The sequence below is a fragment of the Bombus huntii genome, chromosome 13 (assembly GCF_024542735.1).
Source record: "Bombus huntii isolate Logan2020A chromosome 13, iyBomHunt1.1, whole genome shotgun sequence".
In the NCBI taxonomy this organism is placed as follows: Eukaryota; Metazoa; Arthropoda; class Insecta; order Hymenoptera; family Apidae; genus Bombus; species Bombus huntii.
This window is the reverse complement of record NC_066250.1, coordinates 4,382,734-4,652,970: the sequence shown is the minus strand read 5'-3', so window position 1 is coordinate 4,652,970 and position 270,237 is coordinate 4,382,734. Positions and strand designations below refer to the sequence as shown.

At 40.1% G+C, this 270,237-nt stretch overlaps 18 protein-coding genes, 1 long non-coding RNA gene and 1 other non-coding gene across 34 annotated transcripts; 15 read left to right on the top strand and 5 right to left on the bottom strand.

The window, feature by feature from the left end:
• The first annotated feature begins 9,190 nt into the window (after positions 1-9,190).
• LOC126872245 (serine protease filzig) lies at positions 9,191-18,745 on the top strand. The gene is made up of 7 exons (XM_050631949.1): positions 9,191-9,903; positions 12,905-15,417; positions 15,933-16,386; positions 16,519-16,705; positions 17,061-17,326; positions 17,407-17,561; positions 18,096-18,745. Exons 1-7 carry the CDS (start codon positions 9,816-9,818, stop codon positions 18,255-18,257), a joined length of 3,825 nt encoding a protein of 1,274 aa, XP_050487906.1. The 5' UTR covers positions 9,191-9,815; the 3' UTR covers positions 18,258-18,745.
• Positions 18,746-20,293: 1,548 nt separating this feature from the next.
• Positions 20,294-24,823, top strand: LOC126872273 (prohormone-3). Its single transcript, XM_050632001.1, has 6 exons — positions 20,294-20,461; positions 20,949-21,146; positions 21,662-21,788; positions 21,867-22,016; positions 22,206-22,294; positions 22,381-24,823. The coding sequence occupies exons 2-6, from the start codon at positions 20,985-20,987 to the stop codon at positions 22,522-22,524; spliced, it is 672 nt and encodes a 223-aa protein (XP_050487958.1). The 5' UTR covers positions 20,294-20,461; positions 20,949-20,984; the 3' UTR covers positions 22,525-24,823.
• A 430-nt stretch (positions 24,824-25,253) lies between these two features.
• Positions 25,254-28,642, top strand: LOC126872255 (T-complex protein 1 subunit epsilon). The gene is made up of 7 exons (XM_050631966.1): positions 25,254-25,499; positions 25,976-26,400; positions 26,473-26,665; positions 26,986-27,255; positions 27,479-27,664; positions 27,910-28,228; positions 28,303-28,642. Exons 1-7 carry the CDS (start codon positions 25,392-25,394, stop codon positions 28,434-28,436), a joined length of 1,635 nt encoding a protein of 544 aa, XP_050487923.1. The 5' UTR covers positions 25,254-25,391; the 3' UTR covers positions 28,437-28,642.
• Positions 28,643-28,707: 65 nt separating this feature from the next.
• Positions 28,708-47,039, bottom strand: LOC126872241 (unconventional myosin-Va). Of its 6 annotated transcripts, none has more exons than XM_050631932.1 (23): positions 46,449-47,039; positions 38,505-38,929; positions 37,726-38,026; positions 37,333-37,650; positions 36,509-36,997; positions 36,225-36,431; positions 35,922-36,044; positions 35,538-35,836; positions 34,485-35,103; positions 34,197-34,388; positions 33,769-34,131; positions 33,380-33,679; positions 33,177-33,282; positions 32,517-32,703; positions 32,378-32,410; positions 31,987-32,185; positions 31,818-31,911; positions 31,633-31,689; positions 31,087-31,257; positions 30,331-31,006; positions 29,983-30,265; positions 29,727-29,894; positions 28,708-29,435 (listed from the first exon to the last, which is right to left on the bottom strand). In XM_050631932.1, the coding sequence occupies exons 1-22, from the start codon at positions 46,473-46,475 to the stop codon at positions 29,775-29,777; spliced, it is 5,589 nt and encodes a 1,862-aa protein (XP_050487889.1). In that variant the 5' UTR covers positions 46,476-47,039; the 3' UTR covers positions 28,708-29,435; positions 29,727-29,774. The 6 variants fall into 6 exon arrangements, with proteins under 6 accessions (XP_050487889.1, XP_050487894.1, XP_050487888.1 ...); XM_050631931.1 differs by lacking the exon at positions 28,708-29,435 and having other exon boundaries at positions 29,648-29,894; positions 46,449-46,591; positions 46,678-47,039; XM_050631933.1 differs by lacking the exon at positions 28,708-29,435 and having other exon boundaries at positions 29,648-29,894; positions 32,378-32,407.
• Positions 47,040-47,247: 208 nt separating this feature from the next.
• Positions 47,248-52,172, top strand: LOC126872601 (DC-STAMP domain-containing protein 2-like). Its single transcript, XM_050632708.1, has 12 exons — positions 47,248-48,127; positions 48,204-48,479; positions 48,568-48,718; positions 48,818-48,977; positions 49,049-49,312; positions 49,389-49,602; positions 49,755-50,070; positions 50,149-50,456; positions 50,609-50,934; positions 51,015-51,518; positions 51,592-51,797; positions 51,849-52,172. The coding sequence occupies exons 1-12, from the start codon at positions 47,976-47,978 to the stop codon at positions 52,170-52,172; spliced, it is 3,201 nt and encodes a 1,066-aa protein (XP_050488665.1). The 5' UTR covers positions 47,248-47,975.
• LOC126872252 (uncharacterized) lies at positions 51,818-55,753 on the top strand. Its single transcript, XM_050631962.1, has 6 exons — positions 51,818-52,819; positions 52,938-53,112; positions 53,372-54,090; positions 54,499-54,943; positions 55,225-55,482; positions 55,548-55,753. Exons 1-6 carry the CDS (start codon positions 52,545-52,547, stop codon positions 55,749-55,751), a joined length of 2,076 nt encoding a protein of 691 aa, XP_050487919.1. The 5' UTR covers positions 51,818-52,544; the 3' UTR covers positions 55,752-55,753.
• Positions 55,754-58,169: 2,416 nt separating this feature from the next.
• On the top strand, positions 58,170-63,394 carry LOC126872248 (titin-like). The gene is made up of 4 exons (XM_050631957.1): positions 58,170-60,939; positions 61,040-61,606; positions 61,958-62,185; positions 62,332-63,394. Exons 1-4 carry the CDS (start codon positions 58,181-58,183, stop codon positions 62,477-62,479), a joined length of 3,702 nt encoding a protein of 1,233 aa, XP_050487914.1. The 5' UTR covers positions 58,170-58,180; the 3' UTR covers positions 62,480-63,394.
• A 142-nt stretch (positions 63,395-63,536) lies between these two features.
• On the top strand, positions 63,537-66,724 carry LOC126872274 (cysteine dioxygenase type 1). Its single transcript, XM_050632002.1, has 5 exons — positions 63,537-63,990; positions 65,800-65,941; positions 66,018-66,114; positions 66,204-66,373; positions 66,531-66,724. Exons 1-5 carry the CDS (start codon positions 63,776-63,778, stop codon positions 66,564-66,566), a joined length of 660 nt encoding a protein of 219 aa, XP_050487959.1. The 5' UTR covers positions 63,537-63,775; the 3' UTR covers positions 66,567-66,724.
• Positions 66,725-76,304: 9,580 nt separating this feature from the next.
• On the top strand, positions 76,305-77,325 carry LOC126872281 (succinate dehydrogenase assembly factor 3, mitochondrial). Its single transcript, XM_050632009.1, has 2 exons — positions 76,305-76,654; positions 76,862-77,325. The coding sequence occupies exons 1-2, from the start codon at positions 76,478-76,480 to the stop codon at positions 77,039-77,041; spliced, it is 357 nt and encodes a 118-aa protein (XP_050487966.1). The 5' UTR covers positions 76,305-76,477; the 3' UTR covers positions 77,042-77,325.
• A 188-nt stretch (positions 77,326-77,513) lies between these two features.
• On the top strand, positions 77,514-79,378 carry LOC126872265 (acyl-coenzyme A diphosphatase NUDT19-like). 2 transcript variants are annotated; one of them, XM_050631990.1, is made up of 5 exons: positions 77,514-77,696; positions 77,937-78,273; positions 78,385-78,620; positions 78,719-78,877; positions 78,956-79,378. In XM_050631990.1, exons 1-5 carry the CDS (start codon positions 77,616-77,618, stop codon positions 79,232-79,234), a joined length of 1,092 nt encoding a protein of 363 aa, XP_050487947.1. In that variant the 5' UTR covers positions 77,514-77,615; the 3' UTR covers positions 79,235-79,378. The 2 variants fall into 2 exon arrangements, with proteins under 2 accessions (XP_050487947.1, XP_050487946.1); XM_050631989.1 differs by having other exon boundaries at positions 77,931-78,273.
• Positions 79,379-79,458: 80 nt separating this feature from the next.
• LOC126872254 (DNA primase large subunit-like) lies at positions 79,459-81,942 on the top strand. Its single transcript, XM_050631965.1, has 8 exons — positions 79,459-79,574; positions 79,695-79,876; positions 80,003-80,340; positions 80,424-80,651; positions 80,728-80,862; positions 80,918-81,296; positions 81,362-81,523; positions 81,600-81,942. Exons 2-8 carry the CDS (start codon positions 79,723-79,725, stop codon positions 81,869-81,871), a joined length of 1,668 nt encoding a protein of 555 aa, XP_050487922.1. The 5' UTR covers positions 79,459-79,574; positions 79,695-79,722; the 3' UTR covers positions 81,872-81,942.
• On the bottom strand, positions 81,869-87,102 carry LOC126872264 (L-threonine 3-dehydrogenase, mitochondrial). Of its 2 annotated transcripts, none has more exons than XM_050631987.1 (5): positions 84,006-87,102; positions 83,408-83,671; positions 82,852-83,112; positions 82,212-82,478; positions 81,869-82,140 (listed from the first exon to the last, which is right to left on the bottom strand). In XM_050631987.1, the coding sequence occupies exons 1-5, from the start codon at positions 84,160-84,162 to the stop codon at positions 81,980-81,982; spliced, it is 1,110 nt and encodes a 369-aa protein (XP_050487944.1). In that variant the 5' UTR covers positions 84,163-87,102; the 3' UTR covers positions 81,869-81,979. The 2 variants fall into 2 exon arrangements, with proteins under 2 accessions (XP_050487944.1, XP_050487945.1); XM_050631988.1 differs by having other exon boundaries at positions 82,945-83,112.
• A 27-nt stretch (positions 87,103-87,129) lies between these two features.
• On the top strand, positions 87,130-93,942 carry LOC126872243 (protein artichoke). Its single transcript, XM_050631939.1, has 9 exons — positions 87,130-88,363; positions 88,428-89,134; positions 89,681-90,005; positions 90,099-90,365; positions 90,760-90,913; positions 90,993-91,205; positions 91,271-91,997; positions 92,067-92,392; positions 92,467-93,942. The coding sequence occupies exons 1-9, from the start codon at positions 87,146-87,148 to the stop codon at positions 92,961-92,963; spliced, it is 4,434 nt and encodes a 1,477-aa protein (XP_050487896.1). The 5' UTR covers positions 87,130-87,145; the 3' UTR covers positions 92,964-93,942.
• LOC126872266 (26S proteasome non-ATPase regulatory subunit 7) lies at positions 93,759-95,414 on the bottom strand. Its single transcript, XM_050631991.1, has 4 exons — positions 95,091-95,414; positions 94,766-94,858; positions 94,512-94,690; positions 93,759-94,437 (listed from the first exon to the last, which is right to left on the bottom strand). Exons 1-4 carry the CDS (start codon positions 95,263-95,265, stop codon positions 93,922-93,924), a joined length of 963 nt encoding a protein of 320 aa, XP_050487948.1. The 5' UTR covers positions 95,266-95,414; the 3' UTR covers positions 93,759-93,921.
• Positions 95,415-95,560: 146 nt separating this feature from the next.
• Positions 95,561-96,715, top strand: LOC126872276 (inosine triphosphate pyrophosphatase). The gene is made up of 2 exons (XM_050632004.1): positions 95,561-95,775; positions 96,021-96,715. The coding sequence occupies exon 2, from the start codon at positions 96,022-96,024 to the stop codon at positions 96,592-96,594; it is 573 nt and encodes a 190-aa protein (XP_050487961.1). The 5' UTR covers positions 95,561-95,775; position 96,021; the 3' UTR covers positions 96,595-96,715.
• Positions 96,716-98,034: 1,319 nt separating this feature from the next.
• Positions 98,035-104,490, top strand: LOC126872242 (vitellogenin-3-like). The gene is made up of 16 exons (XM_050631938.1): positions 98,035-98,474; positions 98,580-98,618; positions 98,753-99,048; positions 99,137-99,277; positions 99,344-99,520; positions 99,606-99,748; positions 99,842-100,219; positions 100,300-100,628; positions 100,727-101,352; positions 101,438-102,330; positions 102,403-102,532; positions 102,613-102,849; positions 102,917-103,270; positions 103,339-103,621; positions 103,694-103,991; positions 104,118-104,490. Exons 1-16 carry the CDS (start codon positions 98,417-98,419, stop codon positions 104,305-104,307), a joined length of 4,572 nt encoding a protein of 1,523 aa, XP_050487895.1. The 5' UTR covers positions 98,035-98,416; the 3' UTR covers positions 104,308-104,490.
• Positions 104,491-105,160: 670 nt separating this feature from the next.
• On the top strand, positions 105,161-105,234 carry Trnan-guu (transfer RNA asparagine (anticodon GUU)). The gene has a single exon. It is a non-coding gene; the product is annotated as a tRNA-Asn (tRNA).
• A 673-nt stretch (positions 105,235-105,907) lies between these two features.
• Positions 105,908-108,110, top strand: LOC126872642 (protein l(2)37Cc). The gene is made up of 4 exons (XM_050632745.1): positions 105,908-106,004; positions 106,408-106,506; positions 106,630-107,051; positions 107,127-108,110. Exons 2-4 carry the CDS (start codon positions 106,410-106,412, stop codon positions 107,433-107,435), a joined length of 828 nt encoding a protein of 275 aa, XP_050488702.1. The 5' UTR covers positions 105,908-106,004; positions 106,408-106,409; the 3' UTR covers positions 107,436-108,110.
• Positions 108,111-138,051: 29,941 nt separating this feature from the next.
• LOC126872716 (transcription factor Sox-2-like) lies at positions 138,052-255,215 on the bottom strand. 8 transcript variants are annotated; one of them, XR_007692146.1, is made up of 4 exons: positions 252,618-255,210; positions 189,399-189,464; positions 157,845-157,971; positions 139,144-139,262 (listed from the first exon to the last, which is right to left on the bottom strand). XR_007692146.1 is itself a non-coding variant. In XM_050632836.1 (3 exons), exons 1-3 carry the CDS (start codon positions 253,979-253,981, stop codon positions 139,184-139,186), a joined length of 1,509 nt encoding a protein of 502 aa, XP_050488793.1. In that variant the 5' UTR covers positions 253,982-255,215; the 3' UTR covers positions 138,052-139,183. The 8 variants fall into 8 exon arrangements, 5 of the variants coding, with proteins under 5 accessions (XP_050488793.1, XP_050488795.1, XP_050488794.1 ...); XR_007692145.1 differs by lacking the exon at positions 139,144-139,262 and adding an exon at positions 150,616-150,773 and having other exon boundaries at positions 252,618-255,209; XM_050632836.1 differs by lacking the exon at positions 157,845-157,971 and having other exon boundaries at positions 138,052-139,262; positions 252,618-255,215.
• Positions 255,216-256,868: 1,653 nt separating this feature from the next.
• On the bottom strand, positions 256,869-259,563 carry LOC126872741 (uncharacterized). The gene is made up of 3 exons (XR_007692158.1): positions 257,721-259,563; positions 257,431-257,571; positions 256,869-256,991 (listed from the first exon to the last, which is right to left on the bottom strand). It is a non-coding gene; the product is annotated as an uncharacterized LOC126872741 (long non-coding RNA).
• Between the last annotated feature and the right edge of the window lie 10,674 nt (positions 259,564-270,237).

Here is a 270,237-nt window from a genome sequence, read left to right as displayed (position 1 = left end):
GTAAGAGCTGACATAAAAATACACTCAACTTTGTTCATAAATTTCTATCTTACAATGCTTCCACGCTCGTTCGTTTCGAACTGTAATTTCATCCGGCAGTGTATTCGCCATTCAATTATGCTCTCGGTCGGAGTATTTCTAAATAAATGGGATGCCACATCGGTCTCAAAGAAAACATTGTGCGCTGAAAGGTACAGGTCCTGGCCTACTTAGGACGAGTCACGTTCACGATCAAGGATTGAACTTTATCCACTCTCTAAAGTTACACGTACAGTGGTAGCCGCGTTTGAAATGTATAATTATTCCGAAAGATCTACTACTGTGCATCAGCGCTCGTTCTGCGTTATAATGGCAAAACGAAGATATTAGATGAAATATTATCCGGAATTCTTAGCCACAAAGCGAGCCGTAGGTACCGTAAAAGGTGACTTGGCCAAGTTTGACACACTTTGCGACGTTGACCCTGTGAGAGATTTCGGGTCTTCGATATATCGCGATATTTCGAACGCAAACTTCGTTTCAACCGTGTTAACAGGAAATGTCGGCATCCTCTAAATAACGACCATTCCGACAACAAGGCACGAATAGATACATTTAATTAACATACTCGTTCGTTCTTCGAAACTTAAGACAAATTTTTACATAATTATGCGTGGAATATTGATTGGCATTTCCATGCCATGAGCCGAGCTTGTTTCAATGGAGCAACGCCATTTGTTTATCGGTTGAAACTGATAATTATCACCTTCGTCGCACAGTACCTCTATGTCTAAGCGATGTTTCTTATTGCGACAATCAAGACGTTAATAAGGGGACGAACTTGCTACTTGATTCGTTTAGGTTATAATTAGAAATTTTTAAGATAGCGAGTGATACGATTCGTCATATGCGGTTGACATAGATTATAGATTGATGATCTGACTCCGAAATGAAGTGAAATTCGATCAATTGAAATTCTCGATCGTGTTGTTATTCTATTTTTGATGTCAGTTTTCCTTTTGTTCCAGTTCCATGGATAAAATCGTCGGCGTGTCATGTGCAATGTAAAAACGACTCCTCGACGTTTTGAACTAACTGAAATTTCTAAACAGCAGAAAATTGAGAATTTGTAATATTAGATTTATAATTTGTACGCGATAAAAACGATGTTTTAATATTCACAGAAGTAATTTGTTACAACGAATGAAAGAAGCTTCAAGCCAATTTTGTCGATGAAATTCGTTGGCCCCGATGAAAGTTGTTGTACAGTTAACTCTTACAAAACTACTTTTCCCATAACGCTTTGATCAATTATATTAACTAGGAAACGAGTATGCTGTCCGTTCCCTTTTGCCAAATGACCCGCGAGAGAAATTTTCTGTTTGCCATAAACACTTAAACAAAAAGAGCCAGTTACTTAAACACTCTCCTATATGAACTTGGTTATATTTAGCTCTGTCCCATAATTTCTACCCATATAATCTGGCTTGTCTGACAAGATTTAACTATAGGATCAATCATCCTTTTCTAACGTCGCGTTAGCTTCTTTTGTTCGAATAAACTTTTCATCCTTTTCACCCTCGTCGAAACTTTGCATTTATAAATAATCCCTTTACAAGTATTTTTATCGCAGACGGGGAAAATTCAAGATAGATCATCTCCCAAAACTCTCCGCTGTTTTAATTAAACGATGCTATCGTGATCCCTTATGTTCAAAAATATCACTTGTTCATTTCATTTATATCATTTTTCCTTTCTTATTTAATATCGACGAAGCGTTTGGACACTTTCAAATTACTTCGAATATATATGAAATTCTCTAATCTAATTTCAACTTTTTATCTTATCTCGGGTATCCATATACTCAATTTGTAGATATGGAAGGTGGATGAAAATTGGTGCAGCGGATGTACCCAGTTAAATGACATTAAGCATATCTATTCAATGATAAGATCTTACAGCGACTGGAATACGTGCTCCAAGCCACATTCTGGAAGTTTATATGGATTTTATGAACTGTCAGCCATTCATTATAGATTGAACTTGAATGATGCAATGTATCCTCAATTCAAATTTAACAGGCTATCGGATTACAATTGCGACAAAAGAATAGAGAATTCTTCGATCATAATGGAATTTCGATCGAATTATAGACAATCTGTAAATACTTTATGAATCGCTGTGTAACCCTGTATCTAGTCTTTTAGATCGGTCTGGTCTCCGTATGAGCAAGCAGATAAGTGAGTGGAGGTTGAATGCATCGCGATACGTTTCCTGAATGGACAGATAGAAGCAAGAGCAACGGCGATCCTGATGAGTAGGACAGTGTGTCGCTGTCGTGCGCGTTGGGCCTCGTTCTTCTCCACGTGACCTGGTCACTGGCCCACTTTGGTTTCTCCTGGTTTGTTCTCTTTCTCCAGCTGGTGTCTGTCTTTTTTCTCTCCCCGATGATGCTTGGTCGTTTGTGCCTTCGAAGACAGGGTCCCCACTTTTCCGATCGTCGATCCGTCTTCCTGACTACGCTACCTCCACCATAAACGACCTCCACCACTGTTCGTTCTTCGACCACCACCACGATTCCTGTTCGAAGGCGCCGCTTATGACTTAGCCATGCGATTCCAGCACATGCTGTGGCACGAGGTACAACAACCAGACAGGTACCATCCAGTTGACTAACCGGATGGACGAACGGTGCGTGGAAGAGATTGGCATTAGAATCGCGTGAAAAGTTCAATCGAACAGGTTCGCCGGTTGTAGCTCCCAGTGTCCCAGACTATCGACCGTCGACCCGGTTCTAACGCTGCCCGAGCTTTTCAGATTAGAATATCGGATGACAGCCGGCAAGATTTTATCATCGATATCGCGATCGGTGTCGACGGTGTATAGCCCACCAAATTTACCTGTATCTCGTTAAATCAGTGCATGTTATCCTCCTCGTTATCAATCGTGCCGACATTTGCCTATTAACGCTGTTGAAGTTGAGACTACAGTTGAGTTAGTATATGATTTGTAAGGCGAGATACGCGGACAAGGAAAAGGGAAGTGGAGGAAGTTCAGTGAACAAGTGCGACGCGTAAAGGAACTGGGGTGACAACGTGTGAACTTGACGAAAGACGTTCGTGTGACGTGAGAAAGGTCGTGTTTTCCTCCGGAGAACGACCGACTAAACGTTTCACGAGGATTTAAGGCTACGTTATGAGACGGGTTTAACGAGTCCACGAACGTATCACGGTTTATACGTTACATGGCAAGTATTCCTTATAAATCAGAATTGTCAGTATTTTATATACAACACCGAATTGTACAACATGACTATAGTTACAATGGATGCGTGTTCTCACAAACTGTTCTTCTCACGAATGAATCTCATGAAACATCTATAACGCATATGAATCTCTCAGAAGCTAATTTCTTCGTTTCATTACATAAGTACATGATTAATATTCAATGCTTGAGAAACAAATGACTTCCATTGTTCATTCTTCGCAAGACGACAGCAACGATAATAACGATAATAAGCTTATCTGTGTTTTTCAATGTATAGAATTGACCAATGTGACTCTGCAGTTGAATCTGAATGGTGCGTACTTGCTTGTTTTCACGTGTTCGTCTGAAAACTCATCCACTCTAACTATAGTCTAAGCTATAAAAGTAAATGAAAAATACGTAGCTAATTTTGTTTAAGCGATCATTACATGTGCGAGGTCTACTTTAGATATATCGAGCTATCTTGATCTTGGTTCACGTGGACAGGGTACGGTAACACTTCGTTTCGTTCGACGTGGCTCCACATGCTGATAGCATGGAAACAATGCAATAAATATTAATGTAGAAAGTTTGATAGTGGCGAGGATGAAAAATTATCGGCCAGTTCGAATCGTAGAATCGTTTATCGGAACCAGGACGTGATCAGGAATCAGTACGATCGTACAGAAGGTAACTTGACCGTGGAGGCAGGAGAAAGCTGGGTTTCCGACTTTGGCCCGTAGTAAAGGAGGCGATATACATAGAAGATCATTTGGCATGCTCCGCTGCTTCACCGCATCCTTATTCCCTTTTTCTCTCTTTGCCTTCTTCATCCTGATGCTCCATTCTCGGTGATTTCGTCCACGCGTCGTTACCTACACGTTGCACCTTCTTAAAGTCCCATTTTTCGAGATTAAACGTAACAACCGAGTCACACGTAATTACATTGTAGTCTGCTTTTTATAATTACGTTTTCGTGTAAGCATCAAACGCAAATCCTGCTGCGATTATACTTAACTCGTTAACAGGGCCATTCCTCCATACAGGATCATATATACATAATAATAATATAATGAAGAATTAATAGAGATAAATCAATCACAGATAAATTTTGATTTTAGTCCTTGCAAATGAGCCTAATTAATGTAATGTAATATAAATTATTGCATTAAATAAAGTAAATGTAACATAATTTATTTGTAAGAAGAATGAGAAGGTTGTAAAAACGTCGTCGATAATTTCGTCTATTACGTATCTATTGCCAAATTTGTCTAACTACTTTAAATTCCATGAAGCTCTTCATCCAAATTGATCACGCAGGAAACGACATTAACCCTGTTCCTATCGAAAGTCAATGTTCCAGCTATTTTACAGATAGTTGATCTGTTAATAGATTTCGGCTACAGATGAACGGTGTTCGATCATTAACATGCGAGATAAAGCTAGACGTTCATTCACCTCTTTCTTAACTCAATCGAACAAACTGGTTCCGGTTCTTTTTATCTTGCAAGTTTCCTGTCGATGAAGTTCGATCCCAGCGTTTTCGAAACTCTGTATTCTTGGACAGTTCACGACCGAAGAGATTCGATCGGAGAGAATAAAATTTCTCGCATTGACCCCGAGTGGCGTCTGACACATTGCTACGAGCTGCTACGACCTGCTACGAGTAGTACACGCGCGCCGGTTCGTGTGTGCACCTAACTTGTAAGTTAGGTATGCCACAGCAGCAGGTAGTGGTAAGTTGGTAACGGTTGTCAGCACGCAGACGACTCGTGTCACTCTTTCCAATCCTATTCGTTGATTTGTGCGTTTAACGCTTATTCGCGACTCTTCTTATCGCTCCATTTCAACAGATCGACGAATCCAGCGGATTACTATTAGGGACAATAAAGATGTTTCCCATCGATAAGAAGCAGCCTCTTAAATAACAATACGTTTTCGAGATGTTACACGTACGTTACGCGCGATCTAGAAATCTAAATTGCAAAGACAATGCAAAATAGTAGAGCAAAAACATAGGCTCGCGACAAGTTACGTGTAATATAATATGACGCGCGCTTATATTATTTTCCCTGTAATTATCGTCACATCTTCGTAATAATCGTTTTCTGTCAGCGTGACTAGCGTAGATTAGCTGGGTTAAGTGGCTGTTCGCGTTGCTTTTGTCGCCCTACATACCGGGACCACTTTTCGAGCCTCTTAAAATGCAGACGACGCACTGTCCCTTTCGAGTTATTCAAAGTAACATCATTATTTCGGCACGTACATAGCAACTATAGAAAGTGCTCTCATCGAACATTTCCTTCTGTTCCAATTTACTACGCTATCGCCATTGACACTTTATCGTTCCTTCACCGACGAACGTTTCTTCGACTACACGCTATTTCGATATGGGATACGGGTAAACTATCACTTTCTACAATTCTTAGGAAGAGAGATGATATGCTTCGGACCATCGTTCGAGTTATTCGACTTGAACCGAGCGGAGGCGATGATCGGTTTTGCACGAATGATCAAGTACGAAGTATTCGAGGTGCTTAAGTGAAAGCAGAGTACGTTTCTAAATATCATTACGCATCTCTTGTATTTTTGATGAGCTTCCTGTTGTTTATTTGTTTCGATTATCCATCGTATTGCTTTCTCCAGCGTTCCCTTGACACAATGTTATAAATACGTCGGTTTCTTTAGATCTCATAAAACTGCAAAATCTACGTGGGAGAAATGGTGATAAAGAAAATATTAAGCGAATTCTTGAAATTTCCTTGGATAGTCACAAAGAAGTAAAAAAGCAGAATTTGATAACATAAGGTGACTGAAAATAGAATTGCAAATTTAATACGCCATTAACGTAACGTTGGTCCTTAATGGATTAATGGGCTAAGCTGATCGATCAGTCTCTACCGTAATTGCATCGTCACAGTGTGGAAACAATTTCTAGGAGCACCACCTACGCGTTTAATTGACGAAAACGTCAGCACAGTTCCATAAACGATAGCAGAACTAGATACGATAGACACAAGGACATTACGTGGCTATGTCAATGTGATCTACCGAAAAGGATGAACTATCGCGACCAGATCTACACGATCCGATTGCAAGTGAAGAAAGAATGGACGGTGACGATGACGATGACGATGACGATGACGAGGAAGCATCTCTCGGTTGATCGACGAAGGCAAGCCAATCGGGTCACCCAGATCCAATAATGAAGTAGAATCGAACTGAGCTTTCTCTCGGGTTTACGTGTACAGGTGTGCGCAGAATCCCATGCATACCCGTGTTCATGCACTTGTACAAGCCTTTACCCATATACCGATGAACGGCCAATGAACGCCGAAGAATTTTCGAGGCACTCGAGTCTACTCTTTGACTCTTATCCTGCGCAAGCTACGAGGAGCTCAAGATCGTGACTGTGTCCGGATCTTCATGCGCATACTGCATACAGTGTGCCCTCTCTTCGTATGCGTCCAGGCAAGATGGTTGACGTTCTTTCAAGAACAAGTCAACGTAAGATATTATCCTCGGCATTGTACGTTGGACGAACAGGATTTTTCCTTCGCTTTGTATAATAAACTGTGAGTTGTTCGTATCTTTTCCGAAGAAAACACAATGTTTGTACTTGTAGGTTTTTCCATTAATCGAAATTCAATTTTAATTTATTGGTACAGTCTTTCGCTTTATTACACTTTGCAATCCATTAACAACGAATGGAATAACCGTCAATGGAACAACCGATCAATTAGAGATCACCGTGCAACTGTTTGCGAACAGAAGCAAGTAGCAGTCTCGTTAAAAAGCTATCGCCGCATCTTTAGCAGTGATTCTGTCTGTGTAGTAACTGTTAACTATTCTACAGGAATGAAAAGATAATTAAGGATAATTATCGTCCTTTGCTACCGGCCTGTTTTTGTCGCGATCGAAACTACTTGAAATTGAAGACCGAGAAACGGGACGGTTCGAAGGAAAGTGACTTCCGCGTATTTACGCGCGTATAGCATGCTTGCATAGCACGTGAATAAACGACGAACGAAAGGGAACTATTGTCACGTTATCAGCGTGAAATGTTCTCGCCACGAGAACGCCGTAACGTATAATCATCCGCAATAGCTAACGAAGACGATGTAATCGATTTCGCCGGGTCAACATAATACTTTCTCTGTGATCGTGGAATCGGAACGTTGCATTTAATAGCATTCGCATAGGTTTAGCAGATCCACATTTACAACACCAAACGTCAACAGAGAATATAAGAGAATACATTTCTGACGCATTCTGCGTGACATTCGTGAATCGTCAATCGACCAATAGAAAACGAATTTCCAATGAATCGACGCGGATCCCGCGCACAGCCTAGCATCGCGTGCAAGTAATGACACTCAGCGACAAAAGAAAGAAAAGTCAGTGGATACCACAAAGAATCAATAATTTGTAATACCGGTATCTTCCTCCATTCTTCCACTCCACCGTTTCTGCTATTTTTAACAACAGCTTTCACATTAGCATGGAACACGCGAAAAAAAAGTCGACTGTTAAGCATTTAACTACCTCGACCATTTATGAAACCGTTTGAAATACGTCCATGAACGTCACGCAGTTTCCCACAGTGAAACGAGAAATCTGTTTATCTTTGAAGAAGCTATCGTCGCAGCACCGTCTTGTCAATGAAAAATTAATTCGCTATTACGACGCACAAGATCGAATTTATGGTTGTTAAGAAGGTCAGAGGAACGGCGAAGAATAGGACAGTGAGGGGGAATTGGTAACTAGGTTACCGGTGGCTTGGTGAAGCAACGTTCGAGCAATCAGCTTCTTCGCTCTCTTCGTCTTTCTCACGGCCCCTTTCCTCACCGCGCATCAACGCAAGATCACGAGCAATGGTCTGCTGCCCCTTGTATTTTCTTTGCTCTTCTTCGTCGTCGTCGTTCTCGCTTCTCTGTTTAGCATTACGCAGCCGTGATACGTAGAATGCCTCTGAACCGACTGTGTAACGGGATTTCGGGACACGAAGGGATACCGTGTGTGTTCACCTTCGAGACACGCACGTGAGCGTGTAAATATCGGAAAGTATCGTCAGATGAGAAAAAGCAAGACGCTGCGATGAAGCACCGTGGATTCTCATCATTTCTCCGAACCTCTTCGTTACCTTTTATCGCTGCCCTAGGATCTGCTCTTTTAATTGACTCGTTAAAAAAGATGATCTTGTTTCTCTTTTTAGTAAGAATTTAAGATATACAACTACCTGGTAAATTTATTTACCTCTCTAAACAGTAAGTAAAGATATTATGTTTCTCTGTAGAAGATTTCAAGCACTTTCGCGGCGAATAATCTTAAATTTTCATGCCAATTTGTATCTTTATGAACGAAGACAAAGAAGTAGAGTCTAAATAAAGATTCGTCTCATTCACTAAAGTTATGAGAAATTACTCTACTTGAGATATTCAATGTATTCCTCCATGTAATACGCATTCTATTTTTTATTTTATATGTATTATTTACATTCCAGTTTTGCATCTTTAAATTCCCTTTGAATAGATGCATGAAGAGAGTATATATACGGTAGAGTGATGAAATATTTTATGCATAGTAGATTCTCTTTGAATATTTGGAGTATATTTCATGAGAACAAGTTGTAAAGGAATAACTTGCAAATTAAGATGGAGTACAAACTAGTTTATATTTTGTAGCTGTTGCGACTCACGATACTAATTTCTTGTACCGTTACAAAAGGCAGTATACATATCTACAATGTGTGTAAGTAGATTTGAAATGACGATTAATATAGAGTAGAACCTCCCATATCCGAATACTCTTAACATCCGAACGTTCTATTATCCCAACATGACATTTCCCAGTAACGGATGACTCTTTCCGTTTCATATATGTACATACTTTGCTAGTGTTCGTATACAATGTATTCTTTCCTGTATTCGATCCAGTAAATTCTCATCATAAAAATTTAGTGTGAAACTAATAGTTTTAACTATAAAAAACAAAATACGACATAACGGGAAATACGAAAATAATGTAAGTGTAACAGAATTGGCAAAAATACATGATGTTCATGATGTATGTACAATGATGAATGTACATGATGAAAGTATCTGATCTGAAGCATGTAGATCCCTCAACTACTGGTAATACTAGAAAAACCTTAAACATACTGGTGTTATCAGATAATTTCATTGCGATAAAGACGATAATATTGACGACTTTATACAAATAGAAACAGCAAACAAAAGCGATAATATTTGTTTGAAGTACAAAACATTACTTGTGTTGAAAAAATCATAATTTAGTAGCTAGCAAGATATAGGATCTCCAAATATTTGGAGAATAAATATTTGAAGAATCAATTGATTTTAATCTGTGTTTCAATAAGCGAGCTTTCATATTAGAAAAGTGATTGCTCTATTATCCGTAAATTCTGTTATCCAAATAGTTTTGTCTGCCTATTAGTTCGGATAAGATAAAGGAAGCTCCACTGTATATATACATCTCGTTTCTGCAAAGTGTAATCGTTGTTTAAATAATTTTGAGATTACTCGTACGAATAACTTTTTCTAACAAAACGATCTAAATTTTCGTTACAGATGGCTGTCGGGAAGAATATCCATTTATTACTCGTCATCCTTTCTTCGATGTCCGTTATTTCACGTTCTTACGTGCCCCAAGCCACAGGTAACAATTAAATTATATAACGAGCGACTAAACATAGATCAAGAATTAATGGATTGCGATAAGTGAATACGACGATTGCGATTTTATTTTTAACTATGGAAAGCTTCCCGTAAACGTGAGTTGCCTTTCACGTTGAAAAGTGTAATTGTTGCATTAGAATCTTCGACCTTAATTATTCGTCAGAAATTGTGCAGTGGATTATCCAGAATGAAAATTAGGGAGTTTTCTGAAAAAGGGACTATACATCGTAGACCTATGATAAGCGTTGATGTACATACACCGAGCCTATTTTCTAGTCAAATAGTTGAATTATAAAAGTTTTCTTTATTTCGTAAATATACAAAGAAGAAAATAAATTTTTCAGAACCTCTGTAATTATTAGACTGTGTAGGTATATCTATGCATTTATGAAACATCTTAATATTTACTATTAAAGGAGTGGAAACTAAGAATACATTTTCCGTACTAAATTCCATATTATTTTTGCATATTACTTACGTTCTATACATTTTAGCACCTTGAAATTGCCTATAAATATCACATGAAAATCCGTGTTGCAATAATTATTAATTCAAACGTAGCTAATATCCGGACAGCAGATATTTATGCAAAAATTGATAATTCTACGAATATAATTAAAAAGATACAACTTACATAGGAAACTGTCTATTCTATTAAGTATTATTTCATATACTTTTACATATTATATGCACTTTAACACCTTGAAATTTCCCATAAATGCATGAAAATCCGCGGTCTAATAATTATTAATTCAAACGTAGCTAAAATATCTAGGCTGCAGATATTTATACAAAGTTTCATAATTCGAGTATTATATTATTAATTTCATAATTAACGAGTATTATATTTTGAATATTTTATATATTTTTGCGTATTATGTGCATTCTATGCATATTTCCCACAAATGCGTAGAAGCCTGCGGTCTATTAATATTAAAAAACTGGAACTAGAATGCAATTCCAATGCAATTTACTCGATCCACCGTTTTATCTTACGGGTTCTTTTACCAGAATGCTCCTCGATTATGGGATAATACATATAGACAGAATATTTTTCCATGGTACGCTTCTCTTCATTGTAAACCGATGAAAATGTCAGAGGTCGATGAAAAGTTCCACTCGCGCGGAATCCTATAATTCAGTGTCAATCTCGGTTCGTTGCATACTCGCGCGCATTCGTTGAAGTATTTTAACCGATAACGTCATGTCTCACACGTGGACTGTCTACCACGTTGTAATTATCTCTGCGTTGATTGCGTCTGCATGGTGAAACAAACGTATCTTCCCACGCGTACATTTCACCGAGAATAATTTCACAGTTTTTCAATTGCAGTCATTATCAATTACATACGAATCGTTGAAGTTTCGAGTTTCAATACCCGCTGTCTATTTATACATATACCCTTATGCACATAGGCGCGTTACTTTTCAAACAATCGTACACGTACCAACATTGACACCAAATTCCACTTACATCTCACTTCCTTTCGAAAGTCGCGAATTCCACGAGTCGCGTATTTATACGTGCGAGTATCTCATTCTAAATGCATGTTCGCGCGTTCTCAATAGACGACAGAAATTTCGAATATCCCTACAAAGTGTCACACGCATACGAAGCATTTATATTGAACAATTAAAGCAATTTTCCGATGGTCACAGATACGTCGTTTCATATTAAATCCATAACGCCCCAACTACTTCGACAAACCAATTGAATACGAAATAGTTAAGCGAAGACAGGTTCTACGAAGCGGAAACAATTTTGATCGATTTCCCTGACGAAGAATAGTTTCAGGGTTTATTAATCAACAAGGACACTCGCCCTAAATACGATCTTTACCATTTTCGCAGTTCCATTTTCCTAAACCAATCGCTAATTAAATATCACGCAATAGTCTTATTACCCTGTTTGCGCTGCGTAATAATAGATTAACCAACGTATTGCACAATCGATACGGCAACGTATCTATATACTCTAGAAGGGTGGCAACGCGTTCATTTAATTAGTAAAATTTGTAATTACGTTCGTCGAAAGTAAGTGGAACAAAATGTTATTAGAGCACGATGTATCTGATAAAAATTCCAAAGGTCGAGTTTATCGTATTCCAAAGAAAGAGCGTTTCGTCTTTTTGTGCGTTGAAAATAACGGGTTTTGTTGCCTAGCACTTTGTTCTTTAATTAGGAATTGTGTGCAAAAACTTCTCGAGTAAATAATTTTTAACAGCCTGTAATTCTTTATAAATCAAACTGATTGTTGAAATATGAATTTGTAACGTACCCGAATTCACGTTGTTCGTGACATAGTTGGACACAAAACGAAAGTCCGTGAAAAATTCAACAAAAATCTGGAACGCCGGAAGGATCCTGGTGATCCTCGTCTACGGACGATTCACGTTAGTAGGTCATTATATTGGTAGTATGCAGACACGTAAGAAGGCACGTGCAAAGCCTACATGCTTGCTCGTGTATGGCTTGGTCACCTGAGCATAACCGATCACGCTAAATGCCGATTTTTATGAGTATAAAGACATAACGAAACGTTTAACGCTGTACTCTCTGTCTTTGGAATTGGCATTTTCGTATCAACGAATTTCCACGAATTATTAGTATACTATACTATCAGACACATTGGCCCAAATTCAAAAATCGACGTAATAAATTTACCAAGTCGTAGGCCGCGGATAAATGACCGCTTTCTCTGAAAAATCAAAGACAGAATTTAGGACGAATGTTTCTGCATATTTGTTCGCACGATCTTAACAGCGCCGAATACCAAACCAGTCCAGTTAGTTTCGTTTTCAACTCGTTTATCGTGAACCGTTGCAGACTCGTCGCTAATTACAGTAGTACGCCCTGATTGGAATAATAAAAGTTCGCCTTGTTTCGCGAACCGCTATCGTAACTGGATCAAACGGGCGTTCAAGAATTCGTAGAACGTCAATACTCGAAAAGATATTTTGCACGACGATTTACTTTTACAGGCAGAAGACTGTTCGGCGGATATAGAATAGTACCAAAAGCGTGCCAGCCAACGATACCATCCCGAGTAAAGTCGAATGAACCCGCGATATGCATGTTCAATTACGAATGCTCGCGTCGAAATGGGCAAGTGGTCGGCGCGTGTGTGGACGGGTTCCTTTTTGGTGCATGTTGTCAACTGCCACCGAAAAATTCGCTTGGCAGTAACGTCGAAAACGTTCCGAGCCCCGATGAAATATTCAACGTACACGAGATCGATCACGTTCCGGATATTCCGATCTTGTTAAATTCAGACGGTACGCCGCTTGGAATGACTATGTCCCAGGATAATACCGTCAAAACTGATCCACCTAACGCGTCCAATCAAGCGAACAACGGAGGAACAACGTACACTAAAATTTCAACGTTCGAAGCGCCTTCGACGACCACGAAACCATCGTCTGAAAGTTCGCAGATGCACGACAGCGTTGAAAATGCGGAAAAACCGCAAGTACCAGCTCAACCAGACATAAGTCACTTAGAGGAAGATTTTCCAGCTCTGTTGGGTCAACAGAACGTTTTAGACGATCTGAGTCTGCCAGGATTGTTGAGTCACTCCAACTCGAACAACAACGTTCAGAATCACCAGGACAACTCCGCCATTAATCCGGTTACCACTTTGCTGAGTCCGGATCAAATACTTCAGATAGCGGATCCGGTTGACCAACTTCCAGCTTTGTTTTCGCAAGGACTGGGTCAGAATAATCACACTTCGCCCGATACGATACTGTTAAACGAAAACGGAACCATGCTGAACGAGACAAATAATCCCGATGATTTGTTCAAGCCTAATGTGGAATCCAGTGCCGAGAAGAAGAAAGTGACTGAAACTTTGAACAGCACTCAGAAGCCGAAAGTGACTGAAAGTGTGTCGACTACGGAAATTAAGAGGCCTCTGCACGACACCACTTACCAAAGTACTTCGACGACACAGTGGATGAAATTTTCGGATCAATCAGCGTCTTCGATGCATGACGCGATGTCTTCTACCTCGGCAGATCAAAAACTCAGCACGCCGTCGATAACGAGATTGCCGGTGGTTACCCAAATGTACGCCAGCACACAGAGACTCACGACGACTTCTCTCCCTCAAGCAACTGCGATCGATAACTTTGGAGAAATCAGCACGATAGAAGAAAGAGTGTCGACGAAGAACGTGGAGGCTACCGAGTTTACGAACAGGAGAACGACCACGCCGATGACTACTTTAAGCGACAAAAAGGATGAACTAGTAAAAGTGCCAACAATTACCTATGACGCACCGTCCGGCAACAAAAAGGACGACATGGTAGATAAGGAGGAGCTAGCGATTAATCATATAATTTCCATTCTGAACGAAACGAAACCAGGTTCGGGAACCACGATTCAAACCCCCAACTCATCCATTAATAAATGGGTCAGTATCGACGAAACTTCGAAACCATCGTTGGTTCGAATCTCCACGAAAGCTCCTACCGTTCCAACTACCGCTCAAACTTTCCCGTACACCTTTTATAAACCAGTACAGACATCGAATTATTACAGCTACGATACAGTTCCTACAGACACGACCTTCGCTTTGTATTCGACTTCCAATTCGCATTCGTCGAGACCATCGAGTCAATCGACTCTTGCTAATATCGGTACTTCGGATTATTCCACGAAAGCGACAACGACGAATCCCCCTGCGCCGACTGTGATTGTCCTAGGGCCCCTTGGTACAGAATTCACTACTGATACTACCCAGAAAGCGGTTACAAGGAGACCAGTGAGCGAAACTGTTGGTCCTAGTACGACAGTTTTTAAGCCTACAATCGGATCGACGAGACCAAGTCCGCTTACCACGAGGAAACCAAGCGTCTCGACAACCATAACTCACAATATCAGTACAGTGATTTCCAATGTTGCTACCAATAACGTGGTTTCGACGAGTTTCTTCAGCGTCAACGTGAAAGACGGCACTACGTCTAAGCCAATGATGAACAGTAGCTATAGCACAGAATCTGTCGTCACTGAGACTGAATTAGAGTCAAATTCCGAGAAGTTGCCAACAAAGAGACCTACAATTTGGACTACCCTTTCTTCATGGTCGAGCAAGCCGAGTTTCCATTTGAGACCATCTAGTCCTCCGTTGGTTTTCCCAGACGACGATTTAACACCTGTCAACACTGTAGTCTTCAAAGATCCTACCACTTCAACGATGATGGACTTCAAAGCAACGACTGCTCTACCACACTGCGACGAAGAAACGGCTGCTCCGGATGACCTGATCAATTTCCCACCTGTCAGAAATCCGAATCTTAATATATCAACACCAATTTCGCAACAAGAAAAGCCAACCATCGTTGAAACTTTTAATAACACCGGTTATCCAGATATCGAGATGATAAGTGAGAATGATATTCCAACACCCACCTTCATCGAAGATGATATTCTTACGAATAAAGTCGACACGTTCGTGAACAAGATTGTACAGTCTCTACAAGGCAACTTTCAGGTATTACTTTTACATTTACTTTTATGGTCTATTTATTGCTTTTACGAAGATTGGTCCAATTATGATTCGTGCAAATATCTCGTCTATTATTTTCTATATTTATGTATTATTAATCAACAACTTGTCTAGTTATAGAAATCGTACAAATTAATTCCAGTTGAATGAATTTTAGTTTTTCCAAATGTAAATATTAAACTTATTTTTGATGAAAATGATACCTTTGATGCTATTTATATACGTCTATTTATGTCGAAGGAGATTATTTTTGGATAATAATACATCTATAAAAAAAAAAATTATATCGAGAGATTAGGAATCTAAGTGACAAGCTAAGTCGGCCTCCTCGGCTAACAAGTTAAACTATATGAATAATTCTACTTTAATAGGGATAAAAAGCTCGTTGACTCAACTCATTGCTATAACATGGAATACTCAGTGCTCGCGACAACAATTCAGCCTTCGTGAGACGAGGGTTAATCTAACGGCTAAGACTAATCTCGTGTAATCTTATTCAGGATCTCAAAGATATCGTATACAACCGCGTTAACGGGACATCGGTTGCAACATCCAATCAACCATCCACTGTAACAAAGAGACCAACTACCACGACGCGAAAACCCGCGCGAAAACCCTCAACAACGACGAAACCTTCGTACGTTACGACAAAGAAACCAACGACCACGAAGAGACCGATCAATCGTCCGACAACTGTAAAACCATCGGTATCGGAGAAACCAGTTCGTCCTTCGAAACCGGCAACGACGAGACCGAAACCAACTAGTGGGTCTGCTGCAACCACGAAGAAACCCCAGGTTACAACGAAACGTACTAGACCAACTAGAAAACCTACTACAACGCTGGCTACAAGCACGGAGCTGATAGTGGCGGAAGAAGAGGAAACTAGTACTTCTAGTGCAGACGAAATCACTGCGAGTCCGCAGATTACGTCCTCGAATGATTTTCGTTCTCGTGAGTGCTGTTTACTTAATTGTTATAATAAGCTATATTTCAAATTTCACGATGTATCGGCGCAATCGAGCAAAAATTTTACCGTATAAATTTTATTGCTACCTTTCACTAAATATTGTTATTTTTCTACAGAATGTGGTATAAGACCTTTGGTTAAATCTGGAAGAATCGTCGGTGGTAAAGCAGCGACTTTTGGCGAATGGCCATGGCAAGTTTTAGTCCGAGAAGCCACTTGGTTGGGTCTCTTCACGAAGAATAAGTGCGGTGGTGTACTGATCACGGACAAATACGTCATCACTGCAGCTCATTGTCAACCAGGGTATGTGCAATATTTTCCATAGCATATTTTTTCATTTATATTTGATTAGAATATTATCTGGTATATTCTTTCCGTATTGTCCATACACTAGTGGTCATATTTCATATTATTAAAACGCTTGCTGATTTTTATTTAGATCTATTTATTAATTATTTTATTAAATTTTTATTCAATATTTCATTAAATCTATTATTTCAGCCTTACAATAAAAACATAAAATACTAATTCTTTTTTAACGTAATATGAAATGTCCTGGTACTTTCTACTTATAGTCAACGGCGTGAATTGGTTAAAATTGATTAAAGCACGTAATATGCAAAGATGTATCAAATTTGTATTGACAAACGTTTTACAGATTCTTAGCGACATTGGTAGCCGTTTTTGGAGAATTCGATCTATCCGGCGAATTGGAAGCAAAACGGAGCGTAACAAGGAACGTTCGACGAGTAATCGTCAATAGAGGCTATAATCCAACGACGTTCGAGAGTGACTTAGCCCTCCTGGAATTGGAAACACCGATACAATTTGATGTTCACATCGTCCCAATTTGTATGCCCGAAGATGGTATAGATTTCACGAGTAGAATGGCCACTGTCACTGGCTGGGGGCGATTGAAGTACAGTTAGTATCGTTTCTACTTGTGCTATATTTTACTTAACGTATTTATGAATAGCATACTTATAAATAATCTGACTTTACAGATGGCGGTGTACCATCTGTTCTACAAGAGGTCCAAGTGCCCATAATCAAGAATTCTGTCTGTCAAGAAATGTTCCAGACAGGTGGACACTCCAAGCTGATTCTCGACAGCTTCCTCTGCGCCGGATATGCTAACGGACAAAAAGACTCTTGCGAGGTATCTTCAAAACGACGTAACTTCTCATTAAAACCCATTAAACTATATAAGTAGCTTGTTACTAATTTCTTACTATACTACGGATGTTTATGCATTTATGGGAAATTCAAATGTGCAAAGATGCATAGAATTCGTATAAAATATTCCTGCGAAATATAGGAATATAGCAATACTATTCGATTATCATCTTGTAAACGAGTAATTTAACTTTATTCTGCGTCGATTCTGCAAGAAGATGAGAAATATTGCTCTTGTTGTTGGTTTAATTAATTTATACATTTTAGTAATTTTTACATTTTAGTAACATTCATATACCGTTGTTATAAATTTACTAAATTGTCCAGATACGCATTATACGTTTCCGGTTGTGTTTGTAAAAGTATTTTGCATCCCTTCCCCTATTTTGCATAACCGTAGTTTCCTTTTCACTGTATCATAAAATGAATTCGCCCTGTTTTAGTCTTTGTTTGTTCCTTTATGAACAAAAGAAAGAAAACGATATTTTAATATTATCTCCATGTGATTATTTCACAGGGTGACAGTGGTGGTCCACTGGTGATGCAACGACCAGACGGAAGATGGTTTTTGGTAGGGACGGTATCCCATGGAATAACATGTGCTGCACCATATCTTCCAGGTGTCTACATGAGAACAACTTACTTTAAACCCTGGCTACACAGTATCACCGGCGTCTGAAAGCCAGCAAATAGTTTATTTTTTGGACAAGGTGACAGGCACTGATGATTTCGTGCCACTTGTATAAATGTACAAAGGAAGATTAATTTATTTCCTTCGGAATAGATTGAAGAATATCGATTAAGGGACTAAAAGGATGAAACGGACACGGACGCGTTTCGTATACTATTTCCAACTTTAAATAATTTCTATCGCTCAAATATCCCAATTTCCTTAACAAGTACTTAGTAGAATCGATAAGTTATTTCGTTGATTTTCGATTATTTAAATTTTGAAATAGTATCAGGATCGATATTTAGTGGCAACTATTTCGTGAAATTTTGATCAGTATCCGAAAAATCACCGCGTATTTATGTACATCAAACGTTAAACGTGTGTGTACCATGTATATATACGTGAGTACGTATTACACGTACTATATGTATACAGTTACGAACTGCGAGCCTTATTTATTTCGTTGTTAGCTGTTATTTATTAAACTCATTTTTATACGAGGTAACAGTGTTTTCTTTCCATCCTCACCGCGCGCCATTAAAAAATATACATTTGACTTGGAGGGAAAGAAAGAGAAGAAAAGATGAAGAAAGACGTTGCAGAATTAAAAAATAAAAATCGCGGACCGTCTGGAAATTCTAATTCATTTGTAAAGAACTTGGGACGAACTTATAGTAATTAGAAAGCCGTGCGTGATACAAACTTTAACCATCGTGGATAAAGTTTCTTGGAAGTTCAGAACCTATCACGTCTAATAGCACGCGACACTTAAGCAGCGAACAACATTTCCATCCGGCGAAAATATTTTAACGAACCTTATACTTTAATTTATGCGAATACGAGCAAATAATCAAACCGCCTTAATCTGATAAAAAGTCGAAAATAAAACTGATTACTTAATCAAGGGCGGCTACAACATATTCGTCTACGTAGTTAAATCTCGTTTATCCAACCTTTTTCAATCTTGATTTTATACTCTCTATAAAGGGAAAAATGCAGAACATATAAATCTCGTCGTTGCATGTTATAAATAGCCCTTACACATGCAACGTAAATTACATATACATGTACTTTGGCATTTCCACAGACAGGTGGTTGTGTACTTAAGGGTATATTTACGGGAAGTCTTCCGGAACATGTGCGTGTCAAAAGTAGTTGAACCATGATCTAGAAACATGAACGTGAATCACATAAAATTTGAATTTTCTCGAGGGAGAGAAATGCATATTCGAGCTGTGTTGTGTTTTACTTTCGAGCTGCAATTGCTTCAATTGTAAAACGAAAGAACAATGACGAAATAAAAATAATGTCACTTTGAGAAATAAAATAACACCTTTTACTTTAGCGAAAAACACTCTCTTTGCTACTGCATATACAGGCATTATTCATGGGCCACCTAGGGAACGAATAAATGGAGCAGGATCGACCGCCCTGTGGAACATCAGGACATCTCGGATCAATACGACCAACGAAGATGGAAACAATAACGTTTGACTGGAACGACGAGGAAAGAGCTAAACACCTACACGAAAGTTCACCCAACGAATGGCGCTGCTGTATCCTGTGAGAAGAGATGCAATTTTTGTTCTATTCTACATATATGCAACTGTTGAACATGTCAAATAAAAATATTATACTCGTACGTTGAAACGTTCTACGCAAATTCTTTAACTCGAGAATAATTTGAAATCACTTTTGCATCGCATCTATGATCCCTTCAGGATATTTGTAAACGTAATACGAAATTGTTAATTCAATGTGAATTGCATTTACGAAGCAAATAGGCGAATTTAAAGCAAACGATCAAAATCGCCTGATCGTTTATTCGGCATCTCATCCACCAATGATCTAAACAAAGATCAAAGTAACTTGCAAAGATTTATAAAACATTCGTTCTTTCTTATTCTCGAGGAAGAAACTAAATCAACAATAACGGAAATACGAAGTAAAAATCTGAATGAATAAAACGGTACCTGGATCGTGTGCGTAAAAAGTCAGGTGTCGCGCTTGCGCGAATGTTTGCACGAGCTTGTACAAGGGAAACCGGAACAAGGGAGTAGGAGTATAGATTGTCGATGCAAGCACGGCTCCGACTCAGTCCTCCAGCAAGCTCCATTGAGGACTTGTTGATCCCAAGAAGAAGCAGCTGATCCTTCCAGGTTGACCCATCTAAGTAGAAACATCAGCAAATTAGCTACAGTAAAAAAATTGTAAGTTCAAGTTGAAATTTATTTTTGAATCGCCATTTGTAAGACCATCGAGGAACATTTTTTCTTTCACCCTGTTCAAGAACGTTATTTCGTCTTCTTTTAAAAAAAAATTTTTTGTAAAGAATTCTCTCTATCTTATCCAATAAAATGTCGGTACATGTTAAAAATTTTATTACAAAGGATTCTTTATCATCCTCAAAAAAATGTTCGATACTCGTTAAAAAACTCAATAAAGAACAGAATTGTTCTTTGTTTGTAAATTTTTACCACTTTTGACATTTCTTTCGATATTAATTTAATCACAACGTATATCGCAACAGCTACTGTATAAATACAGTTCGTTTAATTTCATAATAGAAAGGACAAATATTTCTTTGTTCGCTTATATTTCACTGAATTTTATTTTATTCCGTGATACGTATTAAATTTGATTTAAAAAGTTGCTAGTAGTAACTAGTATAAATATATAAAGCAACTTAAATTTCAGGGGTGCAAACAGCAGTGTCCTTGCACGAGACCAAAAATGTACACGTGTGTCGCATTGATGATGGTTGCTCTGACGAGCACGATGCACCTTGAAGTGGAGGCATGGGGCGGTCTCTTTAATCGTTTCAGCCCAGAAATGTTATCGAATCTTGGCTATGGTAGTCACGGTGACCACATGCCCAAAACAGGATTGTATCAGGTATGAAAGAAAGAAGTTCGAACAAGTAAGTTTTTTCAATATTGAGACGTCTTTATACAGTAGACAATTGTTGCAACTTTGCCGCAGTACAACCGGCATACGATCGATATATTATTTCCATAGAACATTATACGATTCATGTGCAAGGGATTTTATATTTCAATATAATTCTCTAAAACAAGGACAGTAACATTAGCAACTATCAACTAGATCAAAGAGATTTCATTGCGAATCTTCGACAAAGAAAATTAAAGAAATTGTCCCAAAGTTAGAAAAGTTATCCAAATGTTTTCATAATTACTCCTTACTGTATAATAGCAAAAATCGCACATATCAATAGTTGTTTCATTCTTTTCCACAAATTTAAAGAATTTAACAAATTTAACAGCGATCGAAAAATATAATTACTAATTCTCCGTATTTTATTTAATTCGCGTTAGTTAAAAACATGAGCTGCTCTATTCTCGACGATGATATCGAATAATACACATTAATGTCCCACGTTTTATTTCAAGCGTCCGTTATCTACCAGCTACGGATACTCTTATGACTCTTTGGAAGAAGTTGTACCATGTTATGAAAGAAGGTGCACGGCTAACGACCAGTGCTGTCCGTCTTTCATCTGTGTAAACGTCGATGGGGGTAATTCTCATTTCTTGTGTTTTCATTACACAACTTTAGGACAATAGTCGAAGGTACAAAGTTGCCTGTAAATTTTAGATATTGGCCACTGCGTTTTCGAATTGGGGCAGAAGCAGGGAGAACTTTGCAGGAACGATAACGACTGTGAAACTGGTTTATTGTGTGCCGAGGTTGCTGGCAGCGAAACTCGTTCGTGTCAGCCACCAGTAACTTCAAATAAATTGTATAGTACGTATAAACATATGTGGGCGTTTGCTGTCAATACCAGTAAATGTCTTTTACGTGACAAGAATGTAGAGAGATAATCGATAAAGGTCAATTCACAAACGATTACGTCAAAGGAACAGGCTCTCTTACGTAAGAACTATATCATATTTAACTTCTAAATTTAGAATATCCTATTCTTAATTCTCGCAGATGAAGAATGTAATATGTCTGGGGAATGCGATATCAGCCGCGGTTTGTGTTGTCAGCTTCAGAGACGTCATCGACAAACACCAAGAAAGGTACTTGCATTTCCGGGTAAAAATAACATCAAATCGGAATAATTCCGAATAATAGAAGTCATTACGAAAGTTATCTTTTCCATTAGGTTTGTTCGTATTTCAAAGATCCTCTAGTGTGCATCGGACCAGTTGCGATGGACCAGATAAAATCTATCGTCCAGTACACTTCTGGTGAAAAGCGGATCACTGGACAGGGAAATCGAATTTTTAAACGGGTTCCCTTCGCCTAAGAGCTTCGTCGTTCCTCATAAATTGGTGAGAATGGAAGAAATGTCTACATGAATCAAATACCCCTTTTCATTACTTTGAGGAACTTAGGATAACTCTATTACTTCGAAATTCCCTAAATTGTTTTTATTTATACTTTTGCCTGTTAGGTCAAAGAAGTAGAAAAATCATTAAACGCGCTTTTTGATTATTTTCCTCCAAATATTACGACTGACAAATACGATACATATCAGAATAGTCCGTCTTATAGGATTATAAAATATACTATATATATATATTCATGAGAAAAGTTAGGCAGCGTGTCTTTAAAGGTTGATAGTTTCTGATGAACGATGAGTACAGGCTGTGTGATGGAAGAGAAAATTTTCTTTTCTTCTACTACGTTGTTAGTCTTTTTTTTTTACTCATTTTTGTTTTTGATTAAACATATTCGAATTAGACTAAGTTGACATCTTAATGACGATAGCAATGGGAAACTGCTAGGAAAGCTTTGAACAGTGCGTACACTAAATATAATATCTAACTTTGACAAAATTTTGTTACATTAAAAAATTTGTTAGAAATTCTTGAAAAGTAGAGTACTTTCTACTTGTTTTGCCCTGTACACGACAAAAACTACTTTCGGTGAGATCTCAAGAGATCCCCGAATCAAATTTCCTAAATTTACTGTTAAGGTATATACTGGAATTTCTCAAACGCGCACAGAATAAAATATATTTTCACTCTTCTGGTTTTCAAGTTCTCATAGATCAAACGTTCTTGATATATCAGCGATAAAGGACTATTTTTCATGAGAAAGAATCGAGCATTGAAATAGTATTAAGATATCAGATAAATGTTCCAAGTCTAATTATGAATCATTTATGGATAGGAATTTACTCGATTGTATGGAGCATTCACTCTGGAAATTTTCGAACATCTTCGTCGGTATTTAACAAATGTAACTTATGCGTTACCGTTAAGTCATACAGTAAAATTTGAAAGTAAAGCGTTCAAATTGACACGGATCCAGAAAAAATTGAGGCAGTGAAGTTTTGCTTTACCTAGCGTATATTCCAAATTATTAGAGATATACGTATGTATGTAGACAATTAAAAGAAATGTTGATTTAAATGTGGTAGCCACTCGATCAAATATTTATCGTGAGAATCGAACTATTAAGCATCGATCGCGGGAATCGCTCTATTGAACACTGAAACCTCGGAGGTCGCTTCGTTAAGTGTTATTAAACTCCTAACATTAAATATAATATAATTAAAACAATATATATATGTATGTATATGAAAATCGTTATGTTAGATATTAATCAGAGTCGAGATTTTAAAAGATATATAAGAAAAGAGACGTGTTAATTATCGACATAGTTACGAAGATGAAAAATATGAACGAAGCAAATGTTTTACAATTGTAATCACGAGAGACGCAGTGTTATTTTAAAACAGTGTCGTGAAACACTTTCTGATGCGTAAAGTACCTGTTGCGAAATCTGGACGACCCCTCGTTTCTATGCTGCTGTGCTAGTCATCGAGAGTCCAAACACACAAAGAGAACATATTTCTAGTTATATGGTATTATACTTCCATCGTTGATCTTTTATCGTATAAGGGAACTCTAACACATATTATGTGAATGCCTAATCCATTAAGAAAGTTTTAAATGTGAATGTTATTATGAGATATATCTTACTGAAATTATATTTTTATCTTTGATCGATATGTATACCAAAACGCTATATATTTATATAGTATTCATATATTTTCCGCAAGAGTATATCTATAACATAATGTAACTACCCTCCGATGCGTCGTGCGTACGACATCTCAAAAGGGTTAATTGATTACTTTGTTCGAGGTGAATAATTTGCAACTCTTAGTTTGATTGGAAACTTAACAAGCGGCTAAGGAGATACCTTTTACAATATGTTTTAATCCCTTTATGACTGTCAACTTCGTTCCCTCCTGTTTATACAGTTTGTTTAGTCTTTCGATTAATACTATTCGTGGAACCAAAGAAGTAAAAGTAAACTAATAAATAAAACTGATACATATCATAGGATAGTAAGTTCTTTCCAGCGTGGAAATTTTGGATAGAAAACTTCTATCCAAAAACATATTATTTGAACGTACGACTCATTGAGGGACTATGGCCATTACGGCCTGGAGTCAAAAGTACCTCTGTCAGATGAACTATTTCCAGAATAATTATATGTGTATAACTATGTATATGTAACGTTCAAGATTATAATACAGAGTTATAATAGTTTAATGTGAAATAAACTGTGGTGCATACAAAACAGTTAAACCTGTTTCTCGTTTATTATTTCGTCATTCCCCATAAAAAAACCTTTATCTCTCCTTTTTTTTACAATTTTTTAAGACTCTTTCTACTAAAAACGGCTATATCTAAAAGGCTATATTAAAAATATTTTAAAAAAGTTTCATTTATATATATAATATATATATATGATATATATTATAATAAATATATATATATGTATATATATATAATTTAAGCAAATGATGGAAAATTTCTGCAATTTGTACATTTCCTAGAGTAAAGCGTTGCAGTAATGATTTTTCTAGACAGTTCTTTTATACGATTTGTTAATGAATGTTTAAGAGGAAAATTTATAGTTCTTCTTCTGTGCAGCCGTGGTTTTCATTTTCAAATTCCCTCCTTTCCCATTCTTAACCTAAAGCAAGCTCGGAATATTCGAGAATAGATGGCACTACGCACTCACCAATATCCGCTATGGGCAACAAAATGGTCGTGTAGTGACGACGAAGGAACGTAAGTTTGTAAGAACAGACGACGCTCTTCTCATTGAAACTATTTTAAGCATAGTGTCCGAGGTTCTTGGACGATTAAAATGACCGCAATACCTGGTACTGTGGCCTTTGATGAATATGGTAGACCTTTTATTATTCTTCGTAACCAGGAAAGGCAAAAACGTCTAACCGGCACTGATGCCATCAAGGTACGTAAACTTACATTTTTTGAATAATTTTCCTATCCTTCTATAGAATTAGTAAAATAGTGATAATTTTTCTCTTATATGTTTTCATGATTTCATTGGATTTATAAATTAAAAGCTTGTGTTAAAGGACCGACCACGTGAAACGGTAATGGCGACGTTTTGGGCTTGGCAGCTAATCCTAACATTGCTACTAAAACGATATAATCTGAACTAATATTATATACATACTTGTATCTTAAATTGTAGTCTGTACATTATTTGTATCTCTTCATCCTTTTTTCATTAAAGTAATATTCATGCAATTTAGAAAGTTGAATGAAACACAATGATATTGATCTTTGACCATATAAGGAGATCAGTAGTACTATTGTATAAGTCCAATGAAATCCAGAAAATTTATTGCTGTAATACTATCTTGACAAATATTACATAAAATATATACATAACATGTTTAATAAGTAATTGTTTAATTGCAGTCACATATTTTGGCAGCCCGTGATGTAGCCAATATTTTGAGAACCTCGTTAGGACCTAGGGGGCTTGACAAACTAATGGTCAGCTCTGATGGTGATGTCACAGTAACAAATGATGGGGCAACAATCTTGAAAAACATGGATGTTGATCATGAAATTGCAAAGCTAATGGTTCAGTTGTCTCAATCTCAAGATGATGAAATTGGAGATGGTACTACTGGAGTAGTTGTTTTAGCAGGTGCTCTCTTGGAACAAGCTGAGCAACTGTTAGACAAAGGAATTCATCCAATTCGAATAGCAGATGGCTTTGAAATGGCAGCAAAATGTGCAACAGATCATTTAAAGAAAATTGTTCATGATTTTGAGGGTACTCCTGACAACCTAGAACCTTATATAAAAATTGCCATGACCAGTCTTGGTTCAAAGATGTAAGAAGGACATTTTTTGATTATTTGTATTTAATATGGGCAAGACAAAGCAATACCTTTATTCTTTTTTAGCATCAACAAGTGTCACAGACAAATGGCAGAAATAGCTGTAAATGCTGTATTTGCAGTTTTAGATCCTGTTGCACGTGATGTGAACTTTGAATTGATAAAACTAGAAGGAAAAGTTGGAGGCAGATTGGAAGATACTGTCCTAGTTCGCGGTGTTGTTATTGACAAAGACTTTAGTCATCCTCAAATGCCTAAGGTAAAGTCAGTTAGTGTACTAGATTCCTTTTTGATATATTTTATTTTGCCTAATGATGACAAACTGAAACAGAGAAGGGTGAAGATTCAGGATATTTCTTTAGCTTACTTATTGTCGAGACTTGAAACTATTTCTTTGGTTACTCTTTTGTTAACTTCTGAAAAAGTAAAAGTTTCTGTTTAAGTAGCTATTTAATAACCTGATCTTTGCAGTGGCTTCAATGATCAAAAGATTATGAGAGCTGAAGGGATTGTTTCTTTTAATAAATTATTTTATCAATCAATGAAATTGTTAATAGAGATACATTTATCACGTTACAGAGATTAGAAGATGTTAAATTAGCTATTTTGACATGTCCGTTTGAGCCACCTAAGCCAAAAACTAAACATAAGTTGGATGTCACTTCAGTCGATGATTATAGAGCGTTGCGTGAATACGAACAAGAAAAATTCACCGAGATGGTGAAGAGGGTTAAAAATGCTGGTGCCACGCTTGCTATTTGTCAATGGGGATTTGATGATGAAGCTAATCATCTCCTTCTTCAAAGTGAATTACCCGCGGTCAGATGGGTTGGTGGCCCAGAAATTGAAGTAAGTTTTGCTTCTAATTACTGTATGATCAATTTACTTGCCTAATGACGACAAAGCGCAATGGAAGAGTGTGAAAGTTAAATTAATAAGTTGACTTTCTTTTGCTGTAGCTCTAATGACCAATAGATCATGAGATCTGAAGGTCTGATTCTTTTCCTTCTTGCTAACTTTATAAAAAACTGTAAAAAAGCATTAGTAAAAAACAGTATCAAATTTGTTTCAGCTAATAGCTATTGCTACAGGTGGTCGTATTGTTCCTCGTTTCGAAGAATTGACACCGGAAAAGCTCGGCCACGCTGGTGTTGTAAGAGAATTAACATTTGGTACTACCAAAGATCGAATGCTTGTTATCGAAGAATGCAAGAACTCTCGAGCAGTTACTATTTTCATCCGCGGAGGGAACAAGATGGTAAGCAATATTTAAAGTTTTTATAAGAGAAATAAAAGCAAGGAGAATTTCAGCGGTATTCAAATATATCTAACTGACCAGACACCTTGCAAGAATAAAGCATTAAAAGATATATTTTATCTAATTTAATTCAATTTAAATCAGTTTAATTTGAATTTTTCTTCTGATGCTACAATTTTACATATTTCTTTTTTTATTTATTCTGTGCAAGAACATGCAAATTTATGAATTATTCTAATTTTTAGATCATTGAAGAAGCGAAACGAGCTATCCATGATGCGCTATGTACAGTTCGTAATGTAATCAAGAATGAAAAAATCTTGTATGGGGGAGGTGCCCCTGAAATTTCTTGTGCCCTTGCTTGTGCTGAAAAAGCTAACAAGATCAGCACCTTGGAACAATATGCTTTCCGTGCATTTGCCGAAGCGCTGGAAGCCGTACCTATGGCACTTGCCGAAAATTCTGGCCTTTCGCCTGTAAATGCTTTAGCTAACATTAAAGCAGCACAATTGGCTGAAAATAACCCTACGTTTGGTGTAGATTGCCTAAACCGTGGTACTTTCGGTACATATCGAATAATTGCACTTTCATCTTTCGTTGTAATAGTTAAGAATAAATAATTATTCATTTTCTTTCAGATATGAAAGTCCAAAACGTCATCGAAACATTGACAAGCAAAACCCAACAAATTGTATTGGCTACACAGTTGGTCAAAATGATACTTAAAATTGATGACATACGTTCACCAAACGATGCCGGCGATGTTGCCTAAGGAAGTTGCGTATTTTTTACTTCGATACTTGCATTATTGGAATTTTTTAACGTTTCACCTTATTTTTGCTTCTTCCAGCTTCATTCACATTTTAATGAATAATAATTGTATTTAACTTAGTTTACTTCCTGTCATCGAGTAATAATGATAATTTATGCGACAGCATTGTGATACAGAATAAATAAATGATTTTACTTTCACCAGAATTTAATTTTTTTGTTTAAATATGTATTTTTGCTACTAATATGTGCAGTGTATTGAAAGTGGGGTATATGATTCCATCAACGATTCTTTTTTATTTTCTTCATAGGAACAAATAAATTTGTCACATCGAGTCAAGGTATAATCGTGTAGACAGATATTTTTTCCTGTATAATCCGGGTTGTGGGAATTTTGTTTCCAAAATTATTTCATAAAGCATAAACGTAAATGCAGATCGATCAACGTAAGAAACAATTTGGTAACATTCTACTAATAAAATGGCACAAAATACGATCGCTTGTACATTTATAAATTATATTATAACAACATTGTATACCTCTATCTTCTTCTCTCTTTTTCTCCGATATCTTCAGCCTTCGGTCTATGGGGATAGACAGATAGTCTTTCTCTTATCACAAAATATACAATCTATCCCAGCATAACACATATCTCTTTTCTCTTTCTGTTTTTACACAATGAGTGCATCTCCAATAGATTTATTACATACATAAAGTTCATGCTTGGAGTTGCAATATTTTGCCATAACAACTTTTGATAGACTAACAACATCAAGAAACAACGCACTTCTTAAACATCTTTAATCTCCATAACAACATTTCTGTACCATACGATACAGAATTCGGCACTTCGTTTCATCGTATATACTTGCATTCTTATATCTCACTTATTCTTATTTAACGTACGTCCAATGTCTTCACTCAATTCAGATGTTTAAATCGCAAGTTCCAGCAGAGCCTTATATCAACACCATCCTCCTTAAGTCTTGACGTACAATCGCTATACATTAATAACGAAAATTTTTGTCAGAACGAATTCGTTAAATTGACACTTTTACGCGGAAGAATAGGAATGATGTTTTATAAAATACAAATTACACGAGTAAAAAAAAATATATAAAATGTAATGTCGATGACCCCCCTCGATGCGTTATCTAATTTTATGAAAGTAATCTAATTCTTCCTTTCTTTCTTTTGTTTCCTTCTTTTCTGTTTTTTTTTTTTTTTTTTTTTTTTTTTTTTTAATAAATAGACTATACGAATTCGATTATTCATTAGACTGTTACTCAACTAAAAATTATATGCACAGCAGGGCCTCTAAGTTTTTCCTTTCCTATGATTACACCTTTTTGAGCATGGGTAAATGAAGTACTTCTGGTATTTCGATATCCTCTAGTCGAATATCCGATGGATTGAATGGTAATCTTACTGTGTATGAATACATAAGATCCATTAACAGCTGAAAAAGAGATTGATTATCCATTAATTACTTCTTTATTAACATAGCCGATCCAATAATAGATAGATGTAGCAAAATTTAGACTTACCTGTTCGTTGTTCTCACCACGTTCACTCAATTTTTCCTGTACCTTCTTGATGAACGAAACTGGCACGCGCGTTTCAAAGTCGTCAGCTGGTGTATACAAATTTAAAATTTTCACTATTTGATTCGCGGTTAATTTGTTGCACATTTCGCACACAGAATTTACGTCTTCATCTGTTTTACGAGCTTGCAAAAGCTGTGCTGCTTGTACAATTGGCTGAAGCACTTCGGATGCTGCTTCTAATCTTCGATCTCGTCCCCATTGTTCCAAATGACTTAAATTATATCTAAAGACAGCATAATGTTAAGATTAAGTAATCACGTTAAATAATCCTAGCAAACCTTCACGAACCTTATTTGCATGCCCTTCGTCCAGTGACAAAGTTCATTCCTGAGAAGCAAGTTATTCAGAGCACTAGCGCACATGAAGTAAAACAGTTGTTTGAAAAGTTGCACGACAATCTCAGGATCAACACCATGATATTGAAGAGTTTTATACACTAAAGTAAGTTCATCGAGAAGTTTATTAAGCTTTTGTTGAGTTGATTCTGGCTCCTCTCCCATAGAGGATGATCGTGGTCGACCGAGTTTGTTAGAATTCAAGCCTGATATAGCTTCGTGTTCGAGAAGAGCGGGGACAGTCAGAGCTTGAATCCTTTCTTTAAGATTCGTTACGATATTATTGAAAATCCAAAGCGCCACGTTGCTCAATACAAGGCGATACTCGCTTAAATCGAAATTTCTAAGACATTGCTCATTTTGTCTTGGTGTGTTTTCAATTTGAAAAGGTTTGTCTCCCGAATACTGTTTCATATTATGCAACAATCTCAAGGTGTTGCTGAACCAAAGTACGCTACAATCAAAATCCTCGCGTTTCTTGACTACACGTTTCACAGCATTGAGATATGCCGTTAATAACAATCTCACTTTTTCATCGTCGTTTACACAGTCTGTATGCCTTATACACATAAAAAGAATATAAGCTGGCAGACCAGGAAGTAATGTCACCGCGATTCTAGGTTTTAACTCTAGAAAAAGAATTATAACAGTTCAAAAGATACTGGCATCATTCAAATTATGTAACATAAATGAAGTTATCTAAATTTACCGAAAACGAGATGACGTATTATTATGTTGATATCTTCTTTTCTAAACTCGAACATGCCCTCATAATCTCTTTCTTTCTTCCGGATAACTGGCAAATTACTTCCATTATCTCCCGACTGACTATTGGAAGACATTATCGCAGAATCGCTTACAGATTCTGCAGTATCTGGCACTATAAAAAAGAATTTTAATTTCATTTTATAATTTTTAGTTTTACGAAGTCGGATGGAAATAAATTAATAAAACTGAAAAAACAAATAGATAAATCGAAGATGTAAACAAAAAAAGCCGAAAAAGTAAATAGAATGAAGAATGGCATGAAATGAAATAAGTTTGAAAATAAGATAATAGATTATAACAATAATTGTATATAATTATTGTAATAATAAAATTATGACAATTTTGAGTCTCCCATAGTAATATGCGAGGTTTTAAAATTCACATGACAGATGATGTAATGTTACCATAGATACTAATTTATACGAATTATAGTGAATTATGGTATATGTGAAGTGCAATGGAAATGAACATTGGACCACGCACTCACCGGCGCCCCTTGACATATGAGGGCGGTCCTTATGTTCCTTAGTATCGTCTCCCTCATCTTAGAAAGCATTTAAATATTACACAATTTTAATACTACTTTCCAATCATTTTTACTACGCGACTATTCCTTTTATATCGTTTAAAAACAAGAAAATTTACACAGTTTGCTTAGTAATGTGTACTCACAGCCTGCATCCCTCAGACGTTTCGCAAGTATCTTGCATTGTCTCTTAAACTTCCTGCATTCTTCTGCTATTTTATCGTATTTTTCTTGCAATTCCTATATCCAAATTATCGTTATTAATAAATGTTATGTTAAAACTTTATTTGATGCGACAACTAAAATTAACTTTACCAAATTTTCAGACGTTAGCCTGGCAATTTCGTGTTGCATATATGCCTCAGTCTGGGTTTGTGGCGATTTGCTCAAATTCACGGATAGTAACTTCTGCTGCTTCTCAATTTCCTCCTGTAACCTATCGATTTCCGCTCGCCATTCATCCCTCTGTGCCCGCCACCCTTTCTCCTTCATTTGAAGCTCGTCTTCTAATTGCCTTTAAATGAAAACACAAAATGTCGATTCACCTATTACTTTCAATAAAATTGTTCAATCGAAAAAAACTGAAGGAACTAGCGCTAGATAGGTAGATGTATAAGATATTTGATAATGAATGACATTCGATAAGTTTCGTTGATTTCTGATAAAGATCGCTGATTAATCACGGCAAATTATCTGCTCAACTCACTCTCTTGAGGCCTTTCGCTTTGTCTTAAGTCTACTGAAAATTGAAATGCATGCACAAACGACAAAACACGATTAGATACGGTTTAACATTTCTCTTTCGTCAAAAACAAGATTACAAAATTCGAGAAATCTCGAAATACCTGTTGATCTTTTTCTGTGTTTCGAAGGCGAGTACTAATTCGCCGTCTTCGTTTATAATGTCCACATCACGGCCATAATTCGAGCCTAAGCTCTTCATTCTTCGTGTATTATCTGCCAACACGCTATGCAGTTGAATGCATTCTTCTCGTCTTCTCTCAAGCTCTTCTTGAAGCGCATCAAATTGTCCTAAAATGGAAATTATTTATCGCACTCCTCATTTATCCATTTATATCATCCCTTTTATTTCACAAGCAGATTATATGATGTAAAAACAAAGAGAAAGTGCGAAAGAAAAACAAATTTTCTTTTTAATCGTTTATTGCTTTCAACGTTATAAATAGTCACATCAGGGAACGGCATGATATGAACTATGGTTATTCGGTATTAGAGGCGGGAGAATGTGTTTTATTAACGTTAACGTGCATACATCAAGCAGATAAAGGATTGCAAGAAGCAAAATAAAGATCTATGAGGATGCAATATTTGCATATCTTATATACTAAGCTTTGGTTAATGGCACAGCAAAAAAATAAAACATAAAGGTATAATATATTAAAACTAGACTAAACAGAGACATATGAAGAAAGCGACATTCGATTATAGTACACGATAAAGCAAACAATGGAAAAATTCCTTAGCCATGTAAATTAACAAATTACCCATGAGATTCTGCTGGGCACCAGTTAGGCCTGTTGAGGAAACGCTTTTTCTTAAAGTACCTAAATCTTTCTTTAATTGAGCATTTTCCATTTCCAATTCTTGAAGCTATAAAATCCAGAAATAGGTATTAATTCTAATATCATCATTGCATATTACTAACTTATCGCTTCGATAGATCGAACTTCTAAGCACGTAAAATTACCCTAAATGTATCTTGCATCCTCGAAGTTTCTTCGGGACTATCACGTTCTAAATCTTCCACCATTCTGATTAATCTTCCCTTCTCTTTCTCAACATCCTTTAATTTCTGTTGAAGCTTCAACACTAATCCAATATCTACTGGCGCGTGTGTCGGACCATTCGTTTCGGCAGGTGATTTATTTGATTGAACCTCTCCATCGGGTGGACTATCTGACCTTTGCTGATTCCAGTCAATCGTTTCCAGCCGTGAGTAAGGAGTCGAGGAAGAAGCAGTCGATCTTACCGAACCGTAACCCAAATCCTTATTTAAACGGAATTAAACGAAGTATTAAACTATATATCACAGAAATGAATTAAATCTAGATAAAAATATATAAAAGATGATTTTACGATATTCTGGTCATCTTGTGGAAGTTCCGTAGACACGATTTGCCCGCTACTGCTGGAAGCATTGCTAAGAGAACGCGAGTGTGCAGGAGCATGCATAGCGAGTTTCTGTTCTAACATTTCTGTACGTTGCTCTAACTCGTGATACTCTTTCAATAATTTCTGATAGGCGCCACGATCCTGGTCCTGGTCCAGCAGGAGAAGATCTTTTTCCTGTTCTAAACGATACTTCAAGTTCTCTTCAGCACCGCGTTGGTTGTTCTTCAACTTTTCATTAGCTACCGAAAGTTCCTTTCGCAACTTTTCGATTTCACCCAGAAGCTCCATATTTTCTTGTTCTTTCTCTTGTGTATTTCTTTCCTTGTCCTAAATAAAATATACGATATTCAATCCCCTATACACAACTTAACCGAACATTTTCAACAATTTACCTGTAAAATATCCATTTTTTCATCTCTTTCAGCTTTCACGATATCCTGAATCTTTTCTAATTCTTTCGCTTTCTCTATTAGTATAGCATTTAATTTCTTATTCTCCGCGTCTACGGATTTCAGTCCTTCTAATTTGTGTTTCAAGTCTATCACCTCGTTCTGAACGTTCTTCAATACCTGATTCTCTTTCATCTAGAAACCAAACAGTGTTCCAACATTCAACACCTTTAACACCAATATTATTCATATATGCCTAAACTTATAAATAATAATGTTGTTAAAACATACAAGCTCGGTGATCTTTTGCTGCAGGGTCATTATCTTCTTCTCTAATCCCTTGTTCAGAGATTTTACGTGTTCCACGCTTCTCGCTTCAGCTTTCAATCTCTTAAACTCTTTCCTCGCCATATGCCTTCTGATGCAAGACTGAACGGTTATAATATCTCTTAATTTTTTCTTGCACGCCATTCGAACAAGGTAACCCCTGGCGAATCTCTGAATTACAATCGCTGCCGCATTATCCTTCATTCGTTCGTATTTCTGCCGCGCCAGTTTTCCCCTGCCGTACGTCTGAATACCGAGAATTGTGCGTTTTATCTGGAGATATCGACGCCTCTTCAGCCAACCTTTGACACGAGCTTGAATTTTCGTCGCGGCCCTTTCTTCCCTCACAGCCTGAGCTTTCTGCCTAGCGATGTATCCTCTTCCGTATCTTTGAAGACCAAGCACAGCACATCGAATCTTCTTATACCTACTACGGCATATCAGACCGCGCACCGTTTTTTGGATCATAACACAAGCATCTCGCTGTCGTTCCGCTCGTAGCTTTTCTAGATAAGCTACTTGACCAGCACGAAAAAGAACCTTCGTCTTGCCGAATTTAAATTTATCTTCGTCCTTGATATACCTGAGGAAATTCAAGTTGTTTTATATTCTATTTTTGTGGAATTAACGCATTATTGAGCAATAGATATACCATTACTTTCGGTAACTCTCGATTGTGTTAGAAAAGATGAGCTTATTGTATTTTAGTAGTTTGGAAAGTTCACAGCGAAAGTTAGCAAAAATTTGAATGCATTATGTCATCATAGAAATATACATTTCCAATGACAGATTAATTTTTTTAACTGCTACATTTGGTGTCCAATTAGTATTTGTTAAGTTGTCGGTAAAAGGACATAATAAATATACATATAAAATATTCTATTGGTAGAATTAATCGACTGATCAAAAATGTTACACGTTTTATGAATATCCTGATAGGAGATTTATTTTATATTATAAATTTATTATAGAAGGAGAAAGAAAGTGGGACGATAATGGAAAGTGAACGTAACTGACCTGCCCAATATTCGTCGACAGGTTTCTTTGAGGTCGTCGCGTCGAATATCCTTGAATTTACAGAGGCTCCTGTACCTGAGAAAGAATTCGTTGTATGTTCTTTGACTGGGAAATCCAGCGGCGGATATTCTAATCGTCTCTAGGACACCGCAAGCCCGTAATTGCTGCATCGCACGAATTGGGTTGTATTCAAATGCTTCCTTGGTATCGTTTGGTTTGATACAGCGCACGTAATGCGGTGTAGTTGCGTTTAATGTAGACATCAACATATTCAAGGAGTCGCGAAATTGCGAACCTACCTACAGATTTTGTACAACAACAAACATTTATCGACCAAAATCACCAACAGAGAATTACATCAAAAACTCTGCAGCATCAAATTACCGTTTTCTTATTTTGCTTAGGCGAATTTAATGCTGGCTTTTGAGCCGATACTTTCAGTCTCACGTTCGATGGTACCATAAGCTTCGGATCCTCTTCGCTGAATAACTTCTTCAATAACTTATTCTGAAACAATAAACAGTATGAAAATTTTCTGCATAGCGATCTACGCATAAGGCTATGGCCACAGTGGATGCATTTGTAATATTTATATTTTTATAACTGTACTTCCAACATTTGGTTAGTTAGAACATGCATCTATTGTAACCATAATCCAAAGCACCGAGTTACGTGAATTTTACATACGTCTCCGTTTCGCAGTACGTCAACCTGTTCCTCGATAACGGTGTCTCTGTTTTTTTCTAAAAATCCAGTCGTTTCGTATTGCACCCGGTCGGCAAAGTGGTGAATCAAGAAGGCAGAAGTTCCAAATCGTGGTTTTTCGAAGTGTTTCGATTTTCCACATTTCGAGTAAAGTTTATCCGCCCATGAACTATCCGAACCTTTCGGCATCTGCATGAAATGGTCATTTGAGTATTGTACGTTTTAGCGGATGAGTTTTTGGAAGAAGAACGAAAAGTATCACCAACCCTACATTCCTCGTCCAATAAATCGAGAATACCCAGTTTCGTTTCGATGAGATCGATACAAGGTTGATTGTCATAGAAGTCTATGAAAGTCCATTCGATCTCCTCCTTAAAATACTCCTCCTGCTCTAACTTGAAGACGTGCTGATTGAATTGTTGTTGAAGCTTCTCGTTCGCGTAATTTATGCAAAACTGTTCGAAAGAATTGACCTCGAACGTCTCGAAACCGTAGATATCCAGGACACCGATGAAACACTGGGGTTTGTTTTGAGAATGCAAGGAGTTATTGATGCCAGCTACGATCCAGTTGAACAATTCCGCGTAAATATGTTTGGCCAGTGCGTCTCTAGCGCCAATCGCTTGTTCCACGTTCATTGGTTTCAAGAATACTTCCCTCATCGACACGATTTTTCTATGGCACAGCCATTTTCTCATCGCGTTTACGTCGGTGCCCAACAGCTCGCACATCATCAATAGATGTTTGTCTGACGACTAAAAAGGTTGCAACAAGGTACATCGAATGTCAGTAAAGTTCTCTTTGATTGAAATGTCCTATCTATTTCGAAACCGAAGAAAACGGAATCTTTTCTATCAACGAAAAATTATCATTTTCTTTGTGCCATCTTTGTTTTTCTTCGCTTCGCAGAAAATGTTTAATCGTTATCTCGTAACAGCCTGTACAACGTAACTATGCTTGGAAGCTAGAATACACGGGATAAATTTCGAATATTTCGCCGTGTCTTGAAAAACGAGAAAGTGCCAGATAGAACATTTTAACCAAATGTAAGCAGAGTGGATCTCCGTTAAGGTAAAATCATGATATTTACATGAATGTAACTGGTTTCGGTGTCGTTTTCATTGCTCGAATTTTGGTTATCGGCATTCCCTATATTCACGTTTCCCAAATGCATAATAGCTGCTAAAATACGAAGCATGTCGTCCTGCTGCTTGGACGAGAATCCAAGCATGGTGAGCGCGCTTATCGTTTCATCGAAACACATCAAGTCATCCACGCCATCTATCAAGGGATCATTTCCTTGATTTAGATAGTGAAACTTACTCTGGTGGCTCAAATGCAAATGAGGTAGACGCGCTGCGGCTGCGCACATTTGATAAAATATATGATAATTCCTTTCCTCGTATGTCTAGAAAATCATTCGTTTAACTAACCGGCTCATTTGTAAAGAAACGAACGCGAGAGGTGTACTAATTAATAATACCTGAAACACGACTCTTGACTTTTCCAGAAGATAAGTTCTCATACTGGCTCCGGTGATGTGGTAGTGTTTGTTAAATTGAATCTCGATAAACTTCCCGAATCTCGAGGAATTATCGTTTCTCGTTGTCTTTGCATTACCGATAGCTTCCATGATCGGTAGAGAGGCAAGGACTTTCTTCTCGACCTGCGTCTCGGTCGTTGAACCACCGACGGTAGCGAAATATCGCATCGTATATTTTGCAGAGACAGTTTTTCCAGCACCGGATTCTCCAGAAACGATAATAGATTGGTCGTGACCTTCCCTACGTTTATTATGCAACATTTAAAAACTCTAACCATCACCTGCCTGTATAACCTTTAACCCTCTGAGTGTTTAATCCGTACAGACAACGCTTCTTCTCAACACCATACAGGTAATTTAAGATTCTATCCTCCTGAACATTTCAAAATCATCGACCGTCTTAACATTAGAAATATTCTTGCTTTTTAAAAGATCTCCTGTCATTTGTCAGTTATTTTTAAATATTTTACTTTTCTCGATTCAAGGCATTTACATATTTTTCACCTATTGGCATTAAAATCAGAAAAATCTAAATAGGCTTATCATTTCATTGTTTATCCTCTGCCATCTTCTTACATTAAATTAAAAGTCCAAAGATGTGAGTGTATTTTGTATTCTTTGTACGCTTCTCGCTCGGTATTAGGCTTTTAAGTTATTGGTACCTTTAGCGAACACTCAAAGGGTTAAGTAATTTGTGACAGAGTAAAGAAGCTTTCAACCTTTCCAGCTTGGTGTACGCTTCTTCAGCGACGGCGAATATATGAGGTTCCAAATCGCCCATCGCCTGACCCCTGTACGCCCATATCGTGTCGTTGCCATAAATTGGAAGTTCATTGTATGGGTTAAACGCAACCAAAACGATACCGCAATAAGTGTAAATACAGTGTCGTTGAAAACGAATCTGTAGATTATACAGAACAGCTGGCTCGTGAAGAAACGACAACGATGTCAAGTTATTCTCCCCTATAAGTATATCAGGATTTCTTAACGGTGGTAAATCGGAGTCTGATTTGATCTCCAAGACCTTCGTCTGATTGGAATCGTCCGTATTAACCTTCAAGGTTCCCTGTTTTAATTTGTAATCTTCCAGAAGCACCGCGCCTTCCCAAACCTTTTCTGGGTGCGGCACCCATACCTTACCACCCTGAAAACACATATTCCTCTTCAATACGTCTATTTTTATTTTTATCAAGCATCTGTGCATCGACATAGTACAATACAGTTCGTTACGATGGCAAATCTACGGATGCAACGTTGTACAGCAATAATAGAACGAACCTAATTCTACCATAACTTTAACTCCAACGAAACACGGATTCCTTTTCAATATCACTATTTTTATTAAGCACCTTTGCGTCAATATAATAAGTACTTTACAGTTTGTTATGATGGTGAATTTATGTTAGCGATATAACGTTGAAAAGTACTTCGCGCTATCATTATTGTTTTAAAAGTTAAGCTTCGCGATTCAACGGTGAAATATCGCCTTGAGATACGAGCCCAAGCAAGAAGTTTTTCAACTACGCGAACGAGCTCGTACGAGTTAATTACTCGGCGTCTAATTTTCCTTCTTTTAAAAAGATGACCTGCTTTTCCTTTTTGCGAGAAGTACGTATGAAAATGAGGTCGGCAATACAGCATATCGATTACGACGCCAACTGCGCCAAATCGAGATTGGTTATCGCATTAGAACCGTTATTACTCTTTTACCGCGACACGTTTTTCCGTAACGTGTTTGAAAATACAGTGACTATAAAATTATCGATTTCTGGAGAAACGTTCCCCCAAAAAAGGGGAAAGATATTTCCTTCTTCCAGAACGAAACGAACACTGTTGAGTATCATTTTTCCTAATTACAAAATCATCGACCCTGAAGCAACTTTTCCAAAAAGGGAGAAGATATTTCAAAGATGTAACAAACACCTTTGAACGCAATATTTTCTAATTACAAGATTATCAATTCTAAAGGGACTTTTTCAACAAAGGAAAAGGCACTTCAAAGATAAAAACCAACACTGTTGAACGTAATTCTCCTTGGAAGATAAAAAGATTCGTAACGGTATCAAGGAAATGGTTCTTCAGCTTGTCTCGCTATCATACAAATGAGACACGAAATACCAAAATGTACTGTTATCGAGCACGGTGTACAGACAAAAGACGAATTACGTGAGCTGAAGAAATATCGTGCAACGGTATAGTTTGCTGTCTTCTCTAAACGTCGTTGTATTTACGCTGTTGCGTTTTGATATTCGAAAACCGGTTAAAACGATTGAAAACAGTAAAGTGTTTATGCGTGCTCTGCCTTTAAACAGAATAGTGACACGCGTATATGAGACAGCTATGGCTAGGAAGAAATGAAAATTAACCATGAACTCTCATGACTCAACTATTATGCAAGACATCGTTCGAAAGATACCGAGAAAGAATCAAGAAGAATATATGTAGATATCCGTGGTACATACACAAATTTCATTTTCAACGGCGTCGATATTTTAATTAAAAGTAACTTCATACCTCGGTATGCTATCACTAAAATTATTAAACCAATAATTACAACTTTCTCGCAATATGGAATACTTCTCCCTTCGCGGGATTATTAACGGAACGATTAACCTCGAAATTTTGAACATCACCGTGTTTAGACATTCAGTTGTAAACTATGCACTATAATTCAGCAATGATTACTAACGCTACGTTACTCTAAGTGTAGTTATTGTATCTTCGCGTTTCGAGGTTAGTTGATTGCTGACTTTGCAATTTCAGATTGTGCAATTACGAATTCCACCTTTCCAGCAAACGTAATTTGTGACACATCGATAAATTTGAACGGAAAAAAATTCAACGAAATATGTATTTCCTAAATTCGAATCCCATCGAAATCATCGAAAGAAAAGTATTACGAAATATTTCGACGATAACGAACAGCAAAGTAGCAGACAAATTCTCTTCACGATTTCAAACGTTTCTCCGTACATTCGATTCGTACTTATTCGATCGTGCTTACTTTTCGGAAAGTAAGTGGTCGATGACTCGTAGAATATTCTATTGTTCTAATTCCAGCAAATCCTACCCTTTCTCTTACGATGAACGTTTGATGGTTCACTTCGTTCGTCAAAGTATACCAAAGAAGTATTATACGTAGTTCTCATGCTTTCTACGTTACGTACCAAATAACGATTACTCTGTTAAGTCTTACTCACGGAAAGCTATATAAAAAGTAAAATCCTACCGGGTTCCCACGCGGCTTGTTAATTGAAAAGGTGGTCAGAATGAGAGCGAACCGCGCGCGATTCAATCTAAGCGCGACAATCGCTAAGTTCGAAGATGAGAATATCCGACTTTCCCCTCTTCTTTTCAAATTAATTGCTGTTCTCTCAACCTCGACTTCTCTCACGGCTTTCGTAAGTTGCGTAACTAGTAATTAGGTACGTAAATCTCTGCTTCCCATTCATGAATATTTCGGGTCTATCCTAACCATAACTTTCATCGAATGCGAAATTCCCGAAGAAAAAATTTTCAATAATATCGTTGTGCTCCTCGACCAGCTGAAGAGATAATTTCGAAGATATTTCTGACGCAGTGCAACATAGTATCGCAGAAATATAGGGGAAGTTCTGGTATCTACATGAACGCAGTCCACTCGCATGTTGTGTTTGAGCTTCGCCAACAGACCACCGATCTACGGCTTCTGTCGCGTTCTACTCGCGACTCGTTTCAATGTTCAAACTACGTAATTTTTTACTACGTTCGATAACTTCAATATTATCGATTATTATCATCATTATTATCATGAAAAACGAATGGAACGTAACAACGTATCTTTATATAGTATGTAACGCGTGCCAGGGAATTTATCAACTTTTTCGTCGGCATAAGATACAATTAGAAAATTCATTTCTTGACAATAACGACCTCGCGATAACAATTTTATGACGTCATCACGATGACGTTATTCCACGAACATCTAATTTTATTTTTAATATTCACGTAAACATAGGAAGGGGAAGATACATGTTATAATCTTATCTACAACCGTGAAACCACTCCAGAATGAATCATTTTGACACTGATTCCTCCCACAAAATACATCCAGATTTCACGACTCGTACGTATTCGCCTAACAAGAGAATACAACTTGGCGAGCTTTAAAATGCGTGGGGGTCCCCTGCACGCGTATCTCCGATTGTTCTGCTCGCTTATTGATCAAAATGAAAGCTAAGGATTGCGGAAACCTTTCTCTTGAAAATTAAGACCCTAACGTAATAACGTAACACAAGTGGCGTAAATATACTCCGGTAATGTAGATACGTTTGAAATTGCCTGTCATATTCTTTTATGTACGTCCGACGTGGGAAATAATTTATCTTCGCACTTGTTCGTTTGTTCAATACGTAACAAATAATAATTGCGATCATTGTTAACGTTCCTCGGTGTCTGCTATCTTTTCTCCTGCTTCTGTTATTGTTGACGATTTACGCAGATGTGAACTTTAACATTTATCGCAAAATGTTATTCGCGACTGTGTTGCCAAGGCTTAACGTTGTTACGCTTTCAGCAGCAAATCCGAAGTACATTTAGAGAGCATCATGCTACACCTAGAAACCGCTTGACGTCGTGTTTGTCGTCGAGAGATCGATCGCCGTAGCTCGGCATCGTTGTTCCTGAGAAAGGTTCTCCGTTATCGAGAATAACCAGGTCAAGTTTCCCGCCCACGTATGATTTTTACCACGTGCGTCGAAATTGGCACCGTTAACACCGGTGGCGAGTTACCGTGTCACATGCACCCTGTACACCCAACAGTTTCCCTTTCAATCGGCTAAAGATAAACGTGCCTTTCATACCGAGTACGTATTTCTTGATTGCGGCCTCTATCATATCGTTTGATCATGTTCGATGCGTTATCGATCTCAACTATGCAGAAGATAGATATAAGTCGAGTCGCGAAAGTATTTGAGCATTTGTAGAAACTATAGAAACATTTCTGAATCTATTATGCGTTGTATAAAACGTTTCAAATTTCGATAACGCTAGAAAGAGATACAGCTACCGTGATGTCATTTGTAAAACTTGGAACCAATTCATATTTGGTATTACTAACTTCGATAATAAAGAAGAGAGTGCTAACAAAGCTTTAAAAATGTCCTATATTATACCTGTATATGTAATAGAATGATAAGAGAAAGAGAGAGGGAGTTTCTACAACTATTCAAACGCTTTCTCGAGCCGCTATAATTTAAAGGACAGCATATAAACTGTAACTGCAAATGCAAATCTAAATGCACAATGTTCATCGAGCGAAGTTTACGAGCGTGAGAATGTGAGTTCATACTTTCAGTGTTGAGTAAGATCGCGAAGCGGGATGCCTTCGTGAGAGACTGCTATAAGGAATCCTCCGTTTTTCACGGAGGTTGCACAAAAGGGCGATCGAAACACCGTATTTAACCAAGCGACAGTTTTGTTCTCGACTAAATTGCTGTATCACGGTGCTGTCGTCACGAGACAATGAAAGTCTACAAAAATGCGTTCTTCGTATTGTACACGTATTTTTCAAGGCACCGGAGATCAATTTACGAGCGTGGAAGAATTAGAAGGGCAGAATGACGAAAATATTTCTACGAAACCGTTATACCCGGATTAACACATTGGTCATCGTGGGATGACGAGTCTCAAAGAAATCTTCCTTGACCTTTCGGATAAAATCACGCGAAGCATAATGTCCACGATAGTGATTCCTTGTGCGCCTCCTTGTGACGGGCCACGAAGAAGCAAGGAGAACGACCTATTCCAAGACGCTTTGCTTTTCTGTTCCGAGAGAAAGGGAACTGCCCGTTCGTAAGAGAAGTCTTAGCGATCACGTTCCTCGAACTGATCGTGCGAGCAACAGTCTCGAATGGGGTTAGCTTACCTTTAAATGTAAAGGTGCGATCGAGACTACGGTTCGTGTTTCAATTTATTGCATAATATAATTTCATTATTTCCTTGTGTCTCAAACCGGCTAGCATCGTACCTAGACGACATTCTATTTCATTATGAGTTCGCCTGTTACGTTCGAACGTGTCGAAACTAGTTCGCAAAACGTTAAGCACTTGCTATTGCGTAATTAATTGTTACAAGAGTTTCGCGCCAGGAAACATTTTAACCCTTAAAGGTCATCGTAAGAAAATTTACCTGGAAGCATCTTCTCTAAATCAAGAAATTAACAAAATCGAACCAGTGGAATTAGATGTCTCGTTATTATTTGACACTAGAAGAAGCGTGGAACGATCATCGTACGCGGTAATTACAAATTAATATTACGATCACGTCAGGAAATAATTTAATCCTATGTTAAAAGAACATGAAAACCGTCGAAGAAGTATTTCAAACTGAGAATGAAAAATTATAAAAATAATATTTGTTTCCTGGAGTCTGTTTCTTTCTTTGCCAGCATTACGTGTTAATAAATAATTGTTTCGTAAGTTCCCAAAGAGCTTTTCCCTGAGAAACTAGTTCGAATTTTGCAATTTTTGAAACACATGTACGATATCATTATAGGCTGACAATAAGAAAACAAAAATTCGTATTAATAAATTCGTGGCCTTTAAGAATTAAGCTGTGTTCGTACGCGATATATTATTCTCTGTTCGCGTTTATAAATCGTAAAACTCAAAGACCATCCATAAGATGACTAAATCAATACGCGCGTTCTGTACTGAGCAATAGGTGTCCCTGACTTTACCAGTATCTACAGATGTAATGTCCATTAACGGTTGCGGGTATATTTTAGCCACGTTTCTCTTACTATTTGTAGTTAGCGCTATTAAAAAGCAAATATCATTGCAGGTAACTTGGACGAAAATTGCGATACGACCTCGGACAACCCCCGCAGTTCACTTGACCAAGGCAATAAATCAGCCAAGATGGAGAGCCACGGCACGACCTTAAAGGGGCAGGTTCGGGCTGGACTAAACTCTCTGTTCTCGTCGACTAAGTATTCTCACAGTATCGTTCCCTTACGTTCACTGTGCAATTTGTACGTAACATTCTCACGCATAGTAAGACCCAAGTAATTATCAGCTAATTCAGAACACCGTATCCCAGTTTTCATTTCTGCATGGTTAACAGATATTTCCTCGTGGGTAAGTTATAATTAAATGCGAGCAGAATCTTACTTTTTAATATTTTAGTTTACCTGATTTTTGTATAGACAATTTGCCTAATTATTATAACGATTATTATTAACGATTATAATACAACGAGAGACGATACTTAGTCTATCTACGAGCGATACTTAGTCAGGGACATAGCTAATGCTTCGACGCAATAATATCTTGTCAAGAAACGCTTCGTTTGTATACAACAAATGTTATCGTGGTCGACAACCTAGTCGTAATCACTGGTTTTAAAGCGAAATTTAGGTCTTGAGCCTCCGAGCTTCCATACGACAATTATTGATTTTTGTTTTAAAAAGAACTTCTGGATTTTAGACTTGTTCGTCCCTCGTTCTCCACTACTTTCTGTTATAAACCAGAATTATAATTCACGTACCTGTCGTTGTCGTATCGTTTAAATCATAGAGAGTATCGAATCTCTTTTTTGTACAAGCGAGATCGATGAGATACGTGTAACTATAATTTGAAATGTCATATTGAGAAGGTCATGCATAGTTCGAAACAGTGCAAATTACTGCTATAAAAATTGAAAGGAATAGACACCTTTTGTGAAAGTAGTAGTTAAGTTTGAGAAAGACATCTTCGATCGAATCGATAATGGATACTTCCCAACTAATTGCAACAATATATTGTCTATACCACAATTTTCTCAAACAATTAACCATGCACGATATGCATCGGCGATAGAAAAGAAGAAAGTTTCGTTCGATTTTACAAAATAATATTCAATCTTCCTTGCTTCGTTTCAGGTTTTAACGACGAGCTTCGAACTTTTCCGAACTTCAAAAACGTAATCGATAACGCATTTCCATGCACTTAAATTCGTATAAAATGAAACGAGAATAATATCAGGCAGACAGATAAGATCGATCAATCTTTTTTTGAGCCAGATATTCATCCGAAATCGAGCAGCTATATTTTAAAATTTTTATCAGGAAATCGGAAGAAGGAATAGAAGCATCCGAGTGTTTTAAAACACTGAATAACTCCCAGGGAAAATTTCGCATACGTTTACATGAGATCTACTCCAACATATTTACCGAAAGACCTCCTCTGCTTCTCTGCAGAACGGACTCTTCCATTCGGAATTTTAAAGAGAATACGCAAATGCAGTTTGCACAATATTATAAAACTAGATACACCAGCAATAACTATGGAAATATTCAGGGGACGTCGGAGACGAAAATTCGTTTTGTAATTCGACAATGATCCAAACATCTCTCTGTTGTTTTCAAAGAATTACTAGACTCACGATCATTTTCACGATAATATACATTTTTATTTGTCATTATTGGAACTTATTTATTCGATTCACAAGCTCAAGTTAAAATTCTACCTCTTGTACTGTTCTATAATGGAAGAGATATTCTCGCCAGGCTTTACGAGAGATTTCATGAAAAGGTAATTGTAAATGTCAACAGACAAGCTTGTCACAATGCTACTAAACCAGTTGCCATCGTAGAACTGGATTCGTGTACCTGCGATGGCCTGAGAATCTGAACTGGTTCGTACCTTCACGTATAACTCCCTCGTAGTCATCTTTGTTGGTCCAGGTGCTCACCTGGGTCAGGTCAGATACAATCGAGGAGAGCAGCACCCACAGCCACACACGATTTCACTCACACACGCACACACCTCAGCACAGATAAGAATACCTACGACATTTGTCGTCCAATCAAAAGTTATACGCGCTACAAGCACAGTGATATTCTTTCGACTATACAATACATCCTGGTGTCACCTGAGGTGCGGTCAAGGCATGTTTCTGTTTTTGTTTTTTCTCTTCTTCTTCTTCTTCCTCTTCTTCTTCTTCTTCTTCTTCTTCTTCTTCTTCTTCTTCTTCTTCTTATTCTTCTTCTTCTTCTTCTTCTTTTCTGTTCCCTTTGCTTTGCCTTGTTTCGATCAGGAATCACCAAAAATCGATGGATCACCAATTACCGATAACAAAAATCACAGGTAATCGTTTTAACAATTTCTGATTTTGTGACACTGTCTCTATCGTTTTTCAAATTTCTTCGTTAGAATCATTCGACAGTGATTGGATAGGGAAATGAATTTTCGCGAAGGCCGTACTTCCACGTAAACGTCGTCCGACGGCACTGCCACCAGCTGGTTCGTTATCGGGTTTAGATTCGGCGCCCCTCTTCGACTCCTTGCACGACTACTCTTCGGCTTTCCAGCCGAAGCAACCTTTTCTTTCCTTCTTTTCCGTATTCGTTCTGGCTATCGACGTCTCTCTTCGAAGATCGAACTACGAGTTTTACGCCATCTTACAGGCGAATTGAAAAATCAGACGAGTGGATTTTCTCACATCTTACGACAGTAAATTAGAATTGTTTCAGCAATCTTCTCTATTACGAAGTTTCATCGTTGTGAAATAAATCTTAGAATGATCTTTTTATTAACGAAATTGTAACGACATATTACCTAACAGTCGTGGCAAACATCAATTGCGAACACGTTATTAATTGTTCGCTCGTACGATACGTTATCAGCATTCGTAGATAGCGAAATACGAATGTGTATTAACGATGGACAGCTTAGACGCGAATAGACGTGCAATTACATTGACGGTAATACTTTTTCAAGTCGCACGATTTCGGGGGATCGGATGAGTTCCTTATCATTTTGGTGTCACATGCGACGTTATCGATTCAGTATAAAATAAGAACGCGACATTAGTAGCGGTTGGAATTACAGTGGAATGTAATTATGAAACGACTACTACTAATTATATAAATTTCCTAACTATAGAAAAACTTAATCGCGATCGCAGCCAACCAACTCGAATTATTTCCAATATAATTCGTAATTTTATTGTATACTTAAAAACTTATAGCTGGCGATATAAAGTAATGTATACATACTTCCTATATTGTATATAGTTCGATAAAAAAGAAAAGAAAAATGAAATCGCATCTCTATAGACAGTAAAAGTTAACTGTATACTTAACCATTAATTACATAAGGAACTATCGTACAAAGAATAATTTCAGTTATCAGCGTGATTTATTAACGCCAAACGGATAAAGTTCTATCATGGCATTTTTCCAATTGGTTCTGAAAGCCAACAAATTGGAAAAACTGAGGCAAAGTTACGAGGATGAAAAACTGGCATCGATTGAGATTTCCAAGGGTATCGTCAAACCTGTGTATACTTTGAAGCAGCAAATTCGTCGAAGAAAAATATGGTTAGACTGGAGCTTTAAATAATCGAGAAATTTTGACTTCGTTTTTATATTAACTATGTTTGGAAAATCGAGACAGGTTTAAGAAGAAGGTTACACACCTCTTAGACAAAATCTTTGCTATTTTAAGAGATTCTTGGATACATAAAAAGATTGTTGTAATTCGTACCGATGGAACATTGGAAAATTACATAGCAAAAAGCTTTGCAGGATTCGTTGGTGGAATATTCTTGACGTACATATTTTTCATATTTTTCGTTTTTCAATTGCATTTTAAGCTGTCGTCTGCGACGTTCCTCTGTACAATAATAGGAATAATTCTCACTCTTGGTCTTGCATTTTCTTTCCAAGTCCGGTACGCTATGATACGCATATATATTTATCATACATATAACATGTACGATATATTCTTGGTAGTTTAAATAAATAGAAAAATATTTCAGATGCGTTGTGTTTCTTCTCTTGCCGCAATTTTTCTCGAAACGCGGAAGGCAAGCTTTAATGGCGTACGCGTTTATTTTAGCTTTAACAGGACCAGTGAAGAATACTATGCACAACACCGGTGTACTTTCAGAGTCACTAGCCTGTGCGCAAGTACGTATATCGCTCTATATCATTTTACGTCATTAAATTCCCCGTTCTCGAATATCGATCGCATTCACGGTCAACTAGAAAATATCGTTTACTCTCCAGGAACAGTTAAAGGAAGCGGTAAAGACCGTCATAGATTTAGCAAAACAACCGTTTTACGCTTTGCGAGAAGCAATATCGAAAGTCATAAAGACGATCAAGGTGGTCGTAAAGAAGATTAAACAGACTCTAATTGCGATTAAAAGAGTCGTTCTTAGCATACGTAAGTAGAATTTGTGTACAATCTATTAAACGTTTTACAACCTGCATCCTTTACTTCGTATCTCATCATAGTTAGAGTTATCACTGCGGTATTCGAATGGCTGGGAAGTATCATAAGTATATGTAACAAAAAGTTGGGCACACCTTTCGACAGGTGCCAAAGCGTTTTTGAAGGAGCAGTGGCGGATTGCAAAGCAAAATTGGGTCCAATTTTTGGATTGGTTTGCAACGTAACTTACGTAGTCAGTAGTCTGTGTTACATAGTGAAGCCACTGGACTTCATTTGCATGCTTGTTTCTTATATCGCTGACAGCGTAGTTGGTGTCGTAAGGAGCAGTAAGTTATCTTGAAATAAATTTGAATTTTCCGTGTTTCTTTCCCCCGAAGACGTTTTTACAGTCGCAATTCGTAGAAATTAAGAAGTTCACGATGCACATGAAAGCGATGTTCTACGTTAAAGTTAAGTTCTCCCATTCGTTTCATTTCGAAACGAACCAAAGCAGGACGATACAAGACGTGTCCACGAGTATTACTACAGAAATACGCTCCAGAACAGACAAACTCTTTGGTTTCTTCGATTTCATGAATTTCATCACGTCCTTTTTCATGTTCTTTATCATACTCAGGTAAAGTAATGTAACTGTTACATCGATAAGAATAGTTGGATAATTATGAATTTATTCGATCGTGTAATTTCAGTACGTTCGCGAATTTCTCTAAAACAATGCCAAAAATGGAATATTCGATATAAATTGACTATACGATCTAATATTTTCAGAGTGTTACGCTATCGTTACAAATGGTTAACCAGCGAGCGTTTCGACAATCGATACATAACCGACGATCTACGTACCATCGATTTGATAAGAACACGTCAAGACAAGGAGACAGTTTTGCCACTGAATCGACGCGAACGAAACAAATACGTACCACTATCTTCCGTCATATTAATAAAATCCGAAAGAACAAAATTATCCAAGTCTATCATATTCTTAAGCCTAGCTACGGTCAAACTTATCACGTACATGTTGATAGATTATTGTCTTTATTGGGTATTGAACACCATACAACTTTACGGACGATTTCAAAGCAAAGTAAAATGACGAACTATTATTATTAGACTGCTGATAATTATTGCAATTACTTCATACAGTAATACGGCATTCTTTTAGGTCGAACGACCAAACATGGTAACTATTCACGTATCGGGCGATGGGTATTTAGCTGACCTTTATAAAAGTATCGTAAAAGCATTCACGCCACACGGGCAGGGAACAGAAATCGATACGATGCTTTGTCTTCCGGATCCTGTAACACCGGATTTCGATAAATACACTCAGATCCTCGTTTTGATCTTTCTCTGTTGGCTGATGGCATTTTTCGAACCTTACGGTTTACGAATGAGACAGGTAGTCATGTGTCAGTATTATCCCGAGAGAGCAAAGCAGAGAGCAGCTTGGTTGTACAATTACATCATCAGGTATCCAATTTCTCCATATCCAAGGTATCTATCTGGTGAACTTATTTTAATTACAGACGGGTCGAAATCTGTTTTTTAGATTCGCCAACTTCGAATCCGAAACTTTCGAAATGCGAAATACTTATTTTCTCCTAATTTTTACTTCGAACTAGGTCAAGGGGCAATTTTTTGAAGTTTGCTAGACGCCAATTGCGCCGAAAATTTGGCCTGACCGAAGGGGAGAAAATCGAGAAAGTGACTTTAAAAGAGAAATTGTGGGCCACGTTTCCCTTATTGAATATATTTTTCCCATCGAAACAAAAAGCGTGTCTTCTGTGTGGCACAGTGGAACGTGACGAGGATCCGTATGTTAAATGTCCAACTCCTGGTTGTATTGGCCTATATTGTACGCAATGTTTCGCGGATTTGCAGAATTTGTGCACCATTTGTCGGTCACCGATGGACTATGGTGACTTATCCGACATGAGTGAGGAGAAGTAAATTAATTAATGATAAAAATCCTGAATCGGCTAACCGGTGATCACTAACGCCCTTAAAATATTAGAGACTCTTCGGAAGATCAATTTGAAATACCAAGAAGAGCGTTGCTAAAACCTGAATTGAAATTGGAAGAAGAAGAAGATAAAATAAAGGATGAGGAAGGTAAAATGATGGGAGAAGAATACGAAGCAATGTTAGGCGAAGAATATGAAACTGAAGAGGAAGAGATGTTAGATAAAGAATATGGAGTTGAAGATGAAGAGATATCAGGTGAAGAATATGAAGTGGAAGATGAAGAGACGATGGGTGAAGAATATGAAACTGAGGATGAAGAAATGTTAGGTGAAGAATATGGAGATGGAAAGATATTAGATACAGAATATGAAGGTGAAGAGATATTAGGAGAAAAATACGAAAATGGGAGGGTAATAGGGGGAGAAGAAGAAGAAGAAGAAAGAGCAATGAAAATGATAGCAAAAAAAGAAGGAAAGATAGAAGACAAAGAAGAGGTAAAAGTAAAGAACGAGAAAGAAGAAAACAAACTAAGAGCCGAGCAGGCAGAGAAAATGGAAAGAGACGTCGGTGAACAGACGGATGATAAATCCTTGGAAGATCTGGATCAAAGTACCGAATACAGTTACAGTAAGAATTTAACGTGTAGTTGTGACAACCTCATTAAAGTGTTCTACATTAACCGTGTTAATTGTCCCAGCGTATCAAGATGAATCTCCTGAGGAAGTCGAAATCGAGAAAACGAGGAAACGATTCAAAGACGTGGAAGCACAGAAAATTCGAGACGACGTAACAATCCAAGTGCGTTTCAACGTGATACAGCAAAGTCTTTTCGACCAATATCAACTTCATTAAATGGTTTATCTTCTTGCTACTGTTTCAATATCGTTTCGTATTTAGATATTCAACCAACCGTTCGTAAAAGAATCGATCTCGGGCAGTGAATCACCAACTTCTGGCTTCGTTGTGAGGGCACGTAGAAAAGTTCGTGCCAAATTAAAAAAGCGGCCGTTTGCCGAGGTGAGAGATTCGGATTCATCAAGTTCGATTGCCGACACGGAATCCTGGCCGAGTGAAGATGTCGACGAAGAAGAAGTAATACACATAGAAATAGACGGCGATTCGGAAGAATTACTTCCGAAGGATAGAAGGAAACTAGGTCGTATAAATAGAATCGTCGATGCAGTTGCGAGAATTCCTTGGCTCGGTAAAGGAGAGGTATGAAACATTCTAAGCCCTCCGAATATGTTCATATTTCTGGATCATTATTCCTTGGGGAAGGATTTAACGTTTTATCGAAAGGACAGAAAGTTTGCTTAAACTTCGTTTTAAGGCACCTCAAATTTTTGATCCATCGTTTTCTAAAAAGTACTATCGAACGATATAGAGCGAAATTAAAAATTTATGCAGCTCACTCTTTTTTAAAAACACTGGAAGATACAGAAATGAATATAGAATTTAGAGTATCCATTTTGTTGCAAAAAGAACCATTTAAAATGGAATTTAGTGGAAAATTTGATCAAAGAAAGAAATTTATCGCTTCGACAGAATGACGAGAAGACACGCAAAGGATTGCAGAGGAAACGTCCATCCCTTATGAATAAGATTGTCAGTATGCTTCACAGAAAGCAATCAATGCCAATCCGATCGTATAAAAAAGTTAGAAGGACGAAGGATTCCTCGCCCTCTTCTTCCTCCTCGTCTGACGAGGAAAACGAGAGTCTGCTAAAAGTGCAAGACAGAGACACTGATAGTCCGTCACACTTGGCTAGAAGGAGAAGTAGAAAGACAACAACGGAAGATACTTCTGATGAAACTCTAACTAGGAGGCTGTCGTATGAAAAGAACTTCCAGACGAAGCCATTACCAAGGTAATGTTGTATAAAAAATGAAAGACTATAATTATTTTTAATTTGTATCTAATTATTCAATAATAGCAAGTATTTCTTATTGTACATAATTATTTTTAACAAACGTACGATAAAACAGGCATCTAGAGTCTGCTGTGAAAGACACGTCTTATTTCGAGGTAGATGAGACTAAAGACTCACGAATACGAAAATGTGTTCGCCAAGTAGAGGATATCAATAAACCGTCAGACATAAAAGTGCCTACAGGACTTAAATATAGAGACACGTGGAGCACCACAGAAAACGACGAATTAGTATTATCATATTTATACTTTAAAAAATATATATATATATAACTTTATAACTAGACTCTGGATCTTTGTGTATTTATTCGAAATTTGGTGAAAGAATTTCATAGAATAAAATTGTATAGAATATTCAAAGTACAGGTACTCGTCGTAATATTTAATATATTCATTAATATATTCATATAAGAACATAAATCCGTAGTCTAGTTAACATTACAAAATACCAGAGACGATGAAAAAAAGACGATTCTTTTGCTTCTTCTAGGATCTTTGCTCTTGCACATCAGAGATCACGTTTGAGACAACTGCAGATAAAGATATTTATTCATTGGGTATGAGCACTATATCGGAACAGACAAATAGAGTTAGTCAGACTGTATCTAAAGGTAAGACAGATTACACAAAGGTGACAGAACCGTGGATCAAACAAAAGTATACGAAGGATGATTTTTCTGAGTACAAAGACTCGAAAGATTTAGAGCAAGAAAACACGGAATTAGAAGAAAACAGAAAGATAAAAAGCATAACTACGAAGAAAATAAAGGACAGAATAGAACCATCGGAAGAAATTGCGACAATTTACTCAGATACAGATAATACTTCATTATATGATCCAACAGCAGATTTAAAATTATACGGTGTTGGTCATAAATCGAGGAACCGACAAGCGACTATGGAAGAAGCTGCAGGATCTAAAATGCAATATTCGGAAGTGAAGCCAACAATCTCAGAAGGAAAACTTCTGGAAATTGATACTGGAAATAAAAACACATTTTTCGACAAGCTAATAAGAAAGACAAAGTTCGATAAAACCACCGATCTATCAGATAAAAACAAATCCATTCAAACAAAATTGCACAAACATGATAGAGGAGATAATCATATTGAGAAAGATACAAATATCGCAGACGCAAGAAAGTTTGGTGAACTTTCTAGAGAATTAAATAAGGAGAGTAGAAGACAGAAAGAAAAGCATCGTCGAAGGTAAATACCAAAATAGATAGCAAGGTAAGTACATATTAGGTTGTTTGGCGAATTTATGACGAAAGTAAACAAAGATTTAAAGGAAATTAAACATTTTATCATTTGTAACTTCGCGACTTTTCAAGCCTTTATGTCTTCAGTTTTCTTGAAAAATGATTTACCTCCACCTATAATGATAATATCTTAGGTATTAAGAATAACACGAATGATAAGAATAATAGCTTTTATAGACCTTTTATTAAGCCCTAGAGTATTTAAAAAAATTTCTTGCTTATATCTGACAAATAAGTTTGGCAAAGACCGCGATAAATAACAATGAGCTTCAACAACGTCTCATTGACGAAAAGAAATTTTTCTCTTTAATACTCTTTAGTATTCAACTAAGGGAAGCATTTTTGAACATGGCAGGTCAAAACGAAGAAAAGGCAGTGGTTCAGAAAAATCAACGTTAACCGATGACGAAGAGATTTATCCTGAGCTTAAATCACGATCAAAAAAATCACGTCGATTTGTTCCCGAAACTACTGAAAAAGAAAGCGAAGCGGAAGAATTGAAACCACACGAAAATGAATACTTTGCTGGTGAATCTCCATCGCGAAGTTATGGACCAGATATTTGTAAGAACTGTGCTTCCGATCATCCAGAGATGGCGAAACGAAAATTTGAAATGCCTATGGTAAAAAGATACTTGCCTATGTATCAGAGTCCAGGACTGATCGAAGAATTGAAAAGGCATGATCGAATGAGATTAATTCAAGAGAGAGAAATTAGAAGACGGAGAAGTGGAAGTTCTCGTCGATCTTCAGATGCGGAAGATCGAAAGGTCGATCGTTCTCCTGCACCTGATTCATCGGTAAGTAAACAAGTTTCTCAGGAGAAGTGTAATACTCTTTGAAAGTGGACAACAAAATTATTTACTCAAGATATATAATGTTGTCAAAAGGGACAGATTCTAGGGAACAATGATCAAATATTACTTTTTTAATTTTCCGTTCTTATCGCATAAAATCCCTTGCCGACGGTTTTGATACTCTAACAACACAAAAATTATTCATGTCGTTACATTTTTGAAGTACATATACTATATGAGACAGAGTATCGCTTTCGTTAAAAAGATAATTATTTCGCTTTAAGTTTAAACCGAAAGAAAAGGATGGCAGACTTGCTTATCAAGAGTCGCAAGCTTATAAAAATGTCTTACGCGAATTTCAAACAAGGGCTGGACGTCAAGAAGTTCGTAAGAAACCTAGAAATAGGATACCGTTAATATGCTTGTCTGAAAAGGCAGACAAAAGCAAAGAAGTGGAGCAACTGTATCCACGTGAAAGACAGGCCCGACAAAAGCCGAATGTGATGAAGAAATTCGCTCATAAAATGGTAGCACCATTCAAGGTAACTTGAAATGTGAATTAATAATTGCAACAACTGGCATATATGTCTCTTAATCATCATTTTAGCCGCCTAAATATAAGAAACACAAATGCAAAACGCACAGAGGAGACGTAAAGTTTGAAGAAATGGAAATTATGTATGATTGCTTATGTGACGCACAAGTTTTAAACGAGGCATCTTCTACTTGTAGTTGCGTTAAAAAGACGCATAAATCTGGTACTTTAACATCCGCCGATGAAACAAGTGATAATAACGAGTCAATCCAATAAAAGGGTAAAAATAATATCTTCAAACGTGTGTTACAAAGTTTTGGAATCTGATTCCTGATAGTATAATCTCGAGACACCGTTAGTTATCGGATCTTATACGAAATTTATCATAGGAGAAATAAATAGTTTGTTAAGTATGTTAAAGGTTGGATTGCGGATTTTTATGCTGCGAAATTATTTAAATGCCTGAAAATGTACAGAATGCATATAATATGTAAGCATATAGGAATTATCCAAAGTTTTGTCAGTAATCAAACTAATAGCGTTCCCCTTTTGAATTAGAAAGAGAAAATATATAGTTTAGAAACTCTAAGTGCATTAAACCCTTATTTCTTAATCACACCGTATTATTAAAGATTTCGCACGCTCTGTACAAATTCTTTCCAAGTAATATCAATTCTCCGAATTGATCGTCATTCGCTATCAGTATTTCAAGATATATAAATATTCGCTCATCTCTCTATCATTTGAAAATGACGATACTTTAATCGTATTTACATACGACACACTTCATAATCATAGCTCCGATGGACGCAAAAATACTTTCGATTGTTTCAAATTTTCTATCCTATTAAAATGTATAACCTTTAATAGAACTGTCGAGTAAAAAAAGAATTAACAATTATCTATCCGAGAGATGAAATAAAATTATTGTTTTCCAACATATAAACGAATTTCGGCTATGTCGAAGAAAACGTATAAGTTTCTTCAAAATCGAAGAAGAATATATCTGGAAGACGACGTAAGATTTGACAAAGACAAACGTAAAAGAAAGAAGTAGAAAAAAGATATAATTAACAAATTCAATCGCAGACAAACGGATTCAAAGCCAGGTATTTTGGAAATAGAGGACGATATGTCTCTCCCGGAACAAAATTCAGAAAAACTTCCAAAAAGTGGCGATCGAAATGTAATTGATCCACCTCACGGTGTAAAAGCAAGCGTTTCCCCTCCATTTTCGCCAAATGTGTCAGTACCTAGAACTTTACCTGCAACACACCTTGAACGCCAGAAGGTATCCCATACCAAAGACAGAAATATCTTACGAACAACTGAAGAGGACAGAAAGAATAAAAATATTTGGAAGGATAAAATCAAGAATGAAGCGAAGAATGAAATCAAAGGCGAAATCGAGGATGAAGTCAAAGATGAAATAAAAAGTGATGAAAAGGTACTTTTGGACGAAAACGAATTTTGCGATCTGATAACTTGCACGAAAGAAAAATCTGAAAATGTAGATTTAGGTGCAAATGGAATTTGCGACTCGATGACTTGCACGAAAGAAAAATTTCAGAAAGTAGACAAATATAGAGAAGTAGATTTGGATTCGAACAGAGATTGCATTTGTTCTGAAACTTGTGACAATTTTTCAGAAACACGCACGAAGCATGATAGAGAAGACAAGATCTCTCCTACGAAATTAACAGAAATAATCAATAGCTCGATCAAAGAAGCGATGCAGAATATCGTGAAGCAATGTAAAATGGTATTTAAGATGCAAGTATCCAGGATACTTCAATTTTCTACCACATTTTTATTGTCAGTGTACGCGCAAACAAAATGAAGGAAATAATTATTTTAATGTATTATGTGTTTTGCGTTTTAAAAAACAGAAAGAAGAAAAAGATGTCGATAAGAAGCCAAAAGAAGAAGCTAACTTTGATAAAGTTTGCTACGTAGATAAGGAAGGAATTTTAGTAAAAATGAAGCACGAGCATCGACCACGTACCACTCGGAATAGTTCAACGATAGAACGATTACGTAAAAATAACGAGCAGTTCGATAATCGTTTAAAATCGAATCGTCTTCGAGAAAAATATAATAGTGCACGCACGAATATTAGAAAATTACACGAGGAAAAAGGAAAACGTCAGAGTAAAAAAGATAATTCGTTCGAAGAAGTAAAGAAAAAGAAGCACTCAAGATCATTAAACAATGTAAAAACTGATAATCGTAGGATGACTGGAAACGTGAACATTTATATCTGTTCGGAAGCCAGCGAAAATATCCAAGTAATTCTACTTTTTATTCGTCTATAGCATTTCATTTAAAAAAAATTGTCCACTTACTATTTTATTTGTTAGGCAACTAGTAAACAAGACAAATCTCAATCATGCACGGAATCATGTTCAGAAACGACGACGGAACAGTCAAAAGTTTCGTCGAGCAAACTTGTCACTTCAATTCGGAACAAGCGCAGAAAATTTCAAGAACAGGATTCGATAGATCTTCTTGTAAAAAGTGAAGAAAGTAACGATGACAGCACTACCTATAGTTCAGGTCCATACGGAGACTCCAAAAACACGCTAAAAGTAGAAAGCTGTAATTTTATCGACGTCTATGACAACCTTGACAAAGATGTCCGTGTAAGCACTGACTCTATTTTGACCGAATGTGGATGCAAGGACATCGACAATAGCGATACTCTCATGACAATTGATAAGTCAGACTTGTCGTTTGAAAAATCGAAATTTGTTATATGCGACAAAATAGAGAAACCTTGCTCCGCGATTTATACAACGAAGACTTTGACAGACTCGGAGAGCGACGGATGGTCATCGAAATCGATTTGCAGCAGTCGAAATACAGATGTATGTGTTTCATCCGACGCTTGGTCAGTAGAGCCTAATTTAAATTATCGTATTAACGATAGCGAACATTGTACATTGCCTATAAAAACTCGTGAAAGTATATGTAAATATCGTAAAAGAGATCAAGGACTAATTGATAGGTCTAATCTGCGATGCAGTTGTAAGAGCAGAAGACCTTACTCTAAGACAGTAAACAAAGAATCATGGATGACTTGTAATTGTATAAGAGAGGAAGAAGAAGACGTATGCGTCGATGTGAAGACTATCGAAAAGTTTGAAAAGCCGACTGTAAAAGAGAAAGAAACAACAACTATTTGTCATAAACCTTCAGAAGATTTAAAAGAAACGACGACGTTTGTACCATGCCCAAAATATTCTGTGGATTTACAGGAACGTATAGACAAATTAAAGGAAGAGCCTGCTGAAGATGTGGAGGTCATGGAAAAAGAAAAGGATACGAAAGAGTTGCCCGAGGAAGAAAAGTTACCTACTGAACCAGAAAAAAGCAAGGAATCGGAAGAAACTCCACCCGACATGCCAAAGTTTGTCCCATCAAGAACGATAAGACCTGAAGTAATTGTACTTAAACAGTTGTTGAAACAACCTATACAACCGAAACCTGTAGGAATTATTGATATTTTGCCAATTCCTATTATGAAAACAGATATTTTGGAACAATCGACGAAAGGTACGGTTGATTCAAAACCAGAAACCCATGTACCGCCGACTATTTCCAAAAAATACAAGTTGCGTAAGGAATATAGCAAAATTGAACCAAAGCAACCAGCAATTGAAGAGAAACGAAAGTTGTCTCAGAAAAAAGATGAAGAAATATTGAAAGAGGAATCAGCGGAAAAAAAGTTGGAAGACGAAACGTTAGAAGAGAAAGGCAAAGGCAAAGCTAAAGATATGAGAAAAGCTGAAAAGAGAACATTAGAAGAAAAAGACGACAGCAAAATTAAAGATACGAAGACATCGGAAGAGAGGGAGTTAAAGAAAGAAGACGATAACAAAATTATAGATACGAAAAAACCAGAGGAGAGAGGATTAAAGAAAGAAGATGACAGAAAAATTAAAGATATGAAAAAAGCAGAGGGGAGGGAATTAAAGAAAGAAGACGATAGAAAAATTGAAGATACGAAAAAAGCAGAGGAGAGAGAGTTAAAGAAAGAAGACGACAGCAAAATTAAAGATACGAAAAGAACAGAAGAGAGAGAGTTAAAGAAAGAAGACGACAGCAAAATTAAAGATAAGAAAAAAGCAGAGGAGAGAGAGTTAAAGAAAGAAGACGACAGCAAAATTAAAAATACGAAAAGAGCAGAGGAGAGAGAGTTAGAGAAAGAAGGCGACAGCGAAAGTAAAGACACGAAAATCATCCAACAAATATTGGGACCATCGCTTCTTTTCAAAGGCTTAAAAATGATTACAGGTAGAACAGAACATCCAGAACCAAAGCCTGAAGAATTTGTAGAACCTGCATCGCCTGATGTTATTATCGATAAAACTGTTAAAATTCCTGAAACAGAAACTAGCGAATTTCCAGAGAAATCTAAAAACGATACAAAAGGGGAGGAAAAATCTATTCCCTCTAAATTGTTCACATATATACCGAAAAAAATACCTATACCGACAAAAATACCTATACCGACAAAAATACCTATACCAACAAAAATACCTATACCGACAAAAATACCTATACCGATGAAAATACCTATGCTGAAGAAAATACTTATACCGAAGAAAAATGATAAACCTGAATCGAGTGCAGATAATTCAAAAAAGCAATCTGTAAACGAGGAAAATAGAAATAACAATAAAAATCCGAATATAGCTAATTCAAGGAAACCGCCTGTATACGAAGAAAATAAAAAGAACAATAAAAGCAATCCTGTTTCTAATCCTTCGCAATCCACCAAAGGAGAAATAAAAAATAATACAGAACATAAAATAAATTCTAATGTCAGCAAAAAAAGTCCAAATAAATCAAATTTATTAATTGTTACTAATAGCAAAAATCCGCCTGTTTCGCCAATTCAAAATGTCGGTATTGAATTAGGAAACCAAGGAAATCCTAAAAACGATAAAAAAATATCTGAAACTCAAAATGTGCCTAAAAATCGCGAAATTCATGAATCGTTGACGAAGCCACAGCTTGAGAAGGGAATCGACGTTGAAGAAGAAAAAGGACTTGAACCGCAGATTACTAAAACTCAAGAAGACAAGTCAGGTGAAAAAATGAATGTTATTGTGCATTCTGAAAAAGAATCTATCGCGGTATCTACGCAACCTGACAAATTCGACTCTCGTATGATATGTACAAACACAAACCCAAGTTACACAAAGCATACGGGTGTTACCGATTATATTGCAACCGAAAAAAACACATGCAATTGTTATTATTTACCGATGCGTCAATACAATAACGAACCTGTGAATTATCCTAAAAGTTGCTTAAAAAAGGAAAGATCGTGTTATCATACTATTTCTCAAGAAAGTAATCGTGCGATTCCATACCGCGATAAAAAAACCTGGGAGGAGTGTAGTTGTAGAAGAATAATTCCTTGCAACAATTTTTGTAGATCACGGAACGAATGCAGGTAAATATATTAACAAAAATATGAATTTGCAAGAACATCCGGAATCTATTCACCTCGGTCAGTATCTCATCGACAATTAAACTTAATTACAATTAAACAGTTGTAGATTGATGGTAAACTGCGTAAACTGTTACAAACCTCAAAATAAATGCAATTGTAAATTAATTTACGAACGGAAGAGCAGTAGTGGGTACATGAAATCGATGTTTTGTCTTTATTGCGATAAACCTCGCGACAAATGCACGTGTATGGCGATAGCACGAAAATGTTCGTACTGTGAACTGCCCATAGATATGTGCACGTGTAAGGAGCAGAAAACAATTTGCGATGGAAGACCGGTCCTGACCGAGTCTAATAACGATCGCACTATGTACGTCACTGCGTGGAAGCCTAGAGAAGAAGTACGACGTTACTTTTCTAGGAATTTAACCGATCTTAAAACCGATTCCATCAATGAATGCTGTTGCTGCGAGAAACTTAAGCAGCATAACTCCGATGACCTTCCTTATCAACGATTGAGCGTTTTTTCTGACGTGATGGATGAATTGCAGCAAAAAATAATCGAATCTACGTGTTGTGCGCGATGTCAAAAAGTTCCTTGCTGTTGTAATGTTAATATAGAGAGGAATGAGAGAAGAGAAGATAGGAAGATAAAGTATTGTATCAGGTAGGATGTTTTTACTACTTTGATTAACCCATTAATAGTGTAAATCACAAGAAATTCGGTCAGGCAATCATTAGATGACTCATAATTTACAATATTATTTTAATAATGCGTACTATAAGTACATTATAAATGAAAATCACACGGGCAAAAGGACAATTTTTAAATTTAATATATCGTCAATGACCGCCGCGTCAAAATTATTTTTCTACTTGATTCTGAGATCTTGAAAAGAAAATACAATTATTTCCTAAATCGTACATTTCCAATTCTTCCTCATTTTATTACCCTGACAAAGGGTTAAAATAAGAAAGACATTCCGAAAATATCATATTAAGAAACTATTCGTTGCAGCCCTAAAACACGACGGAAGATTATCGCCGTATGTATGGAAAAAGCGAAAAATAAATCATTGAATAATTGCAAATATGAGTCTAATCACGCAAAGAGCGACAAACAGAAAAAAGTATTAGTAGCCCTTTGTTGTGTTTGCAAAGCAACACCCTGTAGATGCAAGAGATCTAAATCCAGTCAGAAAAAGCTGAAAGCGAAATGTTATTATTGTAAAAATTCACCGTGCATGTAAGTATCGATAGAAAGAAAGAAAAGAGGAAAACGGAAGAAGTGTGGAAATTTCACGTTAATGGAAACAACTTCTTTCGCTAATTGCCCCGAACGTAGATCTGGTACTTCCAGTTGTTGATTTTTTATTACATTCTTTACTACAGCTGCATTGCGGCCAGAGAGCGCAACAAGTCGAGGCCATGCAGGTGCACTGATTCACCTTGCCGTACGAAAGAGAAGGAAAGCACATCGTATGGAAAAACATCTACGAAACCGAAGAACAATGACGAAAAGACAATTTGCGTGCACTAATGTGACACCTGTCGTTACTTGACTTACAATTTGGAATACAAAGTCAATTGGAGCAAACTACCACTCAGGATTTTTAAACAAAAGCCAACAAACGATTTACATTTTTCGAAATTTTCGAAAATAAACCCCTTCTTCATAATCTTCGATAATATCTTTATACATAACAAAATTTATTTGAATTACATTGTTAAGAGCGTTCTACGAACAACGGTTCAAACGATTCTACTGCATTCGCAATTTTTCATTTTTCACAATCAAAGACAGCATTTTTATTTAGCTGATAATCGAACGTATCTTCCTGCCACTTCTCTTTCTACAGAATTTTTATGAAAATTTTCTAGCGTCATTTCCTTTTTTTTTCTTTTTCAAAATTGATCAAAGTATATAATAGTGTCGAGGATTTAACTGTAAAATTTCAAGTATGTTTACACTAAAATATGATTCAGTTTGTTGCATTTTACTAAATCATTCCCTCTTATGTGTATATATATATATATATATATCCATAATCATAAAAAAAAACAAGGTAACTCTGTTTTAGTTACGAAAGAACATTTGACATATTGCAAAACGCTCTGATTACGCAGCAATAGTTCACATATTAACGGAACGAATATTTCATTTTGTAAATTTTAACGGATATAACGATATAACAACATAGTTGCCTTTTTATGTAACATATGTAAAATAAAAATTAAAATCAGAGATATTAAATATTAATAAATATTTGCGTATGTCACAGACGCGTTAAGGCAAAAATGAATGAACGTATTAAATATTCGTGATGTAATTTAAATATAAAATAAATTTGAATCGATTAAGCTTCCTTTCTAATCTTGCATCTTTCTACAAAAAAAAAATTGTATACAATGTTAATCGTAAAATATAATACAGCTAAAAATGTTCACAACAGTACATTGTTTTGTTTCTCCGCTTTAATTGAAGAAACAAAAACAAACAAGACTTCGGAAGTGTTATTTACCTCACAACTGTGTACAAAATATTTCAGACTGCTAGAGTTGTCGGGAGTAGGGGGTATCTTAGGCTTCATACAAGACGCTGTCTCCTCCGTTTTACTAGATCAGTACGAGCCGTAGACGGGCAACGTGTTCTTCCTTAATCGTGTTCCTCGTTTGCTTTCGCTTTCAAATAGCTCTCTTTTGCTTCAAGAGTCAAATTCGAGTATCCTAACGCTCATTGTTCCTTCATTTCGCGTCATTTATTTCTATTATATTTTTTTGTCAATTCTTATCGAACACCGGTAAAAAAGAAGAAAGGTGACAAATTGGAAAGAAAATGCAAGTGTACAGTGAAAATCCTGGATCACCCTGTGTTTCTCGTGATAAACTACTAAACGAGAAGAATTCTTTAACTCTTCGGGAACTCATAGATGGTTTACACGAAGCTTTCGAAACTGACTACGTGAATATAGACAGGGTTCAATATCTAATGGCCTCGTACAGAAGCAACCCCGCAGAATGGAAAAAATATGCAAAATTTGACAGATACAGGTAAACTGACAGCTTGAAAATTATACTAAAAGCTATTAAAATAATCTAAAGGAAAAATAAGGAATTTTAATATAAAGATTTACATATTTCAATGCTTCAAAGATGCAGTACGGTATGAAGTTACAGCATATTAATTGGATTAAAATATCAATGACTATAACGAGGGTGGTCACCTGATTCTCATTCTATTTCGTTTCTACGCGTCTTACGTTCGCGAAAGATCGAATTCCCCAGTAAATATTTTATCAGTCGACAGAACACGGCACAACTACATCTCGAACATAAAATAAAATTAACATGAAATTTACGATAGGTTATCGTCTGTTACTGTTTCTCCGACCCTGGTCGTCTCTTAAATATTTTGTTTCATTCAATCTTAAGTAATGAATTTAATAACCTTGTACTTTGAGTATTATCTGTACAAGTTGACATGCGAGCATGAAGTAACTGACCTTAAGAAAAATAAGAAGGGAACATGGTCGGATTTCTGATAGAAGCAAGACAAATTTAAAAGTTTACTGAAAACGTCATTATTCTTATCTGCAAAAACATATATTACGAGACTTTACAACGATCGCACTTCGCACTACAATGCTACAATAAATGCAATAAGTGGCATAATGTGTGCATTAGAAAGCTATCAATATTAAAACAAAAAAAGAGTACATGCCAGAATTATTCCAGATAGCTGGACGATGATATTATTACAAATAGCGTTTTCATATGAGCCGATAATTTTGTTTACGTAATTAAAAAATTATAAATAACATCTATCAAAATCTATTAAAGCTATCCTTTGCATTCACGAAGAATGACAGATCAATTAGTAAGTACAACCTGATCTTCTATTCGCATGCTAATTATATTTTGCATTAATTAGTACATAATCGAGAGAAACTACAACCAAGTGTTTAGATCATGATTAAAGCAGTTTGAAAGTATAATTTGTATAATTTTTTTCAAAATTAAAAACACAAATCTATGTTTAGATTGAGAAAACAAATGAATTAGTCTGAACTTTCTATTCTGTCCGCCTACAAGATAACATAAATTTTCAATAAATATTACTTCACCAATTATAAAGATAATAATAATGATCACGTTACAAGATATATATATATGTATAAATGGAATTATTACACGGAATTGCTACCATAGCAGGTTTCCACATAACACGCGAAAGTATGGAAACTATAGTTCAGGCACAACCTCTTTACAGAGTAGAACGTACTATATTGAACGGAAAAAAGACGATTACTAATCGCATAAAAATTACATCGAAAATATTCATCGAAACATTTTGTTGACTTCTAGTACTTCGTTCGATTCACTTTATGCCGACCTAGTACATGTCCTATTTGCGTTTCGTAAATAGATATGGAAACATTATCTTCTACCATGTTATTTAAAAATATAATACACAAAGAAATATGACCAAAAAGATTTGACATCATTGCAACCGAAACGTAAGTATGCGGAACACTTCAATGTTCATGTGTATTGCACATAAATCAGTAGTGTTCGTAGTATAGTATGGTGAACGGCTGGTTACACACACTTTCCACGTATGCCCCCTTCTCTTAAACATTACACTTGATTCAGAACATCGGTTCTTTGACACGCGACACTTATCGGATCGAAAGTAACGAACGACAAAACATTCTCATATACTTAGAAACAATGCCTATACCGAGTGCATTTCCAATCAGATTAATTTATTGTCCTCTAATTTAACGTGATTCACCGGTGCTTATCTAGTTTAATCATATAAGTCCTTAAAGGAAAATCCAGATGAATCATTTTGCTTAGGTATACAAGAAATTTAGTCGATGAAGGAAATGGAAGGTTCAATCTAATGATTCTATGTTGGGGAGAAGGTCATGGTTCAGCAATACATGATCATGCGAATGCACATTGCGTAATGAAAATTCTCCAAGGTGAACTCTTTGAGGTATAGAATGAAATATTCTATTTTTTTCATATATATATATAGCAAACAATTTTTTATTATGTTTATGATTTTATAGACACGGTACGCGTGGCCTACACAGCGTGAGAAACCAGAAGAATTACAAGAATTGGAAAAAAATACTCTCGGTCTTAATCAGATATGTTATATCAATGGTATAATTTCTAAATATACTAAATTATCTATCGTTATATAATATTGTTGAGATTTTATTTTGATTTTATGTATATACAATTTGTTACAGATTCTTTAGGACTTCATCGAGTTGAAAATCCGAGTACCGTGAATCCTGCTATTTCTTTACACTTGTATTCACCACCGTTCTCTTCCTGTTCCGTTTTCAATAAACAAACTGGACAAAAAAGCTCGTGTAAAGTTACATTTTGGTCGGAATACGGAGATAAGCGAAACCGTGTAAGATTGTCATCTATTTTTCTTCTTTCTTTAATCAGTTCTTCATTTTTAATCATCCTTCTTTCTGTCAATATTATCAATACCAAGTCAGGATTAAGTTGCAACTGATTTGAGTTCTTTCTGATTCAAACTTGATTTTAATTCTCTAAATTTGCAGGAAATCCAAGATGCTAGGTGCCCTGAAGATAATTAATATATCATAAGTGAAATTCATACCAGCGATAATCATTTGAATAATTATTCTAACTTAAACAAAATAAAGAGATAGTATATGCTTTTTTAAATACTATACCAAATGATCAGAATGTTCCTGATATTTTAATTAAAAGAATAAAAAAAAGGTGCAAGATATGATAAATTTTGATAACACGAAAGCAGCCAATTAGATTTACATTATTTGAGACATAATAACTATCCCTTAAATAATACTGATTGCCCAGATCTCACCACGTGGAGATTGCTGCGTTTGGAGACCCACCCGATCCACGGCACCCATCCTCCCTTCCTTTTATTCAAATTTCATTCAATCTTATTATTTTCATTCAATCTACATCTGCATGACGTACATACTTACTAAGTCCATTTTACAGACGTGATATAAATGAATTTTTTTCTATTTTAACCGAACACGAAACTAAAAGTAATACCATAAAGATATATCCTGAAATAGATAAATATAAATTAACCCACATAATATGCACATATATGTCGGAGATGAAAGAACACCGGAGTCTTTGGAATTTGGGTTAATCCCGCAACATTGTAACCTAGAGTCTACTATAGCTGTAATTAAACAATTGTAATTATTCAATCCGATTGTAATTGTTCGAGAGTTGTGATAATGAGCTTGGGCTCGAGGCGACAGCCAGTCGCCGAACGTAGCCGCGATCACGGGATGAACGCTTTGTCTAACAAAGGCATGGAATAATTCTATAGCTCTCCTTGAAAAGGAAATAGTTATAACACTTGACAGTAAACATTCCAACGGTCTCTGTCCCGTAGCTCGCCACACGCAGACCCTATTCTTCGAGTAAGATTTTTTTTTTTTTTTTATTTATTTGTTGAAATTACAATCAATTCTCGCGTTGAGAATTTTCAGTTATTTTTCTGGCGTGACGCAGTGACATGGCTGTTTATTTACAATAAGTTAATACTTATTATAGATAGGTATAATTTATAAGTATTATAAGTAAGTGCATATGCTTAATTTGGATAACTAAATGAATCTAGCGTTTAGGTCTAGCGGGTAGTGCCTCTTCAACCTGCGAATCTGGTCCGTCGTGTCAAGTAGTCCAGTGATAAGATTAGGTTTCGGTGTTTGTTGACTCTTTTGCTATATCTGTCGCTGTATTTTGCTATTTCCTCTTTGACTGTGGGTATCTTGAGGTCGCGATGGATGGTTTCGTTGGTAACATACCAAGGTGCGTCTATTAAGGATCTTAGCGTTTTCGATTGGAAGCGTAGTAGTATTTCGATGTTGGAGTTACTTGCTGTTCCCCATAGTTGGATTCCGTAGGTCCAGACAGGTTTTATTACGGTCTTGTAGAGGATAATTTTATCTGTATGTTTAGTTTGGAGCGTCGGCCCGTGAGCCAATAGAGTTCTTTTAGTTTGTCCTTTAGTTGCTTCGTTTTATCTGAGATGTGTTTCTTCCACGTTAGTCTCCTGTCCAGGGTCATGCCCAGGTATCGGACTGAGTCCCTGCTAGGAACTGTTGCACTGTTGATGGTGACCTGGGGGCAGGTTTGTTTTCGAAGCGTAAAGGTTACATGTGAGGATTTCTTTTCGTTGATTTTGAAGCCCCATTTGTGAAACCACTTTTCCATGGAGTCGAGACTTCGCTGGATGAGGCTATTACCGGGTCTGCGTGGGTAGCTAATAGCGCTGTGTCGTCTGCAAATGTCGCTATTGTTATATCGTTTGACATAGGTAGGTCAGCAGTGTAGATGGAGTACAGTAGGGGTCCGAGGACACTACCTTGGGGTATGCCGGATTCTATTGGGAATGTTGCGGAAGTGGCGTCTAGGCATTTAACCATGAATTGTCTATTGGTTAGGTAGGATTTTAGGATGGAGTAGTAGGGGTGAGGTAGGATCTTTTTAAGCTTGTATAGTAACCCTTCATGCCATACTTTGTCGAATGCCTGTTGGATGTCTAGGAAAACCGCTGAGCAATATTTTTTCTTTTCGAGTGTTTGGCTGATCGTATGAGTTATGCGGTGGATTTGCTCTGCTGTTAAATGTTGTTTTCGGAAGCCGAATTGGTGATCTGGGAGGCGGGCAAGATGGCAACGAGATGTCTTCGGATACTCACTGCGTACCCTCAATAGCCTCAAGTACCTTCCATAAATCTCAGGAATTTCCTAGTCGAGGTCCTTCAAACCGAACAAACGTCTGTTTCCGAAGCATTTCCAATGACCATTGTCTACCACGACTTGACAAGAGAAAGTTGGTTTTTCTCACGTATGATGCAACTTTCCTCCCACGAACCACTTTCTCTCGAGGGCGGTTAAGACCCTTCGTTGAACCAATTAACAACGAAGCCTATTCCCTCACTCTCCTAACTAAAATCGTCACCAACAAATCCGATGGTCCCGTGCGCTAGACACATCCATCCTTAGCTTTCCTCCGACACAGCATCGTCTCTCAAGACTGTACTGATTTTACATCCTTCGAACGGTCAACATCCTTTAACCGGGTATACACACCCGTAGATCAGTCATTCACTCATCTCGTACATACGCACCAGCGTAACTGCCTTCGTTATAAGTTGTTGGAATAAACGGTGAAATATAACTTACTCTACTGTGTCATATTCATTTAACCACCTCTGTTATCTTAACCGAAACAGGGGAACGACTACTTCGCGGCGTCGATTAACCTTAATCGTAACGGGAACTTACAACTCTCGTTGACGTGCTATCTCGCGATCGCGTCTCTCTGCGAACGGTCGAAACAACTAGGGTATTGGGGTTTTTCCCAACATTCCGGACGGGAAATCCCGCTGTCCTTCCATCTCCGACATATATACATATATAACCCTTCTTAAGACTCTTAAAAAATTGTGTAAAGTAGATATACCTTAAAATCATATCTTGAAACAGAAAAATATAATTAGTACACATAATATACACACATTTAAAACTCTTACAAAAGACATATCATAAAACAGAAAAATATAAATTAACCCATTTAATGTAATGGGTTTATATGTAAACATATAAAATCCTTCTTAAAACTAATGAAAAATTGTATAAAGTACATATACCTTAAAATCATATCCCGAACCAGTTAAATATAAATTAAGCCACTTAATACACACACATTAAAAACCTTTCTTAGGACTAATTAAAAAGTATAAAGAATAGGAAGATATAAATAATCAACCACCAACACAAAGATATAAATAATCATGCACCAACACAAATTTCTACAGATCTACAATACAACACATTAATATCTAAGAATCTGCCCAAATTAATATCTAAAAACTTGCCCAAATCTATCTAAAAATCTATTTCAACTACTTTCTAAAAACATGCAAAAAAAGAATTAAACACATTTTTTCACATTAAAGATTCCCTACAAATTTTTTTGGACAACACATTAAGATATGGTATATTTATATAATTACATAATCATATAAACATTAGTACAAATCAACAAAATGTAATAAACAAATATTTATAACAGATTGTACTTTAGACACTTTGCCCACATGTGATCATATAATTGTAAACTTTTATATGTGACCTGAAACAAATAAACAGAGTCATGAAAAATATAGACAAGGGAAATTCTTATCAATAATCCTAAAGAAAGGCTTGAACAAATTTCAAATACTCTTTAAAATCACTGAAATAACAAATTTTTTTAGCAGAAAATTGGAAAATCTTAATTTTATATATGATATTATTGGAATGAGCATTAAAATAAATATGAGTACAAATAAATGAGATGTAATAATATAAAAAAACGTAAAAAGATGTAACTGAAAGCTGAAACAGATAAGCATTTTTATACACATTAAATATGAAAAATTATATATAAACAAAATTTAATATCAATGAGTTAAATATCGATATAAATATAAGTTAACGTAAATGATTTATAAAACCTTATCAAATATTAGTAAAAAATGTACCTGAAAAACTGAAACAAACAAAATATGAATTATAGAAAAATTTGATAAAGAAATTATAAAGAACACAAATCTTTAACAAAAACTAAAATAATATTTGTCAATCACTTTATACCTTGTTATATTAGATAAATACTTGTTATATATTACACAGTACAACTAGAATGCTGAATATAGTACAAATAAGTTAAATTCTAAGAAAGAATTGTTTATATTCATACTGTTTTGAAAGTCATTAAAATTTTTTTATATAATAGTACAATTATTTAATATTAAATTGCAAAATATAATATATATTTGTATATATCTTTATAATACTTAATGAAAATATTGTAACTTAAAAATAATTAACATGGATAACCATAAATTCATTTTTCAAGATATTGCAATGATGATTTTCTTCAATTTCAAAATCATGATTTAAAAAAAGTATGTTATCATCTCGATACCGCGAGCATAGTGATAATAACCAAAGAACAATCATAAATTAAAGTTCAAGTAATAAACTCAAGAATGACTTTGCATCAAATGATGGAAAACCATTCCTTAAAATCTTCGGCTTTCAGCCTCTTCTTTCTTCGAGTTTCTTGCGTTAACCCCACTGGGTTCTATTTAAGTATTCTTAATTCCGATTTTTAAAAAATATAAAAAAAACGCGTTATTAAGTAGCGCATATTATACCACGACCAACCATTAAAAGAATGTGCTGTTCGGTGTACAATATGGAAGACTTAATATGAATCTCTAAATAGAACCAATTTCACTAGTTATACTTCATTTTTCGTCCGGGTCTAGAACCGCGGACGTACTTAAAATCTAGGTACGAACCATAATAATATATTGGGATCAATTAATGAAACATTAATCGATTCCACTTAAGTCCCAGGTGCAGATATATCGCGCAATCTAATACCCTCAAATACGAAATACTATTTTATCTGCTTTTCCTGGATCTACCTACTTATAATCTACATCACACATTCACACCAGAAGAGTATGCTACCTACCTACCCGGACCTATATTTAAAAAATGGCAAAACAGACACACCAACACACTCACTCCACGATTCTCACACATAACACCCAGGTGCAGATGCCTACACTAGGGAGATACGTCCCGGGACGCCTCCGTCACCCGAGCTTGTAGCATACAATCTTTCATACATTAAATTACGTACCAATGCTGAAATCAACTGACAACCTTAGCGAGTATTGTGATACATATTCATATATATAAAGTATCTTATCTTATTTCATATATTCCTTAATGTGTTTCAAAGATTTCATAAAATACTCTCTGTATATTTACATGTATGTTAATTATACAAATTATATAATAACTGTATCTCTTTGTAGTATCATTTCCACTTGTATCAATTCATACAAATTTATATGTATATTTGTTCATACAATATCCATTCTAATTTATGTATACAATATACTTTAATAAGATATTTTGTATTCTTCATTTCAGATCTCAAATTTCAGATTTTAAATTTAAATACAAATTCAAATTTCGTATTTATGTCTTTCCATGAAATAATTAATTTTTTCTATTTTATTAATACATATCCGATTCATATCCGCTCATCCGACGCAAATTCCATTCCAACTTAACCACACTCACACATATGGAACTTACATCGTACACAAACGCTAAGTATTGTCAGTTGCTAAAAGTGAATCTTACAAATAAAACCGTGTCCATCATCTATACCCATGAGAGGAGCACCTGAGCCCGCTCATAAGTTTAGGTAAAAAAAATGAACACGGCCACAATAAATAACACATACCTTTATTGCATGCTGAAAATCCTAAGCTAAAAGAGCCATTTATAAAATATCCAAACGAGCTAATTTTCTGTTATACATTTACTATTAAATAATGTCAAAAATTTAATAAAATGAAAAATATTTAAAAAATTTAATGAAAACTTTATTCATTGAAATGTAATCTAGAGAAATGTAAGAAACATGTATTATTTATTTAATAATGTTCGTTCTTTATATCATTATATTTTTTTTTATTTATTTATTTAAATTTTACAATTTGTCCAGTAGGACATCTATCATTATATGTAACACCCTAAGTCGATCCTATCACGAAGTAAATGTTTCGAAATATATTAAAAACATTTTAAGTTATTACTTCGGTATTAGAATCTAACTATCGCGAATTGTCTTCTTGCTCATTATATTATTTTACATGTAAAATTTACTTATTTTTATTTAATTTTATTTATTTTCAATATAAATATATATTTTTATTTCTTTATAAAGATATATGTATCTTTACATATATATTCACTATTTTTATATTTTATTTCATCTTTATAAGACACAATTAGCATAAAATATATTCAACGGAAAAAGGAAATATTTTTCATGAAATCGGAGGATCATCCGACTTCTGTTCTAATGATTTGCAAAAAAGAAACAAGAAGACCTCCTAGCCTGAGCTAATAAATACAAATACAAAAATAAACACAATACAAAAAATATTTAATAAACATTGATACACGAGATGAACATCTTATTCTCGTGATCACTATGCTCACGCGCGAACGAATAAGAAATCTTTGAACCAAAACTCACCGTCCGCTGAATATATCTGTGTCCGTGTCCACACTGTCCATATACTGATAACTATCGGCCGGTACCCCTCAGTTAGTCGAAGTTGAAATTTGAGATGTATCACCAGATCCAGCAGTAAAGAAAACACTACGGCAAAAATAAAAAGGAATCAGTAGAAACTAGAGCCTTCTAAAGTAACCTTCAATGAGTTCATTAAATTTGTTTTTACAAACTTACATGTATTCCTAGTATGAACTGCAATGCTTGATAGTGCCGAATACTCCTAATTTGTGCCATTTTAAACACTGTTAATTCTTCTGTAATAAAAAAATTAATTTTTTATAGGATTGGATCGAATGGAAAAGTAATAGATAATGTTATTTATTTACAACAAAGGAAATAAACTTACAATTACATGTTCCATACATTCATGGACATCGGCCAGTACTTGATTAACATTTTCAATTATTTCCTGAAACAAATTACAAAAAAGAAAATATTAGTGAACTGCAAACTAATTAAATAATTGGGAAAGTAATATTGTTTTTAGATACTTACAAGCTTCTTCATCGGAGTAAAACCCGAAGGAGATCCTCTCCTCAGCCAGACTTGACTAATTTCGCGACGCGACCAAGGGATATACTTTTTTTATAAATTTACGACACGAATAAAATATTAAACGGCGAACAAACACTGAATCTACTATTACGCTATTATTCAAGTAAAAATTACGAGCCACGGTGCTCAGAAAAAGAAAGTATTTATTTCGCGTACAAACACTGACTCTACGACCGCATTACGATCAAAAGACAAAATTTCCTGAAAGAAATAAGTATTAAAGGAAGAACAAGGGAAACATCCATAGAAGACACATTTTTTATCAAATATTTCTGTTTTTGTTATACATACATATATATGTGTATGATAAAACATTGATATGAAAATATAGAAAATCATCATTACAACAAATTATTAACAATCAATAAATAATTATTATTTATAACATTTTATATACCTTAGAAAAACTTTATTTTGTATATTATATTAACTTATTTAATAAAAATCAATAATCTTTCTAATTTATTAAAAAAGTATAATGGATAAAATTAATAAAAAATTATATACACTATCCAATGATGTATAATAAATAAAATTCTGGATGCAATATTGTATTCATTATTTGTACTATATATAAAAGATCTTTTCGCAAATTAAATGAAATATTTTATAACTAAATCTTTTACTCACACATCTGAACCAATTTCAAAGAAATAGTAGTAGATATCTCGCCAATTTCATACTACTTTGCCCAACAGGCAGGTATTCGATCTTCATTAAAAATTCTATAAAAAAGAATAATAATAATGATGTTTACATACAATTGATATTTGACACGATTTATAATTCTTTTTACATTTTAATTTTTCTGACGAAAAAATAGAAAATTTTTAATCTAATAAGAAAAAACGAAATGTCGTTATATTAAATCCTTCAAAATTGTTTTACGAAAAACAATTATCTATTTTATCTCAATCTCTTGATTCAAACAATGTAATAGGCAAGCACAAAAAAATTGTAGTAGTATTACTACAAAAAATATTAAAAAATGAAATTTCAACTGACGTCTTTCATAATCCAATAATAAATTTTGACTAAAAATGCATCAAAATGCTAATCTTATACATTTTCTTCCACTATTTAAGTAAACAAATAACATTTATCATAAAATATATTTGGAAAGAATATTCGTATTCATTACGGAAAAAAAGAACTTTTCAAAATGGACGCCAAAGTATAAAATGTTCTAATGTTAAAACTAACAATGGCCAAAACGACTTTTCCATGCGAAAAGATCGTTGAACCCCGTAGATATCGGTAAATAAAAAATTAATTTTCAACATAAAATTACAGCTTCTAACTGCTCCAAAAACTCGTTTTATATTAAAATGAATGAAAATTAACAGAAATATGCATTATTTTCAAGAAATTATGAAAAATAGTGAAGTTATGTCTTTACACGATAAGAAGATTGGAGAATGCATCGCCAATTTTTTTTACTGCAGTAAACTAAAAATAAAAACTGAATTTTATGAATAAAATTGCTTACCTAGGTTTCTTAATATCTCTTTTCTTCTTTTTATAACCGCTAAGACCACGTAATGAAAAATAGAATTGTAAAATTAATACGTTAAATCGGATTAATTATTTGAGTGTCCTAACAGGACGAGGGTGCAATGACGAATGAGCAGTAATAAAGAAGTAGCCAGAAGGATACAATAGATCCACCTGATTGGTCAACAAAGCGCGGCAGGGGGGAACACCATTGCACAATATTCCTCGAAATATGCAGTAAAACTACATATTCTAACATAAGTCATAAAAATTCTAAACCGATTATTTTTGTATATAATTTAATCAAAACCATTACCTTTAGTAATTCACTCAGAGTATCCGTTCTCACTTCATTGTTCTCTATAATGAACTAAAAAAGTTATAAAAACATATAACGTTCTAAATTGAAAAATGTTAGAAGACAGGTGATTGGTACCAAAGTTTAATCATCGCTATTGGTCGAAATATTCGCGGGGGTCCTGCCTAAAAACATAGGCGCAGAAAGTAATTATTTCAGTTATCTCAATTTAATTTTTGTTTTAATTATTTCAATTTAAAAATAGACATTAACAAAGACTTAATAAAAATTGTATCAAACGTTGTAAAAGAAGTTTAAATTATACGGATTAAACTTTGATAATGTTCCGGAACTTTTTATCGTTTTAAGAAACATTGCAATTTTCTCGCTAAAATTTCAAGTCTTAAAGAGCATAATATCTATATTTTAAGAATTTGAGTTCTTATTAGTATCCAATAATTGAAAACGTTATTCTATGCACATCATACGATATGTGTCGTACTATTTTTTTAAACTATAATATTTTAATTTTGTTACATTATATAGATCCCCTTATGATAGGCAATCATTGTTTTAAATTTCGATTGTATCAAATCCACTGATATTTCAAATATTTCTAAGTACCTGCCAAAGTATTTTAATTTATGTCTTGAATAAAGTGCACTGCAAAATTCAGCTAAACAGTAATTATCAGAACATTATATCAAAATATGTCATTAATTTTGATTTGTAATCATTTTTCATTACAATAGATCCAATAATTTGATAATGTATATATAGTTTACATAATATTATAAATAGGTGCACACATATACAATCTTTCTTTCCTTCATTACTTACAAAGAGTTGTATGTTATTTGGCGCGAGATTTTAATATCTTTTATTTAATAAAATTTGTCTTTCAATAAAGTTGATATTGAAAAAAATTTATGCAAACATTCAATTAGCATGTATAAATGACATTCTTACAATAAATAAATTATGTCCAATTTATCTCATGTACAACGTGTTAGAGTACTGTACAAAACAATTTTAAGGTTACATCGTGGTTTACCAGCTGAAATTCAAGCTGTAGGAACTAGTTATGTACAAGATGAGTTCAGAAGACATAAAAATTGTGATGAAGCTACAGCAGCTATATTTTTGAAGGAATGGACAGTGAGTAATATTAAAAATTTTAGACCAATACTTCTCTAAAATAATTATATAGGTTATCTTTTACCCTCTATTGCAGTGATAAAAGTACAATAAATATGAATTAAATTGATATTTTGTCTTTAATAGCTAATATGAATTGATATTTTGTCTTTAATAGCTAAAAATTATGTTGACTAACATGAATAATGAAATTACTTTATTTCGCAGGAGTATGCTATAATGCTTACTAAACAACTTGGACTAAAAGGGCCTCATACAGCTAAGCCTCTAGGTAAAAATTTAAAAGAAGAAGATTTAGACAAATTTAGGAATGAACAAATGTACCAGTTGTATGAGCTAATGATCGCAGCTACTGGTAAAACTAATAATGATGGAAAAGACAAATAGTTTATTATCGCTACAATGTCAAAACACTTCATATTTTATAGTTTTTGAGATATGTAATATTACATATCATAGTGTATTATCAATGTAGTTATAATTTACTCATATCATTATTTATGTACATAAGTAATCCATAAAAATTTAGGCTTGAACAAGATGCCTTATAATAATACTCATTAACACTAGTGTTTAATAAACTTGTACATAAAGTATATTATATATTAGTGTACTATAGCATATTTAATGTTGTAAAAAATATAAAATATTACAATAAAGAAATTACAGAGTGCAGAAAAAAGAAAACAATGTTTAACAGTCTAATTACATTACAAAGCTTTACAATATATAGAAAAATACAATATATATTAAAAAAGATGATATTCATTTGATGATTCATTTATTTTGTTACTGAAGATTATCTTCTTTAGATCGTATATATATACAGATATAGTCAATTAGGTTATAAGTTATAAATACATCTTGTGGGATCACATAACCTTGTAAATTTTTTTTTATTAAAAAATTTCATAAATTACAAATATTAACATAAAATCAAAGTACGTTAATTAATAAAAAAATGAAAGCGTGGAAAGATTCTGCTAGCTTAATATTAGCTGCACGTCAAACACAAAGATATATTCGCCCGTCTTCTACAAAGGTAAATTTGATTAAAGTATTTATAATTAAATGTTGCTTTGATCATTATTCTTATTATTGTAGCAAAAAAAAAAAAAAAAAAAAAAAAAATAAAACATAACCAAGCTTAAGGTTATGAATATAATATCGATAATCGAATCGTATTTTATACACCGAAATCGTTCTTTGATTTATATTTTTTGTCAGAAAAGTAGCTATTAAATACTACATTCAAAGTTTTGATAATAATATCTAGTTTCAGTATAATTACAATCTACTATGTCTAAAACGTCATCGGAATTCGAAGTTCATGCCAAGTACATATGTATTTCCTGGCGGAGTAATAGATCCATCCGATGCTGATTTGAAATGGCACAATATTTATTCCGCCTTCGGTTTTGATGCCAACAGTTTTAAATCTTTGAGTCCTAATGCTCCAAATCGTCCTCAAATTTTCAAATTTAAACCGAATGAATTACCAAGAGAAGTTTCATTACGAATTACTGCAATTCGTGAGACTTTCGAAGAATCTGGTATACTTCTTTGCAAGCAATCACGAGAAGAGATGACTGATCTTGGTTGGACGCAACACATAAAAAGTAATTTGTTTGATAATGTTTCTATCGCAAAAATAAGATCTGTTTCGTTAAAGTAAATAAATAAATGACAATTTTCTCTTTTCTCCTTTTTTATTTCTCGTCTCTTTTTAGTTTCTGAAAGTGAATTATATAATTGGCAAACAAGGGTGCACAACGATGCCAGAGAATTTTATACATTGTGCAAAGATTTTAACTGTTATCCAGATCTATGGTCTCTTTATGAATGGAGTAATTGGTTAACACCAACTTGTTTTATTGGACGACGTTATGACACTGCTTTTTATTTGGCTTGTATTGCAACTATGCCTCAAACCATTTATGAGATTACAGAAATGGAAGATTTGAAAGTAAGATTGTTGTAATAATCAAATATCATATATCAGTATAATATAATATAGTATGACATATATATATATATATATATAATATTGCTTTTGAAATTTAGTGGGACATGCCCGGGAATTTTTTATTTTCATCTCCTAATGCTGCATTTCCCCCTCCTCAACAGTACGAAATTGCAAGAATAGCAAAGTTCGAAAGCATACATAATTTACTAGATTTCGCAGTCGATCGGGGTAAAATGGGGGTGCTCTTAAATTTACCAGTATGTAAAAGAACTTGAAAAAATCTCATTCTAATACTTAAGAAATGATTTTAAAATAATACATATGTATATTATTAGATACAGGTAGAATTACAAGATGGAAAAGTACACGTTTTACCAGGTGACTCGATGTATCCAAATAAAGTCAATTTACTTGACAAACAAATCATTGATAGAACCGATATCACCATCTCTGAATTTCGAGATATATCTCCCATAAAAAATAGAATGGAATTTTTCAATCTGCAAGTGAAAGAGCTTTATGTTCAAAATTTTGATAGCGCCGATGGCCATTTAGCTCCCCTTCAATTAAAAAATGTTTCTATTGCAGTGGCACGTAAGAATTCTAAACTATAATACATGTATTTAACGATGTACAATCCTCTTTTAATATACATTCTTACTGGATACTAGACTGTAACTAAGATTACATTTTTCTATATCAAAATACTGACGATTGTATATTAATTTTTAATAAATATATATTGATATTTATCATAATTTTCTACGTCTAAACACATATTAAAATTTTTTAATGAACACAATATACTTTTTTTTGCATTACCTTCCCTATTGAACAGTTTCGATCGAAAAATAGCGGGAAAAAAGCGCGGGAAAGATAGTGCTATAGTAATGGCTGCTTAAGTGCCTTAACGTTAAATTGATCGTATGCAACGAATAAAGTATCGTCAAATAGGTACGTGTTTACCTATCAGTAATTTTATTAATTGTAATTATTATATAAAATTTCTACTATACAAATTATTTAAATAATCTGTTTAAAGCAATAAATTTATAAATGTATTTGATGTGACAGGTAGAGTGGATATATTTATTTTTAAAAAATGGAATATACTAAAAGAAGACGATATGCAATTAAAGTGAAAAGTAATGATCTTGAGGATATCTATCCTCATGATCTACAAATGTATGATTTTCCTCCAAGAGGTGAAGTACTACTTACAGAATTTGAACAATTGGCTAAAGAAAGATTAAGACGTAAGTATTATGGAATGTCATGATTAATTTACTATTTAATAATTGTTTCTTTGTATATTTATAAAATTTAAGAGTTGTGTATCAAAATAGTTCCAATTGTACGTAACTACATATAATTATTTATAGTTTTATTACACATTGAAAACAATGCAAATAGAACAGATTTTAAGACATTAGAAGAGCGTAAACAAAATCTAAACACAGCTTTAACTAAAGATGGACTTAAATATTATGCACATCTTTTGTATGCAAAGGGATGCAAAACACCGACAGAAACAGATTTACAGTATAGAAGAAAGGATCATATATCACATTTTATATTGAGACTATCACATTGTTTTGAGCCAGATAACCAAACATGGTTTATTAATCAAGAAGTAGAGTTTTTTAAATTAAGATTCAACTCATTAGATAAAGAAGGAGTAGAAAAGTTACTTAGTATGCATAAAATTGATTGCCAGCAAGTAAGAAATAAAATTAGTAAAATAAAATATAAGTTGATTATTCCAAGTTTTATGATTGTTATCTTTAATGTTATTTTTCTAAGATTACATCAGAAGAAAAAGATGAACTTAGGGAAGAACTTGGTTCATCCACCGCAAAAGTAAAAAATGTTGATATGACAGAGTTTTATAAAGTGCCCTTTCAAAAAGTCACTGATTTAATTAGATCACGCAGGGTTTATCTGAATCAAGGAATAGCATTTATACCACAAACTGACTTAGTATCTTTGTTTGTTTCTTGTTTTAGGAAAAATTTAGTTGATGGTATGCCAGTAAGTTTCCTTTATTATATTAATTAACCAAATTCTGTTTAATGTGTGACTAATTTGATTCTGTTTTCAACATTAGGATGCAAGAATGTCTGTTGGACGTATGTATGGTGATGAAAGAATAGCCTTGTGTCTCAAATCTGTACATAATGTTTCTGAAAGGACAACTGTTCTTTGGACTAGTGCTGCTACACCTATAGATAAGTTGGATGAGGTAATTAATTTATTTCTCATAATCTTACATTTGTATAATATTACATAATTTTCAGTTATCGAAAACTTCGTATCCTTTGTGCATGAGAGTATTACACGAAGCACTTAGAACTCACCACCATCTAAAAAACAGTGGGCGTATTCAGTATGGTTTATTTATAAAAGGTATAGGAGTAACATTGGAAGATGCTTTATCCTTCTGGAAAACCGAATTCACAAAGAAAATTGACCCAGGAAAATTTGATAAAGAATATGCCTATACTATAAGGCATACTTATGGTAAAGAGGGTAAACAAACAAATTACACTCCTCTTGGGTGTACAAAAATTATATCTTCTGCTGTAAGCGCTGGAGAATATCATGGTTGTCCATTTAAACACATGGATCAAGGATCGTTGAGACAAAAATTATTTAATTATGGTGTAACTGCAGCAAGTAAGAATATTGTTCTTTTACTTATAAATTCTAAGGAATGATACCTACAATCTTGTATACTTCAGGTATTAATGAAATAACAGACCTTGCTAAAGAACAAAATTACTTTGGTGCTTGTACAGCATATTTTGAATTTATACATGATCGTTTACCAGATAAACCTATTAATCATCCAAATGTATATTTCATGGAAAGTCGTGCCATATTGTCTAAGGATAATGCAGCAGGTGCAATAGTATTTCATATTAGGGAGATATATAGGAATTATGTTAACAAATAAACTTATTTTTATTTTGTATGCAGAACCTGAAAACAAAGAAAGACTCTCACAAAGTGGGAGGCACAATATTGGTAGTCCTGGAATTGGTACTCCCCGAAACATCGACAGAAATGTTAGTACACCTTTAAGAAGTGCAATGACACCTTCGAGAAGTATAGATAAAGGTTCCACACCATCAAGAAGAATGGCAAGAATGAACTCGACCCCGACTAGAGCTGCTAGACCAACCCCAAAAAGGATCGAAAATCATCTTAATGATGATGATATCGCTCAATTAATGAGTGAAGACATGTGAAGTATAAAAATATATTTGCTAAACTTTGTATCGTGTTTTTGTTGTAAAATAAATAATATTTTTATACCTTGGCTAATTTATATAAATTATTTCCTAAATGATTTTATATTATACATAACTGTTGACCTCCTTTAATGATCTTTTGTTTGACATATTTTTTTTCACATCGCGAATCATTGATTCTACGAGTTTTTCCAGGTTGTATTTATGTCGCCAACCCCAGTCCCGACGCGCTTCACTGTCATCAAAAACTTGAGGCCAGCTTTCAGCTAAAATTTGAACAGTATATTATCTTTATACATATCGATACTAATATATGTATTGTGTGTTATAGACCAACCAATATATTGTCTTGCGTCCGGCTTATACGAAATCTGTAAATCAGGTACGTGCTTTTTAAGTTCATTAAATAATTCTTCAGGTGTGAAACTCATGGCAGTAACATTGTATACTCTTCTTTGTAATTGTTCGTTTGGAGCGTTTAAAAACTGAAAAAGTGCTGATAAGCAATCCTCAATATAAATCATTGGTAATCTGGTATAAGGTTCTAAATAGCATTCGTATTTTTTAGCAAATAATCCTTCATGGAAAACTGCAACTGCGTAGTCTGCAAAAAAAATGTATATACAATATCGTACAATTATTAATTACCTACAGAATATTATTTTTTATTACAAATTATGGTTTTATTTATCATGTGATTTTACTGTTTTAAGATTTACGCTTCAGGAGACAAGGGAAACGCAAGAAGCGATCTCACGGTTCATGATCAAGAGACGCTCAACAATTTACTAATACCATTGTCCTTAAAAACCAATGAATTGCGCTATTATGTTGTTATTCTAATCATGATGCTCCATTTCTTGATACAGGAAAATGTTTTTATGATACAATTTTATTCTTTATAAATAAAAAATAATAAACAATGCAGGAGAGAGAATAAAGAGTAAAAAATGAATAAAATATGATAAAAAGTACACCTGTGGTACCACCACCTGGTGGGTCACTGCTAATGACTCCCGGAAATCGAAGACAGCGGAAGTCAAGCCCGAATCTGTGATGATAATATTCACCTAATAACTCAGCATGGACTTTGCTAACACCATAAATTGTTCGTGGACGCTGAATAGTTACATTTGGAGTAGGATTCCGTGGTGAATCTGGTCCAAAGGCTCCGATTGTTGATGGAATGAATATTCTTAATTTGTACTGCTTTGCCAGTTCAATCACATTGTGCATTCCTAAAATGAAACATTAATTTTCTATAGAACTTTCCCTTAATCTATAAGTATAGTTTAGAGATTTTTACACTTTTTTTCGGTTTAAATTTTTACGTTTCGAATAACAATTCTACTTGTCTCATTGCACGAAGATTTTTTTCAAAGATATCTAAGAAAGCTACTTTCTCTCGTTTACTTTCTTTTATGACTACGTTAACAATATAATTGTTATCACAATGACAGATTCACTTGGTGCGACATTCCATTTCATCGAAATATTGTCTATCTTATCGTAAAACTTGAAACATTATGTTACCTTCTATATTGACTCTCACTGCTAGAGGAACATTCTGCTCGCCCACAGCGCTGAGAAGAGCGCTAAAATGAATTAGCCAATCGATTCTGTAATTGACCACAATTTTTTGAAGCCCTTTAAAATCGAGAATATCAGCAAAAATGAACGGTCCGTTGGATAAATTTTCTTCTGTCGGTTTGATTATGTCAGATAATATCACGTTTTCGCTTCCGTAATTTTTACGAAGTAGTTTCGCACACTCAGTACCCAGTTGCCCGAGACCACCTTATAAAGATATAAATATATCGTAAATGTCAAGTAGATTTTTATTGATAACGATTAATGTACAGGAAAACACGGTTTTTTTTTTTTTGTTCTTTTTAATTCAGAATAAGTAAAAAGCGAATATTCTATTTTTGTGCAAATGTAAAGTCGTGACTACCTATTTTTCAACAATTAAATAATTTGCTTGCTTTTATTCCTCAGATTTTCAGATAAGTTAAGTTACGTGTATACATATGTGTACCTTTTGCTTGGAGCATTGGCGTGAAAATTGTGTGATGTATAACAAGGCCAACTGGTTCTAAAAGCCCTAACTGGTTTCGTAAAACGTACTCACCAGTAATAAGTATCCTTGGTGATCTTTCGGTAGTATACGATCTATTGATCCCAGTTTTTCTAATTTCTCGCGACGAACAATTGTTTGTAATGTGATAATGTCTCAAAGTATTTCTTGCGAACCACTGAGAAGTTTTTGAGAAATTCTTGCACCACATATCTCGAGATTCGAAAGAAAAATTTTAGTGACGGAAGAAGCGATGGTTCTTTTTATCGAAAGAAAATTACTTCTATATGTTTCGTCGATTACAGCACAGTCATATGAACTCAAAAAGGAAAATAGCTCGAGGAAAAAACTTTTATCCGCGCAAAAAGACGTGATTTTCAAAGAACCATGGAAAATTGGGGACCTTTCTCGACTCGATCACGATAAACAAGTGCCACAGGCACGCATAATCACGCAATATTATAGAGAAACCAGTTGTAACACGGATTAGTTCTTTAACTTGTGTTGGTGCATCAATAAGTACAGAACTCTCTGATCAATGGTAAATCTATCCGAATAAGACGCCTGTTCGTCTCTGTAATCTGCCATTAATTTTACAAAAATTTATCGATTATTAATAGAAATTAAGTATTACTATGTATTCTTTAACTATATGTTTCCAATACTTGAAAATTGTATCTTTCAGGCAGACGTACATACCAAAAGCAATCCACTTTTTTACGTATTCAACTATTCAGATACCAGTCCTGGATAAATGGTAATCTTATACCGATTAGCTAGAGACGAATGGAAATTTTCTGCAATATTACATATTTCGAATCTAACTAATGCATGTTTCCTGCATTTAAAAAAAAAAGTGAGTAAGAGAAGACGGAACTCGTGTCATCTGGACTGGAACATATTTAGCTGCACGTTCCTAGGAAAATCATGAAAATCGTGATTCTTGTCGATTTAAGTCGTAGAATTGTCTAACATCATGATAAATAGAATTTATTTACAGTAAGAGAATAAAATCAAGTAGTACGAAAATATTAATTTCTTTCAAGCTTCAATTTTACTCGATCTTTGCAATGCTTATGAAATATCCTCTATAATTGTAAATTAATCGTAGCGTCTTGAAAATCTTTTGACATGCTCGAAGTGCGAAAACATTTAAAAACGGTTGATCCTAAATCTGAAATTTGTCAAATTTGGCACGTATGGTAAAGATTTGGTGGAAAGGGAAGAATTTCCTGGAAGCGTGCCTTCACGGTGGTTGGACACGGCACTTCGCAATTCTCTTTTCGTCTCGCTCGCCATCACCCACGCCACAGTCATCTTCTCCCCTCGACTTTGTGCATCAGCACGCTTTGCACAAAACTTCTTCGTGTAGTTAGCCCGTATCTGTTCGTAACGAGCGCACCGACGCTCTAACTTTTCGAAACAACGCCAAAATACGCGACGTGCTATTTTTTTATTTGTGAACAAACAGTGCTGTTTAATCTCTTGCTCAAGATAGTACAGTTTTATGGAAACCATCGAAATCCCAAGAGGAAGAGAACGTTCCCATTCCCAGAAATAAGTCGAGACTTTTGGCGAGTTAAACGGAGTCAAAAGGTAGGAATGATCGAACAGACAGAAGGGTTGGATAGTTTCATTTTTTCAGATCGTCACGTCAAAGAATAATTTCGTCGTGGATAGTAACGAATACATATATATATGGAACAACACTGTTCCTATTATTCAACGTTGTCTCAATTCGCTTGCAACCAATTTTAAAGTCGCATAATTCCATGTAGTTACACTTGGTGCGGTTTAAAGAGAAACAGAGCCAAGGAAGGAAACGAAAGAAGCGTAGCTATATCACTTTCACTAGTATCACATACGATCGCTATGATTCGATCGTAGTTATAGACGATAACGATTGCAATAGAAGAGGTGCTGCACCTGTATCGATTGTACACGTTGTAATTTACCACTAGTAGACCACACAACGAAGGATTATGTCAACTGTTTGCAGAATCAGCTCGAGTCACGCGAAGACCCGTTTTGTCAGGGAATGTCCATAGAAAAGACTCGCTTGTTTAGTATCAAGTCGAATTCAATAGTTTAATTTGAAAGTTCACTGAACGATGAAAAGCGATTTCCTAACAATCAGGTAGTCTAGTTTGGAGCAATGCAAATGCAGTCACGCGAGTGTAACGACCTGTATACCTCAATTCTGATTTGCTCCCTTAAATTTGCAACGAAGTACGCGGTATAAATCGGCCTTTTCAACTGACACATGGATCTTTAATTAAACCTTTCTTTATTAATGATCACCGTGATATCGACATTCTTTATGTCTGACTGCTTTTCCAGGTCGTCCGATTGTTCCTACTTACGGAAGGCGCATTATGAAACACACGTGGTCACCCGTGACACTATCCTCGAAGAACACCTTTGTTTTCATTCTATCAGATAGAGTAAAAAGACTTTCCTCTTCCGTATCGATTCCCTTAAGTCAGTGCTTTACTTCAATGCTCCATTCTTTAAGTCGTTCGACGACACGATAGGACGTCGAAGTATATTTTAGCGTCGTTCGTGACATATGCTTCGCATTTTGAAACACTATGCTGTTTGTTGCATTTACGACAAACATTTTAATTTGCTCGCGAGAGATATAATATAGCTATGTCGTGTAATTTTGTGGCGATGGTAATTATTGCGGGGAAAGATTGTCCTAGCGGTCTTTAGCTTTGCTTACGGTACGAAGCATTAATTTTGTCGTCTACGACCGTGACGTGTAGACAGTACGTATACACATATATCTACCGTGCGTCCTTTGGTTTACGCATAGAAAATACCGTGACATCCAAGGGCGGTTTAACACTCGATGATCACGACCAGTTTTACAAAGAAACGAACGCGTGTTACGCTTTTACAATTTAAAAAGAAGGAAAAATTGTTGGTTGCGCGTTAGAGATTAAATCATTTTTTCAGAAGATGTGGGACTGGTATTTAAGGTCGTAGACCAAGATCCAAATGCGCTATGGTTAAACTACCGTGGGGTGGAAACCTCTTTATAACTGGCTGGTTCCTGACACTGTTCTGTATCAGTGTCAGTGCTCAGTTAGGTTCAGAGTACGGATGTCCTACTCAGGAGAGGATTCTACCTTGCAGATGTTCTACTCGTGACATGGAGATTCAAATATGGCAAGTGTCGTACTTCAAATATGGGAAAAGATCAGTCGGATGAAATTTATTCCTTATATGTCAATAGGTGCAGCCATAGTGAGCTACCAAAAGTTCTCGAGGGTCTAAAGGCAGTGAGTCATTATTTAGATCGACCGGTAGACGAATTGATCCTGGAGAACAACAATCTGCCTAGTCTACCAGGCAAAGTTTTTGCTACTCTACGTGTTCTTCGTTTAATGCTCCGAAATAATCGCCTTGAAAGAGTGTCGTCAGGGTGGCTAGAGGGACTTCACGACTCTCTCTTAGAGCTATTTGTCGTGGAACCAGATTTGCGTTCCTTGCCAGTAGATAGCTTGGAAAATCTGCAGGGTCTCGAGGCAGTAACCTTGCAGAGTAAAGCGATGAAAAAGCTGCCTAAATTCTCTGGACTGCCAAAGCTCAGATATCTCCAGATCAACTCTCCGGCTTTACTAGAATTGGCTCCAAGAAATTTTCGAGACTTGACCAATTTGGAACAGTTCCACGTTTTTGGTAGTCCACGTCTGATACGTTTAGAAGCTGGCCTGTTTCGTAGCCTATCGCGTCTCGAGTTGATAAACATCACAGACTGTGGAGTTCATTGGGTTCATCCTCGAGCATTGATAGATTTACCAGAATTGAAAGAGGTCTCGTTGGTTGGAAACTCGATCGTGGACGCTGGCATGATCGGCCGTGCCTGTATGGATCTACCTTCGCTTTCGGTGATACGACTGGACAGAAATCGCATAAATCGTCTTGGCGAAGGAGCCTTCACAGACTTATCTGTTCTCTCTCGCTTGTACTTATCAAGGAATTATATTACCGAGGTGTTCGCTGGAGCATTTCAAAGAATGCCAGCATTGAAGACCGTAGATCTCAATCACAATCTAATACATCGCATACATCCCGAGTTCTTCCCGCGCAGGCCCGGAAACATCTTGGAGGAGATGTGGATGATCAACAACGATCTAAGTCACGTGACTGAACTGAGATCGATAATGGAGGCTTTGCCTAGATTGAAGTTTCTCGATGTTAGTCACAATCAAATCGAGGAGATACCATTTGGGGCACTCAGGGGGCATCTCACACTGGAAAGACTTCACCTTGATCACAATAGAGTGGCCTTTCTGCAGAGAGAAACCTTCACCGCGATGCCCGCTCTTAGGGAACTTAGATTGAAAAATAATTCTTTGTCAAACTTATTGGAAGCGCCGTTCTGGAACTTGCCATCATTGAAAGTAAGTGGTCGACGATGAAACATTCTCTATGTTCTAGCTTAATCGTGCTCTATTACAATTTCAGGGTCTAGATCTTTCAGAAAACTACTTTCGTCATATAGAGCCTCGTTTATTAGCAAATTTGCCAAGTTTGAGACGTTTGGATATGAGCGGAAACGCTGTAGGCCTTATAGAGCCTGACTCGTTCATGGGTACACCGGCTTTAGAGCACATCAACATTTCTGGAAACGCGCTCTCGGTTCTTCATCCCCTCACGTTTCATCATTTAGCTAATCTTTACGAACTGGACATCGGTTGGAATCGAATGCTCGAGATAGTTCCGGGTTTACCGAGAAACATAGAACACCTTCACATGCCTATGAATCGGATCATCGTTCTACCAGCTGTGTCTTCTCAAGACCTCGATCTGCCAGTTCTCAGGTCCTTGGATCTCAGCGCAAACGGAATCGAAAGAATACCACCAGGAACTTTGACCGACCTGCCGAACTTGAGAAAGTTAAATTTCGGCTACAATTCTCTTCGAATCTTAGAAGACGGTGCATTCGAAGGGTTGTCGAGATTGGAGCAATTGGACTTAAAATATAATCGATTAGTCACTCTACATGGACGAAGTTTTAGACCATTGAGATCGCTGATGGATTTAAATTTACGGGGCAGTCGTTTGGAAGTTCTAAGGCCAGATATCTTCCAGGAAAATATTCGATTACAGAGATTGGATCTCAGCAGGAACAACCTTGCGCAAATACCTCATGCAACTTTTTCAAGTACCAGGTAACAAAATGAAATATTCTTGTGTATAATCATATAGTACACTCGTACCATAATGCGTACAAAACTACGTAAAGATGCGCCATTTTTTGCACGTCAACAAGCGAGTAGAAAAGCAGTTTCACTCGTAGTTATATGGTTGCGTCACTAGCAAATTGGTACCTAGAAAGTTCTTCATGCCCGTGTTGAATGTCCCCTTCTATTTGCTAGATGGCACCATCCTGGCGTGTCGTTTATTTTCTACCAGTTTCTGTTGCTTTAACAAGTGAGCTCTAATCGCTTAAATGCGAACGAAAAGATCGGTCCCTTAAACGGTAATTTTTTTTAGAAATTTAGTCATTTAACTTATTGGCGTATTAGTTTCTGAACGCTAAACGTTTTCCCCTATCCTTTTTTCAATCAAAATTACTATTTTTCATTTCAACATTTTATTGCAAACTGATCTTAAGTCTGCCGAGATACGTTTAGGCAGACCGATTTGTCAAAGTCGGAAACGACTGTTCCTGTTAATGACTCCATATCAAAGGGAGGAAACGACGTTAATTGCAGAGACCTTCGTGAACTATACGCGTCGCACAATACTTTGACCGAGTTACCCGGATCGTTACACGGCTTAACAGCTCTTCAGGTACTCGACTTGAGCTTCAACAAGCTGAACATCCTGTCGCCGGAAACATTGAGCAGTCTATCGGCCTTGCTCGAGCTCAAACTTGTCAGGAATCGTATCCGCGAGTTGCGTGAAGGCGCCTTTGATGGTTTGCCACGGTTAACGTTAATCGATCTGGAAAATAATGATCTGAGAATTATCGAACGAAACGCTATCAGAGCACTGCCCGAATTGCAGGCGATACGACTTGGGAAAAATCGATTACAGGTAGCAGAAAATATTTGTTGTTCCTTTGATTTTAATCGAGAAACTATAACGATTGGTTACTGTCGCTATAATTATCTGGACATACGTACGTAGATAATTCCAAGCGGAGCTTTCACCGAGTTGCCACTGCTGCAAAGCGCGGAACTTCAGGAAAATCGGATCCAGGAAATTGCAAGTAACGCATTCATTAACGTGCCTCACCTTCTCTTCCTTAATCTAAGCAACAATCATTTACCTTCGTTGGACTACGTTGGTTTAGAGAGCTTGCGTTCCCTGGAAGTTTTAGATTTGAGCAATAATCGATTGTCTAGGGTATCGAGCAACAGTTTAGCATCGATGGAGTGGTTGGTCGAGCTGAAAGTAAGTAAAACAAAATTGAGGATGAAAATAATTGCTTCGTAGATTATTTGCTAATAAATGTGCTAATTAAAAAGAATTAATGACTTGTGAACGAAATATCTCTTTCTTTCAAATGAAGTATTCGAGAGTGAAAATGAATGGAATGGTTGTGATAAAAGTCGATTTTCGTAATGATCGTATTAAACGCAAACCGAGTACGAAAAAATATGCCTGTGGTGGGGATAGTCTTTAGTAATAACGGGGAATACTTTCTCGTCGAGAGTGAAACTTCGCCACGAAGCGTGGTGCGAGGCCACTCGTTATGCTAGTAGAGCAATTATTCTGCAAATGTAGCTGTATCGTTATTTAAGAAGATAGCGGATCGTTTTACATATGTTGTCCATGTTAATTGCAGATGGACAACAATCGTATTTGTACCATCCAAGGTTCGCCTTTCGATGAAATGCCGAGACTTCGAGTTCTCAGTTTAAGAAGCAATCGAATGGCTTCCGTTTCGGAAGCAGCGTTCAAAAGATTGCGATCAAACATCGCTGTCTTAGATATCGATGGTAATCAAATTTCTTCTTTTCTTTACTACTTGGTATTCTATACTAGTGTTTCGTAAAAATAATTTTACTCGTATTAAAGGAAATCCACTCTCGTGTTCCTGTGGAATGTTATGGTTAAGGGGATGGCTGCAGCAAGCTTCCTCCGAAGGTCCAAGATGCGCGGACGGATCTTTATTCAAGGAAATTAGATTATCACGTCAGGATTGTCAACGCGAAAGACAGATTGATCCGATCCACCCCGGCTGCGAGGCGGAAATGATCGACGTTGCACCGTATCCTGTCTCCTCTTCTAGTGAGTAATATTCGCAAATTATCACTTTCGTTTATCAATCAGATGCTTAATAAATACTTTATCAGTATTTGGAGCAACGGAGATGGTACCACTTCGTATGAATCTGAAAGACTCGTCAACACAAAATCCTCCCAATACTCAGGATACTGATTACTTCTACGACTATCCGGATTACCAAGACAGCAAAAGTAATACGACAAATGTAACTTTCACGTCGACTCAGTTTCTGACTACAATAGCACCAGAAGCTGTGAAAGCCACTCAAACAACGGAGATGATTCAACCTTCGACGAACAATACGATTCCCATAAAAAAGGGTACTTCGATGCCTCCCTCTCCCAGTAGCTCTGGTTTTACCTTTTTCGGGGTTCCTTTGCCTAGTCTCAATTTCAATCTTTGGGGTAATTCGAGGAAGAAGTTCGAAAGAAAGAATTCTTCGGGAAGACCTGGAAGAGGTCGTTACAGGATGTTCCCACCTACAGAACCGGAAATCCATAGAGGTGGTTTCGTACCGTTACCACGTGGACAAGGTGGATTTGTACCTATCGTTGATCCCAGGCTAACTTATGAAAAACGGATTAAAAATGAAACTTCAAGGGTTCAAAACTCAAACATTACTCAAGAAGGGCGAAAACGATGGAAAAGTGGAAATGGAACGGTGGTGAAAGTCGAAAGGGCTTATCCAAAAACGAGCAAGCCTAAAGCAGGGTCGAAAGAAAGGGAAGAGTTGTCCACGGTGTCAGCTAATGAACAAGATTCTCGTTGGCAAGTAACTGACACGAAAAACATCAGGTAAACGAGTCAATAAGTTGTTAAATAAGACAAGAATTGTTATACGTATCTTATTGTTCATTTTTTCAGTGCTGTTACAAATTCAACGAAGACGTCTGATTTGAGCTCCGCTGCAGACGAGTCATTGCAAGAAACAAATGAAACTTCTACATCTACCGAAATTTATAGTGGAGAAACTCTAGAGATGATTAAAAAAGCAAGTAAAAGCGAAGAAAGGCCACAAATAGAAGTAGCGAGTAGAATTGTCTGGACTACTCCGAGAGCTGCCTTGGAAACGACAAAGGAAATATCAACAGAGATATTACAAGGAGAAAAAGATTCCTACTGGGATACTGAAGTAAACGGATTTCAAAAAACGTCCAGTCCTGTAACAAACATTTCAAACGAGCCGAGTGGTAAAATTACAACTTGTATCGTAATTTTTTTTACACGTAATTTCAAGTAAATATTTCTTTAATATTAATTACAGATGACTCGAGTACTATCGTAACAGAACGATCAAGTTCCCGTTCAACCCTTTCGGAAAATCGGAAAAATTTTTCTTCCACGTCTCAAGTTTCTCGAGAAACAGAGGCATCGGCTCTTTCAGCGTTCCTGATACCAGGAGGTCAAGTACCTTCGTTGGTTCCAAATCTACGTCCACTAGGCAGGCCAACGATAACGAAAGTTCCATCACCGCGTATTGGCCTCTCTGGTGAACCAGAGAAACAAAAATCCGTGGCAGAAGCTGTTCAACGAAATTTGGAGAATGCCGAGGAGAAATTGTTTGGCATAGATGGATCTTCCAATGAAAATGCTGAGATTCTTGAAGACAATTCCTTTAACTGGTACTTTCAACATTATAACGACACTAATTTAGAACCTTTTGTTGGTGTAGTATACAGTGGAGGTGAAAAGACTAGTGTGACTCGATCGACTTTATTGGGTCAAATATATCTCTCTCTTATTTTGTACATTTTCATATAAAAACATGGAAGATTAAATATAGATATCTCCAGCACAATTAATTTATTAAATAATTAATATTTGAAGTGCTCTTAATTACGTGTAAAATATCGGTCGGCCTGAACGGTAAAAACAAGATAAAAAGAATCCAAGTGTTACGGGACAATGTTAAAGTGTTGTAATTATGAAAAACAGATAACATGTCCATAGAAGGTTCACAATTTTGTGCTTCATGCCTATGGTCAGATATGAAATTTTATAATATAAAGAAATGCACAATTGATTTATTGTGCATATCGTAATGGCGTTCACAGAGTTTTTGTGTAGTAATGAAACACAAATAAAATTATAAATCCGAATGATTGATTTTTATTAATAACGCAGTATGATAGTTAAGAAAGCTTAACTTCTCTAGAAAATATGTTTATAATATCTACGAATCGTGTGTTATAAGAATCTTATCTGCTACCTTCAGATGATATAGAAAACGTTGATACATTCAAACGTGCCGTGAACGACAATTGAATGGTATTGGTTTATGAAAAAATTACGAAATTTTTTTTACCGATATTGATACATTATATAAAAGTTATAAGTAGTTTGAAGCAGTTGCTCATTCCTAGTATGAAAGAAAAGAATTATCAGTGAAAACATTCATTGCATTATGTCTTGTAAACGTAGTTTCATACAGAATTCTTATTAATTGTACAACATACTTGCTATAATTCGTATTTACTATAAATGGTGGAAATGTGTAACTGCAGTTCTACTATCGTATCTTTTATTTAATGTATATATCATACTATGATAGACCACTTTAACATTCGAACATTCGATTTATTTTGGTGTTAATTTGAAATACCAATCGTTTGTAAGCACAAAATACATTTGTACATGTATAAACAAACTCTGCAACGTTTGTGAACTTCTGCAATGTTAACAGTCTCAATCACACAAATTAGTCTTAGTTTCACTTCATTCACTGACTTTTATTTTTTGCTTTATCTTTTTCGTCCTTTTTTTCTTCTTCTTTCTTCTCATCCTTTTTCGCTTCTTTCTTATCTGTTTCTTTTTTCTCAGCGTCGCGATTGGTTAGTTTATTATTGATCAAATTGTGTAAAGCCACTATGGATCTAACGAGAGCAGCAAGATACACAACCAACATTTGATCATTTGTTTTCACGTATAATGAATCAACGAAGCTACTTTGTGTCATATCGGGCAGTAAATTAAAAATATCTTGTAGTTGATAAACAATCTGATGATTAATAGGTAATTTTCCATTACCAACTTGTAGCAAATAATCTCTAATTTCTCTAATTTGTTCATGAAGACCTTTTAAACCTAGTAGTTGATTTGTAATTCTTTGACTAAGGGTACCAACTGTGGTGTCCTTAATATCTCTTAGTAAATGTTCTACACCCACTTCTTCTGCTTCCTCTGCACCGATTTCACTAGGAATGTGTTCAAAGGTCTTAGATGTCGGGGAACCATCCTGTAACCAATTTACAGTTATATTAATTACAATATAAATTAACATTTACATAGCAATTATGTTATGAAACATACATCGTGAACTTCTTCAACAGCTTGATACGCCTCTGTTGGAAGACCAAGATCTTTGGGTTTAGCGTCTATAATGACCAAAACAGAATTAGGGCAATATCTTCTGATTAATTCGTTAATCGCAACATCATTTTGATGTAATTTGGGCCCAGTATGATACCATCCTACTACCTTTTCACGGGCTAAAATGGATTAACGAAATATAAAATTCTGATTGTTTATCAGCTCATGTGCTTATGTTTCCAATAGATACATACCGTTGACCTTTTTAAACATTCCATACATGTTTTCAAGATAATCATGATCAAGGAACCACACACTTTTGTCCTTATCATCTTCATCAAAAGGAACTGTAAACAAAGATAATAATATTTGATATTCTCAATTCATTTAACTAAAATTTGAAATGTGTGCATGTCTATATAGGCTATTAAAATTAGAAATTTTTATGATAAAAATAACTTCATTTTATCTATAAAGGTATCAAAAGAACGATAAATTAGTAAAAAATATGCCATTTTATTAAAAAAGTTGGTAAAACTCTCAAAAGCAAATAGTGAATGATAGTAGCATCAACCTAACCTGCAAAACTGTTTGACACGTCTAGAACGCCTTTAGCCCTCCAACATCCCAAAAGAACACCAACAACTCTCTTCTGATTGCCAATTTTTCCCATACGATTGAAATGATCCACCACACTTAATAAAACTAAAGGGTGCACGACTACTTTTGTAGTTACAACCTCTTGACTCGGCATTTTTGAGCAATTCCTTTGACTTTAACCAATGAACGTAGCCACAACAGAAACAACATCCAAGTCATTCACTGACCATTCACAAAAGACCCTTCTAAGTACGTGAAAGTAAACAATATCTGACAATATAAGCGCCACTTTCAGGAAAATGTATCAACTATATCTCTATAAGATACTATATCCTAGGTATTTCCAACAAGCAAAAAATAATAATATATTAAATAATAATTAATAATAATTATATTATAATAACTAATTATATCCTAATTTAAAATCAGCTTAAGGTCAATTTAAAGATTTTGTATATATGTAACTTTTATACATTTTTTTTCCAATTTATATCCCTCACGAGGTGAGACAAAGCGAACGAAATTTTCATGAAATTTATTTTCTAAATAATTATAAAAATGCTTTTGCATTTATTGTAAGTACAATAAGAAATTATAGTTAGCAGCACTGTTGCGAAAACATACTCTTCCACACGTGTTTTGTTCGATTCTGAAGTATTGCAAGGTAGTTCTTATCAGATATGTAGTAATTACCTAAAGAAATGTGACAAACGTAATGTTGAGTCATGAAATATGCATCTACATATAATATATGTATATCTTTTAATAATGATTTAATCTTATTTATTCGAGAAGGAAGGCCAATGCGTCTTACGTTTTTGCTTTCATAATGTGTATTCTTGCCGACATGTTTACCAACTGTAGAAATCAGAATAGGCGGGAAATTTTAGATTTCATATTCTTTTACAGAATGTCGAAACCAATAACCTTCGTAACCGGAAATGAAAAGAAACTGGAGGAATTTGTGACTATTCTGGGAAAGAATTTTCCACGAGAAGTTAAAAACATGAAGGTGGACCTTCCGGAATATCAAGGAGAGATAGAAGAGATTTGCGTTTCCAAATGTCGAACAGCAGCAGATATAATAAAAGGTCCTGTTATTATTGAAGACACATGTTTATGCTTCAAAGCAATGAAAGGATTGCCTGGACCTTATATCAAATGGTTCTTAGATAAATTAGGACCAGAAGGATTGTACCAAATGCTCCATGGTTGGGAAGACAAAACTGCGGAAGCGCTTTGCACTTTTGCCTATTGCGCCGGAGAACCGGAAGATCCGGTTTTATTGTTTCAGGGTAGAACCGATGGAACCATCGTGAGTCCTCGAGGACCACGAGATTTTGGTTGGGATGCATGTTTCCAGCCTTTGGGCAGTGATAAAACCTATGCAGAATTACCGAAAGAAGTGAAGAATCAAATTTCACACCGTAGCGAAGCGCTAAAGAAACTAAAGGAACATTTTATGAAAGAGGTTCAACATTAAATCGAAAAAAATTATTGTTCCTGAAAGTATAATATTCATTTAATTTTATGTTTCCTATAAGTATTCAAAATATGTATTTGCAAGCTATTAGCATTGAGAAATATATTTTAATTGTTTTTCATGGCGTATTGTTTACTATTTCCTATATAAATATGTATTTTCTCGCATGAATGATTGTATATCATCAAAATATGCATTCGTCATTTTAATCCAATGTTAATTTACTACGTAAATTATTCTTATTTTATCAAAGCAGATTTAGCGTTTAAAATACAGTTTGACTGGTGTGGCGATAGCTGATGGACTTCGTCATAAGTTGTTACCGAAGAATTGTTTATACGAACAATAAAAAGTAGGAAAAGAATTTAAAAATTGATTTTAGCAAACGATATTTCACGTAACGTAAATATTGACCATACATTTATCGATGTGTTGTAAAATGATGCAATATTTTTTAACATTGTACCACGTTTATTTATCAATGAAAATTTAAATTTTTGAATTTTTAAAATTTTGAGAAATATATAATACATACAAAAAAGTGGACGTATTTATTTTGCAGTAACATTACTTCTTTTTTCGTTATTGCTATATATGGAATAATGTAATCTTTATATACTTTTATATTGTTATTGATTGTCACGCACGACGGTAAACACGCAATCGGATTTTATTTGTTGCTCTTCTGAACGTTATTGATAAAGCCAATTATATTCATTAATCGAAAATATTTGCAATACTGTGACTTAAAAGAACAAAAACAATCTTAAGGAAAATTTTCTATCAAGGAAATTGTCTGTCATCGTATTAAAATTAGCACATCAAATTATGTTATTTATCACTGATTATATTGTGAAACTATAAATAAATAGCCAACGATTAATCAAAGTTTTCTACGAATATAAAAGCAATTCTTTTCTTTTAATTAAATGGGTCAGGGGAACTAATTATCTAATATATCACAGATTTTTTAAGGCTTCTAGAACAAAGGCTGCTCCCCTTATTTTTTCTTTCAATGGAATAGTTGTTATCGACGTAATAATATTCTTTTTTATTTTGTACAATTAAAGAATCATAACAGAGAATGCCTCTTCCAAGAGAAACTTCAAGGAATAAAAGAAGTTCAGAGCGTATGTAAGAATGCGTGCCGCCTGCGCATCGCTTGTTGCATTAATTTTATCAACTGTTCAATGACTTAATAAATATTTGGAACTCTAGCAATGCCATGGAAAATATCTCTTAATCCAGAATACATTTATTCTGATGCTTTGTCGATGTTTCTTTTTTTGAGAAAAATATTCTTCACCGCAATTCTCTAATTATGTAAAATAAAAAGAATTTCTCACTTAAATTTTATTTCGATACTAGGGAAAAAGAAGAAGAGAGAATAAAGGGACTCGTTTATCCCCTGATACTATCCCAAAAATATTAATTAATCTTTCAGTCCCATTTAATTAAGAACAAGTTTTCAATCCATATCCGCGATACTTTCCGACAAAATAGTTGATAAGGTTTTATTTGATATTGTTTATATGTATTTGTTTCGCGAAAGGATAGAAGGAGATTAAAAAGACAAATTTCTATGAAATGCTCAATTAACGTAAAAACTATGGACCAGGTTCTAACTAATTTAGGTGATATTTTAAAAAATTATTCACGTAGCAAAAGTAACTGATGACGATGTCCGAACGGGTTATCTTGTGCATTGATTACACCGGCACAGCCAGTTCATAACACCCTTTCGGGAGGGGTTATCATTGTATTCGCATTTTCTTATTCCACCGGGATTTGCAGATTTTTCGCCTTATAAAAGGAGAAAGCGATGCAGCGGCAATACCAGTCTTGTTGCATGGGTCATACTATAATGGATACTCTAATCGGTAAGTAATAAGGAAAGAGCAAAGAGGGGTTTACATGTTTTGTTCTCATATATCTTCGAACGTTATCAATAACTTGAAATATTACACAAATTTCTTATTTTGCAGCATTATTGGCGATCTTAGCTACGGCGTTTGCCGTTCAAGGTACGTTAAATGGAAATAAAGTGAACCAAGTCGGCCGAACTCTTCATGCAGAGAAGTTTTGGACTTGAAATTACGAATCGCATGACAATTTCAAGATACAGTTATAAATATAATCTTATCAAACACTATTGCAGCACCTTTCCCCCATGGAAAAATTGTGACTTACAAATACCATGCTGACGTGAAAGCTGGAATCATCGACCCGGCTCCATTCGCATCCGACTTTAATATCGAATGCCTCCTTCAGGTGCACCACGATGTCACCAATCCAAACTCAAAGAATACCTTTTACGTTACTTTGAGTGATATGAAACATGGGTTGTACAATGGACCGATGAAACATTACGAGTCTGTAAGCCAGCTGTTACCGATCGACGCCGCTAAAGCACTGTTGAATCCTTTCCTCGTTATCTATGAGGAAAATGGGCACGTAAGTTACGAGAAGATAAAGAAGTAATTTAGAAATGCGACAAGCATTCCAATAACGAAGGAAATGAAACATATTTGTATTATCATAGCTTGAAGGCGTGAAATTCGTAGAAGATGAGCCAGGATGGTCGAAGAACGTGAAGAAGGGTATCGTCTCTATGCTTCAATTGGATTTGGATCAGATGCATGTTCAAAGCCCAATAAAAGCACATAGTTTTATATCTCAGGAGGTAGGTAACGACTGATGGGAACATCCTTGGGTTTTGGTTAATGTTCTCTTTGGTTGTTACCACTAGGTTACCATTCATGGCAATTGCGAAGTGGCATATAACGTACAGCCAATGGACGAAATGCAAGCAACATCTGGCAAAGAGTTCGTAGTTACAAAGTTCTACGAATCCATGAACTGTTCTCACTTCAAATACCACGAGTTTAATCATGTTCAATGCCACAAATGTCAAGTACATGAAAGGGTATTAAGAACAGTAGATCTCTTCTATCATTTTTTCTGTAATAAAATTTTAATTTCATAATTTTCATTTCTATATTGTTACATAGAACGACATGAGCACTTCCAGCAGACGCGTTTTCGTAATAGATAATCAGGATAATGAAATCCTTATTAAAAAATTGATTGGACATGCAGTGATTAACTACTTCCCATGGCTGGCTGCATCAGAAGCTCATTATCTTTTGACCAAGTAATTTGAGAGTGATAACATATTATTATAATTCCAAATACGTATAAACACTTCGCCAAAAGTTTTATTTAAGAACGATATCTGTTTTTGCAGCCAAACTTTGTTCCTCGAAAAGGTCGTTCCCGTATCTGACATTCAATTAATGGGCTCCAAACACTTAATTGTTTCGCCTATCGAGAAGGTCATCTACGATGAACCTAAAACTCCATACGTTCCTGAAGCTGATATAGACGTAACTGGTCACCGGCATGTTGTTAAACTCGATGAACTTGTGGTTAAAGTGAAGAAAATGTTGGACGAGGTTGCTGGTTACCTGAAGGAAACTCACGTCGATAAGAAACAAATAGATTGGAAGCACGACCAAACGATCAACAGAATTTTACACGTTATGAAGTACATGAACGTTGCATCCTTGAACAAAGTGTTTAGCGAAATTGAGGATATCAAAGATGCCAAAGTGGAAGCAGTGAGGTGAGTAAACCGATATTTATCGGTGATTGAAAAATAACTATGTAATATATCTTCACACCAATTTTTTCATGTCTTTTCAGAAATATTTTCCTTACAATAGTACCACACGTAGGAACTCCTGCTGCGTGCCTTTTCACGCGAAATGTAGTCCGTACAAAGAGTGTACCGAATTGGGTTGCCGTCACGATGCTTGCCAATCTTCCGATGCACGTAAAAGTTCCATCGAAGGAACTGCTTTTACAGATGGAAGAACTCCTTAACTTAGGCGAATTCGTTTCTCCGAGCGTAAGGGAAGCTGGCATATTCTGCTTTGCCACACTGATTCATAAGACCTTCAAGAAAGAACAGACCGAAGTTGTCGATCCTCTTATGGAGAGATACTTGAAGCATTTCATGGATCATGTTAGAAGTATGGAATTTCTATCACTTTTTCTTTGTATTTTTTAATTAATTTCTTAGTTCTTAAGCCCTCGCATTCTTCAATATGATTGATAACAAATGTTGCAGATGAGCCGATGTTTCACATGAAGATGGTATACATGATGGCTATGAAGAACGTTCGATCGAAACATGTTTTGAAACATCTGGAGCCTATCATCAAAGGCGAAGAGGTTGTTTCCGAAAAGCCACACAACATTCGAGTGCAAGCTATTTGGACCCTAAAAAACATAAACGTGCATAGAAATTATATTCACGACGTACTCTGGCCAGTCCTTAGTGACGTTAGCCTTCCCTCGGCAGTGAGAATCGCTGCTTTTAATGTACTGATGCACCAAGTTAATCAAGAGCCTAACTTAGGGCGTGTTATGAACATATACTGGTTAATGGTTTACGAAAAAGACGAACATCTGTATAATTATTATGTGGATACCGTTAAAGGATTTGCCAACTCGGTAGACCCTTGCCTGATGAAAATTCGAGAAATGGCTAAGAAAATATTGAAGTTTATTCGCATAAGGAACCTGAATCAACCACTTTCAAGCAAAATCCACGTTGACTACGTAGATGAAAAGTACGGATTCGGTGAGAGCGTGATGGCTTCCTTAGTTCTCGACAATTTAACTGGTTTACCGTACGTTGGTTCAGTGGAACACGTCGAAACTGTTGCTCATAAACCTGTTACCACATTGGGAGTGAGTCCATTCGATGTTATCGTATATATGAAAAATATTATTTAAGTTCTCTTTAGTATCATTCAATTTTTTTTCTACGTCTTAGGTTCACTGGAACATAGATGGCATGAGCAAAATCTTAAAGCATATCAATCATAATGTGCTCCACAAAGTCGTAGAGGCAATTAAAAATGACAATGTGAAGAATGTATTGAATCGAGCAGTCAAAGATATACCGGCAATTAAAGATATAAACGTTAACGTGATTCTAACAATGAACGACAATGTTGTTTTCATACTCCACTCTGATGAGAGTAATTCGTTGAAACTTCTTGATAAATTGAAGGAATGGAACAAGCTCATTACCGAGTACCTAAATGTTATTAACTGGCAGACTGTGCTGTACCATAGTCATTCCGAAATGCACATGGTCACCGATCTTGGTGTACCAGCCGTTTTGGCTTCCAAAGTACCATCTTTGAGCTCTATCAGAGGAAGCGTTGAATATTCCGAGAATAAAAATCATTTAATCTTGAAATCAAAAGTCAAATATCAACAATGGATGCACGGTGAATACGTGATGTCGATTTACAATCCTGTCGTTGATTCCTGGCACTCTATTCGTAAAACGTCGTCTGTAGACGTTACTTTGCCTTGTGATATAGCCATCGGTTACAATCAGGACACGAAGAGTTTTAAAGTTTCATTGGCAAGATTGCCTGTTTCGGAATTCTCGGTCGTTGGAATATCCTTTCACGGAAAGAACTATGTCACCCTTACAGGAGATCAGCACGATCTGTTGAAGAAATTGTGTTCCACTTGCCGTCATCACGAAGTTATCACCACTGGTGCTAGTTTGAAAACTTACGAGAGCAACTTTGACTCGAAGGACACTGGTACTCGATTTTCGATGATACTTCATTGTGACAACGATACTGTTCCTGTCTCGCCTGTTAATCACTGGCTTGAAGTGTACTCAGACAAATATAAAAACACCATGTAAGTATAAAGTTAAGGGATGACAACGGACAAGGAGAAGGAGTAGCATCAAAATTTATTTTCTTTGCCTAGTGGCTGTTCATGGATGAAACCTGTTATGGCAGTTCATCATAACATAATGAACAATATAATTGCGAAGCAAGAAGGAAGTTGCGTAATTGTGTATAAAAGTGAACCAAGTATCGCTTATCCTACTTCGATGGTCAGTTAAAAAAGTGACTTTACTTATGCAATACGTGAATCTTCCTTCTCTTAATTCTAATTTTTTTACTGTTTATTTAGATCGACTTAACCGGAAAAGTTAGTTTTCAAGATTTGGATCACAATCATGAAAAAATGGTTTTGATTAGTAGCAAGAGAATCGATATTCGGGGAAATATGAACGTCAAAGCAGCCTCCACTGATGAATCTGTAAGACAGTGGGATATGAATGTTAACGTTATATTTTCTCAGGGACACTTCAACAACAGTATGAAAGTTATGATCACTCGTATTACGCCAGAAGAGAAAAACCTGAAGGTTTGTAAGGTTTAAGATCTATACATGAAACGTTTTCGTTAAAAAGACATTTGACGTGTTTTCTTAGATATGTATCGAGGCACAAAAAGATTATCCGATGATTGGCTGGAAAGTAGGTGCGTGGAAAGTTAATGAAGAAAAGGAAATTAATTCAAAAGTGACGATCACCATGGGGCAAACGAAAGATGATAAGTGTGTACGCGATGACATGGACGTCACAATAGTCGTGAAAGGTGAAATGTCAGAAGACCAAAAAGATCATATCGTCCACGACAGCATGCATAGTGTGTGCTCTAAACAAAGTCAAAATTCTTTGTTTTACTCCAAGGGGTCGATTGTTCCTAAGACTAGAGAATGTATTGAAGAAGCGTTGCGTCATTCAACCCTGAGAAAGTACACCGTAAATATGACGCTAAGGAAGGTAAATATTTACAATTTAGTACTATTGTAGTAGTTTAATTATATACTTGACCTTTATTCGTATTACAGGTACCTCTATATTTGACATCGATCGTAAATATGGCACAAGATATTTTACGTGCTGCTTACTTTTCGCATATGAAATATACTTGGAATCATGTGGAACCCGGAAACGCGAAGATTGTCTTAGAATTCCCATATTCGACATCTCTCCTTAACACAGCCGTCGCTGGACCGACGTACAGTTACGAATTGGTCCATTTACCATTTGGTGATCCGCTTTGGAATCCATGGATGGATAATGCACAATTCTCTTTCTTAATGTTAAATAATTACGTTAAAGGCGGACTCAGTAAGTTATTTTGCTACTTATAACAAGTAATCATTAATACGATAGTCATCAATATCTTTATACTATTCACAGAGTTCTGCACAGTTCGTCCTCGAGTTCTTGTCACTCTAGATAATGGTATCATTCCGTACATCGTACGAGACAAATGGACTCTGCTGTCTGGTGATCATATAGACCAAATGTACAGTATCTTCGTGAAATCAGTGCAAGACAATGTATTGGCTCTGAAGGTTTATGTAGGTGAACATGAATTGGAAATCATGCCTGTCAATGGAGGCATGACAGTCACCATAGATAATGAAGTTATAGATAAAACGAATATAGAAAAAGGTGTTATGATACCTAAGAACTCTGACTCCTACGTTATTAGGTGAATTCCCTCAGTATTAATTTTCCAACAAATTCTCATTTACTTAAATTTTAATCTCACAGGATGATTTCTGCAGAATAACACGGTACTGGAGTATAATTATAATATTCGTGCTTTTTCGGACAGGTTGACCAAAGGTTATGAAATTATGACGATCGAATCTCAATTACTACCGTTCCAAATTTACTATCTACCAGACAGCGTGACAATTTTTATGGGCACCTCACTTCAAGGTCAAGTAACTGGGATGTGCGGTCATATGGATAGCACGCACGAAACGAAAATTCCACAGATATACAGTGTCTCGCATCTTTAAAGAGATCAAATGAAATCATTTAATCATATTTCCCATTTTATGAAACGTATTCAGCGGAAATTATCTAAAGCAGTAGGTGTACATTGTCCGACAAGAGAACTTAATATAAAATGATCATGTAGATACAAAAAGTAGACGAATAAAGATTTATCCCGGGCAATCTTCGGTTAGTTATTCTTTACCTTTACAGTGGTAATCGTCAAATCATTCAATTTTATCGTCGTGATGTAATTACAATGAAATATATTATGTTAGTAAAAGAAAAAAAAATTCATTATTATGTCTAAATTCATTTTATAAATATTGCAGAAGTGTCACTTTTTTAGTAATTTTTTATAAAATTGTACAATTTGAAATTGAACAAATAAAGTTTTATTTCTTTCATATTTTATATTTACAGTTGTCTAGAAATAGCAAGAAAAATAGCATTGTTGCTTTGCCTCGGGACATTGGCTCAACTTCGACGCAGAAATGTAATGATAAACAAACTCCGGGCAAAACAATGTCGCCGCTACATGTAACTGACCAATGAAGACGAATTTGAATTTTCCAACTTTTCCCCGACTAGTATAAATAAATGGGCGCGATCGCGAGCGACAGAGTATTGTACAGTATCTACAAAGTATCTTCGAGTATCTCACGAGTATCTACCGAGTTACGCGACGAGCATTAACGAGTAATTATTCTGCGATTTATACTTTGTACTAACGACTCACGTATACGGCTGTACATTAATTTATTATTCTAAATATATTCGACAGTTTCAACAACGAGCAATCTCGTCATTAAACCTCACATATCAACGTCCTCTTCACATCAGCATCTACAGTATTAAGAAAGTAGTTGTCACGTGGCCTCCGTGGCGCAATCGGCTAGCGCGTTCGGCTGTTAACCGAAAGGTTGGTGGTTCGAGCCCACCCGGGGGCGATTTATTTTTTGCAAATTTTACAAAAATAGAAATAATACACGATTTTTATATTTTCCGGCACGTGTTCACTGGCAAAAAAAATTTATACATTTGTATCACAAGTGTACTGTAGAAACAACATTATCTAGTATTTAGTTATTAAAGTTATGGATCACAAAAGTGAAACACTGGTTTTGGAGAGGTTCCGAGATAAAGATCGTACCATGTATCGTAAATTTTGGAATGAAATAGAACATATTCATTATTAATAATAACGTTAGCAGTAAGTTTTCTGTTAAAAGTAGAAATGTAAAACATGTCATATCTTATTGCACAGATGACTTCTGTAGCTCGTCTGTGCTTGTAGGCATATAGTGTTAATGTGAATTGTATGTACGGCTTTTACTATAACACAATACAGAAGTAATAGAAATATACAAATATTGAATATATCTATAATTTGTTTCGTATTTTTACAATAAATGAGCAAGATTTAGATGTTAGCTTTAAGTTTTAGAAACGTATAAATTATTCCAATATACTGCGATATAATAGAAAGCAAATGGGAAATTAGATTTGAATGATACAATATATGATTTGATACACTATATATTTATTTAAATAAAGCGATTATCTGTTATTATATATTACGACTGTATCATGTACCATTAATAGGAGTACATAATTTAAATTTACCTCCGAAATCCTACTGGCGCTACTGTCGATTTGAAATTGTGGTTGGACTCCATCTTCCTTTCGCCGACAACCTATACGCAACGCGAGGAGAAATGTAAGTTCGTTTTTGAAAGATAACATTTATTACATAATAATTAATTATGTTAATATGAAAGACATTAGTTATTTGTTAATATAACACCATTGTCTATTGTTAGTTGCACACATTATTACTTATTTATAGAATCGATTGAGACCGCATGTGGTTGGTCTTGTACGATACTTTTAAATATTTTATTCACGTTATACGTTTGTGACTCTTTGATATGCTTAAACTTTACAATTTTGTGAAAATTATTGTCCCTCGTTATGTTGTTAGAGCGAATTCGTATTTTGATCTTGTTACGTTATAGGTTAAGTAGTTAAAGTTGTTTAACCACAACTGTATCTATATCGATCAGTGTTGCATCAGAACACTCCATTTGTTTTCTGCAATTGAATTCTTATTCTTGTTTCAGAAATGTTATCAAAAATGGCTATGTTTTGGAATCGTTTAGGGCAGCTTGGGTTAGGTTTGACTGCGACTGGGCTTGTTGTTAATAATGCCTTGTACAATGGTTGGTTTTCCTTTTATTATGCAACAATATGTTTATCGAATATAAGTTCAATAAATTTTACAATTTATTTTTTAGTTTTACAAAGTTACAAGTTTTATAATATTTGTGTATTGTTTGTTTCAGTTGATGGTGGTCACAGGGCTGTTATTTTTGATAGATTTACTGGAATAAAGAAACAGGTTGTAGGGGAAGGAACTCATTTCATTATTCCTTGGGTTCAGAGACCTATCATATTTGATATTCGATCAATGCCAAGAAATATTCCTGTAATTACTGGAAGTAAAGATCTACAAAATGTAAACATCACACTTCGTATTCTCTACAGACCTGTACCAGACTCCTTGCCAAAAATCTATACTGTTCTTGGTATAGATTATGCTGAAAGAGTATTGCCCTCTATTACCAATGAAGTCTTAAAAGCAGTAGTTGCTCAATTTGATGCAGGAGAATTAATCACGCAGAGGGAGAGCGTCTCTCAAAAAGTTAGGGAAGATTTAACAGAAAGAGCTTCTCAGTTTGGATTAATTTTAGACGATATTTCTATTGTAAGCATGTTATGATCATTCATGTTTTTCAATATGTGTATACTCTGTTTAATCTCATAACCTACTTTATTTCAGACACACTTAACGTTTGGAAAAGAATTTACTCAGGCTGTAGAAATGAAACAAGTAGCACAGCAAGACGCAGAGAAGGCCCGTTTCTTAGTAGAAAAAGCGGAACAACACAAGAAAGCTGCTATCATTAGTGCAGAGGGTGATGCTCAAGCTGCCAGCTTAATTGCAAAATCCCTTGGTGAAGCAGGCGATGGTTTAGTTGAACTTAGAAGAATCGAAGCTGCAGAAGATATAGCCCATAATCTGTCTAGATCTCGTCAAGTAGCTTATTTGCCACCAGGTCAAAATGTTTTATTAAACTTACCACAGTAAAGATATGAACTCAAATAAAAGTTATATACATAAGTTGTGCATTTATATTATAATGTACGAGTCTGATGCATTAATGGCGTACTAGTAACAGGGAACTTTTAATGTGCATACATGTTCCTAGACATAAATGAAGCAATTTTTGTAAAATTTTAGTCTACATTCTTAAGTTTGTAATTCTATACATGTTTCCCTTTCAGTTATGTAATAATTACTTGACAAACTGAAAGCATCTGTTGTTGTTAGCTATGGGTCAGTTTGCTTTTCAGAAGAGGAGATCATTTTCCTTGTGGATTTTCAATACCCTAATATAAAATTTAAAATGTGTGTAATGCTTTTGAATTTAAATTTTTTTGCATCCACAAGATTATTTTATTTCAGGGTTATTGGCTTACCAATAATAGGCTCTGTACCTCAAACTGTGCATTCACAGTAATTAGTAAGCAATGATAGAGTTGTATTTATTTCAGTGTCAAGTAATAAAAACAATTTTTACAGGAAATGTATAACTTTCAGTGAACTGTATGCTACGATCTGGGAGAATTGAACGCATCTATCGCGCAATGCTTATATACATGGTATATTTGTTAATACATAGTTGTAAATTAGTAAATATTCTGTAAAAGATTTATACCAATTTAAATTTTATTTTTCAGAGTATATATTTTCAGACAGTCACTTTATTCGTACTTTATTCAATGTGCAACTTTTTCAAAACTTTAATTTTTTAAGAATTTTAAGTACCGATATTTTAAAATCGTACTTTTTTATCGCGAAAAATGCTAGCTAGGGAAAAGACTTCGAAATTTCATCGTAGTCATTTATTCGTCCGGATCACCAATGAATTATGACGATCAATCAAGACTGAAGATTGGTGAAAGATTATCGCAGTCGGGGTCCTCTGGCCCAACGTTTGTCGGCATTGCCAGTTAAGAAAGAAAACAATTCATCACAATTTGGCGATCACCGTGGGGTTTCTATCACGGGTTGCGAAGAAAATTGGAAATACACGTTAACAATTTCAATTTCTTCTTCGTAAAATTAAACAGCAGTTTCGTAAATGTAAATATTGAAATGCATAATTTTTTCCTTTATTTCATGTTATATTTTATGTATTATAATCAGATGTAATTTGTAGAAAGTTTCGAAGTAGGCGTAATGAATGAAAATGATTTATGCATTATAAAATTTGATTAGTATCTATAATTTTCAATAAATTGTGAACTAACCGAGAGGTCTCAGTCTTGAAAAGGTACAAGGCAAGATCGTGGCGGTAGGAGTACGAAGCAAAAGCAGATTAGCGTGAATAATGAAGACACGACCGCGTGAAAGCCTAAGCGAGTCTCCTTAAGTCTGCTCCTTCGAGTAGAAGCCGAAGCCGGAAAGGAAGGATACTGAGAGGTGGGGCGGACAGAAAGGAGGTAGAAGCAGTTAATTACTCCTCCCATCCAGAGGATAACGACTTCCCCTTATTTGTCGAGAGGCGCAAACAGCCAACCCTCGGTGAAATCCCTCGGCAAGACGCTTTCTCGGATATGTACGTTGGAGTCTTGAATCCATCCCATAACTTAAATGTTAACCTGTTTCAATGAACATTTATGGATCCAGAAATTGGTCAGGTATTTTCCAATAAATAAATACAATACGATAATTCAGCTGGGGTATTTCCATTACGAAACATATTTCAACGAACTTTTAAATATATCCGGACTTTTGATAAATTCTCGCGCGATTGAAGCGATAATAATGATTGTAAACGTAAGCAATTGGCCTATCGATGGTACTGGTACGAACCTGTAAATTATTTCATAGTCATAAATAAACAGAAACGGGGAGGAATGACCAAATTTTCGTTCTATGTGCATGATTACGATGTACGAAGTAATTTGCATTTTTAAACTGTATCCCGCAACATTACGCCACAAGGAATTGTGATGGAACTTGCAATGCAAGATCAAGGCCATCGTTATTATCATCGATATTCCAAATGTGAACGATAAAGGATGGCACATGTTTTCCGAGCAATGCATATGTGCAACGAAATGAATAAATAGGCGCATATGAATACTCGAAAGAGAAACACGGAGAACGAGAGAAGGGAAACTAATTACGAAAGAAATCATAATAGGCGCACATGCACCGCGGGCTGTCGAGCTAACGATTGCTTCCTCTGCATCTGCACCTGTTACTGCGAACCTACGGTTGCATCGATGCACGCGAGCCGCATATGCCGATGGCCTTCCTCGGAGACACGATCGCCTAAAGCGATAATCTCCTTTTGCGAACTCGTAGCTTGCAGAATTTCGTAAATATCCAGAAGTTAAAGCGATAGTTTCTATAATTTCTTATATTTAACACGTTCCCGGCTGCATCGTAAATGCCTAGTTTCTTCTTATTAATCACAACTATCATCAATTGTTTGGTACTCTTTCCTAGAATTAGGAGAAGCAACTGCGGGCATAGTAATTAGGAATATAATGAAAATTCGTGTAATGCTCGCTCACGCCAGAGCAAAGTCATCCCTTTGAAGAGACTAACGTAACAAACGCTGCTACCACTGTATAAATGTTAATTAAGGAAACATGGAAACGAAAACCACCCTCGGTGGTTTATGATTGCATTCCCCTTTCTTCCTTGAAGAGTACAGGACTTGAGGGCATATAACGAAACGCATTGACCATCGTCCGAATTAAAGTCCAGGAAATTGAATAGCTCGCAACGTTAAATAACCGAGCTTCGATTGTTTTCGTTCTTCTCCACCATTTGCTTTTGTGGATGGCAAATTTACTAGCACAGGGTACTGTTATTATTTTCTGCACGGAGGACTAACGATTCTACTGTTATCCACTTACATGAAAATGTAGTTTCACGTACTTAACGATCTAGCGAATACTAAGAGACTCGTTTATCGTCTGGAGTTAAGGTTCAGAACCGAACAGTCGGGATATGATGATATTGCACTTTAAAGCGTTCCTAAACTTATTAAACCAAGCGCCTTTCGGTTAGCATAATCGTGACTTTGGGGCGGCTAGTCGATTGCATCTCTTTACCCTCCTCTTTCTCATCTTCGTGAAGAGCTGGCACGCGAGGAGTAATTTTCAATAAATGCAGCCGGCACGATTTTGTCGCTGATCCTCTTCTAGTTGATGCACGGCGAACGGTAGTCCCGCCATTCATCTTTGACCTGTTTTCTTCTTGCTGTTTCTTCTCTAGGTTCGAAAACGTACTTGGCTGACGCGCGAGAGCAATAAGAAAACATAGTTTCGAACATCCGACACCTCGTACGATTGCCATTCACTTTTCGCCGTAGAGAGAACAGTTTAGACCAGACCCTCGGGGAAGTTGTGCGGCAGATTGATTTACATCGCAGGCAGCCTCGAGCCGGCCTGTAATCTCGCGGCCATGCCGGGCAGAATACACGTGACTGCCGCCTCATCCCTTTCACGACCCCTAGGGTGTATTAGAGCTCGAATGCCCTGACGAGAGGCAACCAACTTACGGTTAATACCGTGTGGATTAGTTGGCCAACTATCTTTGATAACCGGTGATTTGACCGATCGTTTCTACGATTGCACGGTTTATTTTTACGCTAGTTTCCTTCGTCGCGTGTTTCTATTCTGATTTCGGCTAGCCTACCGTGGACGACGATGGTTCATGGAACAAAGGGTGAAGTCTTGGAACAGAAAGCGGGTCTATGCTCCCGTTAGGACACTTCCTCTTCAAGTGTCCTCAGGAAGTACGCAGGTCATCGCGTGCAGAAATCCACGAGACGGTCGTGACTCCCCATTGTCAACGGCACACGAGAAAAGAAAGTTCATGGCTATGGGGTTACCCGCTGTCTTCAGGGTCACCGTTATCCAGCGATCACATCGCACACGATTGGCGGTGAAACTGGAACGAATTCTTCAATTTTAACGTAATGAAGTAGCATCAACATACAAAAGGTTCGAACGTGTATAACTCGCGTTCGTTTCGAAAATTTGTAATCGACAAAATTTATCAATCACTAGCGTAAAGCAATTTTGTCATTCCGGTTACCATTCGATATTTTTTCTTTTTTTTTTTCTTTGTTTTCATTTGCTTCTTTCCTTTCTTCACTCGCTGTCACTCTACGTAGTATACAAAGCTGCTGGTGACAATGTTATTTGTCACCTCTTAAGCGTAACTTGAAGTAATGAATGTTTGCGTGAACATCGTAACGCGAATATTTTGTAAAGAAATAGGAAACATCGTATTCTTGAAGCTTCACTTTCTTATTCTTCGTTCGGCGATACTATCTACTTTCTCGAAATTACCATCATTTAAAAAATTTCACTTTCCAAGTTATATTCATAGCGAATTATCACGCAATACTATTTAATAATTTTACATTGCGAATCTTTATTTAATTTGGTATCTTTACTTTGGGTATGTTTCATATTTTTGCTTATTGTGTATGTATTTACATTCTGTGCATTCTTGTACTTTTAATCTCCTTTTTTTTTATTCATTTTTTGAATCATTTTTGACTGATTCGAATTCTTCGCTTTTATGCTAAACATCTCCTTAGAACATTTAATATTCTTCTTCATGCTGGGACGAAAACAAAGAGAGAGATCGAGCCGTAGAAAATTCGAGGATTCGCAGTTAAATTTCCCATAAATGCATACACATCCGCAGTTCACCAACAAGTTTCAAGCGCTCAACCCTTCAGCTGATACTCTGCTATATCTTGCTCGTCTTCATTAACCTTAGTGCGTTCTTCAAGTTAACCCTCATCCTCGTGTACGATGTTTGCTCTCCTTCATCTCCTTGGCTCTCGTAATCGTTGACCAGGATAGCGTTCGTCGACCGGGATGGACGTCGACAAAGACATGTCTCGCGGTTCCCACAGGAGCGTCTTTCGTGCTGACCGTACGAACATTAATTCGGTCAGGAAGGAATGAGCAGCAAGAAGAGGGGAGAGAGGTAAGGAGGAAAGGGAAGAGGGACAGAAGGGAACTTGTAACATGTGTGTAACGCAAGGGGCGTTCCGTGGTTGCGGTCCCGTCCATCTGTGGCAAGGAGTCCAGACGTAATTGCTACATCCTCAGATGCTGTTACCATACCTGTGTATATGCACTGTCGGCTCGATTCACGAAAATCGTCACAGCCAACCATCCACGTGAGACAAACATTAGTTTGATGATAGACACGCTCACTATTTTTATGCTAATTACAAGATATATGAATACGCAGGCGTGTCTTCAGCTTGGATCATTTATCGCGTAACATTAACATGTATAATTTGTCAATGTATATCCTGAAATTCAGCTCACTTTATCCAGATAAAGATAGATTGGTCTTAAAGATCTCTATTACGTAGATTATTCAGATTTTTCACGTGTGTTTGTCGTGTTGCGAAAGACATTAGTCTTTGCGAAAATTGTCGGTTTTCATCGTGAACATACGTAGACGCGGATAAGATGCAAATACGCGCGTGCGTGTGCCTGTGATCATGGGATCTTCCGTCACGCGACGTGCAGCGACCATCGAGACCTGTCTTCTTCTTCTCCTTCTTCTTCTTCTTCCTCTATCCTCTCTCCTGAAACCGACCCTCATTTTTACTCGAGCTTTTTCGTGAACGGTCACTCGTTGCACGTGAGGACGAATTCCCGCGGGTGCAAATCGTCGTGAAATTGACGGTTTCTGTGAAGGTGAATGTCAATTTGATGTACGCCCGAGGTACGTCGGAATTAACGATTCGAGAATTTCTTCGCTGCATCGACCTTAACTTTGTCGTTCTCCGTTTTCGTACTTTTCCACATACAGCACTTTTACAATGTTTCTACTTTGATTAGGTATACGTAATCAAAAGTGTATCGAGCGAACGATCGATAGATAACATTGCGTTGATTTCGTTTCTTTTCAAGATTACGTCAGGTCTATGTTTCTATCGTAGGATGGGACGTACAACTTTGACCAAGTTTTTCGCCGATAAAAAATAATGATGCTATTTTGCCGCAGTTTTTGTGGCGCTTAACGATGTAAGATTAACCGACTCAGCAAATAAAAGCACGAACGAAAATAATGTCATAAATCTTCATTAGCAAGAAAAAAGATCGGTATATACAGTGGAATAATGCGACGATAAACGAAGGCGTCTTCCTTGTATTTTCCTTTAATTTTCGGGCAATTTTGCCTGGAATTTACGCGATCTTTCTCACCTAATTTATTTATCGAATTATATTCTCAAGCCAACGAAAATTTTGATTTCGTGAATCGGATAGTGGAAACGTAGAGCAAAGATTCATTATTTTATCGTTTGCCAAGCAAACAGACTCGCCAAGGGTGCTTCTCGGCCTTCTCCGACGCTCTCACTGTTCGAAATGAAGGGTTGCTCGTAAATGGCGGGATAACCTGCTTCTGGTCCCGCCTCGAAAATCCCGGATCTTCTAATTCAATTAGGATTCTGCTGCGAAGAGACCCATAGTCAGACGACGATTAGCCCAACCTTATCATTAGCTCTTGGAGCGTTCGACGTGTTAGATGCTTCAAATTAGATCGGAAAAACTGAAATTTTCCGGTGTAAAATTTCGTAACAAGAATAAGCGTAATCTTGTATTTCATTAATCTAAATTATTGATTTCAGTTGTCAATCGTCGTTGATTGCAGTTCGTTCGCTGAGAATGGGGCTATGTATTCGATCGTTTCCGCTAGCACCGGAAGTTGGACCTGTAATTTTCCACGTAATTTCAACCGAACTTTCGTCAAATTCGTGACGTTAGTCAGTCGAGAAAACACGATCCTTTTTCTCACAGACGTTGTCCTGTTCTTTAAATGGCAACTTCAAACTTCTTATCCGGCGGAAGAGGAAGAAAGGACGCCTGTTAAAAACGCCTCAAAACGTTTCATTGGTATTAAACGACTCGAACAGCCGGAAATATCGAGGAAAGAAGCGAATTTAGAGAAGTTGGTATCTAATTGAAACGAGTGCAGTCAGCTTAATTTCAAGTTGAACGCGGGTGGAAAAAAAGAGCACACGACCCCAAAGATCTCTGAAAAGATCTCCATGTGTCTCGGTGTGCGGTTGCCGCCCTTGCGCCTCTCGGTGGCAGAAGCAGACGTTGTAACGCCGAGATTTACAGTGGCGCTTGTAGGCAATAAGTCATGTCCAGTGAACATGTCGCCTACCGCAGACCTTCCACGCGTGGCCCGTCTGCATATATAAAGATGGCCGTGCCATGAAACGCGATACGCGCATACGAGCGGCCACTCCTTCTCGATAATATCACCAGGATTCGCTCTGCCACGATTTTGCTACATTCGACGTATTCATTTCTCTCAAACGTCTTTTGACGTTAAGTCATCGATTCCTATAAATTAGGAGCGACAAATGTGTTTTCTTGTTCTCGCTCCTATAATTTTTATCATTCCTACAAGTTGCTCTTACTCTTAGAATTTCGTATGGAAATGACGGAAACGAAATGTAGGTTTAAACACAGAAATTTGAATTCGAAGAACGCGAAGGTTTCGACACGTTCGATGTAATTCTCTTCTTCGAAACGTGCAAATTTCTTGCTATTAAATTATTAATTTTTCGCTGTCAGGCTTAACGGGAGTATTTTTGTTTTCGTTCTCATCTGAATCTACCAGAGAAAGTGATCAGAATTGAATTGAGATTTGGATAAAGAAATTTGAATCGAAATGGCGAAGGTGCTTTCTCTGGAACACGCGAAAGATTTATCTGAGAATTTGCTGCGTTTCACCCCTTTTCTGTCACCACACGTGGCTTATAACAGATGGAGCAGAAGATTACTCCGCTCTCTTCGGACATAATGATGATTGTTCGTAATAATTCCAGTGGCGTGCCGGTCCTTTTAGTTTCATATCACACGTGAAACGAAATCCTGGGATGTAAATTTCTCTCCTCCACATTTTTTCCTTTCCTTTTGGTCGCGGCACTTTGGTTGCCGACAAGGAAATTGGGAATTCGCACGTCCGATGCTGCATGATTTCGTGTCGGTTTCACATCCGGCGCACTCGACAGAATGGACCTCGCCTTTCTTTTAATTTTTAGATTTTAACCTGCATTTCCATGACATCTGAAAATGCAACTCTAATAATACGTTGATCTTCGAATTAAAAAAGGTATCGCAAGAATATCGCATCGTTGTGTTTTATTTTTGTAAAAGAATTTCCCGCGTGATTGAATCTGGTATGTCTAAAATGACGTTCCAAAAAGAAAAAGAAAACGTGTCACAGATACAGAGATGATTGTAAGAGGAGCCTCGAAAAAGGCAAGCCAGTGTGTGACCTCCGACCCGTTTGGATCTTGGGCGCGCATAATGCCTTATTGTAATTACAATAAAGGTTATCTCGGCGGGATTTCGAGGCGCCGGGGTCATTCGCGTTATTGAGATGGTAAGCGAGAAGCAAGAGAGAAGGTGAGTGGTCGTATTTGGTCCATCGTAGAAGTGCGAGGTAGAAGAAGCAAATACGTCAAGATACAAGAGAAGATGCGCGCGTGTGTTTCTTGAACGTAGACGAACCAGAAATCATGTGGGCGATAAGGTATCGAGATATTGTGTATCTGACCGGACTGGAACCTGAAGAAGATAGATAGTCCGATACTGTGGGTTTCGCGAGGAAAGGAGAAAGACGAAGCAGTATCGTAAAGAAGGCCGGCGAAGAGGGATCAACACTGGAGAAAGGATCGTTCGCCGATTCGAATTTCATCGTGCAGGATCAACCAGGGATCCCGTGTGAGCAATTATGGCGCATCTCGTTTCTCTCTCTTACTCTGTCGCTATTTTAAATGCACTTGGACGGACACAGTCAAAATGATGAAATACAATCGAAATGGTAATTTGATCGGAAAGTACCGTAGTTACGCTACAATCATAATGAACGGACGATTGTACGTTGTTTCGGCGAAAGGCAAGTAACGCTGCTGTTCCTCGATCCCTGTGTATCGGCCTGTAAATACACGGAGGGAAGATAAACAGAGAGGGAGGAGAAGAATACGATAGAAATGGAGAAGATCGAGTGGAGCGAAGGGTGAAAGCAGAAGAAGGTAAAAGAGCCGAATAGGGAGGGAAAGGGAGAAAGGTAGAAAGAGGACGACGAGGTGCCTTTTCAATTAATTCGTTTGCGCGTAAACGCCTCTTCCTGCCAATGATTTACGGATTTGCAATCGACGGATCTCTCTCTACCGACCGATTCTCGAGCGTGCTCGACCGTGTAGTCACGAAGGCACACGTGCTTTATGCGCACGTATGCGTCGATGTGAGGGAAAATACGAGTACCTGAGCGAGTGCATCCAATATTCCAGTAAGCCTGAATCGAGAACTTTTAGATCGAACGACACCGAAATTTCGTTCGAAACGTTCCCTCTGACTCTAAATTAGATATTCGTCCTGGAATTATAACAATCTCGATCGATGCACGGCTAACGAAAATATATTAATGGTCCATCGTAGGCGGTGTAATTATCCGAATATTAATAATTTAATCGGTTATGATTAACAGGTGGTACGAACCTCTCGTTTCGCTTCTCTTCCTCTTACATGGGGGTTGGGAAGCAATCGGGGGCGGTACCGACGACCACACAAGCCGCCGACGTGAATCACGTACCCGTGTACCCAAAAATACGAGTATACGTCGTTGTTTATTATACTTCTCTTAATCGCCGCCCTTACCATGGAAGCTTTAAACCGATTGATTTCATAGTCGCAGAGAAACAACAGCCTCGGTCTTGTATATCAAATATAAGTAGTTACTCGTTTCTTTTACCTTCAATTTAACGACGTTTTAAGATTGCCAATTGTAGATCGTTATCGTCATTCGTAGATCCAGTGGTAAGCAAAAATTATTCGAGAACGAAGGAAAAGAATAAATGTATGAACATGGCTCGTGTCCAAGTACGATAACACGGACAAGTATTACAGAAGCATCTCCAAATTGCCGTTCGTGTACGATCACTTATTTCCTACCATACGTTACACCACCCGTTAGAGAGGCTCTTACCGCAGAGGGTGTGATTTACGTGTCCCCTGATTTACACTGATTACGGGCCCCGCTACGTCGCAAAGCAAATACTGCCTTCTTTCCGTTCTTCTCTCCCCCTCAGCTCGTACAGTTTGGTCAGCCGACTGCAGGTCGTTCGGCACCCACTCTTCCAACCAACATCAATTCTCGTTGATTGATTTTACTCAGGTATTAAATTAATCCCCCCATAGGTGGTTAGTTCGCGACCGCTTTGCCAATCGCCGCTCGTCAGTGTATTTTTATTCACGCGTTACCGCCTAATTCGAGACATGCCTCGACAAAAATTCTCTCACATAATGATATTTTTTTTCGATCTTTCATTACCGTACGAGTCGTTTGAAAACCATGCTGGTAAACTCCATAAATTAAAAAATAAGGAAAAACGATGAGGTTGGAAATACCGTTCTTTGGATGTAACTTAATCACTTGTTCATCGCTATTTATGTCATTGGGAAAATTAGAAAATTGGCAAGAAGCAGAGTTTGATCAAGTATATGATGAAATATCCAAGCGCGGTTAAAGCTTTATTTAAAACAAAAGTATTGCGTTTACATATTGTTATATAATTTACTAATAACAAATAACAATAATAAAGTAATTACTAAATAATACTATTAATAAATAATATACTGCGTATTTAAATCGCAGTACGGAGAACTCGCGTGGGGTAAGAGAAAACGGGGCAAAGAAGTTTGCTGTAGCATTATGCGTTTGTCTTGGCTAATTTTTTCGGAGAAACGAAAGAATACATTGTTACGAATTGCAACGTTCCTCTCCCCGAATCGCGTGTCACTGTTTCCTGCCAGTTCATTCTTTTTTTCCAGAAGCTTCGAAATCTTAGGGTAACCGGTTCTGCGATCTCGTTTTTTCCAATTTCATTCAACCGGATGATACTCGTTAAAGACTCGTTCGTGCTGCTGAATCGTGATACAAGCTAGAGTTTACACTCGAATCCGCCTAGCGTTTATCACCTCGTGGACACGCCGTGGCAAATTGGCTTGCGAGGTGTTTAAAAGGGCGGTCGTGCATGAGACTTTAGTTGTTCAATTCTTTTTCCCTTCCTCTCTAAATTCTTCTTTCGTTTCTCGTTAATGCATTTTTCTTACGCTTTCTAATCTCATTCTTTCCTCGTGATATTTTCGTATAGAATAGTCAAGCTTGTCGTACATTACGAAACATCGTTAATTTGTATAAGAAACAGAATTTCATTTTTAGTTTCATTTTTACATCGCTGAATTCTATCGAATCCGTATTGCGATTACGAAACGAAAGTTCGATATGCTTTTCGTTATTAATTCCTCTTCCATCTAGATGCTCTACAATTTTAAGAAGTTTCAAGAGATCGGAGTATTTTGAATGCTAAATCGCAGACAGACTTTTATTATACATATGTATGTAATAGAAATAAGCTAATAGCAACGACTCTCACTCAACAGGAATCGATTTCGTGTCCCAGATACACGACCTGTGTAAACTCGCGTAATATTTAGCCTGGCAAACGCAGCGTGGCAAATTGGCCTGTGTTTCAGGGGCTGTCTCTTACTCGTTGCACCTCCTTCCAGGATTTTATCATCACCTCGACCTTTTTTCCTCCTTGTCCCGTTTCGGGATACCTCTCTCTACCGGCCATCTTTTTCTTTCTCGCTGGAGTTTCTTTTTGCTCCTTCGGAGCGTCTTCGAGGAGGAGCCCTCCGGCAAACGTGACCGGACGGGCCCGAATCATAAATTCCGCCGAGTAATGTAACGTCCGCCGCGATTATTTACTGATACTTACTCGATGGCCAGAACCCACCAGAGCAACCTACCCAGTGTTCCCGCAGACTTTTCTTCGCTCGCGGGGGACAAACTGAGCTCACGATCTCTTCCAAGAAGTCGCGAAATCGTTGCTGTCGTTCTACGTTCAAATCAAATTTCTTATCGTTCAAAATCTGATAGAATTCGACCGATCGGATCGTTAATCCAGCGTCACATGAACAAAGTAAATTCCATTAGCTAGATAAACGAGTAACGTTCAATTTTTCACGACGGATCGCTTGTTTTTCGCAACATTCTCTAGGAGGTGCGTAAATACTTAGAAAATGGAATAAATAGCGTGTATAACGTCGGCACTTTTCTCTGCTTTTTAACTCATCTGGATGATTAGTATGACTCCCGAGTAACTCACTGTTCGAGAAATACAAAGAACGGATTAGTAGAAAATACCGTAAGACAATAATAAATAACTAGACACCTGTGGTTATAATTCCTATACTACTACGTTGTAATCATGGCACGTTGTAAAGTATAAAGACATCTTTCTTCCTCGTTACTGCAGTCGAAGAGCGTAGACGTGCGTCGAACCGTAGAATTATACGAATTGTTTCCTAGTTCTCGATATGTTTCCCTGCGGGATTATGATATTTTGTCATTCTTGCGTTATTACATGAAAGAAACTGCCAGTGTCTCTTAATATACAACGAAGTTTCGTTATTCTGCGTAAAGTTGAAAATGTCGAAAGTTCGATGGCACAAGTAGCACCTTGTTTTGCTATATTCTTTCTTGCTTTTCCCGCGAAAACGCGAAACGAATTACTGTCACCGCAGATATTAACGGGATACTCTTCTTGGCCGAGAATAAAGGAAGAAGTTGGGGCGTATATTATCCGGTCTGCCATCCCCTCCGTCGAATTATTAAAAGCTAAACTGGCTTTGATTTATAAGAGGGCAGAGCCATCCTGCGCCACCAAAATTCAACGGCGGGTTAAAAGGAGTCGCGGGGTTGCCGGGAGGGAAAAGAGAGGGTGGAAACGCGGCGAGGCGGTACCGAGATTAATTTTATTACTTCCGCTTGAGTAATTATCACATTAGTTGTTGAAGGAGAAAGTTGCTACGAGCTGTTGCCGCCGTCGTTCTTAATAATGCTTTTATCCTGCACCCACTCTTTGTCTGCTCAATTTTCTTCTTAGGAATACCATCGATACCCCTTTCAGATCAAAAACTACGTAACTAATAAAATGTATCGTTTGAAATTACGGGAGATGTCACGCTTCTTCTCTAACATAAGGCTGCAAAGTGAAATAATAACTAAATTTGTGGAGAACACGGCGTTGGAATAAGGCGGGTGTAAAAGTCGTGGAAGCAACCCGAGCACGCGTTAGTCGGTCTGGCGTCTTAATTTCTCCGTAAATCGCGCCATCGTCCAAGCAAGAAGTGGAAAACCGCGTGGCGTCCGATGAAAGGTACGAAAGAAGGGAACGCACGGGACAAGGAAGAATAGGTCGTAGAAAGAGACAGGCGAGAAAGAGAGAGGAAACAGAAGAAAGCTAGCCGTGTACCGCGCAACCCTCTCGCACTCACCCACACGAGCGCGAATCGTACCTGTAAGAAGATTCTCGTTCAAGTCCCTCTTCAGTCTAACGCCGGTGGTTGGTGGCCGGGCGGAAAAAAGGGGATGAAGTCAAAAAAAATGGGAGGTTGGCGGCGGAGGGGACGAGTCTCATCTCCAGCTGAACTTCTCGCGCGATACACGTACACCTTTTCTCGGCACAGCCACGCGGATCTTCGTGCGAGCAAATATTTTAACGGCGTGGTTGGGGGATGAAGTCGTCGTCGTTTCTTTCCCCTTTCCCTGCTTCTCTCTCTCTCTCTCTCTCTCTCATTTCTAGCGAGTCGCAAACTCCCTGGTCCCACTCGTGGCGCGCAAATGAGGTGGAAAAGATAAAGGCCGTGGCGGGCGATCATTAACATGCGCGCTCCGCTTTCGAGGAGCCGCTGGAGGGTGACTCGGTGGTAGGTTTAGCTCCGCGAGTTTTAGGTGTGCACGCTTCTATGTGTCTGTCTCTCTTTGCAGTCTATATAAACAGAAGGAAAAATGTATATAGGTAGATGGCATTATGTACCGATCCACGACGGTACAGAGGTATTCGTGAACACCCACGGACAGAGAGTATCGCATCTGCGCGTGTATATGTGTGTATATGTATATATCTATTTATTATATAACCGTGCTCCCATGTACTATCTCTGGGTGACAGGGCGAGGAGAAGAAGATGGGAAGATAGAAAAAAGAAAGGAGAGACAGGGATGTAGAGAGGAAGAGGAAGGCTAGGGGTGGTGGAAACTCGCGAGGAGATGCCAACCTAATGGCGGCAGCAATTAACAACAAACACCGCTCATTAATCGCGAGAGAGTCCTCGTTCCTCTCTATCTTCCTTCATCTTTCCTTATCTTTCTCCATCCGTTACTCGGAAATCTATCTCGCTTCTTCGAATCGGGCTCGTTCGGTTGTCTTGTATTTTTTATCTCTCTCCAGCATGGCTGTGCGGTTCGCTTCTTTCCCCGGGAGCATCGCTTACCCCTTTCACCCTTCAGCGAGCCTTCCAACCGTCCGCGAAGTTTCCTATTAAAAGGGAAGGTATGATAATAACGCCGCGGCTCTCGACGCGGTCTTTTCACTCGAACGACCAGCAGGTTGTTGTAGGTATTTCCGCGCGCGCGCGCGCGCGTGTGTGTGTATATGTGTATTCCAGGGAGGGGCGTTACTTTTACGAGGATACGCGCCTCGTTTATCCACCAAGGGATGACGGGGTAAGTCTTTGCTACTCGCCGTAACAATTGGTCAAAACGAAGTTAAGAGGCGCCAACGTTTCAGTTTACTTCGGAGAATTGTCAGAGAGCGCTGCCCTCTTATTCGAAGGACCAATATTCGGAGAAGACGAAATTGAGTAAAATTATTTTCCTTGGCGAAGCGAAACCTCGGATTCGCTTCATTCTTCGATCGTCAAAACGCGGGGTGGAAACACGATCGAATTCGTTCGAGTGGACTCGATCGGGCATACGGCGTAAAACCTTGGACGGCAGGGAAAAAAGGCTGGAGATGGTTGAAAAAAAGGAAAAAGGACCGACTTATCGAACGTTTTAATGGCCGGGTAAAAATCAACGGTCACTGAAAGGCAGGATAATTTTCATCCGCGCGTGACGGAGAAAGAGTTCATCGTCGACCGTTTCCGTTTTTTCTCGTGTTCGGCCGCGTCCTTTTTACGAAATATTCGTGGGGGAGCCGGCGGACGTTAGCACGAGAAGAGTGGAAGGCAAAGCGACGACGAAGAAAGCCAGAAGACGAGCCGAAGCTACTGATCCAAGCGCGAAAGAGGAACAGAAGGCAAGAGAGCAAACTGCGACAGGACATGCGAGCAGCAAAGATGAATCCTGATCACGCACCTTCCCCGTGTCCCTCTCGTTCGTACGCTGCCGGCAGTGCTCTCGTTCCTTCGTATCTTCGATAATTGGAAATCAGCCTGAATATAAATAAACCTCGACAAACCCTCTCGGTTTCTCTTCTCTCGTTCCATCTTTCGCGTGCATTCTTTTCTCGAAAAGGTGCTTCTTCATTTGCATAATGGTTTCTCGTTGGTGAGTGCGCGCCAGCGACAGAGGGACAGAGAACGAAGAATTCGGTTCCTTTCGAGCTGAGAAAAAGGGTCAGTCGGTATCTAGAAAGTTGTTACCTCAGAATTTCTTAGCTGTCTCTTTCCTGCCAGCGTTTCACTTTGGTCGACGGTTAAACGGCGTTAATAACTCAGCGGGTGCGACCGACAGCCGATTCAATTAGCCTATCAAACATACTTTGCAATCGGAAATTGATTAATTCCCAATTAGAACGCGCGAAGAAGAATAGTGGCCTGTGCTACTCGTTTCTGCGAGAGTGTTACGTCGCTTCTTATCGATCCACCGCTTATTACCGGTACTTTCGTCTCCTTCCCGCAGCCACTTTTCGTTACATCGCGCTTCGCTCGAGCAACAGAAAGAGAGAAAAAGGCAGCCGGAACGGCAATTCCACGCTACATCTTGTAAATTGCTGCGATTTAATTACTCGGTGACACTTGGTGCCGCGTCACCGGTCACGGGTTAATTATCGCGTTAACAAGGCTCGATATTAACGCGTTCGCCACGAGGATGAGTTCAGGCTTTTATTTTTTTTTTCTTTCCCGGCCTGAAGCTGCTTGCAGCCGCGTCTCCTTCGTGAACGAGTCGTTAACGCGAAGAAATCTCTCAAGGACCTAGACTTCTGGTTAAGGGATATCCTCCCGTCGTTGCAAAACGGTCCAGTCGCACTGTGAAAACGTGGTTCTGCTCGCGGCCGACGAGTGTCGGAGCATTTAATGAGGAAGGCAAGTGTCTTAAAGATGGTATTCAAGGGAGCTGGTTGGAAAAGACGAGGAACATCCGGGGGAGCTTGAAAAATGGTCAGGAACGCGGAGATTACACCGGCGAACGACGAAGAAACTTTGAAAAGCGTGGTTCTTTTGATTTTCCTAACATTTTTCCACGGACGATTCGCGACTGCTACGGTAGGGACACAGTCGTTGCGCATCCGCTGACAAATTATGTGGAAAAGCGCATAAAAAGGACGCGAGACGACACCATTCAGCGGGACCGCTTGAATATGCAAACATGGCGGCCAGAGAGATCGTTTAATGAGTTTCACGGTGCGAAACACGCGCGGGAAACGAACGCGATTTAAGTGAACCGAGCCACTGTGCGACGTATTTAATCGTTTTATTTCACCACCAGAGACGGTGGTGAACTATGCTAAAAAATCTATCCCGACTCTCACCGCGCGTCACCTAAATTTTTGCTAAAATTTATTCGTCACGTTCGCCATTCATTATCATATCGTGAATTTCCTGGAACTTTGATAATCCATCAGAATTTTCATCACTTCCGAAAATCCACATTTTATAATTCCTTCCCGACGTTACTTTTGCAAGATTTTCTACTAAAAAAATTCGTTTGTCTCGCATCTGAGAGAAGATTAAAATTAGTCGATTAATAGGAAACTTGAGTGACAGATTCGTGCATTCTGACGCTACAATCTCGATAATTCGCTAGAATTTTCGTATCATCGAAAGATCGATGTTCCACGATGTATTTGATCACCTTTCCAAATGTTTCTTAGTAGAAAAATTTTCGATCATCGCGTTCGCCACCTATCTCTTATTGTAATTTAAATTCCTCGCTATAATTTCCTAGAATTTTCCTGTCGTCTAAAGATCGATTTTCTACGGTACACGTTTCTTCTTCCCTTAAAAATCTTCTTAAATAAATATGTTTCATTTTCGTTTCAGCGCGTTTTACATTCAGAAGAAGATTAAACGGTAGGAGAGCGCGTGTCCCCGTCACAAAGGCTTTTTCGTTGAACGGATTCACGCATCCCGAGTAATCGTTCTAGAAGCTTGCGGGTTTCTAGCGGGTCTAGGAGCCAGGGGCAGGTATGTAACGTTGTAATTTCAGATAAGCGTGTCCCAGGAGACACGCATTGTGTCGGTGACCGGCTGCTCTCCAGCTTCCTTTGACGCGGAGCGCGTGTCGCAGGATGTTCTCGTGTGTACGCATACACGCACGTTCAGCTCCCCCTCGTTCATTACGTGGAGAATCGCGATATCTCGACGGTACGACACCCTTTCTCTGTCGAGATTTTCGGGGCTGCAAGGCTCCTTGCACTTTGACGCTCGTTGCTTACGTTTATTATTACGATGCAATTGGTTACGTCGTAATTTACGACGATACGCCACTCGTGTCGCACACATTGTTTCCTCCGCTTAATTAACGGCATGATTAACGCGACCGCGATAAATGCGACGAAGAAAGGCTTTTTTATTTTCAGTCAAACGTCCCGTATTTATTTCGTGAATTCCTCACGAAGGAAATGTTTTTTTTTTCAATGAGAAAAATTAAGAGAATACAGATCGTATTCGAACGACTCGTTATAGGGAGAGCTAATGGTTTTCATTATCGCTGGCTGGTAGTCATTCGCGGCTCGACATCGACAAAAAGAGTAGGTGAATTCACCCTAAATGCTTGACAGGGGCAAGGGGGAAACAGAGGGAGACAGAGAAAATGACGAACCGATGATCTTCCCTAGGGACGCCCACATGGGGACACAGCAGAATGGGATTCTTAATTAATCTTTGCATTTCCATTAGGATTTACGTTATTGCTTCGGCTGTCCACCAAATAGGTTCTTCAACGACAGGGAGATAAAGCGTGCTGCGTGTTGATACCGTGCTTCTGATTCGATTCGTTCCTCTTTATACGTATATTTTTCGATACGATCGTGCATTTCAAAAAGAAAAAAGAGTTATGTATATACCGGCGTCATTGTAATATCGTTACAATATTAAATATCTCGAAGGGTTTGTCTGGCAGTATTTTCAGAAAAGAACACAAGTAGCATCTGTTATTCGGTATCAATTGACGAACCACTTAACACCCATAACGTGTGTAGAGTGCTTGACTTTTACATGGGTTTCGGTGGGCGGCGTGTGGGCGAGCTCCATAAGCTCTTTACTTATGCATTCTCTGCTTAACGTGACGAGAAAATTAATGCATACGCGTTATATTAGATCTTGAAAACATCAGTGCCTCCTCCCATCTGGAGCAAACATTCGAGCACGAGACCTCGAGTTATGAAATTCCGCAAAATTTGTCCGCTTTGGCCACTCGTACGTCGCTATTACACGCGTTGTTCATAAAGTTCGGAAGATTTACAAAAAATTAGCTGAACTTGAATAATCGTCAGAAAATTATATTGAAACGTTTAAGAAGTATTCGCGTATTGCGGTAACTGTTTGTTAAGTATTTCAAGGTAAATGATCTCGTTTTATACGAAAGTAAAATTATTCGATTATCCGAGAAATTCAATTACCCAAAAAAAGGTGCGTTACGGTTACTTCGCATAATCGAGGTTTTACTTAGAACTAGAATCAAAATGGTTACGTTTGTTAAGAGCAGTGCCAAAGTTGCTAAATGTTTCTGGTAAATCGGCATGTGAGTCCGAGTATCTCGAACGGGGCGTAACCAACCGGTCGTTTAACCAGGAACATAATTAAGAGGACCTCCCATCCTCTTCTTTTTTATCCCGCGGGGCTGGAATGTGGGGCGTGAATTATCTTGTGATGTTGCTCGATAAATTTCACCTCGTTGATTACACGAAAGCACATTCACTTCTGCGACGAAAGAAAAGTTTACTCAACGAATTGGTCTTGTAGTAGCGGAAATAAAAAGAGAAGGTAGAGCTCGCGGATAGATGGGAAGAAAATCGCGCGAAAAGCACGACGTACGAACATAATATGCATTCAACCGTTCGAGAATGAGCAGTCACCTTTTTTTAGCGAGCCGCCTCTGTCTACAAATTCGCAGCGAAGGATCTTTGTTTGAAACCAGTAGTCGGTGTCGAAACTTTATTCGACAATGACACGTGCAATATTTCGCGTGTCTTTTCTTTCCAGACCAACGTATGCTAAAGTTGTTTGAGTCGGCTCGTCTTAAAATTCGACTTTCAACTTCGCGTGCGATTATTATTTGAATATTTTATATATTTTGCATATTCTCTACGTTATGTGCATTTTCGTATCTTTCAGTGTTGCGTAAGAAAATTGTGAGAAAAAATCGCGGATTCTCTTCGATGGTGAACGATAATTTCAAAGTGATAGCGTCTATGCAAATAGCTTCTTAGCTTTTGACGAGTAGAAGTAGTATCCTGAGAAAAAGCTATGATTGTCGATTCGAATATATTTTCGAAAGGTAGATCGCACAACAATTGTCCATAAGTGAATTTGACGAATTATAAATTGCTTGTTGCTTAACCCAAATATTATTTGAATATTGTAAGAAGTAGCCCACGCTTATATTGTCTTTGCATCACATTTTAACCCTTCTATAGCTGTAATATCTTCTCACTCGACTACCAGTTTTCGTCTTTAAACTGTGCTTTTCATTAGAATTCCCGAATTCCATCGTACAAGTTGCGTTGGTCGAAAATTGGTCAGAGTCTTATTAACTTTGCGTCGTTAAGATCGGGACGAGAAACGAAATGGAAGAATACAAAGTGTTCGTTATTTCATTATGCCAAAAAGCGGCTGGCTTGGCGCAATATATTACGAGTCTTAACGCACCTGCAGGAGTGTAAGCGAAGTCGTAGGCGATGCTGGCAAAGTGTGAGGCCACGGGGCCACCTATGAGGACCTCTTCTCATATTTTTCTTTCCTCTGCTCGCACCAGGCCTCCAGGAATGCGGTCGCAAGGATTTTACTTTCTATTTTACCGCGACGTTTATCGATACTTATTTTAAGGACACCGACGCTCGCACTGGTCTCTCGGTAGTTTCTACCCCGATATTTGTAATTTCTGTATTTTAACACGTAACACCCGTGAATCTGTAGTTGAAGCGTTGCTTTTAATTGGCGTAACAGAAATATATACAGATACAGCGAGCTGAAAATCGACGTAATATAAATAAAAATATTCAGAATCCCAATTGCAGATCATAGGTAAAAAACACGACAAACTGCATTATTTGCTTTTTGCAGAAAGATAATTATAAAATTGAATACGTTTTTAGCCAATTTCGCATTAGAATTGCCTCTTCGTTTGATTTAAAATATGTGCTTTTGTCACTCTCCTAAAGATTAAAAAAGTATCAGTTGTGCAAACTAATATTACTTACGTTAAACTAAGGTGTTTCATTAATTGACTTACACCCAGCAGCACCTATATTACCATGACGTAACAATTTTCAACCTCCATAGCGATTTGTGTCGTCCACTGTCGGTCGAGAACGACGAAAAGCTTGAACGAGATCAAAACCAGCGCTATCGACGAAGAAAGCTCCCATAAACAGGGGTGTTTTAGAATTCGAACGGTGCACGGGGTTGGGTAGCAAACAACCATCAGACGTGCCACCCTTCTTGCAATACGACCACTTCGGCGGCTCCCCGCATTTCATCCTCGAGAGGAATTTGGCCTCAAATTAAAAGATCTCAGCCCAAGCCCCGAATGAAATCTCGTCGCACAAGGGGCAGATACGTTCCCGAACTACGACCTACTATAATCTATACACGGGGTGTCTAGAAAACCTGTAACGTCCGTCGAACGAACGTGCGTAAAATTTCCTTCTCATTTTCTAGAATATTAATATCAAGCGTCTTATTATACTTTCTATTTGCAGAAGTCGTCTTGATTCCATTTCTTGGCCAGACTGCTTTAATGGAAAACACAATGGCAATGTGAATTCATTCGCGTTTCACAAACCCGTGAACACAAAGCGGCTACAAATGCTTCCCGCGATGAGAAAGGTGTAGAGCAGCAAACGCTTTCCGCGACAGTTCTAATCTGACGTTCATTCGGGTTTTCCGCGAACTTGCGTGGCTTCCGTGAAAGCATATTTCGTACACACCCTGTGGATGAGAGGAGCGCGTACCAGAGACCGACTATCAGGCGTATTCACGGGCTTAATGCTACCAATATCCCAAAATTAAAACGCGCCGGTGGCCCCGCAAATCATTCGCGCAACAACGTGTACAGCGAACAAAAGTAACGATGCAATCGGGAGAAGCAAAATGGAAGGAAAGTGACCGAATCTCTTTTCCGCTCGCGCGACATTGTTGCCTTCGAAAATGTCACTCTTTCTTTCGTTTTTCGATCTTCCTTGCTTCGTCGAAGGTATTTTCGTCGTAAAAATACGACTTTCTTAATCTACACCTTTCATCTGCTAAAGTTAACCGATGTAGCCGCCTGTAAGTTTCATCGTGTCTGAAAATCCGGTTTCCGATTAAGTTGTTTTCATTAGGCAACTTGTCATAGCGAGTTGCTTGCATAGTCTTCTATGGTTACTTTATCGTCGTTTCAAATAGACGAGCATCCATAAGAAAATAATATTTACCCTTCTTTCGAGAAACTTGTATTTGCGAATCTTATCTTTGGTTGTTCGAAATCAAGAAATTAAGAAAAATGGACTTGCGAAAAATGGACTTTTTTCTCCGTGCTCTTCGTCCATTGATCTATCTGAAAATTCATACAACACGCTGAACGATACAACAGGTTCCCTCGCTATTATTATTAGAGAATCGAAGTGGAGGACTCTGTATATACTTTATTTGTCCGTGATTGCATGCGAAAAATTTAATTAGCCTTGTAACGGGGTGAGTACAAACCAAGTCAAATGGTATTAGCGTCCAGCCACGGCTGGTGGATTCGCGATGCTAAATAACGAAATCTCGAAGGGTAAACGAGTTCGTTTGGACCCTAGTCGCGGTCGGTGGAAAGCCTAAGAATTTCAATCTGCGGTCAGAAGGGTGGCAGCGATGAAGGGTGGATCGAGAGACAACTCCGTTCGTATGTCCCTCTAGGGGTGCGACGTGATTTCATTGCACCCTCCCGCATGGTCGCCAGGATCAACTTAAAAAATGATCCAACAGCCTCCACGAAACCGATCTGTCAATGCAAAAGCTAATCGAAAGATCAATCTTGCACGCTCCACTTGATCTTCTTCGACTCGTGATGAAGATAACGTATGATAAACTACGTTTCACTAAAATTCTCACTTACTTCTATCTTCTCTATTTTGTATTTTATTAATCTGAAAACTACAGGAAAATAACATTAGAAGTCTATCTATGTTGATCGTTTTCTAATATCGATGTTACTGGTTCGATGGTAGACGCGTACATTTTTTTTAATCGAAAGAGACCTGTTTCCATGTCGTTTATGATATTATTTAATGAAACGCGCGTTGTAACGCGCAGCGGCTGAAAATCCTGGGAAAATGACGCGACAGAAGGAAAAGAATGGGAGCCGACTTGGCTGGTCAGAACGATACGAGCTATCAGAGGCAGCCAACTGGCCTGTTGCACGCTGACAAGCTGCATTTGCATTTCCACTCTTTGTATCCGCCTACGCTAACTTTCAAATTCGTCTATTCAAACATTTTTGATAAAGTCGATGGTGAACAGAGCGCAGAGATTTTAACGCGGATCATGGAGAAAATAAAAGATGAATTTCGAAACGCTATAGAACGACTAATTAGGACGAGTTAATCGTTCTGCTCTTCGGTATCTCTTTTACACTCGTTGCAATTGTTAATTGATTTTTCCTTTTTCTTTCTAATTTATTGAAGAAACTTTTGAATTAACATCCGGTTCATCTAAGCGGTTCGAACGTCGCCAAGGGCTGAAAATCGCGTGACTACGTTTAACCACCAAATTCTCTGCCGGTGCAAAAGCAATGACCGAGGTGGAGACTCTCGCGTGTCACGAGAACGCTTCTGTTTAACCACGACATCCTTTCACACGTGAGTAAATAAATAAACGAACAAAGAATATGCGGTCGTTGCGACGATATATGTTCGAGCTCGAGTCGTTTTTAACAAAATTCTGAAGCTTCGAAAGAATTTTTCTGTCAAGCTAGATCGATCATTAGTTACCCTTTCCGTCCCTATTTCGTCACTGCTCGTTCCTCAAAATTATTGTAATATTACTCCAATTATTCCTTCTGTCATCTGCTACATTTTCTTGGCAGTTTATCATTTTGCTTAAAAAATCAAACGAAAATCGTAGGATACGTCCTTTGAGCTATGGCTCGATACTAATTCCGCATTAAATGCATATAGTAATTTAATTCTGCTTTCTTGGTATTTGTATCTAATTAACTCTACCAAAGGATGTTACTGATGTAATTAGTATTGTTGCTATTATTTATATTATTATTAATATACGATGAAAAAATAGGTAATTACAAAGGTGTTTGCGGAACGGAGCATCGTTCTTAGTCTCGATGCTTTTAATAAGAATAATGATAACATGGAAGAAAGTTCGTAGAGTACTCGAGTCTAGAGCAAAGTTGTTAAAAATAAACAGAGTCGTTGGCGAACGCGAACAAGCTCGAGACATCCATTGCGAACCGATCCCCGATCCTTTTTATCATGTTCCACATCCTCGCCCTTTTCCTTGCGAACGCTGCGAGGCGATCCACCTTAATTAATGAGTTTATTGGAAACTCTCGCGATGTTGGTCTTGGACCACGGCAGCCCGGAGGGCAGAGCAGCAAGCAGCTCGAGACTATTCGCTCCGTCACTCCCCGCCATTTTAATTTCGCCAAGAAACTTTCTAATTACGAACTTTTCTGATTAATCACAGTAATTAATTAGTAACGTTCGCAAGAAGAGAGAAAATACGAACCTGCTGGATGTAGCAAACTGCCTCCAGTTTCATCGAGTAACACGGCCTCTGCCACCACTCTTCTTCCTTCTTCCTCTTCCAGCTTCTTTCACAGATGTTCTCTTCCCGGATCGTTTCAGGATCTTTCAGCTCTGTTCCTCGTCCCGTTTCCCACGCGACTCCATTTTCGTTATTTTTCAACATTCCATGCTGCTGGTTTTTCGTATGATTCCTCTCGCTTCGATCGTCCCGAGGGCAGTTCGCAAACTTTCCCGAACTTTCAAGGATTTAACTCGTATCTTTCGCGAAATTTTTCCCAGTTCCTACGTCCAGGAATTAACGTACAAGTCACGGGTATCGATAACGCTGGCTGTAAATTACGACACGCCCAAGCAGGAACTTATATCGGTGAAACTTTCTAAAGAAGATTTTACAACGACTATATTCGCCTTTTCTTCTTCTCTTCTCTCGTCTTTTTTATTTAAAAGCGCACGCGTCTGAAGAAACAAGCGATAAGACGAAGCGTCAATGATTAATACCTAGAGGGCATCGGGTTCTCATCAGCGATGTAATTAATTCACGAAAATGTCCAGCTGTCTTATCTTCTGATGCTCTTCGTCGCAGTTTCTGCAGTTCCTCAAAGTTTCGTCGATTAACAGGTCTCAGCAGTTTTCGCTATCATTCGCCAAGTTTCCATGTCAGCCACGTCTGCTCCTCAACGTGGAGAAAGAACTTTGAGAAGCGTTGATCGTTGATTACTCCGACTCGTAATTATCATTGGAAAATGTCTGGGGGAAAACACGAAATCACAAAGTTTCCTTTCTGCCTGTTACTCGAACAGCACTTTCGCAATTGAAGCTTTTTTTTCAATATATTCGACGATTTATTCATAGAAAATCCTTTCGAATAACAGGAGGTTACGTCGTGGATATTTCTTATCCTTTGCCTCTTCTCATTTTGTTTTCCTAATAAGATGTTTTGATTGGCTTACCTGCTTCGCACCTCGTGGCTGGCTCCGTGCGAAGTTTCAGCCAGGTAGCCGATGACTTCGCAAGATCACTTGTACACTGCCTCTCGTAAACGAAATAAAATTCTTTGGACGCTTCGAATTACACGTCTAACTATCCTTTTTCATTTTTATGTAAAGAAATTGCATTAGCGCGTGTTTCATATCGGTTCGTAAAATAATTACCTTTATTGGAAAACAAAGACAAAGCTGGGGACACGCTTGATAAATTAACATAAAATTAAAATTCGAAAAACTTGAGTACCCATGGAAATATCATTTGATTTGATATTTTATACGATGACGAAGGTACGAAGTTTCCAAATATTAACAATTTCGCAGTAAAATCTATGTAATTTAAGAATACCAGAGGATATCTCAAGTTGGGTCGGTGAAATGGTCGGCTTCCCTTTAATTCGATCTGCGTTTCTAACGTCTTAGTTAACGATTTTTCTACTCTCGCTGTCCTACCGTTCTACCGTAGTAAAATACGTTTACGCGATGATCAGGAACGTTTTAAAAGGGCTTGTTAATAAGACGTCAAAACATCGATGTCATCGAACGACACGAAAGAAAGTCGAAGAAAAAGAGCGTACTTCGCTGCAAGGGACATTAATTGTGTCCCTTCGTCTCGTGATCGTGCATTAATTGCGCGATAATCTTATTGACACACGAACGCTGTAAAGGGCGCTCTTCCTGAACGCTCCTCAGGTATCACGCTTACGACGTGCGTTTTTCGAGTTCCTTCTCCTCTGCAGTCTCGAAGGAACCGAACTTCGTGCATGCCATACCTATCATCCGCTCTCCTCCTTCCTTTCCCGGTCGATCTTTCTCTTTCTTCGCGCATGGTCTCTGTTTCTCGACGTATCTCACGATCGTCGAGTCATCGTGTAATGACGTGCCGGCTGTCAGACTGCGAGGCGAGGCAGCACAATTCGAGCCACGAAACGATCGGTGCGCGGCATCGTCGAGAAGACAAGGGATGGAAACGCGGTCGTAGAGGAGGTGGAAAGGGGATCGAGAAAAAAGATTAGGAAGCTGAGAACGAAAAGCAAAGGAGTTAAGGAAAGCGCGAAATGTAATTTTGGAAATATTATGTCTCCGCTGTTGTATCTTTGTTTGTTTCTACGAAACGTTGATTAAACGTCGATCGTATTTTTTCCATTTCTTCTTCTTTTCATTTCTGGCTAGTTTCTGTCAAAATATTTCTCCTTCAGTCGCAAAGTGATACGTACTTATCACGTTTTTTTCTGTAGTCTTCGATTATCCATTCGAACGATAGTATTTATATTAAAATTAAAAACCACTCGTTTTATCGTTTTCTCTTACGGATTCTTCTTTCAGAAAATTTCTCAATTTACGCGTATGTCTATATTGCTGTTAACGAACTCGGAAAACTGTATTTCACGAACATGTTCGCGAACGATATGCAAACAGATAGACCATATCGAAGTCTACTGGGCTCGTTAATCTATTCCATGCGACTTTGAGCTCCGCGAAGAGTTTCAATCGCGACTTTGTAGGATCTAGCGTGCGACTGATAATATTAGACGAAAGCAGGATTACGTATCAGGTGAACAGGTTTGGCGCGATAACGTGGCATAATTAACCGCGGCTGGGAAGGAGGACGAAAACACGTGAAACGGAGCGGATCTAATTTCGTCGAGGATTCTGACACCCAGACGGACATGAACGTGAGGTGAACGTTATAGGCGATATCCGTAATGGCGATGACGCGCGGACAATGGTGCGTGGACATAAATACCACGATCAGATCTCCGGACACGCCTCCGATTAAATTAGGAACGCTCCGAGTGGCAAAAAACGATTTAAGTGTTTAGACGCTCGAGTGGATCGTTCTCGGTTTAAGGACGCTTCAGTGTTACTGACGGTGCTGCGAGGCTGTCGAAATCATCATCGAACATTTTCGAAGAAAGTATTCCACTTACATTGATCGTTCTCAAGTCTGATCGCTGGCTGTTTGCTCCTGTGAGAGCATCCAAAATCGAGCCTCGGTAACTGGAATCACAGAAGGGAAAGGACCAGAAGAAGAAAAGAAGAGGATTCATTTTGTTACAGCAAATTGTCGACAGTATTATTGGCAGATTGAATATTAGTCAGTGGTCAGTAGTTACATTGGTCAATTCCATGAATTAAAAAGCAGAGGAAGATAATGGTACTGTTTTTTAAGTTTATCTTTGTTTCATTTGATAAGTGTCTCAATACCCATGAACGAGGATGTAAATGAATTATATTGGATGATGCGCGATCACCTGAAGATGTGTCGAAATCTCGACCGTGTGCTTGTAGATACGCGCGTGATCTAATAACGAGATTATCTGAACATCGATAATGGAAGCAAGAAGTCAAAGCGAGTACTCGAAGCTTAAGAAAAGGCAGCGTGAAATAATCAGGCCTACTCGGCGCGTTTCTGCACGAAACAAGCTAGAAAACGAATAGGACCACGACGCGGTTACGTCGCGAGGCAAAGAACGGAGTGGAGGAGTCAGGATAATTCGTGTGATCAAAGCGACCGACTCGTTGGCATCGTCTCACCTTTAATAAAGCTATCTGGCATCTCTAATATCTCTTCTCTGGTTGCCCCTCCAGATACAACGAGGAGGCGCGGCGAAGAACGAAGGTGAACGATAACGACTACGAGGAAGACGAGGAACGCGAGATAGGATGTAGATGGAGAACGACTAAGAACAGATGGAGAGGAACGGGAAGAAGGACATCGACGTAGAAGGCTACGAGGAACTCGGAATAAGAGGGAAGAAAAGGAAAGAGATCTCGAGGTTCTTTGCTCTAGACACCTTTCCACAACGAGGCCTTGTTCATCTGGAGAAAAGACACGTCAGCCGTGTACGCACCTCGTCTCTTTGGGGCCATCGGTACGACGACGTGGATCCCTTCTTTTCGTTCTCATGGTTACGTCTTTCTCGCTTTATTTCCTGAGTCTTACCTTATTATAGTTACCATTCGCAGCCGATGGTTATCGACGACCGCCGTCAATTAAGCAATTATCGACACCTTCGACTCGGTGCCAGTGAGGAACCAGCCTGATCACCGCGTCTGCTGGCTCATGGCCTCGAATATCAATGGTACGATCGATACACTGCGATCGGATCTCGTTGTTTGCTCTGTTTTGTATTCACGAAATTTTCATACGATACTAGCTGTGTCTACTTTTGGATAGGTTACTCGTAATTCTTGTTTTTGGCTATTGTCAAATAAATAATTAAAGGTAAGGATTCTTGGTTTAAGAACGTCCCGGATGTCGATCGTTGAACCGATCGTAGCAAGCATCGAGGTTCGTTCGTGTTAGTTCTGTTTTTCGTACACGTGGACTTTTGTTATAATTTTAGCGATGTCGATTTTGGAGTTGCTTCTCGATAACTCTTATCCTCGGCTACTGCCAATTAAGCAATTAACGTAGGGCTTCGTAGACCCTTGGAAAGTCTTCGGAGATAGTCTGCCGTAGACTCAAAGATACGGAAACGTTTCTATAGACTTAATTGACCGTGGCGAAGGAGCATCGTGCGAGCCATTAGCGAACTTATCGAAGTCCACCGGGGTAGTCCATCAACAAACTCGTTAAGTTGATTAACCTCCGATGCACCCCGTGACTTCTTGCACAGCTAATAAATGGGGGATGTGTAGATAAAACCGTGAAATATGGAGAGTTATTAATTTCACGGTTAACGATTGTCTGCGCCGGGTTAAAATAGATTACGCTGTGTGTTCGAAGAGTAGGCCGGTTGTTCTTCTTATTTCCTTCGAGATTTGGTTTAACAAGTATAATAGTCGATATAGATTCAAATCTACGGTTTTCATACGATAGAAGATCATTTACTTCGAACTATTTTATAGATACTAATAGTAAAAAATAAGTTACACTTACCAAGAATTTAACGCATTCTATTTTTATATTACAATTTTTCTTACAAACATCCATCTCCAAATGTCCCATTAATCGGTGTTTCGATAATCGATCCAGTCTGTTAATCGGTTTTAATAATCAAAATCTCTCTGTTGTTCGCGCTTAAAGTATTTACAATCGAAATCGAACGCGTACGCGAAATTGGGAGAAATTTCGTGCAAATAGAGTCATAGATTTCGCTGTCAGATATGGCGAATCGAACGACTATTAATAAACCAGTAGAAAGCAGCGAAACGAAGAAGCTCGAGAAATAAACGATTGGCGTACGGTTAATTGGTGCGACAGAATTTCCTTAAATCAAAAACTGTCATCGGTACGTATACACGTTTATATCAGATATCGATCTACCGTTATTTACGATGCTAACCGGATCGTGTCAACGTAACAGCTTCCAGGATACCGGTGTCCTGATCACGTTCCGCATGTCCCCCGCCGTGTTGTCCTTACAGGACGCGTTTACGCCGGCCGTACACGCATATATGCGTGTAGCAATTTACTGGCCGAAGAGGAGGCGTCGGGCTACATAAATCAGAAAGACAACGCGTCAGCTTATTAACCACCGACGATTTATTTCCGCCTGTTGGTACATGGACTTTCCACGCACTCATCCGCTTCGTTGCTGCACCGAAATGTTACGACAATATTGAAAAATTCCTAAGGAACAAGCGGCAGAGTAGTTGGTATCGGAATTCTTTCAAAATTACTTGGAAAAAATTTCGATGAAATAAGATTCTTTCTCTAAATTGAAAATACGTGATATTTTGTTTTGTTTCGCGATAAATATTTCGAGAAACGTTATGGAATTCCCTATTGTCAGCAGACAGCTTCCTTTCTGGTTTCCTCCTTATCTGCTCGAAACGACCAAACGGATGCGCGTGCATGTAAACGAATTCCAGACATAAATTTACCGACTTCCGCTCTCCATTCAGCTGCAAAGAACGCCGAGACATCGGTACATTCGACGATACTTCCGGCAATTCTTGGAAGCTGCCCCCCTTCTATGATAATGCTACCAATGTCAGGTGAAAAATAACATTTGCTCCGAGCGCTGTATGCGTTTCTGCGTCTGTTTGACATCAATTTTATATCCAATTTATAGCCTGTATCGTGATATTTTCCCTTTACCTCCTTGTTATTGCATTATTGCACAGTTTAATGTACGATTGTTGGACAAAAAAAAAAAAAAAAAAATAAAAAGAGGAAAAGAAAAGGAAAAAGGGATAAAAGTAAAAAAATATAAAACGAACGAGGCACAATCGGAACAGAATGCACCGTATCAGGAATGCCAGGAAATATGGCGAAGTTAATCGTGGCGGGGAGGGATCTACTGCAATTAATCGAGGGAGGAGCACGTCGGATTTTAAGGACTCCTCCTGGTGCGTGAGGACCCACCGCGGGTTCCGTCTTCCGTTATTTATGTTGCTGGATCCAAGGAGCTCGGGGGGTCCAGGAATGTCCACCGTTCTTCCAAAATGCGATTCGACCGTGACTATTAATTATTTCTGACCCGCTCACGCCTAAGACAGTTCCGACACCGAGCTAGACATCTTCGAATTACTAACTTACCTTGGAGAGAATATTTTCTCCTCTTCGAAAGACCTTCCTCCGGTTAAAGTCTTCAAAATCTTGGGAATTACAGCAAATGGTCGAGGCCAAAGGGATCTCGGGGAGAATAAATCAAGACCAAGCGTGTTTTCGCCGATACTTTATTCACCCAACCGTCTCAATCTACGCAAAATCGCGATTTTTCCTCCGCCGCGTAGTCGTCTCTGTTTCACGAACGAGCGTCACGCTGCGCAAGAGACGCGGGCGTATATCTACGATCGCGTATATTCCAGTGGCATACGCGCACGCTTGGAATAATTAACGAGAAAACGTCAGAAAGGGGAAGAAGCCAGCAGGTAGAACAGAAATAAACCGTCAGAGGCACGTTCTCTCCGATTTTACCTGTTTCTTCTCCAATTTTCAATTTATTTTAACGCCATCCTCTCGAAAGATCGCAGTTGCTACTAGTTTTTTTCCTAACCGCGTCGTGGTCCTCGAATTTTTACGTTCTGACCTCACTCTTATTTTAACGAACAGAGAGATTCTCGATTTTTTTTTTAAGAAACGCTTTATCACGCGTGCCGATAACAATTCTTTCACGCTTATAAAATTTATTACGAACGAAAGAACGAGTCAGCCTTTTAAATAATCCAAAGAACGTCATAGAAAGATCACCGAGGACAAATTTCTCGGTCTGTTCCTTTTTTAAGTGTCGCTGTTTGGAATTGGCTTGGCGTCGCGTATCGAGAGAGTCGTTATTTCGACGAAATAGTCGGCGAGATTCGCGAATGACGAGGGAAAACGGGAAAGACAATGCGAGAGGAAACGCGAACGAACGACAAAACAGCGTGGTAACATCACGATTTATCCTCGCACATGGTTGATTTATAACGATGCGTATAGTCACTACGGCACGACGTCTCGGGCCTCTCATTTGTACGTACTTTCTCTCATTTGCGGCCGCGGAACCCACCGAAAAGAAAAAGAAAAAAAAAGCCAGTGGAAGAGAGAAAGAGAAACGGACGAGTCGTGAGTGGCGTATGAATTATTCAACCGGCAGCTCTCGTTTGCCGCGCCGTTGATAATGATAATCGTGGATCCCCCGGTAATGATAACTGTTCGTCGATCTCGTTCGTTGGACGGATCACAATAATAGCGACACTAATCACACGTTGATGGTCAAACACCGTTTGATTAATTCGTAAGACGTCCTTGGCCATCCGTATCAACTGCAACGTTGAAGAACGAATACACCGGATGTATCCTTGGCTTCATTTTTATTTCTCTGAATAGTAGGAATCCCAGGAACAGATGTTTGGATGTTGATCCCCGTACCTCTTCCACATGTATCGGTACCTGGAACAGACAATCACGATCTACGGTTGCGAACTTCAACTACTCTGTATCCTAATATTAGCTTGATTCTATATTCTTTTTATTAGTTCGATGTATTTTAGAGAAGTTTACGTATAACCGATGTTATTAATATTTATCAAATACACAAAGGGGTTGAAATATTTATATATTTCAACATTTAATCGGAAAATCGAACGCGACGAGAAGTTTCGACGTGGGATCGAGACAACATGTTTGAACTCTAAAATTGCTTTCCCATGAGAAGCGAGGAACGTGACTTATCGCGTCCTTCGCCTGCGATCTTCGCATAGCGAAATATCTGGTCTGCGAAGGGATGACAAAGTTTTAGTCAAAGTTTCGACGAAAATGGAAAAAAAGTGGCTGGAATCAAAGCGGAAGAGGGGTGCAGGTAGATATGTAGAAAGTGATCTGCACCGCGACCACGTTGCGCGGAGGAGCACGTCGCTGTAGGTAAAACGTACCTACGGCATCCTGCCCTCTCCCCCTTCCTTTTTCCTGCCCCTCCCGTGGATCTGACCCACCGACGGTGGCAGTAGCGGCGTGCATAACAGGGTGGACGTTTAACATATGACCGGCTACCAGTGTTATTAATGCGCCGGTAGCGTCGTGCTCGGTTTCTTCCGAGCCCACGTACGGTGCCTACGATCCCGTAGCCGGGTTGGGGCCACCCGCGGATCCTCCCTGCTCCACCAGGCCCCTGGATCGCGGACCCACAAGACCGAGTGGGGTAGCCGAGGAAACGGCACACACCTAGACGTAACACGACACTCGGAAACTGCACCGCGACCACGTCATCCTTCGCTCATCCCTCAACGAGTTATGTCTTCCTGCTGGCGGCGAGTCTAATTAATATGTGTTTAGGCAGAGACAATCTACCTGTCGGAAGGTACTAGCCAGCCGTGCGTTTTCAGATTCAAGAGGATATCGGAAGATCGTACGTTGCATTCCTAAAAATTGATGATCGAATAATCGCCTGACGTTGGAAGAATCGACGGAAGAACCTTATTCCGGGACTCGAGAAGGAGGAAGACGTTTTTCAATGTATCTGTCGGGCGTTGATGATCGACCAAGTACTTCGACGAGGTACCAGAGACGATCAACATCGTCCTTTTTGCTCTTACGAATCGATATCGTCGGACAACCGTACGGCGAATCGAATTAGTCAAGAGGCAAACAACCGAGGCACACTCCATTTTCTGAATACATCTTAATTTTAGTATCAGCGTCTAATTCTTCGGAAATCGAACGATCAATCTCGGTAGAGTTGATCCTGCGAGCGACTCGATCGACGAAAGAATCTCATTTTGCGTCGTTCGAAGGAGCAAGACGTCTTCATCGAATATCGTTACGCTGCCACTGAGCAAAAAGTCGAAAAGGAGGAGAAACACGAAAAATCGTAGAAAAGGAATAAAAAAGTCTTCGTGGGTGTGCCTATTTGTTTGAAGAGGGGCACACGGTGATTCCCCGTGGCCGAAGGAAGCGTCCAGCGCGATCGTGCGAGCCTATAGGCAAATATCTCCCGCTCAGCCAGGACATTAGGAGTTCTCCTGCGTCCGGAGGATTATAAATCCTTAATACAGATCGGCACGCGATGCCCGGCTCGTTAGGGTGATGCATGGCCGACTCTGGTGTCCCGGGGTGTACGGTAGCCGGTACCAACACAGCCGTGGCTGAACATTCGAGAGGCTCGTTCCTGCGGGAACGGCTACACCCTCACACACCGGCAACCACCAGGTAATAATGAGAGATCAGAGATACGGCCCGATATTAATTGTGCGCATCGAGTGTGGCGGTGGTGTTGCTGCTGTTGCTGCTGCTGCTGCTGCCTTCGGACTCGGGGAGAGAACTGACTGCTACCGGCTTACACCGATCCTTCGATGCGATATGTGCGATATACGATACAGGACCATGGTCCTGATCCTGCTGCTTCGTTCGCGAAAAGGCCATACACTCTCGAGCCTGCCTGGTCCACCGCCTCGTGGACAGTTTTATTGCGAATTTATTTCCACTTCTTTTCAGGATCTTTTTCTGGATAGGCAGCAGCGTGGCGGTTTTTCAGATATAGCAATTGGTTTCTTAAGGCAGCGATTTCGACATCTCGAACGACAGATTAATCAAAGACAGAAGGATACAATTTCGATTATAATTATTCTGTCTTTGTCGATCAAGGATTGTATTTTGGAATTTTTCCACGAATTTCTAGATTTCCTGTACAACCATGTGGAGAACGTTCCGCCGTTTGTTCCGCGAGAATAGTTCCTCCCCTATCGACGCGGACCTACTTTGAAGATACGATCTGGAAACAAATTACGATCGCTGCTCGCGCTGTCCTGCCGTTTGCTCGTCCTCCGCAGCTGGATCCGAATAATCGCCGCCCGTTAGCGACCCGAATGAGATCGCGTCTTTTTAAATCGACGCGCGTATCGCTGTCCTTTTTCTCTATCCCCTCCACGTGGAAGGGGTCCAGGATTTATGTACCGGTAGTGTAATATGTAAGTTCTCTTGGAATTAACGTTCCACGCCTCGTACCAGTTTGCTTTGATAACGATCTGAGAAGAGGCCGGGGACCATCGCAACGAACTGTCTTCTTTTCCTTTAGCGTCATTGAATAAGCAAACGAGACGCAAAAATATTTCGCCTACATTAGGAACAAGTTAAAATAAGCAGAAAATAGCATGGGAAGGGAGAAAATAAAGAAGGAAATGAAATGAGAAGGGAGGGGCAAAAAAGCATGAGAAGTATGGAAAAGCGGAGCGACGTAGGATAAGAAAAAAGCAGAAAGTTTAAAAGAAGAAGAAAGAGGGGAAGGAATATGAAATTAGAGATACAAAGTTTACAGATATTACGCGAATTATGTGAAACTTTTTCGGCCAATTTCCCTGAAATTTCGTACAATTCCACTCGCAACGCGAGGAATCGATTGCAACGCTCGATTCAGCTCCTGGAAAGTTTTCATCTTGTGAAACTAGTCTACCGCAGTACGCGCAGCCACAATTTCCAGGAGCGGAGCAAGTTAACCCGCGCACGGTGTAAACTGGTTTAAGCCAAAGCCAGCGGCCGCTAGAAGCGTAGTTTGGCAAAGCGCGACCCCCTTCGTAGCGTTCGTTGAAGTTACAGGAACGTCTCTTTCTCGGGAAACCGAGACGATTCTAATCCACGTGGCCAGAAAGGAACGTGAATCACGCGGGAACAAGAAAACGTATAGGGTTCCGTACAAAGTGGTGCAGGTGTATGTGCGCGTAGCTCTCTCGGACGGTCCGTCTCAATCCGGATTACGGTAACACCTGGCCATCCGCAATTTTATCATCCTCCGTCCCGGAAGGATTCCAATTTTCTTCTCCCGTTACGCCAGCCCTCTTATCCGAGCCTCGCTTTGCCTCGTCGACCGCTTCTCCTGCTCGATTCTTTTTTTTTCTTTTTTTCTCTCTCTCTCTCTCTCCGCCGTCTCTGGGAGACTCAATCTGTGTCTCATCGTGGATTATTGGGATTTCCTGCTGGGGGGAGGGAGGGAGGAGGAACAAGGAGGAAGTTGGCTGGCTGCTTGCCTCGACCGTCTGCGCCAAGGGAATCGGTTAGGAGAAAAAGAGGAAGAAAGAACTGGTTGACCAGCGCGAGCCTTTAATTCTTTTGCTCGTGAACCGTTCAACGGCCATTCGCTTCCAGTCGAAATAAGGAGCTCCGCTGATCGGTGATTTCGTCGAATTGTCCTGGCTGACAATTTACGCTGGCGCACCCGTGCTCCGCTCCGGGTAAGTGGCACCGGGATCCTGGGATTTTTAAGTCTTCTTCATCCCCGTTGGCGTCTCCTTCCTCGAGGGACACGGAAGCGCGGATTGCAGGATTTTTAATTTCGTCTTGTTCTTTGGTGGTCCGGTCGGTGGTCTGATCGGTAATTGCGGGGAACTTTCTTGGAAATGGTGAGTCTGCGAGGAGGCTGGTGTCCCTTCCACGTGCTCCGTCAAACGTTCAAATATACGTGGTAAATGAAGAAGAGCTGAAATCGCAGCCAAGATAGAGAATTTAGAATTCATTCGAATTGTATCGATGATAAAACATCCATCTCTTTGATTTTGTTCGCTTCTTCGCCGGTTCGAACGGCGTCATCTTGCAAGCAGATTTATCGGAACGTTCTCGCGGTCGCGACTACGATACAAATAATTCTGAGGACTATTGCTCGCTCCGTAGCTCGTCGTAAATCTTCCAAAAGATCCTCTTACGTTCGAAGGGTCAGGCGGAGACGAAGTTCAAGAAGGTCGAAGACGATGGTGTACCGCGATGCAGAGAGCGAGCAGGGAAAAACGATTCGGCGGGACGCGAAAATAATGATTTGTCAACCACGAGATAATTAGCGTAAGCGGCTTACACGCACGACAGGATAGCGAGAACGAGAGGGAAGCAACGGTTGGCGTTAGGTTGATTCGCGGTTACATCAAAGGAGACCTTGAGCCACCGGCTCGTGCGGACGAACTTCTTTTTACCGTTTCGCGGGACGGCGATACACGAAATCGATCCGCGATGATTAATTTTCAATCGCGGTTTAATTACGCCAACCTACGCTAAGCACGATCGAGGAAGCTCCCTCGGAATGGTGAAAGGGCGATTTGCACCGATAGAAAGAAGAAAAAGGAGAAGAGAAGAACGCGGAGAAGGAGAAAGGAGGAAGAGTAAAAAGAATGGAAAAGAAGGTGGAGGCCGTGTCCCTACGGTTCTCGAATAGAAGGGACATCCCTTCGTCGGCCTCTCTTCTCTTTCTCTGGCAGGATTGTGTCCAAGATGGAGGGGTCGCGAAGCCATGGAGGGCGGACGCGGGACACGATTGCCAGGAACACGTGATTAGATGGCCCTCCTTCCACATGATTCTCCAGATTGGACACCCCCTGTGTCGCAGAGGGACGTAAAAAAATGCAATCGGCTCTTACCGTAATGAAAAAGAACCGTCTCTGGGTAATTCGAATGAACGATGGCCCCGCTACCGTGTCCACGTACGTGTGCCTCTCCTCGGTCTTCGTAAATGCGCTCTGTTTTTTATCGCGAGTGTGTTCGAGTCGAGGGTAAGGGCACGCTACTACCCCCTCGCGTTTGCCGCAATTGCAGCTGTCGCCTTTGAGGATATTTGCGACTCAATGCGCGAATCGAATGATTCGTATAATCCTTATAACCGTTGTCATTCTTAGAGCTTCTTCATTAGGTTATTCAGATGTATGCCTGTCGTAATACGCTATCGTATAGATGTATTTCAGTTACGTTAAAATTACGGTTAAATCGACAAGATGGGAAACGCGATAAGCGCAATAAGCTAAACCTTTAATTATTATTAATTTCTCATTAATTTACACGCTATGGGAAAATTCACATACTGTTACTAGGTATTAACCAAAGCATCCGGATATTTATGAGCGGCGTTGTATCTAATTGTTTTCCATTATCCCTAATGGTTTTCAATTACGTATCTATTATCGGCGAAATTGTTCGAGTGGGCGAAACACGCTGGAAATCTTTGTGTCTACAAAATGAAATGCGTAGTTTCGGGCTTCCACACGACGAGAAACAAGATCCTATGCCAGAGAGGGCAAAAAGCCCATGATTCCCGTGATTCATGAGACTTTTTACGCTGGGTGGCCGGAATAATTCACCCTAATGCTCCTGCTAACTGCCTGCGGCCGCAGAGCGCGATTGTTTATTGCCAAAAAGCATCTCTTTAATATATATCATCGCCTCGCCGAGTGCTGGATCGTTCCATTCGAATAAAAAAGTGGTAAGAACAGAGCGGAGGTGCCGCGAAAACGAAACGAATGGATCGAGATTTTCTTCCTTTTTCTTTATTTTTCCCGCCGAGAGAAATCCTCCTGGGTCCATAGACTTTTATTGCGTAAATAAATTCGGATAAAGTCGGGTATAACGCGAACAAAGGGGAGGTCGACGCTTCTTCTGCTCGTCGAAATTGTCGAAGACGTGCTTTAATCGCGTCGCTAACTTCGCGCATCCGCGACGTCGAGGGTTGCTACTCTTTGTGCGAAAGGTGAACTCGTTACGGAGGGGGTGAATGAGAACGTTCGAGATTAATGAATGTCGATCATATTTCGACTATGTTCGCCGCTGTAGAACGCGTTTGATGGAGAGAAGGGTACAGTTTTTTTTTCCATTCGGTATCGGTGCGACAGACCGTCGAGTATCAACAGTGATTGCAAAACGACCGCGCGGACAGGAGTGCCGTTAGACACGTGCATTAATAACACTCGACATTCGGTATTCTTCCAGCTCGCAGACTGGTTTCTCTATTTCTCTGTCCTCTGTCGGCCGGCAACTTCTCTGCGAGCCTCCAAACTGGAATTTGAATACAATTTTGCATGGCAAAACTGAATATTTTAAAGGAACTCGTTAATCTTGCGTATACTCTTGTTTGTAAGTATTAGGACACCTACTGGTTTCACGTGGGACGTAACGATTAATCTAGCGTATCAAGGGGACGATTAATCGATCAGAACTTCGTATTTCTACAAAGTTCAATATACCGATCTACGCTAAAATATTTGAACGTTCATAGAAAATTTTTGATGAATATATTATACGGGTAATACGAAAGATTTTGAAATTTCATTTCCACTGTAACGAGACACGACAGTGACGATTGCGATAGTAAAATTTCAAAACCAACCTGGAAATTACATAGAAGTTACAAATTATTTATTGCAAGCGTATACTTTGCAGAATATTTGAACAGTCAGTTACTTTACAGAATAGTTGAACAGTCAGTTATTCGCTATATTGGTAAATTACGATATTTAGCGACACCACCAGATGATTTCACTTCTTAGAGAATTATTAATATAATAATTTTCTAATGATTTCTCTGCTTTACTTAAGCGTGACTTACGCGCCCCTTCTCTCTCTTTCTCTCTCTTTGGATATTTTCAGTCTTTAAAAAATTTCGGTTCTTTCGGTTATGAAAATTTGATATTCCAAGCTTCTAGCTTGATAGAGAGCAAAGGTTAGCGAAAGAGGGTTCGGAGCAAAGCGAAACAGTAAAATTGACGCACGCGTGAGAGAGGTGTATTAATTAGTGGCGGAAGAGAAAATAGCGACCGAGGATGGGCCTCAGGGTTGAAATCGTTAACGAGGGTTTGCCTCGCGATTCTGGTTTAGCCTCGGCTCACCATGTCAATTCTAATTGCGTTTGACAGTAATTTGGCAAGGGAGAGAGGGTTGATTGACAACCAGCTTCGCTCCGAGGCGTTCCTCTTGCGCTTTCTCCATTCATTTTTCACCTTTTTCGTCTACCGCAACAATACTTGCGTAACATGTAACGATATCGTGCGAATATGTACGCTGTATTTTGATATCCCCGATAAGTTTTCAGTTTCGCCAACGTTCATCAAGACTAATCGATACGTCCTCTATGTTCTTAATAAATTCTTCCACCGCGCGTGAAATATACTCGTGTTACAAAATTTCCAGTTTCAAGTTCGTGGGATTAAATTTTCCATGGAGAATATGAAACGCTATAAAACAAAAATTTATGTAACAAGAATTAATCCAGCGTTAATCCAACAAAAAATTTACCTCGTTAGTCCATTTGCTACGTTTAAACACTTTCAGATAGAGTTGATATAATGCCGCCAATCTGCCTTTATTTTTCATGCTACGAAAGAACAGTCCATTGTTATGTCATCTTTTTCTTATAATTTTTTAAGAAAACATTTGCCAGTCTATGTTTATATAACATTCTGCTTTTATATTTTTCTTACAGGGTATAGTAACATCCTTTTAGAAAAAAAAAAAACTGTGATAGTCGGTGTACGGAAATCGTTCCTTCTTTTACTACGAAAAAAAGCTAATTGCTAGCTATAGTATCTATTGTGACAAGCACTATCGAAGTTGTTCTTTTTGAACGATTAAAATACTTATGGTTCGTTCCTCCGGAAAGCAAAGAGTACACGATGGAACCTCGTTGTCAGGCGAAGATAGAAAGTGATTTCGATGGGACAGAAAATCGCGCGTGTAATGCCACCCGGTTGATTCATTTCATTAGACACGCAGCGAGGACGTGACGCGCGATCGGCTTCGACCCTTTTACGATCTGACAATTCTTCGATCATTTCGACGCCGCTGGTAAGAGGAAAGCGTGACGAAGACGACGCTGGTCCACGCTGTTCTGGCCACACGCGTTAATTAAAGTTCGCGCGACGATGATACATACCGTGTCTTGCTTTTCTCGCCGAGCTGAGTCGCGAAGAATGCTTGCTAAATTATTGATTGTACACCTAATTAATGTTCTAGGAGATGCGACTGCCGAGCATCGCGGTATATCGATTACATAACATAAATTCTTTCTCGTGGCAAACGATTAGCCTAATTAACAATGACAGCTCGACAGTGAAACGTTCGACAATTAACCGAACCAAATTCAACTGCTTGCGAAGCACGAATGCGAATTCTTTTATTGCGTTCGCTATCGGGGATTGTATTGGGGGAAAAAGAAAATAGAAAACAGATACCACGGACGTTGACAACGATGACAGGAATTTATACAGTGGGTGGTCGACGTTTCTAGGCATCGTTCGACAGCCAAAAAATAACTTTGACAAAAATATCGTTACGACAAATAATACGGTCTCCTTTTGTCCCGGAACAATGGCTGAAATATAAGTATCAATGGAAATATTAATATCGCATGAATGGGAGGTACGTGATATCTCGGTTTAAATACGCGTCTGTACAAATCATCGTAGCGTCGGCTCTACCTAGTGGCAAAATCGACCAGATCGAAGCGAAGTTAATTAAACCGCCGGTCGATATATCGAAGATGTTGGTTTATTAATCGATAACTCCGTTGATTAGAACACAGCGGGTGAAGTTGCATGAGTTGCGTCATCAATCTCTTTCCAGTCATTCTCTCCGATTCTCTTCAAACGTATTCTGTTGCAACTAGAGATTTCTACTATTTTTAATAACATTGTATATCAACCAATAAAACAACACCAGATTATGCGAAGAAAAAAGAAAAAGGTAAACGAAGCACGAGTATCGCAGAAACGCTCTGGCTGTCTAAGAAATTCCGCAGAGTTCCACGGAGATTCGAAAGAAAAATCCCCCTTGGCTCCCGCACCAAAAATTCGTGAGAGGAAGGAACTTGACTATCTCTTTTTTATTTTGGCAAGTCGTCGTACGATTCGTAAATACGACCCGAGAGTTTGGAAAGAGTAGAAACTACGAAAGAGTCGATGAACAATGAAGAGAAAGAATCACGCGGAGAGAAGACAAGAACAAAGCGAGAACGGACAAAGAGATACGGAGGAAGGGGGAACGAAGTCGTTGATCGAAGCAGAACGAAGATAAAGGATAAATCTAGAGGGACAAGAGGATAGAGGAAACGCTGCGTGAAGAAGAATGAAGAGGATCGAGGCAGAGGGTGCGTTGGGAAAACGCAGGCAAAGAAAGACAAACCGATGGAACGTAAGAGAAAAGAAGAGAGAAATCCGAGTTAGATGAGAAACAAGGGTGCAAAGGAAAGGTGGGAGAAAGAAAGAAAGCGTGGGTGGATAAAGCGAAACGGAGTCGGAGTTGGGTTTATCTCGCTCATCCTCGTTAAAACCCTTCGCGGCCCACCCCTTTCTTTCTGCTGGCAGCTCGTTCCTCTTCCTCTTCGGTTTCTCTTCTCTTCCTTCAGCTCGAATCGCAGCCCTCTCTTCGCGCACCAACAGACGACGACGACGACGATGACGACGATGACGACTACGACGACGACGACGACTACGACGACGACGACGACTACGACGACGACGACGATGACGCGCGACTGCGCTCGCTTATCTGTGTTTGCGTGCGTTCGTCGGTGTATACGTGTGCGGTATACCCGGTAGGCATCACCGGCTCGTTGTAGCACGCTCTATTAATTAAAAAAATGGGGACTCCGAGGAATGCTGGTCAACGACAGGGGGGTGAGAGCGCATCAACGCCTCCGTAATTGGAGAGGGATGGAGGGAAGAATGAAGATTTCGTTGCTCTAACTACGCTCCTAATGATTCTTTAATCATTCCTTAATGTCACTCGGAATCTCTCGTTTTTCTTTCTGTGTGCGAGGCAACGCTGATTTTTCATCGTTACGCACACCCTCGACTTGCCAGTTTCGACACACGCGTCTCTGAGCCTTTTCCTACTATTCTTTCGCTCTTTATAACTCGACATCTTCTCCTCTCTTTATTAACCCCTGCGTACTTTGTCGTCTTTGAACGAGGTAAATGTAACCTGGTTTGAAACCAGGATTGTTTAATTTGCCACGTTTTGTTCCTTTTCTAGTACAAATATCATACCGTGCATTTTAGATCTCGGCTTGGCCATTGTCACGAGTCACGACTGTTATCAGAAACATTGTTCTTCGTATTGTAGTTGTATCGTGAACTCTGGAGATCGACTTAAAATATCTATCAATCTAATACTAGCTTTTTCGCCATTAACTCTAACAATTACTTATAGCGTATTCGCGTGTCTATTTGATAAATCAATACGAAATTAAGGAAGAATTAATATTTAAAGAATCAGGTGATAAGCAACATGGATCTTGAAATCAATCTATAATCTAACCAAATTATGCGATGACACATCTATAGACTAACCTTGAGATCCATATCGCTCCTCACCCGATTACTTCAATACCAACCCTAAATAATTGTTCCGGGAGTAAAGCAAAAAAAAATTTTCTGTGGAAAAACGCAGACTTCCGGCGAGCCATCTCGATTTTCTCTAAACGTAGCCAGGAAAGAAATCTCTTTTGGAGAGTGTGCTCATCTTCCTCCGTTTCAGGTTAGGTACCTTCGATGTAACGAAGGGTGGTGGCTAAAACAAAGGGCCGGTCGCGGGTTGGTCGATAGTCCACGGCCGCCAATCAGGCGAGACCTCGCCAGCAACCCTCGTCCTTGCAACTTGCTATCCGCCGAGGGTGGGTTACACCACGGGGAGAGTTTGCTCATCCCTGTAGGAGAGGAATTCCCGAGAACGAGGATGGCCAGGGTGTCTCGTCGCCAGGGTTACGACTCGATGGCGAAGACGACTTCTTCTCCGTGCGTTCCTCGTCTGTGTCTACGCCTATGGCTCTGTCTATATTTGTGTCTGTTTTCCTCGTGTTTGTCTTGCTAGGAAACGCCTCGAAAATGGTGAACTCGAACGTCCCGAAAATGGTGAGGGGAAAAAGACGAACGATCTCATTGTCCGTCGAATAATCGAACTACCGTCGCATGTTTGGTAACAGTTATTTAAGCTGATTTCGTAAGTCGAGTTAGAAAGATAGGGGAAGATAGGGGGTCCGTTTGAATCGGAAATAACTGGCCGCCTCCTGTCTCAACGTATCTCGTTTATTCAACACTTACTTTTATCATACATCCTTACGCGTAAGATCTACATAAAAACTTATTAAAACGAGCTTAATCATATGTTCATAACTGGTTCTGGGCTGGGGCAGCTTCGCGTGGCGCTTCGGTGCACGGTATTCCCGTTCTAAAACAAAAACAACCAACATAACGTTAATATCTTATTCAATTCACATAGCTATATTTTTATATACACGCTTATCAAGGTGTCGTGGTCACGACGAAGCATTTGCACGCGTTGTATTTATTATAGCGTTTAGCTACATATCGATTAATTAAATCCAACCGTATCGTTCACAGTCGTAGTATACTTTCATACGGTTACGAAAATGTGATATCGTGAAAATGAAATGTAGATGAAACCCGGTAAGAGAAACGTCTCATCGAAAAACGACGACACGTGCAAATACTTTTTCGTAGCTGTTGTAGATCTTAAAGCAGTTCTAAATGTAAGAAAGATACATCGGTTTAAGTTGCTGGAAAGGTTTTACGTGACGGGAACTCGCGGAAGATAATACGTGACGACGAAAGGGACGAAAGAAGAAAGGTACGCGAGGGAAAAGAGACACAGGGGTTCTATTTTTGTAGAGCGGACAAACGAGAGGCAATCGCTCGATCGGTGATCAGCCTTCAGTGCCACCGTCGAAGTGGCAATATTAATTTATTTCTCGCTGTGCCTACCGACCCGCCGGGACTTGCGCGCAAGAAAATAAAAAAATTGTCAGTCTTCGCGATTCTGCGGATCAACGATCATCGATTGTTCCGAGGCGTCAAGCTAGAACGATCTCAGAACCGTTATTAACCCGTTCGTCCCGTGGGGCGCCCCTTCCTTCATCGCGTGCCATTTCTACACGAGCAGCACGCGTATCTCGTAATTAATAATTGCGAGTAATTACCCCTATCCCGTTCCCCGAAGATACATCCGCGATTTAGCAGCAGATATCGATCCCGTGCTTTAATTTCCCCTGACAGGGACGCTCCATGAACTCTGCATAACGAACAATGCACGTGCATTTCGATTTATGTTTTTTTAAATTACTTCATTCATTGGTTCGCTTATTTATTTGTGGGATTAACGCGATTGCTACAGAAATTACTGCGGTACGCGTGGCAAAGAACGTTTCAAAGACAGTAGATTAATCTTTTATTAGACAAAGTTGATAATGTTAGTTGTTCGATTTATTCGATCAATTCATATGTCGTGGAATATCGTCGTGCATGCAACAAGCAGCAACTTCTTGGACGTTCCGACGTTACATTTAGAAAGAATAATTTTGCGATATCCAGCTTTGAATACTTTACTTGCAGACGTAATATCTAACATTATTCTTCCATCGTTTAATATCTGGAGATTGAAATTGTTAAGCTTCGTATTCCATTGAAGTAAGAGTGAATGCGACGCGCAACGTGTTCGCTAACTCGACGAGGAAAACAGTGGGTTTCGTAATCGGGCCGCAATGAAACGAGCAAAGCGAAATCAATCGGTCACAGAGGAGGCCCTGTGAACCGGAGAATAAAGAGACGAGAAAATAAGGAGAAGAAGAAGATTACGACGAGTAAGACGCGCGCATCATCTCCAAAGGGCCGTGACAAATGAATTTTTATTAAGCCCCGTTCCTCCGCAGCTTATCAGCCGATCCGATTGGCACAATAGTAGCGAACGAACGAGAGGCCGGCAATATCGAGGAGACCCTCCTTCTCTAACCTCCTCCACCCTCTGTAATTATTTTTACGAGGGTGAGAAGCCCGGCTGGCGCTGACAGGCTCGCGGTCCGGAGGTGGAGAACTAGCTGACGGAGACACGGCGAGGATGAAGCCCAGAACCAACCAACCGTTCCATCAAACAGAGACACGAACCGGTGAAACAGGTAGAGAAACGGATTCCATCCCTTTCTACGCTTTTTACGCTCCGCTCCTTCGAAGGCGGGGGTGGAAAAGGCGGATGGCAGTACCGCCGAGACAAAGATTCGTGTCATTGGCAGTGTCTCGACTGGCCGGGAACTGACAACCTAGACACGTGGCTGGAACACCTGCCCAGAGACTGGAAAACGTGCCTGACCGTTTCGCGGTTTCGTCTCGTGTCGTTTCTTCGGTAACCTTGCGCGTCTGAATTTAACGATTCCTTTTATCGGTAATTCGGATAGATAACGTTTTCAATGGATAGCACGATGGAGCGAAGATCGGAAGATGCGGAGAAAGGAACCTGTTTCGAGCTTTGATTCGATCGATCCACTTTTACAATTAGACGGAAACTATAATGCGAATTGATTCTATATCAATAAATTTCACGGCCAATAAGAATAAATAGATACCATGGTAGAATGGAAATTGCACCGATACTCGAGTGATACATTGTTGCATCGATACAGAAGCGTGTAGAAAGAGGAAACTGTTTCGAGCTTCGATTCAACAGGCTGATCTATTTCTCGATCAGAGACCGTGATTCAATTTTACTTTCATAGAGTTCAGTGGATAATAAGAACTTCTAAATGAATAATACGATAGAATGTACTCGTAAATTGTGAGTTGAATTGTTATAAAAATAATCTGTAGAGAGAGAGGGAGAGAGAGAGAGAGAGGAATCTGTTTCGAGCTTTAATCGTACAGGTTGATTTATTTCTCCATCAGAAACCGTGATTCAATTTTACTTCCATAGAGTTCAGTAGATAATAAGAATTCCCAAATGAATAATATGATAGAATATACTCATAAATTGCGAGTTGAATTGTTACAAAAATAATCTATCGAGAGAGAGAGAGAGAGAGAGACATCTGTTTCGAGCTTTAATCTTACAGGCTGATCTAGTTGTTGAACGAAACTCTGATTTACACCTGCGAACTAGTCACGATAAAACGTAGGTCGCAACGCAAAGGCTTAATTTTACTCTTGCAGAACGAGTTTCGATTTTACGATTTCGCGAAGATACTACCGTAGCCGATTCTCTGTATATGTTTCTATATAGAATTCGGTTGGGAGATGCGTTATTTCGATCCTAGCAGGATGATTCGGACAGAAAGAGGAGGAGAAGAGGAGGGACGAAGGATGACTCGACGAGAAACGACCGTTCAGCCATCGAGCGCGATGTGCCCGCTCTCTGGTTCAATTTCTGGCGTCAATTAAAAAGTGACGCGGACCGAGGAAAATCAGTAATTAACGAACCAGCCACCTTCGGCTCTTCGCTCTTCCCAGCCTCCTTCTACGATTTTGCTACCAACGTTTTCGCCACTCGTCTTTAATCGTTCCTCGATAAGTCCACGGCTGTCCTATCTACGATCAAAATTATTCAAAATAAAAATAACGATCGATAAAATAGCACGAAACTCGAAGAACTTTTAATTTAACCAGTAAGAATTTAAGAATTTCTCGTGTTAGGCTATTGCAATTTTTTACGATTTTTTCGTTAAAATTTAACTTTTAAACTGTATTCTATTTCTGTTACGATATATTCCGTTGTTTGAGAATTTCGACGAGAAGAAACTGCATTAGTTATGAGACGATCGCAACGTAAGAACCTACGATCTTCATTGCTGCGAAGTAAATTAATTCCAAAGAAACCTGTATTGCCCGTATGGATATCTCGATTTATTCTTAAATCACTGAATTTACTTTTGATCTTCGGCGCGAAACATTCGCCGTTTTCATGTTGCAAAGATGCAAAGTAGATTAATCTCAACAATTGCATCGAATCGAACTCAGCCAATCGTGAACCATCGTACCAAAGGAGCCCTCCTATCGCGGCTACAAACAAAACAACGAGTAGGATGGACAAATCAAGGTGTAACCTCGTTCCCGAGGCAACCGGGCCAGGTATCGGGCGTTAATGATGCCTCATCCTGTGACAGGGAAACGGTCAGCCGGGATTTGGCATCGTCGATAAAAGGGAGAAGCCCCGAGCGGGGCAGCAGGAGGCGAGTCCAGCTCAAGTTCGTTACACGCCGTGACTCGGCAGAGACGGCTTCTCCAAGGTGCCAAGCCTTCCCCGCCACCTTCGACACCTTTTTACCTCGCGTCGGGTCGCTCGTCATTAGCACTGGCCCGTAATTGCCAAATTCACGGGTCCCGAGGCCCGCGGTCGCGCTTAATCGGCCGATTACACACTGCCCTAGGCGAAACGTCCAGGGATCGCGATCGTTTCTTTCGATAAACGTTCGGCCCATTGTCCAGGATGGGGCTCGATCGCGCTCGATACCGTCTGTATGGACGATTGTTTGCTAGATTTCATAAGATCGCGTCGCGATAATTAATTGGCTGTCCCTCAAGGTGTTGTACTTGCTCCTTCGATCAATACGTTGTATAATTTTGACGACAGAGTATATGGAAATGATTTCCTTCGTTTCTCAAGGAAGTTAGACGATTCGATAGAATTATTACTATTCGGGGTAGCAGCTTCGAAAATCATTTCAGAGGTATCAAACGATCGATAACCTTTGATATTTCCATACCATCTGTCTCGACGATCGCTTATCAGAATTTAGAAGCTAAATCGCGATAATTAATTGGCTTTGTAATGTACTTGCGTGTCTCGATCGAATGTATTGCACAACTTGTCGACGAAGCGTGTAGGAATAATTTTATCATTGCGGGAAAAAATTGAAAAATTTGGCGAGATCAAACGATCTGATATTCGTATCCACGTCGCGAATTATTTTATACCGGAAACGATCGTTTCTCCGATACTGTTTTTCTCCGGCGTTTGCCAGATTTCACGTGATTAACGATTATGGATAATTAGCTGTCGCCAAATGTGGCGTACTTGCACTTCTTCTCTTCGAATACGTTTCATAATTTGACGACAGAGTACGTAGGAACGTCGATTCGAACTTGTGTTGAAAGTTGCGAGGAAAATTGGACAATTCGATGGAATTGAACTCCACTTGGGATACCAGTTTCAGAAATTGTTTTATACTAAAAACGATCGCAGGCTCTCTCGAGTTACGAACTGAAAAAGTTTCAGGGAGAATCCACGGTCGAGGAACGATTTATCACGGGACATCTCCGAGGCCGGTTTAATATCCTGGGCAAAGAGCAGGCTGTATCGCAATTAACCACGTCGACGCGAAAGGAATCGGTCAGAGATGATTCGTCGGAGGGTTGCGGAGAAGTCGACTCGGTATACGTAAATAGAGAGGTGTACGGAGAGAACGCGCGAAATCGCGGCGAAGCAGGATCGTAGCTTTTTGCCAGCGAAGGAGAAGAAAACGGGCTCTGCGGCTAATTACCTGAAATAACCCATTAGTCCTGTATACACGAGGAATTACGGAGCAAAGAACGAGACAGGGGGATAGATGTTTCATCTCTGACGAGTCAATCTTTGTCGAGGAACCAACAGCTCTCGTTCCTTTGCTCGGACCTTGTTGTTTCCATGAATCAGCGAAAATCCACCACCGAGGAAAATCGGCGTCGCGACCTCAGCTTTCGATCGACGTTACGCGCAAATCGATTACGAGTAATTATTGCGTCGACGTGACTATCTTGAATTAAGCGTTGAGAATTACGACACGTTTTATTTGAAATTTCGTCAAATTTTTCCCGGTGGATCGTAATATATTCGAATATGAATTTACTGGATCTTAAAGCGTATCGAGGATCGAACCGGTGGTAACTGGGATTCGCAGTTGTAGAGTGGGCAATAAATTCTAGCTGAAGGCGAAAATTTCGAGCGTGTCAGTTTCAGAGGATCGAGGAAACGAGAATTGCTAAGGGGATGAATCGAGAGAAGCAATCATCGGCGATTTCATAGCTGTCGTTTGTACTGGAAGCTCCTGAAGCCCGTTTCAAGGTTCCTGCGGTATCGAACGAAGATCCATGGAATGACGAGGCGCATTCTCGTCTTACCCTTCCAGCTTTCCCTTTCGAAAAAATTCACGATGACACCTTATCCTACGAGCCGGCCTCTCTGGTCATTTTACCCTGTCTAACGTTTTAATTTTTAATCAAGTCCAAAGGGAAACCGATTCGTTAAAGATCGAATAATTCTACTAATTATAAATCGCTCGAGAATTATCAATTGCTATAAGTAACGATAAAAATTATTCAATTTTGAGCAACGAAGAAACGAAGCGTCGTTCAAGTCGAAACGAAACGGAAGCTGTCCTTTTCCCAATTTAACTTCGAATATTTCTCTCTACCGGTAATTCTTCTTAATTTACATTCTTTGCTAATTAAATTCTCCGATTTTGGATCGGCGAATCGATCGATCCTGCGTCTAGCTAAGCCGAACGGGACGAACTCGTCGTATAAGTCGAAACTGGGCCAAAACACTCAATCGGCGACTTTAATCCGACTTGGAGAATCCGGTCACAGCGTTAGAGAGTCCGCTGGTGAGATGTTCGATTGCACGAAAATATTCAGGTAACGTGGATGTGTCACGGTGATCTCGATTGAGGCGTTCCAATTACCACCTTGAATCAATTAATTCCCGTGTAATTGCCTTCTCGGTTGGACCGACCCGATGTCCATCGTTTCTCAGGCTGAAGAAACGTGTCCTGTAGGCAACTCTTTTCGCCAGACTTGGTAATTTTGATTAATCTCGACAATCTACTTGCGTAACGTTATATCAACAATTTATCGATGACCGATATCAGTGTAATCAATTTTATTATTAAGCTTTGTCAACGTTAAACATAAAAGTATCTACTTCGTTGTTCTTTACAATTGTTTATAGATCTCTCACGCTTATTGCCTCTTTTGTATACTAACGCGTAATGAGCGCTACCTTTCGACTCCATCGATACGGATTTTTCCTTTAACAGCGACTCTAGTAACTTAATGATAATAATATGCGCTGTACTTCGCTCGAATTTGAAAAGGATAGGTCGAACATAATTTTTTAAGTAAAATATACGATCCCATTTATCGTAGAACCGTATATTCCGATAAATCTAATGACGTCGTAATGACGTAATAACTCATATCGAAAGGATTAATTCTTCTTATTATTGATAGTAAGAGTAACGATACTTTAATCCCTACGGTTAGCAGAAAAAAGTGATCCAATGATGATAACGATATGATGTTTTTATCGATCACCGTCGATTATCGCTATGGTAATCGCTGCATGGAAGCATCGCGAAGACAAACCGATTCGAGAATCAGTCACGCGGAACAAGCTTGCCTATGCAATTAACGAGGAAAATGTGATGACAGGAAGCACATAAATCGGCGGCTTATCTAATCTCGTGATGAAGAAAGAACTCACCGTCAGGCGCGAAACAATCAAGGAGCCTGATCCTTCGGTGCTGAAGAGGTTCGAGTTCGCCGTGCCGAAGGACGCTCACGTTGGCCAGGATTCTTGTACGCGCACGTTGCTCGTCGCGTTCCAATCCCTGAAACACACACCACGAACACGTCTGAGCGATCAGTCGAATCCTTGCGGATAATCAGCGTGATCGAGAGACTGTTATCTGGTGATAATTAGTGATATCACGTCTGGATTCGATGTAATATATTTAACAGCGTACTCGCTTTCCTCGCACGATTGCATATATATCTATACATATCTTTCTTTTCTGATTCGAGAAAGCGATAAATAAAAGTCAAAGGATGAGGACAGCGCGTGGAGAGCTCAAGGACAATTGTCAAAGGAAAGTTTGAAGGTTCGAAATTTCTTGCGCGCGGGATCAAGCACGCGTTCGAGGTCCTTGTTATAGATCTTCGTCGAGGTGTGAAAATGACGGATGGCCGTAACGAGACGAGAGAGCCAAGGCAGAAACTCCTTTTCTCCTCGCCTCCTTTCATTTACTCCCCGCACACGAACGTCACGCGAGAAGAAGTAATGAGCCAGCTTCGTTACTTAACGCCACGCAAGTCGTTTCACGCCCACGCGAGAAACAACTTCGAGGGGCCCAGATTGATTCGAGAATGACAGTTACGTCGTCACGTCGTCCCTGCTTTATTAACCACGAAATCATTCGCTATCTCGTGCCGGCTGAATCATTACGGTCCATCTTTCTTTGTATCTCAAAGCATCTCCGATTGATATTAATAAATTTATGTAAAAGGAAGGTGCGTGCGATCGTGCGTGCCGAGGAAAATCGTCGTTCCAACTTAAAAATCCGTGTCGATCGCGTAGCTCCAACGAGTTAATTAAATAGAAACTGTTTTTGTCGTTAATATTACGAACATAAAATTTTCTCTCATCTTCGCTGTCCGAGCGTTGCGCCGTCAGATTACCGCTATTTACATTATTACGAACGCGACGTTTCTGTTTTATTATTCGTGAAATAGTTCGCTATCTCGTATCGGCTGGTTCATTACGGTCCAGCTTTCTTTATAATTCAAAGCGAGTAGGACTCGGAGTAAATAAATTTCTTCAAAAGGAAACACATCGCATCCCGAAGAAGATCAGAAACCGAATTGTATTATACATTGTGAGAGACAAGCGTGACTTCATCCTGGTTAGTTACGTTTCTGCGATCTAAAGAATATTTCTCTTTTGAAAGGTAATTTTACCGCAGAAGCTAAGTACGATTCAGAGCTGCTTAATTTTCTGACGAGTAACGTCTCGTTATTTGACATCTCTCGCACCGACACATATTAGAAAGATGCTTGATGAACCAATCGGAGTTACGTTCCCTGTCGAATTTCAGCACCGATGCTCGCCTCTGGAGAAACATGACAGCCGCGTCGTCGATGTGACAGCGAGTAACGATCCAGCTTCGTTAACATCTCTCGCACATCATTCTTCTTGATACATTTCGAGAACATCGAGAGGGATTCGCGGTCAGAACAGCGGCTGCCAAAGGATCGGTAAATCTGAGGGAACACTCAACGTTCATCGATATTTCTATGCGAACGTTTCCACTCGAGATTCATCAAACTATTACGAATACGATGTACAAGTAGAACAAAGACGATAAGAGAAGAGGAAATAAAGATGGAGCTGAGAAATTGTACGATATTCCGCGAAAATATGTCGACGATCCTTGTGCCATCTTTGTTTTTCCTCGTTCAATCGATCAGAATAAGATACTTAATCTTAATAAAATTTCATAACGGCCTACATAACTTGACCTAAAAGATAAAAGAACATGGAAAATTTCAAGCATATCGACGTATCTTGAAAAATGAAAGAGATATTTTAACTAAGAAGCACAGCTGAGCCGAGCATCGACTTATTCGTGTAAACGAGGTTCTAAATTCTTCAGATTTAGGAGCAGCTTCAAAAATCTATCGGCGAACCGTGAACGCGATCCACGAGGAGCAGAAGAAGTCACGAGACGAGAAAAAGTAGAGCAGAGAAAAACGAGGCAAGAGCGAGAAAGGGAGAGGCAGAAGGGAAAAAGGGAGCAAATAAACGCGAGAGACGAGACGGCTGAGCAGTCTGAGAAGATGGGAGAGAAAAGGAGAGCAGAAGAGAGGAGGATGCGCCTTTATCAGCCAGCCCAAAGACCAACCAGACTGGGGCCAGGCTAACCAACCAGAGGCATCCTTCAGCTACGGATGCTCAGCTGGTACGAGCAGCGCGCACCGTAGACGCCGACGCTGTCGACGCCGACGGCTAATGAGCAGAACCTCAATGATACCCGACAAATGAAAAATCAGCTTCCCCTAATTACGGGATCCTTAGCAACGTTGCATCTTGATGACGTCTGCCGCGCCGTTTTCGGCTTAACCCACGATCTTATTCGTTTTTCCTCGTCTTTGATTCGCGGCCGCGTTAATTAGAGCCGACCGAACTTCGCGTTCCTGGCTGCCGCACGGTTTTTCGAATCCACTTCGTCACAATGATAGATGCGCGTGCAGCATGATAGCGCTCGTCTTTATCTTCTATCCAAAAATTCGGATGCAACAGGATTTTTGAAGATCGGAATTCGTAATTTTGTGAAATTTTATTACAAGCGTCGTTGTAGCATTCTCTCGCCACGTATATTTCGACACGTTAGAATCTTCGAAGGATCAGGAATTTTAATATTTCATTGGATCATTTCAATTCTTCTTTGTCAATTTGGTGGTAATAGCATCTTCAAAGTACTAGAAATTGCGATTGTTGGATACCTTATTATCTGTTCATTGTTTGGGTCATTTAAATTCTCCTTTATCAATCATTCGGTGATAATAGGATTTTCAAGAATTAGGAATTGCGATTATGGTAAATTTTGTTGGATTATTTAAGATCCTCCTTGCCACAAATTTGCAGATACTAGGACGACCTCGTATTTTTTAAATATCGATATGAAATCAATAGAAAAAAGCAAATTCTCTTTTCGGAGACGGCGACTTTTTGGTGGGCAACCGATTGGGCCACGAATCCCATTAGCTTTCGATTTATACGGCGACACGGGATTGCGTCCAGTTGGGTGGGACTGACCGATGTAAAAAAACGCGGGGGTGTCTACCCTCCTCCGACGACCACAACAGTCCGGTCCATTGTTCGAAAAAAATTAACTCTGGACTTTTATTTACTACCCTGCCGGCCGGCGCTCGAGCTCGCGTTTCTGACCCTGACGAGACGACTACCGATCGATCGCGAAATTTACATTTCCCCTCGTGAACGAAATGGAGGGCACTGTAGTTTTATCTTCGAATAAGAATTCTATACAATTGTGATTATTTGAAAAATTACGCACAAAATTAGAATAATCGCGGTATCCGCGTCCAAAGTTACGACTAATATTTTCTTTACGATAGTTAAACAAATGTAAACTTGTATTAGATCGAGCTTCGAGATAACGAAATATAAGAAAATTAAATCGGTAGAAATTACAACAGTAAAAGTTTTCATCCATTTAATGTATGACAATCAGACGGGAAAAATATATTAATTTTGATAATGGATGATTCAGGATTACCACGCAAGTTACACGAATAACATATTAATTGAGTTAAATTAAGACATAAATGTTACTAATATTTTTTAATGTTCAAAGAAGGAACGAAAAACAGATATTTAACCCTCAAATCGAATACGAAGATAGTTCCGACGTGAAATTAATGGAACATATCGAGTATGAAAATTGCTGCTCTTCAATATACGACGAAGGAAATACGACTTGTCGTGTTTTTCACCTGTGGCCTCCGGATTATTTTCAACCGAATGTCGTTCTACTTCCTAGTAGAATTATAAAAACGAAACAAGATAGTGCATGTAGAAAAATATCGCGACATTCTTCCACAAAAGTTTCCAACCATATCTGACGCGAAGTTAAGCAAAAATTTGCCTTCTCGGCAATTAATTTCGTTGTTGGAAACGGAGGATCATGGAGGACCGGAGTTTCCTTCGTGCTATTCCTCGTGCACCACTTCTGTGACGCTTTTCAACCGACTCCTCCCCTGGATAGGTCGAGAGAGAGTTTGCGAACGGGACAGGTTCATGGGAAAAAGAGAGGGAGAAAGGAACGTCCGCGGAACGATGGTCCGCGCCGCTAGTTTTTATGAATTCCGGTGCGACGGAACTTCCGGCTAGCGACCTCATCTCCAAACCACCCAACCTACCAGTCACGTTTTTACTCCGTTTTCCCCGGCCAGACCTCCGTCGATTCTCGATCGGCCGTGACATCGTCGAGCTACATTAATAACTGACCACGTTACTCGTCGCCGCGTTTTTATCGCCATCGATCCATCATTTCTCCTCTATTTTCTGCTAATCCTACTTCTCGTCTCCCGATACTTTTTGCCCACCTAGTCAGCGTCGATCGTCTCGTTATACTCGTCCGCTGTGTTTCCGCCTGCCCCTCTACTTCTTCTCATTTCATTCTTCTCCCCTCACACCCTTTTCAAATTCATTTTATTACCCTCTAATTTGTCGAGTCGTGGTCTTCGTGTAATCGATGCGATTCTACAGACACGCTCGAATATTTCTGACGATTTCGCCGATCTTCGTGGAACCGTATCGATGCCAATCGTTGTCGCGAATGCAAAGGCAATTAACCGAAAATTATATAACATAAACGAATCTTGTTCGTGTTCGTCTTTTCCACGGAAAACGATACAATACCGCGATGTCTTTGATCTCTGTCCAACGTATAAGTATTTCAACTTTTCTCAACGAAATATTCATCGCATTACGCAATTTACCGCAAGTGTATGCGTAACTATATCGTAGAAGAACACGAATAAATCACGAAATCGTGGGACCATCGCGAACACTGTTTTGCGGAATCGTTCAATCTTCGTCCGACAATGAGCGAAGACATAGATCGTTTTTCGTAGTGGCAAAAAATAATGTTAAAAAACACAAAGAAGAAGGAGTAAAGGAACATCAATTAGGATAAAAACCAATGGTGAATTTTTATCTGCGCCCGTATCGAACGCAACATAATTTTCTAACTATCCCAAAAATATTCCAAATTGCTCTCTCGTGCAGCGTAAGCTCTACATTGGGAAACGCTGTTCTACAATAGATACTTAGCATCGTTAGATCTATCCTCGAACCCGATCCTCGAGAACGCCTCAAATTACTCGTTTCAATGCCCGAAACCCGTAAGTTTTAACAACTGACCATCTCCTATAAGAACTGGAAAATAGGAAACTGTTCGACTGGATCTTGCAAGAGAGCCGCGAGGTAGAGGACACGCGCGAACGTGGGGCGTGCCAACAGCACCCCAGCCGCATCTCGCGTGCAAACCGGCTCGTTCGACAGTCATTACGACGCGATTCGCGAGCAATTAAAGCGAAGTGGCCGGGGCAAACATCGATCAGGAAGAGTGCGCGAGGGGAATCGGTGTACACATCGGGGCCCTTGGCTACCGCGAATAGAAGGCAAACACCGACACTCAAATATTTGCAGGAGCGTGCAAACGGGTCCCGGTATTGTTTCATGGCGCTACTATGTGTAAATTTAATCTTCCGAAGAACTTCGAAAATAAGCGCACCGTCGCTCGCCTGCACGTGCTCAGAGGGGCTGTGAACATGTTTCGAAATGATTTACGGTCTCGTGTCTCCATTTTCTGCTCGCGTTTTAACAAACTTCGACGAGGGCGAACGCGAAAAAACTTGCTTATTAGTGGATCGGTCGAGTCGACAGGTTTTTCTACAGAGTAGTTCACGTTTGCAGTTAATTTCGTTTTAATCGACCATACGATCATTTGTCTGAGAAAGTGGTGATATATTTAAATACGTATGATGCACGGGAAAATTTGCTCGATCACGGGCACACGGTTTCTATCTGGTCGCTTCTGTTTATTTGTATAGAAAATTCAATGTACTGGTGAAACAATCCCTCGTTTAGATATCTCCAAGAACCGATAAAGCTACTCGATCGTGAACACGTTTCTGACGCGGGTCGAACGAATTTACAGCGTTTTCATCGTCCAATCTGGGATCCACTTGCTAAAGTATCATCTAACCGGAAAGCCCAAAGGAATCGATAAGAACTGGTTTGAGTGGATGACGATGGATGACATCAGAAGCGCCGGCCTCGGCGTTAACTGGCCCTAAAGCATCGGCCAAACAGATCGGCCAAAGAGTGACACCGCGGTGTTAACTGGCCCGTGGTTTCTCCGCGCTCGTCTCGAGCCCAGAGATCGAGGATACCCTTTCGATGACCCCGAACCAGAAGAAGAAGAAGATAACCGATGCCGGTGTCCAGGTGTCTCGTGATCGGCCGACAAAGGGCCCTGTGGCAAGGGCTACGGTTCGAAGAGAGTAACGCATCGAAACTGGTCGAAGAGACGTGTCGGCAGAGTCATCCTACCGCGTTCTGAAGGGACGCGAGGGAGAAGAAGAACTTTGGTCCTTTTCGACTTGGCGTTCACGGAGAAGGGAGAAGATGAAGATGTCACCTTGGTGAGCCGCGGTGGTGACCTCTGGGCCGAGTCAGCGAATTCCTCTCCGGTTGATCCACGATGACGACTTTATCCCTTTGACACCCTCCTGGCTGACGGGGTTCATGAATGATCGATCGTACGCTTGAATAGTGTTTGTCTATGCGGACGCGTTCCCCGTGCAGTTCGATACGTCGCCGTGATTAGCGGCTACGTCCGAGGCAATTAATCCTCCAACAACTATGTAGAATAGGGGTTGCCGGAGATTCCTCCCTTCTAATTGCTTCGCGATTATTTTTTTAGAAATTCGAAATACACGGAAAGGCGAAGATTATAAGGATCGAGGCTATGGTTACAGTTGATGCGTGTTCTATCGAACAGGAATATGTTGCAGCAATCAAATACGTGTACCGCCGTTAGTAAGAGTTGGCACACCTGCTAGTTTCGTATGAAACGTAACAACTGATGTAAATTATTGAGCAACCGATTATTCGCTTGATTCTATATTCACGAAGGGTTGTAATACCAAGAGTGTAACAAAAAGCTCGCTATTTTATTAACAACTTTTGCACGTTTCACTTTGATCCTCTTTAGTACGCAGTAGTATTTGTTCGAACATTTGATTATTCGATAGAAATTCGCGATATAAGTAGAAACTATTCGGGCAACGTAATAGAAACAGATCGATCAAAGATCGCTCGATCTATCTAATATTGAACGAATAAACTAATCGACCGGACGTTAAACCAGTGAACTGTGTCTACGCGGATTCTTCGAGGCAGGTACACGTGGCAACGTGAGAGAAATCTATTCGGTGGTGGCAAGAGGCATCGTGCAGCAACGAAGGAATGCCATCATCGGGCCACGGTCCACCTAGGAACGTAGCTAATGGGCCCACTTAACGTCTCAAGCATCTCACGAAGACGCGCAGCATCTCCTGGTCCATCTCCGGGCTGTTCTCCGCGCGGCGTGCCACGTTAATAATCGCCAATATTTATTCCGGATTGGTCACGGCTCGGTCCAGAGAGCGATGAGGAGCTAGCTGAAGAATGAGACGACGCCGAGATCGGACCTCGCCACATTGTAACGCCGGAGATTAATACGTACCGTTCACTTTCGTTTCAACCCTGTTGCAGCCACGCCACGCTTCGAACGTCCCCGGGTTTCTCCAGCCGGTTTCTTTTCAACAACGGAAACAACGTCCTGGTTTCCTCTCCGTCGTTGGTTTTAGGTTGATCCGTCCGATCGTTTCACGGATTATTGAATCATCTTTGATTACTTTTTAAAAAGTCTTTCTTTCAGACATACACGGTGTCTCCTTCTTCTGGCCTTTTCTCGAATCGAAACTCGTCCATGTTTAGAGACTGCAGATTTCGAAGATTCGAGCCCGATAATTTTTTTTTCACCTTCCGCGAAGTATTTCTCCGAAATATTCACGGGGTCTTCTTCTTTTTCAAATGTCGAGCTATTTCAGCTAGAATTCGGAGCTTCTTAAAGAAAGTAGCTCTTTCCTAATTTGATGGATCTTCGTTAGATTAAAATAGTTTATCGGAAGAGTTAACTGGCTGATGGACAAAAAGAAATGCTTGTACCGTTTGACTGCAGCATGCGAGGGATAATCTCGGTGTGAAGGGACCGAAAGGACGATAAAGTTATTAAGGGAATTAGCTTAAAGGCGATTACCAACTGTCGACAGGTTGACCTAGCGCCTAACGGGCGCTCGATCCACGGCCAACGCTTAATGATTTGTCTCTCGAGCTAATGAGTGTCGGGTCTTAACGCCAGATTAGTGACCTAATCCTTCTGATGAGCGATTCGCGTGTTCGCCACGCGGTGCGACTTAATGTACGCGTATCTAGCCGCATAATAGACACGTCCACCGCGGCCATTATGACGACAGGTGCCGCTCAACGGTAAACAAATAATGTAATTACGACGCCATTGAAATTGTCCCGTATCTTTCAGCCCATTTAACAGATTGCTCCGTTAAGATTTTCAATTGAAAATTCGAATAAAAAGGTTGCGTAAAAAATGCCGTGCGTTGGTGTTCCGTGACGTTCCGCCGAATTTGAGACGAGCCGCTAAAATGCCGCGCGTTGAAAACGCGCTGAATAATTTTGAGAGGACGAACGTCGAACGAGAACACGCTCGTATCTGTTTTCGTAAGAGTTTTTCAAATATCCATCGAATATCCGAATCGTTTCCATTCGTTTCTGTAGCATGACGAATAAATCAGACAACCACGAAAAAGCACGGCGCGTCCAGTCGGTTAATTTCTTCCGAGTTACAGTTTCCAGGATGAAAGGACGAGCGTGGAATGGGCGGAGGTGATACGGTGTGTCGCTTATATGGGACGCCATGTCCTGCGGACACACAAAGGGTGAGGATGAATCGCCTCCGGAGAGCCGCAGGACAAATGGGGACATTAAGTCGCTTTTGCGACCTGGTACCAGAGCTACCGGAGTTCTATGCACTACTCCCTCCAACCTTTTCCTTCCCGTCCACGTGTCCGCGATTCCTGGATATATTTTCTTCGTCCTACTATGTAAATCGCCCCCGACGATCCCGTTTCTTGCAAAGATTTCGACGCCTATCTTCGATCGAGTAATTCATTCCTCTTCCTACTAGTTTCTCAAACTATCGTAAAGTATAGAGCAAAAAATATGTCGTTCGTTAAATAAACTAGGAACTATCCTATAACTTTGGAAAAAGGTTGAAAATAATATTCTCCATTGAGACACTTATTCGCGTTCCTAACAATATCTCGAAATATCTCCGAGTATTATGACAATCAAATATTATTAATCGATTTAGAAAGTAAGCCAAGTTTGGTAGAATATCGAGAATACGTGCAGCAATGTTTAACTTGTATTTATTGGAAGAGAAAGGAAGGTACAAGTTCCATATTCAAGTGTGCGAAAGTATATCGCTGCGAATATTAGCCGACTATGAATTTACGATACGTTCAAAAAAGTAATTTAGTTTCCATCGGTTGTTATCTGGCTTTTGTTAACCTAAATCATTGCAGCATTTGATGGAAGATAGAGTTTTAGATTCTAACGAGAGAAGCGAGTATTTTCCACCAAAATAATCATTATTCCGATATCAATCATGAGAGGATGTAAAGAAGCGTCGACAACAAGCAAGAAGAGGATTCCGCGCAATGTTTCATCAGCGCTGCGTGCTTTTCTGTTCGCGACTGATTTATATCGAAATGGAAGGTGCGCGTGTCCGTGGCTACGCCGGACGTTACAGTGGCTATCCGATTGCTATCGAGTTCCGGCGGAAAGGAGGAAGCGTCGCGACGAGCTACCCGCTCGTTCTCTCTGATCTATCTTTCCTGCTGGAAACTCAGCGACGACATTATCCGTCCGCAAGGTATCGTTATCGATTCAAAGTCGACGCTGCGAATCCTACGACCGAATTATTGCACGCTCGTGTACTCGTTCTCGGGCGCTTCCATAGCGTAGCGAGCGTTTTTCACAATCTCATCGAGCAAAAATTATTTAATAAACCGGACAAAAATTATTTTTGTTATCTTTATACGTGGTAGATCTTTGTATGGGGGAAATTTGACAGAAGGGAAACCAAATTAATAAGGAATAACGTGAAGAATTCGTCGAATGCCCCGAGCTATTTCCTTCGGATACCAAGGTTTCCATGAATCGTCCGAATATTCGTGAAGGAAAAAATTCCAGGACACCCGGTGGATAGTAGCACAGTGCCGTAGGATGGTTTTCTCGGGGGTAGGAGCGAGGACCTGTCACATTACGGAGTGGAATTTATGTCCGATGCCCAGCGGCGTGACAAGTTGCCGCTGATGAACGGCCCCACCGCGAACTCTTGGCCCTCCTTGAGGATACGAACGGAGAAGGTGGAGAAGGATGAGACCGAAGAGTCCTTCTACTTCTCTCGCTCGTCCTTGGCCTTCCCTTCAAATTTCCTGGAACTTTTCCTCCGGCTTTAATCGACGCTTCCTTTCACTCCAATTTCTTCGTCCATGACCTATCGCTGATCGTCAGTGAACAAAATCTCTCCAATAATTTCATCGCGGGCTCTCGATTCTCGTTAGCAGCTGGCGATCATAATCCTAGACAGGGCTGTCGCTAATAAACGATGCTACGAAGACTTTGCGAAACGCGGCCATCGTCGACGAGGAACGTTAAAATCTTGATCGAATTCCACCCCGAATTCGACTCCATCTGAAAACGGTACATAAACGTCCGCGTACGAGCCTGCCGGTGGCAAACTTGATCGGCAGAACAGAATTCTACCGTAATTGTTATTAAGATTTTGTGGGCGAGAAGAGAGTAGCGACACGATTTTCTGCGAAGCTCGCGATGACGTGGGTGGTGGTGGGTAGGAAAGAACAGCAAACGGAGGGGACAAACAGGACGGGAGGTCCCTGTGGCCGCGGGCTTTTAAAAAAGTCCCATATGATTTTAACGCCCCACGCAAGAAGTCGTTCCCCGTGCTAACGCCGACCGTGCACGGCCTGCCGGTGATAAACACGCCAAGTTACGATTTCTCGGAGCTGGGGGACCTGTGTGGGTCCCCGTGCGTGTCTCGCGAGCATCGAATATCGCGTATCGCGCCTGGAGAAAGCGACGAAATCCGATGGAAACCGATCCAATTCCTACGACCATCCGATCGTCCATTTTCCTCTTTTTAGCAGCCATTCGATAGTCGAAAATGTTACACGGATACGTGCATATATTTGCGTATAGACAATAATAGCAATACCTATGATCTGAAAATACAATGCGTCGCAACACGATACGGTGCCTACCGTTTCACTCGACTGTTCCTTTGCCACTACCATTTTACTTATTCTACTTGCTACTGTCGAGCTCCGGAAAATTCCATCGTAACAAGAAGCGGTGTTGTTTTTCAAGAATGTCAAGATTTCTCGAGGCTTGCCACGAAACACGGTGAACGACTCTGAACCACTCGGTTTGCATTTAAAGCGTTCATTAAACTTGACGTAAGCATGAAAATCGTCCCGGCAATAGGAAACTGGACACATCTGTTACGCATGCTAGTCGCATGTGCCGAAATTTCCGCGTGACACACAGGGACCAGAGTACCCAGGTGGTTCACAGACTTTCCATCCTGAGCACTGACAAAAAACACACGTGCGTTAACTTTGTGTAATGTTCGTAACGTGCAGTTTGCGATGCTTGTCACGACATCATGAAGGATGTCCAAACACGATCTTGAGGGTAAAATCTGGTAAAAATTCCATTTACTTAAGAGGAAGTAGTCCTAAAGACTTCAGAATTACTTGAACAGTTACGACCTCTTCCGTCTTTTACATCTGTTCCATCGAAGTATGTCGTGTTTCTGCAGTTCTTGATCGTCGAATTAAGGCCACGTGTGCAGATTTTACTACTTTAACTGCAGTACGTCGTATACACGACGAGCTATCTTTGCTTATTCGAAGTACGAACGACTCCACGTAAACACTCCTCCTAATATTCCAAAAAGGAAGAAACGACATCTCGACGTACGCTGAAAGTATTCAGGAAATCAACGTTCAAGAAAATTACGAAAAACTATTACATTCGAAGTAGAATTTCTGTCTTCTATGCTGGTAAAACGAACTAACCCTCAGGGGGCCTACTAACCTTAACAGGTACGGGCTTTGCGACCCCGGGGCCCCGAGCAAATAGAGCCGACTTTTTGCAAAATCACAGTCCTAAAGCGTAATCTGCCTAAAGTTTTCGCTCCTCGACTTAACTAAAAGATATTTGATAGTTTTGAGCGAACCGAATGCGCCATAGTCAGAAGCTTAACGTAAAATCTTATTTTAATATTCAAAGAAAACAAAGAAAATAGAAGAAGAAGAAAGGACACATGGATCTATACTGTAACCAATCGAAAACCATGACACTCCGAGTATAGTTTTTACGTGTGTAAATTAACGAGCAAATAGTAACCAAAGCAAAGTTTTACATCGAATGAGCCACGAGCCATGAACGTAAAGCAAATTTGTCGACGGTCGGCTTGCGGATATCCCCTTACGAATAGCTTCCAGGAAGTTGTCGTTTCTCGAAACGTCACCGTTTGGTTCGTTCTGCGTCGCGCGACCATCGCACGTGCGCAATATCTCGATCCTACGTGTAGTTACACGTGCACAAAACGTTGTTGTGTTCTGCATCCTCGAGTTGCAGATCGTTGCTAGACGCCGCAGTGCGCACCATTTTGCATTCCGGAAGCCTTCTCATCTTTCCAAAGCAAACGTTTAACCTCGATACTGTCACGAAATAAGATTGAGCACGGCGACTCACGTGTCGAGATATTGTTGAAAAGTGGCGATACGAACACGGATGATATTTTCGATTTTTTCTTTTTCTACATATCCCTGGATGGTTGGAACGAACGAAACGTTCTATTCAATGGAGTTCGAGCGTACGTTCGTACGATGTGTGAGGAAGAATAGTTGGGCGCGACGCGTGAAAGAGAAATCTAGTTGAAACACTTGTTACCAGAACTCATTTCGCGTGATTGATGTCGCAAATGGGTTCCGATAGCTCGGTTTTGCCGCGATTTCGATCGGCAAACAGCTGCTCTTGAACGCGGCGAATTATTCTCGCGTTTCCGGAGCTTGCTTGCTCGACCAGCGCGGAATGTCTGCGCAAACAAAGATCGCGTATGATAGAAATATTCTATCGCTTCTCTGGTGTAAATTGCGCGTCACGCGACGAATAGATCAAAATAAGAATCTACGTATTACAAGCTAGACGTTCAATTTTCAAATATGAAACGATAAAAAGAATATAGAAAAAAAAAAGAGAGAAGGAAAAAATCAAGAGAACGATATGATGATAGCGAGGTAGGATAGAGGGTGGTGGCTATCGAACAAAGCTCGCCACTAAAAGAGCAAACGGAAGCGGTGAAATGGTTTTTTTCACGGTTCTAGTGACGCGCGTGATTTTTACGACGATGAAAGTTACGAGCGTGGAAGAATCGAACGACAAGCGTGAAAACGTACTCGATAACAAGGCATCGGACACGATAACTGGTCAGCGTAGCCTGTAAACCAGCCAGTGGCCAGATACGGACGAGCGTAAACTTTCCGATGTCCATCCAGTCCGATCTGGCCGATTTCACAAGGCAGATAACGTGTTCACGTCGTCTGAGAGGACGATACCGGATGGAGCTGGCCCGCGAACACGATGCTTGGCTTTCAGAGAGCAACCGAGGAGCCAGATGAGGACACTTTCCGTGCTGGTGAATTGTTCACCGTCCAGCGGTACAGTCTATCTGATTCGTCCCGATACAATGGTCCGCGTAAAATTAGGTAGACCGTCTCTTTCCCTTCTGTTTGTCCCGTTCCCTCTCCTTCCTTCTCACTTTCTCTATCTTCGTTGTGATTCGTGTCTCCCTCTGTCCCTCCGTGTACATCGCCACTCCGAATATCGATCGCCGGAAGTTAGCCACCGCTAGCCTCTGGATAGTTGCTGGACCCATATTCGGCCGACATCGTCCACCAGAGTTTCGATTATCGTCGTCGTGGAATTTTCGAGAGAAACATGCATAGCGATCGTCCAGTTTGATAATTTGTTACGATTCGGCTGCTACCGAGATTAATTTCGTAAATTCTCGAAGAACGAGAGAACGATAACATAGTTCGAGAATTTAGTATCTGCATTGTTTAATATCTGTTTTCCTGGTTTTCTGATTTTAATACAAGTTTGTGAGTCGACAGAAGAATTACATTAAGATCAAGTCTTTTAAACGTAACTGATACATTGAAAATCAACGACACTTCAATATCGATATATATATAATAATAACGAGCAGCGATATTTAGAAAATTTTGGGGAGAGCGATGAACAGGAAACGTGACCTATTACATTCTTTCCTCGTAGTCGTCCCTTTCTCCCTAAATTATATAGGATAAACTGACGCGATATAGTCGGTCGTACGATTTGTCAGGTCGCAGAAGTAACGCGAGAAAATGTCTATAGCCAGAAAATCGTCCAGACAAATACGAAACATCCTGGGAATTGTGGCGTATCAACTGCGAGAGATACGATGGACGCTCGCAGGGAATAGGAAAAGTTACGTCAGTTTCAGGACGAGATACGAGCACCAGTTGCCGACTGGTTTATACATGCGATCGGAATCGGGCAGACTCGTTATCGGTGGCGGTTTGCGTTTTTCGCTGGGACTTCTGTTTTCCGCTCGAATACGATATCGACGTCCGTCGTGAATCGTCGTCGAAACAACGAGTTTGAACAAAACTGTCTTAACAAATTATCGTCCGCCAATTCCAATTACGACGCGCGCGCACGCATAAAAAACAAATTGAAAGAACGTTTGTTCGTAATTCAAACGAATTGACGAGCAGTAATGGTTAGCCAACTGAATTCGGGGATACATGCTAAATTATAATTCTATAACTCAGCAACAGGCCAAAAGGAATGGCCGCCTATAGAATTCTCGACCATTTAGATCTCGAAAGCGTGCGTCGAACGAGAGATTTGCGAAAGGCCGGAAATGCAAATGTACCGTCGTAAATTCCTGTGCTCGGGATGCAACCAGTCCCCGTTCTTGCACAAGCCTAGCTAGGCGGGGGAAGTGTAAAGGAAAGTTCGAAAATTTATGTTCAGCAAGGGCGCTGTTAAAGGGCGCTGCCGGATCGAGCGTTGCTGTCGCCATTTCAAGGGTTCCCTGTTTGTATCACTTTATTCAAAATAATTTCACCCTCTCGTTAATCGAATTCATTGTCTTTGGAAGCTTTCATGGCCAGCTAGGTACCACTACGGTTTAGCAGATAGTACACCCACCGACTTCCAATCGATTTTGTCAGCCTCGGATGGCTAAAAGAGACCGTCCAGTGTCTTGAACAAACCCAGTCGAGTCCCGTTTGCCCATCAGTTTTTCTCTCCTTGTCTCGCCACTTTTAGAAAAATTTTCCAAATGTCCAGGTGGGCAAATAAATTAAATAATAAAAAAAAATAACTGATGTTTATTTGGGTAAGTTCTACCAACCCCCATAAAGACAGTTCTCCAACCGTGAAAAGTTTACGCCAGTTTTTAACGATCCGACTAATTGACAGTTTATTTTACAGGCTTCCAGTTGCCTAACACTATGTAGACTCGTTCTCGTATTAGCATAATACCCTTACTAGTAATTGCACTTTTCTCTTCTCTTACCTGCTAGAATTCTCGTATTCTATGTAAAATAGTACGTTTTGTGAAAGGAACTTGGTCGATGTGACTTTTGCCTGTAACGTTGGTAGTTTTACTTTTGGTAATTTTATTTTTCCACTGCCTATGCGAGAGCTCGGTCGTTTCAAAGAAATTCACTAGTGAAACTTTAGCTTGACGTAAACGACCTGGCAGTGAAGAACGAAAGCTGATAATTTGGATTTCTGTTCGACCAACACGAGTAAAGTCTCCGATCCAACGTGATTAGAAGATTTAGCCGAATGAAAAATTGGCACGTTCCGAAAATAAGTTCACGGGATGAGAATTTTGGTGTTTGCTGGTGGAAAAATGCCGACAAAATTCTACACAAAAGTGAGGGTGGAAGCGCGATCTTTCGCACAAGATTAACGGCAATTAGTCAAACCCGTACAGCTGGTAGGCGTGGCATGCCCTGTCGTCACGCTTCAGATTAGAACGAGAAAACAACGTGGAATGGTATACAGTACGCGAGACTCGAACAAGGACGGAGAATCGACAGTTAGAAAGTCGAAAAAAACGAAAGGTTTTGGAAGGGATGGAGAAGACGAAGGAATCGTCGTTGCCGATTACCTGATCGTCCCTCTGGGTGTTCTTGCCACGATGGTCATAAACCAAGCATCGAAGGTGGACACTTTTATGGTCGGCAGCTTTGTCTAGTTAGGGCCTGGCCATGTTATGGTCGCAGTATCCTTGCAATACAGCCCTCTGCAAGGGTAAGAGACAAGCCGGAAGAGGACAAGCACCGCAGGACAGTCGGGACATTGCCAAGGTTATTGCTGGGCACTAGGGGAATGGATGGGACGAAAGAAGGAACTCGTAAGGTTTCCACCAACCAACTGGATTGCCCCAATCGATCACCCACTGGCTTTTTTCTGTCCTTCCATGAACAAGCCGTTTGAACTCCTCGCAGCCCACTACCACTCATAAAAAATACCTTGGTCGATTTGTAAGTTCCCTCCACGGTGTCGCGAGACCAGTTGGAGGAATGTAAGTTGAAAAACTTGTCGGTTTGCGGTGGAATGCAAAGAACGCCACAAACATCTTGGAAACCATATTCCAGGCCAACTTGTTACACTCTTTTAACTTGGAAAATTTCGCAAAAGAAAATGTTCTGTCGATGTTTCTCTAGATAGACACATGTACCACTGCTGTTTATAAGTTTGTATCAGGATACTTGCTAACGTTGCGCGAGGGGTGATAATCGTGACAGATTATTAGAGAGACGAGCGATCGCTTGAAGTTATGGATTCACGCAGGACAAATTTCTAAAAGAGATCGTAAGAGAATAACGACTTGGCAATTACGTATCGTCCATTACTTTCTGCTTGAAACGTCACGGAGGAAATTTTAAACAAATTAGACAGGAAATTTAGAGGAGTTTCGTTCGAAATATACGCTACAAGTAACGAGTCAAATGGTCTTCTGTTGTCGAATACAGATCGCTTCAGAACCGTTTACGGCCAAATCTAACGAATTACGAGGCAAATTAATTAGCTCGACACAAATATCCTAGCTTATCCTATTCTCGAATAGTTTGACGTGTATAGGGAACCTTGGATATTAGGGGCGGCAAACGTCAATCTTCTATCCCGAAATTCCAGGGCTCGTCTTATTTTTTTCTGCCAGAGATATTGACAAGTATCGATGTCATTAGCATTCCGATCGATCCATTCCCTCGCCTTAATTTCTGACGGGCATTAAGACAGACGGAACTGATGGGTCCGGACAGAACGAGTGGTCCTGCCGGTGCAGGATCAGGATCAGGAGGAATCGAGGGATTCGAGCGGCTTGCTCCCCCGTTGCGAAGCACGGCGGACTTCAAAGAAGCCGGAGACTTCATCATCGATACTGGGTCCTGATCACTGCCGACAGATTAGACGCCTCTACCGTTCTTTTCTCTTTCTTTTTTCTCTCGCTCTTCCACCCGCGACCTTCGTCGGCGTGATTATAGATAGATACATCGATCTTCGACGGCTGCTTCTCGAGCTCTTTGGACACGTACGGGTTTCGTGGATGTCGCAACCGCGCTGAAACGTCCTGACATCGTTCCTCTTCAAAACACGATCGTTCCACGACGATATCAATTCCCGGAATCGGGTGTCGAAGAATTTTTTAAACGCACCCCGGTTTATAATTATTTGGTCGCTTTTTCATTGTATACAAAATACGGTAATCGATCCAAATCGTTAGGGGAACGATTAATCGAGCGTGATTTTGCATTCGTGAGAGTGGTCAGTTAAGAGTTTCATGTTGTCCTCAATAATCGCCTAATCCGGGAAATTCTCCAACGGATCGAGGAGAAAATTCGATGAAATTCATATGTATCTGGAAAATCTGAAACGGAAGCTGGCGTGAAATAACAGCAAATGGAATAGGAAGGTCGATAATACGAATTCCAGAATGTGTTAAAGCAATGATCGAGAGAAGTTGTAGCGCATATGAACGAGGAAAACTGTAATCTTACGATAAATATTGCTCTTATGGTTAAGAACGACATGGTAGCGACCCATCATCGAACGGATAACAAAATTAATCTGTTTTTGAACAGTTCTTCTTACTTTTGCATCTTTTTACGTAAGCTAAATGCACCAAACGGAATATGAATTTCTAAAGACTGTTTCCGAGGATTTACGATATAATACATTAAACGCGCGGAAGAAGAAGAAATTCCATGAAGCTTGCCACGTAATTTTCTCGAGGCACTTTGCCACCGCATCGTCGCGACTTCGACCGCTTCTCTCGTGAGAATTTCGAGTCGAACACTTCTAGAACGTAATTGCTCGTCGAACCGCAGCTCGCACGCGGAAGTAAGGAAACCGAGCAGAAGTTAAAGGGTAGACGAAGAAGTTTCGAGCCGCGAGTACTCTTCGTTCGAGTAAGAAGAAGGTGAAGAAGAAGAAGAAAATAAAGGAGAAGAAGAAGCAAAGGTAGATGAGAGGCAGAGAAAGAAGAGGAAGAAGAAGAAGAAGAAGAAGAAGAAGAAGAAGACGGAGAAAGTTTTCATTTGCAGAGGGACGGAGGTCGGGGCCAATGGCGGCTTTAAATCGTTCGCAATTGAGAGGCGTCGTTTCTCCCCCCTCGTAGTCCTCTTTCTCTCCAGAAGACTCACCGGAAGTCGGCCGATCGAGAAACAACCTGTTGACCGGCTCCTCACGAACGTGAAATCCTACGATTGCTGGCAAACCGTGTAATCGTTAACCTGTTTGCTCGTGTTCTATTATTATATCGAGAGTTATTGTATCGGATTTTATCATTATATCGAATATTTCGGGATTCCTTTAACACTTTAACCCCTGCACGATATAACAGCAGAGAGATTCGAGAATCGTGTCACATGTGATGCTATGAATTTCGTGTCTGAAACGTTATCATACGTAGAATGTAGACGTTCGTGCATGAGATGTTTGAAGTAGAAATATAAGTTTCTGTACAAGTGGACAGAATACGCGTAATATGCAAAAGTGTATATAATAAAATATCGTTTCTTACGTGATCTGCAGAAATGCGAAGAATTTCGAGGATAAAGAAATATTTTCTAAATCACTTATACCGAATTTTTCGGCATTTCGTTGCATCATCGAAGAAACCGCGTTAAGACTTCCGGAGAACCAGCGCGAAGTAAGGGTTAAGTTTCGTCAACAACAGATTGTTCTCTGACGCTGCACCTAATCGGCTTAGCTGCCACCTGTAGCCCTGAAAAGACTCAAGGGATAGGACGTTACCGTCCCTGAAGAAGGTAACGTTCTCGGAAAGAAAATCCCGTATACGATTCTGACACTTGTGACAGGTCATTCTCGAATATTTGCACTGCAATACGAATCGCAGACTTAGAAATAACGGTAAATTTTCAGGCCCGATGTTCATATTTAAGCTTTTCCTGTACAGTACTCTAGAGTATGCAGTGTTTCTCGTAACTATGTAAAAGTTATGAGCTGATTTTTATGATAAAATAAGCAAATTACAATAGTCGACATATTTATGTTCAATAAAGTGGCATATTTTTTAACCGTAATAACGTATATATATATATGTATATGTATTTTCTCTAACGTTTAAATTGCAAATGTTTAATTAATTCCTCGTTTCTCTCGGTTGGTAGCTTTCAAAATGGCCAAGCCTGCTTCCATTGTCCTGCCGAGCCTCGACGAATATCACGTCGTTTCACGATTCCGCAAGTCAACGGTGAACTTTGAGGAATCGCCGATTGTAACGAGCTTTTAAGGCAGCGTGCAATTCCGTGAAAAATCTTTGCACCTTCGGTAGAATGACGTTGCAGCATCGAGGGAGGCTCGTTGCAACGACTGCGCACGGACTCGTTTGGCTACACAAGCGGGGCGTTCCTGGCGAACAAGCGCAAGTGTAGCTGTTTTTCTCGGCCGTCGGAGCAATGAGCGGTGGCTCGATAAGTCACGGATAAAAATGGGCGATTTTACGGCGCTGCCCTTTGTGGTCGATGAATTCCGCCTCTCGATGATAATACGCGGTGATACGTCTCTATCATCATTCGTGAATTGTTACAAGCTATCGACAGTGTGTTATTAAAACGCGGGCGCCACGATTTTGCTGCGAGAGCTTCACGGTCCATTCGACGAATAGAAAAACGTTTATTAGCGGTGGACTGGAATTTTTTAAAATCATCTTCGATATCCTTTTTTCTGAATTAATTTTTTGCCAACTAGACGAGTACAGCTGAAACGGGTTCGGCGTTTATTTTTTTCACGGAGCTCTACAGAGATGAAAGTCGTTGGAAAGATTTTATCAAGAGACTGAACGACACATCGCTGCCGGCCATTTGCTGTTCAGGAAACGCAACCGCCGTGCAAAACTGCACGTACGATGCACTGAATCGTAGACACTCGCGAGAGTTTCGCATAAGAGGGCCGGCAATATTCACGAGCACAAGCAACCAGGCACTCGAATAACCCGTCGGCCACTCGAAACCAGCGGAACTGGCGATATTCCAACGTATGCGCATGCATGGAAGGTCGAGTGCACGCTTTTCTTCCTCCTCCTCCTCTTCCTCCCCCCTTCGCCCTTTTTCCCTTTTTTCTTTATGTTCCATCGATCTGCCGCGAAAATATCGCCGGCCAATCGCGCTGATTCTTCCGTGCCATGAATCGCGAAAGCGGCTGTTGATCGATCGATCGAGGTCAGCGCGAGTTTTGCACGATTAAAAAACGCTTAAATCCCATGCAACGTGTAATTAACGAGGGAAAATTTCGTGCGCAGAGATTCTCGGTGGAGGGGAAATATTCATGTTAAATTCTTGATGGAGGGATAATCGTTTGTTAAGAATTCATCCTGAATTTATGCAACCATAATTGTTAGATTAGAATCGAATGGTTTTCTCGCTGAGGTTGGAAAGATAAATGGAACACAGGCTCGAGAGCCGACGTGGTTGGGACACGACCGCGTGTACGATAATTATCAACCACCTACGCAATCGTTAAGAGTAAACCTCGTTATCCGGATGCGAAAGAGCCGAGCGAAACTCTCGAGATCTCTCGAGTAAGCGGCAGGCGTTAGTCTGTTACTTATCGTTAGCCTGGGAAAAATGGTAATCTCTTGACTGCCGTTTCAGAAAATTGAAAAATTACCTCGTTGCTCTTTGTTAATCGAATAGAATAATTCCGCTATTTTATCTCGGTTCGCTGATCCTTCGAATTGTCCATCCGAAAATCATACTCTTGAAATGACGATACAAAGGTTAGTTTAACGCTAGAATTACCGGAGTGTGAAAAATAATCAATCGATCGTCTTTTTTATAGAAAATCTACAGCTACATGACGACGCATTCCTAGAAAGTGGAATAATTTCTTGCTAATTTAATTACAGAATCACAGTCATTTATTCGTTATATTAGAAGGCCACGCTATTCTGCGAGGACATTTTTAACATTTACAATTACTACGTGTTTAAAATATTTACGTGCTGTATACCATTTCTCTCTCTCTCTCTTGTTTTTTATACTAAATATATTGCTGTAAATATCATTCTAGTAACTTCTAGTATTCCCTACACACATTTTCAGATCGATCTCAAATTTCGAGCTGTTTCGCATTTTAAAAGTGTTCCAATGTAAGTGTCCAAATACATTTTTTCATAAATACGAACAATAGCGTTTCTGTCGTTTGAACTGCTTGCTACAAGTTTATACATTAGTCGTGGGTAGTTCTGGCGTTAACAAACGAGCGTCACCGTGATCGTGACGAGCAAAGCTCTATGTGGAGAGCTGGAATCGATCGATTTTCGGCTGGTGTTAAGGCACGTCTACACCTGCGAAATCGGAATCGCGATCTCCGGCAGGCCGCGGCGTCCAGCCTGGAAACTGATAAATTGCGACTTCCGCCTGCGTTTCGATCGTGCCGCGTAATTTCCTGCGGAGTAGCCGGCTATGATGGAGGAAGAGGGGGACAGGCTGGAAGCCAACGGCGATCGGAAATTGGCCCGATGACATTGATTAAAGCGTTTAGCGGCGGCGACAATGTCGTAATTATTAATCGGTGACGACGCCGCGCGCCAAGATTCCTGATTTCGATGCACGCTGTCTCTCGATACTTGAATTACTATCGTGCAATCGATCATCGCTACTCTTCTTCTTCACCCTGCTGTCAGATTTTTGCTTCTTTCGTCAGAAGAACAGACGCTCGTGCATCGCGCGCGTTAATCCTAATCGCGGTTTTCTAATTTTTGTATTCCGATCACGTTTTCGTTTCAGCAAATGAAGAAAGTTTTAATGGTTTGCGAGAAATTTTGTTACGGAGATGAAGATAAGAAATCGTACATGCGAAGAGAAACCACGTTTTACGCAAAAAAGCTTTAAAATTCGGCACGTCGTTAATCGATCCCGTCGTTATCAAATGTTGTCTTCCTATTTGATCATGAAGAGAAGTACGTGCCTTTTCCTTTGACATTTTAATAATTTTGCATCTCAATCGTTGTATCTTCGGTTTCTTAACTAAAACTTCAGCGAAGATGTGCTTGAAAAAACTTCCTCCGATGATCTTCGTGTTAATAACGATTTTATAATATTCTTGTAAAAGCGAAGAAATTTTTTAACGATAGAGGAACACGACCGTGTCGAAAATAATCCGAAGAACGCCGCAGAGGAAGAGCATAAGATTCTATTTTTTTAAGAATTTTTTACCTTTCGTCTCAATGAAATGTATTTTAAATGCTTAAAGACAGAAAGAAATAATTTCTAGTGCAGGAACCTTTCGATCAAACGCAACCGGTCGAGAAATTAATTACGTGGCGGCAGCCGGAATAATTAATACTGGCTTTGATGCCGGGTATACAGGTGCGTTTCTAATCTCTAACAGAAATATAATCGATCCCGCGGGGTGGCCGTCGCGAGATGGCCGCCGCGAGGGAGATAATAGCGCGAAAGAAGCCCGGGAAAAAATAAAGGAAAACAAAAGGGAATAAGGAAGCTGCCCAGTCATCGGGCAAACGAGCTGATATTTTCGCACCTCTCTGCCCCAACAGGTCCCCAGGTAGATATCTGCAATGAATTTCACACTACCTGGCGAGTCACGAAAATTTTCGGCAAGGTCCGATAAAGGAAGGAAACTGGAAATAAACAGCGATAAAAGTTACGATGTAGAATGTACGCGAGCAGATAGAACAGAGTAAATAATACAACCTATAGCAATATCCATAACTAAGAACAAACACTATCTTCTCGTTCAATATCGTGTGGATTGAAGAAGGAAAGACTTGGAGAACAAAAGCAAATAGAAATATTGATTAAAGCAGCGGAATAAAGGCGTAATAACCCTGACAGAGAAGTCTGCAAATGAAGATAAAGAACTGTACGAAGTGTGCCACCAGTAATCGACGAGAAATCAGTGAAAAAATAGCCGCCTAAGGTGCAACGACACGAGGCTCGTAGAAAAATAATGGACACGACCATTTGGAAGAAAGATGCGAAGTACCGAGAAGAGGGAGTAGAAAACGCGGCAGCCGCTGCACCAGCATCGCCACCAGAAGAAGAGGAAGAAGAAGAAGAAGAAGAAGAAGAAGAAGAAGAAGAAGAAGAAGAAGAAGAAGAAGAAGAAGGAACTTGGTAGAGAAGAAGCAGCCGATTTATTGGCGAGTTTAAAAGAGCTCGGACCCTCGACATAACTCAGCATTCGTCTGATGTTGACTGAGTGGCCGACTCGCGGCTGCCAGAGGCGCGGATAGCTACGTACCTGGGCTTCGCTCGTCGTCGGCTACCTCGTCTGCCAATCAAGAAGCATTCAACGGTACTAAGTGGCTCGGCTTAATTAAGCGCGCACGGACCAGACGCTGGAGAGGAGAGGGAGCAAGGAAATTGCAGGACGTTTCGACGGACGGCTCGTTGCATCCTGAAAAATATGTTTCCCTCGGTGAGACTGTGGCGTGGTGCGATCTCGCGGAAAATCGCCTAGACAGCGGCCGGCTTTTCTTTGAATTTTTCTCTACCTCTTGCTCGCCTCCCTGCCACTCTCTATCCTCCGCTCTGCATTTCCTGCGTCCGTTTATCTTCTCTTTTTTCGTTCGCCGCCAAAGGATCGCTGTTCCAAACGGCATTCGGGTCAAAGGAAATCACTGGTCGCTTCGTTTCCCTTTGTCCCGCTGACGACTCGCGAATAGTTTTGGAAAATTGCCTCTGTGTACCCTGTTTTACGCGTGAATGACCGTCTTGCACGCGTTTGACACTGCCGTGTGTTTTGAAAGAGAGATTATCTGGTACGTTCGCGGAATTCGTCAATTCCATCGCGACAATCACGAAACAGACGGTCGTGAAAATCGTCCGTTTAGAAAGAAACGGAATCGGAAGATTAAAAACCAAAAAAAAAAAAAAAAAAAAAAGAGGAATAAAGCAAGCAACGCTTGAAAAGCTTTGGAGATCTCGCGAGCGTACACGAGGGAATATCCATAGCGTAATCCAGCGTGTCATTCGATTGGCCGGCGTAATTAAATCGAATGACGAGCCAATAAAATATTTATGGAATCGTATGCGAGTGCCGAGCCGCACAATCGACCTCAAACCCCCCGTGCTCTTTCCCCGATGGTTACACGATGTTTACCCCTCGGCAACCCCCTAGAGGGCTGCTTCTGCGTTCACGCATACATCCATGTATATATCTACACATGCATTATATTGCACCAGGAGGAACGCGGAGAATGTTCTTCGATCGAATCCCCTAGCGTGGTGGTCCTATTAACGCCTCTATCCCTCTCTTCGTTTCTCTTCCTGTCATTCCAGTCGCCTCACTTTTTCTCCATCGTCATCTCGACCGCTCCATTCGTTTTCTTTCTTCTACATCTTCACTATTTCTCTCTCTTTCTCTCTTTCTCTTCCTTTCTCCGTTCGACGATTTCGATCCTCTCGGTTACGGGCAATTTTTTTCTCGCATCGTCTGAAGTGTCAAAGCACGCCGGGCGCGTGCTCGCTGGACGCGAAGGGCGAATTAATAATCTCACTGATGCAGGCGTTGAAGAATATCCTATTCAGTGATCGCGATTAGGACCGCTTCTCTCTCTTTCCTCGCTCGACTCGCGTGATTGCATTGGCCGTGAAACGAACCCATTGAATTACCCCTTGCGTGCCTTGCCCGCTCGATCGACCAACGAGCTACTACTCTGTCTTTCCTAGATCGTGACTCGTAAGAAAACTGCTCGTTCTTTGCTACACTTTCGTCTCTTGTAAACTGAAATTTACAAGAATTAAAAACGAACTGGATACGCGTTCGGTTTGGATTTCCTTCGGCGTTCCTTTCACCTGTTTCAGCGATCCTCGATTCGATCCGGAGGCCCGAACCGATCGAAGGTCGAGCGCGAATCGAATCGAAGGCCCGATCGTCGTCGCGTTCGACACGCGTGCGATCGTTTCTCGATCCTCAGTGACATCGATGACCCTGTTCGCAGCTGTGGAACCAGACAGACCCCCCTTTTTCGCGCAGCTGTGCCACGAGACCTTCGCGTACTAGCATCCCTTCACCCGCAGCTAATCGAGCCTCGCAGACCTCTCGATCTGTATCGTCCCTCGCCTCCTGCGTAATCCTTTCCCAATCGAATTCGCTCTGCACTTTATCGGGGGTGTATTAAACTGTCGTTAGCCATGGAAGGGTAAGCTCGTGGTTGCTGATAGAAAATAGAAACAGCGAGAACAGCCGTCGAGGATCAACGGTTAACCATGTCGATCCTTTCGGTAGTCACATTGATCAGCTCTGCTTTTTATTTCAATTTATTAATTCCATTGCGTAAGCAATATCGAATTCTCTTACGTAAGTAGATTCGCGATGAAAGGATGACACAGGTAACGTAAAGTAAATTTGTAAAGCAGCGTTTTGTAACGTCATCGCTTCTCAATTTGCGATGTTGATCAATGTGGAACAGCTGAACAGCTTCACAACAGCTCGCTGTAGCAACGCGAACATTGACTTTAACGAGAGTTTACCTGGGAAGGGTATAAAAGAAGGAGTTTCGAGAGCTGAGAATATTTCCCAAGATTGAAAGTGGTCGTTCGAAATGGAGCCCCTTAAATCAGCTGCCATAATGAAGTTGCCACTGAGATTCCATCCTAAATTCGGGACTATTATACGCGAGGATCCCATAAATACGTGCATCTCGAAGACGAACGTTCTTGGAAGGATAAAATCTAATATATGCAAATCCCCGCAGCGGGCTGCGTTCGAGATGGCTGTTGAAACAGAGGTTTCGCGGAATCGGCTCGTAATTTACAATCCTCCAAGTGTCGTCTATGCCGTTTGTTTCGCACCTAAAAATTGCTAGCTTTAACTTCTATCTTCCTTCCTCTACAAATTCTCTTCATCATTGAAATTAATCACTGTATCGCTGTAAAGTGTTTCGAGAGAACGCACGGCCAAAGGTAAATGACGTTGCGTTGGCGAGCCAATAAAGGCAAACGCGTTCGAACGAATTCGTGAGACGCGAAATTCTCTGATCAAACAGGAGCCACCAATTAAACCCTTCTAGTCGCATCTCCTCTTATTCAAAGGAATCCGCCAGAGACACAGAGGACGTAGAAAAAGCAAGAGCGAAGGCAAGGGGCTCGTCCATTCTGTTTGTTTTGCTTATCTCAGACAAATTTGCTGTCTTGTAAGCGACACCGGAGGGTCATCTTGACAAACTGGGGTGCTCCTGGGAGGAGCCAGTCGTGTACGGACACACGCGGACAACTTTCGTGCACGTTACCGAAGGATCCTTGGTCCTAAAAGATCAAAACGAGCGACCACTTCTCTCTGTCTCTGTCTGTTCCCTCTTTCTCTCTCTCTCTCTCTCTCTCTCTGTCTATCCTCCGCCACCTGGCCCAAACCCTCGTAAAACTTGACCAACTTTTTTCCTCGAAGAAGCCTGGAAAAGCACGGGAAGCATAGTTATTTATCGCGACGTCGACGCAGAATTTATTGCCGATGATAGGTTCCTGCGAGTGAAATCCTCCCGAAATTCCTTCTCCGTATTGCTTTTCGTCCGTGACTATGGCACGCTGATTTTTCTATGGACGAAAGATCCTGCGGTGAATCGTCCGATTGTTGGAAAACTAGTACGCTTAGAGTTTCAGATTCTACGCGTAGGGAGATGAGATTATCCGAGTCGCCTATGCTTCAATCTCAAAATTCAATTTTCAGACTCGTCGTGTATCGTGAGGCACCATTAGTGGAGTTTAGCGAGTGACAAGGCGAATTACTTGGCTTGATTGAAAGAACCGTACGCATTGTTCGATACACAACCGTATTTAATCAATTCCGGCGGATCTGATCCGTGGAAAACGCGAAGAACAATGTCTCGGATGAATCGGAGGCTGCGTTGTTTCTGAGTTCTCGAGCGTAGAGTAAAATCGTCCCGATAAATCAAGCCCCTCCCTTAGCGCAGGAAGAATTCAATCGGCCATTTATTCCCCTACCGTGGTAATTAATTATTAATTAGGATTACAGCCTCGACCCCGGGGGCGGCCTCTCGACGACGTAACGACTTCCTTCTTCTCCCCGGTGGCAAGATAAACGAGTAAGCCTGGAAGACTTCTAAGTAACTCCATGAATTTTCCGCCGGCACCCTCGGCTCGTGCCTTCGGCAGTGTAGCTTCTAATCATCCCTATCTCCTGGCCACACCCTCGTCTCGCAGCCTGACCACCACCAAGAAGAACCGTCTCTCCTTTTTCTTCTTCTTTACGTCTCACTCTTTCCTATTCTGGGATGAATATCGTCTCTAATCTGTTGTCTCTTTCCTTTTCTCGCTTCGACGACTTAGCTCCATTCTTCGACGCAAATGCGACGTTCAACCGATGTTACGCGAGGGTGAGTGTCGACGATGAGGCTTAACGAATCTCGAAATGCCTTCTGACACGTATGTCCGGCCGCGTGTCGCACGCGACCTTTTTAAATCGATTCTTCGTCACTCGTTCCGAACCTCTTCTCCTTCCTCCTCGTGTTTCGTGACGCGAGAAGGGCAACGAAAGCATCGTTTTAAAGACTGTTAGGCGATCTTCTCACCGTGGTGCTTTTTCTTCTTAAAAATTACGAATTATAATTTGACAGATGTTTAGAAGACGAGTGAAATACACGGATCAAAGAACTCGTGCGCGATCGTTGATAGGAAACAAAGGACGTGTAAGAATATCGTAGACGTTGATAATCCATACGCGACCTTTTCGTTATTTTTCTCTTCGTGAAATTATATCGTACGATGCGAAAAATTTAAACGAGAGAAGCACGCGGGTTAGAAGCACACGCGTCTAAACGATAAGAAAGAATGTCGTAGGTGGTTTTAATTTCACCTTTGTCTTTGTAAAATCGTATCGTAAAATTTGAGAAATTTCGAAGATGTGAGAAACGCACGGGTTAAAGGCTCGCGTGTAAAATTGAATCCCACGTAAGGCGCGAGCCAGTGGCAAGGAAATCGCCGACAGGAAACGAAGGGCGCGAAAGGAGGGAAACGGAAGTAAATCATGCAACCCCCGTGACGACGTCGCGCGATGACAAACGAGCGAGTCGACGTCATCGCGCAAGAAACGTCGGCGACATCTGATAACGACCTTAATCGCATTAAGGCCCAACCCCCCGAGCACCCCGGCCAACGATCCTTCTTCAACCGGTGCGGTGATCGTGTCCCTAATGTCCCGAGAAAAGCAACGCTGCGATTGCGGATAAATCGCCCCCGACAAACTCGCCTAATATATTTCTTTGCCTTCCATTTCGCTCGTTGTCTCGCTAATACAAACGAATACACAAACGCGCGGTCCATTAGGAGACTTTCACGAGTTTCTTCTCTCGTACAAATGCTTTCCATGCTAACCCTCTGAAAGATTAGTTCGTAGTACGGGAAACGTGTTAGTAATATGGGAAAAGAAACGCATACTTGGTCAGTTGAGTAGAATTTTAATTAATGTCAACAATAAACTAGACAAGAAGAGATACGTAAGCATAATGATTCGTTTGCGAAGTGCATACGTAAATTATCGGTTACGAGTATGTAGATAGTAAGATAGCGTTGGAAAGTTGGATAGTTGGAAAGCGAAAGAAACGAGATATTCAGACTGTGCCGTAGGCACACGTAGTTTTTCTTTGAAGCATCGATCAATAGCGAAAAAGGATTTGTAACAGAGAGAAAAGTGAAAATCTTCTTCGATCGTATTTGATCGTTTTAGTCAAGCGATAATCTCCAAATTTCATCTGTACACGCGCGAGCAAGGATAGCTGCACCTGCAAAAAAAGAAAAAGAAAAAAGGAACGATAGAAAAACAGATGAAAATAAATGAAACTTCCGCCGATATATCGATATGTTACGATTATGTTAGCGAAACAACTCTTGAAATGTAAAAGATGTGATGCGAATACAAGTTGGAAAAATCGTAGCGGGGGGTTTGTTCTATAACTCGATCGCGCAACAATGCGACATTTCATTATTAAGCCAGGTAACATGGTGGTTTGGAGGCGAGCATGATTCAAATTAAACCGGCAAATATTTGGGTATTTTATTTTCGAATGGAGGGGGCTTGCTGGCCGGCGGGAACGTTTTGTTACCTATTCGCTGGCCGGCGAGTTTAATTCGTTTCGTTATAAATACATCAGCAGCGGTCGAGCCTGGGAAATTACCTTTGCCGGCATAATGGCAAAAACACGAAAACCAGTACGGAAATAACGGGCAACGAGGGTAGGGCAGGGGGTTTGGTGGGCTGGCTGCGGGGACCGATTGAATTTTGCGCCTGGCCACGGTTTGAATTATGAAAAATCGGTTCGATATTTCGAGCCAGCCGTACAAAATCGGCCGACCACCGTTCGTTAAAATTCATGCGCGCAATTTGGACTGAATCGCGGCCCTGTTTGTTTCCTTGCCAGCATATTTACGGCTGATCCGCGGCCGGTTCGTGCTCGCTACGCGAAAACTGCGCCTCTCGCCTTCTCTTTCGGGACGCGCCGTTCCGCGAATTATCGTTCAATTAAGCCGAAACCAGCGCCGATCGAACGCGATTACAGATTCTCGCTAATGATTCAATTTAAATAACGAATTTTTCAACTCCTTCCTCTACCTTCTTAATCGCTGGCAGGGCAGATTTTCGTGTTCTCTTTTCTCACTTTTCTTTTTCTTTTTCTCTTTGGAAATCTTCGATAAAAAAGAATTCTGGCCTCTTAAACGTTTAATAGCAGCATGAAAGACTGGCTGCGGATCATCGTCGCATTATCAACGAAGATACCGTATCGACAACAAGGATGAAGACGAGATGCAAAGGAGGGAATAACGCGATAAAAAAAGAACGTTTCGAGTTAAATTGATACTCACGCGACGTGTGTTTCTACCTTCGTAACGTGTGTTCACGCTAGACCTTGTTTGAGATTACGCACGAGTTTCTCGTTCCTGTTCGCCGCTATCAATCATTTAACACTCTCCGACGTTATTCGCAAAAAGCTCGCGTTCCTAATGAATGGTGTAGCGGAGGTATTAAAGTAAGCATAGTTTCAATTACGCTGTCACCGATGACGCGTGTATTCTACTCGTCGCCGTTGAACTCGAAGCTAAGCCGCACGCAATCGCGATGCGACCAACCTGCAGACAGCAACGTGTGTTCTCGTGTCGCGTGTCACGATTTTCTTAATCTCGAATCGACGTCAAATCGATAGAATACTTTGTGCTCTTTACTCACGACCGTATTTAAATGTTTGATCGTTTCGAAGGTGGTTCGTGAATCGAAAGGAGAACGGGTAACTAAAGTGGACGAAAGTTAGGTTGGCTTTCGATGAATCGATTCGCGTCCAGTTAGCACCAAGTTCGACTGACCCGGCTCGACCTGGCACACAAAAAGTTCCTTTACTCTTGCAGGAATTATATACAGCAGTCCTTTCACTCTAGCATTTAAAATAGAGGCAACGTACGAACGCCGGTCAATTACGGAGAACGCCCGTGTCATTTACAAATCAGAAGAAATTGCAGTATCGGTGACGTCGAATTGACTGTGAAGTCCGACTCGTAATAATCACAGTGTCACCTGCGCTACACCGGTGTTGGCAATATCGTAACGATAATGTCGCAATAATATCAGGATAACGGGAAGATTATTTGACTAGAACGTGGTAAACGAGAAAGCACGAGAAGGAAAGCAAGTTAAACGGTCGATTATCTAAAGGTATAGCCGTAGCTGGACGCGTAGCGCGTCGTCGTACACGAAACGATTTGTACTTAATTAAGATTACGCGTTGATGAGAACACGCGCGGCACGCGAGCCAAGATATTCGAGGGAGATTAGAGGCAAGCTATGGCCGGCTCGAACGTAGACACATTCTTGCGACGAGGCTTGGCTGCGCTTATGCGTCCCGTAAATTAACCCCTAATGCCGATTTCTTTTTTATCTGATTGCGTTACTCACCATGCCCGAACGGACTCCGAGTAACAGCCGGTGTCTGGATTCAACATTTTGCGGTCACTCTCTGCCCTGCAAAAGAAAAGCAAAAGTGCTATTTACATAAAGAAATTTCCAATCGAAGATCGCAAGGTTCGTTTTCTTTGTATCGTTCGATGCCTAAAACGAAATATTTTAACATAGAGGGATCCAAGATGAAAATTGTCTGGTTGATTCGGAGATACAGGCATTTCGAAAGTAGATCGTAAATACGCAACTTTTTGAGTGACTTTCGAGAGCAAGGAATCAACGATGGTATCAGACGTTTTAGTAAAATGTATCGCCAGTGTATATTACGAACGTAAAAATAACGTGAAATTAATGAAACGTTTAATTTGATATAAATATATGTATGTCTTAGTGCAGCTGGCGCATCGCGAATGAACTCGTTTAATTTTATACTCGATATAAAAAAACGTAAGTAACGATGATATCACTTTGTACATAATTTCGAGCGAAATGGCTATTCGAATTCCGTTTGTATCGAGAAAACCACGCCCCGATGTTATATATTCACGTCAACTTGCAAACTTTTAATCGAGTATCCAGTAGGCGCCTCTTCGTTATTAATTTTTAATGTGAAACGCAATTGTTGGCTATCAGTCGTTCGTTTCTGCGGTATCGGTTTCACAGGAAGTCGCGTAAAAAATGTACACTCGTTTACAAAAGTAACTAATACAACAACTGGTCATTATCAGGCCGACAAAGTCGAGAGTGAACATGGAATAGTGGACAAAGACGATGACAAGGTGCGACACGGACGCTCGTCGCCGAGCGGGACGTGTGTCGATAAATTTATTTGCATCGCGGTGGTTTTATAATAAAACGAGCCACCGCTTTCGTCGGTTATTCACGCTGGACGATACATTATCCACAGGACGCGAGAAATTTATTCGATACACCCTCCTCCCTCTTCGATTCTTTCCTTCGTCTTCTTTTTATCCCTTATCCGCTCTGTCGCGCGCTCTTTTTCTTCTCTCTTTCTCTTGCCATTTTTTCCTGTTTTATTTAGCGAATGCGGAACACACCGAGTTTCACCGTTATTGTCATCTGTGTATCGTCGATTAAACCGCGTGTCAGCCGACACTCCCTTTCACCATGGGGCAGAACGTTTCCGTGTTACACTGCGCGGGGATAGATAAAAATGTGACGGCTGTCCTTGCCGCGAGAACCGGGAGACGACGCGTCGCGAAATTCCAGGGGCAATTTTTCCACGTTCAACGCGACCAACGTTCGCGTCTCTTCCCGTGTCAACTTGCGTCGTTGCTCTTTGATAAAATCACACGCGAAATTTTACCAACTGCTTATGACGTTTCACTTGTTGCTACGTTAACTCGATTAATTCGTTGACGCTTTAATTGCCAGAAAAGTTTCAGTTTCTCTTCTTGCAAACGATATATAATTTTCCATTTAATTTCGTTGTGAAGCCGTACTTGAACAAATTGTAACTTGTCAAAATATAAGCGAGCCATGCGAGAAATTTAAATGCACAAAAGTATACAGTACAGTGTACATGATACAGTGTATAAAATTTTATACAACAATGTACATAATATTAACATGGTAACGTAATATTCTCCATTTAAAAGAAACATGAATTTTTATGAATCTTTATCGTAATAAAAACAACAATGCAATTGCATACTGGTTATAATTAATTTGCAGATCAATAGCGATAAAAGTGTTAATTTCCATCGAATCAAATTATACACTATCTATCCCTTCTTATTTTCCGTTAGAGTAGACACAAATTTGCTGTAATAGCGACACCAGTTGTTGTCATGCGCGAATCATTGTTACGTCTTGCGCCATAACAGTTGGGGGTCGTCGTTACGATTCTCTTATTGATGTTTCGACCGCCGAACGTTTGAGACGCGTACGACTGAAGAGTACAACGAATAACCTCGCCACGATTATACAATTTCTACGCTTATTTCGATTCTCATTTTGGTAAACAGAAAGAACATTTGTTAATATTTGAACAAGATATACGATTGAAACGAGAAATCGTGAATATCAACAAGTCTTTGTACATTCTGTTCAAAGGGATATTTTTCAACGTTAGAAGAGTAGAATTTCGCCGAAGATGGTCGAAAGAACGCAGCGTTTATCGTTTGCCTGGTAAATCACAACCTTTCCAACCAATTAGGTCGTTGAATGCACATAAATATTTTATTGAATCAAATTGGATCGCAGGGGAATTTCTGTTTGCTCGTTACAACCCTTCGACCGTCTTCTCGCTTTTTTTATCAAAAGCGAGACCACCTCTACGATTTCCAAGTACAAGATCACGAGTAATCCTTTGATTTTTCAATCAGCTGCGGGCTATTGTTTGCGTGTTGTGACAGCAAGTATTATCGGGTTCGATTATGAGCGGTATTAAGGGTGACTCGTGAGAACCCCATCTGGTTGTGGAAAGGGGGCGGCGAGGACCGCGGTCATCGAGGGTGGAAATCACTGTTCGCTAGCATTACGCATTCATGCACGTCGCTTGCGTGACTATTCGTGTGCTTTGCGTAACTCGTGTCTTCACGTACAGTCCTCTCCAGTAATAGTTTACCCCACGTCCTGCGACACGATAATTTACCAACTAACAATATCAGTCAGTTGACAAGGTACGAGCTGCGAATTATAACATGATTCTCTGTTGCGATTTTAATATTTTTCATTTAATGCGATGAACAGATAATTTATAATTCATAAAATTTACTTTATTTAATTTCACTTCTTTCATTTCACAAATTCGTTACCGCTTTGTAAAGTATTTATTAATTATAATAACGCATTCTAATAATTAGAATCGAAAGGCACATGGTTGGGATTGCTCTTACAAAAAGAAGTCTATGTCCAGATTTATCGTCGAATGGAAATTATGCTTTTAAATATAAAATTAATCTTCATCGTGGTTACACATTTTCGTCATTTAATTAGATACAATTGTGCAACCGTATAACAATACGAACATTTCGTTAAAGGCATTGAAATGTGTTAAACCAAAATTATGTTACATTATTCTTTCTCTCTTCCTGAAAAAAAAAAAAAAAAAATGTAAACGCGGACAAGGACCATTTTCATTTTGAGAACTTCGATTTGTTTTTCAACTACTAGATCCTTATAAATCATCATGAAATTCCACTTTGCTTTCTTCTTTTCAATTTCTGCAAAATCGTTAAGTGAAGATGTCGTTGATCGCTTAAAAGTTGAAGATGAATATGAATATCGAAGGAAGTTTCTCTGTTTTCTTTTTGACGCAAGTTTGTCCCCTTGGTAGAATGATATGCAATTATTGCGGAGGACTGTACGTGGGTTGACGCTCGTATGGGAATGCGAATTCGATGCGGTACCACGCAGTAATTCGAGGGGTCGGTCGGTAGGAATGTGATTTTTGGCTACGAGGGGTGAAACGCCCCCTTCAGCCGTGCGGTTTGCGCGTGACGTTTGAACCCGCCGATTCCTTGCGGTTTTTTTTTTCTTTTTTACTTCCACTCATCGTAATACTTGCTCCCCACGAAATTATTCACTGTGAAAAATCATGAATCGCAATAACGATACAGTCAAAAAAAGGTATTATCGCACCATCATCCTTTACAGGATCGTGACAAATCAAAATACCAGGCGTTCCGGAAGAGAAGATGTGTGTTTTTCGTGTTTGAAACGAAATTCGGGGAATTATAGTCTCTTTCTTTGATTGATCAACTGTGGAAGAAGCGTCTGTTCGTTCGTAATAAATTCATATACTTTTCTACGACCACAGCCACCGACGCTTTATACTTTAAACGATAATATTCTGCGATACAATTGCTGGCTTCTTTTCAAGTCTATAATTATTCAAAACTACAAGAAACCTCATTTTACGTTTCTTTGTGGTTACTGCCTTCCTCCATAGTTGGATAGTTTTAATTTCTATTATAACTTCTCAGTCATTAATTCTAACTAAAATAAAATTTAATTTTCAGATTATCGCTAAGTACAACGATGAAGATGGGGCGTGAAATATTTCTCTCTTACTCGGGAGAATTATTGGAGCAAACGTGCCTCAAAGGAAAATCAGCGTTAGAACGTGTCGTTTAAACAATTTGTACGTATTTCTGTTTTTACCATTACCATCTTCCTCCGTAATTGGCTAGTGCATATATCATCTCCAATACTTATTATTAAATTCCACCGAAAGTTTCTTCGAAATTCATTAGTATTTCTTAAAATACTTACTAAACGAAACATTCCTGACACGATCGAATTCCTTTCTCGTGTTAAAAACACAGGTATCGCCGCATGTCGCATGTTGCATATTTTCGCGTGCACGGGATTGTCGAATTTCATCTAAGTCTCGAGAAACCGGAACGAAAAGGAATCGCTGATCCGATGTGTCGGCGAACGATGTTCGCGGAATACCGTGGAACGTGACGAGTAGTAGCTCTTAATTCACGTAACCGGAGAACGATCGTTGCACTCCGATAGGAACATCGAGTTTACACGGCTGAACCGGATCGCGTTTCAATTCGTCGACAGGTTGCGAATAATGCTGTTGGCCGAATCGCACGCGAAACGTTTCGCGAGCGGTGAGCTTTCAATTATGCAAACATGCCAGCCAGTAGCCAGACGCGAATAAAATTTCACGTACCGCCGATATTCAGCCGATTGTACGCCCTGCTGCCGGATGAAAAACCACACTCGGTTTAATAAAAAATCGATCGTGCCGCTTTTATCCGCGGAAAAGTAATTAGACAATGCATGATTAAAAAGACCGATTCTCGCCGAGTAGAAAATAAAACGATACGTTTCATCGTACGATAGACATTGCGTGGCTAAAATCGAACACCGCCGGAGAAGATCGTGACAAGTTGCCATCTTTGGCAGGTTTCGTTAATATTCAATTGAATTTTTATTTGATTCTACGGCTAAACCTGTACCTTGCCCATTCTTCTCGTGATTTCGAAGATGCTACGTGTCGCAAGATTAAAATATTGTTTGCCTCGAACGATATTCTTCGCGTTTTCTAAAATGTTTTGTCAACTATTTACATTTGCTTGTTTTTTTTTTCAGTTACGTCGGGTAGACGGAATGATAAGGATTTTTTAAAAAATCAGGTATATTTAAAGAAACTTAAATACGATTTCCTGGTTTCTTGCAAAAATGAATTGCCCGGTTGCGTGATGCGTACTGTGAGAGAAACTTTCAGATTTCTTTATCGTGTTTCGTGTTTATTCCCGTGGCATTTAATAAATTTGAACGGTGGCTATTTGTCAGGACTGTCGATGGTTAATGACTAATCGTCAGCAGGGTTGATCGTTCCGCTGTCTTCGGGGGTATCGTGAGAGACGAGCAGGTGAAGAAGGGCGAAACCAACGAGGTTGAAGCAAGATAGAACGAATATTTCAGGGAGTGGAAGGACGTGGCGCGTTTCTACGTTGCCTGGTACCTTTCGTTCTCCAACCATTTGTCACGGTGACAAGGCAATCTCACCCCTGCGCGCTATCATCCCCTTCATGAAACGCGAATTCGTTCTCCAGTTACGTCGATGTCATCGATCAAAGTTATTCGAAGATTGGATGCTCGCTGTTATTGCGACGAAATATCGTCGTTCCCCTGTCGTCGGATTTTTCCGAGTTATATTTAAGAGAGAAAGAACAAAATTAAATTCGACTGGAGAGGGTAAAACGTCTTGCTGTCGAAAGAGGAGCCACGATTTCAGTGAGATTGTAGAAACGGAGGAAGATTCGGACCAATCTACCGGCAATCCGGCTAAAAGTCGTCGACTTCAAGTATCGTATCCCTCGCGACGTAATCGTTACACTCAAGAAGAGTGGTTGCTTCATCCAGCTAAACGGCAAACGCCTCTACTTCCATTAACCCACCAGGAAAAAATAAAAAATGAAGGAAAAGCGAAGGAAATCCAGAAACATGAAAGTTGAAAAATTTTCGCGAAAATTGTATACGACAGATTCGCGTCTTACAACTTGAGATAAAATGCAATGCTTTTCCAATTACATACACTGTCATTTCTACGAAACGTGACAATTCATCGATGAGAATTTTGTATTATCGCAAGGTTACCATATACAGGGTGGTTGATAACTAGTGGTACAAGCGGAAAGAAGTGGAAAAAAGAAAAAAAAAATTAAAAAAATGTTTATTCTATATTTTCGGCTTCTTTTTTCGCGTAGAATCACCCCCTTTCCGCTATATCTAAGTACAAAGAAAGAATTTGTTCGGACTTTTCGGTAGAATTGCAGTGATATAGTAAATTATAACAATCACGTTTGAACGATAATAATCAGTTTATCTGTCGCTTCTAGTCTAAGTATACTAGATCGTTTAAGCAGATTTTAATATAAAAATTAGTAGCACAGTGTCGTTGATGAACGGATCTGAGGGAACATCGGTAGGGAGAAAAGTTTTTGAACGGTTTGACGAGATGTCCAGCTCTGAAACAAACGTCGGTTCCCCTCGCGGATTTTCCACAGGAACTTTTTTTTTTTTTTTTTAACAGGAAAGAGAGTCGAATCGATCCATGTTAATAATCGTCGAGTGCTACGCAAGTACCGTGTCCCCAGTCGCATAATCACTGTACTTAAGGGGAGTGCTCGCTCCACCCGTGACCGGGTTCCCACAACCTCGCCGTCATTAAACGACTGGGCGAATCACGTCGGTCTCCTGTCCCATGTGATCAACCGTTTTGGCAGGTGGTGCGTTCACGGATTTCCCATAAAATCGCGAATTGTCTGCACGGTTTAATTGCAGTCCCTTCCGATGACAATTGGTTCCACGCAAATCACCATATACGTTAACAAATCACCATATAGTTAATACTTCACCTTTACTGTAGTACATTTTTAACGACACACGTATACCTTTGTTTGGAAGTATTAGGACACCGTCTGGTTTCCCATAAAAATTTTTTTTTATTTTTACATTCACATTTATCATGCGAGATAAGCGTGCGAGAATTTGTAAGAAGTATTTTTTCACGAGATACCACAGAGGAACATAATTTATGGAGAATCGTGCGTGTTGCTCGCTACAGCTTCCAAAAATGTTGAATCCATTTTCCACGGCAATTACATTTCGCGCAATCAAGTTCATCGTGAAATATTACCGATCTCGAAATTGAGCCTCGACCCATGAAAGTTTGGCAAGCTCTGTATTAGATTGTTACGAATAACCTGACTCTCTGTGCCGATATTTATTACCGGTGGTGCATATATTTATCAATTCATATATTTCAATTGTATAACGCGCCGCTGTTATCGCGTCGGCATTAATCACCCATGGGGAGTAATTAAGTACACCGGAATCGGGGCAGCCCCGCTGTAAAGCAAAGTGGAAACGAAGCGACCTCGTGTCGTTCCGCATCGAGGAGTCGAAGGTGGGGAAGCACGACTTCCTTCGATGCTCGACTCGCGACGTCGGGCTCGTGTAACAAATCGACCTTTTAATCACGAGTGGCTCGCTGCCTGCAGTCATTTCGCCTAATGGGGCCCCCTTGTTTAGGCGCTACGTGCCGCAGTGCGGTAGGTTGCCGGCAAATTTCACCACGGGCCCCAAAGATTCGACGTTTTGTTTGAGCCTCGAGTTGGCCATTAGTCACCGTTCGCGCCGGGGAACATCGATATCGGTCATCCTTCGATCGCTTTCAAACGATCGACATACGGACACTCGAGCGACAGGAATATGGACGAAAAGGAAATAGGATGCTTCGAGTCTGACAACGAGCACAAGCGTAGCAGGAATGATCGTTTAAAAAATATGCAGAACGACTTTGAATTTGGGCAAATTGAAATACGATTTTTGTATTAATTTATTCGAATATATATTTTTCGATAGTTTAGCCTTCGGATGGCGAGCGTTAAGCTTGCGAATATATTTCACACTTTTTTACTTTCTGATTGTAAGTTGCGTTTACGTAGATACTCTAGTTGTTCTATCGAATTATACGAAGGATTTTATTCGTTAAATAAACTTGATTATTCCATAGAAGCCTTTCCACAAAGCTTCTTATTTTACAATTTTTCTACTAATTTCTCCAAGTATATCTTTCGAGACAAAGTTCATCCTTCCAGAAATATATTTCGAAGATGAAAAGTTTGAGCAATGGGAAACGACGATGTCTTATTACCGGAAACACGAACGAAAACGAATCTGACGGTTGATCGATGAATCGAGAGAGATGGGAAGCGGGAGAGCGAGACAAATAGAGGAAGGAGGATCCATGGATCCATGGATCCGAAACGTGACGGCGCTCGGCTGAGCGTGTATCCCACCTGAAAACCGGAAACCGGGGTTCCCCTGCGGAGAGAGAGACGGCAAGCCTACCGGAACACCGGAACCGGAAGGGTGCGGAACCTAGGCGACCGACGACGTGCCGGACAGTACCGGCTCGCACTGATTACCCGCTGATGAAACGTACCGGCTCGTTGACTTCGGCCAGGGTCGCCATTAGGTACGCCCCTGAGATTCTCTCAACGATGGAAAAATCATGCCAGATCCGCGTGACTTAGGCGACTTACGCAAAAATAATACATATCGTTTCATAAAGTAACTCGATGACTTACAGTGACAACGAAAAGTATTGACGCTCTTGCTTGCCAATGAAACGATTCTCGATCAGATTCTACGTTTCATTTTTATAATATATCTTCGCTAAATTTTTATAATTATACGAATGTACTATCAAATGATACGAATTTTACTATACTTGGATTCAATTAATTAGTATGCGCATACTGTAATACGTACGATGGTGTGCGAGAACTTCCTGTAGCTACTGTGTAACAAGCAAGTTTGATCGTCGATAGAAAAGGCTCGTAACAAGAACAAATTCAAATTTTTCACTCGTTTAGACAACAATATTAATACTAATTAATTCTATTAATTAGAAGTTAAATTCACGTCACGGTGTAGCCCACGTTATAAAAGATGATCTATATCTGGACATATTTTCGAATGATAGATTCAGTAGGTTTCAAATGGAAATTGATAGGTTTTACAAGACCTTGAAATGTATTCTTTTGTCGTCCTGAACATAGATACAGATGAACAAGGCTAATTTTTACTACCGACACTTGAATTGTAATAAGATGAAGAAGTCGATGTCCTCTCTGGTATAAACGTCATAATCTTCTCAGTAATGCTAAATAACGACCTTTGAACGAATGTGTTTCGTAGCACACTGAGTTCTGATCATTTTTATTGCTTCACGGTTTCACGTGACAATGGGACGCGTGTTTTTTAGGCCCGGCCGATGGGAAAAAGCGATCGCGACCGGAAGTGGAAGTGGAAGTGGAAATTGAGGCAATGAGAGCGTTGCCCGGCGAGGCTCTTATCGAGATATCGCCGGTTTCTCGTTTCCGCAATTTCCTATCTGTACTGGCTTCGCACGGCCGCCAATAAAAATATACTTGGAGCTCTAAACGAACGAAATCTGTTCCCACATCGAATATTTTAGACGTCGCTTAGTCGTTGAACGCGGATAATTTCTTCTTCCTCTCTACGTGTATGTTCCTTTTCTCATTGTTATCCCGAGTCGTTGCAATCAACAAATTTATGATCCGTTTATTTCACGGTTGCTGATGATTTGAATTGAATTAACTACGATTAATCTCGTTAATCTGCTTTAAAAGATAGTGGTTTTGCATACAGTTAGGCGAATTAAGTCGTTTCGCGAGGAACATTGCGCGGAGAGAGACAGTTCCGCGTTCCCTGTGATTAAGAAGCAAGAAGCAGATTCGCAATTTTCTGCGCGATTTGTAACCCGTTTTCTAAGCCAATTCAATTAACGAGCTCGAGATTTTTCATGCATAAAGCGAAGTAAAATCCATCCTGAAGACATTCTAACGCATAATTTCGAACTTAGTCTATGATCGCGTGGTCAAATCGGCGAATTCGTTTGTCACGAGCCAAACGTCTGTAACGAGCGTATTTATAAGGGTTTGCAGCACTCCTTTTTATCGGAAAATTATCAAATTCTCTAAGAATTTTGATCCCCTTTGAAACGTTAGACACAAATTGATACTTCAGACCAATTGTCACATTTAATACGAAACCAATAAACCTACCAATATCTATGACGAATTATTATACGATTATTATACGAATTATATATTATATTTCACGCATTCAGCGTAATATAGCCGCATCGCTCCAAGTCTGTTTCTACGTTTTCATTTTGTTCTGAAATCTCAATCGCAAAATTTCTTTTGCAAGCGGTGTAAACGTTTGCACGCAAAATCGTCCTTTGGATCGGGCTTGCGCGCTGTCTCGCTGTGCTCCAACGGAGAAACAGCCACGAAGAGGGTGACAGAGGGGCGAGGAGCGAGAAAGACGTGGCGAGGAGCGAGAGAGAAGCGGAGAGTAATTCACCCTTGCGGCAACATTGCGCGAGAGCACACCTGGCCAGAGCTGCAGCTGCAGCTACAGCCCCCCGTCACCGACAGGGGATGAAAAGGAGAGGGAAAAACGAGCGGACCGAAGGGTCGTTCCACGGGGCATCACGGGTTCTACTGGCCCGTTCGGGGGGGGAGGCTGGTCTGGATGCTGAGATTTCAGTTACGCAGTTGCTTGCCAACGATTTTCAGACTCCACCGAACCAGCAAATACGTATAGCGATAATATTGTTTTTCAGTGTCCTGTACCGTTTGCTAGCGGTATTTTAGCCCTGTTGCGTTCTTTTCCATTAATTCGTATCTTTCCAACGTTAAAAGATATCTCAGAGTCGAATGAAATATCACGATACTCGTGATTTCTTATTTGAATTTTATGTTAATCGTTGTCTGGAGATATTTTGAACACCTTTTGTTCGCCTGAATGAGAGCAAGATTAAAATATGAGAAATCGGAGGTCGCAACGTTAAGTTAAGTTAAGTTGCTGACGGAACATTATCCCATTATCGTGTTTCATTTTTTAATTTCTTAATATTTTGATATTAGAAAATATGTTCGGAATGCAACGTGATTCGATTTTCCTTATAACTCGTGGATATGTATAAGATACATGTAGATAATACGATAGATAATTAGAAAATGATATTGATAATTATTAACCTCGCGTATTATAAGAAACTATACGAAAATTATACTATACTTGGAAGATTTTCTTGCACGCTTGTTTCGTTGAAGCTTGCGTTTTAAATTGTAAAGTGTCTTACGACTGAAGGTAAAGTAGCTCTATTTTACATCTGTATTTACGTGGACCTTAAATGGAAGGAGCGATACGAGGCTGAATCATCGTATGTATTATCCAGATCGGTTCTACCTAATCAAGTCCCTCTTAATCGATTCAAACATCCTCTCGCGTCTCTCTCTCGGCCTATCTGGCCACGACGAAGCACCGTGCAGGTGAATTTATTCAAATGCCGATCAATTCAGAAGGATGACACTCATCGACACGGCGGCTCCAGTACTTCTGCCTCTCTTTTTTCCCTCCTTTGTCATTCGCGTTACGATGCTTTTGTGCGGCCGCCTCAGAAGGGGCGGCCCGGAACAATGACCGTGATGTACGATTCGAGAATTTGTTTATAAATGCCGGAGCGTCGTCTTTCGAGGATATCCGCCGATGAAACCCGTCCACGAGAGGATTTCCCGTGGAGAACTACCGGGACAGGTTCATTCGTATTATCTTCCTCCCGCCTGCACGAGGGTCGTTCAAAGATCATCCACAGCGTCATTCGAACGATTAAAAAGAGAAACAAAGAAGAAGTTGAATCGAACAATGGCTTGAAAGAATAGAGAAAGTATTTTGTAAACGTAAACAATCTACGCGGCCGCATTCGCTCGATCTTTGAGATGAGATATTCGATATCTTATCGGAACCAGTTTTTAATTCCCTTGATAAGCTTTGGAGAATTCCAATTTTATGTCGTTCGATACGTAGTATTGCGACGATGGTTTATATTCTTCGTTTATGACATTACCGGTACATGAAAATCATACGAGGGCACGTGATTTTCTAGTTTCATTGCCGCTTTGTGATTCAACTGATGGATTTTGATATGACATAATTAAAAATGAACACGATCTATCAGCTACCAAAATGTAGATCTTGAAAGCGATCGATCAACTTATCGATTGATGAAATATGCGATCCAACGATGTTGGTCAATTATGAATAGTAGAAATACATACTGTTGAATGGTTTTGTGAAGAAATAATGTGGCAAAAGTTTGAGAACAGTTTCACCGAAAACAGTTACCCTTATCGTTAGTTAGCGAGGAATTTATGAAACTTATAAAAGGCGTGAAAGCTTCATCGAAGACTTAGTTAATTAATACCCAAGTGTCGGAATAAATCGGACAATTGGCACTATAGTTGACAAATACGCGGTACCGCTTTATAGAATTCTCGAACGATAACGATTTTCGCGTCGAGGAACCTTCGTGCTCCTATTTAGCCAATTATCAGTTACGAGGGGAGTGTCGCGAGAACGCGGGGGATGAAAAATGTTTGCTGGCCGGTTGACGCGTCCTGGGGGTCTCGGCATTAGTCGCGAGACAAAGGAGCAGCAATTACAAAAGAAGAAGCGTGTCCGCCTCGAGGAAGAAGATCCGGAAGCCTAAGTTTATTTACATTACAGTGCCGTGGCCGGTCTCTCGCTCCTTTTGTCGGCTGTAGCGTAATGCATATTAATAGGAAATAATCCCCCTGAAAAGGGGGTTGCGGGTGGTCACGGGAACGTAACGAAGGACTCGTAGAAAAGCCCCGGAGGAGAACGTTCTGCCAGATACAACGTCATCTCGCGTCACGTGGAAATTCCTGACGAATTCCGGCCACCCTGGGATAAATATTCATGGACGTGGAACTGAATTTTTATTGGGTCTTTCTCAGGCAAATCCTTCGCTTTTTAAGGAGAATTCTGCACGAGCATTCTGCATGGGAAATATACATATAGTAAGGTAGGGTTATTTGAATCATCTAAGCTTCTACATCTTAAAATTCAGTCTCCGACTTCGCGAACAATAGTCAGATTTGTCGTATAATACGAGACGCCATTAGTGTTTAATGAAATAACGAAAGAATGCGAATATATTATGCATTTAGAGACTAGCGAGGAGAAATATCAAAAACGAGAGAACGATTCGAATAATTCTACGAGTTAGAGTTACTCGAGTCAGCGACGAGATCTCGCATCAGCATCTCGGATGTCGAATTGGCCAACTTCTTTTCTTATAAAGTCACCGATTTCTCATTAACCAGCTACACAATCGTTCCATTACATTACCAGCTACACGATAAATCCGTTTATCGTAAGCAGATTGTTCAATTTCGAAAGAACAACGTATCAATGTCGATTACAATCGCCGAGCAATCTCAGTTAGTTATCGTTTCATCGAATAAGAAAGAATTATTATTTCCACTGGCTAGGGGTGGAGAAATTTGAATAAAAAAAATTGGGTCAGCTAAAAAGACGGGCTGCAACGAGTCCAGTGAATGAAAGGAGCTGGTAAATCCTGGAAAGCACGAACGATGAAACCGCTGAGCCAGCTACACCTCTTCGTAGCTACAACCTCCGCTAGAAGAAGAAATCCTACTTCCGAGAATTTCAGCCAGAGAAGCAACTTTCCTTTTTTTCCTTCTTCCTTCTGCCACCGGCAGGATTATCTTCCCACGGGACTTTGGACCGGGAACAATTACCAGCCTCTCGAAAATCCACCGCGAAAGAGTTTCCTCGAGAAAGCGCCGTTCGAACAGGGAGGCAAAAGAAATTCGGAGAAAACCTTGTTCTGCCGTGTCGCGACGTAACAGCTCGTTTAAATTTCAGTTAAACGTGTCACCCGTTGTTCTGCAGACTTTCGAAGTTGGGTCAGAAAAATTCTAATTACGCGGATAAAGGGGAAAAACGAAGAGGAACGTTCTCTCCTTTTCTCGTGGTTGTCACCAAGGAGTCACTCGATTCGACCGTCCAAGTACGAAACAGCTCTGTTCAAATATTAACACGGGAAACAGAGGAGATTCTCAGACCTTGCTTGGTTTCGTAATACCGGTAGCTGAGTTTATACGTTTACCCGGAGGTTATCTGTACCCGTGTTTGCCGACACCTCGCCACGTACGTGTAACTTACAGCCCGCGCCCACGCGTTCGCAGACAGACGAGCCCTGGCTGTTACAATAAGCTCGATTACATCGATATTTGGCGTCTCGTCGCGATGACAATCTCAGAAACGTCGTGGCATTGTCGCTTCTTAAATTTCGACTTCACTGAAATTCGAATTTCCTTTTCTAGATTGAAGAATGTTAAAAATTCGAGACTTTCGCGTCATGTTATTGTTGGAATTTTTCAAATCGGACCTTTCGAGAGCGAACTATGCTGACGCGTAACAAGAATAGAGAAAAAGACGTTCCGATGTTTTACCAACGTCGCGGCTAGCAGAGATCGACAGGCGCGATCATCGATCATTCCCTAAGGGTTTCAAATTTGAAATTTTTTAATTCAAGGTAAATTAACATTTTTACGGATTATTCTACCCGGCAACCGGTCGTTCGATTTCCAAATATCTTGGACATAAGAATTTTTCGATTGCGATTTTCTCATTAGGTAGTAATGGTTGTCAACCCAATAGAATTCCGATCCTTCGTTCATGATGTTATGTTCAGTCTTGCTATTTCGACGTGAAAGTACCGAAACATGAGCAAACTGGAATAGTCAAAGATTTGAGAGACACGGAGGGGTCTAGTCAGGTACACGGTCGAATCCTGGAAATAATCACAGATCCACCGACGCGCACAGAGGAGGGATCGGTAGACAGTTGGGCGCCCAAATCTTGTACCGGCAAAGTCCTGACACGAGAATCTCAGGTAGCCGTGTCCCTACCTTCGTGGGTCCCCTCCTGCGTAGTTCTTCGCAGTTAGAGCGGAGAGGAGACACGAGGGGAGTCCCTGGTCTATCTGCGAACACCCTGATCTCCCCCTCCCCCTCTCCGAATCTCCTTGACAGAACAAGCGCACCTGGTCAGGGCTGGCAGTACTCGGACTCGATTTCTTCCACCTCTGATTTTCCGCACTCAATATCTAGCTGCATGCGAACGGTTGCACACCGTTTCACAATATTATACGCAACGCAGTACGCGTATAATCTAATTGATTATATGGAATGAATTTTACAAATTAAGAAATTAACAAATTAACCGATTGTATTCGATTAGCAATTATTCCGCCGAAACTAGCTATACATCCGCTTCTCCGCTACGTTCTCCGCTAGCAAATATCCAATTTAAATTAATCTCATTTAATTAACAATGACGTCTTACAACAATAGCCGTGTTTCAATACCACCGAAATCATCTTTTGTGGAGTAATAAAATACACTTTAAAGCAAATGAGATTCTAATTGTAAGCGTTGGAAACAAGAGGATTTGAAAATTCGACAAACCCATCTATCTGTAGGATGCAAAATAGATTAAAATTTTCATTTTCTGGTATTTTCTCGATCGGAAAGCGTTTCACGATTTTCTATGGCTCCGAGTAAAAGTTTCATAAATCTCTGTACTCTCAGGTCGGGCTTAGCCCAGGGACGAGGCCGAGGTTGACGCCTCGTCGGCTCTTTGCCTGTACCTGGTAACCTGAAATTGGTAATCATACACCGGGACAAACCGAGAACCGGCAGCTTCGTTTTCGAGCGGGTGACGCGTTCAAGAGACGCTACAGGGGCGGCAGCCAGCAAGAAAGAGAAAGGGGGAGGGCTGGTGGTTTCTCGTTACAGAGCTTCCTGTATGGAAATCACAGAATACCAGGTTGTCTCTCTTGCTCTTTCATAAGGAAGAGGGAGGCATCGTGTCTGGCACAATGATCTCAGATTCGAATCAAATCTAGGCTGTATAACCGTCTCCCCCTTGCCGGTCTGGCCGGCCTCGTCTCTTCCGGAACCAGCCTTCAGATCGATAAACCTTGTAATCGATTTTCGAGCCGGTCTGCCACTCGAAAAGAAATTCGAGATACTTGTTGCTACACGCGATCGATGAACCTCACGATTATTAAAATCGTTCTTCTTGATACGCTAACGCGTATTTTTTTGTGCAGGGGAGGGGAGTTATTTAAACGTGTTCAAATTATTACTCCTAATACCGGGTTGTTTAAAAAATTCGTAGTGTTTTCGTTATGGATTTTTATGGAATAACGAAGTGTTTGAGTAAATATGTACTGCTCTCGGTTGGATACTAGAGAAAGTTAAGGATCATCATAAAAGAAATCGTTGATAAAACAGGTTCTATATAAACAGTGTGTCTATTAAATATTGGGATTTTAGAGCGATCACTATATGTGTTTTTAGCCACATCCTAAAAGTTTATGTAAACTTTACGAAGCGTCGATTTTTCACAGCAGACAAACGCGTAGCTTGAACGCTGCAGGTATATTGCTTGTTTCGGTTTAAACTCAGCATGGCACTTGATCGCAGCAGGCAGTTATATAACAGTAAAGCAACGTTCTTCCATCGTTCGAAATATATTACAGAAATATCAATTTTTTCATCGTACATACTAAATATGTACGTATATTTATTTGATAATTACATCAAACATTCATGGATGGTAGAGAACGAGTGAAATCGTGGATGAAATCGCGCAAAAGATCCAACGATGGTACACAGTAATCGTCGACATACGTGTAATCGATCGCGCATCGACCATCTCCGCATCGATTTACAAATTTAATTGACCGCAGTGCGAATGGCTCGTACGATAATCGAATTAATTAACAAACGACGAACCGTCCTAAATGGCAACGAAGAACGTGTGCTCGCACTGCTGAAAAGGAAACTTTGTTTCGATTCACGAGCCATGGGGGTCCGACGGGTCGAGCCTGAAACTCGTCTACAGGTCGTCTACGGCGAACAATTACTTTCCACTTGTCATGCTAATCGCACGTACGTGAGCACCCAGGGAATTCCACTTTGTGCGTGACGGCCTCTTTTTCACCACGCGCACTCGCCGATATGGCGCAGCCACCGTAGTTTTAAAATTCAAATCGCAACCAAGACCATATCGTTGTCGTCAACTATACGCGATCTTTCTTTCTCCAGCTCGATCCGTATTTTCTAAATGTTATATTCCTTAAAACATTTGAAAGAGGAAGATTGGATTTGCCAGTGATCACGAAATGATTATACGTACGCGTGTTGATCGTTGTAAAACTTGATTCGTACTTTCCAAATATCAACTTTTATTTATTAGAATGTGAAACGCAACGAATTTATGTTATAACGGAATAACAAGTCTATCAGCGGTAGATAACAAATCCGCGAAGCTTTGCAAAAATATTTTCCAATCTCAACATACTCTGTTCTAAATTCTACGATATCTGGGTCTTCTAGCACGATGATTCACCAGTCAATAATACTAGTAAATCAACAAATTACAAGTTGTAGGTTGTAAGCGTTTTGCAATTTCACGATTTTCTGCGAAATACCAGAATCGCTGGACTTGTGGTTTCTCAAATGGTAAAACTTCATTCACCTTATTACCAAACTTAACACCATTCTGCGAGTGTATTTAATAATATTCGTGATTAGCAACGTATTTAATTGTTTATTCACTCGTACGGCTACCAACCTTTGGTTTACGTGTAATCGACATAAACATATACCAACGTACAGTAATAAAAATCGTGACATTGATCACACATGAATCAAAAGTGAAGACGAATGTAAAGCGTTTTTGATACGTTGACCGAACGTGAGTAATGATTTAGAAAAAAAGTTTAGCTGGTGTGCGAGTGAGTTGGCGTGCGTTCATATACATTTGATACAACTATTAAAGGCGTAGTCGTTTCGTGGATGGATGCAGCTAACTATGTTACGTGTTTCGATCATGCAAGAGAGCCTTGGCCTTTGGGAAACCTGTAATTTCTGAAACTGTAAAGCGACCCATCTTGACGGCCAAGTCCGAGGAGACGTCGTCGAAGTCCCCGTAGATCGCACTTGCTGGATCTATAGCAGGAAATCCGTATCGCGGAGGGCGCATGCGTTGGCTGCGTGATTCTGGGCGAGGCCAGGTCCGCGGACGAGGCTCGCGACGCTTAATTCAGTAGGCGGAGGACTGTCACGGAGGTTGGAGGCTTTCCGATCTCTCCTAATCGAAAAAGAGGAGAGAACCCGTAGGGGAAAGAAGGAGAGAAAGAGAGAGATATAAAGGGTCGAAGTGGGGGCAGATGGGTTCGCGCGCTTGCGTGCCTCCGCTTTTGATTATGCGGCCCCACGATAGGATCTGACACCGGGCCATTTGCATGGCTATCAAGATACCGGCCGTTCAAGGGACACCCATACAATCACACGCAGTCGTGTGTAAGCAACATGCCTGTTTTTCATTCCGAGCCACGCTAGTTACACGAATGATCGGTCTTTTCCTTCGAAAGACCACGTCGGAGGAAGTCTCGTTGGAAAGTCGCGCGATTACCTCTTTTCATTTACTCCCGTCTGTTTCAACTGGTGGCTCGTAACAGAAATTCGTTCTGTTTTTGTACACGTAGCGGATGTATTATAATAAATACAAGCACAGGATGAATTTATATTACAGTCGAGTAAATATGCTTGTGGCAAAGTACCAAGCTCTGTGACGATGTAGACGACGTTTTTCGCAAGCGAACTCGTAAAATCACAAGCGCACGATAATAACTTACGAACTAGGAAATCGATAAAATTCTACTTATCGTATCTTGCTCCTGTGATCTTCAATCGTGAAATCGTGGTTGGTTGTCGAGGGAAAAACTTGGCAAGAGAATTCTATCGCGGATGGGGCAGCGTCGAAACAACGCTGTTCCATGAATTTCTCTGTACGTCAGCTTGACACGATAAGACGATTATTCCATGTAAGCGGTGACCAAACGCTGGTCCACCGTTGTTGCCTCGTTGGAAAACATTTCACGGTCCAGGGAACGGGCAAGTTTGTTAAAATTCGGGGAAACGCGTTGCCAGAGACACTGACCAGAAAGGAAGGTTCAAAGCGTGTCAGAAGGTGCTTCGTTAGGTCGGAGAAGCTCGTCTCGCAGAGACAAAACCGCATTATCCGTGCAATTTGTAGGAAAAGACTGGACCCGTGAAAAAGCAAAGAACCAGCACGAAAGCTGTCGAAACCGATGAAGTAGGAAAAGCGGTGCGCAAAAAGGAATGGATTTTCGAGTCTTTACGACCGTCTAATGGAAATAGGTAAGAGAAATCAGTCACGATGGGCGCTTTCCCATCTTCACCAGGTATTTTTTCACCTATTGACGTTTCTCTCTGTCTCTCTGCTTCCCTTTCGTCGATATTTTTCCTCCCTTCGTTTTGCTGTTCCACACAGCCAACATCCAGAGACGAAGATATTCCGGCTGAATTGCGCCTTCTCCTGTGGCTATCGTGGGCTAGATCAAATGGCGGTCTAAGAAGGCCGGGACGAGGCGGTAAGAAATATCGTGCACTGGAAAGAGAGTGTGTAGCCAGGGGTGAAATCCGGTAGCCACGACCACGTCGACCCAAACCTAACCCGAGGTTGTGTTCGACGGGGCGCAAAACGGTTTGACCGCCAGCGCACATTTCGATAGCGAGCTACAACATTTTTTTCTCTTCAAATCTTCTGGACGTGAATATCGACTCAAATATTAACCAATCGCATACTGAGTTAATTGAAAACGAATCAGAGAACAGGGGAGAAGTATTCGATGTTTTATGTATTTGTACAGCGGTGCAATAACTTGCTTTGACATTGCACAGAAATTTCAACTTAGTGGCCCGTCTAAAAGTTTATCTGTGTCTTCGAATTACGTCGTTTGCGAGTTGAATATCATCGTTCTTTTTCCAGTCGAATTTTCAATTTTCGGTAATTTGGTTAACGACGATAAATCGATAAAGGAAAACGATCGAGCAGAGGACGAGACAGGATAAATCGTGACCTGAAAGGGGTGTAGCCATGCGTAAAGGGATGTGCTACACAAGATAAAGGGCAAGAGAGATACGTCTCGCGATGAAGTTGTAATTTCCAGGCTGTCATAGCCAACTCGTGCCACGTCTAAACCGTTCGAGAAATCGTCCCGTTTCCAGATTAACCTGTATCGGTCATACCTCGCTTACTTCTAGAAAATCTGACAAGATTTTAGCAACAGCAACCAGCGATAACGAACGTTTCATATTTCCTCGAACGTAAGAAATTTTGTAAGAATCTAAGGAACGCAATTCGAGACTCGAGGATGATTTAAAGAACGCGAAGATTCGAAGAAAATGAATCAAGGGATATTAACGTATATCGATTTACACGTTGTTATTGTTTAATATATGCAAATATTTCCTTCTTTAATTCTTAATTCTTAATTCTTTCTTCCGTCTGTCCCGAAGGATGAACGTGCGCAATGAAATAGAGGAAAATTGCAGAAATAAAACAAAGTCCATTAATTTTTATAGAGTTTGTACGAGGTGGTTCACGCCGGAAGAAAGAAAAGCAGAAACGATTCGCGAGTAGAGAGTGTGTGCCTCGTAGCAGGACACGCCAATTACGAACACGATTTAAGGTTCATTACACAGGACTACAAGAACGAAGCGGAAGACGGTAAAAAGGCTAAGAACCTGACGAGGAGACATTTTTGTGGTCGGAGAAACCGAAACCTCCCCTCATAGGGACGATAAACGTCGCACAAATCCTGTGCCTCGCGACACAGAGAAATCTCGCCGAAAAGAAACGCAACGACGAGTTGACAGTTCTTCGAACGTCGTCGCGATTGTTCGTAGCGTATGGAGAGGAGCCTCCCACGTGAAAATTACGTGACGAGTCTACGAAGGGATCCGATTTCCCTGTAATCATCGACTCCCGTTTCCTGTACAATGGCACGTGGCCGCTTTCGTGTAATTTCCCTTCGCTGGCAGCCGCCTTCATCTACGTGCTCCATGGCCGACGATCACTTACGATCGTTTAATTAATGCGCCGCGCCACGTGGCACGCTTTGGCTTTCGTCTCACGCGCATCAATACCTTCCTCCCGATAATTCGAAATGAGGGGGAAAATGCCGACCACGCGCACTTACTCATTCGACTATACTCGCGGGGTAGAGAACATGCAGCTCCTTCGCTATGCACGTTGAATAATCGTCGCGTGATTCCAGCAGAATCGAGCGCCGCTAAATAAAGCTGGAATATCGGTAATACACGATTCCGTGCCGACAAAGTCGCCGCGATCGACCGTAAGAATTTCAAACAGCTAAGGGGAATAATTACAAATGGATGGTAATTGAAAAACCATTGGTGATTTAATCAACCTTTAACATATTAACCGGGTTATCTTTCGATCAGAGATCTCTGTAATTATTAAGACAAAGGTAACGAGCAGTTGGATTTTAGTTCTTTCCAATACAAGTGAGAACAACAGGTGATGAACACGATTCGTGTTCTTAGAATTGAACGTGTCTTCGATCAATTCCATTAACCAGCAACGTTGCTGCGTTTGATCGTGTTGTTCAATATGTGTTTGTGCCATTCGCGTGAACATTAAAAAGATACGATTAGTGTTAGTTACGCAGACTAGTATTAATCAAATTGAAATAATATCATTCGTGTCTTAAAAAGCATTCTCGAATCTACCAGGTGTTCTCGGCGGAAATGAAACAGAAATATTAAAGAATAGAAGCTGTACAAATTGAAACATCGTTAGAACTTAAGAATTCGTGCGGCAGGTTAACCCTTTCCAGGTTCAATCTCAAGCAGTTTAGTCAGAAAATTTACCGAAGAATCGGCTCGCAGTGGCGTCGGAGCAACAGGAAAGCAGTAACAAAGGGATCGAGCTTTCGAAAAACGAATCAATTATCAGAAGCACAGGCGGCAGAAGAGAAGAGGGGAGAAGAACTCGGCTTCCGCGGTTCCGAATTTACTGCGGCTGGAGTCGTCGCGCGCACAACGGCGAAAGACGCCCACGCTGGCGCACCCACCGCCTCCCTCCGCCCCAAGTCGGGCTGTGCGTCAAAACCGGCGGAGTTTCTTGCCGTAACTAACTACTCGTGAATTTATCGAGGCACCGAGACTCGAGTTTCTCGCCTGCCGCCTCTTGCCATCCCCGGACCCTCCGCGAAGCGTACGAGCGCGGCAAGGTAACCGTAGGAAACTTTCCAACAGTTTCTCCCGTGGCAACGACGACGCGAGGGTTGCGGCGGGATCCGGGGAGCAGGCGATGCCTGGCCGTGGGACGAACTTGTAGTTTATGAATTTATAGCGGCGGAAAGCGGCAAAGGCGAGCGCGAGTTACGCGCGCTCCAGTTTATTCCGTCTCACCTCCAAGATTTTCTTCCCATTGAAATCCCGGCCGCCAACCCCCTGTTCTCCATCGTTCCTGTTCCCCAGCCGTCCTACTACTTTTCCACCCCCTTTCATTCCGCCCTTTCTGAAAACTTCTGTCCCGACTTCTTGCCGGCCGGGAAATAGTCGCGAGCCATTAACGAGACCCGCGACGCTGCAATTGCGAGAATCCCGCGGACGAACCGCGCCGATAACTTTCGCGGATCGTCGAGTCGTTAATGGAAGTCTCGCGCGCTCTTTATCCTCGTCTCCTAGCCGACCGCCAGTGTTTAGGCTGTCCGGGGTGAACGTCATCGTGACGACGGACGCCTCGTTTAAAATTGAGAAATAATGACACATGACGCATAAAGTGACAGATAAGGTTCTCTTGGGCAAAGACGAAGATGGTATTAAGCGCTAGCGAAAGTATTATGGTATTATGGTATTAAGCGCTAGCGAAAGGATAGACGTTGAGGAACAATGGACAAATGTTGCTTTTGTAGCTTCCTATTTTTTAAACCTTGAAACGATTCCCCTTTGACGGTATCGATGCTCTGACACAGGACTGAATTATTTTGACTCGTGATTTTGGATTATACGTGCAATATGTCTATTTTCGTTGATTTCCTGCATGTCGCTCGGTGACTAAAAAGAAGTAATTTGACGGGAAATTATAGAATAGACGAGATATCCGCAGAGCTTCGTAAGACGCGAATAATTTTTGTCTAGCCGTTATACTAACTCAATTTCATTGAAATCGTAATTTACGTAATATTCTTTAAATGTTCAAGGCAACGACAAAACTCAATTCCAAGAGGAAGCGCAAAGTAATTTCGACGTAGAGTTGGTTAAACATTGGTTTGTCTTTCTGTATGGGACAAGAAATATGTCATCTGTAGCCTTCGTCTATATCTCTTAATATTTTAAATAAATTTTAAATAAATTAAATATATAGGTTGTCTGAACAGTTTCTTTCGTTTTACGAGCAAATAACAGACGCACAACGTTGTTCGGTTTATATTATTTTGTCGAATTACGAATGATCCATTTTGTTCTGTTGAGATAAACATCGCGACATTTCACAGACTTGGTTTCACGGTTGTACGAAGATTTGTTGTAAAAAACATGTTTGCGAAAGGAACGTCGTATTTTAGGCATCAATCGTAATCGCAATTTTATTAATAATTTTAGAAATTAATTGTAATCGATTACGCTAAATGTGTAAATCGAGCGATCGGTCGAAGATACACGGATGATCGTGGAGCATGTTGCTGCGAAAAGTGCAACGATTAAACACGATACGCGTGACCAAGAAACCCTAAACCGCGACGACCGCGTCCTTCCCCTCTTGTAGGTCGTAATTGCATCGTTCGAAAGCGTTGCACGAGGCCTAGGCGCAGCACGGAAACCGATGTAACTGCATATGCAGTGTCGTATACCTGCGTACACCTGTTCCGTTTCCTGCGAAAACACGTCGAGTTCCAGTTACACAATGGAAACAGCACGAGTATGCACACGAGCACGATTACGCCGCCGCCGCTCTCGCGCCACTTACACCGTCTCTCCGTGTAAATGCATTGCGTGGTGGCGCTTATGCAGGTGCAAACAGGTGAACCGCCCCTTGCTTTTCTGCTCCAACATGCTATACCTCGTTCGTGATTGCGTTTCCACCGTAACGTTACACCTTTGCCGTTTACGCTTTGTTTACGATCGACGATATCTAACGAGACGAATCTGAAGGACCTTCTTGCATTCGAAGAACGTAAAGAAAGGAATCTGATTGGAATATCGGTTTATAACTATAGCGGCGTAATAAAAAACATGGTAAGAGTCTCTGTTCGGCTCGAGGATATTACTATAATTCTTTTTGTGAAAAATCGACGCTACTCGCTAAAATGAAATGGAAAGATTCGAGCACGGTAGTAGAATTGAAAGTTAAAGAAACCCAGGTACTTCGGATATTTTTCGGCTATTTGATTAATTGATTAAAAAATTTTGCTTGCCTGTTATAAAGTATAAACTTGTAAACGTCATTGTGATCAGTTGAGACGTAATTACTTGGGAAGGTGTAATTGATAAGAAAGCTGATTGCTAGGCTTCGAGTTAAAAATTATCAGTTCCTGTTATTTCCTGCTCTTCCTACCGGCAGAGAGGGCTGTGGCAGCAACGCATGACGCCGGTGGTGTCGGTGTTTCACAGATTCGGATTCGGTCACGCTGCTCGCGCGACACTGCGAGGCACCCACCGTGTCTCCGCTCCGACACACGCGCGTATAAATCCACGCGTGGGTGTGTCCACGGCGTCTCCTAGGATCGCCCTTCGTCTCGTCATTGATACCTTCTCGCTTCCTTTCGCTCTGGTTTCCGTAAAATCGCGGATGCACAGCGGCCAACTACGGTCAATCGATATCCCACCGCTGCGAACTACTTGTAATTTTACCCAGGATCCTGTGTTCCCACGAAATCTATCAACTTTTACACCATCGTCTTCGAGAAAGATGGAAAAATTCCACTAGACGTTCTTTTTTCAGCTTCTAATTGCGGAAAGTCAAAGGGAAGAGGGGCGGACGTCGACAATTAGGAGAATTTACGGTGCTGGGATCTCCGGACGGGGCCAATATTTGGTCAATAATGTCAATAACCTCGCGCACGACACTCGACACTCTGCGTCCCTTCGCGCGTGTTCACGCGCGCGCCGAAGAACACGCCAGGTTTTGTTGGCCGAACATGTGCATCGTGACTGGGCAGTTAACACCTCGACGAAGAGCGTCCTGAGTCATCGATGAACCGTGGAATCGATCTTTCTACGAAGCCGAGCCGCCGGCCGAAATATTCTCTTCGAGGTTTGATGTCCTCGGCCATGAATCGAAGCCAGTCTCAAGCAACTCGTACCCTTTTTCTCTTATCGAACTCATCGTTTAACAAAACTGGGGTTTTAACCTTCCTCGTTTTCTCCACGCTTGTACCCTAACTTCAAAATCAACACGTACTTCCTTTCCTCTTTTTTTATTTTACGCTTCCTTTTACTATACCCTTTTCGTTTTTCTCTGCCTTGGCCGTTTCCTTATATGTTTCTGTACTTTGCAATTAGTTCCTTTTTTTGTTCGCCTGGTAATCTCGTCAGACCATTTATCGCGACTACCTAACGAAACTGGTAACTCTTCGTTCGGCTTTTTACCTTCAAGAAAGTTTCAAAAGTTTCAAAAAGTCGAACGAAAAATTGAACGACGCGTGTACGATTCATCGCGGTTTCTAGAGACGCTGTTGTTTAGAGCGATTAATTTATCGGTCGGTTAGAGAAAAGGGTCAGAAAACTAGAGTCCCGTGGTACCGCGAGCGCGTAATCGAGGAGCAGAAGCGAGAACCTTGTCCAGTGAAACTCGAAACTCCCCGCAAAGTCTCTGATGTCGCTACTTCGCTTTCCTAACAGGCCGGCCACTTTACTCGCTCGTCTTATCTTCCTTGCTACGTGACGTGCGTCGGATTCTCCTTACCATTTACATATCTTAACGCGTTCTATTAATCTACCACGGCTCAACATCGACACCCTAAACGATTATCGTTCGATCGTGTCGATTGTACGAACAGAAAATTGGAAAGTATCGATACGAATCGGAACTGGAACGAGACGATGATCCAGCAGGAAGTAGTTGAGCTGCACACCAGTAATCCAAAAATTCATCTGTCCTACAGGCTGGAAATCTTAGACGTTAAGTAATGGACGAACCATTAGTCCCCATACCGCGAACACCGTGACGATATCGAGTTGCAGGAATATTACGTGACTCGTCGCATCCCATTTAATGTCACTATCACTCTGGTATGACAAGTGGAAAGCGCTTAACGTTAATTTGCTGTGACAGAAGAACATTTCGAATCCTTTCTCGCGTGTACCAGAAAAACGTATCCAACGCTCCGATCGAACTGAACGAACGAACGAAAACGAAAGCACGTAAAATCAATTTATCAAGGATACTCGAAGATGGGCGAAAGCGATGAAAAAAGATCGAACTGGAACGATTTACTTGCAAGGCAGAGGGGTGCAAACGTTTTTGCATTTTCTCTCGTCGAAGCGTCGGCATCGATACAACGACACGATCATTCGCGATTTACCGGCGCGTCGGATTAATTCTCGGTCGCCGTTCAAGCATTAAGCAACGTTAATTCGTTCCAGTAACTTCTCCATCGCGGCACTTCACGTCTGAATGCGAGCACGGGATCTCGAGTTGCCTGGGATGCAACATGGGAAGGGAACGGTTTGACGGGAAGAGCCGTCGACTAAACGCGGTTCGTGGGCCCGATTGCGACGAGCACGAACTACAGAGAGCCGCAAACGAAGACGAGCGCGCAAAATATCGCTTCCCTCGGACGAGAACGAACAGCAGAAGCGCGGTGGCTCCGTTAATTAATTAGAAGCGACGGTGACACTTGTTACCCGGTGATTTCACCGCGAGTGTACGCGTGTACCTGCCAGCTATACGCTTGTTTCTCGCTGCAGGCTCGATCCGCTCGGGCGTAGAAGCCTCGTAAGAGAAAGGGCCTCGAGTACCCGTCGATCTGGTCGCGAGTTTGTTTAATGCACGGGAAAAGAGTATTCATAGGCGCGTTCCGCATCGACTTTTCGTCGATTGTCACGGAAATTACCGCCAACGATTTTCTCCTCTCTTCCTTTCCCGCTCCATGAACCTCGAGAGCAATCGAGGAATTAAGGCTGAATCGACTCGACGAAACTTTCGTCGTCGATTCTTCCTCGCGTTTCTTTCCTTTGACACGCGATACGGTAGGGTTAATCGAGTCACACAAGCTTTCACGTGTTCGAATTCAAGCATGAATTTCGCGGCTTGCTTTGGATTAATCAAGCTTGTGTATTATTATTGGCCATTGATTTTTAGCCGCTCATTACGTATACATCGCATTGATCATTTTCCATGACTCAGGGATTTTCTTTGAAACGAGATATCGCGTAGTACGCGTAAAATTAGATGGAGTTTAAGTCATATCTTCTCTGCAATTTTTACACATCTTTATGAAATTGGGACACGGTTACTCGTCGAACCGAGCTGCTTCTTTTTAACGTTAACGTAGGAGGTTCAACGCATTCGAATAAAATCTTGTATGATAGAGAGCCAACAACGAAAGAGTTAACCGTGGCCAAGGTAGTTTAACTCGGTTGATCAAGCAAGGAAACGATGCTTTGCGCGTGGCAAAGCAATCGACGACACGTAAATCGTCGCGTTTCCTTCACGGGAGACCGATTCACGCCCGGTTTGTCCCCGTAGGTGCAAACGTGCCGTCGAGGTCCCATTAACGGGCGACGCATTCAATTTCCACGGGATCGACAAAGGCCTCGAATTACAAATTCAAATCCCGACGATTCACGCGGCGCGCGTGTCACGTAAGCCGAATTTCTTTTCACCGACCGAAACAGCCACCTGTAAGACATCTACAAACGCGATGCTACTCCCACGAGTATGAAAAGAAAGGAGAAATAACAGAAGATTTGCGTATCGATACAGTGGAAACAATAATATCGAACAATCTGGTTCCTGTTTCTCTTTTTCTTTTTTTTTTTCTTTTTTGTCTCGTCGAGATCAATAGCCTCGTTATCGCAAAATGGACGAAAAGAATCTTTGGTATACGAGAAACCTAAACAAAGAAACAGTATTGTTCATGCATAGTCGGAATATGATTATGTAACAGAGAGAATATCGAGGATAATGTACAAATGTTTCGTGGAAAAGCAATTAAAACGGGAAATTTATTTTCGATAGTTTCCTGAAGAACCGGCCGTCCACTTTTGCCTGGTTCTATGAATAATTAAAGAAATCCCCGTCCATCTTCGACGTTTGAACGTTGCCTATGTAAATCCCTGGCCGACTACTGCGTTTCGAGTATCCTCCAGAACTACTCGTCCGAACTCCACCCACGTATACCACGGCGGACGCTGCGAAATTTACAACCTACACGGTTATTTAGAAACGGATCGTGCTTCGGAACACATAATTTAGCATGTTAGAAATCCGCGACCCTTCTGTGCCTTCGAACACTCGTCGAACGACTACTAATTCTCGCGATACATACCCACTATAAAATCTTCCAACTTGAGCCAATCAGAAAAGATTCTGATCTTGTTAATTCCCTAAGCGGATCGTTCTAATTCTTTCTAATTTCTGGAGAAATAAAAACGAATCTCTCATCGTAATCACAACGTGGATTCGATCGAATAGATTAATGTAAATTACCCGAATATAGAAATTACAAACAACTGTTTATCGTCGTAACAATTGTTTATCCAATGTAATGAAAAGGTAAATGTAACTGAATATTTTTACGAACGATATACATTTGCAGAAAAATGGAATAAGTTAGTTACTCCTCGATCAAATAGATCAAATAAATTAAGGAAGTAACAACTTCTGTGCTCCTTTACGAGTACCTAAGTCAGCTTCTGAATGATCTGAGGTGGATAGGTCGTGGTCATAGTGCTACTGCTGCTGTATAGGTCACTGTGAAACACTGCTGCTTTCTTCTCATTTAGGATTCGCGGAGAAAAGGTCGGACTACGGGCGTCAGGATTTGAAGCTGGACCTTGAACGTTCGTAACCAACAGCACTAACTGCTCTGCCGTCATCCGGTCTGAGATAGGGTCTTTGTGTAGCAAGACACGCAAACAAAAATCGTTGGAAAGTTTTACTGTCGAGTGCCGCTACACGCCTAACATTATATCGATCAATCGTCGAATAATTTTCGTTGTAATAGCTCGAACTAATAATTCGAATTATCCGCGATCCACGCTTCGGGTCATCGTCGAAGAAGAAACTCGACAAAAGCATCGGCAAAGAAGCACGAATCCAGGGTTCTGTTCAAGCGTCCCCCAGGCTGATTCGCATCCGACTACTGGCTTTCGAGGATCCTCGAAAGCTACTCGAGCGGCCCCCGGCCGCGAATGTGCCGGACGAAACTTGCGAGAACGGTGGCGAGCAAACACGCGTGAACCGAACGCACACGCACGTCGACGACGAAACCACTCGAGGATACTTAAAGCCTGTACACCATGAGCTTAATTAGGGGTATGGCAGAACGGTGGTCGATGCACCGTGGCCCGTGCCACGTGCGTTTTCTCGCACCACGTTCGACCAGCCTGAAACCTTGTCCGACGACCAACGTTCGACGTGAGTGTTTGCCCTCCGTTTCGTGTTGCACACGCTTCCATGCACGAATCGCTGGTGTACGATCGCCCCTGCCTTCGTGGGCCGAGTGTTTGCTCTCGTTCCACAGGAGAAACGCTTCCTTTGCTATCAGAATTCGTTCCACTATGCCATTGGTACTGGACAAGGTATATTTTCGGCTCGTAGGTGGATATTGAACCGTCGAAGGTTGTCTTTGGTGGAATTTCGTACGAGTCGGTCAGATGTTGCAGCAATTAAAGCGTACTTTCTGTAAGTTTCACTTAATTAATTTTAATGGTCGGTTCTGTGGAGACATTTCCGTAAGTTTGTTTATTATGAAAAAGGCGACATAAATAGCAGGAAATTGGAAGATTCGAATGGCGCTTGTAACAAGTAAAGAACGATATCAAATGTTTTTAAAGGAAATGTTCGAAGGTAGAATCGCAGCTTATTATCGACGTTTTATCGCTTACATCGGCCATATTGATTCGAAACTATCGTTACTTTCCCAGATACAATTCAACAATTAATAGAAGCAATAAACACGTAGTGAGTGATGGATTCTGTTTCGAAGATCGATATATAGTTTGTTTCTTTTTTATAGAAAATGGAAAACGTATCGTATCAATATATACACTCGACAATTCGATTAATCTAGAAGGAATTATTTCTAGGGATCAGTTTTGAGAATGATTTTATACATAGATGGAACGAACGAGGGAGATTCCTTTCGCATTAATGTGATTTATTTGTAAAGCGATCCTTTGAAACATCGGAGCAACGTTGAAAATATTTTTGACGTTTTTTTTCTTTCTTTTTTTTTTTTTTTTGCTGAAGTATCCATCAACTGCAGTCGTGCTCTACTCTCTAATACCTGTATTCACAGTATCCATGCACGCGTTTTTCAAAATCAAACTGCAAGAGTGAAGGAGAGAAAGCATTTGGACAGAAGGCGCGTTTCAGTGAAGAGCGTGCAAGGTTAAAATCGAACGGTAGATAATTTATTAAATTCGTCGAGGCTCGAATAACGAACGTGTCTATCCTTTTTCATCGAACGAGAAGTTGGCATCGGCCACTGGCAAAAGAACAGTTGCTAACAAAAAAGGAAGGAAAGCCCGGGAGAAAAAAAGACAAAAATATGAGAGAGTTTGGCGCGGGGGTGGCGAGTCAATGGGCAGAAGCCGGTAAAAGCCGAATGAAGGGTCACCGAAAACGCATCGATATTCAAACGAATCGTCACCTAAAAAGGACACATCCGATAAACCATCAGCGAGAGCAGACAGGCTCGAATTACCATTGAAACCGGACAAAATGCTCTCTAACGAACGAAATAGACAGCGGTCGACGTGGCATTCACCGTCGAAACGCGTACAAAGGATCGATGAAAATGATCAGAGACACGGTGGTCCAACGAGCCGCCGCGAGATTTTTCACCTTATCGATGGACAGGCCTGACAGGGGAAAATTAAGTTGGAAAGCGACACGGAACGCGGCCGGTAAATCGCGGCAAATAAAAAACGAGATGGGGCACGAGTGGAATTCATCCCAATGGGATGGCTCGTGCAACCGTTGGAACATAGGAATTTATTAGCGCTGCTATGGTATTCCATTGATCTGGATGATCAACAGTTGAAATGAGACTGTGTTTAGATTCATTCCGTGTATTTTGTCTCACTTTGTTCACAGCTCCGCTGTGTATCGAAACGAAATTGTAGAGAAAAAGAGAGATAGAACGGAAGACGGAATAATCAAACTGCAGATGTTTGTCGATTTATAGGAAATTCAAAGGGATAAAAATACGTAAAATATCCAAAGCAAATAATTTTCTATAATACGTATATACGACAGTGATTTCAGGCTTCGAATATTTTCAACGATACTCGAGTCAAAATATTAGTACAGAACATTTAGCTGTGGAAATGCGAAAACGTCTTTTCACGAATGAAACACCTTGTAATATCGTGTGATAAGAAACTGATCGTTATACGCACGAGCGTCTACATATTGCGTAACGATCTAAGTAGCAACTGACAATTTTTCTACTTCTGATATACTGCTGCAGTTAGAGAAAGGAAATTTTTCTACGCGATTTTCATTCGTTAGCCAGAAACTGTACTTATTATGCTTTCCTTCTGTGATCTTTATTTATTCAGCTACGAAATATGAACTTGCATAAGCATCCACATTTTGGTAGTAACGTAACGTGTTACAAATTTTCTCCTTATCAACGATAAGGGTCTTTTGACACGAGAAAATTAAGTTGGGGAACGGCATGGAACGCGACCAGTAAATCGCGGGAAAATAAAAAAAAGATCGTAAGAGAGGGATGGAGAACGAGAACTGGTGGCACAACGAGCGACTGTTCAAATAGGTCGGTGGCTGGCCAAAAAGGAATTTATTAACGGCGCTGGAGTACATTCGCAATAAACCGTATGTCATGGGTAGACCACGGTGTGAGGTTGGTTATGGCGATACTGGCAACTAGCAGCCAGACAGCACCACGGTTCTCTCGGTCCACTCTCGGCTCTCTCGAGCAACAGCCACCGTTGCTGCCGTTGCTGGCGCGCGAGCCAGGATGATTTAATGCCGAGCCTGCCCCACCCTGGAATGCCGTCGTTTGCGCGAGATTTTCAAAAATAATATCGGCCCACCCGAGAGCCAGCCGCGTTGCTCTCCTCCCAGGAAGAGCGCCGGGAATTATGCTGGAATGTTTCCTAGTATTTCGCCGCGCGAACCTCCACGTCCGTTGAAATTTCTGATAGATTTACGGATACGCGTCAGACTCGTTGAATTAACGCGAATTAATTATTTTTTCACGCGGTTGGCTCGTAGATGGTCACCGAACGTACAACACTGCGAGAAATGTATACAGTGGCTCACAAAAGTGTTCCAACACTTGGCATAGAAAACTTTTACGCGTACATTTTTTTGTAGGTAAAACATAGAAAAGTTTCGTGTACATATTCGTGCGTGATATATGCGACATTTCCGAACAGTTACATTATAACAAGTAGAAAAGCTTGATGCGTATACTTAAGTATGTTAATGTAGACTATTTGATTATCGATAATAATATCGATAATAAAATTCGAAAATATAACTCTGAAAATGTACGTCGTACAAAAGCTGCACGTCGTTTTGTTGCAAATCGTTAGCAGAAAGAATCGGCGCAATGATCGACGAAAGTTTGAAAGTTAACTAAAACAACTCTATCCTGTTGCGATGTTAATTTAATCGAGTTGGAACTCGAAGATGAAGCGTAGAGAAACATTTTTCTAGCTGCCATCCGCGCGATCTTGCTCGAGCCCTCGTTTTCTCTTTTGTTACCAATGACGTCAATCGGCATCAATCCTTCGCTCGTGCATTTTAATACAACCGATTACGTCAGACAGAAGAGACCCGCGTCAATTCTAATATTGTTCAACCTGGATGTCACGCGAATATAGAGCGAGAAAGACAGCGGCAAAAGAGATGCTGTATGGCAGAAAAACGTGATGCTCCGGCTGCTAAAATAATATCGAGGGTTGCACGGGACGGGCTAATAAAAATCGTTAATCAATCGAACGCATCTGCGGGCTAATGAATTTTTTTCACGCGTTTACCGATTGCCACGTGACTCGGCCTCGTATATCAGAAACCGTAACCACCACTATCGTTCCTACCCTCATTCCTTTTCCCATAAACGCGCCACCATTTATTAACGATGATCATCCAGTGTACACACTGTGAAATAATAAATAGGCGCTAAAGGGACGATGTAATGCCTTGTACGTTTAGGGGCCACTATTTCTTCCTTCTTATTGCTCCTCACCTGTCGTTGGCCACGCGTGAACGAATCCACGTTTGCAGACCACAAGCTCCACGGTATAGATGCATTTTTCATCGGACCCAAAGAGAAACTGGCTTACGCCTATCGGGTCTTATCGTTATCATGATCTACGATCGCGACATCTCGTAGATCGTCCAGAACCGACCTGACCAACTATGTAGATTCTACGAGGATCTGGTTCTTGGAGAATTTAATAATTGTCAGGTTATGGTTAATCCCCTAAGGAACTCTGTTCTGCGAATTCCTTTTCGTCGTTTGTGAATCGATGTTTCTTTGATTGAAAATTCTCTTGTCATAGCGATTTTGGAAGCATTCTACGTATTCTGAGAAAATTGTGGAAAATTTTAGTTTTGTAGAATGTACGTTCGAGAACATAAATAACATGGATTCCATGTATCAACGCGATCAAAACAAAGTTTGGAAAATTCCAGTTTTATAGAATACGCATTTGACAGTTCAAATACCGTCGATTCGATGCATCGTCGTTGTGAAAACAATCTTTGGGAGACCTGAATTTCGTGGAACGTGGGCTTCGCGATACAAAAATCACCGATTCTACGTATCGTCGCGAAACGAAAGTTTGGTAAATTCTAGTCGTGTGAAATGTAAGCGTCATGATGTATCATATCTGTCCTACGCATTGAAACAGTGAAACAAAGCTTTAGAAAATTTAGTTCACTTTCGTGAACTAAACTGAAACAGGAGGAATTCACAGTCCGCGTTATAAGAAAAGGTACGCATATATTTCTAAATATGGAATATTATATGGAATATTACGAGTCAAACAGTCGACCTAAACCCAATTTTAGGTAGAAATATCCAAAGGTTCTGTTTTCTACGAGAGGTTGATTCGAACACGATCGGAAGTGTCATATTAACCAGACCTCCGATATTCCTCATCTCTTTCATAATCCTTGTACACCGGAGAGACTTTAGCGAGAGTTACATCGAAAAATTACTCCTTGTATACAGCGTATGAGCAAAAGAGGCAAGGAATTGGTGGAAGATGCAAACGTGCTACGATTTGGTCCTCCGACCTAGCGAAGTCAATAGCATTAAACGTCCCTAGTGGGATTAATAGTGACAAGGGATTTGGCTAATCGCGGTAAGCTTAACAGTAAATTACCACGATCAGGCTGACCGAGGAACCGGTAACGGGTAAATCAGCGGCCAACGAAGAACGTCACCGAATCTTTAATGGGTATTCGCATTTTTCAACTTCCCACGTTTCGGTTGGACCAGGCCTCTAGGCAAGTCCTAAGCCGTTTGCGACCGTAAATTAGATTTCTTCGAGAATGATTTGTAGCACAACCTCACACCTTTTCCCCTGTGCCCGCTCCTTCTGTCCCCATGTTCGTTTGCAGCCGATTTAGAAGACGAAGTCTGGTCTAGACTGCTGCGAAAATTTCCATCGACAACCGTTCGATGTCCGTTAAGTGGCTAAGTCAGTTTGCCACTTGGAAGTTTATTGTACGAAGGTGAAAAACACAGGCATTATCGCGTCCGATTATCATTGAATTATTCTCTAGATGTGTAAGAAGAAATGTTCTTTGTTGCATAAGGGACAGTATCGCGCAACGAACCGAGGTTTCAACTGTATATATTGAACGACTACTCGTATCCACTTTATCCATCAGACGGTTCATCTACGTTTAGTCAATCTGTATTATCTGCGAAACTCTGTTTACATTGTATGGCATAGTAATTTGTTCTTAATATATAACATGTATCTCTATAACAATGTATCTCTTTACCTTACGTGTCGTGAAGAAAGCTCCTTTCAAAAGGCTTATATCGTCGAATCTACTAGTACTATCAGTTCGTTTATTTCATATTAAAATACATCTTTCTACACGTTACATTTCATGAAAGTAAGAAGGTCGACAAAAGTGACAAAGGAAGAACGAAGGGGGGATAAAGCGTGGCCTGAAATAAGAAGTTAGCAAATTATGCAAAGATTTTTGTCTCGAGATAGACAAAACGTAAAGAGATCGGAAGACGATTTAAGAAACTGTCAGAAGTCAAGCTTGTACTTTTTTTTAATTTCCACACAATTCGCCGATCAGGATCAATCGAACGAAGAAATGAAAAAAAAAAAAAAAAAAAATGGCAGCCTCTGCTCGAAGAAGGCGTCTGGAGAATTTTTCGCGACGCCAAATTCTCCCGTCTATTTTTTTTTTTTCAATCTTTTTTCTCTCTCGGCAGTTTTGAGCCGTGCACGAAGCACGATCGTGCAGCTGCAACTCATCGACGCGGTGTTATTAATTGATACGCATCTCCGGGCGATTAAGCCGATAATGAGATTAATTAGCGCCGGCTCGAGGCGCAGAGTTTGAGAGAGCGAAGCGAGAAGCCTGCGAACGTGTACGTTTTCGTTCGAGCAGGGACCACGATCGTCGAGTCATCGGCATTTTTCGAGTCGCGTCACGAATTATTATCCGCGGGGAGGAGACCGGAGAAAAGCAATTATGTTTGACGCCGCACGACGTTGCACATTCCTCGAAGTCTTTCTTGGATGCAGCTCTAAATGCAAGACTGTATCGCTGTTGCCCGCAGAAAACGATATCGTAAATTGTAACGTATAATGATCCTCCTAGCAAGAAATATATTATAGAAAATAGAGATGATTATAGTTGAAGATGTAGATAGAGCAATATTAATCAATTTGAAGCTAATTTAAATCAATAAACACGCGTCTCTCCCCTCGAGTATATCCCAGGCGTGTCGATTAACGTCTCAGCCTCGACCAATCGATCAATCATTTCATACACTTCCAAGTTTCCTCGCAGTCATAGATCGCATTAAAGAGATTCGTTTCTCATAAAAACGAACGTACGATATACATTCCTGTTCATAAATATTAGGACACCCTATGATTTCGTATACGACGTGATAATTGAATCGTTCAGAAACCGTATCGATCGACAATAGAAATACGCTTCTGGAATAAAGTAATTTCATTTTAATGTTGCGTGCTTCACTCTTGTTATTTCACGCACGCTACGAACATATTGCGTTCGTTTTACGTCTATTCAATAAATACAATTTTGATCGCGTAATTTATTTCATAAATTAAAAAACGACACACCTAGAACCTTAAGTATGCAGCAGCTCTGTGTTTCGGTTTCCTGTACGAACCCCATTATGAACAGAAGCTTCGATCAAACCGATCGCCTCGCAAAAGGAGTGAACGGAAAATTCTTTGACCGCCAAATTTCATCGTCCCGTGGACAATTCATTTACGTGATAAGAAAGCGACGTTAGTTTTCCGCCAGCCGCTAATTTCAACGTCGAAATTCTTCTTTCCAGCGGTAGTTGCGGCGCCAGTGCGCGAACGGGATCGCGAGAAACATGGAATTGCGTGTGTCGAACAGGCGAGGAGGTTTATTAGCCGCGCGCAGGGCTAATATCGGGGATGTACAGCCGGCGGCGATAACTTTGACTCGTCTTTGATGTCGCGCACCCCTTTGTGCCGCCATCGCGGACAATGAGATCGCTGAAAACTCGCCTTTACGCCAGCTTGGCCCAGACGCGGCATCCGATTTTTCTTCTCTTCCCCCCTTGTTCCTCTTCCTTATTCGCTTTTTTTCCATCTGTCGACGGGCAACGAACCAACGACCGGAATGGGAAGTTAATAACGTGAACGTTTTCAACCCTGCTTCCCTCTCGTAGCTCTTCTCTCTTCTTCTCTCGGTCCAGGCTGGTAACGAGATGTCTTTATGGGGACGTTTACAATTACGCGTGACGCGTATGGATCATTTGCTGGCAAAAGAGGATCCAAGCGTAAATTGTTCGTAGGGAGAGTCGCGCGATATCACCGGCCGGTGAATATATTTCCTCGGGGAGTGCAACGCGACAGTTTCTACTTTTTCCACGGATTTCGTGTACACGACGTCCCACGCGGTAATTGGCGCGGTTTATTCCTCCGCGAAACGATTATGAAAGGTAACGAGGGATGAAGATAACTTTCAACCCTTCGCTAGTCACAAATGCGCTCTTTAGGAGAAACATGTATGTACGTGCTTTTTTTCTGTTTTCGATTCGTATCCGGATGAGAATCATTACGACGTAAATCGGCCCTTTGACAGTCTTCATAAAATAGTATTCTGCGATCGTTATTGTAACGAACTCGTCATATTTTGTCAAATCTCAAAAGCGTATCGCGACCCAGTCTAAAATTATAACTAAATGAATCGACAACATTGAAGGATGACACTTTTGAAAGTTGTCGTACATAGTAAAACGAGAAATTCTCGAAAGCTTGCACGTACAACTGTATCACCTTCGGTCTGCCGCTTTGGCAATCAGGAATCGATGCGTATCAATTTACGTTAAAAGGGAATTTGCCAGCAGAATAAGGGAATGATTGAAATATTAAACAGAAATTCGCGTGCAACTCGTTAGGGTGCCTTTCACGTGCAACTTCAGCCCTTGAAAAGCTGAGGGTGCTCGAGATGGCGCGAGGCAGAAAACGTTCGGCGAAATATTCCGCCGCGAGAACATCGTCCGCGTCTCGGACGTCTCGCGACAAAGTCGATATCGCGCCGATTCGGCCCAACGAAAGCCATTTTTCTTCCATTCCTAGTCGGTCGCGAATCCGGATTCGAGTGGCTCTCGTCGAGGCGCATGCGTGACCACGCATTCAGACCTCCTGTTCACGTGTGCACCAGTGTGTGTGCGAGTACGATTGTTAATGCACGCGATGCAAATGCGCAGACGCTGGCAGTGCATCGGATGCACGAAGACCACACTGGCGAACGATCGGTGGAGATAACGGTGTTCGCTCGCGAACCTTCGAGAACCGATAAAATGGATGCTCACGCATCTGTTTGACACTGAAAGTATACACTATCGAGCCTGCTATATATAATTAAGTAGGTGCATGCAAAGATCAGAAAAGAAAAAAAAAACCGTGACGCGTATAACAGAGAGATGGGAAGATGATTAGGCGAACGACTGCGGTTCTAGTCGGTTATTTTTTAAAATGAAAAATTCTCACGCGACGAACGCTTGACGGTGATCTTTTTCTCTTTAGTTTCTATCTCCATTTGTTTAATATCGGTGGATTCGGGAATATTCCAGACTTTTGGGAATGAAAAAGGGTCTTTCGTGAAGTAGCTAAAATCGTGTTCTTCTAAAACAGATATCTTAGGGTGACGTCAGTATCTGCTAGTTTTACGATAAGAGTGAAATTTTTGCTATTCTGCTATATATATCTGCACGATATAGATTATGTAGATTACGATTATCTTCTCTCTCTTTCCTTAAATCGGTACAATAACGTGAATCATAGAATCGGATCGTAGAATCAGATGACATACTGCAGGGAAAGTGTAATACCTTAGGAAATAATAGCAGCAGCTACGCAAGAATTGCACCGCGTTCTCTGCAAACATAAACGAAAGTGCGTAAGAGATTTTGGGATTTCCAAAATTTCCCTCGGATTACCAAATGATTCTCCGTTTCGAAAAGGATCTCTAAATGAAAATACCGGTTCAGGGTTGCTGAAATATATCAGACTTGAAGACGGATAAAAGGCAAAGGTGTTACCGAAGTGACGAGTTTCACCGAACAGTTCCAGCCCGGCGAACAAACACGCCACGAGCCTAAGACTTATTAGATCCCCAAACGTAATAGGTCAGCGAAGAAAGGGCGCGACCGGCATGAAATTCATCAAAGGATTTCCCCTCGGCTCCAGGAGCTGTAGCAGCTTCCTAAAAAATGAAACTCTAACACCCGTCCAGCGTAAGTGCTTCAAAAGAAGCGAACACAGAGAAGAGCGCGGAAAGAAAGTCGCAAGGAAAATGGGGAGGGGAAATCTCGGCGCGCACCTGTGCACGTATGAGCGAACGTGTAAAGACGAATAGCGGGTGGAACATGGAAAAAAGGAGAGAAAGAGAGAGAGACAAAGATACTGGAAGAGGAAAAGCGCAAGAGAGAGAGAGAGAGAGAGAGAGAGAGACTTGAGAGGAAAGGAAGAGAAGCGCAAAAAAGGGGGAAGGTGCGAATCACGCTCCCGCGAATCCTTTCTCCAGCGCCGCGAGGGTGCACTTAATTGCGAGTTTAAGTAATTAGTACGCGAGCTGGAAGCGCGTCGCTCGTCCTCGCTCGCTCGGTTCCGCGAGCACGACCAAGCCCTTTAGTTCTTTCTTGCTCCCTCTCTTCCCCACCCCTTTTTCCTGTTTGTGTGCGCGTGTATTTTTTTTTTTTTCATTTCCATTTTCTAGAGGATTCTTCAGGCCGCGACGCTGCAACGGTAACAGGGTTGTTTCTCTTACCGCTGCCCGACGAATAATTGCGACGACGGATTGTAATTATAAAATGGTATTTCGGACGTCCTTGCCACTTTTCAGGGAAGAAGGACCATCGTGAGGTGACGCTGGAGAGGAACAGGAGTGCCCGTTATGTCGAGTATTGGGACGTGTAATGAGCAAGTTGCAAGTTTAAGCGCGTCGCTTCGACGCGTACAATGCGAGCCTCGTCCCCTGTTTCCCCGTAACGCTCGCAATAGAAAAATTGCATCTGATAAAAGGAAAGAAGAGAAAGATTGTATTTTGCAACTCGACCATTCCAGATAGAATAGACACACGCCGTCAAGATAACGTGATCGCCGTCATTTATACATTCAGAAAACGTCTCGATACCGAGCTCGTTTATCGTCGTCTCAAAAATAACCCTATCCCTTCGGGATGACATCGCAGCATTTTGCATATATCGCAAAATGCACCAGACCATTCAAGGACCACGATACGATATTGCTGGGAACACGAGGCTCAGAATCGTCAAGGTCGTTGTACGACGAGTAACGTAAAAACGGTTCTGTACAGAATCGCGAGGATTCAGCTCTTTTTTCGAAACTACCCTGGTGTCTCTAGCGAGAGTCACAAAAGGCAAACGCTCGCCGTATCACGGCCGACTCGCAATATTATATTCGCTGGCAATTCACGCCGCTCTCTATGAACGTGGAAGCCCCTCGAGGCATTCTACCTTTTAATTAGCCTCATTACCATAAAATAATTACAAAAAATTACAGTGGCGTGCAACGGGGCCCGAGGCGCCGTGGATAGAGAGGGAGGCTCGACGTTACACGTCGACGAGCTTATACGTCACCGGCTACGCGAGCTACGTGAAAACCGGGTCTTCGTTTCTTTCTATTTATTCCAGCTGCACGCCAACGCTCTCTCGACGCAAGATAATGCACACTTTTTGCGTATACCTTCGACAGAGAGAGAGAGAGAGAGAGAGAGAGAGAGAGAGAGAGAGAAGGGAGGCGGAGGGCTGGAAGGAGTAGAAAGAGAGTAGAGGGACCTCGCACCCACGTGCTCTAATGAGTAATTAGTAATTAGCAGCGACACCCTGTGCATCCAGCGCGAGCAGTGACGCATTTATTGCGTAATTAGGTGAGCCTGAGCGTCATTCGAGTTTATCGAATCTCTCCGACTGAGAAGGGCTGCACTCTTTCTTTTTTTATTCCAGCCGCACTGTACGCGATTGTGTCGAATGGATGAAAAGTATTTTCTTCTACGCTCTTTTCTCTCTTTTCATCGCCTTTCTTCGCACCCCCGAAAAAAAAAAAAAGAAAAACAGTGCAATTTGGTTCGCCAGAGGGAAAACGCGAGCACGAAAGGGGAGAATAAAAATGCGAGGTAATTAATGGGAAGAATGAGCGAACGGAAACGATCGAAAAGAAAATTCGCGTCTGTTCGGTCGAAAATTTGTAACGTAATCGGAGAACGATCGAATATAAGGTTTGCGAAAGGAAAGCACGACGAATCGCATCTTTCGTGTTTTACAGGGGAACAAAATTTATAAATTCAATGGGTTGTCGATCAATTTTATATCTCCAGTTTCTCCGTTTTCATTTAATTTTGGTATATCAAACATGCGTATTCTTAACTATCGTTAATTATTTCAACGTGGACCCATCTGCTATTCCTTTATTTATCACGTTTTTCTCGTGTGACCCTTACGTTGCTGCTTGACGCTGATAATGCCACAGCCCAAAAAGTGTCAAAGTCGCATTTATCAAATACAAGATCTACGTTATGTTTCTATTTTTATCGTATAAAATGTTACCTTTATAGTTTCCTGAGTTTCGCGTCAGAGGGTAAGCTTATCACTTACGCCGCTATCAAGTTGACCTTAGTTTTACAATCACACTGGCTCATCTCCAGTTGTTTCGTGACGCTACAAGTGGTACAAGGTTATTCGCTCTTGCGAATAGTGACATACCTTGCGTTAAAGTTACCTTTAAAATTTCGTCGAAATAGCACGCGAAGATTCCTTTCGAAATTTTAAATGGTCTCTGCTCTACAGTTTGCGTTTCTTGAGTCTTGCCAGTCAATGCCAAACAGCGACAACATGTAGTTCCTCTTACGAGTTCTATAGGCGACTCGAGTTGCATGGACAATTTTTCAATTAACGTTATCGAACGTCACGCCACGCCACGCCACGCCACGAGAAATTTGCTTGGGAGGGAGTGGGAGAGGGGGTGGAACAGACAGTAGACCGAAATGATATCCCCAATACCGATGTCTTAATTATACATGGCATCTGTGACAACGTTGCGTTATCGCGTGTAAATGTGAACACTTGGGAACGATAAGCGGACAAGTAGCATCTACCGACCACGCTTTCCACGAAACGATCAACAAGGTGTACATATATCGGGAGTCGTGTCGTCATGCAATTTCACGCCGCTTGGCGAGCAATTTTCTCTACTCGTAAGAAACACAAGTGTGTTCCAGAGTTCAACACAGAAGTAACGAAAAGGATTCCGTGTAAACTATACGGGACTGTCGACGAATTGATCGAATATGATATATATTTAAATTGTTTCTGGTAATTCAAGAAAATTACGTTCCGAGCGGAAACTCATTGGTATCGAACGAAGAATTTTTCGAACGCAATTTTTTTGAAAGAATTAATTTTCATAAAAAAAAAAAAAAAAAACATGAGTCGTTTTCTATTATTTAAGTAGCACCATGACACGTTAAGCGGGATATTTTTAAAAGTTTTCTCTATATCAGTAAATGTCTCATTCATTGCATATTTTTTGAGCGTATCACAACCTAAAATAACGTAGTCTCCATGTTAGAGGAACGTCAGAATCATTCTTGTCGCCAGCATTATCTTAATGAAATAATATTTTTGTAAGCTTTCGTATAGTTTTCGAATAGTATAGTATAGGATATAGTTTAACGAATCTTTAATTGAACGTTTTCTCGTATACGTAGGCTAAATTTGATTAAAAATTTTCACAGCAAGTAATCGTAAGAAATTGAGGTGTACGACGTACTTCTTATTTCCTATAGTTTGACGCGTTGCGCATTACCTACAATGACAAGTAAAAGTTGAAAACGATGCGGGATAAAATAAAGAATAAAATGTTTTATTTTGATACAAAATTGCGACGTTATATATCAAAAAATAAATTTCCGATTTCTGAGCAATGCTAAAACTTCACATTCCCCGTTTTTTCCTTTTACGTATGTCCGATTTGACCAATTTTGTACCAAATATATTTTTGTTAAACTATCGGAACAAGCTGAAATATCGTGGCAAATGATTTGTTTACCCTGTACAGCGAGAGATTCGACAACGTTCAATCTCTAAGACGTTCTCGTACATTTTTCCACTCGAGCCTGTCGCAAGATAGCCGCTTCACGGTGACGGAATCCTTTCGAACCGCAGAGATCCCGCGTGATCCTTTTGAAACCGGTGTGCCACGACACAAACGACAACGAATCCAACGGAGATTGCCCGTTCAACTCGGACAGAAGAAAAGAAGTGGCATAATTTGTCACCGTGGACGTTCCGGGCGATACATCACCCGCGGTGGAACGCGACGCCTCGCTGTAATTAATCAACGATGCAGCGATAAATAATTAAGATTCGAGCGGGGCCCGGTCGTCTCATTAATTACGACTACGCGTACCGCGCGACTTTCTACTAATTGTGAGCGTCGCGTCGTCCGTTTCTGCCGACTGCCAGCTTCCTTTCCCATTCCCTCCCCTTCCCCCTACGCGTCTCTTTATTTCGCTTGTGCTTTTCTCGCGGAGATCACGCGTATCGTTTGAATAAAATGCGACACGCGTCTACCTCGCTTGAGATACGATGGGAAGAAAAATATGCCATTATCGGGGCAACGTTTGCTTCTTACGGCCGTGGCGCGCGCGAATTAATTGCGTTATCTGTCGTTTCGATACGCGTCATATCTTCTATCTCGAGTGTTTCCCGCCCTCGATTATCGATCATCGAATTTTAATTAGTAAATTACCGCCAGCTTTCTCCTTACACTCCACGCTTACTCGACAGTTCTTATCGAACCGCTTCTGAAACCGTCACTTTGGGAAAAGGTAGCAAAATCTTTATCAATTACTGATGATGGTGAACTAGTAGATACCGACTATATTATACCAAAAGTATCTTTTCTTTTTGCGCTAATAATTCACGCGTTATTTCCAACAAATTTAAACGACGAATTCGTCGATCGACTCTCGTGACGCAAGACAGTCTCGCGAGCTATCGCGTCTGTTATCATTCTGCGGCGAGAAAAACATTTTCTACGTCGCGTCGTGCGATAATTAGCCCGAAGAAGCTACTCCTCTCTTTTAGTTATCGCACCTGAGTTTCTCCAAGGTAGCTCCGTCATCCTCCGTAGAATTATAATCAGCACGGAGAAAAAGGAACGTTTTCCAAAATTTCGCTTCGTACGAGCCTCCACCACATCGAGGTTAATTAGCCGGCAAAATAGCGAGCAGAATCGTGGCGAGAATCAATTATACAAATAATTTACGTGCCTCGAATCCGCCAGGCGCGTTTCTCGCGTCTTAAACACGCGGGATCTCCGCTTAACGGCAACGTCGCTGCCAGAGTTGATGAGAATATAATTGCAAAGTCATTCATCAGGCATCGGCCGCGGCGGATTGTACGTGAATCGCGTTAGAACGGATCGCTATGCTTCGACGATACAACGATGAATATGTACCTAGACACGCGTGCATTCCGCGCGATCGTTAAATTCTCCAGTGAAATAGGTGTTCATTTTTTCCATCGACCAACCTATCTTCCATACCTTTTTCCGCCTATCCTCGTCCTGCGATTTGTCAGCTGGCCTCGTTCTCGTCTCAACCTTGAACGCTGCATGGAAACTACAAATTTTTTCGATTGGCCGCGGCGCAGTTCGATTCCTTATCAATCTCATTTGGAAACCAGACGAGGTTTCAAAGCGAGCTGGCTGGATTATTTGCGAAAAGATATCTACGCTTTCTCGGACGATCGCTGGCCGATTATCGTTAAACGTTGTTGCTACCTTCCCCGTAAATTATCCAGCACGTGATACCGACGCACCCGCGATGTAACTGAAGCTGCCAATTATCGTTGCTCTACTGACTCAACAAATATTCATAAATCTTGAACCCTAACGAGTGCTCGAGCGGCTTCCACCGCTTAATAATCGTGACGGAGTTGGTCGAATTACTTTTTTTGCTGGATACATACAGCGAATTGAGCTGGCTGGTCGTTAAAACCGACTTCGCGGAGAGGGGTTTCCCGCGAGTTTCCCGATGGTAACGATTCCTGCCGATCCGGTAGGAGAGAGAGCACGATTCCTTGTACGCGTTACGTGGCGTTTCACGGAGTGTTAAGTGCGTGTGCACGCGGACGCCGAGTCGCAGTATGAGCAGCTAGAGAGCCTGCCTGCTAACGCTTAGTCGGAGAATGGAAAATTGCATAAGAGTCCCTCGAACGGGCCACGCTCGATAAATATGCATCAGCCGTGCATCGGTGCATTTACGCGCAGAACGGGCGTCGATGCGTCCTCTACCGCGGATTTTTTCTGTAAGAATCCTGCTGCTGTTTCAACAAGAATCATAGAAACAGAGTATACGGATTGTTACGAGGTCTAAAACTTCCCGAGGGTATCTATAGCTGTCACCAAGAGGAGTACAAAACGTCGAATCAATATACGTAGGTGCTAAAAATCAGCCCATCCCACGAAGAGCATGGTAATTTGTAATTTGCATTTGTAAAAGATGTTCGACGTATTTCGTTGATTTCGGTGTATCACTCGTATCTTCGTCGTAGTTCAATGATATAATTTGTCGATCAGAGATTGAATAAAGTCTGCGGTAAAATACCTTTACAAGGAGAAATCTAATAATTAGCATCGAGGATTAAGACCATTTTCATTCTATTGGTTCACCAAATATTCGAGTATTCTTTTATATTGTAGAAAAATAAAGTTTGATATAGCTCGTTAAAAATGTTTTACTTTTCCGGACCAATGATATAAACTTTCAAAATTTTAGACTCTATTTCTACGAAACATTGTATTAGTTAAATGCCAGTATGATTTTTAACCAGCCAACCAAATATTTCAAACGCGTACTTAAACTCATCGAGCGAAATTAACATTTTCTACGGGTCTGTCCGCTTTCCATGATTCGTAATGCTCGAAGGATCGCGAACGGTACATTCTGCAAAAGATTCAACCGACACCTTAGTAAAACCGCATCATCGTTTCCCCATCCATCGTCCCTGTCCTAGAAGATCTTTTGTTTAAACAAAAAAGCGGCACGGCACAAAGCGACGAATTAAGGTGACCGCTTGGGATATTGAAAAATGACCGTCTTGCGTAATTGCTGGCCGAAAAGTCACAGAGATAAATGCGTGTCCCGCTAATTTCCGCCCCCTCGGCCATCTTCGTCTTCTTTCTCAACGCACGCCTTCGTGGCACGGGTATAGATGTCAGGACGATAGCAAATTTCATTTATTATTCTCCAGGCCGCTGTCTGCCGCCCCCCTTTTCCCCCTTGGAAAGGACAGGACAGAGGAGGCTGACCACGACGATTTCTTTCACGCGACACACGCGACATTTATCACGCGTGTGACATTTTAATTAAATACGATGACACTCACGGTTCGGCCCGTCGCGGACGTACGCAACTACGAAATGTACCAATACGCGTGCCTTTCTAGCAAACTCGTCTGGGAACAAGTTTCGTAAGCGTTCGTGAGAGCCTGCCTCGCTATAAGAAATATCCGCGTGGATCTTGACACGTTTCGCGATCAAAATTTTCCGTCTTGGTATCGCGCGAACTTCTCTCACCTGCTTTCGCTTTCCTTCGGGCGTAACACGCTGTATTTTTTTCCTATTTTTAACGCGCGAAAGGAGATATATTATTAAGCAATTATCATCGATCGAGTTGAATCGCGGGGAGCGAGATTCAAAAGCTGGACGATTTTCACGCGTAGAATTTTCCCAGCGGCGGCGCGCACCGCCGCGATGATTAGACGGTCTCGTAATTAAGACACGCTACGAACTCGTTAAATTACATCGGCAACTCGATGGAAATTAGTACGCATCGGCTTAGTACCAATTCCTGACCACCTGATTAATGGTAATTCCGCACGCGAAAACTCCACCGAGGAAAGTTCTCTCGGAGTCGCTCGAAATTTCGTTTTCTCCAACGTTCGAGATAAATCTCTCGTCGTGCTACTGTTTCTTTCATATTGTAATTTCCAACTCCGAATCGAGTACTTGAACGTACGAACGCTTTAATTCCAGCGAGATTAACCCAACGTGCGAAATAATCTCTCCGATATAGGTTATAAAGTACGCTGCTACTCGCGTAGTATTAAAAATTACACCAGTTGAAATACGGATCTGTTGCGTATAACTCGTGCACGTGCGTATTTTTAAATGTACCTCCGATAACTATTTTTCATCAAGCGACCAGCAGAACTAACGAAGGTTTATAGAACGCGTAGGATTATGGAACGTTCACGATGATTCATGACACGTTTGTGATTTTTCAGGTCCGCCTTGAACAAGTGAACTGAAATGTTTGTGAAACGTCGCAATGCGCTGATAACACGATCGAAAGCCGAACATTGGCAAACATGGAATATCAAATAGATACGGTTCCGAGTATTCTGTCCAAAGTTGATCTCTCAGCCATCGTTCTGTCGTCTATATCTGAGAGTAAAAATTCTACCACGATACAACGTCTTAACTTTTATGTTGAAGTTAAGAAGGAAAAACCAAAAGTGTATCCAGCGACCAAGGTAGTTGGCCAGGAATAATTAAGACAGCAGAGTGGCCGGTCGTTATATCGCTTACGAGTCTCATTCATCGGCGAAATTACCGTTCAACGGCACCGAAATCGCAATCGCGACGTGGCGATCTCCCCGACGACGATGACCAGCCGCGATAGCGGGACGCGTGACGTCGTTAGAACGCTTCCCAGACGTAGAAACCAGCGACGATAAGCGAAGAAGAAGGCTAAGCGAAGGAGAAGCGCGTTCCGTGGTTCGCCACCGAAATTAAGACAAATCGGACAACACCGATTGCGATCGCGTTCAATTAAGCCGGACGGATCTAGCCGCGTGCTATTCGTCGCCACGCGGCACTCGCGCCGCTCTCACATGCAAATCGTGCATTACGGGGTGGCCTCGTGCCTCTCCTCCACCCTGTTTTCGTTTCGGGGACGATAACTCGACGCTCTGTGCACGTATGCACGTACAATCTCGTCTATAACTCAGCCAACACTTTCTACGTTTAAGGGATACATTTAAGGATAATATAGACAATATAGAATTATAGACAAGGATAACGATATATATATATTTCCTATATGTATATAGTACAACTATATATATTGGGTTGTCAACACAATAGTTGCTTACTGGAAGTTCCTCACAGGGAAAATAATTAAAATGTACTGAAACGGAATTGACGTTATAGGATAAATTATTTTCGACAGATAAATAGAATTGTCGTCTTCAGTAGTGATTTCGATAAATGACGTTCGATAGACATTTTGTTGGAAACTAGCGAGCGTTTGGTGACTTATGGATGGGATTGTACGTGCACAGGTTTGGTGTGTGGCCGGGTTATCGGCCGGGACACCGGTTTATCAGTGGCTGCCCGTGGCCGGCTGAAAAATCACCGGCCGGAAAATAATTGTTAAGTGCTTTATTAGCGCAATAACGCACGTCTGGGTTGAGCCAGGACGGGGGTGTGGAAACGAAAGAGCCGAGGGGAGATAGCGAAACTGCTGCCGGGATCCTTCCTCGCGATTTATGGCCCCTGTCCACTCGGTCGCTTTTCGATTTCTTGTTTGTTTTTATGGTTATTTCGTTGCTCGAGGAAGCATAAACGTGCCATGTTCGCGTAGACATACCTGAGTAAAGTAAACCAACGTTGCTTGTGTCAATACCATATTTCAACGAAGCGAAGCATTTTTGGAACATTGGAAATTCGGGTACCAACAGTTTTTAACTGACCTACGCTTGAAAGTAAATTATTTGATCCGTTATTAGTGATTCGATAAATAAAGAAATACATCGCGCGCATTGACAGCTCGGCGGCTACAATTTTTTACGAGGACTGATATATGTAAATTTTACTCGTGAAAAGATAATAAGGTTCTTTATTAGATAACAAGTTTCTTTAATTAACGATAATATTCGTAGCTATAATTCAATAACGTTTATATATTGTTTTATTTCTGCAACTTACTTTCACGTTTACTTTATTTGTTCTGCCATGAGTCACCCAGTGGCCATAATTTAAAACGCACGGAGGAATGGCAATTAAGAACAACGTTTTCTCCGATTTTTCTCGGCGTTTACAATTATTTATGCTATCTCTTTATAGCGAATAAATTCATGAAAATAAGATTTCCTTATCCCTAGACGTCGAATACTATTAATAACTTCGACGTTGATATTTTCTTCTCATAAACCTACGATAGTTTACTAAAGTAGAATCGGATAGTCTGTAAAATAGAGTAAAATAACGTAAAGTAGAATCCGGACAGTTTCTTGCATCGACGATTAATGGAACAACGTACAACGGATTTGATTATTCCGTGGAAGGTTCGAGATTGAATTGTTAAGAAGATGTCGAAGCTTGTCTGACTGAGACGACATTACCGTAGAGCGTGAAAAAAGAAAAGGAGCCAGGATGGAATCATAGCTATACACGTGACTGTTCAAATCACATGTCCAATTCCTTCGATTATCGTTGGCTCACTCGAATGGGAAATGGTCCTAACAGAAGTGCGACAAATCGTCGGTCTAAGGGTCAATTTAAGAAAGCACGACGCCTCGAGGAAAAAGGGATTTGGATCCGACTGTTTACCCACTGCCGAGTTTGTCGCATTAAGCACGCATTAGCGTCGAGTCCATGTTGAGCTAACTGATTGGCGTGATATAGGCTGCAATGCGGGGTGACACGGCCGGCCTGTGCTCGCTCAAGAACGACGAAAAGAGAAGAGAGAGGGCGAGGAAATATTCAGGAAATCGGTTGCCGCCTCTCGGTATCGTAATGATCGGATTGACGTCTAATTAAAGCGCCTGCCGATTAGTGCTGCAAAGCGCACCAAGCTAATGAACCTTTCACGATTTCGAGAATACCATCGAAATACTCGAAACATCGCTGAGAAATTTACCTCGGGATACTCCGCGTAAGAAGTTTACATCGGAAAACTGTGCGTAAGGAGATCGTGCGTACCGAGACGCACAAATCGTGCAACAAGATGATGAAGATAGAAGAAGGGAAATAAAATCGTTGCTTTGCCTGTTTCAAGCCTGTAACTGTGTACGTCTCAATTAAAAAACAATCAAAAAATTATCACAATGTATTGAAGGATTTTATAGCGTAAAATTGAAGACAGATATCACGCTAACTTGGAACGAACGTAACAAAAAATATAATGTGTAAAGATGGTACGTCTACCTGTACAACGCGCACCCCAATTGCTAATTCTCCATTTCCTCCATTTTCGTTCCTTCTCTTCTTACATTTAAGAGTGGACTTACTAGCAGTGGAATTTCTAAACGACCCAAACAGCCATAAAATGACTCATGGGTGTGTCACGCGTAAATAGTTATTTTTTCATATTTCTTGCAAAACCTGCCACAAATTTCCCAATAAATAGAAACGTATGATTCGGTCGAAGATGACCCAGTTAGAGCAGTCGGGTTAACATCTTCATATGTTGCGGAGTTGCTATTTCGTTATCACGGTCGTAGCTTACGATACAAGTCTCTTAAAGCGAACCTGACGAGCAGGTCAACGTTCGCTGTCAGGTAATAAATAACCAGAGAAGTGCGTCATTTTCGAAAGACAGTAACTCCTACGTCCGGAAGGAGAGGATCGGGAAGGTAAGGGACGGGAAGGCTGCCTAATTTCACTTGGGACGCACGATGATCCGAAAATAAAACTGGAGAAAGACTAAGTCGGAGAAGGAAAGAACTTCGGTGGACAATGACAGTGTGAGTCAAGGCGAGGAGAGAAGAGAGAAAGAGAGAGAGAGAGAGAGAGAGAAACTCGTCCCCGAGGTTTTGTCCCTGTATCGGCTGCCGGTGGTTGGCAGTCGAACCAGTGGTGCTATTAACGACATTAACGCTACTCGGGGCAAACACGGCCCTATATCATCCAGAGGCTGCGGAATAATAAACAATAAATTTCGGTGAAATACGGCGTCGAACAAGCGTAACCCATTTGTTTGCGATAAACTGACCCCGCAGCTAGTCGAACCAGTCTGCAGCGATCGTCTCTCACGTCGTTTCACCCCTTCCTTACCGGTGTGCCTCTGGAGGCCTCTCTCGTACGTCGTAGCGTCGTCCACCCTGTCTAGGATACCGTAGGAATGTCGCTGCAGAAGGAGAATATAGCAATATCATTGCAGAATATAGCACGCTAGGGTTGTCCGTGAGCCACCTACGTTTCGACCATATAGAAATTCAATTCACTGTACACTTTGAAGAGAATAATTACATTCGTCGTGCGTATTACGGAATACTATCGGAGAAAGAAATATTTAGAAGCAAATAAGAAGGAAATTGTTTTCGAATAATCTTATCGTAATATTAGATCCGAATCTGTGAGAGGGTTAAAGTTAATTGAAGAAACTACAAGTTCTAGCAATGAAATAATATACGCACGCTATCTATTTAATTATGATTAAACTGTGAACAACCAACAAGTTGAACAAGCTTTCCTTTTGCTGATTAAAGGTGTTGAAAAAATCGTTGAAATACCACGTATATCGCACATCTGTCCAGTTATCAATGTATGTACCGTGTATTTCACTATTCGTCACGAGAGTAAAAGCAAGTCAAATAGTTTATTTTCGGATGCAAACTGCTTAATAACGAAGTTTGACAAATTGCTCGGCTTATCTCGAATATTCTTCTGACCATATGCTTTTCGAGAGGATGTAAGATTCGGATGAAAGGTTGAAATGGGTGACGTGATTGTGAAAATGGTACCTCCTTGCAACTGATAAACTGGATAGTTACGATACATTTTGGTGAAAGAGCTTGGAAGAACTCAGGACCGGCGTGATCTTTCGCAGGGCCGAATTCGAAACTTTTGCGGGGCTTAAATACATATTCAAATCTTGCACTTAAATCTTACAACGAGGAATTATTTATCTACAAATGCTGTTACATGTTATGTATTTTTTATAGGAATATTAAATAATAATACAATCTCTATTTTTTAAGCAGTTTTTTTAAACAAATCCAAGTAATATTTTTTCGCATCGATAATTCGCTTTCAAGGGGGAAAAATTGAATTAAAGTACAAAATCTGTAATCATGTAATATGACTTTTGCAAAAAACTATCGATGTAGTTTAATTTCTTTAAAAATTACATTTCTCTGAAAGCGCTTGGATTTTTTTTATCTAAAGTAGTTTCCAGGATATAAGGACTTTATGGAGTTACACTGAACTTTGATGATTTTTGTCACTCCTTTAAATTAAAACCATCGCTACTAGAAAAATGTCTTGCATCTGTTAATAGTATCAAAATCGGTGTTTTTTAATTGGATAATTTTCGTAGACCGCGAGGTCTCTCGAAACGCTGGGCCGAGTTCCGACGAACCCGCTGAACCTGCCTTGCGCCGGCCTTGGAAGAACTTTCCAACATTTTCTGAAGAATTGTCAACTTTTAGGAAATATCTGCGAAGAAATTCGAGAAACTTGATGGGAAAAAGATTGACACAGAGCTACGAAAATATTTGGTCGCCGTGGAATTGCAAGCGAGTTTTTTCCATGTGCAGCACACTTGCGACACAGGCAGCCAATCTACAGATTAAGGAGCTTAATCAGTGCGGGCAGCATGTGCAAATAAATGCAAGGCGAACACGAAACGCAAAAACGAGGCGATAATACGGCGGCGAGGCCGTTTCCCACTCGAAAATACGATCGCGTACGTTATCGTGCCAATTAACAAATTGGAATGGTCCCTTTGGATTCTCGATGACGGCCGTTCGTTCCCATAACTGTCCTGCTCGTGCCATAAACACGGCCAGCGTGGAAAAACGATGAGAACGAAGAACTGCAGCACGAAAGAAATCGGACGAGTATATAGAGAAATAAATTTTTTACATTCGAAGATTAATCTGTATGCGAAAGTCGATCGAACATATTCTTATAATTAGGTAGATCAATATAATTTCGTCTATTAAGGAAATAAGGATTTTATTAAACAGACAGGTTAAAGCTTGAGATTTTGAATAGAGTAGTTGGCAGGTAATCAACTAATTGGCCCCTGTGGCGCAAAGTATCGCGTGAGGATCGACGAATCCTTTTGGACCCAGGCACACAGGGTTATTGGCTGGTAAAGCTTACTTGAACGTTAATAACAAGGTCGTTTCACACCGGATACTCGATTGCACGGTGGCAGCCTGCCAATAACTCTGCGCGCCTCCATAAGGAGTGCGTTTTAGGTAATTGGCCGTGAATATTATCTTACTCGGGGGTTAACCCGGGCCAGGAGAGCCGAGAAAGGGAGAAGCAAACCGCGATACCTTCCACGTATCCACGAGGGGATACTCCTTTTTTCTTTTTTTCGTCGATCAACCACGTGCCAACCGAGCGAGTCGAGATTTATGGTTTCTCCGATGTTATATCATATTTAACGTTTGACAGAAGCAGCGATACTTAAATCGCGGTGGAATTTCGTTTATAGGAATCCGTTTATTTGGACGAGCCGCCTGAATTCTATCGATTCGGTAGCACGTAAATGTATTCGATCAATTATAGAAACCTTTTACGAATATATCAATTTTCTTAGCGCTATTGTCAACCTCGATTATCGTAATTATATCGACAAGATTTACAAACTTGGTAAAATTGATAGGTGCAAGCCTGAAGAGTATTTAAACAGTCGTTTGTCTATTATATTAATAAACTTGAACGTTCAGTGAGAATATTTAACAGCTATCGCATGTTTACGTTGTATATTAATTCTTCACTGGATATATGCTTGCAATAGATGTCGCGTAATTTCAATCTATATTTTCAGAACGCTTTCGAAACTTTACCAATATAACCACGACAATCGTGGTGTTATCTTCAAAATGTTTTACATGACACACGCGCGTCATATGAAATGTACAAACACTTTCGCGAGCCAGCGTACATCCACAAAAGATTTCGAAATATCCAAGTCGCTTTTCTCGTTTTGGCGCCGGGGTGAAAGTTGCTCGTTCTTCAACCAGAGGAAACTATTTTGCCGGGCTCCTAAATTATCTCGAGGCTGCCATAATCACGCGTAAAAGGCAAACTAGTACGTGGTAGATTTTCCATAGGAATAGAAGCAGAGTTTGAAAGGGACTGCGGTACACAGTCCAAGTCCGGCATTCCAGAGCCAGCGCGGCGGGATCGTGGCCGAATTAAAATTCCGAAAGGGGAGTTCGTACGTTTCAATTAGAGAGTTTTTTCGATTCCGGTAAGGAGAAGCCTACGACCTTGGCGCGAAGATTAATCACGCGTCGGAACGTTGTTGGCTGGCCGGGCAATTAATTAAATGGTCACGGGTTAGCAAGAGCGGCTCTATTCAGGAGATAGCTTTATCAATGCCGTTTCCCTTTGCCACTGCGAACCGTTCGCCGCGAACCGAGAAAATTCTTCGCTAATGTATGCGCAAACATACCCTCGGGCAACTTGGCCAGAGGCGGTGTAAATCAGCCGAGAAATAGAGTCAGGTGCGGGACACCGTGTGGGCGTTATGGGGTTTTAAGACTCGCGGGCATCGCGAGACGCGACGCGGGACACGGTTCCCAGCGAGGGAAACGCGGCGGGAAATGAATTCCGGCGTGACGGGCGAGACTAGCGGGGAAAGAGTTATACGCTCACTTACGGACAGCTGTTTCCTTTTCTTTCTTTCTTTTCTTTTTTTTTCTTTTTTTTTTTTTTTTTTGTTGAGCGCGTTAATAGCCGGCCACGGCGAAAAATCGTTCCGCTCGAACGGATCTCTCATAATTTATTAACGCGGATCGCATCGTCGCGATCAAAACGCGGCCACCTTCTAATTGAAAGCGAGAAAAAATTGGTCCAATCACCGGCGATTCTGCACGCCCCGGCTTTTTGCCCCCGGTGAACCACACGATTCGAATGTCCGAGATATTTTTTCACAGGCACGTTTCGTTAGAAATTCGCCACTCTAGATAATCGTTAGCGACTGTATTACGAGTTTTTTCGTATAATTGACAGTGGTAAAAAGTTTGTTCCGTCATGTGAATTTTTACACGACGGTCTTAGAGAAACCGTGAGAGCCGAATTTAATCGAACCTCGATTCCTTCTTCGTTTCTCGCTAGAAATTAATTTATCGAGTAAAAACGTAGTAAGAGGGATTTTTACTTTTACGATTGTTTGTTGTTACGGATAGATATCGCGTACGAGGAGTCGATCGTTTCAACGGCATGGATTTTCGTGTTGCTATGGCGTGTAACTTGATCAATTGATAGCTATCTGCGAAACAGGTCGTGTTTCAGCAATATAAATCCGCGTACGGAAAGACAGCGAGTGTTTTTATATTTCTTTTCTCCTCTTTTTCTAGCGGTCGCTTAACGAGCCAACGATCGAGTACATCGTTAAACCATAGACGCTATTGAAGATGCAACGGGACGTACTTGGGATATTTCGCGTGTTCCGTGTGCAGCTGTTCGACCGTCGTTTCCATCGCCGTAACAAACAAGTGCTCCTTATCGAGCGTTCAGTACACGTTGCAAATAGGACGATATTGCATCGTCCAATGAAACGCGCGAATGTGCCGGCTCTGCGGTAGATAACGACAGATCGTGTGTATGCAAAACGCGGCGAAAATTAATCGTCCGACCAAATGGTTGCCGTTAGACGATGCAACGGTGAAGATGCATGCAGAGAAGAAAAAGTCCGATTAAAAAAGCACGAGAAGACAAAGAAAGGTAGGTTACAAACGAAAGCTCGACGTTTGCCGCCAAAGTGCGCGTTATTGCCACGAAAAATGCACCAAAATGGGATTTTGCCCCGGTAATTACGCTCTTTTGCCCTGCGCGTGCTGCAATTGCCGCCACGCACTTTGCAGCTTTGTCGACACAGCGAGAAAAATTGGGAATAGAGAATGAAACAAAGGGAGAAAGGAAGAACCGACGAAAGAGGCAAGAAAGCTAGGAATGCTCGTTAGAGGCAGAAAATAGAAAGAGAGAGAGAGACAAAAAATAAAAAATATCAGGATAAAGAAGTAGCTGGTGGACTGGAGCGTGTCGGAGGCGACTTGCCGCGCGGCGCGGCGCGGCGCGACGCGTCGCGCGTCCTCGTGGGGCGTGAAACACTTGAAAATCCCGGTTATGCAAAACATAGGAAAACGGCCCTCCAGGCCAGGACATTAGGTGGAACACGTAATTGAAAGCACTTTAGAGACCCTACGGCACGCACAACGAGCACTCGCATTTGCATTCAGTGGCACAGGGAATGCCTTTTAACCGAAATGACTGCGTGTATATGACAAACGCCAGGTTTATGTGCCGGAACGATGGGAATATTTATTGGCGCGAATTAATGTCTCCACTCGTCCGTGCCGAGCGTTATATTTATTGGGACATTTCGCGGTGGCTATGAGCCGAGCTCGCAAATAAAAACAGCTATTCAGCGAGGAAAAGGATACTGAAAAATTCAAATCGTCTCGTTACCAGCGCCGTTCGTTCGTGAATCCACGCCTTCGTCGCGAATTCTTGCCTCGCAGCGATAGCTAATCGTCGACGTTAATCGTTCGTTCGGGAATTTACGTTTCGTGCATTGTGAAATTTTTCGGTATATTGCTCTAACTCTGACGTTGGATCGCGAATTGACAACTTCACGGACTTCTGCCTCGGACCGCTGTTACCTAATCGTCGATTCTGATCGTCTCAGTTAGAAATTCACGTTCCCATTATCGTAGAATTTGGCAGAGAATTACTTGAATTCTAAAGTTGGATCACAACGTGACAACTTCTTCGCGGATTCTTATCACGTCGCGATATCCTGATTATCATTTTTATCGTCGATGACGTTTCTTTACGATTCCTCGCGATTTTAATTTCTATCACTTTTCGGCTATCTGAATATATAATTTTCTCGTAACTCTCGTAAGTAGCTTCGATAAATTTACTCTGCACGTTCTGAATCGTTGTCGCGCACGAAAACGTAATTCTCAGCCATCCATCCTTCCAATTCCTGGTATGTAATTTTGATATAGAAGAGCAACTAGGATATTGTCGAGCGCGAGCGTACGTTTAGATTATCGTCGAAATATTTCTGAAAGTTACTAGTATTCTAGCCGTTAGATCGGTTGGAAGATTGAAATCGTTTCACTCGTATTGACGTTGCTGGGATGATCGAAAGATGACAGAAAGATAGATAGGACAGAGGAAAAACTTGTAAAGAATTCACGCAGAGGATGCATGCAAAGTACACACAAGAGTCAAATCGTTCTTCCGTGGAAGACTCGGTTACCTGATTCGTATCTTTGGCTCTTCGATATTCTTTCAATGGGTTTGTCGGTGGAAATTGCATAGAAAAAATGAAACACAGATGATCTAATTACAATTAGTATATAGATATATTCTATATAAAGTAGGATCACCATGACCTATCGTTGCCATGGTGAATATATTTACAATACAAAGCGTAACGGACTTAAAAATTCGCACGGTTATAATTATTCAATAATTTGTACAAATATCTTTCTTCTTTTTTCTTCGTTTTGCACTCTCATATGACAAGATTGTGTAGTTATTGTTTCAAAAACGAACGGAGGATGACGATTATATCTTTTTCTTTACTGTTTCTGGAAACACTATTAGATTTTCTAGGGTAATGATATCAAATAATTTCAAAAGTGATATTTTGAAGACAGGAATATTGTTTCATAGTTCTTCAAAAAAAAAAAAAAAAAGGAAAGAAAAATACTATTTTGGTAATTGGAAGAAAAAGAAAAAAAATAAAAGTTACTTTTTTTTGATAATTCGAAGAAGAAAAAAATAAAAATTATTTTTTTATAAAAATAATTCTTATTTTTTTTTTGTATTTCGACGAAGAAAATTAAATAAAAATATCTTTTTTTTTTTTGGTAATTCAAAGAAAAAAATAAGAATTACTTTTTTTGGTATTTTGAAGAAGAAAATGAAATAAAAATATCTTCTTTTTGGTAATTCAAAGAAAATGAAATAAGAATAAAAATACACAAAGATATAATATATACGCTCCTCTTTCTCTCGATCGGATTTCGCAGTAAGCGATACGGAGAAATTTAAAATATTGGAGAAGCTTCGTCTAAAACTCTTAAAATACTATAAATCGAGTAATTGGCCCGCTAAAATATCTGGAAAGTTAGCGCAGTGAAGTTTCGTCAATCAATCGATAATTTTAAAAATCTCTTACAATAAACCACGACGCAGTTATACCACGGAATCTGCTACGATTGATCCAACTTATAATTCAAGGAAGCGTGGCAAAATTTACTCGTATCTCTTTACCTAATAGTTTCTTATTTCTAATTTTTCGTCGTCCTCCATTAGTTTTCATCGCATATCGGATGCAATTTGTTGATTCCCGGAACGGTATAGTCTACAGAGTACAAACACATATATGCGATATATATATACATATGTATTAATCGAAATTCGAAAAGTACCGGACGTTTGAACAGGATTAAAAAAATAGAAAGATTTATTGATAGGTTCGAGGATCGACGAAAGTTATAATGACTACAACATGTAATAATATTAATGATTATAATGATTTGAATAAGCATAAGTAATTTTAGAAAAGGATAAAATAAAATATAATTTATAATCATGAACGTATCCGGATCACGAAGCATTTAAAAGAAATAAATAAAATTGAATAAGATGCGATAAAAACTAAAAAGGAAAAGGGGCATTGACCATAAATAATCTATCTGCAAGGTTGATAACCATAAAGTCTGTTAAGGTATTATCCCCGTATTTCCATATGAACACAGTTTCCCGGACAACATTTCTAGTGCTGTTCCGATCGGCGGGAGCTATGTTTACAAAATTAAGTTTAATGATATATACAATAAATTTCTATGCTACTTATCCTTTTGAACCATTCACACTATTGCGATCGATGAACATCTATAAAACCGCGTCTATATGTCAATTTCGACCAGGTCATCTCACGCAAATAATCGTCATGTGAACTTTTCCGCGGTCATTCATACCACTGCACTCTTTCTTTCTCATTTCCTATTTCTATCTTTCGTATATGTATAACACTTGTTTGTGTCGTACTTTACCTATTAGTTCATTTATCGTTCTTTCATGACAATTAGAGCGATCTTAAAAATGTGCGGAGAACGACCACGATAGAAACGATAGAGTGAGTGAAAATTATATCGACGTCGAACGAGACGTCACTATACGAATAAGAGAAAAATTATTGTTAACGCGGAAAATATACACGAGCTTCTATATCTGCATATATAATATATATATATATTTTTTTTTATGTAAATTTGTATACATATATGTACAGTTCCTTATTCTCTGTCACCACTTCTTTACATGTACCCTGTTCTGTGATTTCTATCACTTTCCCCATTCCCTTTCATATCGCGACGACTATACCCTGAAAATTTTCTATATAGCTGTTATTTACGTTTCAGCCATTAGTTTTCCTTTTCTCTAATATTTTATCACAGTAGGAGGCTCGATCATCTCACGTTTTCTCTCTTTCTCACCGTTATCATTCTCCGTTGGAAGATATTAGGTTGTCCGAAATGTTTCTTTCGTTTCATAAAGAAATAATGGAGCACAATGTATTTTGTTTTATATTAATTTATTGAATTATGCACGAACATAGTAATAGAGATAGAACTAAATGAATCATACCTAATTCAATAAAATAATATAACAGAAATTATTGTTCATCTATTGTCACCTTATGAAACGAAAGATACTTTTCGGGCAACCTAATACTAATTTACCATCTATTATAAATTGACGCGAATCGACGACTTTCCTCGATTCGATCGATCTCTGTTTCAATCCTTTTTGCATCGCAAAGTGAGAGCACCTCAGGGGCCGGGCGTAAGTCAACTTTATATTAGTCGTCGATGCGCGGTCACGTTTATAATCTAATTCATACACATACTAGCGCTATTTTTCTGTCCCTCTCTCTTGTAAACGGTGTACGAAGAAAATAGGGACCGTAAAAGCGCGGATTTGTCGCAAATTTGAAGGAATAAACAGAACTCGTTGTCCACTTGCCAAGAATGTATAACTGCAAACAAGGATCTTTCAAAAGAAATCGGCGTAGTTCCCCCTGTCTGTTGCTTGTCCTTTGTGTATTCGATTTGTGTCGAACGCCGATAGCCTCCCTCGAATCCACGGTACATCATACGCGTAACATATCCCCCAAATCTTGGTAGGGCAGGTCACTGTAAACCATTTTTTCTTAATTGATTTTATGATTCATCATTCTTTCTGTTTTGCGAAAAAATATTTTCCGCGTCACCCATATTCTTGCGATCTATTAGATTCCTGGTAGCGCAACTGCTTTAACCCGCCCCTTTCTTTTCTTTTATTTACATTTTTACAGTTTTTTTTTATCGCTATTTTTATTTTACCTGTTTCGTACTTACCTAGCTCTATTCAAGATTTAAATCTATTTCTAGCCTCGTTCATTCGTTAGTCAAATTTCCCCCCTCGGTAATGGTGACAAACTATATGCGATCCCGCCTTTAGTTTATCTGCGAGGCGAATTTCCTACCGATCTCGAAGCTTCTCGATTGCGCAATCGTTTTAACCACTCGACCCCTTTGTTATCCCGTATTTTTCATTTTTATTTTCACTCTTACCAGATATCTTTAGCAAAATATTGACAAACGGTTAGCGCGTTAAGTCGCACATACCACAGGAACTAATTTCAGGTATAACTTAATCTTTATTCCACACTCTCTAACCTCGTTCATTCGCTAGTCAAATTTTCTTTGGTAATGGCGACAAATTATATACGATGCGATTTTTTCTGTTTAATCTACGATGCAAATTTCATACCGACATGGCGAAAAACTTCGGGATGCCACCCAGCCCCCCCCCCACGGTCCTGTAGTTTCTCGATTGCGCAATCGTCTTAACCTACGATCCTTTATTTTTTTTTCTTTTTTTATTTTTTATCTTTTTTTTTTAATTTTAACCTGATATTTTTAAGAAAATATTTTCAAACTATCACCGCGTTAAGTTGCGCATACCAAAGGAATCGATCTTAGGCATAACTTAATCTCTATTGGATACTTTTTACCCTAGTGTATTTGTTAGTGAAATTTCCTTCCGTAATTGCGACAAACCCCTTGCGATCTCGTCTAGGCCCCTACTTTCTCGTTCGCATCACTTCTCATTAGTCCTTTTTTTCTTTATTCTGTTGTTTAATCGTAAGATTTCGTAGCGTATTTTGATGTCCGGGCGAACAGCTGTCCTTCCATGCCCGACATTTTAAGCTATCCTACGATATTATTGGTTTTGCGTTAGGAATTGGGATTGTCTCTTGTAACTGTGTTCTCGCGTCGATAGTATGAGTCAGAAGAAGCACTCACCGTTGGTCAGAAGTTGTTCTCTCGTTTCTCCGACACCATCGGAGTCCAAACTCGCACGGAGATTAAAATTCTCGATCGATCGTGTTCCCCGAAACGAAACGATCGCGAGTGGAAAGAAAAGGTAAAAAAACAGGGGGGAGGAAGAAAAAATGATACGACCGACATTGGTGATCCGGAACAGAGTAGTGGGGAGAAAATAAAAATGGTCGATGAGGTTTCTCTTGACTCAATCCACGAAGCTCGACACGTTTAAACTCAACAATCATCCCACCAATTCATTGACCCACGAGAAATAAATCTTAAGTGTAAACCATTCGAAATTCCCTACGTTCTGGACCCTAGAGCAGATGATCGCGACGCGGTATCAAAACGGACATTTCGTAATATCGAAAGAAGGTGCATATAAAACGGGTTATAAGAGAAATAAGAGAAGCTACGGAAGAAATGTGAAAAGAGGAAAAGAATTTTATCGGCTATCGTGCATAACGGAACAAAAGGAAAGTACGTATGAAGAGAAAGAAATAAAGAAAGAAAGGACATGAGAGGGAAAGATAGCTTAACATCGCAATAGATATCACTTCGCACGATGTTCTTACGACATCGGACGAGTCTCGTTGTTTATCTAGCGCGTCGTTGCTAGATCGTCTTCGTAAATCTTGCAAAATATCGCTGGTTTCGCGCGCGATTCTATCACGCTCCCACGATGAATTAATCTCGTCGATCGTCTGATTGATCGAGTGAACGCGTCCTAACATTTCTAAACGTTTCATCTAACCCGGCATCCGAAACGTGATCATTCTTCCAACCGAATTAAAGCAGTAAGGTGCGGCGAAGAACAAGAACGCCCACTCTCTTTTATCACGTTCGAGTACATCGTTTCGGCAAGAAGCAGAATAACAGGAGGAAGAAAAATATCTGTTTAGAAAGAGATTGCTTTGCAGGCGAAATTTGCGATGGTTCGGTTAAAACGAATGGGATAAAACGACGCTGTCTTATTTAGCTGCTAACCATTGTGTTGATTTACACTCGATAGATTGTTCGATTGGGGATAGCTCGCGTAATCTTGTTACGTAGTCTGCTAGTTACTCGCCATTATCTCGGATTATAGCGGTGACTAGCATGGGATTTCTGATAACGGCGCTAATTGTTCCGTACTGAGGACTGATCATCAGGGTCCAGAAGTAGAAATGTCGCGGTGAATGATAGCGTGAAAATGCAAAGGCGCTAGATTTGCGGATGGCAAGCGGGGGTGTTGCTTTACGGGTAGTTACTACGAGATGCGATCGATTCGGCTTTAAATCAGCTCCAAATCGCTCGCGATCGCTCGTACCACGTTCGAAGTTGTTTTTTTTTCAACGTTATATATTTATGATAAACATGGATGATTCCGTCGTACGATTTCTTTACTAAACGGTTGTCGTTCTTTCCGACAGTTTCTTTAGTTTGCTTGGAAGCTCGAACGTGGACACAAGCTATATTTTAGGTTGTCTGAAAAGTTTCTTCCGTTTTATAAGGAAATAATAGATGCACTGTGTTTTCTGTTTTATATTAGATTATTAAATTATGCACAAACATAATAATAAAAATAGAACGAAATGGATCATACTGCCTAATTCAATAAAATAACATAAAACAGTAATTGTCGTTCATCTATTATCACCTTATGAAACGAAAGCAACTTTTCGGATAACTTAATACTACTGAGGGAAAAGGATAAACCGAGAGCGTCTTTCTCGATGGTTAACCATGATGCAACTACGATTATCGTGCAAAGATACAATCGCACGTAGCGAGGACGGATTTTACGTGAAATCTAAGCTTAATCGATCTAAAAGACATAATCAACTCGATCAAGGTTTATCCTACCCTTGTAGGGCAATGTAAAAGGAACAACAAATACTATCGAGTCCTGCTAGATGGAAAGTTACGGAATTCTCGTTCGATCATTCAACGATCGATAATCAATTAACGAACTACATTCAACTATAATTATATTTAAAAAAAGTATCATTTATCCATCGAGCAAGATAACGATCATAGGTTTAAATGTAGGCCCATAAGCAGGCAAAAAATAGTAACAAAAAAATTGAACTTACATGTGACCGAGTGGCGGTATTGAGGGATGATGCTGTGCCAGCGGATCCGGTGACGGACCAGGCGAATAGACACCGGCGCCGTGCTGGACGACTCCTTGCTCGACACCCTGGGGCAGATACATCGAGATCATTTGTCTCAAATCACCCTGCGCCTGCTGATTCTGTTGCTGGCCCATGTATTCCCGTTTCACAACTTGCCCCCCAGCTGCGCTTGTCGACGACGCTGCCGTTGGTGGTGTGTGAATTCCGCCGCTCGCTGGACTCGTCGGTTCGGATTTTATACTACTGCCGCTCGGACTGTGACTGGAAATTTGCGATCCTGGCTGCGTTTGATGGTACGGTGACGGGGATCCGCCTGGTACGCTGCCACTGCCGTAACCACCGTAACCGTTCATATAGCTATTTATGGGACTCGGACTGCCACCGCCCATGTGATGGCCCATATCGTACCTGGGATACCCAGCAGCAGAAGCAGCTGCAGCGGCTGCTGCGCCTCCCATGTGACCGCCATACGCAACGTGCTGCTGATAAGCGGCTGTGGGATCGTGCATCATATATCCGTTCGGCATATAACCGTTTGGCATTTGATACACATCACGGGATAATTGAGCTTGTTGCGGCCCACCGGTAGCACCGACTTGCCGCTGATCTACGCCCAGCATACCTCCGACGCCGGCTACTCCGCTTCCAATTGGGAATTTGTCTTTCTTCAACAAGGTCTTTGTTTTACGGCGTGGTCTATATTTGTAGTCGGGATGTTCTTTCATATGCACCGCGCGTAATCGTTTCGCTTCATCAATGAATGGGCGTTTTTCAGTTTCACTGAGAAGTTTCCACTCCGCACCCAATCGTTTCGAAATTTCTGAGTTGTGCATCTTTGGATTTTCTTGAGCCATCTTACGTCGTTGGCCACGGGACCACACCATAAACGCGTTCATCGGCCTTTTCACGCGGTCGATGTTGTTGTTCTTACTGGTATTGTTATTGTTGTTCGGTGCCTGATGATGTTGAGGCGGTGGTGGTTGCTGCTGCTGCTGTTGCTGCTGCTGTTGCTGCTGGTGCGGGTGATGTTGCTGTTGTTGTGCAGCGTTTTGTTGCGCCAGCGAATGCATGCTTTGCTGTTGTGCCGCCTGCATGGATGTGTAATGATGTTGAGGTGTTTGATGATGATGTTGTAAACCTAGAGTTAAACCTCCGGTACTCGGAGGACTTCCTGATAATGCTGGGCTATGCACTATGGAGCCGAGGGTACCGTACGGTGATACACCGGTATGGTGTCCCATTGGCGAAACACCTTGATGCGGGTGAGGTGGCATTTGACCGTGTAGGCTGCCGCCTTTTAGGTCAGACTCCATCGTAAGCATGTCTTCCTCCCTGTGCCCGTACAGTTTGCTGCCTTTTTTTTGTACTACTCGACGTCAAGAAATTCGACGAAACGCCGAGAAGGACGCGGTCGCGCACTGTCGAAAAACGTTGACGCGCCGAGTCTCCTGTCAATCCACGACGGCAATTCGAATCTGGCGAATACTACGCACCAAATGAATTGCTCCTTATTTCTCTTCGATTATGTGACATGGAAGCTGTACCGTCCAATTCCCCCTCGGTCAAACGAGATTGTTTTAACTTCTTTCGATTACTGCACCACTTGTTGAAATTTACGCGCGACAACACAACCACCGACACCGTTTCCAAACTGCTGGAACACTATACTGATTTGACACGGCGCTGCGTACGAGTCCGCGTACGATTCTCAACGCCAGCGACCAACAACCAATGTTTACACGTCGGACGACGATTATTCACTGTCACTGTACTTTCTCTTCTCACTGTGTCCAAGATAATAACATCGACGCCGATGACTCCTCTCGACGCGCCTACGTCGTTACACGCGTATTTCTGTGCGTTCACTGTTGCAAGCTTTATTCGATTCACTGAGTTGTCCCCGTTCGAATTCTCTCCTACTACTACTCTTATTCCTATGTACTAATGCAGAGATGCAGAAGAACAAGACCGACTCTTAGCAACACCTCCTCTCTCTACGGAGGGAACTGACTGTCTGAGCATTTGTGGATTTCGCCTTCGGGTCCCACTCTCGGGGCTCACTTCCTGCCGAGGCGACTGTCCCCCCTCTCTCTGTTTTTCGACGCTCACTGCCCCTTCTCTAAGCAACCCTACCTACCTTGCTACCAACAACCATACCCAACCGACCGTCGGACCAGACCCGAGCCTACCAACGGCAATCGATTGGCACGCAAGCCTGCCATCATTTCTCTCGACCAATCGCGCGGCTCCCTTCGACGCCGAAGGCGGCGCCATTACGCCGTGACGTCATGCCAACAACCCCGACGACCTCTCGCGGTATAGCTTTCACCCCCTCCCCCGCACCCCTCCAAGTTCGCTCACTTCGTCGCTTCTCACTTCGACTCACGCTTTTTTCTTCCCAGCTTTCTCGCTCTCTCTCTTTTGCTCCCTCTTTGCCAACTGCACGAGCGTTCGTCTCTCGCCTGGCGATCTTCGCCTCGCTCCGTTTCTGCCTTCGGCTCTTCGGGTCGCCAGTGTTTCGTCCACGCGTTCTTCTGCCCAGCATTCTCACCCCCCCCTCCCCCCTATCCGCTTTCCACCCTCAAAACACTCACGAAACGTTCGTCAACGCCGGACGCTAGAACAGCGCGCGTCTCCTTTCTCTATCGCACCCAGCACTCTCTTTCACCCTTACATTTCCTTCTTCCAACGCATCTACGTGCGATTTCTACCGTGACCTTCGAATTTTCCTTACCAACGCGCAATAATATTCAAATATTTGTCTACGTTATGGCTGGTTTTAGGGCCCAATAGTATGTTTTTTTTGCTCGTTATAGGTACAGGCGATTAGAGGCTGGCGTAACGAATTAGTTTTGCTCTTAGTATCGCTTGACCGGGTCAAAGGTGGAGACGATACGCTTGTAAAACATAGGATGAGTATATATTGCAAGGGTTTAACTTTCAGCAACGTTGGTCGAGATAATAATTTCACGCTGTTACTTTACGCTGAACTGGCGAGTACGCGTGCAAGTGCATTCTAACTGCGTAGGCTATCGTATCTTATCGATGTTTTGCCTCGTATCGCGCTTTCTTCCTGACCAGTAATTTTTTTAGTAGAAAGTAGCCTTCGTCGGAATTATTTTTATCCCAACCAGATTTTCGATTGCAAACGAATCGTTTAACTTTTGCCACGCCAGCGTTTTTTCATTTCTTTTCCTTTTTCTCCGATGCTTTGCGATGCTTCGAGGACTTGCAGCGACTCGAGAACTCGTATTTTCTATTTAGGGACAAACTATCTATCGTGCAAACTATTTGCGAATATATCGTGCGTGGTATGAAACACGGTTTGAACTTTTGTCGACGCTGTAACGAGCATCGTTATTAACGTTGGTCAAGTTTGAAGCAAATCTAGAACCCAGATAGAAATTACAAGATTTCTCGTTGTATCACGTGCAAGTATTTGAACAACCAATTATCCATTGAATTATTTAAATATATACGTTCAATTATACCTGATATAATTTACCGAGTTCGTTTTTAACATTAATTCAACGTTCATTTTGTTATCTGGGAAAGGTACACGTTTACAGGAAACGTGATTTCTATATGCATACATTTTCCGACTTATATCGAACTTTACCACCATAACAATGATTCTCATATCTCGCAGCAGTGTCAAAGAAATTTAATAAAATTTATTTAGCAACATTTTTCTATCCTACCTATGTAAATGCTTCCGTGAATGTGAAACACGTATTGACAGAGATACTATGCATTTTCTACGATACCTGATCACACGAATGATATCTGTAAACATTTTCTACGATAAGCTCAAGTGCTTTCGCGAATATTCAGCACGTATTAAGCACATATTGAAAATGTTAGCAACGATTAGCTCATCGTAGTCAATCGAATGTCCTACGATAATCTATGAAGATTCTGCGCGACGAGTTCGAATACTTTCGTAAATATCGAACGAATATTGAAAATATTTACGTATGCTTAAATATGCACATATTGAAAATGTTAGCAATGATTAGCTCATCGTGGTCAATCGAATGTCCTACGATAATCTGTGAAAATTCTGCGCGACGAGTTCGAATACTTTCGTGAATATCGAACGAATATTGAAAATATTTACGTATGCTTAAATATGCACATATTGAAAATGTTAGCAATGATTAGCTCATCGTGGTCAATCGAATGTCCTACGATAATCTGTGAAAATTCTGCGCGACGAGTTCGAATACTTTCGTGAATATCAAACGAATATTGAAAATATTTACGTATGCTTAAATATGCACATATTGAAAATGTTAGCAATGATTAGCTCATCGTGGTCAATCGAATGTCCTACGATAATCTATGAAAATTCTGCGCGACGAGTTCGAATATTTTCGTGAATATCGAATGAATATTGAAAATATTTACGTATGCTTAAATATGCACATATTGAAAATGTTAGCAATGATTAGCTCATCGTGGTCAATCGAATGTCCTACGATAATCTGTGAAAATTCTACGCGACGAGTTCGAATACTTTCGTGAATATCGAACGAATATTGAAAATATTTACGTATGCTTAAATATACAGATATTGAAAATGTTAGCAATGATTAGCTCATCGTGGTCAATCGAATGTCCTACGATAATCTGTGAAAATTCTACGCGACGAGTTCGAATACTTTCGTGAATATCGAACGAATATTGAAAATATTTACGTATGCTTAAATATACAGATATTGAAAATGTTAGCAATGATTAGCTCATCGTGGTCAATCGAATGTCCTACGATAATCTATGAAAATTCTACGCGACGAGTTCGAATACTTTCGTGAATATCGAACGAATATTGAAAATATTTACGTATGCTTAAATATACAGATATTGAAAATGTTAGCAATGATTAGCTCATCGTGGTCAATCGAATGTCCTACGATAATCTATGAAAATTCTACGCGACGAGTTCGAATACTTTCGTGAATATCGAACGAATATTGAAAATATTTACGTATGCTTAAATATACAGATATTGAAAATGTTAGCAATGATTAGCTCATCGTGGTCAATCGAATGTCCTACGATAATCTATGAAAATTCTACGCGACGAGTTCGAATACTTTCGTGAATATCGAACAAATATTGAAACTATTAACAAAGATCAATCATCATGGTCGATTACATTTCCTACGATGTCTAATCACACCGGTGAGTATACATGTTCTTTCGTCGAACCGCGAAACGTCTCGGCTAATTTACCGTTTGCGGGCGCGTTAGCTGGCGTCGCGCTTCGTCGTATTCAAATCACCCATTATATCCGACCGACTTGACCCATTTTCTCCTTGTCTCTTCTCGTTCCCCTTACTTTCTCTCTCTCTCTCTCTTTCTCTCTCCTTCTTTCTTTTTTTTCTCCTTTTCATTCAACTCGCCGGTGTTCCTCCGGCCTTTCCTCTTCGTCTCTCGTTCGTGAAATCCACAAAGAGGCTCACGAGCCATTCCTGAAAGAACCTCCATCGGCCGATGCGACTCCGTTTAAGCGCGGCTCATGCGTAGGACCTGTTGCCGCGGCCCACTAGCCAGACAAAGACAGAGAGAATCGACGCGGGAGAAAGCCAGAGAAAGAGCGAAACGCATAATGGAAGAATGCGTCATAGATAATCGTAGCGCAACCCCGGTGTGCACTGTGCGTCAGCGACAATGAGAATAGGGGCAGCCGGATAGAGTTCTATTCCAACGTTCAGTATCGTTCATTTTCGACGAATACTTGCTCCTATTTCGCCTCTCTTTCTCTCTTTCTACCCTTCCTTGGTTACCCGCTACTTGTTCAGCATAGAACGCTGAAACACTGAAATTTCTTGGGGAAATCCGTTTCAAGGTGTCGTAAATATATGGGTGTGTGTCACAGTGGTGAAAACTTGTGAGTCACTTATGACTTGTTGTCATCAGAAATGTAATTTGTCAAGGGCACAGGACGGCCTGGTAGCAGTCATAAAGTGTTAGATAGAAAAACGCGATAAGAAGATTATCGCCGAGGAAACGAGCGTCCCTATTAGTATCTTCATTTTGAAGCTTCGAAACTTTACTTTCTTTTACCGATATCTAGGATCATGCTGGTCTGATATATAATTAGAATGAAATTTTTGGTTTATTTATAATTGAGTTCTATCGACAGAGTTTCTTTGGCGAATTACAATGAAATTTTGTCAATATTCTTACAAACATCGAGGCACTTCTTCCATTTCGTTCGGTAATTTTCATTTTTAACGCAACCAATTTTTCTATGTTACGACATAGAATTACGATTCAAAATTCGTTAACGATGTACATCCTTCTTCGGTAAATTGCCCTCTATTTCGTAGAATATACTTCTTAGTTTTTCTAAATTTGTAATATTTCATGCCTTACTGCCTACCTGCTTCGGGTAGAAATATAACCTGAGTAAGCTTAAGGGCTCTTTGGCGAAAAATAAGTATTCTCAATATTTACTTCATTTCTTCATTTTCTTTTAACTCTCACTAGTTATATGTTAGTTATTAATAAATAAATAAATAAATAAATAAATAAATAAATAAATAAATAAATAAATAAATAAATAAATAAATAAATTAATTAATTAATTAATTAAATGTTCTATATTAAATGAGATTTGTGAAGAACGAATGATCGTCGTTGTTGTAATTTACGAGCGATGCAGCTCTCGATAAAATGGCACAATAATTTTCCATTCGATCGTTGGTCTTCTTCCATTTATTTGTTTGTTTGTTCTTTTGTCTTCTTCGGATTATCCTGTATCGGCTACTCAACTTTATCTGGATTTCTTTGTCTTCAGATATTAATTATTGTTATTTGCTAATCCTAAATGCAAATAATATACAATTCAGACAGGTTTTCTCTTAAAGAAGCGTTCAACACACGATGTTAGCGAAAAAAATAAATTTTAACAGTATATATTATATATAATCTGATTCTTTTTTTAAATTCTGTGTTCTTATAACACGCTTATAACACTGAATTATTCGTTGAAACGTTTTCGAAATACGTATTACTAAACCCTACTATACTGACGTATTAGTAACTATAATAAGAAGAAAAATCTAAATGTTTCATAGATTTCGTAATGGTATAGTTTCGTAATAAAACTCGCCAGGGCGGCAGAGAGAGTTGTATTTCAGAAGCTGTTGCAATTATGCACGAGTGAGAGAAGATGGCTGGTCCGATAAGACGGGCAAGGTCGTCTTGATAAGATTACCGGGCTGATAAGCGAAGTGCAAGGTCTCCGTAATGACTCAATCTATCGATCGATCGATCTTTCTAATCGTTGTAGGTAACGCACGCTTGTTATCTCCTCCTCGTGGATCGCACTTTCGCCACGCTTCTATCTCGTTACGATGAATCTCGTGGCGATCACGAGGATTCCAGCCGCCGGAACGTGCAATAAATCAAAACGGAAAAAGGTAATCAGAGAAACATTCTGACATGGCAGTGAAAAACCCACCAATGACGTGTCACCATTGCGAGAAGGAGAGATGTAGTAAATGATGCATCGAACTTTAAACCCTAAGATATACATCTGCTTAACTTGCAAAATTTTATGGTTATTGCTGTTAGGGTTGTTAGGAACCTTAATCCCACCGATTGCCACAAAATTAACCCATCTGTATCCTGTTCCAACCAGGAACTGCAAAGTAAACAAGGGTACCGAGGGTACCGAACTTTCCCTTTACTAAGTAACTAAAAGTTGTCTCCGTTAATTACGAACGACTATTTGCTTGGAATTACAATTTCACACAATTTCACAGTTTACTTCATATCTAAATTGTGCATTTAAATTGCAATTGGAAATCTTTAGATAATGGTGATTTTGAAACTTGAAATTGAAATTTAGATTTCTAAATTTTGGTTTAAGATATGGGAACTCGGATTAAAATATATGTAATACGAGTGTTGAATTCAAGTTTAAAATAGAAAATCAGATCGAACGTACAATATGTTACGCTTAACATTAACTAACAATTTTTAATATAGCGTGTTACTAATAGTTGTGTGGCGGATCGGTATCAACAGGACGCCGACAGATCGAGGCATCAACGCGGCGCAACACCTCCCGGGCGATCCGCTGGTACCATCCGCCAACACTAGAGGGTTACGACGACAACGAGTCTGTCTAACTCGCTAGCGGTCGAATATACGAGCGATTGATACAAATACCGCACCTAGCGAGACTCCCTCTACGTCTAAGGCAGGGACTACCGGGCATAGCCTTACTGACGAGTCCATCGGTAGTCCCGGGACGAAACGCACGATTCTCTTTTCATCCGTCACAGTTGATAATAATTATCGAGAACGTCCGAATATTTTTACAAATACAAATTGATGCTACATCAATCAGTTTGTCCGGTTTCGACGTTAAAATCGTCCGTTTAACAATCAAATTTCTTCCTTCAAGTTCTGGTCTCATTATGTCTGACAATGATTCGCCTGTATCCTCGTCATCGACGGGGTGGCGCGCGGTCGCCTGCCGTAAAAACCAGCGCGTACAACGGCGCGTACCGAAATTCTCATTTCGCGCGGGGGCAAAGCACGATGGCTGACAATCTCATTTCGTCAAAAGACAATCACCGATGGACGGCAATGGAGGCGGGGTGTCGCGCATCTCCGCAAATTTCGCGAAAATTATCGCGTCAGAACGTTGACCAGGTTGATCGCGGGACAATGGCGTTCCGCGCTCGCAAAGTACCGTCGCTGTGACGATCGTTCAGCTCCCGGCGATGATTAAAGCCGACTTCGACGTAGTTCTCTTTCACCGCGATCTCCATTTTCGTCGCGCGGGAACGCCACAAGTGGCACATAAACCGCGCGGAATAAGTGGATTGATAGGTCGTTGCCGGACGAAAAAGAAAAAAAAAGAAGAAAAAAAAAGACAAAACGGAAGAGAAAAGAAAAACAAAGAAGAAGAAAGAGAAAAGCGAGGGAAAGGAAGAAGGAGGAAAAAGAATGAAACGATAGGAAAAGACAGAGAGGAAGAGGCTGGCAGCGGAAGCTAGACAGGAGAAACTGTACAATAAGTCGGGCTCCGACAATGGAATACCGCGGGCGGTCTTTGTGATTCAAATCAATGTTTGTGATACTCGATGGCACGCTGCTTTTGTAGCGACCAAGCTTTCGTTTAAAGCCGATACGTAGCTGCGCGTACGTATCGAATACGCGCGACTTCAATGCTTCTTTCTCTCGGTTTCCCTCGCCGTATCCTTTTGCTTTTTCCGCCTCTCGCCCTTTCCCCCTTTCACTGATCCACCACCTCGCGTCTTCTTCCTCTTTCTTTTAATAGATACGTTTACACGAGCCGATCATTGTGCTGTTATTACGCGTGCATAATTGGATTTGCGGAAAGCTCGGGCCGAATGGAGCTCGACCGACCGAACCCACTCGGTTACAATGCGCGCACCTTGCGCTCCGCGTTTCATGCGATTCCTCCCGTGGAATCAACGCGTTATGAAATTTCTCCTCTTCGCTACGACCGAACGCTCTTTGCGAATCTTTTCACCTCTTTGACGTTAATGATTCTCTTTTCGATTAACGAATGGCGCGCTTCATTTTTGCGTGCTTAATTTCTTCGACCAGCTTTACCTTTACCTCTCCGCTCCCTCGCCTTCCTCGACGATATTTCCTGCGCGATGTTTCGGAAGATGAAGGCTGTCTCGAATAAATCGTGGAGGATTGTAAGTGTAAAGGAACCGATGGAAAACGGCGGCGCGGATAAAAAGCGAAGATACTTGCGAACGAAAGTGGAGAGATCGGGGAGAAATGATTTTCGCGTATCGAAAGAGAAACCGCGAGGTGAGCCGCGCCACAATGGCGTTGTGTACGCCATTGTCGTTCACCATTATCTTCGTCCCATTAACCGCGTTTATGCGAAGGCGGTCGACCTCCCCGTCGACCACGGTCGAACTTCTATCGTTTCAAGAAAAAAGCTTGCAAGAGAGAGTGGGCGGCGAGGAGAGAGGATGGAAGAGGCTTCGAGCAAGGAACGGGAGAACAGAACGAGAGAAAAGGAGAAAGAGAGAAAATCGCGATGAGAATAAAAAAAAAAAAAGACAACGAACGATGGAATTCGTGAGCGTGCAATTGCCAACAGGTGATACCATTGGGGCCTCCTCCTAGAGGTGGAATAATAAGAGAAAGGCAGACTGTGTGTCGGAAAGGCGGAAAGAGAAAGGGGAAGAGAAATGGGGTGGAAATCAGGGGGGTGATGGAAGGGTGGCCAACAAAGTCTTTATCGTTTCGAGGACCGATTACAAAGCTCGATTGTTGCCATTGTTCGGCATCCAAATAATCTCGCCGGCACGACCAGAGGTACGCTGCCAACCATAAGTATTCGGACACTCAAATTGCCATAGATATATGTATAAAGTATGATAGGAGAAAAGACTGGCAAACACGTATTTATAGATCTTCTCATATCGGTGTTATTTTATAATTAAGCAGGTGAATTTTTAATTTGATTTTTGATTTTTTTTTTTTTAATAAGTTCGTACGTGTGTATTTAGAATAGGAAGAAAAATTCATAAAAATTTTTCCAAAGGATAATAAAAAAAGTGCCTAGAAGCTAGATACGTTGGTCCAGTTAGCTTTATGTTAAAATCGTTTGCTATTCCATGAATAATTTTCTTTACACATGCATATCCATAAAAATAAACTAAACCGATTTTTGTAAAGAAACATAGAATTCTTTCATAGTAACGCAAATATATTCATCGTTTCGTTAGTCGTACGAAGTCAATTTAACAGTTTCAGTTTACCAGAGTATTTTTCTTTGTAACACGAGACGGAGAATTAACAAACGTTCGCTACAATTTCGCAATTCCAATCTCACATTAGACAATTGGATCTACAGGGCTGAAAATTTCCATTTCCTATTTTCGTCGCTTCATTTGTATCGAAATTTTAGATGAAAAATATAAATCACGGTTTTGCCACTATCTTTCTGCTAGTCCGAAAGGAAAGCTACGCTTTTGAGTGTCAGAGCAACGGAAGTTTGTTTGTCTTGACGCGTGTGAAAATTAAATCGAGTATTAAGGGACATATAATGTTAAAGCAAACTGCGCTGTTCCGATTAATCCGACCTAATCTGCCCAAGGCAACGTAAACATCGGCAAACGGTATAATTGGATTAATCTTCCAAATGAATTCACGCGAAAACAAGCTTTGTGATTGATATTACACAGAGAATTGAAAGAATAACATTCTGCGTGATTTATGCTAATAAAAATTGACAAACGAAGATTCTGAGTTTGTAAATCTAATTAACGACGATTACACATAATTATCGGTGGTCATAATATATGCGGATAATAATAATAATATAACTATCAGGAAATGAACATTGCTTATCAAAGTGCAAAGTGTGTAGAAAAAAAAATATATATATATATTTGCAGAGAATATTGTTCTATAAATAAATATTTTGTTTAAATGATTTGGAACATTTGGCATATTGAAAAATTTGAACATTGTGCCAAATGTTTCGAAAACTCGAGGATGTAACGTGGATGTATGTGTACTTGGTTAAATATTAAGTTAGCCTGAAAATTTCTGTAATTTTCTGCCGTCTTAAGTTTTCTTTCAGTTTTTTGAAATCTCTCTTTTGAAATTCAACGACTTTTTATTTCGACTAATTTTCATAATTCTTTATACATTATTCTCGGAATATATCATGTTCTCGATATTATTGCGTTTGTTAAGTAGTTTTTACGTAAGAAAGATAAAAAAAATAAGAGGAAGAAGAGAAGTGAAGGCCGTTTTGAAGAGTATCAGAAGAATATGGCAATATATGGAATATACGGTAACATAGAATGTTAATATAAAATTAATGCAATTTTTCCAAAGCCTGCTATTTCTTTGCGTATCTGTGTTTACGTTCTGAACTAAAGAGAAGAGAGCTAAAGAAAATCAATTAACTACTGTTTCTTAAGCAAAATGTCAACATTTCTAAAATTGCTGTCCTCTAACAAAATGTAAAATGTGACTTATCGCGTTCTCCCTCTGTAATCTTCGCATAAAACAACCAAAATATTGTACTCTTTATAACAATTGGCGAATGAAAGAACACGAAGAAGATATTATTAATTTGCATACCTATTCACAGTCTAGTACAACTAACAAATAAAATCTGCATCAAACATCTACACCAAAAATCAGAAAAGTTTTCCGAAAATTCCTAACACGCCATAAAAGACGTACAAACAAAGTCATTTAAAATTTAATCGGTCAATTAATCAGTCAATTAACGCGACTGTCTCCATCGATGATTGTAATCGTCGACGATCAACCGATAAACACCCGAAGATCAGAAACAATAAAAATTGTCAGAACAAGCCAATATACCATGGAAACCCATAAACCTGAACATTGTTAATTTTTCATTGCACATGTGCTGGCAATTAACGCGATTATCCTCGTCGGTCGGTATTTATAATCGTCGACGATTTCTCACGTGTCGGCTTGTCGACCATAAACTCCCACGGGGAGTAGAGAAGTTGTCCCGTGGGCAACACGCAAGGCGATCCAGGATCGGTCCCGCGGGACCAAGAAGCGACTCGCATGCACAGGTGTACAAATAAATTGCGCGGCAATCCGATTGGCTAACCTCTGGTTCTGGCTGCATCATTCTCCCTGATTGCTAAACGACGCGCGTGCAACTGGTCGCGCGAGCGCTCGCGCTCGTAACCAACCCGTTCCACGGCGATTATGCGCGTCCGCGCAAATCAGAATCTCATTGCGCTGTCATCGGCCGATGCTTACACGGCTCGCGCGTATACGGTGCCATTCTGACGACGTAATCTCTCCTGGCAAGCAGCTCTCTGCTTTCTTTCCCAACTTCCTCTCTATCGTCCTTTTCCTCTTTTTTTTTCCAAATTGTTTTCTCCTTTTTGTTCATATCGTTCCCTTTCTTCTTTCCCGCGAGATTTTTTTCTATTCTTTCGAAGCTTACGTAGGCTGCGCGGCGTTAAGGATCAAGTCATCGAACGCTTCGGCGTTTCCACGGCCAATTTAACGATCGTTGATCGACCAGCAACCTGCGAGATTCGTACACGTACTTAATCGATAGTTGCTGCTTGTCGAAAATCAGGGCTACTCGAAATTTTCAAGTTGTTTCAGTTTCTAGGAAGCGGTAAGGCTGCGATAGTAACACAGTGACGGATGTTCAGGAGATTATTTTATTGTAACTTTATTAGAATCTTGGAGAACGTTACCTCTGCTTCGCGAGAGCGACGAATAAACGTAACACATACCCCGAAACAGACGATTCATTGACGAAACAGGTAGCGGTGAAAAGCATTTACTAGAAAGCTACTGATAGTCCTACATAGATCTCTAATTTTAAACTTTCTTGTGGCCACAATTCTATTTGTTAATTGTTAAGGAATTATACTGTATACAGGTGTATGTATAGGGGTTCAAAGAAATCTCTGTATGTGTTATACGATTTTTTCTGCAAACGCACACTTCATAAAACGGTATTACATAGGACGGTAGTAAAGGTAATAAAAGCTCAGTATATAGGAAGGTTTCATATTTACAAAGAACCCATAGGTACCTACCATTTTTACCTACCTACTTTTTTTTAAATCTCTATCTAAATACAGGGTGGTTGGTAACTGGTGGTACAAGCGGAAAGGGGTGATAGAATAAACATTTTTCTTTTTCTTTAGTTTTTCCATCGAGACAACGATCTACAGTGAGATCCGTTATAACGAGACGCGATAAGGTGCACGCGTACCGAGCGAAAATTTAAAGTCGATTTTCTCGAAAACAAAGCCTCAAACGAAAAATTTTTATTCTATATTTTCGACTTCTTTTTTCGCGTAGAATCACCCCTTTTCCGCTTGTACTACCAGTTGCCAACCATTCTGTATAATTAGTTCTAATCACGCAATACATACATAACAAGTTTCTATAAGTGGTTCATCCAAATCACGCGATATATTCATAAAAAAGATTCTATAGACGTTCTATTTGAAGTACTCTCGCGAGTCTACGTAGGAAATATTTTTTATTTATAAATGACAGAAGAAATTTACGTGCATGTGATCCTAACGCGATAAGTAGAAACTGGTCACAGGTAATTATATAAAAATGGTGGCGAGATTTTCGACGGTTTAATGGAAGGTAGCATGGAAACGAGAAACAGCAGGAAATTATGTTGCGAGCATTTTTACGTTGAATCGAACGCACAGCTTTCTAAATAAAAGCCGTGGCAAACAGAGTCGCGGTACAATACGTTCGGTGATGCTTTGTTTCAAATTAATCCACGCCAGCCGATCCGAGGACGAGTATCGTGGAGCAAATTCGACACAGGTCGGTTCTCCGGTTTCAAACACACCCGTGCTGATGTTACACTTAATCCGTGACCTGTCATCGACGATACCCAGGACACGATATCTATTCTCCCGGTGCATACGATTTCCAAGGATCCGTTCTGCACGACGAATGTTGGCCGACAGATGCTCGAAACACAAGCGCGTTTCAAGTACCGATTACCAAAACACTTGCGTGTCCCTATATTATTTACACCTTATATGTAATTCATTCGCGAGTAACAGAAGCGAACTTGTAGAAAATGAGAAAAATTTCGAACGTTATTAAAAAGTCAGAGAGACTTTCAAGAATTATTAGCTTTCAAGAATTATTATATTAATCGATATACAGGTTGGGATGGTAATTGTAGTATAAGCGAGCTTGGGGGTGATTCTACGTGAAAAAATAAGACAAACGTTTGGTGTAACGTTTTCTACACCTCTCGTCGTCGAGAAAATCGACTTGAAACATTCGACAAGTATATTTTAACTTGGCTAATTGCGGACTGGACAAGAGGAAATAATCGGCGGATAGATTGAAGCTACATTCGAAAATAAGTCAGAAAGGTGGAATAACATTTTCTCATAAGATGCTTCATCTTGGAGAAAAATAAATTTCAAAGTGTTTTAGTTTACCAACAAATTTTATATTACATCTCTGGCTTGTTTTCACGTGCACGCATTAGTCTAAAACAGAATCTGGAAACGAGCAATGGTTATAACAGAAGGAAATAATAAAACAAACGATTTAAATGCTAGAATTAGCGTAAGCAGGTAATTAAGACAGTAATTGAAAGAATTGAAGGAAATTGAACAATCAAAATACAAAGATTAGAATATATTACAACGAAAAGGATATATTACAAGAAATATGTGATTTCGTAATATCAATATCTTTGTTTCTTTCTTTTCTTAAATCACAAATTTTACTTTTTTTCTTGATCGCTTTACACATCATTCTAAAATTGAGAATTTTCCTCCTCGTATACAATTTCAGCTTTCTAACTTCTATGTACACAAATACATCTCTTTCAAGATTCTTTAAAGCACCCAGAGGGATGAAGAGATTCCTCGCACAGCTTACAAATGCAAACAAAATAATAATCGGTCGTCCAATAAGTTCGTGCGATTACTGTCTTTTCCTTTACGCGTTACAAACTTCACAAACTCTTTGGCCAACCTAATATCGTACTAATAATTCCCTCGCGAATTTTTAAATTTATCTCATTCATCCGTAAATATCTCGATACACGTAAACAGGACGATACGTTAGAAGCAATGAAGGAAGAAGCGAATAGAACGGACAAATTTCATCGAGCGGAAGCAATTTCCTGTAACGACACGCTTCGAACGCGATTCCCACGTTTCTGTCGCGCCTCCAACAGGAAGTTGAGAGTCCCTGACGGGGGTCAGACCCCCGTTTTTCGCATGTCCCCCCTCGGTACAACCGGGCCCCATAGTTTTGCTCCACATAGTTGAGGTGAGCCTTCGAGGTAGACCCTGAAGACGAGGGTTCCGTGAGCGGTAGATGGAAACCGGCCATGAAGGGCGAAGGGGGCGGTGCCCCCTTCTCTCCTTGCTTCGATATTTATTGCGGGGATGCGTGCCGGCCAGATATTATTATTTGTACCGCGGGCATAATTCAAACGGGTCGTTAAAATTATTTTATTACTTGTTCTACACTCGCCGCTCCCAGATTCCGCGTCGCCACCCTTCTGTGACCTTTTTCGTCACCTCTGCCCGCTGATTCCCTACGCTTACTCTATGATACACGCGTTTTTTCACTTCTTTTTTCCTTTTTTTTGAATAGTAAATTCTAAAACGATGGCAACATTTTTTTTAAGACTTTCAAGAAATGAATTTCCAGTGCAGTTTGGGATTTTGAGTCACTGGAATGTACGTAGTTCGAAAGGATAACATCCGGATAAAATACTCCTTGGATTTTTCTTGGAATTCCCGAAATTTTTCAGACGCGAACCCTCCGTGTTCTGGTTCAGACTTTTCACCTTACAGCAGAAGCATATAGTTTTAAAGAATAATTTTTGCGCACAAATTCGCTGGAATTCGAAGTGGCTTCGTTAGAATTTCTGAGCAACGAAACTTTTGACGTTTGACTAAAATTAAAAAATAGGTGATTTTGTATGGAAAGAACGTAATATCGAAGAAAATGACAGGTTAAATAATTTAAACACAAAATTCGACAAGTTTAATTTCACTTTCCATGTAATTCTTTAATTATTTCCAATTTTATTTAAATCAGGACAATGAATCAGAAGGAACTTTTGAACATTGTGATGGATTTTAGAGTAAATACACGTTTGCTTTTCGTAATAATAGATTCTTTATTTGTCTTTATTGGTGCGGTATTATTTTATGCACATACGTAATATTAATTTACATCCAATATAATATTATACAACATATTATATTACACTGGCACGTATACTGATTTACTATGTAACATCGTATTCTCCTAATACAAATTCCAAATTTTCGACTAAAAATCTCTTTCGCATCCCGAGAAAATCGCATCCAAAAATTTTTCCGAAAATTTTGGTAGCAGGAGAATCGGGTGGATTTCGCTAATGCAAAATCATATGTTTCGTCCAAACATTTTTGCAACGGTTCAAATCCAACTTTTCTGTTATGTACTTACCTGTTTTTCATATAATATACCTGCTAGCCTTAAATCTATAGGAAGGTGGAATATAAGCATGGATCGGAGCATGTCGTTTTATCAAACACGTTGCAAATCCTTTTGCATTAATCTTAATTACAAAATTGATTACACTTCAGTTAAAAAGTAAAGGTATTATATTTTTAGAAGTCTGTAAATGCCTGAGAAATTAAATAATAAAATAAAAGAAATACAAGTAATGGAAGCCATCGTTTACCAAACAATTACAGCTATATCACAATTTTATATCAAACGAATATACATAAATTAGAAATAAAATAATTTGTTTTGGTATATTTAAGATATTAATAATAAGATATTAATAATATTCGATTGAAAATTGTGCTTTTGTATCTGCAGAATATTTTTTATTTATTTTGTTTTTTATTGTTTTTTTTTTTTTTTTTGAATCTCATACTATTTTCTAACAATTTTCGAAAATTGAAATTTGCGAGATCTGGTAAAGATTATGGTTAAATTTTGTGACTCTGTGATCAGTAGAATATACTTGGAAAAGCGATAACACGTCTGTTCGCAATTTTCTCAAATTTCGTATTTAATTTCG

Excerpts from the sequence above, each read along its gene's own strand:
- LOC126872716 (XM_050632836.1), bottom strand. The coding sequence starts at position 253,981 with ATGCTTACGATGGAGTCTGACCTAAAAGGCGGCAGCCTACACGGTCAA. Across the intron at positions 189,465-252,617 it reads ATACCGCCACTCGGTCACAT|GGCAGAGAGTGACCGCAAAA; the intron begins GTAAGTTCAATT and ends TTTCTTTTGCAG. Across the intron at positions 139,263-189,398 it reads TCGGAGTCCGTTCGGGCATG|GTACCGATACATGTGGAAGA; the intron begins GTGAGTAACGCA and ends TGTCTGTTCCAG.
- LOC126872276 (XM_050632004.1), top strand. The coding sequence starts at position 96,022 with ATGTCGAAACCAATAACCTTCGTAACCGGAAATGAAAAGAAACTGGAG.
- LOC126872265 (XM_050631989.1), top strand. The coding sequence starts at position 77,616 with ATGAAAGCGTGGAAAGATTCTGCTAGCTTAATATTAGCTGCACGTCAA. Across the intron at positions 78,274-78,384 it reads TTGGACGCAACACATAAAAA|TTTCTGAAAGTGAATTATAT; the intron begins GTAATTTGTTTG and ends GTCTCTTTTTAG. Across the intron at positions 78,621-78,718 it reads CAGAAATGGAAGATTTGAAA|TGGGACATGCCCGGGAATTT; the intron begins GTAAGATTGTTG and ends TTTGAAATTTAG.
- LOC126872242 (XM_050631938.1), top strand. The coding sequence starts at position 98,417 with ATGCAGCGGCAATACCAGTCTTGTTGCATGGGTCATACTATAATGGAT. Across the intron at positions 100,220-100,299 it reads GCCAAAGTGGAAGCAGTGAG|AAATATTTTCCTTACAATAG; the intron begins GTGAGTAAACCG and ends ATGTCTTTTCAG. Across the intron at positions 101,353-101,437 it reads AACCTGTTACCACATTGGGA|GTTCACTGGAACATAGATGG; the intron begins GTGAGTCCATTC and ends TCTACGTCTTAG.
- LOC126872264 (XM_050631987.1), bottom strand. The coding sequence starts at position 84,162 with ATGTGGTGCAAGAATTTCTCAAAAACTTCTCAGTGGTTCGCAAGAAAT. Across the intron at positions 83,672-84,005 it reads ACCAAGGATACTTATTACTG|GTGGTCTCGGGCAACTGGGT; the intron begins GTGAGTACGTTT and ends TATCTTTATAAG. Across the intron at positions 82,479-82,851 it reads ACCAGGTGGTGGTACCACAG|ACTACGCAGTTGCAGTTTTC; the intron begins GTGTACTTTTTA and ends TTTTTTTTGCAG.
- LOC126872255 (XM_050631966.1), top strand. The coding sequence starts at position 25,392 with ATGACCGCAATACCTGGTACTGTGGCCTTTGATGAATATGGTAGACCT. Across the intron at positions 27,256-27,478 it reads TTGGTGGCCCAGAAATTGAA|CTAATAGCTATTGCTACAGG; the intron begins GTAAGTTTTGCT and ends AATTTGTTTCAG. Across the intron at positions 28,229-28,302 it reads CCTAAACCGTGGTACTTTCG|ATATGAAAGTCCAAAACGTC; the intron begins GTACATATCGAA and ends ATTTTCTTTCAG.
- LOC126872274 (XM_050632002.1), top strand. The coding sequence starts at position 63,776 with ATGCAAGTGTACAGTGAAAATCCTGGATCACCCTGTGTTTCTCGTGAT. Across the intron at positions 63,991-65,799 it reads GCAAAATTTGACAGATACAG|GTATACAAGAAATTTAGTCG; the intron begins GTAAACTGACAG and ends CATTTTGCTTAG. Across the intron at positions 65,942-66,017 it reads TCCAAGGTGAACTCTTTGAG|ACACGGTACGCGTGGCCTAC; the intron begins GTATAGAATGAA and ends ATGATTTTATAG.
- LOC126872281 (XM_050632009.1), top strand. The coding sequence starts at position 76,478 with ATGTCCAATTTATCTCATGTACAACGTGTTAGAGTACTGTACAAAACA. Across the intron at positions 76,655-76,861 it reads TATTTTTGAAGGAATGGACA|GAGTATGCTATAATGCTTAC; the intron begins GTGAGTAATATT and ends TTTATTTCGCAG.
- LOC126872241 (XM_050631932.1), bottom strand. The coding sequence starts at position 46,475 with ATGACTACGAGGGAGTTATACGTGAAG. Across the intron at positions 31,007-31,086 it reads AATACGTCATCTCGTTTTCG|AGTTAAAACCTAGAATCGCG; the intron begins GTAAATTTAGAT and ends TTCTTTTTCTAG. Across the intron at positions 30,266-30,330 it reads ACGAAGGGCATGCAAATAAG|ATATAATTTAAGTCATTTGG; the intron begins GTTCGTGAAGGT and ends TGCTGTCTTTAG.
- LOC126872252 (XM_050631962.1), top strand. The coding sequence starts at position 52,545 with ATGAATAAGATTGTCAGTATGCTTCACAGAAAGCAATCAATGCCAATC. Across the intron at positions 54,091-54,498 it reads AAAGAAAAGCATCGTCGAAG|GTCAAAACGAAGAAAAGGCA; the intron begins GTAAATACCAAA and ends TGAACATGGCAG. Across the intron at positions 55,483-55,547 it reads AAATGGTAGCACCATTCAAG|CCGCCTAAATATAAGAAACA; the intron begins GTAACTTGAAAT and ends TCATCATTTTAG.
- LOC126872273 (XM_050632001.1), top strand. The coding sequence starts at position 20,985 with ATGTACACGTGTGTCGCATTGATGATGGTTGCTCTGACGAGCACGATG. Across the intron at positions 21,147-21,661 it reads CCAAAACAGGATTGTATCAG|CGTCCGTTATCTACCAGCTA; the intron begins GTATGAAAGAAA and ends TTTTATTTCAAG. Across the intron at positions 22,017-22,205 it reads AACTTCAAATAAATTGTATA|ATGAAGAATGTAATATGTCT; the intron begins GTACGTATAAAC and ends TAATTCTCGCAG.
- LOC126872601 (XM_050632708.1), top strand. The coding sequence starts at position 47,976 with ATGGCATTTTTCCAATTGGTTCTGAAAGCCAACAAATTGGAAAAACTG. Across the intron at positions 48,719-48,817 it reads AGTCACTAGCCTGTGCGCAA|GAACAGTTAAAGGAAGCGGT; the intron begins GTACGTATATCG and ends TTTACTCTCCAG. Across the intron at positions 51,519-51,591 it reads GAAAATGGAAAGAGACGTCG|GTGTAGTTGTGACAACCTCA; the intron begins GTGAACAGACGG and ends TAAGAATTTAAC.
- LOC126872642 (XM_050632745.1), top strand. The coding sequence starts at position 106,410 with ATGTTATCAAAAATGGCTATGTTTTGGAATCGTTTAGGGCAGCTTGGG. Across the intron at positions 106,507-106,629 it reads TAATAATGCCTTGTACAATG|TTGATGGTGGTCACAGGGCT; the intron begins GTTGGTTTTCCT and ends TGTTTGTTTCAG. Across the intron at positions 107,052-107,126 it reads TTTTAGACGATATTTCTATT|ACACACTTAACGTTTGGAAA; the intron begins GTAAGCATGTTA and ends ACTTTATTTCAG.
- LOC126872248 (XM_050631957.1), top strand. The coding sequence starts at position 58,181 with ATGACAATTGATAAGTCAGACTTGTCGTTTGAAAAATCGAAATTTGTT. Across the intron at positions 60,940-61,039 it reads AGATCACGGAACGAATGCAG|TTGTAGATTGATGGTAAACT; the intron begins GTAAATATATTA and ends ACAATTAAACAG. Across the intron at positions 62,186-62,331 it reads TGTAAAAATTCACCGTGCAT|CTGCATTGCGGCCAGAGAGC; the intron begins GTAAGTATCGAT and ends TCTTTACTACAG.
- LOC126872243 (XM_050631939.1), top strand. The coding sequence starts at position 87,146 with ATGGGAAAAGATCAGTCGGATGAAATTTATTCCTTATATGTCAATAGG. Across the intron at positions 88,364-88,427 it reads GGAACTTGCCATCATTGAAA|GGTCTAGATCTTTCAGAAAA; the intron begins GTAAGTGGTCGA and ends TTACAATTTCAG. Across the intron at positions 91,998-92,066 it reads ACTGACACGAAAAACATCAG|TGCTGTTACAAATTCAACGA; the intron begins GTAAACGAGTCA and ends TCATTTTTTCAG.
- LOC126872245 (XM_050631949.1), top strand. The coding sequence starts at position 9,816 with ATGGCTGTCGGGAAGAATATCCATTTATTACTCGTCATCCTTTCTTCG. Across the intron at positions 16,387-16,518 it reads CTCGAATGATTTTCGTTCTC|AATGTGGTATAAGACCTTTG; the intron begins GTGAGTGCTGTT and ends ATTTTTCTACAG. Across the intron at positions 16,706-17,060 it reads GCAGCTCATTGTCAACCAGG|ATTCTTAGCGACATTGGTAG; the intron begins GTATGTGCAATA and ends AACGTTTTACAG.
- LOC126872254 (XM_050631965.1), top strand. The coding sequence starts at position 79,723 with ATGGAATATACTAAAAGAAGACGATATGCAATTAAAGTGAAAAGTAAT. Across the intron at positions 80,341-80,423 it reads ATAAAATTGATTGCCAGCAA|ATTACATCAGAAGAAAAAGA; the intron begins GTAAGAAATAAA and ends TATTTTTCTAAG. Across the intron at positions 81,524-81,599 it reads GTCTAAGGATAATGCAGCAG|AACCTGAAAACAAAGAAAGA; the intron begins GTGCAATAGTAT and ends TTTTGTATGCAG.
- LOC126872266 (XM_050631991.1), bottom strand. The coding sequence starts at position 95,265 with ATGCCGAGTCAAGAGGTTGTAACTACAAAAGTAGTCGTGCACCCTTTA. Across the intron at positions 94,859-95,090 it reads CGTGTCAAACAGTTTTGCAG|TTCCTTTTGATGAAGATGAT; the intron begins GTTAGGTTGATG and ends CTTTGTTTACAG. Across the intron at positions 94,691-94,765 it reads AATGTTTAAAAAGGTCAACG|CCCGTGAAAAGGTAGTAGGA; the intron begins GTATGTATCTAT and ends AATCCATTTTAG.